Genomic DNA, 288,358 nt, shown 5'->3' with positions numbered 1-288,358 from the left:
GCCTGCCCGCCCACGGGCTTCCTCTACCGCGCGGCTCGGGGCCAGGTGCAAGCGCCTGCAAGTTAAAGGAAGCCGAGTTGCTGGGAAGTTGCTCGGGTGCTGGGAGCAGGCTTTTAAAGTGCCGCCCGAGCAAAGTTTAAGCAGCCCGCCCACCCGCTGGGCAGAACCCTTCCTGCTCCTCGGCGGGAAGGCGCTCCAGCCTGCAAACTTTGCCTTTGCAAAGTTTAAGCCTGAAGCCCGAAGCCCAAGCAACTTCCCAGCAACTTTCGGCTTCCTTTTAACTCGCAGGCGCTCGTGCCTGGCAGAGGAAGCCCAGAGCCTCCTCAAGCAGCCTGCCTGCCCGCCCGCCGGGCTTCCCTTCCGCCGTGCGGCTCGGGGCCAGGCGCGGCGCCCGCAGAGTTAAAAGGAAGCCGAAAGTTGCTGGGAAGTTGCTCGATTTTCCAGAGCTTTGCAAAGGCAAAGTTTGCAGGCTGGAGCGTCTTCCGCCGAGGAGCAGGAAGGTTCTGCCCGGCGGGCGGGTGGGCTGCTTAAACTTTGCTCGGCGGCACTAAAAGCCTGCTCCCAGCACCCGAGCAACTTCCCAGCAACCTTCGGCTTCGTTTTAACTTCGCGGTGCTCGCGCCTCGCCCGAGCCGCATGGCAGCCCGCTCCAGCAGCCCGCCCCGCCCGCTGGGCGAGACCAGCCCGCTCCTCAGCGGGAAGGCGCTCCAGCCTGCAAACTTTGCCTTTGCAAAGCCCTGGAAACGGACAACTTCCCAGCAACTTTCGGCTTCGTTTTAACTTGCGGGTGCTCGCGTCTGGCGGAGGGAAGCCGGAGCCTCCTCAAGCAGCCTGCCCGCCCGCCCGCCGGGCTTCCCTTCCACTGCGGGGCTCGGGGCCAGGCGCGAGCGCCCGCGAGTTAAACGAAGCCGAAAGTTGCTGCGAAGTTGCTCGGGTGCTGGGAGCAGGCTTTTAAAGTGCCGCCCGAGCAGGACCGCCGAGCCGGGAAACGGGGCACCAAGGCAGGGCAAAGCTCCACCAGCAGCGGCCTAGCTTTAGGTGACTCCAAGCAGCCCGCCCCACCCGCCGGGTGGAACCCTTCCCGCTCCTCGGCGGGAAGACGCTCCAGCCTGCAAGCTTTGCCTTTGCAAAGTTTAAGCCTGGAAGCCCCGGAAAAAAAGGGGGGATCGGCGGGGACTCACCTTCAGAGAGGTCGTACTCGAAGGTGATTTCGAACTTCCAGCCGAGGCCTTTGCAAATTTCTTTTCTTTCCTACCCCTAGATCGCTCCGCATTGTTTTGCAGCTTTGGGGGCCACACGGCACAGGGCAATTACGCCACGCCCAGCAATTTTTTTTCAGGGGCGGGCCGCATTGGACAGACCAACGGGCCGGATGTGGCCCGCGGGCCGTAGTTTGCCCACCCCTGACATAGACACATGTGCTCCTTGATGATCTATTCATAACCTATTATTTCAGGTCTCCCAGTGATGCATTCATTGCCACTGTAACTGAATCCATCCACCTCACTTCTGGTCTTCCTGTTCTTCAATTTCCTTCTATCTTTCTCAGTATTAGAACCTTCTCCAAAGCTGCCTTCTTCACATAATGTGTCCAAAGTAGGATAATTTGACCCTGGTCATTTGTGCCTTAAGCAAGAACAACTCTGAGCTGATCAACACAGTGTAAACATAAAATTTTGTGAGAGCTACTCAGAAATAAATATGATAGTTTGAGATGGATGCTTTCTTTTGCAGCATTCTAATTTTTCCAGTATTTCAAAAAATTAAAAGAATAAAACTGTAAATCTGAGGCATGGAGCTTGGTATTAGATTGATACATTGGAAAATCTGGGTGCTGAATTAAACCCAGGTTGCAGATAATTAAAGCAATCATTTCAGTATACTGTGTTTCCACTACTTTCATTCCTAACAAAATAAAAATACTCCCTTTAAATCACTCATAAACATCCACAACATGTTGTGGGGGTGCCAAAATAACATCTGCTATAGTATGACCAAGCCAATGATTTATTACCTACTTGTGATGTACAATCGGATGGAAATATATGACATGACAGTGATTCATATCATTATACATGTACTATTGTTCTTCCCCATCCCCAAACTCAGCAAAGTATACAATTGAGGCAGATACGGTATTAAGTGGCAGGTGACGGCAGTTGGCAACTCAGCAATCACAAAGTATAAGAGTTGAAATCTGCCCCACATATAGCCTAAGGCCATGATGGCGAACCTATGGCATGTGTGCTGGAAGTGGCATGCAGAGCCACTTTTGCTGGCATGATAGATGTCGCCCAGAAGAGCCCCACTGTGCATGTGCATGTGCCCCCCACCAGCCAGCTGATTGTTGGGTATTTGCCATGCATGTGCGTGGGAGACACACACACATTCGCAGAGGGATGTGTCATGCGGGGGTTGCGTTTGCATGTGCAGAGGCGTGCAGTGCAGGGGGTCACACATGCATGCGCAGAGGTGCAGTGTGTACACTGGGTTGCACGCACATGCACAGGGGGCAGGGGGAGTCATGCGCGCATTGCATCGGGTGCAGGCACACGAACGCGCACACATTTTTGGCATGCAATGTGGAAAAAGTTCGCCATCACTGGCGTAAGGAGGGGTAAATTGGAATCTTGACAGCAAGCATGAATAAGCATTGAGATTCTACAGTACAGTAAAAATCCAGCAGTCATCTTCAAAAACTTAGATTACCCTTCTTTCCTGTTACTAAACTATTACTTTGATTCTGTCCATGAAAAACAGAAATAAAAGCAAGGATTTTTTTTTCCTGTTATCACCATGCTTTCATCTATCCTAAATGCATATTAGTATTGTAAATACGAATGCTGAATTTGGTACAGGTATGATTAAAGCTGGTGATTTTATCAACACCTCTATCTTACTAAAAATATATGAAAGCCTGTATTGACCAAGCCCACGGGTACCAGAGTTTCTGTGTTAAAGACCATGGCATATACACGATATTGAAATATAAGAGTAAATAAATAATATAAGCTAATGATTAAAATGAATCTTAAATATGCTGTATTAAAGTGGGAAATATGTAATAAACCTAAATTAAGAACATATAATTTTTGAAATATATGCAGGGAAGTGAAAGTAAAAATCTAATTATTAATGAATTAAAATGTATACCACAAAATAGAAATAGGTATCATCTAGGTCAAAATCGAGTTTGACACCCCTACATTAGGGTTATTCTTAAATTCCTGGGCTAGCAGATGCAATCTATTTTTCGCAATATTTAATTCCCCCCTCACCTTTAATGGCAATTTTTGTGTATAACCAAGCTATTTGCAGAAACATTTTCAAAGATTATAAATTACAGTTTATAGTTTATAGCTACAGTTAGTCTGCAACGAACAACCATTCATTTAGTGACTGTTCAAAGTTTTAACAACCTTGAAAGTAGCAATAGCACTTAGACTTATATACCACTTCACAGTGCTTTATAAGCAGTTTACAGAGTCAGCATTTTGCCCCCAATAATCTGGGTCCTCACTTTACCAATCTCAGAAGGATGGAAGGCTGAGCCAACCTTCTGGTGGAACCCAAACTGCCAAACTGCTCGCAGCCAGTGATCAGCAGAAGTAGCCTGCACTACTAACCACTGTGCCTACTTTTTTTTTTAATAAAGTTTTATTTGGGTTTTCACACATACAAAATAGACATCTTTTTTGAAAATAGCATGGTCCCGGGTTGAACTTCTTTATACAGACACAAAACTCAATTTCATGCTCCTTTTTGTATTCTATTCCATATCTTATACTATTTTACATTTTCTATATAGTTTTTCCCCTCTTTTAATTTTCTCAATTTTATTTTGATTATCTCATCTCAATTCAAATCATTATATTTATACTTTTGTCTGTTCTGTTTCAATTTCATATTATCTTTTCTCATTAAACAAATTTTCTCCTGTAGTTACTAATTGGAGTATGACACCTTTATATCTTTTAATTACATCCATTCAACTCTTATTTAAACTTCAATATATACCTTAAGTTTATGACCTTCAATATAATACATAATACATAACTTCCAATCAAATTCTGCTTGGCACATTCTTATAATACACACTATATTCTTTAAAAAAAAAAGAAAGAAAGAAAGATTGTAAATATATGTAATTATAAACCCTCATTCCATTCCAGTTCAGTTCTATCATTAATAATCATTAACACCATAACATCTTTAACACTTCTTTTCAATTAAATATCATACTTCCTTAAAAACACATATAATCTCCATAATTAATTTTTCCCTTATTTCTCTTCACATATGTTTTATAAATCATTAAATATACCTTTTGTTACATTTATTTATTGACAAGCATTCCACTGAATTACGATAGCTATTTTATCAGACATTTTAATCATACATTGTTTCATATTTTCTAAAATTATTTGTGCTTCTAATATAACCATACTATCGTATGTACCTTTGCAGAATCCCTTTTTCCATTACGTTTTCACCCATTATCTCTAAATAGGCCATGTTTCTCTATATTTTGCTTCTGTCCTTTATAACTTCTTTTCCTTTCTTCCCTCTCTTCTACTCCCTCCCCTTTTTACCCCCTTGTCTCTCTACTTCTAATTCTCTCTTCTGCATTTCCCTCTTCTGTTGCTTTCTGATTTTATACTTATTTTTCACTCTATTTTTTTTGGAGTTGTTTTTCCCAATCTAAAACTTTCCATTCTCTTTCCCCCCCTTTCCTTTTTTTCCCCCATCTAAGATTACTTGTTCATTAAAGATGGCTTCTTCTTTGTCGCAATCTTCTTGTTCTGCAGGCATTTCTTGTTGTTTCTCATAATTCCAAATCTCCATTTCTAAAAACTGAAATACGAAGCCAAAAGAACCTCTCCCTTCTTGTGCATCTTCTTTGTACTTTTTAAGTTCCATTTTCAGTTCTTCTAAAAGTGGAGCCATTTTAAAAAGTTTTAAACAACCACCCGATTGATTTTAGTCATTCAAAACAATAACCAAGAATCCAGAAATCATCAAGTAATCCTGATAGTCCCGAGTTATATCTTCTTATTTCTTTTTTGACTTTCTCTTCCTGGGGTTTTTGTTGCGATATTTCAGTTAGAATGTCTCTTTTGGAAGTCTTGTTGAGATTTTGCTGTAAGTTCTTTTTTAATTCCAGGCAGTCTCCTCCCTTCCAGATCCTACCCTTTTATTCTTTTTCTCTCCTTTCCTGTTTTCAAAAGCTTTTAATTATCCAGAAATCTTTATTATCCCTTTGACTTTTTATTTTCAGCATTAAATGCCTATTGATGTCAAAGTGGATTTTTTTCCAATTTCTTGCTTAAGTCTCTTAGCTGTCAGTATAGGAAAAGGAGAAAACCAAATCTTTCCCCTTTCTCTCTCCTTCGCAGCTTAAAAATCTTCTTAGGGAACGATGTTATTTTTTTTAAAGTTTCAATTCCAGGGTACCTTATTTGTTGCTTTTGCTGTTTGACCCGGTCAACCAAAACTTTCTCTTCTTATCTTCCTCCTGCACATTCTTTTCCGGTCAAGTTTTTCTTTGTGGTGGCCATTTCTGATCACCGCTGCAACCGCCTTCGGGAAAGGGAGTAATGGCCAGCTGGGGAGGAGAGATGCGCCACTCCTCAACCCTGCTGGCAGTCTCCCCCCTCTTCATCACCTCTACGGGGTGGCTTAGCCCTGAAACCAGCTGGCTCGGGGCACTCCAGCGGTGAGCACGGATCGAAGCCTCGCAGAGACGAGGTTTCGGTCTGTCGCTGAAGAAGCTCAAACCGGAAGTCCCCCACTGTGCCTACTTTTATAAATAGTAACATGACCATGTTTCACATCATTGCAGCATCCTCAGTGGTGGGATTCAAATAATTTAACAACCAGTTCTCTGCCCTAATGACAGGGTGGGCGTGATAGCACTCAGCATCCTGCAGCACTCTGCCAGCCAAAACGGAGCGTGGGAGTTAATTACAAAATGTGGGGTTTGTTTTATGACATCCAGATCCAGCGAGCAAGGGGTGTGAACTGCACAGAACATACACTTTTCTCTGGTTATGAACCAAAGTCAGATGTAGACTAAATGTAGACTCACTTTTAGCTACACACCTCCCCAGCAAACAGCAAATTTTGAAGCTCCAGGTAAAAAGGATTCATTTTAGAATGAGTAACCACAGTTTGCATGTTGGAGGTTCTTAAAGGAATGCTGGGAAACACTATTTTAAAGAACATTTGAGTGGGGGTGCAGAATAGCCCTTCTCTGCCTGAGCAGGAGGCTGTAGAGACCCGGCACCAATAAAACTTTTGTGAAGCAACTACCACTGACAGGGTAAGCCACTAGTACCGTATTTGCCGGCGTATAAGACGACTGGGCGTATAAGACGACCCCTCAACATTTCCACTCAAAATATAGAGTTTGTTATAAGACTACCCCCTCTTCCTCACACCTTCCACTTTTGCACTTTTTTTTTTTGAGGCACTTTTGTGCACCGTGGAAACGAATCCCGTGAAGCCGAAAGGAGCAGCCAGCCTTCAGGCCAATGTAGGCGGGCCTCCTTCTCCCAGCTCCCAAGGAAACGAGGCGCTCAGCGGCCTCCGCTCGCACCGTCCGGCCTCCGCTCGTACCGCCCGGCCTCTGCTCGCCCTCCGCTCGCACCGCCCGGCCTCCGCTCGCACCGCCCGGCCTCCGCTCGCACCGCCCGGCCTCCGCTCGCACCGCCCGGCCTCCGCTCGCACCGCCCGGCCTCCGCCCGGCCTCCGCTCGCACCGGCCAGAGGCCAGGCGGTGCGAGCGGAGGCCGCTGAGCACCTCGTTTCCTTGGGAGCTGGGAGAAGGAGGCCCGCCTACATCGGCCTGAAGGCTGGCTGCTCCTTTCGGCTTCACGGGATTCGTTTCCACGGTGCGCAAAAGTGCCTCGGCTGCGGGCAGCCGCAGTGCTTCCCAATTACTATTTGCCGGCGTATAAGACGACCCGGCGTATAAGACGACCCCCCCACTTGGAGGCATGTTTTTCAGGCCAAAAAAGTCATCTTATACGCCGGCAAATGCGGTATATGAAAATAAGAGCAAACTCCCTTCTAGTACTGATGATATTACCTAGTTTGGTGTTATATATGGAAATTATACATATTGTGAGTTACACTTGAGAAAATGAAGAACAGAAGGGAATCCATATTTATCCAATATTTGAACTATGCAATGATTACTGGATAGTTATATAACTGTATCTAATAAACATGTTTTGTAACTTGTTATGTTCTAAAGTAAATGTCAGTTTTTTGTGAGAACAGGGGTCTGTACTTTCCTTGGCTTACAAATACATATGAGAGATAGAGGGTTATCCTGATCCAGCGGAACCTGTTAATGATCCATTGTTTTAAAATGGACATAACAGGAAGACAAGGCCGTAAGAACTAGGTAGTTTCCAAAAGATGATGTGTTGGGCAGAGCTAGAGTGGAAATCTACTGTGGAAAGCCCCTAAAAACACTGAAAGAGCATAACAGGAAGAATTATGTAATCCTCTGAATGTGATATTCTATAAAAGCAATAACCATTTTGGGTGTGGTATCTTCATCTCCTAATGTTAAGGAGATGGGGTCCTATTATGATAATTGCAAATTTTCTGAATAAAGCTTTTTACAGTTCTTTGGTTTTCAAGTCTGTTTTTTGGCATTTATCGCAATTGGCAAGCCAGGCAGGAGCAAGACTTTTTTTCCTCTGATGGACGACAGATTTTGAAGGCTGCAAGGCACCCCTGCTGTTTTCAGTGGATTGTCAGTTTGATGGATCTCTCACCCGGGAGGGAAATCGCTCTTAGCAACCTGTTGACTGATGACCTGGAGCCGTAAAGGCTGACAAACAACAACCAGGCACTGGTGCACCAGGAGGATACAGGTGAACTAGCTCTTATAGTTTGTATTGTGTTGCAACACTGTTAAATTTGTTTAAGGGTTGTTTAAATGCTGGGTGGAAAGGATTTTTCTAAGCTTGTTAGTGTGTGTCTTTGTATGTTGTGTGCTGAATAGGTTTGTGTGCCTATTGTACTGCATTATCATTTCCTCTGCTCCATTTTCTGTGCTGGGAGAGACAGTTTTACTGTTTTTAAATGGGGTCGTATTTTTCTAAGGCAGCTGCTGCTGTAGAGATACCATCTATTTCCCCTTCCTCTCCCTTGGGTGAACTGCTCAAACAGTGGGGACAGCCATGGCTTACTGAATATACTAAACACTTAAAGTGACTGTGATAGAACTTCGTATAGGGACATGGCCCAGTTTTGTGCTGATACCCCTGAATTATAGGTGGAGTAAATTTGGTGAGTCAGATCCTTATTGGGTTAAAGCTTTGAGAAAGATTCTTGTTAAAAAGAAGTTACAAACGCAATTGATGTATTTGGAGCCCTGGTTTTATATCCAATGGATGGATGGATCCTTTCCCTCCTATAAGCAAGACACTTTTATATGCTGAGGAGGAGGGAAAGTGGGATCCACTTGAATATTCCAGCTGTCTGAGTCCTCCCTCGTATAATGTACAAAATATGGCAGTTGCTGCTACAGCAGTGGCAGACAAAGCTGAAGGAAGTGATTTTTCGGCAGACACAATATAAAGAGTTGAAGCTGTTACTAGATCTAGAGCTAGAAGGGAAAATAAATTACATCCACTAAGGGAAATGCCCAGTGGTCTTACAGATGCTGGCGTTCCTGTGACAGCCTTTGTGAATGTGCCTCTTACTTCTTCTGAGTTAAGGAATTATAAAATGAATATGCCGTCTTTGCAATCTGATCCAATAAGATTATCAGAATCTAGAAGAAGAAAAGAGTGAAAACCTTGCTGAAATGATGACAGAAATCCTGGCAGAAGCATTAGAAGTAACTAAAGAGAAGATGATGGATGGAATGGGTGAGTTTTTTCGTGTTTATACAAGATATGCAATGAGAAATAAACTGCCAAGAGAAGTTCATATCAGATTTACTAAGAAAATAATAAAATCACAAATACCGCAGGCGGCAAGAGAAAAAATACTAAAGTACAAAGATAAAGAAATAGTGGTACTGAAACAGGTACCGAGAAGAGTGAGAGAGGTAAGAAGAGAATATTTATTTTTGACCAAAGAGTTACTTAAAAGAGGAATAAATTACAGATGGCTGATACCCGAAGGTCTCATGTTTACCTGGCAGGAACAAAGACACAGAATTGATACAGTTGAAAAAGTGGAGTTATTCTATCTGGAATATTTTAGAGGAAGGGAGGAAGATACAAGAAAAGAAGAGTCGTTAATTGAATTTCAAGAGGAATGTACAGCAGCAATTGAAAAAGAGGAAGGAGCCGTAGGTGGTGTACCCAGAGAACAATGAGAACCAAGATCTACTAGAGCAACAAATCCTTCTTACAAAGTCTAAAATGGATGAGAAAAAATTGATTACAATTAATATAAATGGGCTTAATTCAGCTATTAAAAGAAGAAAAGTATTTCATAAGTTAGAGAAATTAAAATTTGATATAATCTGCCTACAAGAAGTACATATTAAAAAACAACATGACTATATATTGAAACAACAAAAATTAGGGAAATTACTTACAGCGTTAACACATTGTAAAAAGAGAGGAGTGGTGTTATACATTAGAGATACAATCCCTGCGGAACAAATATATACAGATGATGATGGAAGGATTTTGATGGTGGAGATAACGGACAATAATCTAAAGATACTTTTAATAGCAATTTATGCTCCAAATGATAATCAAGAAGATTTTTACAGGAAATTACATAAGGAAATAATTGAACTGGACTATGCTAATATCTGTCTGATGGGAGATCTTAATGGAATAATAAATAACAAATTGGATTATAAAACACAAAAAACAGCAAAGAAAACTAGAAAGACATTGCCAAAATCCTTCTTTCGAATGGTAGATGAGATAAACTTAAAAGATGCATGGAGAGAGAGAAATGCAGAAAATAAACAATATACCTTTTATTCAAATAGACATGCATCATGGTCTAGAATAGATATGGATGTCAACAGAATTGCTTTCTAACATACAAGACATTGAAATAAAAGCAAGTACTTGGGCAGATCACAATTCAATAACACTTGTATGGAAAGGACAAAAAAGGAGATCTAGATGGACTTTAAATAATACAATATTAAAGGAAAAAGACTTTAAACAGAAAATTGAGAGAGAATTGACTTTCTTCTTTAAAGAAAACACAAAAGAGGACACATCATTACAGAACCTCTGGGACATGATGAAGGCTTATACAAGAGGCTTGATAATGGACTACACAAGGAAAAGAAACATAAAATAAAGAAAAACTTTTAAAACATTGGAAATGACTACAAGAGGCTGGAAAAAGAGCTACAGAAATTTCCAAAAAGAAAGACATTAAAATTAAAATGGACATAACTAAACATAAAATGGGGCTAATGGGAAAAGAAGAAATAGCACAAAAAATTAGAAATGCTAAGCAGAACTATTTTGAAGATGCAAATAAACCAGGCAGATGGCTAGCATATAAATTGAGAAAGGAAAGAGACTCAAGAAGAATAAATTAATTGATAAATGAACAAGGACATGTATGCTATGGAAATGCAGAGAAGAAAAAATTATTCAAGATTACTATGGAAAACTGTACCATCAAGAGAATGTTCAGGAAGAAAGAATTCAACAATACTTACAGGAAGCAAATTTGCCCCAGATACCCAAAGATATTGAAATAATGTTAGAAAGTAATATAACAATGATGGAATTAACAGAAGCTTTAAAAAAGCAAAACATTGGGGAAGCACCAGATCCAGACGGTTTGCCAGTGGAATTTTATAAGACATTCCAGGAAACATTGAATCTTCACTTATTAGAAATTATGAATGAAGTTATGACAAAGAAGAGAATACCCGAAACATGGTCAGAAGCATATATAACACTTGTACCGAAGGAGGACACAGACCCACAGCAAGTTAAAAATTACAGACCTATATCACTATTAAATTCAGATTATAAAATTTTTGCTTCAATTCTGGCAGAAAGACTGAAAAGATATTTAAACAATTTTATTCATCCTGATCAAAATGGATTTCTGCCGAAGAGACAGATTAAAGATAATATGAGAATAATTTTAGATACACTGGAATACTATGAGGCACATCCTGAAAAACAAATGGCTCTGATGTTTATAGATGCACAAAAAGCCTTTGATAATGTGAATTGGCGTTTTATGCTGTTACAATTGGACCAAATGGGCTTTGGTAAAAATTTTACTCAAGCCATCGAAACGATATATCATAAACAAACTGCAAAGGTTATGATAAATGGAGAGTTAACAGACTTTATAGATATAAGAAAAGGGACTAGACAAGGCTGTCCACTGTCGCCTCTGTTGTTTGTGTTAACACTGGAAGTGCTGAATAGGAACATCAGAGAAGAAAAAGAAATAAAAGGAATGAAAATTAAAAAAGAAGAGTATAAATTACAAGCTTTTGCAGATGACCTTGTATTTATATTAGAGGATCCATTGGTCTGCACGTAAACTGATAGAAAAGATAGAAGAATATGGGAAAGTAGCAGGTTTGAAAATAAATAAAGATAAAACAAAGATTTTAGCAAAGAGCATGTTAGTAAGACGAAAGAAAGAATTGGAGGAAGTTTTGGGGTTCCAGGTCACAAATAAGGTTAAATATTTAAATATTAACACCAAGATGTAGCACACTTAAGGAGGACAATTATCTCAAACTTAAACAACATATTGCGATAGACTTGATAAAATGGGAAATTTTACAATTATCACTGATTGGGAGAATTTCTACAATTAAGATGAATGTATTGCCCAGAATCTTATACTTATTCCAGACAATTCCAATCAGATTAGGGAAAGAATTTTTTGAAGATTTAAACAAAATAGTGCTAAAATACATTTGGCAGGGGAAGAAAGCGAGAATAAAACTTAAATTGTTACAAGATGCAAGAATAAGAGGAGGATTTGCTTTGCCAATTGGGAATTATACTACCAAGCGACAAGTCTGATGTGGGTAAAGGAGTGGATAACACTAAGGAATACTAGACTTTTGAATTTAGAAGGACATGACTTGCTGTTAGGGTGGCATGCCTTCCTCTGGTATAAGGGAACTAAAACGCAGGGGTATTTTAGAAGACACTATATTCGAGAAGCATTGTTTCTAAACTGGGAGAAGATAAAAAGCAATATTATTTAAAAATTCCACTATGGTTATCTAATATTGAAGCTTTTTCCTATACAATAATATATAAAAAGGAACAAACAGTTAGATATGGTGAGATATTGAATGAAAAGGGTGAACTTAAATCTATGCAAGCATTGGAAGAACAAGGTGTAAAAATGAATAGGTTTTCATATTTGCAAATACAATCTAGATTTGATAAAGATGTTAAAACAGAAGGTATCTATGACAAGTTGACTGATTTAGATAAAATTTTGGCAGGTACTGATGAAATCAGTAATCAAAAAACTTTATGGACATTTGCTACAGGAAGAACAAGTAAAAGAAACAATGATTGCATGGGGGGGGGGGGAATTTTGGATATGGGATTGACTTATATAAATGGCAAAAATTGTGGTCTCAAAATTATAAAATGACAATGTCAACTGGGTATAAAGAAAATTTGTATAAGATGTTTTACAGGTGCCACTTACCCCCAACGAGAATTGCCAGGATGTTCAAGGATAAATCAGATAAATGTTGGAAATGTCATCAGATACTTGGTTCATATACCACATTTGGTGGACATGCTCAGATGCAAAAAGATATTGGACTATAATCCACACATGGTTGGAAAAAATAACAAAACAACACATAGACTTTAAACCTGAGATATTTTTATTGGTAATTATACCGGAAATATATTGTAAAGAATTGAAATATTTGATTGTAAATGTTTTAACAGCGGCTAGAATTGTATTTGCTAAGAACTGGAAAAATGAAAAAATACCTATGCAGGAAAAAATTATTAAGAAAATCATGGACTGTGCCGAAATGAGTAAATTGACATTTGAAATTAGAGAACAAGAAGATAAACAATTTTTTATGATATGGGATTTATTTTATCATTGGTTAGGTAAAAAGACATGGTAAAGAAATAGACTACTAAGCCTTACAATAAAAGTTAATAGATTGATATAGAATACAATATAAAATATATAACCATTGGATGAATGTATAAGATTAAATCATAATGAAAATTAGAATATCTCATATAAAATGATGAAAAAATAGTCAAATGAACATTTAATAATTGATATTATATAAGCACAAGCTAGACTGATAAGGTGAGAATTTATATAACTTGTGAGTAATGGTAAAAAAAGGATAGCACAAAAGATTGTAACCAACTGACACACTGTATGTATATAATTGAAAGATGGTTTTATGTTTTTATGTTTTGTTCGTATATTTGTTATAAAAAATAAAAACTTTGTTTTAAAAAAAAAGATTATCAGAATCTTTGGATTTATTTCTTGGCCCTAATATCTATACTTTTGTGGAGTTGGAAAATATTTTGGGTTATTTGTTTACTCCAGAGGAAAGAGTTCAGATAAGGAAGGCTGCAATGGCATATTGGGATAAAACCCAGATAGGGATGCAGAACCCCCCTGCAACTGAAACCAAGTTTTCTTTGCTTGATCCTGGTTGGGATAATAATAATCCTGAACATAGAGTACAGATGGAAGATCTTAAGAGAATTATTGTTCAAGGTGTACGAACAGCAGTTCCACAAGGACACAATCTGGTTAAGGCTTTTGAAGTACGCCAGTTGAAGGATGAGCTGCCGGCTGAGTTTTTGAATAGAATCAAGGAGAGTTTGAATAAGTATTCTGGTCTTGCTCCAGAGACACCATATGATTCTTTGATGAAAGTACAGTTTGTGATAAAGGCATGGCCGGATGTTAAACGTAAACTACATAAGCTAGATAGCTGGGCTGATGTTGACATCTCCATTTTATTGCATGAGTCCTAGAAAGTTTTTGTAAATAGGGACCAGTGCCAAAAATAGACAGAAAAGCCAGATGATGGTTTCTGCTTTTAAGACAGTTACAGAGCCTGAAACTGTGATGACCCAGAGTATCTCAGAAATATAACAAAACCCAAAATGTAACTAAAAGTCCTTTAATGCCTTCAACTTGCCTTCACTGTTTAATTGTTCACAGTGGAGGAGTAAACTATCTTCAAAATAACATTTCGAAGGCAAGAAACACAGTTCACATTCAAAGAGCTGATAACGAAGCAAAAACCAAAAACAAACCACATTGAATAAAGTTCCTCGACAGACCAGGATAGATAATTGCCAACTTCAGGAAGATAACCAAAGACTTCCTCCATTGGAAGAACGCCAACCAAGATAAACCTTCTTTAGAAATAAAACACTAATTTGTCTCCAGCGTCTGTTAGTACACAGGTCCAAACTCTTATGCAAATCTCACACCATGAAGAGGATCACAGCCTTCTCCTCCCGAGTAGACCACATTTTACCCTGATCCTCTCCTCCCAAGTAGACCACATTTTACCCTGATCCTCTCCTCCCGAGTAGACCATGTTTTACCCTGATCCTCTCCTTCCTGCGTGCCCTAGGATGGATAAGGGATGGGCCTGGGTCCTCCTCTGACTGCTCAGAGTCAGTCTCCACCAGGGGCATCACAGAAACTAAAATGGAAGGAGCTGGTAGAGGGAGAGGTAGAAGGGTTGGAGCACCATCTACTGGAGATAGATGGAAGCGTCCTGGACATGGTAGAGAGTTTCTTCCTTGGAACAAAAATAGGGTGATTGGAGGAAGCAAAAAGTGTTTTGCTTGTGGCAAGGATGGGGATTTTATTAGAAATTGCCCGTACAAGCTGAGAACCCAGAGCAGAGATTGTATGCCCTTAATGGAAGATTAGGAGGATCGAGGGCTCTTGATTCTCAGATCCCACCAAGAGCCCTTGGTAAACCTGAAAGTGGGACCAGAAGAATTGTGTTTTCTTAATAGATACTGGTGCAGCTAGAATTTCATTGTGTAGATTACTTAAAGGTGTTATACAGATAGGGAAAACTTTAATGATATCTGGTGTAAAGGGAGAACCATTTAATGTTTCTGTTGTAGAGAATATGTATTTAAAAGGACAATGTGAAATAAAACTGGATGTTTTATTGATACCAGAAGCAGGTATACATTTGTTGGGTAGAGATGCTTTATCCTTATTGGGATGTGAGCTTACTTTCACAGGAGACAGGTGTACTGTTAATTTGTTAACTGAGGAACAGGAAAGATTTATAAATCCTATAGTTTGGGAAGCTAAAGGTAATAGAGATGTTTTGAATATTGCACCTTTGGAGGTGATTTTGAAAGAGGGAGTTGAGCCAGTAAAACAGAAGCAGTATAATATCTCCTTGGTAGGAAGATGTGGTTTGAAGCAGATTATAGAGTCCTTATTACCGGATGAGCTAATTGAATCTGCAATGTCACAATATAATACACCTATTTTACCTGTAAAGAAACCTGATAGTTCCTTTCATCTGGTGACAAATCTGAGACAGATCAATAAGTTGGTTGTGGAAAGGCATATTATAGTACCAGACCCTTACACATTGTTAGGGAGAAATCCTCATGATCACAAGTATTTTAGTATGATAGATTTGAAGGATGCTTTCTGGACTTGCCCATTAGCAGAGGGATCAAGGTATATCTTTGCTTTTGATTGGACAGATCCAGATATACATCATACTCAACTGTACAGATGGTGTGTTTTACCACATGGTTTTTCGGAAAACCCGAATTTATTTGGACAAGCATTAGAACAGGTCCTGGAAAGTTTTGAACCACCTGTGGGTATAACGGTGTTACAATATGTGGATGATTTGTTGGTTTCAGGTGAAAAGAAAAAAGATGTTGAAAAAGGCACAAATAAGTTGTTGAATTTCTTAAGGCAACAGGGCCTGAGAGTTTCAAGAAAGAAATTGCAATATGTGGAACCAGAGATTAAATACTTAGGACATTTGATTAGTCATGGAAGTAAGATCAATCCAGAAAGGATTGAGGGGATAGTTAAACAACCCCTACTGAAGAATAAGAAGGAGGTTCCGAAATTGTTAGGATTGTTAGGATATTGTCGTTTATGGATAGATTGTTATACGGAAAAGGTTAAGTTTCTATATGAGAAGTTATTGGATGATGAACCTTGGGAGGTTGTCTGGAGTGATGATGATGCCAAAGGAATAGAGATGCTTAAGAAAGCATTGATACAGGGTGACGTAAGGATGAAGAGAGGTGTTGGAGTCCATTCTCAGTTCTTCATCCCCTCTATTTATTGCTGGTGCAATCCTTTGGGGTGCACAAATCCCATAGAGAAGTGTGTCGGAGTGGGGATACTCGAGGTGCGGCGCAGGGGTAGGTGACCCTCTCTGCACTAAAGAGAAACCCTTTAGAGCCCAGCAATCAAGAGGCTGTCATTCATTAATGGCGGCCCCGAAGTCAGACAGCCAACTGTAGGAGGAAGTGAGTGAGTGACAGATTGTGGCAGATACCAGAGAAGAGATTGTGCAAGTGAGATTGCGACTGTTATAGAGCGCGAAAGAAGACTCATAGATAATAGCTGAGAGGTCGATCGGAGCCCCGAGAAAGCGGCGAGGAAGCGGAGGCGAGATCGAATGGAAAGTGACAGGGGCACAAGAGACTTCCAGGAGAGGACGGGGATTGCAACGAGTGAACTAAGAAGATCTAGAAGGCTAGAGATGATTAATTACATGCTAATTTCAAAAAGTTTTAATACTCAGAGGTGAGACGGCAGAATAGACTGCTTTCATCTTGTAAAAACTGACTCAAAAAATGTCTGAGATGAGAGGAGTAGCGGAAGTAGTGGATTTATTTGAGACAATGAAAAGCCATAGACATTACTCAGCAACTTTTTGGAGGTTAAGTGTAAGAACCCTCTCTGAGAGAATGAATTAAGGACGGACTACTGAACAATCTCTTTAATACTTTTCCCCCTTTTTCTTTTCCTTTTTCTTGCTTTTTTCCCTTTTGCCATTCTCTTTTTCTAGCTTTCCACTTTATAGGCTGATTAGAAATTAAGGCAGTTTGGAGATGAGTATGTAATATTGTATTAACTGAAGTATAAAATGTGTATTTTTGGATAAGAGAAGTGAATAAGCTTAGTAAGTCTATTTAATTATAAATTTGGAACAAGAAATTTGATTATAAGGGCTGATAATTGTTAATTGCAATTGTGATTTAATCTAGTTTATTTAGTTGCTACATCTATCTATCTATCTATCTATCTATCTATCTATCTATCTATCTATCTATTCTTAAGTTTTCACGGGTATTTATATGTATGGTATTCAGCTTTGTTCGGGTATTTTCCCAGCTCAAACACACCCCAACCAGGCACCCAGATGAAACCAATAAACATAGACCAAGACTCCGAACCAATCAGGATGAAGAAAAAACCATTCTGGCACAGCGTAGGCTAGCACCAAATTTAAAACAGGCCTCGGAGTAGGTTGGTTAACTTGGTTTGGTAGTCAGATGTGTTCATAACCACTGTCGCGTTGCCCTTGTCTGCTGGTAGGATTATTATGCTGGTGTCTTCTTTCAGGTTAAGTAGTACAGTTTGTTTTTCTTTGGGTAAGTTGCTTTTGGGTGGTTTGCTGGTGCAGAGGATGTTCGTGATTTCGAGTCTGATTCTGTTAGCATCATCAGGGTTGGTTTTGGTCAGCCTGGTTTCAACTCCGCATATAATGGTTTCTGTGGGGATGTGTGATTCAACTTTGCTGTCGCTCCCAAACACATCCCCACAGAAACCATTATATGCTGACTACCAAACCAAGTTAACCAACCTACTCCGAGACCCCACATACAAACCCCTAAACACAGACCCCACCACCTACCTAGAAAAAAACCACCAGATCCAAAATAAAAGCCTCCCCCATCAGCGAAGAAATCCAGCAAAGAATCATACCCAGAGAGAAATCATCCAGATGCCCTAAGCTCTATGGCCTCCCCAAGATACACAAAGAAGGAATACCACTCAGACCCATAGTCAGCTCCATAGGCTCACCTCTACAAAACCTAGCCAAATTTCTCGCCAAACAACTACAGCCCTATGCAGAATCCATCAACTCACACATACGAAACTCATTACAGTTCATCGAGATCATAAAGAAACAAAACTTACAACCCAGCGACCTACTAGTGAGCTTCGATGTCATATCCCTCTTCACCCAAGTGCCTATAAAAGAAGCCTTGACAGCCATCCAAAACAAATACAACCCCGCCAAGCATATCCTAGATCTGACCAACCACTGCCCATCCAATACATACTTCATCTACAACGGACAAAAATACAAACAAATAGAAGGAGCACCCATGGGATCACCCCTCTCACCTGTCATCGCAAACCTCTACATGGAACACTTTGAAACACAAGCTCTAGAAAAATATGATCACAAACCCAAACTCTGGCTCAGATACGTAGAAAAACTGAAGAAAAACTGAACAACTTCCTCACACACCTCAACAGCCTACACCCCAAAATACAATTCACCATGGAAACAGAAGCTAACAATCAACTTCCCTTCCTAGATGTCTTAGTATACAAAAAATCCAATGGCTCCCTAGGACACACCATCTACCAGAAGAAAACGCATACAAACCGCTATCTACATGCACTCTCACACCACCACCCAGCAAAGATCAATTCCGTAGCTGAGACACTCATCTCCAGAACAAAATGCTTAGCCGACGAACAACACCTAAAAACCGAACTACACACTCTCACTAACGTACTAACAGCCAATGGATTCCAAAGAAAGAAGATTACCCACCTAATCCAAAAAGAAACCCCAACCAAAATCCAAGACAGAGAACAAGAGAATGGCAAAGCCCTCCTCCCATATATAAAAGGCACTACAGACAAAATCAGCAAGATCCTCCAAAAACACAACATTAAGACAGCATTCTGAACAAACAGAAAAATATCCACCATCCTAAGAAACCCTAAAGACAGAATCAAGTTAGAAAACCAAGGAGTATACGAAATCCCATGCACCGTCTGCCCCACCACATACATCGGACAAACCAACAGAAGAATAAGTGCACGCATTGAAGAACACAAGAACTCAATCAAAAAAGAAGAACCGACCTCTTTCCTGGTCCAACATCTCAAAGCCACAGGACATGAGATTGACTTTAAAAATACCAGAACTATCGCCAAAACACGAACACTTCAACAACAGAATAATCAGAGAAGCCATAGAGATAGAAAAACGCCCACACAGCATGAATAAACGAGATGATACCTCCCACCTACCAGCCATTTGGAAACCCACCCTCACTAACAAACGAGTACCTAACATGAAGAATGACACCAGACCCACACCCAAGAGGGCCACACAAGATGCTACTACCACACCTCCACGTAGAAAGTAGACTCACACCCACACAGATAATGAGACACGACCACGGACCAAAAGCCGTACCACAGCTGCATCACTACCTGCTTCAAACCCTTCCGACCCATACATGAAGCGAACGGACGCTCACCATGAAGATGTGGCACGACCACGAACACAAAGCCAAACAACAGGATCATAGCTCACCAGCTCAAATCCCCCAGCAACTAAGACTAACCTGAGCACAACCAAGCCACCACCTGAACAGAACACACCCCCACCCAATCAGAACACAGCCAACCCCCCAACCAATGAGAACACACCCCCACCCAATCAGAACACAGCCAAGCCCCCACCCAATCAAGTCACACCCCCACTAGCAGTTAAAAGGAAGAAGCAGCTGCAAGCTCACATTACTCCGAGAAGCACAAAGCCTGAAGATGACAAATGAGATTTCGTCAAAACGTTGCCAAGATACTTCCAATTTTACGCGGGAGAAAACCCGAATAACCAAAGATCCACACACACACACACACACATGTATATATGTGTTATATATGTGGCAACGTTATATATATATATATATATATATTTATATATATATATATATATATATATATATATATATATATATATATATATATATATATATATATATATATATATATATATATATATATATATATATATATACACACACACACACACACACACACATATATGTAGGTCTAGGTGTGTTCGGTCTTTTTCTGTGCAAGATTAAGAGCATCTTGGCAACATTTCGGCGAGGTCCCACTCGCCATCTTCAGGCTGGTGCTTTCGGCTTCGTGCCAGTGCAAGCAGTATGTGATCGGAACTGCCGTCTCTCTATAAATACTGGTGGTGGGGGCTGGTGTGCTGGGCTGGTTGACTGCGCTGCTGCCTCTTGATTGGTTGATGGAGTTGATTTTGGTATAATGGGCTGTGTGATGGCCTTGTGAGTTTTGTTGTGGAGATATCCTGAATCTTGTGTTGTAATCTCCTGGGTCGTTTGTTTTGTAGTGATCTTTTTTCCATTAGCCTCTCGTGTTTTAACGGCTTGGGTAATGGGTTGTGTGATGGGCTTGCGAGTTCTTTTGTTGTGGTATCCTGGGTCCTGCATTGTAATCTCCTGGGTCGTTTGTGTTTTGATCTCTTTTCCATTAGCCTCCTGTGTTGTAACGGCTTGGGTAATGAGTTGTGTGATGACCTTGTGAGATTTATTGCTGTGGTATCCTTGGTCTTGTGCTGTGATATCCTGGGTCATATGCTGTGTTGCAAATTCTTGTGTTCTTGTGATGTAATTTCCTGAGTTTTCTGATGTGATATCCTGAGCGGGTGGCCGTGATGTAGCATTCTGGGTTTTAGTCTGGCTTCAAGTTTGGGGTCTGGGTCTGTGTTCTTGGGGTCTGGGTGTGTGACAGCTGGCGAAGCAGCCGTGGTCTGGTTTCTGGATGGTGGTTGTCCTTCGTTTATAGGATGGGCTTGGGCCTGGGTCTGATGAGGGGGATTGGCGGTGGTGTCCCGTGTTGTTTTGGGTCTGGTGTTGGTTTTCGTGGCTGGGACTCGTTTGTTGGTGAGGGCTAGCTTCCAGATGTCTGGTAGGCGGAAGGTGTCATCCCGTCTATTCATGTTATGGGGGTGTTTCTCTATCTTAATGGCTTCCCTGATTATTCTCTTGCTAGAGTATTCATTGTTGGATATTAATTTGGTTCCTTCAAAATTAATTTCATGTCCTGTGGCTTTAAGGTGCTGGAAGAGGGAGGAAGTATTTTCTTCTCTTCTGACTGCGTTTTTGTGTTCTGCGATACGTGCATTTATTCTCCTGTTGGTTTGTCCAATGTATGTGGCTGGGCAATTGTTGCATGGTATTTCATAAACTCCTTGTCTTTAGGGTTTCTTAGGATGTTGGCTAATGTTTGGTCAGTGCCGAAGGCTGTCCTGATATTGTGTTTGTGGAGAATTTTGCTGATTTTGTCTGTGGTGCCTTTGATATAGGGGAGGAGTGCAATACCGTTATCTTGTTCTGTGTCTTGGTTTTTTGGGGGTATCTCTTTTCGGATTAGGTTGGTGATTGTGTTTCTTTGGAATCCGTTGGAAATTAATACGTTAGTGAGGGTGTGTAGTTCTGTTTTCAGGTGGTCTTTGTCAGCTAGGCGTTTGGTTCTGGAGATGAGGGTCTTGCTTACGGAGTTGATCTGTGTAGGGTGGTGATGGGATTGTGCATTTAGGTAGCGGTTGGTATGTGTTTTTTTCTGGTAGATGCTGTGTCCTAGGGAGCCATTGGGTTTTTTGTAAATTAGGATGTCCAGGAAGGGAAGTTGGTTGTTGGTTTCTGTTTCCATGGTGAATGGTATTTTGGGGTGTAGGTTGTTAAGATGTGTGAGGAAGTTGTCCAGTTTTTCTTTCCCGTGTGGCCAAATTACGAAAGTGTCATCTACATATCTGAGCCAGAGTTTGGGTTTGTGTTCAGATTTGTCTAGAGCATTGGTTTCAAAGTGTTCCATGTATAGGTTAGCGATGACGGGTGAGAGGGGTGATCCCCTGGGTGCTCCTTCTATCTGTTTGTATCTTTGTCCATTGTGGATGAAGTATGTGTTGGTTAGGCAGTGGTTGGTCAGATCTAGGATGTGTTTGGAGGGGGTTGTATTTGTTTTGGATGGCTGTCAAGGCTTCTTTGATGGGTACTTGGGTGAAGAGGGATATGACATTGAAGCTCACAAGTAGGCCTCTGGGTTGTAGGTTTTGTTTATTGTTTCTATGAAGTGGAAGGAGTTTTGTATGTGTGAGGTGATGGATTCTGTGTAGGGCTGGAGTTGTTTGGTGAGAAATTTGGCAAGATTCTGTAGAGGTGAGCCTATGGAGCTGACTATGGGTCTGAGTGGTATTCCTTCTTTGTGGATCTTGGGGAGGCCATAGAGCTTAGGGCATCTGGATGATTTTTCTCTGGGGATGATTCTCTGCTGGATCTCTTCACTGATAGGAGACTATTTTATTTTGGATTTTGTGTTTTTTTCTAGTTAGGTGGTGGGGTCAGTATTCAGAGGTTTGTAAGTGGGGTCTTGGAGTAGGTTGGATAGTTTGGAGTGGTAGTCCAATGTGTTCATTACGACTGTGGTGTTGCCTTTGTCTGCTGGGAGAATGACTATGTTGCTATCTTTCCTCAGGTTGGTAAGTGCCTTTTGTTCTTCTCTGTGTAGGTTGCTTCTGGGTGGGTTGCTGGAGCAGAGGATGTTAGTGACTTCAAGTCTGATTTTGTTGGCTGCATCTGGGTTGATTTTGGTTAGGCTAGCTTCAACTCCGCATATAATGTTTTCAGTGGGGATATGTTTGGGGGCGACTGCAAAGTTGAATCCTTTGGAAAGGACATTAGTTTCTGCTATGGTGAGGGTTCTGTCTGATATGTTGTGTACTGTTTGTTTCATGTGTTGTTGTGAGGAAGGGTTGGGTTTCTGGCGTTTCTCTAGTCTGTGGAGTTTCCTGGTGTGTGTGTCTGTCTTGTGGGAGGTTTCTGTTCCGGCTCTCCAGAAGGCTAGTTGTTACTGGTGGTACTACTGGTGGCAGCAGTGCAGCCAACCAGCCCAGCACACCAGCCCCCCAGTATTTATAGAAAGACGGCAGCTCCGATCACACACTGCTTGCACTGGCATGAAGCCGAAAGCACCAGCCTGAGGATGGCGAGTGGGACCTCACTGAAATGTCACCAAGATAGTCTTAATCTTACACGGGAAAATACCCGAACACACCTAGACCTACATACCTGTACCCGTGAAAATCTATGAATATGAATATATATATATATATATATATATATATATATATATATATATATTATATATTATAATGACGTGGGAAAATACCCTAACAAAGCTGAATACCATACATGTAAGTACCCACAAAAACTTAAGGAAATATATATATATCCTTAAGTTTTCAATACATATATATATATATATATATATATATATATATATATATATATATATATATATATATATATATATATATATATATGTGTGTGTGTGTGTGTGTGTGTGTGTGTGTGTGTTTTCTTAAGTTTTCGCGGGTACTTACATGTATGGCCTTCAGCTTTGTTCGGGTATTTTCCCACATCATAGTAGTGGTGCTTTTAAAGTTGTAGCAACGTTTCAGCAGAATCTCATCTGCCATCATCAGGCTTCTGTATTGTGTCCGTCTGTGAGTCAGACTTTTACAGTGGTTTCAGATTTAAATTTGGGGCAGCCTATTGCTGTGCCAGAATGGTTTTTTCTTCATCCTGATTGGTTGGGAGTCTTGGTCTGTGTTTATTGGTCTCGGAGTTTGCTGTGTTCTGCTTGATTGGTGTCTCTAATATCTTCTGTCTGTTTTTTGGCTCTTTTTGTATCTTGATTGGCTGGCAGCATTGTGTTACTTTATTGGAGGCCTTTAGTGCAGCTTGGCTTCGGGTAAATGGACGGCTATCATTAGTTAGGAAGCTGGGTTTCATCTGGGTGCCTGGTTGGGATGTGTTTGAGCTGGAGGTATCAGGGGGGATCTGTTTGTGCCCAGGTGTTTGCCTGGCTTGTGGTGTGGAGATTTTTTTGTTTGTGAGTGCAGGCTTCCAAATGATTGACAGCCTGGTGGAATCATCTCTTCTATTCACGCTTTCTGGTCTTTTTTCAATCTTTCCCTTTATCTGCTGGGAGGATGATTATGCTGCTGTCTCTTTTCAGGGTTTGTAGCGCTTTAATTTCATTTTGCTGCAAGTTGCTTTTGGGTGGTTTGCTTGTGCATAGGATGTTGGTAACTTGGTGTCTTATTTTATCAGCTTCATCTGTATTTAATTTAGTTAGGCTGGATTCTACTGCACATATGATGGATTCTGTGGGGATTTTTTGGGGTGCTATAGCATAGTTGAATCCTTTGGTTAGGACTTCTGTTTCTGTTTTGGTGAGTTCCCTGTTGGAAATATATATGAATATTATATATATATAATATTAATTAACACACATTAATACCTGAACATATTCTTCTTACTGGACTACCTAAATTAAATAATTGCTTTACATTGATGTCAATTTATTTCTATTTATACTTATAAATATTTATAATATTGTTTTATTGATATTAAGATTTATGTATAGTAATTTGTATATATGACTAGTGACAGGATTAACATACGTATTGATATACAATTATTAGACACTAACACCTATATATTTGAATTTGCATATGGATAATACTTACAATATTGCTTAGTTTATTAATGTCCAAAGAATTTTAGACCCTTACTGCTTAATTGGCCAATCTTTTTATTTAGCACCCATTACTGAATGCTGATTTGGGACAGTGTCTATTACTATTTTGTCTAGTACAAAACCAGAAAGATATACCAAAAGAAATGACTAGCATAACCACTACAACACTCAAGGCCAGAAAGAAGACTATCTCGATGCTAACAACCTTGTCGGCAACAGCCTCACCTATGTCCCAAAAAACAATTGAAGAAATGCTACCATCTGAGAAGCAAACTTCCACCACAAGTACTAATAATCAGACGACTGCTTACCTTACAAGAATCAATGTTGAAATTACAAGAAATAATGGTCAAAAACTATACCTAGATGAGAGCAGATATAAATGAGTTAAAAGAACAGATGGGGAAACTAAAACCAGAAATGAAATTAGATATCTCTAAGCTAGATGAGAAAGTGGGATCAATACAACAAGCCTTGGAGAAAAATGAATTTACAATCAAAGAGGTGGAAAAAAGAACAGAAGAAACAGAAAGGAAGTTGAAGATGGTAGACCAACAGTAAAGTTAGCAAAGAAATGGGAGACTCACTGGTCTATTTAGAGATTGATAAGGCTGCATCATACTTGAGATTCCAGAACATAGTGGAATCTAAAGAGGAAGATTTGGAACAGATGATGGCTGAAATACTAGCTGAAACACTAGAGAAGGACAAGGATAATGTTTTGAAAGAGTTGGGTGATGTTTATAGAGTCAGCATGAGTTATGCGAGACGTCATAAGCACCCAAAAGAAGTTCATGTAAGGTTCGCGAGAAGGAAGGTCCGTGATATTATCTATAAAATAACTAGACAAGAAGCAATTATATATAAAGGTAAAGAGGTCCAAGTTCTCAAGCAAATTCCAAGAAGGGTGAGAGAATAAAGACGCGATTATAAATTCTTGGCTGCGCAACTGAACCAAAAAGATATTTTATTTAAATGGTTAGTCCCGGAAGGGATGTTAATTATGTGGGAGAAGAGGAAAATTAAAATAGATAACCTGGAAAAAGCTCAAGAATTCTAGGAACAACTAGTGGAACCAGAAGAGCATAGTAGTAAAGACGAACTAGAATCTAACTCCCAAGAGGACCAAGGTCAACAAAGAAATAGAGACACAGAAAAACAAACCAACAACAACAAGAACAACAAGAAGGAGAAGACTGTAGGATAGGCTTTCAGACACAAAGAGAAACTAGAGCAACTACAAGACAGAGACAATAAGAAAATGGAAGAGAAGGTGAAAATTATCTATTAATATAAATGGCCTAAATTCAGCAACTAAAAGGAAAAGAATATTATCGAAATTAATTAAACAGAATGTGGATATAGTATGCTTACAGGAGACCCACATTAGAAAATTAGATGAAAAATACATAGAATGTCCTAAGCTAGGGAAATTATTTACTGCACCTGCAGATTCAGGGTATCCCATGGTATCCCAGGAGGAAGTCTACAAAATAATAGAAGAACAAATAGGACCCTTAATGGTGGAATTATACAATGAGGTACTGGTTGCAACCAAAATGCCAGACTCATGAAGGGAGGCACTGATTTCATTGATCCCGAAGGAGGATATGGATGCCCGATTGTTACAAAATTATAGGTCAATTTCCTTGTTAAATGGCGATTATAAAATATTTGCCATCATTATAGCAAATAGACTAAAAAGAATTCTGAGTGAATATATCCATAAGGATCAAAACAGATTTCTCCCTAACAGGCAAATTAGGAATAATTTAAGAATTGTGCTAGATGTTCTGGAATATTATGAAGCCCACCTGGAGAAACAAATAGCTCTTGTATTCCTGGATGCCCAGAAGGCATTTGATAATTTAAATTGGCAATTTCTGATCCAACAAATTTATAATATGAATTTAGACACCAAATTTGAAAATATTATAACTGCAATTTATTTCACACAAAAGGTGAATATTATGGTAAATGGGAAATACACTCAGACACTAAAAAAGGAGAAAGGAGTCAGACAGGGGTGCCCCCTATCACCTCTATTCTTCATATTATCTCTGGAAATATTACTAAGATGAATTAGACAAAACCCAGAAATAAAAGGATTGAAAATCAAGAAAGAACAATATAAACTACGATCATTTGCGGATGACATGGTTTTATTCACCAAAAATCCAACAGAGAGAGGACAAGAACTAATTAATGAATTAGAACGATTTGGAACAGTGGCAGGACTTAAAATTAATAGAAAGAAAACAAAATTAATAATTAAAAATGTAATATAAATGCAGTCATTAGAGTTAGAAAAGGTGATGGGACTACAAGTGACAAAGAAACCTTCATTTAAATCCCACACACAGCTAATCGGAGAATCTTCCACGCCAGACGTGTCTCATTTCAAATCCCCCAGACAAGTTTCCCCGGAGCCAGTGGATAGCTGGCAGGGACAAACAACGAGGGAGGAGAGAGAGACCAAGACTTGAGGAGAAGCGGAGAGAGATAAGAGCCTGGACGAGCTGCAATTTATGAGTGTGTGATTCGGACACTTACAGAGAGACTGATTCTGAGCCATTCAATGAGCTGTGACTGGTGGACAGTGTGATTTTAAGCTGCAGAGAAAGAGACGGAACTGACAGAGGGTGTGATTCTGAACGGCTGTGAATTATGGAGAACTGAGGTCCATTTAACGATCTGGAGTTACTACCAGATTTAGTTGGAAGTAAATGACAAATCGGATAAGTTAACCCAAGCCACGTGACTGTATTTTCTTCTACTACTCAACTTGAACAGCTTACGAAAGTTTTACACTATTTCAAAAACCCTTTGAGCATCAGATTACAGTCTTTTGTTTACAGAGTAATAGCAATCTACTATTACAAAGAGCAATAATTTCCTCTCAGTCAACAACAGCATTAACCCTTTCCTTGCAGACTCTTAATACTACCTCATTACTTTAATCAAACACTGATTAACTCATTACCTCAAAACTTACAACTTTTCTACCTCATCACCTATATCAACGGTTAGATAATCAATTTCTATAAAATATTTTATTAATGGTTCAATTGATTTATCATCCTAATTGATTAGTATGACTAGAGTGTTTAGTGCAAATAGTGTGATTACTGACTAGTTGAAAAGATCAAGATTCATGTAATTTAATTGAATAGTAAAATCAATGATTTAGTGAATTTAAATGAACAGTGTGATTAATGATTAGTGTAATTAATTGATTAGTGTTTAGAATATTTAATTGATTAGGCTGATTGTTGCCCAGAAATATTATCTGACTAGAGAGATTACTGCAATTGAGTGGTTGGTGTGATATTAGCTATATAGATTACCTAAAACTGTTTCTTTAATTAATTCAATCAACATACTATCTTACCATGCCAAAAAAAAAAATCCAATGCCAAACCACAACCTAAAGAGAACATAATCCCCACCAATGATCCACAAGACTCCTGCACATGCCTTAAATGCTACAAAAATCTAAAGGATAATGAAAACTCCATCAAATGTTCTCTGTGTAAGAAATACACTCATCATGACTGCTTGGGATTAACCAAGCAATTTATTCAATACCTGGAATCATCCAATGAGTTTCCATATTACTGCAAATCATGCAAACCCAAACTGGATCTGTTGGAAAGAATTGATACCATTGAAACCATAGTAGCATCCCTGGACGCCGTAAAAGAAAGAATATCCAACCTTGAAAAAAAGAAACAACGCAAAAACCTGAACTTCCAATAGCTACAAACCACATCTCTACCCAACAACCACAACCCAATCCAAAACCCAATCCACAAATAAACACAACCCAGATAAATATTGATATCCCTATCCTCATCAGAGAAGCTGTTGAGCGTGAACGGAAACGTCCAAACGCCATCTTATTTGGTCTAGAGGTCACCAATAACAATGATGACATCACAACTGTCTGAAACATCATCAGGGATTATCAAGCATCAACCATCTCCGCTGATGAAATACTTGACATTTCACGCATTGGCCGAGAGCTCAATAACAGTGACGGCTCTGTGGCCCCACGCCTGTGCAGAGTCATTTGCAAAAATGAATCAAGCAAACGTAAATTCATTTATACTATAAACTCACTCGCCAAAACCAACACCAACCATAAGAACCTCCGTTGTCGCCCTGACCTAACCATACAGCAACGTGCCCGCTCCCGTGTACTCCGCATTGAACTCAAAAACCGTCTAGACAATGGAGAGAAGGACCTGTACATTGACTACCATGCTGACTGTATCAAAAGTAAGCCACGCAACCCAATACTCAGCTTTTACCCTCAACCACAACCCTACCTCAACCGATCCACCATCACCCAAGACTAGGCACGCACGCCCCCAACTACCTCAATTCCAACTACTGCCGGCCTTAAATGCAAACTACTCAATGCAAGAAGCCTCGTGAATAAAATACCTGAATTTCTCATCCTACTAAATATGGCTAACTTCGACATTATATTTGTCTGTGAAACATGGCTCAATGCATCTCTCCCCGACTCCATTACCACAGTAAGAGACTATCATGTTTACAAGTAAAGGAAAAGAAATAAAACAGGTAGATTTTATAAAAGCAGTGCTGAAAGCGGCTGAAGGCCCAGAACGTTTGACTATAATACATGTGGAAGCCCATAAAAAAGGGCATTCAAAAGAGATTTTAGGAAATAAATTAACAGATGAGATTGTAAAAGAAGCTGCACAAATGAGAGAAGAAATACAGATGGTTTTGGTTCCTGTTTTGGAATGGGATGTAAAACCTGATTTCACTGAAGAGGAAGAAAAGCAAATGAAATTAGAAGGTGCAGAAAATATAGATGGCAAATGGATAACCAAACAAGGATTGCAAATAGTAAGTAAATCTATTATGAAAAACATAATAGAAAAAGTGCATGTTCCCATTGGGGAAAACAAGCAATCGTGGATTTTGTTAAAAGAAAATATATTTGTAGAGGTATGTATACAATAGCTATGCAAGTAGGAAGGAAATGTATACATTGTGTAAGAATAAATAAGAAATAATGTGTAAGCAACTGGAAGGAGAAAGAGATTTGGCCATTTGGCCATTCCAGAGAATACAAGTTGATTATACTGAAATGCCAGCAGTGGGGGTGCTCTGGGGGTGAGATTTCTCTGCGGCCCACAAAAATGTTCTCACGGCCCACCAGTTGGCAACCGCTGATCTATAGTACATAGATAATAAAGTCAAAAAAAGGTGAAAAACATTTTTACAGAACTATAGATATGTTGAGGCTGGGTGTGACAAGAAATGGCTGGAAGGAGAGGGGCCAGGTGAGGCACCCCTTGATGTGAGTGACATTGAGTTGGCCACGACCACCCAATCACATGGCCACCAAGCACGCCCAGTCACATGGCCACCAAGCACACCCACCCAGTCACATGACCACCAAGCCATGCCCACCCAGTCACATGACCACCAAGCCACGCCCACCCAGTCACATGACCACCAAGCCATACCCACCAAATAAGCCACACCCACAGAACTGGTAGTAAACATTTTTGAATCCCACCACTGAAGAGTTGCTTACTTGGTTGAGTGTAATAAACTTCTTGTGTTGTTAATTATATTGAGATATAGACTGGTCTGGGCAAGTGCTGTGTCCCCTGAATGCAGAAGAAGACAAAGAAGTGGATGTAACCTCACGGTTGTAAGTTTGAAGTATAAACTACAGACATTAAGGTGAGTGGGGCCTAGTCCATTTAACAATATGGAGATGATATTCATAGTGATTATTGCCTTGTGTAGGGTAGGAATGGAGGCTTTTGATGTATTGCCTAGTTATCCAATGACATGGCAACAGCTGTGTTTCCAAACCGAACCCAACAGTGCAAACATCACTGACACTGTTTGAACCTACAACTGAGGCTGGAATCTGTATAAGATCTGCCTTAGGCGATGGTTTGTTTTTGGGAAAATATCCAACATGTAACCGCACATTGTTACCAGTCATAAGGAATTGTCTAAGAAAATGGAACAACTATACAATCGTTGTGTTGAGCTATATGGTAATTATTCACCTTCCTACATGAGATTTAGAGCTTTGACGGAAGGATTGTTTATGCCATATATTGAATTTAGAAATACTCCTATGAAGCTTTTATTTTTGTGTGGAAACATAGCTCTTACAAAGGTTCCATTTACTTGTAAAGGTATGTAGTGTTGGCTATGTTAAAGCTCCTAGAACTTTAAGTAGAAGTGCAAGGCATGTTAAAGAAGAACTGATAGAGAGGAATGAGAATGTTTTTCTGGAACTAATGAGAGTAGCTTTGAATAGCTCTTCCTTTTGTGTGAGAGGGGAAACTACAGTTTCAGATATTTGGCTACTTGTTTTATAGGAGTTCCAGTGCCAGGAAAGTTTTTGTTAGTGGAGTCCAGGATTATTATACACCCTAATGCTTATACTTTACATACTTTGTCAAAGGTGATTACTTTATTTGGATCTCCTGTAAAGCCAATTAAATGGACAAATCAGAAAAAGTTGGTTATAGAAGTTAAAACAATATTTCCAGCTTATGACTGTGTGAAATATAAAAATCCAGAGAAGAAGCAAGAAAAAAAAAACAATTTATAATTACTTGCCTACTGAGGATGTTTTTCATTGTACAAAAGTTGAAGAAATAGATGGTGTTGTTTTTACCTAGAGGATGGGTTATGTTTTGTGGAGCTTATGCTTATGCATTTATACCAGCTAATGTGATTGGAGGTCCTTGTGCAATTGGACGTCTTACTTCTGTTATGGTGATACCACATGCTAAGAATATTAATAAGAAAACAAAACTATATTAGGAAGTGATGAATCTTTATCATGATCCTAGATTTTAAAGAAACTATATCAGATGATACAATAGAAAGAGATAGATCTCTATCTCTATCTCTGGACATGAGCATGAGGATACCTCTAAACATAAGGAACCTCACATTATTATCTATACTTTTCCTAATGTACACTGGCCTGTGGTTCAGTGGGGTGCTTCTGAACATGTTGATAAACATGAAAAGGTTTATAGAAGAAAAAGATCTACACTTTTACGCTTATTCTGAAGATTGTAATGATGAGGTGGTAGTGTTTTCTAAGGTAGAAGCAGGATTCTTAGAAATATTTTCTTGGGAAGCTACATATTATAATAATTTGCAATTGGAACATTTAGCTTGTGCCCTGGCAAGAAGTTGTTCTGTCTCACCTGTGACCACGAGGTGAGAGTCCAAGTTTTCAAAGGAATATAAATAAACAGACAGGACCAGGAATGACAGAGTTAAATTCCTTTGACTGGAGAAATCCTTGGCAGTCTTCCAAAAGCTGCCTGCCAAGTCCGATAACAAACAAGACCATAAATCAAAAGGCAAACGCCGCACAGAGAATTTGTCAAAGCTGCTATCCCGAATAAACAAATTGTCCCAAACGAGGATTCAGAGCTAACACGCCCTCTTTTATTTCCTGAGGGGCGTGTCAGTCTCTCAAGTCAGTCCCTGATTTGACATTTCCTTTTACGTTGCATTTCATGCTTCTGCCTGCGTCTTTGCCTTGCATCAAACCAGCATTCCTCGGCTTGATCCACAGCCAAGGACTCCGGCACTCTCTCCTGATTATCTGCCGACACCTGAGGCACAACCAGGGAGGAAGGTCCTGGGGAGGAAGATGATTCTGAATCTTCCAGCAAAGCAGGCTCAAACCTCAGAGCCAAATACTCCTCTTCCTCCTGGCTCACGTCTGTGTCTCCCAGCAAAGCAGGCTCAAACCTCAGGGCCACATCCTCCTCTTCCTCATTACTCGAGCCTGTGTCTTCTAACAGAGCAGGCTCAAACCTCCGAGTCACAACAAGAAGTATTAATGAAACTTCAACCACTTAAGCCAGCAAGAGCTTAGGCTTAGGTTAAGAGAAATAAATGATCATTCCCAGGTGTAAGATGGTATCAAATGAAAGGGTGAATTGTTATATGTGGAAATTGTACATATTGTGAGTTACACTTGAGAAAATGAAGAACAGAAGGGAATCCATGTTTATCCAATATTTGAACTATGCAATGATTACTGGATAGTTATATAACTATATCTAATAAACATATTGTCAGATCCGTGTATCTATCATTTCTTCAACGGAAGAAAAGGGGGGGGGACTGATAAAGATATCCTTGATGTAACCTGAATATATTTAATCTTATATTGCATGATACAATGGGGAGATGAAACCCAGATGGCCGGAACCTATCACCTCCGAGACAACCAGGAGATGAAGACACCATAACAATTCCACAGTGAGATGTGTCCTGGGAAACTCTGAAAAATATGTTCTAAAAAGGGGGTGGGGGGAATTAGGTATGCCCTGGGAAATGCTGTAAAAGATTGTTCTAAAAAGGGGGTGGGGGGGAATTAACATGTTGGCTCTTTGTTTTACTAAATACACATCAGGAGAAGGGGAGGGGTTTTAAACTCCCTTATCTATCTCTGCATGCCTGAGAGACCTTAGACCAGGGGTCTCAAACTCGTGGCCCGCGGGCCAATTGCGGCCCGCAGGACGATATCCTGTGGCCCCCACCGTGATATGAAAGTATAATATTAGTGCGGCCCGCAGGGGGAATGGACCTCTGAAGGAAGTCCTGCCTGCTGTTCCTCATCGTGGCTTCTTCTCCACCCTGAACTTTAACAAGTCCAAGTACAGGTCCAGACTTACTGATGATCATCTTCAAGCCATACTGAGGGTCTCAAGTGCCTCCTCTCTCAAGCCAAATGTGGCTCAGATATGTGAGAGGAAGCGTTGTGAAGTCTCTGGCAGCAAGGAGTAAGCTGGAGAAGCCATGTTCTGAGGAAATGTTCATGATCTTCATTCAATGTTCCATTCATGTGTTCAGGACAGTTCATGTATTGGAGAAATCATTAACTGTTGATGACATTTGAGGATATTTTTTTAACAACGTTTTTTGTGGAATCCCTTATGCGGCCCAGCCTCACCCAGACTCTGCCTCCAGCGGCCCCTAGGTAAATTGAGTTTGAGACCCCTGCCTTAGACACTGCTTTTGACCCCTACATGAATTGTCTCATCTCAATAAAAGATTCCTTTTGATACGTTTTCAGAAGTTCATTCTTGTTGATTGAATGGGAAAAGTTCTGTAGCCTGACACATATTATGTTTATTAGATGCTTGGCAATTGGTATGTTAGATGCTTGGCAATTGGTATGCATTTATGACAATTGCAGTGTTCCAAGGTCATGTGATCACCTTTTGCAACCTGACAAGCCAAGTCAATAGGGAAGCCAGATTCACAACTACTCACTTAATGACTGCAAAGGTTCACTTAACAACTGTGCCAAGATAGGTTGTAAAATGAGGCAAAATTCACTTAACAAATGTCCTGCTTAGCCACAGAAATTTTGGGCTCAATTGTGGTCATAAGTCGAGGGCTACCTGTATTTGCAAGATTTTTCTTCACCTTTTGTTTTGATAACAGACAGGACAGAAGGGATTTAAATACAGGCCATGTGGGAATTTTGTTTTCTGATTTGATATTATTCTTTATTGCACATATTTATGAATAATTCAACTTTTGTTTATCAGCCTATTTTGCCTAATATTGTTTTGCAAAGAACAATATTGGTATATTCCTCTTCCAGCTACAAAAGTCTAATAGTTATGTGCTTTATTTTAAATGTAGAAACATTTGGCCTAATTTACTTTCAAAACTTGATAGTATTGCTTCTCATCTTTCATGTATCTGAAACAGCCTCAAGACAGTGCTTCTTTGCCAAAACTATTTCTTAACCAGCCATCAGTTTTATAGTGGTAAAAAAAGATAGCTATTACTTTGAAGTTTAATATAATTAGTGTTCTCTTTTTCACTTTTCTTTCTTGTTACCTTCATCTATCCTCTTAATATTTTACTGTCTTAGTAAGAAACATTTTTAAATGTAGAAACATTTAGGTAGGTAGACAGGCAGGATAGGTAGACAGGCAGTTACCAAACTATAACAAAATTCTCATCTTCATAAGTATTTTCATTTTTCCTTTTGCCTGATAAATGGCAATTGAGACTTCCACCTGCACATCTCTTTTCTATGAACAGTTCTTAGACCTAGAGTTCTGTCTTATCAGAAAAAAACTCATTAATGACAACTCTATACTTCTAAACTGGTTTTCGTGCATATTTCCTGCGGTTTTTTTCATCTACTTCCTCCAAGTACCAGGTTCCTGGGAACAGGTCATCCTTGGATCCATGGGGAATGTGATCAACTATGGGAAGATAGAGCAACATGAGCCAATACAAATCAGTAAGAATCAATATGAAGAGTTAATGTTGATACCTACACTTTTTCTCAAAGCAATGCTAACTTGTCTTCCTATGTGCATTTACAATGCATTGAAGAAGCAAGAGAACATTATCAAAATTATGATTCCCCTTCTTGTAGAGCAGAGATGTCCTCGAAAAAGAATTTCTGTAACTATTATGTCAGCATCAACTTGAATAGATATGAGGATGTAAGAAAAAAAAATCCCCCCCCCTGATTATCTTTTAGTACATGAAGGGCAGAAAGAATCTCCCTCAGGCTTTTAAGATTCTGCTGAATTCCAGTTTCTTTCAGGACTGATCTACTGTACCTCAAAGGGTCAATAGTTTTATTTAATATTTCAGCCTGTCAAATACCTATCGTGATACTGCAATTTTGGGAGGGGGTGTGCTGAATCATTTATTCGCTTACTGCCCTCTTCCTTTTTCCTACATATCCTGTAATCCTTAGCTCTGACACCTATCTGCCCTGTGTTTTGATTTACCTTTGGGGAATCTGTAAAGGGGGAGGGCCATCTGTTTTGTCTCAGCTCTGAAGCCTCTGGAGAGAAGCGCCTGGGAACAGTTCCTTATCTCCTTTCCAGGACCACCATTTTCACAATATCTTCACACCTGTGGATTGGCCCATTCAACATCGGACTGAGGGGATGAGTTTCTAACTCCCTTATCCTAATGGAATTACCTAAGGGGAATTTAGATCCTGCTTTGCTTTTGTCTTTCAATGACTTCCTTTCAATCAAAGTTTCCTTTTGAAATGCTGCTGTTTCAAGATTTCGTGCTTCCTTGAATGGGGTGGAAAGGTAGGACCTTATACAGCCACACCTTTTGAAAGTAGGGAGGTCAAGAACCATTTCTGTGATGCTATTACAAGAATTTTAATGAATGAATAAATTCCTTAAGCATCTTCAAGTATTACGGTACCATTTTGCCCCTTCACTCTCCTCAATTCCAAAAATGGCCCCAAATTTTGAAAACCAACCATTGAAGGAGGGGGGCAGTTTCCACAGATTGCCACTTTTTCATGAATATTTTGAGAGTGGATAGATGACATTGGTATACACAAAGCAAAACTAAGATGATATTTTCTTGAGCTCACCTGAATTATGAGTATTTTCCCTGACTTTCAGGATCTCATTGAACTTTTCAGGAGAAACACATGTCCGGGAGCCTAAGCGAGCCTCTAAATCTGAAAGACTGGATACCAGTTTCTCCAGAGGAGAGCCTGAAATAAAAAGTCAGATACCTTTCAGTGAGAAAGTTGGTGCTATCTTGAGACATAACAGCTTCATTCTCTGGTACGACAGTGTTCCATCCTCTTACTCCGTGTTTTTTAATTTCTTCAACTTTAAGATGGTTGAATTTCAGCTCTCAGAATTCCTCAGCTGGAGTTGAAGTTCATTCATCTTAAAATTGCTAAGGTTGAGAAATGCTGATGTAATCCTTTTGCACACAATATGAATTGACAAGCTTGGATTAATGTGAGGTAATATGTTTAAGAACTGTAAAATTACCTAAAAAGTCACTCTTGGGACTGAAAAATAGATACAAATACAGTGAAATTGGTGGCTGCCTTAATGCTTGCAAATAGAATAGATTGCTGGATCCATTACTTAGAGGAAGGCAGAACCCTCTTGCTTGCATGAAGTCCCCAGATTTTTGTTTTCATCTAATTTTAGGCTAGCTCTAAGATTCTTCCTTGAGGCCAAACATGGAAGAGAAGTGTTTAAGCTGCGGCAGGCAAATCTTCCTTACTTTTACTAAATTGTGAATGGGTGGGCTATAGGAATTGCTGATGCATGCTCATCATTTCCATCTTAATGAAATCATTTGCATGCTCCTACTGATGAATTCAGTTTCTACTTCAGGGATGCATATGGGGATTGTTGGGAATTGTAACTGTAGGAGTAAGAAAGATGATCTTGATGGAGATATGAAAGATGCATTTTAGTATTAAGGTGCAGGAAGGTGAAAAATATTTTAAGTCTACAACAAATTGGTAGTATTTGTAAGCAGCTCAGATAGACAATTCCCTAATTCACTGAAGTATAAGAAAGGGGAGGAGGTACAATTATATCAGACTTACATGATTACATTAGTGTAGCCAATCAGAATAAAAGTAGTTTTAGTTATCCCGGGGATGTCAAACTCGCGTCATCATGGCAACGCCACATGATGTATTGAGACTTTTCCCCCTTCACTATACTGGGCGTGGGCATGGCCAGTGCATGACGCATCTGGCCCTTGGGCCGCAAGTTTGACAATCCTAAGTTATCCTATGGAGTTGATTTTTTTGGCTTGATCTGGTAGGGCTGATTCCAGCTCAATAACACTTGGGAAATCATTGTTCTCTCCTGTTCTCCCCTCTCACTTATCATTGCTTGAAGCAAGTTTCAATTCTTATTCTGCTAAGTACAATATGTATGACCACCTGTTTTACATCCATATGCCTAACTGTTTCTCCTCTGTGCCATTAACCTGCTTCCAAACTCTTATCCAATACTGGTACAAACATTCAGTTCAGGTCTAGATTGCCCTACAAATAAAGAAAGCATGCAAAATACCACTATGTTGGATTTCCTAGGTTTATCCTGTTTGCCTTAGACAAATGCAAATTTTCCTCTATATTCAGTCCTGCTGATATGTGTGCTCCCACCCATTTTGTGCCTTCAGCCCCTTTTCAGTAAAGTACAGTCCTTGGTCATGCTAATTCACTTCTGCCATACCATATTTCATTATTGAGAAACTATAGGGCAGATCAAAGTTTGAGGACCTCTAAAGTATTATGGTGATTCAGGTTTATCTATTTACATGACAGACAAACTGCATCGATGCAACATATGTTCTGTTTAGAATATGAACATGAGGCACGTTCCCATGACCAAGGGAGAAAAGGAGCTAAAAAGTCTATGTATTTGGATACCTATTGCATTGCAACTGTAGATTCCCGATTGCTCTGGGTTAGTTTAGTTTCATTTTCTGTCTGTATTATAAATTCAAACCATTGTTTTTCTTTTCCTGCTCATTTGATGCAGACTTTTTAAAAAGAAAACGAGTCTTTTTGGAGAAACAGAAATTTTCCCTTCTACCATGCATTTTTTGCACATAATCAATTTCACAATCACATTTTATTAAAGAACCAGTCTACTCAATTTTATAACCTTTTAGCTCCTTTACAAAGCATTAAAAAGTGCAGCTTTTCACCTGCTTATTTAAATAACATGTATTGTCTTCAGTGATTAGATGAATTCTATGATCCCTTTGAAAGTGTGTCAGCATATGAGAGTTCATGAATTGGAATAGACATGGCAATAGGTCAGCAAATGGGGACTGTTTGACAGCTTGGAGTCTGGGCATGGCTTAGCTTGACTGATTTGTATAGAAGAGTTGCTTTGTCCTTGCAATAGTGCCTCTGTAATATTTTGCTTCTGTGATTATGACTTCTGGATTCTGAGTTTTGGTTCTGGTTGCTTCTGCTTCTTGTCCTTGTACTTACTACCACGTTCCAAGAACTGCATGGGTATTGTATACATGCACCATGTTTTATATTATTGTATATAAAGAAGTTTCTTCTATAAATGAATCCTGCTGAATTATTTACTTGCGTGCTGCTTGAATTGCTGCAAACTCTGACAAAGTGGCCCGCAATTTGGTAATAAATTGTACTGCCAGAACTTATCAGGAAAACTGAGATTTTGAAAAGAAAAGCATCAGGAAAAGAGGTCAGTCATGATGAATCTTGTAATTTACCAATGCAATTTTGCTGTTGGGAAACAACACCTATGCATGTCCCTCCTTGGGTTAATTCTCTCACTTTAGTCAATAACCCTAAATCCAAAGATGAATCCTATATAATTTTTATTACTTTGTCATGAGAACAAAGAAAATAAGACAATATGTACCTAAAATATTAACTTGAAACACAATCTTTAAATGGCTTAGTTCAGAAGCCCATTCCAGTAGGCCAAATGTGTGGGAAGAAATGAAAAAGATTTCCTAATCCGCCCTAAAAGACTTACCTGGATCAGAGTTCTGGGATACTTTTAGGGAAAACATGCTGGCAGCCAATCCTGAGCCATAGGAGAAAACCCCAATTCTGGATCCAGCCAGCTGCTTGGCAGAATACCTGCAAAAATGTACAGTAAATAAAATCCCAGGAGAAAGACTTTTTTCCCCCTCCGGTAGCTTGTTTAATCTGCATATTGTATTCCTATAAAACTATTCCTTTCTGAAGATGAAAATTATAAATTGTACTAATTCACGCTGACATGGATAGGATGCAAAAATGTCTGGGAATCTTGAGGCCATGGTGGGGTTATTGACCTTCCAATTACATTTAAATGTATTTGTTTCTCTAGAAAAAACAAAATAATGTATAAAATGCACATAGAATATCAATATCGAAAGGATAAATGACTACTATAACTCCATTTCAAGTTACCCAGTTCTAAACAGAGAGCAATAAACTGCTAAATCTAAATATCTGACATTGCTGTGATTTTTATTAAAAAGGAAAAAATAAATTTGGGATATAAATATATAAAAAGTATTGTTTGGATAAAATTACTTTCTATTGTAACAATATTAGGGACCACCATTATATCTGGATGCCCTTATACTTATTTAGAATAATTCATTTCTGCAGATTTTAATAAGCAAGAAAGCCATTGAATTGTTACATAATGTTTATAAAACTTTAATATACTACTCTTAATGCAGCATATTGAAGAATGGAAGGGAATCATATGTTCTCACTGACTCCTGGAATGTGAGATCAAGCCTAATACTTACTGTGCCAAGAGAGATGCCAGGCAGCCATAGACTGATGGAGTATACATGTTGCCATTGCGGGCAGAAAGGAAAAGTGAGGGCTGTGTTTTCTGCTTGAACAGCTCATGGCTCGCCTTCTGAAAAGCTTTGTCCACCTCCCTACTGAAATAGGTTTCTTCCAATTTCACATTGCTGAAAGAGAGAAAAGACATCTAATTCCTTATGGGTAAGTTGGACTATATAGATAGATGTATGGTGTTTTCAAAAATTATTTTATAACATAAGTTACAACAATGAACAAAACTTCCCATTATATCAGACACTGATATTTTTTATTAAAAATATTTTATCCCAGTAAAGAATTATGTGCCATGATTCTTTTTTTTTACAATTTTTACAATTTGTTTTATTATATAAAATAAAAAATAAAAATAAAAAAAGGAAATTAAGGGAAGGAAAAGGAGTGGGGAAAAGGGGGTGTGATATACAAGGGGAAAAAAGAAAAAGAAAGGCATTGACTTCCAACTCTTCTTAGCACAGTACAAGATAAAAACACTCCAACCTCACGTTAATATGTAACTAGCCATTTCTGTAATGACAACTATTTCTGATCAACAAACCAAAGTCAAAGTTTCAATTTTTTTTTCATCACAAGCACAAAATCCAGAAGTTATATCCAAATGAGAATATATTTTCTCTTTGAATAAAATAATCAGTTGAACCATTCCTGCTTTATCTTCCTTGCTATGGAAATATGTATTTCTATTTGCACCTAAAAATCTTTGTGAACTGTCACCATTTTTATTAACAAGATTCATTGTATTCTTTCAAATTCTTTGACCTTAACTGAAGAAAGAAAAGCCCTCTTTTTTCACCCTTTTATAAAGTGCTAAACTTTTCTTAAACACTTTTTAAGTCAAAACTTTCTAATGCATCAAAGAAAAAGATGCATTAGAAAGTTTTGACTTAAAAAGTGTTTAAGAAAAGTTTAGCACTTCTTACCATACAAGCTTTAAACTTCAGTATTATATTTAGATACCTCCTTCCAAACTATCCTTATAGAATAATATTTTTCCTTTTATAAATAGCCTTTTTAACACGCTGAGTTTTTCTTTAAATTGGTACATCATTTTTTAAAACTTTCTCTTAATACAGATACTCTTAAATACACTTTCAATACCATTTGCCTACTTTAAGAATTAATTAAGCAATATGCATACACCCACACCCACCCACTCACCCACTAAGCAATATGCATACACCTACCCACACCCACCCACTCATCCATCCACCATGTTTTCCAAAAAATAAGACCCGGTCTTATTTTCTTTTGGGCTTGAAAATAAGCACTCAGGCTTATTTTTGGGGAGGTCTTGTTTTTTTAAGTGCAGGAGGCAGTGAGCGCAGGGTCTTTATGGGAGCAGGAGCACAGCTACCGCTAGCCCAACTCTCTCCATCCCACTGTCTGCTTGCCCGCAACTGCAATGGGCCAAGGTGTCGGCATGCCCCGGCCTCCACATACTTTGCCTGCTGGCCCAGCTGCTGCCAGGACACTTCTTGATGGCCTCGTGGGGGCTCTTTGCCCTCCTGGCAGGGCAAGTGGAGTCCAGGGGGTGCTGAGAGCTTGGCCTCGATTGAGCCCGCAGGCAGATAGTGGTATGGAGAGGGTGGGGCCGGTGGTAGCTGCCCAAACACTTTTCGCCCGGAGGGAGATAAAAGTTTGTCTGCTTGCAAAGAGCATGCTTTGAAACTAATCACCCCATTTCAAACTGTCCCCTTTTCAAGCAAATGAAGCTTTGAATCTCTGTCATTTCTCCATCTGGGCAAAAAGTGTTTGGTCGCCTATGGAGCACTTGGGAATGGAGCAATCTTGTTTTCAGGGTGGGTCTTATTTTCAGGGAAACACTACTCCCCCCCCCCCGTATGTATGTATGTATACACACACACATTTTCAAATTTTGGATTAAACCTTTCTTTCAGTTACACATATTAAACAAAAATAAATAAATCCATCCTAATTCCAGTTCACTCATTAAGTTTAAGTGACTCCTTCCAGCTTATCTTCATGGAATAAATTCTTTTTCTTCTCTGTAAGTTTTATCAAGGAGTTATAGGCCATTCTTTTTATCATGAAATCCTCAACCTTGTTAATATCCTTAAAGAAAAAGTCCCAATTTTGTTTTTTGTTTTGATACTTTTTTTTTCAGTTGTGTTGAGAGGTTTTATTTAAACCATATGGTAATAGTGAAAGTTAATATCAGGTTCTTCCAAAACTGCAGTGAACTCCTCTGCATTTTCAGCTACTTGTGAAATTGCCTCGGTAGTGTGATAACATTCTCCACTAAATGGCTCTGCTACAGAAGGCTTAAATGGGGAACTGTGTGAATTAATGAAGAATTACAAAGGAATAAATGTAGTTGGGTTTTTTTAAGATTCCACAAATTTATGCTTATCTAATAATCTATTTCTCTGTATAGAATCACCCAGGTAGTGATCCTTTCTCATAAATCTGCTGTCTGAATCCTAAAGTAGCTATTAAATTCTCAGTTGTAGTTCACTGTCTCTCCCCCCTCCCAAAACAAAAAGACCTCCCATTAAAAGGTACCTCTCATTAAAAGGCTTGTGAATTTTTTTTTTTTGTATATAGAATTGGCGAAGGAATTCTGATAGCTTTCACTGACCTGAAATCCTTGAGCCCATTGTAGATTCCACTGTCTGTGTCTGATTTGTGAGATGCAAGGAAGTCATTCAACAAGATCCGTGCAAAAGACTTCTGCACCAGCTTACAGAATGGTGTGTGGAAGATCATGAACTGGAAATCTTCCAGAGTACAGAGTTTGCTTATCCCAGCTGCTCAAGTAAAATAATTTCAATAATAATAATAATAGAAATAACTTGGCAAATGCACCCAAAGAGAAGGGTGTTTTATAAAACAGATACAGAAAATCTCCGTTTTCTGGATCTTCCCCATCAGGCCTTCAAACTTCTATAAATCATGCTCCACTCTGTAAGAAGCCCTTACTTCTGTAGTTCATCCCCTGCTGCATAACCACCATTTCCTGCAATTATGCATAATATAAAAATAGATTCATTTAGTATAAATAAATCCTTTCCCCTTCCTCTGGAGCCACTAATTGAGGAGGGGTGATAGGTCCTGCAGCTTTGAGACAATTCTCCAAATTGTCTCCTTCTCACTTCTAGAATATTTAAGTTTTCTAGACATAAGACAGTAGCAAATTCATTATTATATAAATACAGATAACTTCACTAGCATTTTGAGTTTTATTTCTGAGAGCTGAAACTTATGTACAAAGTATTGAGAGTTTGGGGAAGAGAAAAGAAAATGAGAGTCATAAGAGAAGATAAAAGAAATGAAGAGAAAGAATTGTTTTTGAAAGAAAACATAAGTAAAGTATAAGTAACACATATTGAATATGTCATATTGGAATTCTTAAAGATCCATCTCATCCTGTGCATCCTTTTTTTGAACTATTACCCTCTGGCAGATGGTACAGAATAATAAAAACAACGACAAATAGGCTAAAAACTAGCTTCTATCCCAGGGCAGCAACTATATTTGGGTTTTCAATTCAATTGTATAGAATGTGAAGGATGTGTGTTTGTGTTTTATTTTTATAGTTTTAACATACATTGAAAATGGCATTTAATTTCATTGTGTGAGATGCAATAACAATAAACTAAACTAAACTAAACTAAACTAATTCAACATAATGTAAACACAAGCAATAGAACATAATCATACCAGAACATAATACAATATATATAATAGAACATAATCATACTTAGATTTTAAAAGAGCTGATTTTAATAAACTCAGAGCTTGGGGAAAGGTTCCTTGGATGAAAATCCTAAATGGGAAAACAACTCAAGAAAACTTGGGAAATTCTGCAAAATATGCTCATAAAAGTCCAGTCCAGCACAATACCACTGAAAAAGAAAAACAAGAAATCCAAGAAAATGGTAAGATAACACCTGTCTGACCTTGATGAATATAAATCACTGGACCTGATATATTACACCCCAGAGTTTTGAAGGAGCTGGCATATGTTATCTCAGAACAATTGTACCATATCTTTCAAAAATCCTGGAACACCGGGGAATTACCTGAGGATTAGAAAAGATGTGATGTGATTCCCATCTTGAAAAAAAAAGGGATCAGACCCAGGAAACTACAGACCAATCAGCCTAACATGCATATTTGGGAAGATACTGGAGAAGATAATAAAAACCAGATCTGCAAACATCCAGAAACAAATAAACTTATAACTAGAAACCAGGATGCATTGGTTAAAAACTGGTCATGTCAAACTAATCTTATTTAATTCTTTTACAAAGTGACTAAATTAGTAGACTAGTGAAATGTTGTAGACATAGTATACTTAGACTTCTGTAAGACATTCAACAAAGTAGACCATAACCTACTCCTTGGTAAGGTAGAAAAAAGTGGGATTGATAGCACCACCATCAGATAGATTTGTAACTGGCTGACAAACTGTACTCAATGAATCGTCCTTACTGATACTACTACATCTACATGGAGGGAAGTAAGCAGTGGGATACCACAAGGTTCTGTCTTAGGTCCAGGACTGTTCAATATCTTTATATATGACTTAGATGAGGAAATAGAAGGGGAACTCATCAAATTTTCAGATGACACTAAGCTGGCAGGAATAGCCAACACCCTAGATCAGGGGTCCTCAACCACCGGGCCGCGGACCGGTACCGGGCCGTGGAGCACTCTCTACCGGGCCACAAAGAATTTTTTTTTTAAAAAATGGCGGCTTTCTTCACCTTCGGTGAATGCTGCTGGGATCGGGATCAAGGACACAAATGAAAGAAGGGGAGGGAGGAAGCAACCGAAGCCTGTCCTTCTCTCTGGGTCAGCTCTCTCAGTCGCTCTCTCGCTCCTCCACCAGCACAGGAAGAAACTGCTTCAAAGAAGCGGGGCTTTTCCTGTCGCCGCAGCTTCCCGAGCGCCCGTTTCTCCCCACCCCCACCCCCCGCCCGCCCGCCCGCTCTGCCTGCCTGCCTGCCTTCGTTAATGGTTGAATCGGAACAGCTTCGGCTGAGTAAAAGAGGCGAATAGTTATTATTCTCAGCCGAAGCTGCTCCCAAACAACCAGAAACTAAGGCAGGCAGGCAGGCAGAACGGGACACTGTGGATTGAAGCGCGCGCGTGCGCGCGTGCGGGGTGGGAGTGGGGGTGAAACGGGCGCTTCGGAATAGCTGCGGCGACAGGAAAAGCCCCCCGCTTCTTTGAAGCAGTTTCTTCCTTGGATGGTGGAGCAGCGAGAGAGCGAAGCCTCCTTCCCTTCCCCCCCCCGGTCCTTGCAAAAATTTTCTGCTTGAAACCGGTCCCTGGTACAAAAAAGGTTGGGGACCACTGCCCTAGATGATAGGCACCAAGATACAGTTGGATCTCAACAGACTTAAACATTGGGCCCTATCTAACAAAATTCAGTATAGAGTCATACACTTAGGCAAGAAAAACCAAAAGTACACATATAGACTGGGTGAAACCAGGCTTAATAGCAGTAACTGTGAGAGGGAACTTGGAGTCTTAGTGGACAACCAATTAAATACAGTAGAACCTCTGGTCATGAACACTTCTGGCCAAAACCAAATCGGGTTACGACCAAAAAATTCACATTTTTTTTTCACAGCCGATTTCCCCTTCCACACCATTTTTTTTGGTAAGCATCAAATTTCCAAAATTAGTTTGACTCACAACCAAATTGGGTTGCAACCAAAGTTATGGAATGAATTATGGTCATGACCAGAGGTTCTACTGTATGAGCCAGCAGTGTGCAGCAGCAGCCAAAAAAGCCAATGCAATCCGAAATTGTATTAGGAATTCAATCAAGAGGGATTGAATCAAGATCACGTGAGGTACTAGTAAGTAGTAAAGCCTTAGTAAGGCCACATCTGGAATACTGCATCCAGTTTTGGTCACCATGCTATAAAAAAGATGTTGAGACTCTAGAAAGAATGCAGAGAAGAGCAACAAAGATGATTAGGGGCCTGGAAGCTAAAACATCTGAAGAACAGTTACAAGAACTGGGCATAGCTAGTTTAGTAAAGAGAAGGACCTGGGGTGACATGATAGCAGTGTTCCAATATTTGAGGGGCTGTCACAGAGAAGAGGGGTACAACCTATTTTCCAAAGCACCCAAAGGCCAGACAAGGAACAATGGATAGAAACTGATCAAGGAGTTATTTAACTAGAAATAAGGAAAAATTTTCTGACAGTGAGAACAATGAACCAATGGAACAGCTTGCCTTCAAAAGTTGTGGGTGCTTCATCACTGGAGGCTTTCAAGAAGAGACTGGACAGCCACTTGTCAGAAATGGCATAGGGTATCCTGCTTGAGCAAGAGGTTGGACTAGATGACCTACAATAGGGGTGTCAAACTCAAGGTCTGCAAGCCAGATTCAGCCCACAATGTGGTCTGATCCGGCCCCCAGGGCCATCCTGGTCTACCCAATGTGAAGAGGAAAGATAGGGCCAGCCTGGCTTTGGCCCGGTCTACCCAGTGAGAAAAGGAAACATGCCAGCAGTTTGGGGAGTAGTGTCAAACTAGCCACGCCCATCCAGTTGGCCACACATATCCATTTGGCCACACCCACACAGTTGACCACACCCACCCAGCTCCCCGAGATCAACCATAGTCCTGATGCAGCCCTCAATGAAATTGAGTTTGACACCGCTGACCTACAAAGTTATTTCCAACTCTGTTATTCTAAATCTACACCCTTATTAAAGTAAGTAAATCTGTTAGGCTGTATCACTTTTATTATCTTATATGGAAACCAGCTTGGAAAAGAGACAACTGAGGTCAGAAAAGAATTGACAATGGGGACAGTGAATGTTCGTGTAAATATTCCTTTCTACCAAGTTAAGGTAGATACTCAGTAATTCAGTCATGAGGAAAGGTCCTGAAATAAAGAGAAGGAGTATATTTCTTACTTCAGAATCCTTACATCAGATTGTTAAACAGAGCTATGTGTTCAAGATTCTTCCTTCTCCTTTTCCACTGCCTAAAACATTAATCTAAAACACAAATTAATTTTAAGATCATGGTCCCTTTCAATATAATTGCACAAGATGAGGACTATTTCTCTTTTATTTTCTAATACTGTGTTTACTATTTCCTTTTCACATCTTAAGTACAACTTTCCATGGGTGGAACTCTATTCCAAGCCATACTTGCATAATATAAGAGGATGAGAAAAAAAAACAACAGGGGAAAGCTTAGCTTTCCAGACATACAGACCTTTCTGCCACTGGCTTTCAATTTTCTTTCGATATGTGGCATAGCACTGATCAAGAGCCTGGAAATAGCACTGAATGGAAAGCTGTCCATCTACCATAGGATACTCTGAAGCCAGGTCTGGCTTATAGAAGTCATAGACATGCTCCATGTGGGTTCCTCGGAGACCTGAATAGGAAGATGATGCCATAACTTGATAATCTGTCATAGAAACATGATCTTCTTTACACTATGACAGTTGAAGTTGTGACAGACATTTAGTAATTTATTGAGTGATTTATATGGCCAGTCATCTCACCAAACAATTTCCACCAAGCATATGATTCTTCCAAGAAGATTCTAATTTCTCCTGCTTATAAAATTGGAGAGCCCCTCCAATGTGAATGATGTATTTAGTGTGAATGATATTTATAACAATTAATGCAATAATTAGTCCACACTGAGAGTTTTATATCTCAATCTCACTTAATTTCAGATGCCTCTTTCCCTAAGGTCCTGGTGAGGGGTATGCTGTATCATTTCCCAGATGCTTCCCTTTCCAATCACCAGGTTCCCAGGAAGCCTTACCCATTCCCACAAATGGACACATACAGAATATCTGCTGCTATCTCCTTGTCAGATCCGTGTATCTGCCATTCTTCAATGGAAGAAGAAGGGTGTGGAGGGGGGGAAGTTGGTACAAGTAATCCTTTTGATGTAACCTGAAAATATTAAATCTTATATTGAATCTGTATAACCTACACATGATATACAACTGGAGGATTGAAGCCAGATGTCCAGAAACTTGTCACCTCTTGAAGAGACAGCAAGCAGAGAAGGGACCATAAAAATTCCAGCTCCAGAAGATACTCCCTGGGAACTCTTCAAAAGATACGTTCTCAGAGAAGGGGAGGGGGAATTAACATGTTGGTTCTTTGTTTGACTAAATATACATCTAGATAAGGGGAGGGGTCCTAACTCCCCTTATCTATTACTGCATGCCTGGAAGCATTTAGACTCTGTTTTGAATGGTGCTGGAATCACCCCATTTCAATAAAGGATTCCCTTTGAAACATTTAGTTTTCAGAAGTTCATTCTGAAGGGGAAAAGTCCAGTTGCTGACACTCCTCCATATAAACCTGCCTTCTATTGAATCAGATCATTCCATCATCTAGAACAAATAATGGGCTCAGTGAGAGTGTGATAGAATGTACTAAGGAAGTGGATTCCCAGAGGAAGAGGGTGCATTACATAGAAGTCAGAAACAGCTCACTCCAGATATTTTGTGTGAGAGAAAGAGGGTGAAGACAGCCACTCCCTAATTGTTGTCAGAATGTACTGTAGATGCAGATAGAATGCTTAGTCTGGCAAGATTTTGTCCATAGATATGAAACAATAAAAATATAGTTGGAAAGAATCACCACATGTCTTTCTTGGTTTGGGGCCTGACTTATGGTGAATTAAAACAACAGCATTATCCTTACAAAAGAGAAGGTCAGCAGTCAGGTGGGTTACCTATTTGGAGAAATATTTGATATCTTCTGAAAGGTTGCTGCAAATTCTAACAGGTTATGGGCCCAGCCAAAACCAGACCACATGTAAAGACTGCATTGTAATTAAGCTGAGAGAGACTGTCTGTGTTTAAAAGGAGAAACAAGACAGAGAAAAGCTTGCAGGATGACTGAGAAAATTAAGGAGACCTCTTTGCCACGTTTGGGTCAGAAGAATTATATTATTTGGGCTCCAAAGATGGAATATTTCCTGAAAGCTAAAGAGCTGTGGGATATTGTGGAAAATCCACCCCAAATGCGGTTAATTGCTGCAGATTAGAGGCAGCATGATAAAACAATGGCTTATATCATCTTAAGTTTACAAGATGATCAGTTTATCAATGTAGCTAATTTAAAGACTGCAAAGAAAGTCTGGAAGACATTAAGGACTATACATGTAAGTGTGTCAGCATGCAATATTGTGCAATTATCAAGAAAGTTATACAGAGCCAGTCTGCAACCTGGAGAATCTGTTGAGCAGCATTTGGTGAATATGCAAATATTGTTTGTGGAGTTAGAACAGTGTGGGATGCAGATTCCTGAATCTCAGAAAGTACTACTAGTTTTAAATAGTCTAGATCAGGGGTGTCCAACTTTGGCAACTTTAAGACTTGTGGACTGGCTGAGGAATTCTGGGAGTTGAAGTCCACAAGTCTTAAAGTTGCCAAGGTTGGACACCCCTGGTCTAGATGATTCGTGGGATATTGTTTCTGCAGCGTTTGAGTGCAAACCAGAGCAGGAACTGCATTTGGAAGCTCTTAAAGCATGTTTACCAGCTGAAAAGCAGAAACGCCATTTTAGAAGAAGCCATAAGGAGAAATCCCTGAGGAGGTGGCCCAAGGAGCAGAATGGAAAATTCCACAAACTGGCTGTCTCCAGAGAAGAGAAGAGCAGCAGGGGATATCAGATTACAACCCAGCAACAGAAGAGGTGCTTCACTTGTGGAGAAACAACTCATTTAAAGAGAGACAGTTTGCAAAGAAGCAAGTTGCAAAGAAAGAATTGTTTGCAAAACAGAAGTAATTTGCAAGGAAGAGAATTAACTGATGGACAGGCTGCTATTGCAAAAGTCAGCTATTGCAGGAGAAAATCAATGGCTAATTGACAGTGGGGCTAGTCAAACAATTGTTAATAATTCTAAATTGTTTTACAGGATGGGTGCAGCTGCTGGAGATGCAGTAGCCTTGGCAAATGGCAAAAAGCCTTAAGTCATTGGAAGAGGCAGTGTGCAAATTCCATATCTGCAAACAAGGTTCAATGATGTTTTGTGTGTGCCTAAAATGGAGCATAATTTTCTGAGTGTCTCTAGTTTAGACAAGCAAGTCTTTGAGACTACATTTGTAAATGGGAAGTGTCTCATAAAGCACAATGGCATAATATGTGCAAAAGGCATAAAGCAAGATAACCTTTATGTGTTGCAGGGACAAAATGTTCGGTGTGCATACACATGTGGCATTGTGGCAAAACCTGATTCATCTTTTGCACAGAAGGCTTGGTCATGCCAGCTTTAAAGTTGTTCAAAAGATGGAACAATATACAGAAGGATTGCATGTAAAGGGATGTAAGGCGTATTTGGATTGTGCAGTATACAAATAATCAAAGTCCAAGGCATTCCCAGTGAGCAAGAGGCAGACAACAAGAGCTCTAGATTTGGTTGGGCCAATGCAATATATGTCCATCATTGAGCCTTGAATCTCTGTTGCTAAGCAAGACAGCTGTTCAATGACCTTTCACCCATTTTACAATCTTTCTTGCCACCGTTGCGAAGCAAATAGTTGCAGCTCTTAAGTAAGTCACATGGCTTTTAAGTGAATCTGGCTTCCCCTTGGATTTCATTGGTTAGGTTGCAAAAGGGGATCGTGTGACCCCAGGATGCCACTGAGGCCATCATAAGTATGAATCAGTTACCAAGTGTCCAAATTTGAATCACCTGACCGCTGCAGCGGTCATTAAGTGTGAAAAACAATCATACGTGTCTTTTCTCAGTGCCGTTGTAACTTGAATAGTCACTAAATAAGTCACACGATCATTAAGTGAATCTGGCTTCTCTTAATCGCGGTTGCTAAGCAAGACAGCTGTTCAGTGAGCTTGGACCCATTTTACGAGCTTTCTTGCCACCACTGTTAAATGGATTGTTGTTTAAGTCAGACGATGGTTAAACAAAGCTGGCTCCCCCAGTGACTTTGCTTGTCAGACGGTCGCAAAAGGGAGATCATGTGACCCCAGGATGCTGCAACCATCATAAATGCGGGCCAGTTGCTACGCCGGCAATTGTAAATCATGTGACCATTGGGATATTGAAATGGTCATAAGTGTGAAAAATAGTAATCAGTAGCATCCTGGGGTCACACAATCCCCTTTTGCGACCTGACCAATAAGCAAACAACAAAGAAACAAACAAGCTGCCATGATGAATTTAACAAGAACATGGACTAGTGTTTTGTAAAGAAGTATGTTCAGTTATATGTTCTTGGTCATGAACACAATGTAAATGAGCGGCACTTGTTCAGTAACTCCACAAAAGTTAGTTCATGAAAAACTGGCTTCATAATTTTTATTTTAATATCAAATTTAGAGATTGCCCACCTCATAGCGGCGACTGGTGGTGGTGTACAATTAAATGGTAATAATGGAAATAAATTACTTACAGGTAATATTGTATGACAGGTAAATGACAGGTAAAGGCAGTACCAAAGCTAAGGTGAAAGAATTGTATCAGAATATGAAACTACTTTTGGGAAAGATCCAGTATGAAAAATATAAACTGAACATTGGTGAAGATCTGAAGGTCATTACAAATCTGCAGCTTGAATATACAAAATACTTTTGCATTTTATGAGATAGGAAAGTAGAAACAATAAAATACATTATGGTCAGAATGACCATCCAAAAATGATCAGGAAAGAAAAATTGTTTGCTGACTATGAATTTCTTCCACATTAGAATATGGCCTTTCATACATCATTTTAAAACTAACCCAGACTACCAAAATTTTGAAATGAACTGGAAGTTCCTTGAGTAGAAAAAACACTCCATCTTCTAAATTTACCTCCCCAACCTATCCCCACAGCAGGTAATATAATGGGAAAATTCCTTAAAAGGACTCTTGATATGACATGTGGTTAAAAGTAGACTGTTCCCCTAATTTTCCCTGTATGAGCTCTGATTAGTTTTTTTCAGAAGTTCCTCATTTTCCAGATAATGCAAACACAATTCCTCATTATTGGTGTGGAGGGAGAGGTAAGGTAAGTGTGGTTTGCTCATAAAATACAAGCAGCTACTCTATGAATACCCTCTGAAGCATACTAATGTCTCAGACACAAAGGGCTCTTTTTTGCAGATGAAAAGCTTATTATAAAGAGCAGCTTTCTCCCTACACCTATCTGCTTTTTCACCTGCAAGTTCTTTTGAATTTCTAGTTCAGCATACATCAGCGTATCTGACTGCTGAGTAATTAGCAAGCACCCATCTTTATCCTATTCATCTTTTTCACTTGCAGCGGAATAAATTCATAGTTCTGGACTTGTTCTACCCGACAAGTGTCTGTGTTGCAGTGCCCCTGTCAGGGCAGTGAAACTATGAATGTGGATGTTGTAATGCTAACAAGGTTGCAATAAGACTCAGGTTGTTGGAGGATCATCTTCATTATCAGCTTCCCTTTGAGGAATTGTTTTCATTATACACCCATATTGTTCTTCTGCAGTGAATACTCCCACCCCTCAAAATGGTTTTAGCTGAAATTTAAGTACTGTAAATGTTTTTACTGACCTCTCTCTAAAGTCAGAGGAGCATTTGGTCCAACCAGCATAGCTACAGCTCCAGCTCCACCTGTTGGTCTTGCATTTCCAGTAGCGTACACAGCGATATCACCACAAACCACCAAGGCATAGCGACCTAGCATGACAAGAGCATCACCAAAGTGTCAACATTGATGAAGAGAAGTAGTCTCTTTCTGATTTTCTTCATAAAATGGTTCAAAGTTCTTTTGTAGCTTCAACTCCTGATCCAGTAGCTATTATCTATTCAAGAACATAACACTTTACCTAAGCCAATGTTTTTGAATTGTACTGACTTTAAGATGTGTTCAGCTCTGGGATTCTGGGAATTGAAGTCTACCCATCTTAAATTTGCTGAAACACTGGCCTAAGCCAAAAGAGATAATAATAATAATAATACTTTATTTGCTGTCACAGACCAAAACACAAGTACAACAAAAGAAGAACATGGGAAAATTAATCATGAACAATTGGTCACCAAAAACTTGACTAAGGGGAATTACACTGTTCTCCTCTGATGGTTACAGCTCTTTAAAAAAAATTGGAAACCTGAGAAGTGATATATGAGGAGCCATCCCCTAGACAATATAAGAACAAATTACTAACATTGGGTCTAGAAGGGTCTGTTTCAAGGAGAGACAGTAACTTAGATCTGCCTGCGTTATACATAGGGCAATATAAAAGGACATGCTCCACAGTTTCAACCTCAGCTCTGTAAAAGGGTATAGCCGCTCGTTAATCAGGAGCCTCTTAAATCACCCATCCAGTAGTGCTGAGGGCAAGACATTAAAGCGAGCTAGGGAGAAAGTTCTTCTATACTTGGGAATGGTTAGAGTGTAAAAATAGGAAGCCATCCTCAGTCCATAATTATTAAATTGGCTGAAGATCAGAGGGGAGCAAGTTTTGTTAGCTCTGGCTCATAGATATTGCAAGCCGTTGGACTACCCTAAATTGGGCGTCCTTAAGACCATAATCTCCCAGGGCACCCCCCCTCCCCCCGTAAAACCTAGCAGGTGTAATTTCTTCAACAGCTCCCTCTCCCAACGAGAAATATGAGAGTCAGCAAATGCCAGGGAGAGGTAGCTACCAGGAACTGCCAGAAAGAGCACCTGAAACCACCATTTAAAGGTGTTAATCCACGCCATACATTCGACTGATCGAGTGCCCAGTTCCAGGTACATCGGAGCAAAACCAACACAAGGAGGAAGACCCAGAAGTTTTCTAAGAAAGACAGCCTGGGTTCTTTCAATACAATCCTTGAAGCCCCGTATCCATATGGGAATTCCATAAAGAGTTTGAGCCAAAGTTTTGGCTTTGTAAATACGCAGAGCAGAAGGAATAAACTGGCCTCCTTGGGTATAAAAAAATCTTAAAATCTGCTGGTGACTACAAGAAGCCGAATTCAGCATCTGGGTTCGATGTCTAGTCCAAGCACCGGTGTTCTGAAATTGAATACCTAAATACTTAAAATGGAAAACCTGCTTAACAGCATTACCATTGATAGCCCAGTTATACAATTTCTGGGCTCTAGAGAACACCAATACTTTGGATTTGTCACAATTAATGGACAAGTGGTTCTCAGCACAATAAGACCCAAATGCAGAAAGTAATCTTTTCAGACCTGGCCTTGACAATGAAAGGAGGGCCGCATCGTCAGCATAAAGAAGAAGCGGGATCTTCGTAGTTGACAGCTTTGGGGCATGGGACTCAATACATCCAATGTGAAAGGCCAAATCAGATAAGAATAAATTAAACAAAAGAGGAGCCAGAACACAACCCTACCTTACTCCGTTCTTAATCGGATAGGATTTGAAAGTTATTCCTGCAAACCACACCTGACCTGACCTGTACAAGGGTCTAATTAGGAACAGAAGACGTCTATCGATAGAACTTTTGAGCAGTTTTGACCACAACAGTCCCCTAGGGACTGAGTCAAACGCTGACTTTAGGTCAATAAAAGCAGTAAAAAGTTTGCCGCCTGGTATGGTAGTATATTTATCGACCAGGTGCGCTAAGACAAAGCAGTGGTCCAGTGTGGCACAGACCGCTTTAAACCCAATCTGTTCAGCACCAATAATATTGGACTCCTCAACCCAAGTGAGGAGTCTATGTTGGAGATATTTAGCATACAGTTTTCCAATGATGGAGAGCAGGCTTATGGGGCGATAGTCGGCTGGGTTGTTCCTATTTCCTCATTTAAAAACTGGAACAATAATTGCTAAGCTCGAGGAGGTAGGGATCCTGCCAGAGGTATTGATATGCGTGAAGAGTCTTGCTAAGAGAGGAATCTACCACTCAGGATTGGATTTTAGCAGATCAAGGGGGTATAGCATCAGGGCCAGGGGCTTTGCCTGACTTGAGTTTGGAGATAAGTTCGGTAATCTCAGCATGAATCATGGGTTGCCAGTCAGGAACTGCAGGAGGCAGCTATGGCCCAAGCATGGTCGAACTTGTTGATGCCTGGAAAATTGCCAAGAAATGGTTTTCCCAATCTCTGTTGGAAATACAGCAGAGAGGGAGTTCTTGATGACCCGGCAAGGAGCTGGCAACAATTTGCCAAAATAATCTAGTGTTCTTCTGCTGGATGGAGAGGAGAAGTAGATCCCACTTCTCTCTCTCTTTAGCTTTCTTTTTCTTAGCAATTAATCCTTTATACTCCCGCTTCAAGCGATAGTAGTCCCCTGGTGGGCATTTATCCCCTCGATTACGATAGAGCAGGTAAACCTGATTAATCTGGTTCTTGAGCATCAAACATTCTTTGTCAAACCAAGAATTACTTCTTGAATGATATGGACCACTTGGCCTACGGACGGCTCCAACTCCCTTTGAACACTATTAATTAGTGATTCAAAGGCCGAGATTGTCCCTGAGCCACACTTGTTAGGGCCTGATTGTATAGGCTGAGATACTCCCAAGATGATAAAAAGGAGTGGAACTTTCTTTCAGTATTAGAAGACCATTTGATCCTCCTTGTATACGAGGCCACATAGGGATCTAATATCTGGGGACCCTTAGGGAGATGTATATTTGAGGAAAGCCCAATGATTGTAACCAGGGGGTAGTGGTCGCTCCCCGTAAGGCAGTCCACATAAAAAGCATGGACTGCCTTTCTAAGAAGCTGGGATACCAGCACAAAATCAATAACACTACTCCCACGTGAGGAACTAAAAGTAAACCCACCAGCTAGATCATCTAGGGTACTCCCATTAAGAATTATCTTATTGTGTTGGGCTGCTAAAAGGGCTAACTGAATGCCAGCAAAATTTGTTAATTCATCCTTAGAATGTCTGGCTGAAATCAGGTGTCCTATGGCCTTGAGGGTTTCTTGGGAGTAGAGTGCCTCAATCGATGGAACTTGGACTCCCAATTGGGCATTAAAATCGCCCCCTATAAGGATGTACAGCGCTGGGAATTTAGTTTCCATACACGCCCCATTGAGCCTTAGTATCAGCTTGCCTCATCGTTGGAAGATAAACGTTGAACACTAACAGTTTGCTGCGTCCTGTCTTAATTAGGAGCGCTATAGCTAAAGACCCACAGGGGGGCAGCTTCACTGTCTCCACTTTCAAAGAAGTAGAGACCAAGCAAGCTAGACCACCCTTAGGCCTTCCTGTCATAGATTGTCTGGTGGTGGCCAAGGAAATGACCATAAACCCTGTAAGGGATATCTTATCGCATGCCCAGGTCTCCTGAAGCAGGACCACATCAAATGAGTGAATATAGTTGGTGAATTCTGTGGTACCACACCTTCTCCCCCAGCCTGCACCCTTTGGATCTGAAAAGATACACCCACTGTTAAGTGGCAGGGTCATCCTCTTAGGAGGCAAAGGCAGGGAAGGAGGGATAATATGTTAGGGTTTCCCCCCCTCAAAATTGTCTGATTTGGGAAACCTTGGTGGGGAAGGAAGACTTTTCAACCATTCCCTGTTGGTGAAAAGCGCTATGGGGGAAATCACAGCAGCAACATCAGTAATAAAACTCATAACAAGGGTGGAAAGAAGAAAAATCACAGTTCTTTCAAGGTAGATATAGCTTCATTTTGTGCTTTTTGTGCCTCCTCCCCAACTCAATATTATGGTGGCACACAATGACAATTTCTGAAATTGTGGCTCCTTTAACAAAATTAGCCATTTCCTAGTAATATTCCTAACAACCCTGTGGAAGGAGGCAGCCATATCCTTTACTTCCCTATTTCTCCATCTACTGTCCAATCACAGAACTCTGGGTGGAGGCCAAGTGTCTTTAAAGTCACTGGGGAGTCCCAAGCCTCCCCAGCTTACTCTCTGAACTCTATCACAGCAGTGTTAGAACTATTTTCCCAAGTTGGTTGAAATGGATTTGAAATGGAGAGATCCTGTTTTTCCGAAGGCCACAAAATTAGTGTCTTACAGAGACTAAAGTCCAGGCTTTTATTTAATGTTCTACATTGCAATCAGGCATATTCTAAACATGCTGAGCTCTAGAACCAAAGGGCAGATCTTATTATATCATGATTCAAAGGTTAATGGAAAACTACTAATGTGCACTTTTGAAATCTGGAAATTGCACTGCAATCAGTATGGGTTTTGAAAGGAGCTTCCATATGGAAACTTCTTGACAAATATAATTGTATTGCAACTGAGAAAAGCAGAGTTTAATTACCTACACATTTCTTTTTCTTTTTTTTTAAAGGGGGTGGTCATCTGTCTTAAAAATCTAGTCCATAATATGTTTATTCAAAGGTCAGTCTCAAATAACTCTATGGGATTTCTTTTGGGAGGCTGTAGACTATTGGCTAAATTATAGGAAACTTGGGATATACTGAAGCCTCTATAATTTCTCCCATTGGGGAAATAGCAATATTGGGGTCATCCCACATTCGTGGTTCAGTTAATAGGCAGCATTAGTTAATTAATTAGTAGATATTAGGGCTGCTTTCTTGTTTACTGACCTAATAGCATAGGGCAGTGACACAAGAACTGTAATCTCTATTTACTCTATTTCATTTCCTCCAGAGTGAGCTCTGCTTCTTTACAGAAGTAACTGAGAGGGGGTCTTCATGTACTTTCTGCTTTGTTACATTATTTTTGCTCTTGACACAAGGTTGATGATCACCAAATGCTCATCACCATGCTCTTTTGCATTTTCTTTGCTATTTTTGTTTGATATCCTAGAATTGGTGCATGGGCTTTGAATTGACTGTTTTTCATATGCAGAAGTGGGGGGGGGGGTTAATGGAAAGTATATAGCAATAACACTTAGACTTATATACTGCTTCATAAAACTTTACAGTCCTCTCTAAGCGGTTTACATAGTCAGCATATTGCCCCCAACAATCTGGCTATACCATTGTTTTTCAACCTTAGTGTCTTTAAGACATGTGGACTCCAATTCCCAGAGTTCTGGGAGTTGGTCTCCACCCATCTTAAAGTTGCAGAAAATGAGAAACCTTGGGCTCTACCACTAAAAGAACTGAACTAAAGTCTGCCAACACTTACCATCCCAGGAGCTGGATTCCACCCAATCAGCAGAGTTGAATAGAGAAGCTGTACCTCCATAGCAGGCATTGGTTGTGTCAATGCCCTCAATGTCTGTGTTCCCTGAATTCTGAAAGAGCTGCATCAGAACAGTCTTAACAGCTTTGGATTTGTCAATAATAGTTTCTGTTCCAACTTCCAGGCGGCCAATAGAATCCCAGCTGAGATTGTTTCGCTCTACCAGATGTTGTACCACAGTCAGGCACAAGGAATTGATGTCTTCATGTGCAGCACAGAAACCCATCTGCTTCTGGCCTAGGCCTATGGTGTATTTCCCTGATTCCACCCCATCATATTTCTCTAACTCACTTTGTTCTACATATTGCAATGGGAAATATACCTCCAGAGCAAGGATACCCACATCCTTAGGCCATGGAGAGATTGTCTGGAGTGATTGTATAGAATCTGTGGAGAAACTGCAAGACAAGTAAAAAGGAAAGGTTTTTCATAATACACATTTAGATATAATTCTGGCTTCTACATTATTAGGAGGAATATCTTACAAAACAAACATGTTTTGGACTGATGCAGCGAAGGACCTTGCTTGCCTCATGAATATCCCCCAAGCAAATAATAAGAGCAGGTGTATTTATATTCAGGGATTAAAGAAAAGGAATATTCACAATCCTGTTTGCTAGGTAAATGTACTATAATGAAACCCCACCATGCAAATAACTGTTGCTCCACATTTAGGCATTACCATACAATCTGAGGTGAAACAGTGCAGTGCTCATTTTTCTCACTGCATCTCTAATATCACCATGAAGCTTATGGAAAAGTGAAGTACATTACAATCAACAATGACACAAATGTGCTTGGAGCTGCAGTGGCAGCCTTCAGATAAGACTACTGCTGCATTCAAGGCAGCTTTTTAAATGAATGTGGAAATTCTTAGTGCTGGAGAGGGCTAATTCAATGATAGATGTATTGCAGGCATCCCCAGTTCTTTGAGATCCGTATAAACAAATTTGATTTGTATAAACAAATAAATAAAAAGGGCTTATTTATGGTAATAAAGATTTGCTTCTATACTTGAGTTCCAAGGAATCTTGTTTTAATTTTTTTGTCAGTGAAACAAATTAGGTAAATCTCTGCAAAAAAACCAAAAACATTTTGTATTCACTGTGGTACTGATATTCAGGTGCTGCCTTTTGAGACAGGTTCTTGAAATAGCCTTTTTATTTTCTACAGTTATATTTTCATCCTTTTAAAAAAGGCTTTGATAACTGGTGAGAACAATTTCTATAATTTCTGTTTTGTTATATTGTCACTGATAGGTTTGACTTTATAGATTTTAGTTTTTTGCAAACTTGTATGAAGAGCAAACTAGAAACATTTATTTTAAATATGGATAAACACTTGAGATATATGATTTGAGTAGTATCTTAAGTTTTCTTTGTACTTTAGTATTTGGGTGAACCGCAGAATTAACACGTTTACTGTGTTTAGATCTACAGCATCTTATAAATAGATGCATTCCAATAGCCTAAAAGATGTTTGCTCATCCTAACCCTAACATATTGTTATCCAAGAGGTTAATGTTTAATACAAAGACCTTTGATTACATCTGCACAAGATCAACATTTCTGGACAGCACTATGGGTCAGGTCCAAAGGATGTGAGCATGTATTATTTAAGTTATTGCCCCTTAAAGACCCCACAAAAACAATATTCTAAAAATTCAATCTCCTTGCTTTTATTCTGATTTTTCCTTCCTATTATAATAGAGATACAGGTAGTCCTCAACTTACAACCACAATTGAAACCAAAATTTATCTTGCTAAGTGAGATATTTGTTAAGTGAGTTTTGCCCCATTTTATGACCTTTCTTGCCACAGTTAAGAGAATCACTGCAGTTGATAAGTTAGTAACCTAGTTATTAAATGATTCTGACTTTCCCATTGACTTTGCTTGTCAGAAGGTTGCAAAAGGTGATCACATAACCCTGGGACACAGCACAGTCATAAGTATGAACCAGTTGCCAAGTATCTGAATTTTGATCACATGATCATGGAGATGTTTCAAAAGTTGTAATTGTGAAAAACGGTCATAAGTCACTTTTTAGTGCTGTTGTAATTTTGGTCACTAAATGAACTGTTGTAGATCAAGGACTACTTGAAATGCTAATTTTAATTTGGATTGCTTTATTATAAATATAAAATTAGTTCTTTTTTTTAAAGGAGGGATATCAAAGTAAATAAGAGTATTTTCTTATTTAAAGGAATAGTTTATCAGGGCTACGAGCAACAAAGTCTGCATCAGTATACTATTAAGTGTGAGTGGGATTTTGAATCCCAATTTTAAATTTTGCATTGATTGTTGACTTTTGGGTTTAATATTTCATTGTGCACTGATTAAAATATTATGTGAGACCACTGGAACTATCTTCTTGAGATCTGAAAAATGGAAAGTGCAACACAGTGAAAATATTTATGTTAAGTAGGAAAAAAGTAAAATTATACATTTAATGAACTGGAATAGAAACTATCCTTTCTGTGAAAACTGGTAAAGACTTTCTCATATATTTTTTATAAATTGTAAGACACCTGAGCTAATTGTAGCCCTTTATGCCATCAGTGTTAACATTGGATCAAACTGCTTCTGCATTACCAATTAATTAAACGGCTTGCTATTCAAAATCTACATAATTTGGTAAAAAAAAATTCTCACATGCATTCTCATGGATCAGATACTCTGAGTTTCTTTATATGATTTAACTCATTGTTCTTATATGATTCAGATGTACACATTCAAAAATGATCTTTCACAAAGAGAAGAAATTGTAACAAATAGCCAGTTATATTGAAATTAAAGGCAAGATAGAAGATGGAAGTTGAAAACACTTGTGCATGCTTTTTTTCATAGAGAAAAGAGTTTTAAGAGGCATTTTTTCACTTGCAGATTTGTAGCTGGTGATCCTATTTTAAAACACCCTGACTTTTATTAATCTATTTTTCTAGTACTCATTATGATTAAAGCAGAATTTTCTTATCAAAATTTCTAGTAGATTACCATTGGAAAAGTTTGTGTAAAATTAAAACTTTGATTACAAAGCCTGAAGATGTCAACATTTTTAGTGCTATTTTTTCTTCACTTACCTATTCTGCTTCACCAGTGCTGAAAAAGTGAGAGGCCAAAGTGGTTTCTGCAATGTTTGTTTCATCTGAAAGCAGCACAGCTGCTTAGTGTGTCTGAAAAGCCGGAACATTTTCCAGTTTGGTTAAACAGTCCAATTAAGCTTTGAACTAACTACCTCCTCAGCTTTTTAAAAGACACCCCAAGGGTACTACAGAGCTCTGGTAAATCCCTCCCTGCTCTTATCATGACAGCCAATAGTATACTCAGTACAGGTAACAGTACACAAGCTGATCCAACTAGACTTTTGTAATTTTTTGTAGCATCAACTTTCATTCCCGGGGGTTGCTAAGTTCTTGGCCACCTTTAATCAAGGTGTCTTCCTATTTTGTCCTCACTAGAATCACTCTAAAATTTTCTATCAATGAATAGTAGGGTATTTTTGGGACCGTCTCCTGTTCCACACCCGAGTTCTAACTAGCTGTAAGGTATTAAGTCTGTATTTTCCTGTATTGGATTTAGTCTGGGGAAAAACTTCTTCATTCACAAAAGTGGCTTGAACTGAAAAACAAACAATTTTTTTTCCACATTTAGTATTTAGGAGTTAGTATAGTTTTGGCTTTCATATAGGCATACTTATACAAAATTATAATGTTTTTCCTTTTATTTATTCCTTAATATTTTATTTTTGAAAGAAACGCCATCCTTCAAAGTCAAATCATCCTAAAACAGTTTATAATACATCCAAATTAAATTAAACCCTAGCATTTTCTCTTCTAATGCTGATCAACTTAATATTGTATTTTCTGTATGTTCCACCACAAGATTTGCGGATAACCACATACTGCAGTAATAATAAATTATTATTTATGCCTACTTTGAAGGAGGCAAAAATAACCATAACTGTAATAGTGCTATCAGCCTCTCAACTATGTATTTAGCAAATACAAATTATCCTCAATTTATGACAATTGAGCCCAAAATTTGTTGCTAAATAAGACAGTTGTTAAGTGAGTTATGCCCCATTTTATTACTTTTTTGCCACAGTTGTTAAGCAAATCACTGCAGTTGTTAAGTGAATCTGGCTTCCCACATTGACTTTGTTTGTGGAAAGCCAGTTGGAAACATTACAAATGGTGATCACATGATCTCAGGACACTGCAACTATCATGAATATATGACAGTTGTTGCCAAGTGCCTAAATTTTTGATCATGTGACCATGGGGATGCTCCAACGGACATATCTGTGAAAACTGGTCATAAGTCATCTTTTTCAGTGCTGTTGTAACATTGAACAGCCACTAAACAAATGGTTGTAAGTTGAGGACTATCTATACTGTCATAATTAAATAAGCAAGTTGCACATTTCTCAATCCCTTGCCTTCAACTTTAGTTGATAATCATTTATGTTGATCAAATGACAAACAAAATTCTGGGCACCAAAATAATATCTAAGGCTGCCACAAAGTGAACTGAAATACTGCCCTGTATGTATGCAAAATTCTAACATTAAATTATTTATGTTATTTCTATGAACAGTCATTGTTATTTAAATAGTTATTTAAATATCTCCAGGCAAAGAAAACAAATTTAGTACATCTGTCAGCTAGTGTAGAGAGGCATCCAAAGTCAAAAAATAGTTCATTTTATTACTTTAAATGTATAATATAAACTTACAAAATAGCAGTATAAGAGGAGACAATTGCAGTAAGGAACTGCCTCCCAGAATTTAATGTGCCAACAGATACTACTTTAAATTTAGGTGAAAGGCTACAGAGAAAATGCAGGGGAAAGGTCAGAGCAGCAGATAAAATAGAGATGAAGCTGCTGGGGAAACAAGATGGCTCAAGATATATGTAATCCTTGAGGTATGACAGGCCATTCAACAAATGTTTGAAGTGACAATGCATAACTCAAAAGCTAAATACAAATCTGTTTCAAAGTTATAAATTCTACAGTGCTCTTGTGGTCATTCGCCCTCATGACTGACTGCAGAGACATTGCAGCACACTCACCCACCTATTTCCCTCTCATTCTTGTCTGGCCAGGTCCTCAGAGGCCCCTAGAACCTAGTACGTTGGTCTGCTTTGCCAAGATATTGGGTTCTATGCATTCCTCCCCAACCCAATTCCCCTGTTACTAGGAAGTCAGCATAGAGAAGGCTGCTCCCATGCTGGGCCACGTGGCATAATCAAGAAGAAATCTGATCTCTTTTGTTTCCATGGCAATCCTTTCCCCCCAGCCAGCATAAATCGGAAGTGATTTACCCTGGTTGAGGAGAAAAGGATTGCCATGGAAGCAAAAGATTTGATTTTTTTCTTTGCTCTACCACTGTAAGACCAGTGTAAAGCTAGTGCTGGTGATGCTAAGAAATCATGCCTATTTTGGTTCCTCTCCAGTCAGCATAAATCACTATGATTTCTTCTTAGCACCAACAGTGTAAGACTAGTATAAAACTAGAGCTGGCGGCACTAAGAAGAAATTATGCCTATTTGGATACCTTGCAAGCAATTGTTTCTTAGCACCACCAACTTTAGCTTAATGTTAATCATATGCTGGCAGCACTAAGAAGAAATTATGCCTATTTTGATTCTTTGCACGCAATTGCTTCTTAGCACACCAACGTTAGCTTTACAGTATATTAGTCATACGCTGGTGGCACTAAGAAGATATTGTAGAGGTTTAGCCTGGCTGGGGAGGAAAGGATTGTCATGGAAACAAAAGAGATTGTATTTCTTCTTTGCTCTACCATTGCTAGCTTTACACTAGTCTTACGCTGGTAGAGCAAAGAAGATATCAGGAGGCAGAGCACCTTAAAGCAGGGATGTCAATCTGGCCCATGGAGCCAGCCTGGAAATATCAAAGGACTGGCCCATTTTCGGCCTCCCCAGCTTCCTGCAGCACACTGCTGGCCAAAAAGGGCCATGTGGGTGCCATGTGGGACCTCCGTGCACCCGTTTTGGCTGTCAGGGTGTTGCAGGAAGCGTCCGTCTTGTCTCCCTCCGCCACTGGCCCACAGAGAACTACAATGTTGATCCAGCCCTCGAAGAAATCTAGTTTGAAACCACTGCTTTAGAGGGTGGGCGAGACCTCCTGCCTGTACCCGCACTAGGCCTCCCTCGGTTTCTTCCATCCCTGAGTCACCCCATACTCTATGTAATGACTTGCAAATTTGTTTAACAAATGCATTGGGGAAAGCAGGGACAAGGATATTGTTAGTTGCTTTATTTAACGTAGTCCTCAACTTCTGACATGAGTAGACAGGCTCCATTAATATTAAATATTCAATAAGGAGTGGAATCTGACATAAGACTCCACTCATTGGTGCAATTTATCAGGCGGGAAATTGAAGAACTGTCAGTGGCTGAAACGCCGGACAGCTCCCGGCTTAAAAGCCTGGAACCGGCAACTGCTCAGCCTCTTTTGTTTCTGGATTGTCAATAAACGCTTTAAGCTTTACAATCATTCTGCCTCTTCACTTGACCCACAACCTAACAATTAACGTCATAAGTCAAAGACTACCTGTATTAGAACTAGGGTTGCACATTACTGAAAAATGCAGGGAAGCAGTTCTTCCCACAGATGATAGGTAGGTAATAATTCAAAATATGCCACAAATTGATTCGTTTTGTTACACTATCTCTTACATGTTTTTCTGCAATCCTTTGTGGTTTTTCAAAAACTCCTTGCTCTGTTTTATGTAACCTTCATAATCATCTTAGTTTTTCAAATGCCTATCGTAATGTAGCCAAATTGAAACCTTCCCTTCACATCAAACATCAGAAGAAAGGATTGAAGAAAAGCTTTTTCATGGAATACAAATATTATTTAACAACTGCACACTTAGATCAAAAATGGAAAACTAATTGTTGGTGAGCTATGTGAGGCACAGACATAATACTAGAGAAATCACACCAGCTATACAACTATAATAAGCATGTACAGGCTCTCCTGCTGTTGTTCCTCAGCAAATGCAGTTCAAATTCATGCAGGTCGATATTAAGGATAGCATAAAGTCATTGCCAGTCTTATTTTGTTCTGAACCAGCAGTCACTACATTTTTTGAAGAATACTTTAACTACAAAGTTATTTTCTCTCTAATTAGTGCTTCAAAAATGGTCCTTTAGCATGTTTAACAGGCTAAATGAGCTTAGAATTGCATTTGCATCTTTGTTCTGTATTCGTTAATAAATATGTTTCAGGAATGCAGCAGCAGACTGAAATAACCCTAATTCTTACTGAATTTATTCCCAAAATCATTTGCATAGAATTCAGGATTTAGGGTTGGCTGCCTATTGGGTGAAAGATGGCATCCATCCAATAATTCTGTATCCAACCAGCTTTGGCTAATCTTGGAAAAATTATGCAAGGTCAGATCTGATTAGCATTTGCATAAAAGTCCATCAGAAAATCCCAGAGCCATAGGCTTGACTGAAGAGGGAGATAGATTTTCATTCGTTCATTTATGGAAGAAGACAATGGCAAATCACTTCTGTACTACAGGTAGTCCTTGACTTACAACAGTTCATTTAGTGACCACTGAAAGTTACAACAGCACTGGAAAAAGGGACTTGTGACTCTTTTTCACGCTCATGACTGTTGCAGCATCCCAATGGTCACATGACCAAAATTCAGATGCTTGGCAACTGGTTCATGTTTATGATGGTTGCAGTTTCCTGGGGTCACCTTTTGCAACCTTCTCACAAGCAAAGCCAGATTCACTTAACCATGTTACTAACTTGCAGAATCTGCAGAGATTCACTTAACAACTGTGGCAAGAAAGGTCATAAAATGGGGCAAAATTCACTTAACAAATGTTTTGCTTAGCAACAGAAATTTTTGACTTAATTGTGGTTGTAAGTCAAGGCCTACTTGTACTGCCAAAAATGTTCTGTGAATAAGCTCATGGATTCCATAGGAGACAAGATATTTATTTATCTTAATTTCAAAAAAGAAATTTTCTCCAACAGAAATTAACAAGTAGCAAAGCTACATATAATCATAAACAGTAATACAAGAAATACAGAAACAGTATATTCTGTACTGCCTGATATTTAAACTGAACAAGAAATTAAATCGGACAGGCTCATTATATTTTTTAATTGTTAGAACTTTTCATAGTATTCTAGTCATTGGCTTTCCTGGAATGAACAGTGTTTGACATTTTGGAAAATCAGAATAATTTATTAGCCATTTTCTAGGTATCTATGTATTTTTCACAGGACATCCAGTCTTCGGCAGCCTGCTGGCACTTGACTGCCGTGGTACTCGTTGACTAGATCCTTCTCGGTTGCTATGATCTGACCCAGGTTGATTCCCAGTTGCTGTAGAAATGGTTTTGGCTCTCCCTGGAGGAAAAGAAAGGTTAAGTTCAGATTTTTTTTTTATGTCCAACCTATCAACTTTTAGGATTGCTGGAATATGTTAAACTATTTTGAAATGTATCTAGGGATACACATCTAATAAGCTATAAGATCACAATATATAACACTAAAAACATGCTAAACCAGACTCTTAACAGTAACTGATTTATCCAAATCACTGATTATCAGATCTGTCTTCCCGAGACTCACTGCTGAAAATAAGAAATAGCTAATAGCATAATCAAATTTATTCTTCTGTACCCTTACATCATCAATATTCTCTGCGACTGTTGAGAACATGAAAATGAACAGAACTTCTTTCAGCCTTTTCAAAATTTTATTTTTCTCTTATAAATCTGCAGAATCACAGAGTTGGAAGAGACCACAGATATCATTATTGTAGTCCAATCACCTGCTCAGTGCAGGCTCCACTAAAGCATTTCTGACAGATGATAATTCACTCTCTCTTTGAAGACCTCAAATGATTTTTCCCCACTCGCAAAATTTGCTTTTCATTCTTGAAATAAAAATGAATTACGTATTTCAGCATCACACAACTGCTCCACAACCAAACTATTTTGCTAAGAGCAGCATGTAGTACCATTATACAACAGAGGTTGTTTTTTTACTATGTAAATAATTCTGCCACCCAAATTCCAAAATCCTCTACTTGATGTAAAGAAGACTCTAACTTTAATCCATTTAAATAAGTTTATAATCAGAACATCTTTAGTCAAAGACTTTAAAGTACATCTTAATTATTAATAAGTGCAATTTTAGTTCCCTTTTGATAAATGTGCCAATTTCTTCTTGTAGGTTCATCTTTAATAAAAGTTTTTCTATACAACTCACAAAACTAATATTTTGTTACGCTCAAATGTTACTCTAGTAATGGTTTGGATTGTTCACACTGTTGTAATAGTTCGTGTTTAAGATTCCTGATTTCCAAAGTAAGAATTAACAGTAAAAGAAAAAAAGATAGTGTTTCTTTCTGTTAGTGACATAAAGATGTTCAAAGCCCTTGGCTTTTATAATATTTAATTAATATGTACTCAAAGCACTCTAACAAAAATGATATTTTTAAATAGTGTCAGAGCTTGTTGGCATCCAAATATACACTGCTCAAAAAAATAAAGAGAACACTTAAACAACACAATGTAACTCCAAGTCAATCACACTTCTGTGAAATCAAACTGTCCACTTAGGTAGCAACACTGATTGACAATCAATTTCACATGCTGTTGTGCAAATGGAATAGACAACAGGTGGAAAGCAGAGGCAGTTAGAAAGACATCCCCAATAAAGGAGTGGTTCAGCAGGCGGTGACCACAGACCACTTCTCAGTTCCTATGCTTTCTGGCTGATGGTTTGGTCACTTTTGAATGCTGGCGGTGCTTTCACTCTAGTGGGAGCATGAGACAGAGTCTACAACCCACACAAGTGGCTCAGGTAGTCCAGGATGGCACATCAATGCGAGCTGTGACAAGAAGGTTTGCTGTGTCTGTCAGCGTAGTGTCCAGAGCATGGAGGCACTACCAGGGGACAGGCCAGTACATCAGGAGACGTGGAGGAGGCCGTAGGAGGGCAACAACCCAGCATCAGGACCGCTACCTCTGCCTTTGTGCAAGGAGGGACAGGAGGAGCACTGCCAGAGCCCTGCAAAATGACCTCCAGTGGGCCACAAATGTGCATGTGGCTGCTCAAACGGTCAGAAACAGACTCCATGAGGGTGGTATGAGGGCCCGACGTCCACAGGTAGGGGTTGTGCTTATAGCCCAACACCGTGCAGGATGTTTGACATTTGCCAGAGAACACCAAGATTGACAAATTCGCCACTGGTGCCCTGTGCTCTTCACAGATGAAAGCAGGTCCACACTGAGCACATGTGACAGGTTTGACAGGGTCTGGAGACGCCGTGGAAAATGTTCTGCTGCCTGCAACATCCTCCAGCATGACCGGTTTGGCAGTGGGTCAGTAATGGTGTGGGATGGCATTTCTTTAGGGGGCCGCACAGCCCTCCATGTGCTCGCCAGAGGTAGCCCGACTGCCATTAGGTACCGAGATGAGATCCTCAGACCCCTTGTGAGACCATATGCTGGTGCGGTTGGCCCTGGGTTCCTCCTAATGCACGACAATGCTAGACCTCATGTGGCTGGAGTGTGTCAGCAGTTCCTGCAAGACGAAGGCATTGATGCTATGGACTGGCCTGCCCGTTCTCCAGACCTGAATCCAATTGAGCACATCTGGGACATCATGTCTTGCTCCATCCACCAATGCCATGTTGCACCACAGACTGTTCAGGAGTTGGGGATGCTTTAGTCCAGGTGTGGGAGGAGATCCCTCAGGAGACCATCCGCCACCTCATCAGGAGCATGCCCAGGTGTTGTAGGGAGGTCATACAGACACACACACTACTGAGCCTCATTTTGACTTGTTTTTAGGACATTACATCAAAGTTGGGTCAGCCTGTAGTGTTTTTTTCCACTTTAATTTTGAGTGTAACTCCAAATTCAGACCTCCATGGGTTGCTAAATTTGATTTCCATTGATAATTTTTGTGTGATTTTGTTGTCAGCACATTCAACTATGTAATGAACAAAGTATTTAATAAGAATATTTCATTCATTCAGATCTAGGATGTCTTATTTTTGTGTTCCCTTTATTTTTTTGAGCAGTGTATTTGAATTATTCCATTAATTAATTTTAAGCAAGATTAATATCATTCAATACATTGTTGTAAGTATCTGTCCTTGAGGTACGCCTTATGTAACTAAGACCATAGATGGTTACCAGTACTAACACCAGGAAATGGATGAATCTAACAGAAAATAGCACAGTTTTACAAGCCAAGTTTTACAGCTTTGAAAGTCAGGATATGGACAGAAATAATACCTTTTCACACATTCTCTAATGGAGCTTTCGAGGTCAATTATGTCATGTATGACAGGAAAATGTTCAATTTCACCAAGAATTTTAATAATCTTGGGCATGCTATTTGAACCTCTTCTATTACATTTGCAAAAATCCAGTCCCACAAATCACAACAAGGACTGATCCTTTTCAAGCAAGAATCACAATTTTGAAGAAATATTTCTTTTCAGACTTCTTCTAGATATCTCACACTTTTTATATGATCCACTAAATCAGAGAAATGACAGTAATCATTCATTGGATTCAGGTCTCTTACCATCATTCTCTTCTGTACACATACAAAATTGCCAGATACCTTACCAAAAATGAATGAAATAAAAACTGAAGGAAACTTTTCACTGTTCTCCAATGTAAACAAAACTTTCCTCAAATACAATAATTATAGCGCAAGTATTTAAATCAATATTCTCCATGGAGTTTTGGAAAGGATAGTGAATACTGGTCTGATTCTTCAAAAAACTTTTTCTGTCCCAGATATTTGTCACTTGTAGACGCTGCTGCATTGTCTTCTGCATGCAGAAGAAACTTAGAAGCTCCCACAATGTGCTAACTGTAGTAGTTAATTGAACAATGACAGAATGAGATAGGGTAGAGAATGTTTCTCAGAAAAGTATAAACTAATATTTTGGGAATAAAAAGTCAACACCATATACAGTATTTATACTTAAAATATGGTATTCCTCAAAATGTGTGCTGTAAAATGTGCCCCAATTGATCAAGAATATCCCATTCAGGTGTCACAAAGCCTACAAGTCAGAATTCTGAATGCCAAGGATCAACATATCTTTATGAAAGTTCAACAAGTTGATAGAAGAGACATAGTACAAATATCTCAGAAAAATAAGTTAGCCACAAAAACATAATATCTTGCAACCTAACATACTAGGTCAGGGGTGTCAAACTCAAGACCGCAGGTTGGATCTGGCCCGTGGGGTGTTTAGATCTGGCCCATGGAGCTGGTCTGGAAATAGCAAGGACCAGCCTGCGGTGCCTCTGCTAGCAAAAATGGGAGTCCTCTGGGAGGCCTTCCAGGTCCAAAACTGAGCCTCTGGAATCCTCCAAAACACCTTCCAGGCCCTTGGACTCAGAAGGTTATAAAAGGGAAGAAAAGTAAAATATTTTTTACCTTTCAGGCTTGCAGGCTTCTACTACTATAGCCTATGTCCATGATGGCGAACCTATGGCATGCGTATCAGAAATGGCACGCAGAGCCATCTCTCCAGGCACGTGGAGCCATCTCTGTTGCTTTTCCGGGTTCCAGCACATGCATGCGTGGCAGCCACCTGGTTTTCAGGTTTCTGAAGACCAATGTTGAGGTAATTCCTCGTTAGGAGAATGAGCGCATACAGGGAGACGTAGTGAAGAGTAGTGTTGAATAATACACACACAGCACAAAGATACATTGTACAGTAAATGTAGGTTTTTACTTCCAATAAACGTTTAAGCACAGTCCAAGAAAAGCAGTCCAAGTCATTCACAGGTAAAGCAGTCAGTGTTCAGTTCAGGGATAATCCAATTATCAAAGTCCAGAATCAAAAATGGGCGTTGGTCCTTACCTGACATGCCACTTCTCTGGGAGCTGGGAGGATCGTCCAGTGATGGGTGGAACTTCAGTCTCTGCTGTTGTAGGCTGAGCTTAATTTCCATGGGACGCCTCCTTCTTCCATCACGTGTCCAGTCCTGGCGTCCCAGTTTATGCGAAGACAAGGAGTCCCGGCAGTCGTGCCCTCCTCTTACTAAACTTAAAGTGCACTGGCCAAAAAGCAAGACCCCCCTCCAGACAGTGAAATAGACAAGAAAGAAAAGGGAGGGGCTGGACGATCCTCCCAGCTCCCAGAGAAGTGGCGTGTCAGGTAAGGACCAACGCCCATTCTCCTTGGAGCTGGTCGGATCGTCCAGTGATGGGACATACCAAAGCTGGGGCCTGTCCTATGGGGGGGGACACCGTCTGGTCTGTTGACTCATCAGTATCCCTAAGCACCTTCTGGAGGACCCTTCTTCTGAAGGAGGCCTCCGCCGCTGCGTACCTGTCAATCTTATAGTGCCTGATGAAGGGCGACGGGGATGCCCACGTTGCTGCCCGACAGATGTCTAGTATTGGGGCCTGGGTAGCCCAGGCAGCTGAGGTAGCCGCACTCCTAGTTGAGTGAGCCGTAATTCCCTTGGGCACTTGTAGGGCCTGGACCTGGTACGCCTTGGAAATGGCCGCCCTGATCCAACGGCCTATGGTGGTGGAAGGTACCTTGAGTCCCTGTGACTTTGGTTGGAAGGATATAAACATGGCCTCGGATTTACGAAAGGACTGTGTGCGTTTAATATAGATTCGCAGGGCCCGTCTAACGTCTAAGGTGTGCCATAGGGTCTCCCTTTCATGGGTTGGCCTGGGGCAAAAGTTAGGGAGAATAAGTTCCTGAGCCCTGTGGAAGACTGAGTTAATTTTTGGTAAGAAGGAAGGGTCGAGTCGGAGGACTACCCGGTCTGTGTGGAAGACGCAAAGATCCTTTCTAATTGATAGAGCAGCGATCTCTGAAATCCTACGAGCTGATGTGATAGCGACCAGGAATACTACTTTATAAGACAGGAACTGGAGAGGCACCTCTCTCAGAGGTTCAAAGGGTGGCCTAGTGAGAGAAATCAGGACCTTATTGAGGTCCTAAGTGGGATAACGGTGAATGGATGGTGGACGTAAGTTCGTGGCCCCTTTCAGAAAGGCTTGGATGCGGGGATGGTGAGAGAGGGAGGAGACCTTTTCGCAGGAAATGACGGTGGATAGGGCTGCCACCTGACGCCTTAGTGTATTGGGGGATAGACCCTTACTGAGCCCCTCTTGGAGGAAGTCAAGGATTTGGGCGACTGACGGTACCTTTGGGTCGATGTGGAGACTAGAACACCACTTGCGGAAGGAGTCCCAAGTGGCGTCATAAATCCTTGTAGTGGAGGGACGCCGGGCTGCTAAGATGGTATTAATAACCTCAGTGGAAAGGTTCTCTCTCCTCAGAGGTTCCCGCTCAACCTCCAAACGGCTAGTTGGAGCCATTGGGGGTCCGGGTGGAGAAGGGGGCCTTGGGACAGGGAGATCCTGTCTGCTGGTATCCTCCAAGGGGGGGCTTTGGAAAGACTGCGGAGGTCCGCGAACCAGGAGCGACGGGGCCAATAAGGAGCTACCAGGATCAGTTCCGCCCTCTCGTGGAGTATCTTCTGGATGACTCTGGGGACCAGAGCCAGAGGAGGAAAGGCATAAAGGAGGCCAGAGGGCCACGGGCATCGTAAGGCATTGTAGTTCTCTGCCCCTGGTGTCGGGAATCTGGAGATGAACCGAGGGAGTTGGGCATTGGATGGAGAGGCGAACAGGTGTATTACTGGCAGGCCAAAAATCACGGCTGCTTCCCTGAACAGGGCTGGGTGAAGGCGCCACTCCGCCTGGTCTATGGTGGCCCTGCTCAACCAATCTGCTCGGGTGTTGTCGATGCCCGAGATGTGATCTGCTGTGAGAGAAAGAAGGTGTGACTCCGCCCATCAGCAGAGGCGCTCGGTCTCCCTCATTAGACTCTTTGACTGGGTGCCCCCTTGCCTGTTGATATGAGCCTTTGCTGTTATGTTGTCTGTAAGGATGAGAACGTGACAACCCTTTAACTGAGGGAGGAAGCAGCGGAGAGCCAGGTGGATGGCCTGAAGCTCTAGCCAATTTATATTGCACCTGCTCTCTGTGGCTGACCATTTTCCCTGAGCTGTGCTGGACCGCAGATGGGCGCCCCATCCAGACAGACTGGCGTCTGTGGTGACGGTTGTTAGGGATAACATTGTTTTACCCTAACTGTTTTGGGTAAAGATGAATGATGAATCATGGTTTGTCAGATAAAGTGTATGTGACTTTAAGCTAAAGGAATGTAATTAAGGGTGCAGCTGTAAAAGTACTATATAAGCAGCAAGGCACTCTCTGGCTCTTACTGGCTGGCTTATTGAAGACTGCATTCTTGCTGGATCGGGGAGGAGAAGAAGTGTTGGATTACTTTGAAGATATTTCTCAACGGAGAGAAGATAAGTTTTAGACAGATTTATTATATGTGTACTGACACTGGCTATTCGACACGGACTTTGTAATTAGAGTATCCTCGACAAGACTTGACTGAAATTGATATATGACTAATGGACCGTTTATTTGACTATGCTATACTTCTTAAATGGAATAAACTATACTTTTGATAGCACAAGCGTATCTGTATTTTTACTGCGTGTTAACTGGAAAACTTATCTCACACATTTACCTGTCTTCCTATCTGACTTCGCTGCACATTCTGTTTAGTTTGTTTTCCTTAACACCCGTTGGGGAATCCAGGCTTAACACTGGTTATGGGCCCAGAGAGACTGCAAAGTCAGTTTAACTTGGATAAAAACAGGTTTATGTAAAAAGTGAGATTTTGTGTTGTTACACGTTACAGTAAACAGACAGCTGTGTTTTATCAATTATAGTTTTATATCCATATAGTGAAACATGGCACAAGTCAGTCTACAGAGTTTGTCCCTTATATCCAAGCTGGATGGAACAAACTATGTTTCATGGTCTATGAAATGTAGTCTACTTCTACGAAGAGAAGGTCTGTGGAACATAATTGAAAATCCACCAAACGTAGAAGAATGGGATCCTGAAGATGAGGAAGATAGTCAAAAGATAGAAGAATTTAAACAGAAAAATGAACAAGCACTTTGCATCATAGGATTAACATTAACTGATCAACAGCTTGTTCATATACGCGGAGAGCAAACTGCTGTTGGGTGTTGGCAAAAACTGAGGAGGATTTATGTCCGAGATAACGTTGGTGCTCACATAAATCTAACACGGAAGCTTTTCCGCACGTATCTCCAAAAGAATGGTGATATGCTGAGTCATTTGAATACTATGAAAAGCATTTTTCAAGAACTTCATGAGAAGGAGTTAAATTTCTCTGAGCTACACCAGGTCTACATAATTCTATCTTCATTAGACGAAAGTTTTGATGACTACGTAACTTCCCTTGAAATATTGCCTAAAGAAAGCCTAACTTTAACTGATATCACTGGCAGATTGATTGAAGAGGCCAGAAGAAGACTTGAAAGAGATCAGTTAAGGAGGGAGCAACCTCAAAAGGAAAATAATGAATCTCCTACTGCATTCGCAATTAAAAAGTGTTTTAATTGTGGAGGGAGAGGACATTTTGCAAGATTTTGTAAGAAACCAAAGCGCCAGAATGCAAGCCAGAATGCTGTAAGCCAACAAAGAAGAAATAAGAATTATGAGTTAGCAATGTATAGTAACGGAGTTGTAAAAAATAATTTATGGGTGGTTGACAGTGGTGCGTCCCACTGTATTACAAATGATAACAAAAAATTTGTAAAAATGTCCATGAGTTCACAACATATCTCATTGGCAAACGGATGGAAAATGAAGGCAAAAGGTCAAGGTATTGCTCATTGTTCTAGTATAAATGAGAACATAAAAATGTTATATGTACCTCAACTTAAATTTAATTTGCTTTCTGTTAGAATGTTGGTTAGATTAGGATACATAGTTACCTTTAAGGGAGATACTTGTTTAATTGAAAAAGAAGGTAAGAAAATTACTGCAACGTTAAGAGGTGACTTATATGTGTTAAATGATAATGGTTTAGAGGTGGCTAAAATAAGAAACCACATGATGAATGTATTCACTTGTTACACCGACGGCTAGGTCATTTAAATTTTAAAATGATTAAGAGAACTGTTCAACTATCTAAAGGAATAAGTTTGAAACCTTGTAATAAGTATTTGCAATGTTCTGCTTGTAATCAAAACAAAAGCAAAGTTATACCGGCAAATAGAGTTGATGGATTTACTGCCATAGAGCCTTTAGAGGTAGTATTTGCCGATATAATAGGTCCTAAAAAGCCAAGTGTAGGTGGTGCTAGATACATATTAAGCATAATGGACCACTATTCTAGGTATGGTTTCTGTTTTTTAATGAAGAGAAAAACTGAAACGTATACAAATTTCTTTAATTGGTTAAAATTTGCAGAGAGAAAAACTAAAAAGAAATTAGTAACTCTTATAACAGATAATGGTGCGGAATTTACAAATAATAAATTCCAGAATAGACTTAGAATGGCAAGTATTCAACATAAAAAGTCTGCACCATATAGGCCTCAACATAATGCGTTTATAGAGAGACGAGGTCAAACACTGCAATCAATGGGAAGGACAATGTTATCTGATTCTGGATTACCTGACAATTTGTGGGGAGAAGCTATAATGTGTGGGAATCACATATTAAACAATGTTGTTAATTCAACAACAGGTGAATTACCATTCACTCTGTGGCATGGTAGGAAACCTGATTTGAGTTATATTCACACATTTGGTGCACCAGCATGGGTGCATATTCCTACACAACTCAGGCACAAAGGACAACGTAGAGCTAAACGATTAATTTTTGTTGGATATCAAGCAAACCATAGATCTTATAGATTCTGGGAACCAGGTACATCTAGAGTATACTGCAGTGCTAGTGCACAATTCCTAGAACATATAGGATGGAATAGATTAGAGCAGGATTCAGATAATGATGTTATTATAGAACACTACAAGAGGCAGAAAGAAAAGACTAGTTATAAGAAAAGTCCAATTAAAGAAGAAGTCCATGAAGAGCAAATAGAATCAGATCAAGAGGAAATAATTGATCAAGAAGAGATAGATAGTCAAGAACAGGAAATAAAAGAAAGTCCACCTGTAAGTCCTGTTATACCTAGACGCACAACGCGTATAACCAGACTACCTGATAGATATCAGGCAAGTATTATTTGCCAAGTAAATAAGGTTCCTACTAGCATAGATGAACTTAAGATGTATCCTGCTAAGGATCAGGAAAATTGGCAAAAGGCAATGGAAAAAGAGTTAAATTCATTAAAGGAAATGAAGGTTTATGAAGAAACCAAATTACCTCCAGGAGAAAAATCCATAGGGTGCAAATGGATATTTAAAGTAAAGACTGGAAATAATGGGAAAGTAACTTATAAGGCTAGGTTAGTAGCACAAGGATTTAACCAAAATACATATGATTATGATGAGGTATTTGCACCAAATCTTAAGGCTACAACTTTAAGAGCCGCTTTAGTATGGGCAGCTAAGAAGAATTATATAGTTAACCATTTAGACGTAGAAACTGCATATCTGCATGCACCATTGCAGCATACAATATATTTGAAAAAACCAGTTGGTATAAAAGATAATAAAGTAAATAGCAATGATTGTTGGAAACTCAAGAAGAGTTTATATGGATTGAAACAATCTGGCTATGAATGGAACCAATATATTGTGAAAGAATTAAACAATATAGGGTTTAAATCTGGTTTAGCAGATCCATGTATGTTTAAAAGAGAAAATAATGGAACGGTGTCATTATTGTTATTATTTACAGATGATATTGCTTTGATTACTAAGACCAATAATGAAGCTACTGAGATTATTTCATTATTAGCCAAAAGGATAAAATTAAAGCATTTAGGTGAAATTAAAAAGTATCTAGGATTGACAATTACCAAAACCACAAAAGGATTTAAGATATCTCAAGAGGATAAAATTTGCCAATTAATTAAATTGTATAAAATGGAACTTTGTAAGCCTGCAAAGACTCCAATGAGTCAGGAAATTTGCAAAATGGATGCTCAAAGTCCCAAATTTGATAAGACCATATATCAATCTTTGATTGGTAGCTTATCATATATAAGCAATTGGTCAAGGCCAGATATAGCTTATAGTGTTAATCAGCTGGCACGATATAATAATGATCCACATCAATGTCATTGGCAAGCATTAAAGAGAATTTTAAGATAACTTAAAGGAACAATGCACCATGCATTGTATCTAGAGCCAAAAGGTGATTTGAATCTTAGTGCCTATGCAGATGCAAGTTTTGCAACTGACATAAACACTAGAAAATCAACATCTGGGATGGCTATATTATTTGGTAAGACTTTAATAGGGTGGAGGTCAATCAGACAACAGCATATTAGCTTGTCAACGATGGAAGCAGAATTTTCATGTCTGTCATTACTATGCACTGACTTAATTCTGTACAAACAGTTATTATTAGACATGGGTATAACTGTTAAAGATTCTATTATTGTATACGAGGACAACCAGGCAGCTATACAATTAGCTACTAATATTGCTGTAAAGACTAGATCAAAGCATACTGATTTAAGATACTTAAATGTTAGAGAATCTGTAAAAATGGTCTAATTAAACTTGAGTACTGCATGACGGAAGAAAATATTGCAGACCAGTTTACAAAAGCTCAAGGTGTTGTAAAATTTAAAGAGAGTTGTGACAATTATGATTTGAAAGTGTAAATGGATATATTATTGTAATATTTATTATTATTACCCAAAAGGGGAGAATGTTAGGGATAACATTGTTTTACCCTAACTGTTTTGGGTAAAGATAATAAAATGATGAATCATGGTTTGTCAGATAAAGTGTATGTGACTTTAAGCTAAAGGAATGTAATTAAGGGTGCAGCTGTAAAAGTACTATATAAGCAGCAAGGCACTCTCTGGCTCTTACTGGCTGGCTTATTGAAGACTGCATTCTTGCTGGATCGGGGAGGAGAAGAAGTGTTGGATTACTTTGAAGATATTTCTCAACGGAGAGAAGATAAGTTTTGGACAGATTTATTATATGTGTACTGACACTGGCTATTCGACACGGACTTTGCAATTAGAGTATCCTCGACAAGACTTGACTGAAATTGATATATGACTAATGGACCGTTTATTTGACTATGCTATACTTCTTAAATGGAATAAACTATACTTTTGATAGCACAAGCGTATCTGTATTTTTACTGCGTGTTAACTGGAAAACTTATCTCACACATTTACCTGTCTTCCTATCTGACTTCGCTGCACGTTCTGTTTAGTTTGTTTTCCTTAACACCCGTTGGGGAATCCAGGCTTAACAACGGTGATTCTTGGGGGCTTCTTGAGGGGGCAGCCCTTGTTGATCGACACCTTGTTCCACCAAAGGAGGGAGGTGAGAACCCTTGGCGAGACCTTGACCTTGCATCAGGAGTTGCTGGAGCCGGCTCTTTGGTACGGGAGCAGGAACCACTGGAGGGACCTGGAGTGGAATCGAGCCCAGGGGATACCGGAAATACAAGAAATCATTTTCCCTAGTAATTTTGATAGTTCCAGGAGAGGGACCTTCTTTAGCCGTCTGATAAGTTTTACTGATTGCTGGATGCTGAGTATCCTCTCTGGAGAGATGAACACCCTTGCCCTAACTGTGTCTATGATGGTTCCCAGATGGGGTAACCTGGTGGAAGGGGTGAGCTGGCTTTTCTTCCAATTTATTTGGAAGCCGTGTTCCTGGAGGGCGGAGAGGGTAATGAAGGTGTCCCTGGTAGCCTGATCCCTGGAGGAGGATAGGATGAGAATATCATCCAGGTAGCAGTGGAGCCGTACCGGGATGGTTCTGAGGTGTGCAGCCAGAGCGGCCAGGATCTTGGTGAAAGTCCTGGGGGCAGAGGCCAGTCCAAATGGGAGGGCCGTGTACTGGAAGTGGCGATTGTTGTAGCTAAAACGCAGGAATTTGTAGTGGGAGGGTCGGATTGGGATGTGTAAATATGCCTCAGAGAGGTCAATGGAGGACAACCAATCCCCCTGTCTAACCCCCGAGAGGATGGATTGTAGGGTGTTCATTTTGAATCTACGATAAACCAGGTAGCGGTTTAGCCGTTTTAGATCCAAGATGGCTCTCCATCCCCCTGAATGTTTGGGCACCACAAATAAGTGAGAGTAAAACCCTTGTCCCCTTTGGGATGGAGGGACTGGCTGGATGGCCTGTATCTCCAGTAGATGCCGAATTGCTGCCTCCATGAGGCTGCGTTTGGTGTGGTTTTTAGAAAGGGGGCATGCCATGTAGAAATCAGGGGGGATGGAGAGGAATTCGAGGGCAAGGCCAAATCTGACGGTATCCCTGACCCAGGCATCTGAGGTGGATGAGTCCCACTGGTTGGCGAAGGATTTGAGTCGTCCGCCAATTGGGATTAAATCAGGAGGTTTATCTGGAGCGCCTGAAGGGCCTGGTGCTGGAGCCGCGAAAGGGCCTCTTAAAGTTTCCCCCTCTCCTGTGTCTGACAAAGGAGTCAGACCTATCCTGGGGCTGTCCCGAACCAAAGGAGGGGGGCCTTTGGTATCTGGGAGGGAAGGGGGGTTGGGGATAGGGACGAAAGGAAGACCTCCGAAAGGGCTGCAGGGGTCTGTGATCTGACTTACGGGCGAGGGATGGGAGGTACTTCTTCGTGTTCCTTCCTTCAACTAGGAGAGGATCCAGGGAAGGGCCGAATAGTTTATTTCCCGTGAGGGGAGCGGAGGCTAATTTCATCTTATTTTTGAGATCCGCCTGCCAGTGCCTTAGCCAGAGCAGGCGGCAGGCAGAGACATGTGAGGAAATGGCGCGGGAGGAGAATTTCACGGAGTGAAAAGTAGCATCAGCTGAGAACTCTGCCGCAGCAGTGATCTTAGCTATGTCTTGATGGGCACGTGTATTAGAAGTCGGGACATGTTGTTTAAGCTGGCAGAGCCAGCGGATAGAAGATCTGATGAAAAATGAGGCGGCCGTGGCTGCCCTGATCGCCCACGCGTCTGATTGGTGAGCTCGACGCAGGGCCAGTTCCGACCTCTTTTCTTCCGGCCTGAGGGCCTCCAGGGGGTCACTGAGGGCGGAAGAAGAGGCTAGGCTTGCGACAGGCTCATCAACCTCCGGAGTATTTAACAAGTTGGACAGCTCAGGGTCAAGATTAAAAAACCGCTTATCATGGGCTGAAGGTGCTGGGGGGGCGGTAGAGGAAGCCAGTTGCTTGGAGATAAGGTCCAAGAATATGGGGGGGGGGGCTGGGATGACCTCAGCCTCCACCACCGGCTGCTTGAACATGGAGTCCTCTAGTGCTGCCGAGTCTGAGGGAGAAGGAGTAGGAAGGCCTTGGGTGGTTAGACCCGAGATATTCCTGGCCTTGTAGAGGAGTGATTTGAAAAGCTGAGGCTTAAAGAGCCCTACGAAGGCGGGAAGGTCAGGGGTGAGCCCCTCGTCCTCGGACATTTCCGGCTCTGACGGGTCAGAGTCCGGGAGGGGTTCGTCGAATGGGAGCGACCCCAACTCAAATTGTTCCTCCCCCTCTAATGCGTACGGATCTAGATCCCCTGCCCCCTCCTCATCGTCCTCCCTAACTGAGGGAGAACCTGTCTCCTGAAGGGGTATCTGTTCATGGGAGTGGAGAGGGGATGGTCTTACGGTTTCGGTGGTTTGTGTAGGCCACTCTGATCTGGCTATCCTCTGCATTACCTCCGCAATCCCCTGGCGGATGGCCAACTCCATCCAGGCTCTGAGTTATTCCGGGACCGCCTGAGGTAGAGTGTCTTCCTGTCGCAGGCCCGCGGCCGTTGGCGTGAAAGTAGCCTCTGGAGTTCTCCTGGGTGTCGTTGTGGAGTCCTGTTGTGCCTGGAGGGAGGGAGAGACTGCGGGAGGGGGAGGGAGAGCAGAGGTAGAAGGGGTGGCTGGTGCTGGGAGCACTGCACCGGACTGTTTGGCGCGCTTTTCCATCTCTTTTTCTAGCGCCCTGTGTTGCCTTAGGGCCTCCTGTTGGGAGGCTTTAGTGGGCTCTTTAGCCTGACTGCGCAGGTGTCTGGTCTTTTGTTTGGCCTTTAAGGAAGGGCCTTTTGAAGGATTGCCTTCTGACATTCTGGATGCTTGAAAACGGTGTGGATCAAGAGTAAGGTAGTTGGCACCTTAGGGGTCGACCTGCAATTAAGGCCGGGAGCCCTGGGGAGCTATGCGTCCCCCCCCCGATCAATCAGTTAAGATCAATGAATTGGCCTGGTAAAAGGCGTTACTCTTTTTTCTGCTTCTTTTCTCTCTCTCTCTTTTTTTTTTGGATTATATGATCAGAAAAAAACCTTTATTCTGTTTGAGATTTGAAAGAAGCTGCTGCCTCTTCCTTTCCTCTTGCTTCTTCTTCTTTTTTTTTTTTTTTTTTGAAATTCGGCTGTTTGGAAACTGCAAGTGCCCTGAAGGGCAATACACAAGGCCTGCACCAGACTGCCTTCCCAGACAATAGGAAACTGGGTGGGAGTGGTGGATAGGTTACCGCGGCCGCTACGGCTGGCCGCGGATGCTAAAACACTGTAGAAAATTCAATCAAGCAATCCAAGCCTCCAATGATTCTTAGAAGAAATAAAGACCACCAGAAAACACTGTAGAGCAGGCCTACGGGTCCTGCTGTCCTTGAAATTAGGCCGCAGTAAAGATTGGGTTGCTAAAGGCCTCACAAAATGGCGGCCGGCCACGAGGCGGAGCCAAAATGGCGGCCGCAACTTCGAGGGCCTGCAGGGGCCTAGCAGCAGCAATGGAGGCCTCCCTAGGGGCGATCTGACTCCCCAGGGGAAGGAGTTCCAAAGAAACGAGGCTCAAACGAAAATTAGTTGTATAAGTAAATCGGAGGCGGGGGGGAGGGAACGGAACTAAAGGAGCCTTTTAAAACGAACGGAGACAAAACAAGCGGCAGCAAGGCAAAGGGAGAGGGTGGGGGGGGCAGCCTGAAAAGGGTGCTAGCCCTCCCCTGGCTCCCCTGGGGCCGGGAGGCCTCCCAGGGAGAAGGAGGAAAAAATGGAAAAATTAAAAGGTAACCAACCGGCGCAGGGCTAAACTGAGAGTAAAAAGAATAAAGAAATGATACAACCTGAGGAAAAACAGCTGAAATCTCAATCGAGAGGGTTTTGCTGAAAGCAATGGCCAGGAGCACAATCGCAATCTGCCTACTCTGCACAAGGCTGAGCATAAACTGGGATGCCAGGACTGAACACGTGATGGAAGAAGGAGGCGTCCCATGAAAATTAAGCTCAGCCTACAACAGCAGAGACTGAAGCTCCACCCATCACTGGACGATCCGACCAGCTCCAAGGAGAACAGTTCAGTAACAGACTTACATCAACGATCAGTAACAGTCATTTAGGAGGAACGGCAACACTCTCCAACAGAAGAAAAGGAGACTCACTGAGGCTCTCTTCTGTGACTAAACAACCCAGGTTTGGCTCCATCTTATGGCCATTTGTGGAACCACACCCAATTACAGTTTAGCATTCTCTTAAAGATATAGTATTAAAATGTCTATCCTAGTTTATATATTTCCAACCCAAATAACTGTTAGGTGACTTACATTCCTAACAACTAGCTGGCTGGTGCGCATGCGCACGCTGGAACCCAGAAGAGCAACAGGTGACGGCTCCGCGTGCCCAAAGACATGGAGAGGGGATCCCAGCAATCACTTCCTAGGGGAGCAAAGCTGTTGGCCAGGAATGGGTGGGCTGGGGCTTCCCTCCCTCCCTCCCAAGTGGGCTTCTTGTGTGGCCCCAGCCTTCCAGCCTACAAGACTGACGCACATCCATGGTCCAGAGCGCCTGGCCTGCTTGGGTGCCACAAAAGAGCAGTGGTAGCAGCATCAGCAAGGGGCAGGAGTGACCAGCCAGCCCCCGCAGCCACTCCCTCGCGCCTGACTCTCGGCAGCATCTCCATGTGTGAGAATGTGTGCTCTCATCTGGCCCTCCTGGGGCAGCTCGCCTCCCCGATGGCAGCTCATCTACTTCCTCATCCATCATCCCAGCTGGAAGCAGCAGTGTGAGGGGCTGGAAGCAGTTCTCGCAGTGCCGCTTCTGGCCGGGATGCTGGAGGAGCTGCTGTCAGGGAGGTGAGTTGCCCCAGGAGGGCAGGAAGAGAGCACAGCTTCTCACACATGGATACATCACTGAGGGCCCAGCTTGCTGCCATGGGAGAGGCTGTGGGGGCCAGCCAGTTGCTCCCACCCATCACCCTGTGGCTGCTGCTCTTCTGGGGCTGCGGGGCTGTGCAGGAACTGAGTCTGTGTGGGAGGAATGGCTATCCAGCACCGGGGTAAGAGGGGATGGGGTGGTGGGGCTTCCAAGACTGGCCGTGGGATTGGAATCTGCTGAGTGCAAAAACCAACACCGTCCGTGGCCCTGGTGCGCTGCTTGCTTACGTGAGCCAGCCTTACTGTTTGGAGGCTGAATGGAGTGGGGATGCACTGCGGAGCCAGGCCATTCACAAATGTGTCCAGCCAGCCAGAGTTCGCTGCACCGGTCCCATGGAGCCTGCTCCAGCTTGGGTGGGGAGGACGACGAGGAAAAGAATAGCGAGGGTTTGCGTCGGCTGACCAGGCAGTGTGCAGGTCAGGCAGTGCTGGCTGGCTGGTTGGAGAGGGGGCAATCATTAGGTGGTTGCCGCTGCTTCAGTGGGGAAGATAAGGAGAAAAACGGCTCCTGCCCCCTTCCCCCGCCACCATCGCCAGTAGCTTAAATGTTCCAGCTAAAGCAGAGATTGCACACTCTCTCATACAAACACACACACAGAGTTTGGAAAGTCCCCCTTCTCCCTCCCTCTCTCTCTCCCTCCCTCCCTCTCTCTCTCTCTCTGCAGCAGCAGTTGCACACTTCAATGCCTGGCTGGAAAGGGGCTCAGATAAGCCAGTGGGGTGAGGGGGGCGACTCCACACCTCCCTGCCTTGCTTCATACTCCACCCACCACCACCTCACTGCTCAGGCAGCTCCTGCTGCCCACATCGCTGCCAGAAGCTTGGCTGAAGATTGCTCTCTCTCCCATACATACACACAGAGTTTGGAGAGCCCCCCTCCTCTCTCTGTCTCATCCCATTTGCATGCAAGCTCCATGGGAGAACAAGGTCTCATTAAGTAGTTAAGTAGAAACTAGGTTTTTTTTGGGGGGGGGGGAGCAGGAGACCGTCAAACACTTTTCACAACGAGAATGAAAGTTTCTGGTGGTTTTTTGATGGCCATCAAGATAGTACCACTATCTATTGAGAGGAGTTGTGGGATAACAATGGGAGGGCAGAGGTGATGCTGCTGAAATGAAAGGCAGAAGCTGGCAGGTCACATTCTTCCAAGCATGGGGAGTACGGCCGATTCCTGTGCTGGCAGTGGAAAAGGACAAAGAAGAAGTGGCGCTGTGGGCTGCAGTCATAGAAGCCAAGGTGGCAGATTCGTCATGCTGTCCCTTTCTATCAGGCACTTCTGCTGCCCGGGGGTTCATTGGCAGAAGTGCCTTATCCTTATGTGCCTGTTTTGGAAGTAACATCTGTCCAGCACCGTGGTAATAGGCGTGCCAGCTGGGAAGCGGCTGTGCTCCCTTGGCAGAGATGACAGGATAGGGGGGGTGCTTCATTAACACTTTTGTGGTTTCCGGCGCGTGCATGCGCACTGTCCAGCTGGTCTGTGCATGCATATCAGAACCTGGAAGACCAGGTGGCCAGTGCACATTGGGCACTGGAAACCAGCTACTCTTCTGATTTCTGGCACATGGGCTTGTGCACATGTGCGCACGCTCCCATTTTGGCACTCGGTGCCAAAAAGGTTTGCCAACACTGGCCTATGTCAATAATTTTGTAGTTCTAGTCTTCCTATGGAGTCAGTTGTCGCGTTGAGTGACCGGTCTGTTGTTTAGATCTTCAGGTTGATTGCTGAATTCCTCTCAGAACGGAACCCTCGCAAGGGTGAGATACAGAGAAGCCCTCGCAAGGGCGAAGTTTGGCAAAAGCAGGACCCTATCCAGGGTGAGTTTGAGCAGCGTAACCCTAGCCAGGGTGATTGAGGAACTCTCGCAAGAGTGATTGCAAAGCTAAAAGAAAAAAGAACACAAGACGAAGATTTCTTTAGGTGAGACAGCGCATTGCTTGAGGCAGATGGAATTACCTCATTTGAGCCTAAGACAGATGGAATGTTCAGGCTCTCGGCTTGCTCTACGCTGTGCTCTTTTATTATGCTGAATCAAAGAAAGGGGGGTGAGGGATTACAGAAAGACAAAGAAGTTACAAACTTTATCTTTTAAAACAGGCTTACTTGATACAAGTAACGAACTTCTGACCGTTATTGATAAGCATGTTTTTTCCTGTATTTTATCTGACACAAGCTTCTGTGATGATACATCGTGACTGCTATCGAATACACATCCTTTCACAGGCTTTTGTGAAGTTATTCTTATCAGCTCCTTTTTCCTGTCAGTTTAGTGAACTTTGCTCTGAGAGGTATACGTGCTGAGCAGGATTTCTCTTATGGAAAAATACTGAGACAGAATAGCCACAGTCAGTTTCTTGATCTGGTCTCTCTCTCATAAGGTGGTTGAGTAGATTACGTAAGTATTAAAAAAAAACAAAATCACAAAAATATACACCTCCCTATTTTTATAAGTTTATAAAACTATGTCTGCGGAGATGCGATACCATGTCACGCCCAACATGGCCATGTCCCCACCCAGCCCTCCAAGGTCAAACCCAATTCTGATGTGGCCCTCAATGAAATTGAGTTTGACACCCTTGTACTAGGTGAAATAGGTTCTTCAACAAAAAAATTAATTCAGTATGTATTTAAACATTTTCAAATGACTGGAGGGATTTACAGTGTCAGACAGTTTTATCTATAATTGACCTAAATTATACAATAGCAGCAGCATGATCAAAATTATCAATACTCAGTCTGCATGCTATTTCCTCCTTGGTGCTACAGATATGGGTGATTATAAAACTCCTTTCAGAAAACACAAGGAAATTCAATCATTTCTCAAGATTGCAGTGCTACAAATGTGTTATATTTGAGGCATGTGCTAATGATGTACAAAATTTTAAATTTAAAATGTTTTGAGCTAAAAGAACCCCCATCTTGGAGCTAAAATTCTCAACAGCTATACCCGCCTTACCAAAAGCATTCCAAGTATTTTAATTCGACCATAATATTCAGCACTGAAAAATCACTAGAATGAAATGAGTATTATTTGTAATGTTCAGAATGTGTAACTTAAAATAAGTTCTATTACTTGGAAGCAAATTCTGCTGAAATCAAAATTTCTTAGTCCAAGTAAGAACTCTTCACATCTGAAGGCAAGAGAATCACTTTCCTTTCTCAAGACTGCCCTAAAACCCAGTAGATAACAACCTGCAAAAGGAGAGAACAGGCAGCAAGAAAACTGGAAAGAGCCAGGGGGACCTTGAGAGAGAGGCGAGCAAGCTGCAGCAGGACTGTAGACCACAGCCTTTGGGACTCTTATTCGTGAAGGTCGAAGGACAGAGGAAAATGAGAGTGGTTCAGGGATTTTACTGGCCTTGGCAGACACAATTGGGGGCTCTAATTCAAAGAGAGACACAGAAACAAATTAGAAACACCACATAGCTATAGACACAAAAACAAACTAATGAATATATTTACATATTTTAAATGCTATTACATCAGGTAGTACTACTGTTTTTTGGGGGGTTGTTGTTTTACATACATGCAGTTCCTACAGTGAAAAACTGTAGATCCATATACTAGAATATGATGTTCTAAACAACTTGAAGTATTTAGGAAAAAATAGGAGCTAGCTAACTAGCTGCTTTATCAAGTTTATTTGTTTAATTTTTGAAATAATTTTGGAATGCTACAAATAAGACACTGCATGATATTAATTTTTGTAAAATATATTTGCAATGTATGTATTTCAAAGTCATCTTTAATGGTATATTATACAATAAGAGCATTATTAGTAAAGTTCTACTCTACAGTATATGCAATGAGGCTAGAATTTAGCCTACAGCTCAGGGAAAGGAAAGGCCGTGACGCCATTGTTGCAATCTTAGCACAGTCTAATCCATTCCAAATCTAACAGAGCCCCAAATGATTGTTACAATCATTTCAGTTGTTGCCCTGAGTCATACTCACAAAGAACATTCTATAATGCAACAAAAGTCTATGGCTGCATATTTAACGAAATAACTATTATTTAAATTAGAAAGGCTTACTGCAGAAAGCCTGATCAATTTTTAGAGTGAAAGCAACATAAAATTGTAACATTGCACTATTTCTGTTGTTATATTTAACTGAAAACATGCCAGATCAATGGTAGCTTAGTAATATATACTTTGTACATACTGTTAGAAGGAACAACCCCAGGCTTGGCTCAGAAAATATTAGGTCCAAACTTTGGCACAGTTGAAGCAATCGGTAAAGATAATACTCAGGTGGATAGTTTAATGATCTATAACATATGGATGTTATACATGCTTCTAGTGATAAGCTATCTGGAAAAAGAACACTTTCCGGAACTTAGAACTGCAGTAAACTGAGACTGGGATTTAACCTGTTTAAAAAAGCATAATTTTGCACACTTCCGGTGACGAGGTATGGACGAGTAGAGGTGCTGAAGCTCGCTCAGGGCTTTTTGCTATCTTTTCTTGCTGTTGGAGTGACCCTCAGGAGTGCACGTATCCTGTAGAGAAATGTGCTGGTGTGGGGAGACTCGAGCTGCGGTGTGGAGAGGGCGACTCTCATTGTGATGCAGAGAGACCCTGTAGAGACCAACAAACAAGAGACCGCCATCCAGTAATGGCGGTCCTGAAGTCTGGATCGTTACCTACCACTCCATTGTGGTGAATGGAGAAGAGTGTGAGTGAAGGAATCTGTAATTTTGATAGAGTGTAGAGCATTGGAGAAGTCTCATAGATGACAACAACATCAGTTGGAGCGAAAACTGAAAGTAGCGGCTAAAAAGCGGAAGTGAGAGGTGGTGAAAGCGAAAGGGCTCATGAGACGGAAGAGGGTAAGGACGCGAGTGATCGGACAGAGAGGATAAGAACGTTGGAGAGGCTTGTGTAATTGACACCAACAGAAAAAAAAAGAGAGAGGAAAGGGTTAATTTTTGGAAAGTGCGAGCGATCTGGATTGCTGCCATTCAGGAAGACTGGATTAACAAGTGTGAGATGGGGGAATGGAGATCGGAAGTGGGGAAGCAAGCAAAGTTACTGTATTTCTATAGACGATACTTAAAAATTCACTGCAGTTCTTTTCTTTTTTTGGACTATTGACTTGGAGGTCTAATAAGTTGAAACCTGTTAATTGAAGAGACCATATGAAATTTGGAAGATTGGACTGCAAGAGATTTGAACGAAAAGAGGAACAGCTATAGTGAAGGGTGTGGTGAGACTGTGAAACCAGAGACATTACTCAGCAACTCTGCACTTCCGGTGTGTTTGGAGATGGAACTTTTTAATTTTAGAGACGGAGAGTTGAACAGTTACATTAGGATACTCCAAGCCCTGTAGCCTCTACTGTTTGGACTAATTATCTCTCTGATATCAATTTTCCTTTTCTTTCCTCAGGTATTTGATTGTGGTAAATGTGATGTATATCTGATTTAGCTGATGTATTAGCAATACTGAGGTCTATATTTCGCTTTAATATATAGGGGAAAGGAGGGGAATGACAATAATTAACCAATTAATTTAGTATTGATATTTGATTATATTTGTTGATTATATTAGATTAAATAATTAAGTGTGATATCCATATTTCAAATAATTAACTGTTGTATAGTAAGGTCAACTTATTTCCACTTAGACTTATAAACATTTAAAACACTATTTTATAATATTGATATTTAGATTAAGTGTTCCATAGCTTTTATAGATATACGGATTATTAGTACTTAGAATTTAAGTATAGGAACTTTGATATAAATACCAAATTTTATAAATTTAGATACTTGATTTAGAATTTAATTTTGAAATTGTATTGGATAATATTTATACTTATAAGAATGTCTAGTCCACTAATTTACTAAGGAAATTAAGAATCAATCAATTAGAGTAGTGGTTACTCCTATCTGATATTTTTGATTAGCAAATGCTAATTTGGGATACCGTATTTAGTATAATACAAAACAGAAACAAATTCTCAAAGAAATGACCTCTACAACTACTACAATGCTTAAAACTGGGAGGAAGACTATTCCAACATTAACAACCGTGGCGGCATCCCCCTCAATGATGGCACAAAAGACAATTGAGGAAACATTGCCTGGGGAGAAACAACTCTCTATCATGAATACCAATATCCAGTCGACACTCCTCACTTTACAAGAATCTATGCTGAAGCTCCAAGAAATGATGACAAAAAATCATACGAAGACAAGAGCTGATACAAATGAACTAAAAGAAGAGATGGGAAAATTAAAGGTGGAAATGAAAGTAGATATTTCAAAATTGGATGAAAAAATTGGAACAATCCAGCAAGCATTAGAGAGAAATGAATCGACAATAAAGGAGGTAGAGAAAAGGACTGAACAAACTGAAAAGAAACTGGAAATGGGTGATGAACATCTAAGGAACGTGAGCACAGAAATGGAAGACTCCCTTGTCTATTTGGAGATGGATAAGGCCGCAGCATATTTGAGATTCCAGAACATAGTGGAATCAAAAGAAGAGGATCTGGAACAAGTGATAGCAGAAATACTAGCAGAAGTTTTGGAAAAAGACAAAGATGATATTCTGAAAGAGTTGGACGAAATTTATAGAGTGAGTACAAATTATGCAAGATGTCACAAATGTCCAAAAGAAGTTGTCTTGTAAGATTTGCTAGAATAAAGGTCTAGGATATTATATACAAAATATCCAGAGAAGAAACAATCGCATACAAAGATAAAGAAGTCTTGGTGCTTAAACAAATCCCAAGAAGAGTAAGAGAGCAAAGGTGAGACTATAAATTCTTGGAGGCCCAATTAAATCAAAAAGGCATTGTATTTAGATGGCTAATCCCAGAAGGGATGTTAATCTCATGGGAAGAAAAGAAAATTAGAGTAGATTCTGTGGAAAAAGCCCAAGAATTTTATGAATGACTGGTAGGCCCAGAAGAACTGAGTAGTAAAGATGAACTAGAATCAAATTCGCAAGACAACCAAGATTACCAAAAGAATAGAGACAGGAGTCCCAGGAATCTGAAAAATACACAACAACTATAAGAGAGAGAAGAACCGAGGACACGTTACCAGCCACAAAGAGAAAGAGGAGTAACTACAAGACAAAGAGCAAGAATCAACTAAACAATGGATGAGGAAAAGAAAATATTATCAATTAACATAAATGGCCTGAATTCCAGGATAAAAAGGAAAATAATATTAACTAAACTAATCAAACAAAATGCAGATATAGTATGCTTACAAGATACCCATATAAGGAAGTCAGGTGAAAAATATTTAGAATGCCCAAAGCTAGGGAAACTATATACGACACCAGCAGACTCTGGGAAAAAGAAAGGGGTAGCAGTATATGTGAAGGAGGATATGAAAGCAGACCTAATTTGGACAGATTCCAACGGAAGAATTCTGGTTTTACAAATCTGGATTAACTCAACCCCAATTCTATTAGTAGTGATTTACGCCCCTAATGAAAACCAAAAAGATTTTTTTAAACATTTGCATGAAAAAATAGTAGGATTAGAAAAAAGGAATATTTGTATCTTAGGGGACTTCAATGCCATTGTGGACCATCAAAAAGATCACAGTAGTGGGGGGAAGAAGAGGAAAAAGAGAGTTACCGAAAACATGTGAGGAAATGATGACTGAATTGAATTTGATAGATGTGTGGAGAAAATTAAACCCGGAGAAAAAACAATTTACATTTTACTCAAATCCACACCAATCATGGACACGAACTGATATGGTGTGGATGAACGGTGAAATAGCAAATGAGTTAAAAGAGACTGAAATTTTACCTAACGAATGGGCAGATCATAATCCGATTCAGATATTGTGGAAAGGTAGGAAAAAGCCAAGGAAGAGGTGGACACTAAATACACAGCTAATTAAAGAAAAAGAATTTATGAATAGACTCAAGGAGGAATTAGATTAATTTTCAAAAGAAAACAATAATGAGGCAACTATGAAGCAGAATATTTCGGATACAATGAAGGCTGTAATAAGGGGCACAACGATATCATATACTGCCAGGAGGAATAAAGAAAATTATGCCCAACAAAATAAATTAAAAAAAAGAATTAAAGAACTAGAAAGCCAGTTAGAAAGTACTCCAAAGGATTGTAGATTGCAAAATCAGATGATAGTAACTAAACACAAATTGAACTTAATTGAACAGGAAGGAATGATTACAAAGTTGAATATAGCTAGACAGATATTCTTTGAACAGGCTAACAAACCAGGGAGATGGCTGTCCTACAAACTCAAAAAAGAAAAAGAAAAAAGATTAATTTATCAATTAATAGATGGAAATGGGGATGCCCAACAGGGAATAGAACACAAAAAAGAAATTGCATATAAATATTTTGAAGACCTCTATAAAAAGGAGGAGGTAAAGGAGGATATGATAATTACTTGGGTATAACAAAAGACAAAGCAATTGGGGATGAGATGAAAGAAATGCTAATTAAAGATATTACATGGTCTGAACTGAAAACAGGAATAGAAAAAAAAACAAACTCCGGGACCTGATGGGATCCCAGGGGAACTCTACAAGGCAATAGGAGAATAAATAGGATCCCTTATGGTGGAAGTATATAATGAGGTTTTACTTGCAGTTAAAATGCTGGATTCATGGAGGAAGGCATTGATATCGCTGATTCCGAAGGAAGATTCAGATCCCCGACTCATATAAAACTATAGATCAATCTCTTTGTTAAATACGGACTATAAAATATTTGCTACTATTACAGCAAATAGACTAAAAAGAAACTTGAATGAATATATACATAAAGACCAAAATGGATTTCTCCCCAACAGACAAATTAGGAACAATTTAAGAATAGTGGTTAATGTTTTGGAATACTACGAAGCCCACCCGGAAAAACAAATAGCCCTTGTATTCTTGGATGCGCAGAAGGCATTCGACAATTTAAATTGGCAATTTTTAATTCAACAAATTTACAATATGAATTTAAGCATTAAATTTGAAAACATCGTAAACACAATTTACGCCTCACAAAAAGCGAATATTATAATTAATGGAGAATATACGCACTCAATAAAAATAGAGAAAGGAGTTAGGCAGGGATGTCCACTATCTCCCCTGCTCTTCATACTATCTTTGGAAACACTACTTATGCGAATTAGGCAGAACCCAGGAATAAAGGGGTTAAAGATTAAGAAAGAAGAATATAAATTGCAGTCATTCACGGATGATATGGTCTTTTTCATAGAAGATTCAATTGAACTAGGTCAGGAACTGTTGAGAGAGTTAGATCAATTTGGGAAAGTCGCAGGACTCAAAATTAACAGGAAAAAAATGAAATTAATAACCAGAAACTTAACAGAAAAACAGAAATCAGAACTGGAAAAGGCAGGTGGTAAAGAAAATTAAATACTTAGGAATATGGTTGACGGCTCATTGTAAGACACTAATGGAAAATAACTATAACAAGCTACTGCAACAGGTTAAAAAAGACCTAGAGCTATGGGTTAAATTGCAACTCTCCCTATTAGGGAGGATTGCAACTATTAAAATGACTATTCTTCCTAAATTTATTTATTTGTTCCAGATAATACCAATAAAAATACATAAAAATTTCTTTGTGGAACTCAATAGGATAATAGCAAAATTTATTTGGCAAGGAAAAAAAGAGAATAAACTTTAAAAGCAATGCAAGATATGAAGAGCGGGTGGGGGGGGGGGGTATGGCACTCCCAAATTGGGAACTATATCACAGCACAGCTTCCTTACTATGGCTGAAAGAATGGGTAAATTTATCGAATAAAAAAATGTTATTTCTAGAAGGCCATGATTTACAGAGGGGCTGGCATGTGTTCTTATGGGACACGGGGAAAACCAAACAGAATTACTTCCACAGACATGTAATTAGAGACTCTTAATTCGCTAATTGGAATAAAACAAAGAAAAAACACTATCTAAAGATTCTGATTTGGATCTCAACAATTGAGGCGATGATACATCCGAACAATCTGGATATTAACAAGATGATAAAATATAAAGACCTACTGGATGCACAAGGAACTTTAAAATCATGGCAAGATCTCCAAGAACAAGGGTTATGAATTGACCGGTGGGCTTACCTCCAAATACAAAATAGATATAGACAGGATAAGAAAGTTTTTGGAATCTACAGTAAGCCACAACAATTAGATAAAAAAGGTTCAGACAAAAAAAATATAACCAAATTTTACAACTACCTATTAGAGATAGAATTAGAGGAGGAAGTAGTCAAAGGCAATATGATAGCTTGGAGTAGAAATATAGGACGTAGCATCACTTTAATAGAATGAGAAAAGGTCTGGACCAGGAATAATAAAATCACAAAATCAGCAACATATAAAGAAAATGCCTATAAAATGTTTTACAGACGGCATCTTTCTCCTTCAAGATTATCGAAGATGTCTCCTAACATGAATCCGAATTGTTGGAAATGTAAAAAGAAACACGGAACATTCTATCATATGTGGTGGTACAGAAGCCCAAAGAATCAAAAAATGGTTGGTGGAAATTACGGCTGAGCAGACTGAATTAAAACCAGAATTCTTACTATTAGGGATATTCAATAGACAACTCCCCCAAAAAGCCAAATATATAATATTACACATACTTACTGCAGCTAGATTAGCTTTTGCACAATGTTGGAAACAAGCCTATATTCCAACAGAGGAAATGACTATTCAGAAAATGGATAAATTGAAATGGATAAATTGCAGAAATGGATAAATTGACCCTAGCACTTAAAGATAAAGAATCATCAGAATATTACAAGAGTTGGGAATGTTGGTACAATTGGATAGAACAAAGATAGATAATATAATAGTAAACATTATTAAACTGTAAAGGAGATTAAGCTACATCGGTAGTAACTATATACTCGCATTAAGATTTAATTGTAAATATGACACCAATAATGATAACAAATAAGGAACCACAAATTGTCGATAATGGAATTGCCCTTTATTCGTTTTTTTCTTTGTTTTTCTATGTTGTGTATGTGTTTGTTCATTTATTTTAATTGTATATTCAATAAAGTTTGCTTTTTAAAATAAAAAGCATAATTTTTGATATATGATTTTTCAAGAAATGAATGCAACTTATATTGTTGGTAGATACTAGAAGAGATTGAAAAATCAATTTTTTTAAAAAAAAAATGGAAATTTTAAACACAAGCAAAGTGGATTGTTTGAAAAACAGATATTAACAGTCCAACACTAATGATAGAATGTTGTCTCAGGCCACAAATATGAGGACATTAAAAAAACATACCATAACTCTATTGTGTCAAATAGAAAATTATCTATTATATAGGTAATCTTCCAAAGATCCAAAGTATTAATGTCACTGCTGCTGTTCCTTGCTTTAAACCAAACCCTGGCTGAGGCATCTTAATACATGCCTCTCAACAAATGGGGGCATCACTAACCTCGTGCTATATCAGGGGGAGCCTCAGTACTAATTAATCTCTGCCCAGCACACATGGAACGCAACATCTGAAAGACAGCCAAAGGTGCCACATTCATGCGTAGAAGGTCCATCAGAATCCTAAGGAGAGAAAATAAATGTTAAAAATGTAATACTTTCATTCATTATTTCAAAACAGTATTTCTTGATAACAGTACCTGAAATCAATTGTTTCTGGCTTGTTAAATAAAATTAACAAGTATCTAAAAGAACTGATATAACTCAAATATATACATGTTTGATAACCCCACCCTAAGAATAGAGAAACAAGAGTATTCTAACCCACTAAATAAGAAATTAAAGAAATTTATCAGTTGTTAGTGTGATGAATGAAAAAAGAAGAAAAAATGCAACATATAAGGTAACAAGAGCATTGTGGATGCCAATTGGAGGAAGCTCTTCATGCAAGACATGGTGTTGGACAAGATTGGTATTTCATACGAGGAGCCCTTAAAATATTGTATGTAAAAGCTGTAAAGCAGTGCAGTACAGCAAGCTCTCATAATACGCAACAATGATATCCAAAAGGGGCAGAAAGATTTAGGGCAATATTATTTCTTGTTGACTCTGAAATCAGGCTCCTTAATAGCTATATTAAGGCTTAATTGTTATATTTTTTCAGAGAATCTCCCTAGCTTGAGATGTGAGTATAATGTGACAAGTGTCAGCCCCGAATCCATCATGATTCAGAATCTGGGTTGCCACAGCGGGGGATGGGCAGGCTGTGGGAATGGGAGAGTAGCAAAGGGAGTATAGCCACAACAATGTTCTTTCACTAGAGATCAAGGACAAGCTTCTGGCATCTGGAGAAGAGTGACTGGAATTTGGTGGCAGCTGAGACAGGAGTTTGATTGGCTAAGGTCACCTGGGAGTCACTAAATGGGGCAGAGTGTGAGTTTTAGTGTGGTGGGGGGAAAACGCAGGAATTCAGATTCGGGTTTTCCCCAGATGTGCCAACATGACTTCTCTAATAAATTCTTACTTTGATGGACTTTGTCTCTGAGTTTTGAATTATCTGAAGCGTTCTACTTGGAAAGCTGACATTAACCCAAATCTCCTTCTAAAGAAAATCCCAGTGGCTTCTCGCAAAAGGGGTCCTGAGCCCCAAATGCACCCCGACCTAATGGGGGGGCATAAAGACTCGAGGAAGATGGAGCAGGGAACGGGAAGCCCTGAAGGGACTACTGGATCGACTTCAAAGAATGTTTGCGGAATTCTCTGTTCCCCATCAGCTGCTGTAGTACCCGAAGCAGAGGCAGTGGAGGCCGAATTCTGGAGGGGCACCTGACCCAAGGAACAGGCCCTATGGCAGTCCCCGCCAGCTGGACCAGCTGCGTAACTACAGTTGGAATCCGTGATGATAGTCCCAGGACCTAAGGGGTGTCAGGACAACCTGAGCAAGTGGCAGTCTTCAAATGGAGGCCATTGAAACCCCTGGAGCTCAGCAAGTTCAGGGAATGGAGACTCCAACTGTCGTCGCAGAGTCAGTTGCTTGATGGACTACCCAAGAAGCTTGATCAGTTGAGTGTGGGACCCACAGTTCAAACATCCCCACACCCGATCCAGCCTGGTTGGATTCTAGTCCAGCCTACATTCAACTTTCTAGGGTCAGGGAGCACAGCAGTCCAAAGTGGGGCTTCAGCTTCATTCCACTCGGCACTGGCAGGACCAAAGCTCAGCCTCCTTCTTTGGATGCCATCCGTCGGGGCAGTAGCCCAACAGGGTGCTGCTGCAGGGTGACACCCTGGGCCCTTGGATCACTCGAGCCCAGGCACCAGGGGAGGAACAAGAGGTTTACCCAGGCCTGCCAATCATCTCCCACCAGCACCTCCCAGTCTACCACCCATCAACCAAATTCCACCCAGATAGGCTTTTTACCAGGCCAGGGGTGGATCCAGTACCAGTAGATGCTGGATCCTATCCCTCCGCCAACCCCACCAGCTGCAGCTGCCCCCCCATCGCAGTTCTTGGCTACCTTTGATGGCACCCCAGGAAAACTGGCCTATTTCCTAAACCAAATTTGTGCTCACATTGATCAATAAGGGCCTCAATACCAGTCAGACCAGGACATGATTCGGTCATTGCAGATAATATGAGAGAAGGGGAAGCAGCAGAATGGATTGCTCAACTCCACCATGAAGGAGCCCCCGAGTTGGAAGATGTGGACAAATTTGTGCAGTCCCTAAAGGCCTGATTTGAGGACACGGCAAACTGAGAGGAAGCTGAGGCAGAAATCAAGGGACTGAAGCAATGCGGTTAGCTCTCCAAGAAGTTTGTGTGGGAGTTTGGAAGAATGGCCGGAAAATTACAAGGCTGGCCTGAGTGATAACTTCATCCACTACCTTAAAGAAGCCCTGGATCAGGATCTTCACAAGTGTGTGCCTACAGGGGGGGTGCCTGACCAGATCCAAGATTGGTACCAGATGGCGGTGACCATGGACTTAGAAATTCACCCCTACTGGAGATCGGCGCCAGAGAAACCCCTTAAGCAGCTGTTGGATGCAGGCCAGCCGGCAAGCTGTCAATAGAGGTGAGACCAGCAGCAAGCCCTGGGGCCAAGTGCTTCAGATGGGGCCAGCAAGGCCATCGAGCTTGGAATGCCTCACGCAATCCCTATTCCCCAGGCACTAACGTCAACAGCAGCCAAGTCAAAGAAAACTCCCTAAAAGCTGCCAGACAAGGGGAGGTTCATTCAGCAATCCATGGAGGTTCCCCCCCCCCCCCACTTGCAATCTGATGCAGGGAGAACTCCGGCTCCAGAGATGATCGATGCCAGTGGGAGTGGCGAGGAGGACCCGATGGTAAGTGAAGCCATCTGCCCTTTTGCCATAAAGTCTCATATAATGGTGCTCCAGAGAGGAACCATGGAGAGCTAGAAGCTACAATAAACACCAGCTGCACCCAATGCTTAATTAGCTTCCAGACTGTGAGAAATTTAGAAATTAAAATGATAACTCTAAAACACCCTATCCACTTTGAACAAGTAGATGGTTCGCTTATTGGGAGCCAGCGACTTTGGTTACCGAACCTGTAAGGTTAGAAATGGGGTGGCACTGGGAAATGATACGATTAGTGGTTGCCCCCAAAATGATCGAAGTACTCATCCTCAGTTTGGCTTGACTAGACCAGGAGTCTGCAATCTTAAACACTCAAAAAGCCATTTGGACCCGTTTCCCACAGAAAATAAAACAGTGGGAGCCACAAAAGCTGAGTGAATGTGTCCTATGACACCCCCCCCCCCAGCCAGGTGTACCCAGGTTTTGTAGCTCCCAATATTTTCTTTTCCCTGGGAAACTGGTATCTCAGTGTTTGTGTGTGTGTGTGTGTGTGTGTGTGTGTGTGATTTCTCTCCTCTCTCATCTCTCTCTCTCTCTCTCTCTCATCTTTCTCTCTCTCATCTCTCTCTCTTTCATCTTTCTCTCTCCTTCTCTCTCTCTCATCTTCCTCTCTCTCTCATCACTCTTTATCCCTCTTTTTCTCTCATCTCCCTATGTCTCTTTCTCTCTTTCTCCTTCTCTCTCTCATCTCCCTCTTTCTCTCATCTCTCTTCCTTCCTCTTTCTCTCTCATCTTTCTCCTCCCCTCCAAGAGAAACCCTTTTTCTCTTTCTCGCTCTAATCTCTCTGTCTCTTTTTCTCTTATTTCTTTCTCCCTCTCTCATTTCTCCCTCTCTCTCCATCTCTCATCTCTTTCTCCCTTTCTCTCTCATCTCTGTCTCTGTCTCTGATTTCTCTCTCTCTCTCTCTCTCATTTCTTTTCTCTTTCTCTCGCGTGTGTGTGTTTCCCCTTGAACCATTTCCAAAAACAGGCAAGCGTTGGGGTATTTTTTTTGCATGTTCTTCTTCTTTGGGTGTTTTTTACCATATGATTTCAATCAAGAGTCATTTCAGGTTCCCAGATGAATCTTTCATCCCCCTGATGACCCTCCCCTCCCCTCCCACTCACTCTTCATCTGCCCTGAGAAGACGGCGGTGGTTGAAGACTCTTTCCGTATTCCAGAGTGGGAGTAAAGCACCCTTTACTTGCCTCTTCTTCCAGCCCTTGTTGGTGCTATGTGCACCTTATGCTAAATTTAAGTGTGCTGTGCAAGGCGTTGCAAGAGCAGCAAGCAGCTGTGGAGGTGGTGAGAGAAATATGGGGAGACGCGCAACTTTCTCTCTGCCCTGAGACACTGCTGCTTTCGCCGCTGCTTTCACCACCTCCATGGCTGCTCGCTGTTCTTGCAGCACCTCGCACAGCACACTTAAACTTAGTGTGCTTCATAATGGGGGAGACTGCATCCCCTCCTCCTCCTGGAGCCCATTACGATGCATAACATTGGCTATAGCTGGCTCGGCCAGTGTCTCAGGGCAGAAAGTCTCTCCTTTAGCAGCCGAGATGTGCACAAGGACCAGAAAAAAGAGGCAAGTAGAGGGGTTCTTTGCTCCCTGTCTGGAATACGGAGCAAATCTCCATCCGCCGCCGTTGCCCTTCTCTTCTCAGGGCAGGCGAGGAATGAGCGGGGAGGATGAGGAGTGGGGCCAGCCAGTGGTGGGATCATCTGACAGGGAGCCAAAGGAAAGAGCCCAAAGAGCCACATGTGGCTCTAGAGCTGCACATTGCTGACCCTCAGGCTAGACAAATGGGCCCCACCAATATATGGGAAGACAGCTATTGTAAAATAAGGATAGGCATCGGCACCTTGCCGCCCCTCCCACAATCTGAGAACCGGCCATCTTTGGGACCCAGCAATCACAGCCAGAAGGGAGGGAGTGGCGTCCACAATGGAGGTGCCGCCCAGTTGCCTGCATGTACCCAAAGAGTATCAGGACTAGCAAAAGATGGGGTGGAGCCAGCTGTCTAGGAGAGAAGATATGTGAGCAGATCTCTCTGAGAAGCACGCTTTTTTAAACTTCATTTTGTGGGACCTTTCAGAGGTCAAAGGAGGCTTGTAGGGTTTCCAAAGGTGTAGGGGTGCTGAAGAACCTACATGGGTGGCGGTTCGTGCGGGGGAGCGGAGAGAACCTGGATCAAGCAGACGAAGGAAGGACGATTGGTAGACCGTGCAGCTGGTCATACTATCAGTGAAATAGCAGAACGAAGGTGCATACTAAACAGACAGCCTTAACAACTTTAAAATGAGTAAAACAAAAAGGGGTGCCAAAAGCGATCGATATCGAGAAAACCCAGCATTAAGAGTCAGCCCTAGTTAAGAACAGAAGGAGCGGCAAATTTAATGGTGGGCAAAGAGATTGGAAGAAGATAGGGAAGGCATTAAAAAAAAATCTGGCGAATAGAAGGGAGAAGATTGGTGCATGCTGCTGTAAAAGAAAAAACGATTAGATCGGTGCCTGAAATTAATGCAAGAAGAGAATTTTGGATTATACTTGGAGAAGGGTGATTTTTGATTCGAGAGATTACAAAACAAAAAAACGGAGGGGATTTGGACGATTTGAACTAAATGGATTTGATTTAAAAACCTGAGAATTGATAATTCTGATTGAATATCGTGGGGAAATTGGATTTTTTTGATTTTTTGGATCTTTTTGAACTGTTCTGAACTTTTTCGGAAAAGAAACTTGGAAGTAACTAAAATGGACATTACGAAGAAAATGAGTCGGCAATTTTGAAGTTGACAAAGAGACATTGTAGTGCTTCGTGAGAGACACCTGCTGGCCACTGAACTGAAGAGAAACTGTACTAAGAAAAAAAAGGGATGCTTGGTTTCTTTTCCCTTTATGTTAAAGCTTCTGTCTTTTGGCTTGTTTTGTTGATTCTCAAATTACTGCACATATAGGTAAATATAAGATTTTGCTGATTTCTGCATATACTGGATAATACAGATTGATATAATTATACAAATATAAATTATATATCATATACTTAGCAGTTAGGTTGTTTAATTAAAATTATGTTATGGATTAATTAGATATATATTTACTATCTTTAAGGTTTGATTAAGTGGGATTACTTTAAGCAATATATCTGTTAAAATTAATTATTATATACTGATTGTTGATATTATGGATACAATTTAGCATATTATTGAATACTGGATATTAGATTGGATTTATTTCTAGATTGGTTTTATTATTAATATAAGCATTCAGATAGTTGATTTATTTGACAGTGGATATAGAACTGATATAGGGGGGGAAGTCAAATATCGTAGTGTTAAAATTAGAACTTACAGAACTGGAGGGATTTGAAAGAGAAGAGAAAAATTGGAAGAGGTGGTGGAAAAATAATATTATAGTAAAGATATTTCGTATGACAAGTAACACAAATATACCTAAACCGGGCGCTGGAAAAAAAAATACCCACCCAAACATTGACAACAACTTTAATGGCAAGTCCCTCCACACAGAGAGCTATAGACAAAATGTTACCAAGGGAGAGATCGAACTCGATAAAAGATCTACAAGGATTAATGTTGACAATGCAGGAAATGTTATCTAAAAATCATGAAGACTTGAAGACAGAGATAGGATCAATAAGATCTGAGTTAAAAGAAAAAATCCAAATTATAGATGAAAAAATCAAATGCTACCAATAAGAGATGCTGAAAAACCAAGAAAAAATAGCGGAAATAGAATCTAGAATGGACAAAGAGGAGAAAAAAGTGGAGGTCCTGACTGATAAGCTGATACAAGTAAATAAAGATCTGAAATCTACAGTAATTCTTCTGGAAGCAGAAAAAGCAGTCCACTACCTGAGATTCCAAAATATTAAGGAGGAAAAAGAGGAACATTTGCCGGATGTAATTGGTGAGATAATCACGAAAATATTAAGAACTGAAAAAGAAGAAGTTGTGATGGAAATAGATGAGACATACAGAGTGCAGACGAATTATGCAAGAAGGCATAATCTTCCTAGAGAAGTTCATGTCTGATTGATTAAGAAGTCAACTCGTGATGAAATATTGCACAGAATGAGCCAGTAGAACATAGCAGAAAGCAGATAACTGTCTTTAAACAGGTGCCAAGAAGAGTAAGGGACTTGAGGAGACCTTACCACTTTCTGACAATGAAACTTATAAAATATAATATTAGTTTTAGATGGTTGATGCCGGAGGTAATTATGGTCAATTGGCAGGAGAAGAGATATCGACTAGACACAATTGACAAAGTGGAAGATTTCTATGACCAACAATTTGCTAATGAAGAAGAGACAGCAGTGGAAGAAGTGGAAGGAAAGAAAGACTCGGCAGAGGAAATAGGAGCAGAGGCAGCAAATAAGGAAGAAAATTCACCGGATAATAAGGAGAAAAGATATGGAAGAAGAAAGGCAGAAATATATGAAAGAAAAATATGCAGAACCTAGGGAAACAAGAGCTACAAGGAGTACGAGACAAAGAAATTGATAAAAAGAGAGAGAAATGTGAAGTAAGTAAAAACGAGCATATTACCAAAATTATTGTTTTTATTCCAAAATGCTCCGGTAAAATTAGAAAAAAAATTCTTTGATTAGAAAAAAATTCTTTGGATAAGCTAGTATCAAAATTTATATGGCAGAACAAAAAGCCCAGAATTAAACTGAAATTGTTGCAGGATGCTACAGAAAGGAGGAGGATTTGGCCTACCGGATTGGGAAATATATTATAGAGCAGCTATTCTGACCTGGGTTAAAGATTGGATAAGTGTTAAAAACAAAAGAATGTTAACCTTAGAAGGATATAATCTACAAGTAGGGTGGCATGCCTTCTTGTGGCAAGACAAAGAACAAATTCATGGCTATTTTCAAAGGCATAAAATTAGGCAGACCCTACTAAATGTGTGAAATAAAACTAAATGACAAATTTACGTTGAAATACCAACTTGGCTATCTACATTAGAAGCGTTAATGTACCCACATTTATTGCGTCGAGGGCAGGTTATTACATATGAGGACATATTAGATGAGAAGGGTGATTTAAAAACAAGACAGGAGTTGGAAGACCTGGGATTTGAGATAGAATGGTGGGCCTATTTACAATTACAGTCAAGGTACAGTAAAGATATGAAAGAATGGGGTATTAGCAGATGGAAAACAGAATTAGACAAAATATTATTAGGTACGGATGAGAATCTGATTAAAAAAACTTACAAGTATTATTAGAATGCAAACTAGAAAAAGAAAAGGCGAAAGAAACAATGTTGGCCTGGATGAAAGACTTTGGATATGGTATAAATTTGGACGATTGGCAAATTTTATGGGATAGGAATAGAAAAATAACTTTGATGGCATCATATAAAGAAAACTTACACAAAATGTTTTATCAATGGCATATTCCACCATCAAAATTGGCAAAAATGTACCCGAAACTATCCCCTAAATGTTGAAAATGCAATAAAGAAATTGGAACATAGTACCATGTATGGTGGAAATTTGAAAAAGCTCAAAATACTGGCTGAAAATTAGAAATTATTTAGAAGAGATATGTACAATTAAAATAGAATTCAGACCTGAAATTTTTCTATTGGGTATCAATGTGGGAAAATATAATAAAGAGATAATATATTTAATAGTCCATGTCACCACCACAGTGAGACTAGTCCTTGCCCAAAGATGGAAATGTAATGATATGCCAGATGAGATGGAAATAATTAGAAAAATTTGGACGTGCACCAAAATGGATAGAGTAACTCAAGGGTTAAAAGATAGGATTGAATCTGATTATTACAAAATCTGGGAGAAGTTTTACCACTGGTTTAAAAAAAGAAAGAAGTAAATGTATTAATGACAATTAACATTTATGTATATATGTAAATTTGTATTCTTTGTTATATGTATTATTTGAGAATGTAAGACAAGTAGGTTTGTCGGGATGTATGCACCACGTTCATTGTTTTTAAATGTTTTTTCTTTTTGCTGTTTCATTAATATTTTTTTTTTAAAAGGACGAGCAGAAGATGAGTGCATGATGAGTGGGATGAATTCTATTGCACAATCTGGGTTGGTGGTGGGGGAACACCACCAACCCAGATTGTGCAATAGAATTCATCCCAGGGGCAAAACCATCAAAGCCAAAAATGTACTCAATGTACTCAACCCTAAAGAAATGGATGAATTGAGGAAGTATATTGATGGCAATTTAGCAAGAGGATTCATCTAGCCTGCCAAATCTAGGGTTGCAACCCCCATATTGTTTAAAGAGAAGAAAGATGGGGGGGTGAGGCTCTGCACTGATTTTCACAGGATAAACGCTGTTTGTGTACCGAACACCTATCCCCTCCCCATCATGAAGGACATGCTCAACCATCTGGCAAGGGGGAAAGTGTTTACAAGAGCCTCAGTGGTGCATTTGTTAGAGTGCAATACTGCAAGCTTCTTCTGCTGCAGCCAGCTGCCTGCAATTTGGCAGATCAAATCTCACCAGGCTCAAGGTTGACTCAGCCTTCCATCCTTCCAAGGTGGGTAAAATGAGGACCCGAATTGTTGGGGGCAATATGTTGACTCTGTAAACCACTTAGAGATGGTTTTAAAGCACTATAAAGCAGTATATAAGTCTAAGTATTATTGCTATTGCTATTACAAAGCTAGACCTTTGATATACAAGTTTCAATCCATCCACAAATGATGCCATTGTATAGAGAAAAAGTTTTTCCAAACAACCACCCAAGTGCTTTTAATCAAAGATAATTCTCAGAAGTTCCAAAATCACCAAACAATCCAAACAAGCTGTTTCTTTTAAATACTTTCTCCTTCTTCACTTTCTCTTTCTGGGGTTAAAGTTTAGTCACAAAGTTCCCTTTAAAATATATCTTTTAGAAGTCTTATTGATGTTTAGTAACTCTTTAGAATTCTAGGCAATCTTCTCCTTATTTTCAAATTTTGCTCCAATTTTTTTTCCCTCTCCCTTCCCACTCACAGCCAAAAAGATTCTTTTTTTTTTTTTTTAAGTGTTCAGAAATCCTTATCCCTTCAGCATTCAATTACCTCCAATGCAGGTTTTCCAATTTCTCTTATGATTCCATCCGCTGTCACGTTAGGAAGGAGAGTGGAAAAAAAAAAAAGAACTTTCCCTTTTAGGATTCCATTCGTTGCTTGTAACTCTCTCTGGAAACAATGTACTTTTAGCAACTTTCAAAGTTCCAGGGCACTTTCTCTTACTTTGTCCCGGTCAAAAACCACTTTCATAACTCTTCCAACTTTCTCCCTCCTGCACAATCTTGTCCGGCTGCAGGTTTCTTCGTGGCGGCCATTGCTGACCGCCGCTCCTCCGCCTTGGGAAAAGGGGGTTCTGCCGGCTGGGGAGGGGGTCTGCGACACCCCCAAGCCCCTGTCCGGATCCCCCCTGTCTTCAGCTGCCTTTACAGGGCAGCTATATCCCCCAGATCCAAACGGATCGGGGGAACCTTGGCGGCGAACGCAGCAGGGATCGCGCAGTATCGCGAATCCCTGCCGCTGCCGAAGCCTTGCAAACCGGAAGTCCCAAAAATATGAAAAAGAAAAGCAAGAAGGGAAAGATGTTCTTGGCACTCTTTTTCAATTTTTAGAAATGGCGGTTTATACTTATGTAAAGCTGAATGAGCAACAGGATGACTGGGACAAAGAAGAAGCCATTTTTGATGAACAAGTGACTTTGGTCGGGGAAGGAAAGAAGAAAGAGAAAAGGGAAAAGAAGACTTTAAGACTTGGAAAAACAATCAAAAAAGAGAAGAATAAGGTGAAAAGGGGATATTATGTTAGAAAACAACAGAAAGGAGGAAAGCAGAATAAAAGGGAGGTGGAGAGACAAGGGGGTAAAGAGGACAAGGAGAAGAAGCAAGGGAGAAAGGAAGGGATGAGAAGCCTTAATGTTGGGGAGCAAGATGCAAAGAAGCAAAAGTTTTTTAGAGATAATATTGATAAAATATTTAGTATAATTTAGTGAAATTTTTGTTAAGAAAAGGGGAGTACTTCAATGAAACAATGATTTAAGATATGTGATGTGGGGGGGGGGAATAATTTTGGAAAGCATAAGTGTTCCCATAAAGGCATGATATTTAACTGAAATGGGTAAAATGTTTTAAGATATAAATGATTGTTAATATTAATGATTAGACTATGTTATCATAGTGAATTTTTTTGTGAAATGAGAGATTTGAAGTAGGAGAAGGGGGAACATCTTAATGAAATAATGATCTATAATATGTGATGTGGGGGGGGGGGGAATAACTATGAAAAATAGGTGCTCCCATAAAAGTATGTGATTTAATTGAAAAGTAATGTGCTAAATGTTTAAGATATAAATGAATATTAATATTAATGAATAGATTTGTATTGGTATTGATAATATTGTATAATTTTAGAATGTACCACACAGAATCCCAATGTAAGCTATGTATTCTATATTAAGTATTATAAATATAGGGGAAAGAGATAAAGGCATCATACTCCAATTAGTGTACAGGAGAAGTTTTATTCAAAGAAGAAAGATAAATGGATAGCTGGAAATAGAACAGACAAAGAATAATAAATATTATGATTCGAATTGAGAGGAGATAAATAAAATAAAATTAAGGAAATTTAAAAGAGAGAAGTTATATAGAAAATTGAAAATGCTAATAAGATATGGAATGGTATGTAAAATGAATATGAATTTGAATTTGTCTGTACCAAGAGTTTTAACCCGGGACTAAGCAACTTTCAGAAAAGAGGTTTTGTATGCTTCTATGTTTTGTGTTTCTGTGTGTTTATGTTTTGTATGTCTTTAAAAATTAATAAAATTTGTTCAAAAAAAAAAAAGCTAGACCTTTGAGAAGCCTACTACTGCATATGGATAAAAGAGGGCGATGAATGGAAAACAGCAGCTTCCAATTTAAAGGCATGCCTTTGGGACTACAGGGAGCCCACATGATGTTTATGCAAGTCATTAACAAGGTGCTGCATGAGCATCTATACAAGGGAGTTCCACTTTAATTGGATGAGATTCTCATCTTCAGTGAGACAATATAGGAGCATGTCAAACTAGTGTGACAAGTATTGAAAAAACTCCTAGATGCTAAGCTTTATGCCAAGCTGTCAAAGTGAGAGTTCCACAAGACCTCCCTAGACTACCTGGCTACCGAGTGTCGAATGAGGGGATTGAAATGGACCCAGCCAAAGTTAAAGGAGGATTGGCAACCTCCTGGCACCCAGAAACAACTTCAAAGCTTCTGGGGTTTGCAAACTTTTACCAGCAGTTCATTCCACATTTGCTGAGATAGCTCTGCCACTTACAGAACTACTAAAAACAAGGGGGACCAACCCCAAACTGAAACACAACCAACCTCTGAACTGGACACTTTAACATCAATGAGCTTTTGAAGAGTTAAAGGGACTGTTTTCCAAAGAACTAATCCTGTGACACCCTGATCCCAAACAGCCATTTGTAGTGCAAGCTGTTGCCAGTGATGTCGCTGTTGCCACAGTTCTTCTACAAAAAAACTCCCTGGACCAACTGCAACCCTGAGCTTATCTGTCTAAAAAGCTCACCAACACCAAGAGACAATGGGCCATATGGGAGATAGGCCTTCCTGTCTTGGAGGCATTTCTTAGAGGGCAGCAAAGTGCCTTTCGAAATCTGGACTGACCACAAAAATCTAGAAGCACTAAAGACCCCAAGAAAGCTGTCCCCTAGGCTGGGTGCAATACTTTAATGCTTCAATTTTGAGCTGAAGCACATCCCAGGAGAGAAGAATAAATTGGCTGATGCTCTGTCAAGAAAACCTCAGTTTAAGAGTTGATGGGAGGAAGTAGAACATGCAGTCATACCCCAATTTCAGCAAGCTGCTCAAGTCATCACCTGAAGCCTAACTAGGAGTCAGGATGACCGCATGGGAGACCCGATCACTGCAGGAATGACTGCACTTCCCACTGACCTATGGTTAAAAGACAACCCCAACATACTAACACTACATGTTGGGTTAGCTTGGAAAGGAACTAAGCTGTATACCCCTGCCAGCCTGAGATTGAAAGTATTGCAGTGCAGATCGAATTCAAACCAGAGTCCTTTCTATTAGGGATCTTTGATAAACAAATACCAAAAAAAGTGAAATATATAATAATACATATTTCGACAGCGGCCAGATTGGCTTTTGCACAATGTTGGAAACAGCCTCATGTTCCATCAGAGGAGATGATTATTCAAAAAATTTCAAGTTGTGCAGAAATGGACAAATTAACCTTGGCATTAAAAAATAAAGACACTTCAATATACTACAACAGCTGGAACTGCTGGTACAAATGGATAGACCAAAGATAGATTTCACACTAAAAGGCAAAAGAGGATAGGATAGAATCGTAGTAGTGATATACAGATATATGTAAGGATTAAGTGTGTATATGGCATAAAATAAGGATAAAAAGGAGGTCTCACAAACTGTTGAAGATGAAAATGTTTTTAATTGTTTTCTATCTTTTTCTTTCTCTTTTCTTCTTCTTTTCTTCTTTTCTTTTTCTCTCTTACATTTATGTATGTGTTGTTGGTCTGTTTTAATTGTAAAATCAATAAAAAAAATTTTTTTAAAAAAAGAAAGTATTGCAGTGCAGTCACAACTCCCAGTTGGCTGGTCACTTTGGATTTCTAAAGACCCTCCACTTGGCAAGGAGGCAGTTTTGGTGGACAAAAATGAAGGCACACATGGAGGACTATGTAAAAAGCTGTTCCATATGCACTGCCATGAAAACCGTCATTTGGACAGTGATTGATTTGTTCTCTAAGCAAGCACATTTCACCACTTGCTCTGGATTACCATCAGCTAAAAAACTAGCAAAAATGTTCATCAAGCAGATTTACAGGCTGCATACAATGCCCCGCCAGATCATTTCCAATCGAGGAGTCCAGTTTACCATGAAGTTCTGGAAGGAGTTCCTATGGTCCATTGGGTCCTCACAGGGATTGAGCTCTGCTTTTCACCCAAGCATGAATGGAGTCACAGAATGACATAATGCCATGGTGAAACAGCACCTGAGATGTTACGTAGACTACCAGGATAATTGGGGCGATCTGCTACCTTTTGTGGAAGTAGCCTCCAACAACGCAGTCCACAGTAGCACTGGGCTAACTCCTTTCCAAGTCACAGTGGGATGGACTTTGTGCCTATGCCTGAGTTACCTCGAGAGCCTCCAACTTCAATGTCCCTAAGTGGATGGACTCATTAAAACAGGGGTGGAAAAATACCAAGCATGTCCTTGCCCAAGCCGCTAAGAAATACAAACACCAGGCAGACCAGCACAAATCACCCCAAGCCCCCTTTAAAGTGGGAAATCGGGTCTACTTGTTCACTAAATACCTTAAAGTTGCCTACAAACAAATCATGGTCTAGAATTTATATGATATGAATGTCATGGGAATTGAGAAAATACATGCAAGAAATAGAGATTGAAATTAATGTTTGGGCCGAGGAGGCGGGGCTAGCTATCAGTGCAAATGGCTGTATGAGTGGAGAGCTCTGCGGAGCACAGCTGAGTTCTGACATCCGGAGGGCTTCCTGAAAGCCGAAGGTGTCTTGGAGGGCCTACCAAAGTGGAAGGGCTGCTCAGCAATACCAGTTGGACAGCAGTTCATGGTGTGAGCTGAAGAAACTCCTTCCTAACCCTGGACGTGGAAGAGGACGACCTTTCATAGCCAAACTGGAGTGCTGACAGCTGGCCGGGATAAGCAGTAAACTAGCGGTGGAAACGGTTGTGTCAGATTTGGTAAAATTGGATTCCGATCTTGCGGAAGAGCGTGCTATACCCCAATTCAGCTTTGGAGATTGAGGGGCTCGAGCAAGGAAAGGGGGTGGATATATGACCCCTTTAGTAGAGAGGGGAAAGAAATGAGCAACGCAAGTGGCCAGCCATAAAGAAGATCTAACGAGAGCGGCTGTTGCAAGCAAAATATATTCGAACTATATGGTGAGCACTGATTGAGCCTTATTCTGCTAAAGTCACAAGGAATTGGACTTTGGTGTTACCAGGTAAAAAGAAACTTTAATTTTTTTAAAAAAAGGACTAAAAAGAAAAAGAGAAACGAGACAGTTAAAATAGCTCCTGTCAGTGCATTTTGACAGGGGGCAAAAGGGAGACACCTGCTGTCTCAAGTGGGTACACACTGTGTAATTTGAATTAGTGGAAAAGTACTTTTGGTGACTTTATTTCTGATTCTAGGTGTGCAGATCTTATCTTCTCCATCTAAATATAGGGCTGAGTGAATATAAAGAAAATAATTATTGAAAGACAGTAAACAAAGACCAAATAAAGACTGCTGTGGCTAAATGGACTTTGGGATACTTATCTAAGGACTATGGGATATATAGACAGTTAACAAATCAACAAAGAAATTGAATTTCAACAGTGAGAAAGGAGAATAAGATGAAATTGTATTTTATTTTTCTTTCCCTTTTTTTGGACTAAATTATAAAGGACATTTACAAGACTGATTCTACCTACTATCAATAAAGCAAGTGACACTGGTATTGAGTATTATTGATATTACTGTTATTATAAGAATCATTATTGTTCTTATATTGGTTATTACTAAGATACTAAGACATTATTATTATTATTGTAGAACACTACTAGGTACTGAAACTATAATTATATTCAAATTTAGAGCTATTTCTACTTACTAAAATTGTACCATAAAGTTATATAGATATCACTCCTATACATATACATATTTATATTACTAATTACTATTATTACTATATAGTTCTTTTTATATTAACTTTATATTAACTTTCAATAATTGTGAACAAGGGCTGGAGGGATCTACAGAAGGGGGAGTGTTGGAAAGCAAACAAGTTAGTAGTTAAAATATTAAATATGACAAGTATCACAAATCTAATGAGAATAGGGACAGGGAAGAAGCCACCAACCCAGACTTGTTCCACGACCTCTAGCCCCTCAAATCAAAGATCAATTGATGATACGTTACAGAGAGAGAGGTCCAACTCATTTAAAGACTTTCAGGCCATGCTGCAATCAATGCAGGAAACAATGGTTAGAAATCATGATGAGTTGAAAAAGGAAATAGGAGAAGTGAGGAATGACACCAGGGTACTATAAGAAAAAATACAGAAGATGGATGAGAAATTCAAAAATTTTCAAGAATAGATCTTCAAAAATGAACACAAGTTACAAGAGATGAAAGGTAGAATGGAGAAGGAAGAGAAAAGAGTAGATGAGTTGAGTGCGAAACTGATTCAGGCAAATAAGGAACTGGAATCGACGGTACTCATGTTGGAATCAGAGAAAGTAGCACATTTCTTGCGATTTCAAAATGTGAAAGAAGACAGGGAGAGGACCTCCCAGATATGATGGCAGATCTGATGGCAAAGGCATTGGGTATAGAAAAAGACAAGATGCCCAATGAGATAGATGAAACATATAGAATCCAAATGAACTAAGCAAGAAGGAATGACCTCCCAAAGGAAGTGCAGGTGAGGCTTGTCAAAAAATCGATTAGGGATGAAATATTAAACAGAACAAGAGATGAGCCAATAGTATATAAAGGAAAGCAACTGACAGTTTGGGCATATCATAATCCCATGAGAATCACTTGGAGAGGACAAAGGAAAAGCCAACGATGGATGCTTTACCGAGCAATTTTAAAGGATGAAGTTTTCATCCAGAGGATAAACAAGGAATTGGGATTTTTCTTCAAAGAAAATATGACAGGAGACACATCCATACAAAACTTATGGGACACGACGAAGGCATTCATAAGAGCTATCTCAACTATGGCTAGGAAAAGAAAAACCAAGGGACAAAAAACAAATGAGCTGGAAGAGAAATATAGGAATCTAGAGGCAGAGCTACAAAAGAAGCCACAAAACAGAATTCTAAAAGAAAAAATGGAACTAATCAAACATAAGTTGGCCATTTTAGAAAAAGAAGAATTGGCAGTGTATAAAGAAAACAAACCAAAATTTCTTTGAAAATGCGAACAAACGGGAAGGTGGCTTGCATATAAATTAAAGAAACAAAAAGAAAAGAAATGGATCAATAAATTACAAGATGAAAAGGGAAACTTCTGCTACCAAAATGAAGACAAAAAATATACAATCCAGGCTTTTTATAAGCAGTTATATAAAGAAAACCCGAGGCCACTCAGAGGAAAAAATCTGACAATATTTGGACAAGGCCAAACTGCCAAAGGTACCAGAAGAAATAAAGGATATGCTTAATGAAGAAATAAGAATGCCGGAATTAATAGAAGCCATCCAAAAACAAAAGCTCCAGGGCCTGATGGACTGCCATCGGAATTGTATAAAGAACTTCAGGCTCAATGATACTAGAGCAGGGGTGGGCAAACTACGGCCCGCGGGCCACATCCGGCCCGTTGGTCTTTTTAATCCGGCCCGCCGAAGATTGGTACAGAATTAAGGTTTGATGTGAATGATTGAATGATTGCATTCATTTGATTTTGACTTGTAATGACAGGCATTTCGACACCAGGTGGCACATTAGGCGCAGTGACTTGATTTTGCGGAGATTTTGCAGTTTTTTATATGTATCGTATCTTGTGCTGACCCGGCCTGTCTGTCAAATTTTAAAAGTCAATGAGGCCCCCGAGCCAAAAAGTTTGCCCACCCCTGTACTAGAGGTACATAATGCCATTCTGACAGAAGTGAAGATACTACCATCATGGAGGGAAGCCAATATAGTGCTGATTCCAAAGGAGGAGACAGATCAGACATTAATTCAAACTATAGACCAATTTCATTATTGAACACAGATTATAAAATATTCATTGCTGTAATAGCTAAACATTGAAATGGAGCATTGGTTCTCACCTGATACGACATTTCTCTTTGGGTGGAGATAGCATTCAGGATTGGGTAATCAGTCACCTCTTGCTGTCAAAACTTTGAGGACACTCCCCCTGTTGCTGGGGGCGTCCCAGAAATTGGCGAAGGAATATTAACAGACTGACGTGTTCTCCTGTAACAATAACATACTCCATTAGATTCAGAACAGACAAAAACAGGGTGGGACTGAATGCTATCTCCACCCAAAAAGAAAGGTCATATCAGGTGAGAACCAACAACCCTTCTCCATTGTGGTGGAGATAGCAATCAGGATTGGGACATACCAAAGCAGGTTGTCCTATGGGTGGGCCAAGTGTGGTCTGAATCCCCTAGACAGGGTGGACTTTTGCAGAACTCTCTGTCCAAAAGCTGCCTTAGCAGAAGCAAAAGAGTCCAGCTTATAGTGTCTGATGAACGGAGGTGAGGCCGGAGTGGCCCACGCCGCCAATGTGACCGCACTTCTCGTTGAGTGTGCTGTTATTCTTGGAGGAAACACAAGTCCTTGGGTTTGGTAGGCTTTGGATATGCACAGTCTTATCCATCTCCCAAAGTCGTTGGAGTAACCTTGCAGCCCATAGTAGAAGGTTGAAAGAAAATAAAGAGGGATTCAGACCTCCTGAAGGGAGATGTCTGCTTAACATAAATCCACAAGGCCCTCTGAACGTCCAGAGTGTGCCATCTTCTTTCTAATGCATGCACAGGATGCAGACAAAAATCAGGTAAGATTCCTGGGCTCTGTGGCATGAATGAAGGGTCTAGTCTTAACACAACACGGTTGGTGTGAAACATACAAGGGACCTTCCTGACAGATAACGCTGCCAAGTCTGAAATCCTTCTGGCAGAAGTAATTGCTACTAGGAAGGGCACCTTGCAAGACAAAAACTGCAGGGAAGTGGATCTCAGTGGTTCAAATGGGGCCTCAGTCAGCAACTGCAGTACTTTAGAGAGGTCTGTCAGATATCGATGAACCACTGGAGGCCTCAGGTTTGTAGCACCCTTCAGAAACATGTGGACTGTGGGATTTCTAGATAAAGATTCCACTCCCTCCAAGGATAGAACAGAGGACAAGGCTGCAACCTGCCTCCGCAACGTGTTAGGTGAAAGTCCCTTGTCTGTGTCCTCTTGGAGGAAGTCCAGCACCTGGGCAATCGAGGCCCCAGTAGGGTCAATGTCAGACTTAGAACACCATTCGCTGAAGGCCTTCCAGGTTGCATCATAGATATGATTGGTGGAAGGTCTCTTGGAGGCTTGGATAGTTCTGATCACCTTGGAGGAATAATTGTCCCGGATCAGAGATCCCCGCTCAATCTCCAAGGAGTCAGTTGAAGCCACTGGGGCTCTGGATGCAATACTGGCCCCTGGCTAAGCAACACTCTGTCCTCCAATATCCTCCAAGACCTGGACATGGAAAGGTTTACTAAGTCCACAAACCATGGCCTCCTGGGCCAGTGAGGGACTACAAGAATAAGTTCTGCTCTTTCCCCCAACAGTTTCCGGATCACCCTCGGGTTCAGGGGCAGAGGAGGAAAGGCATAAAGTAACTCCTGTGGCCAAGGGCTGCGTAAAGCATCTGTTCCCTCCACCCCGGAACCGCAAACCTGGAGTAGAATCTCAGGAGTTGCGTGTTGTCCTGAGAAGCGAAGAGATCCACAGCTGGCACTCCAAAGTGCTCCGACAGCTCCTGAAACAAAGCGGGGTACAAATGCCACTCTGCGTGGTCAATGGTGGCTCTGCTAAGCCAGTCAGCCATGCCTGCAATGTGCTCAGCTCTGAGCGATATCTGGTGTCTCTCTGCCCATAAGCAGAGTTGTTCTGCCTCTAGCATCAGTGGTCATGAATGTGTCCCACCTTGATGGTTAATATGCATCTTGGTTGACACATTGTCAGTCAAAACTAGGATGTCCCTGTCTGAGACAACTTCCTCCAAGTGTTTCAGGGCCAGATAAACTGCCCTAAGCTCTAGCCAATAAATATTATGGCCCTGGACCATTGTCCCTGGACCACCCTGGATTGAATATGGCTCCCCAGCCATAAAGACTGGCATCCGTGGTCAGTACTAACCTGTCAGGATCCCTGAATAAAAGTCCCAGGGAAAGGGCCTCAGATGACCACCATCATAAGGATATAAAGACCTGCAGAGTTAATCTGACCTGTAGAAGGAAACAACTCCTACCTGTCTTCTGATAAGGAAGAAAGAACCATTGGAGCGCCCTGGCATGCAATCTGGCCCAGGGCACAATATTAATGCATATCATTTTCCCCAGGAGCTTGGAAAGCGTAGCCAGGGATACTCTATGTTTAGATTTTACTTGCCCAATTAACTCCCTGATACTCTCCTGACATTCCTGGGATAAGGACACCTTGCAGGAAATGGTATCTATTACAGCTCCCAGATGGAGTAGAATATTGGTGGGGGTGAAGTGGCTTTTGGCCTTGTTGACAGAGAAGCTATGCTCCTGGAGCACCTGAATGGTGATTTCCAAATCTTCTGTTGCTCGAGATGGGGAGGATGACTGGACCAGTATATCATCTGGGTAACACTGGGCTCTTAATGGGATTGCCTTAAGATGGGCTGCCAGGGCTACCAACAGTTTTGTAAATGTTCTGGAGACTGATGAAAGCCCAAACGACAAGGCCCTGTATTGATAACGCCTCCTATTACAACAGAACCTGAGGAATTGTCTATGGGCTGGAAGAATAGGGACATGAAGGTAGGCCTCGGTTAAATCTATGGAGGTCAGGAAATCCCCCTCCCTAATTCCCTCCAGAATTGACTGGAGAGAATGCATCTTAAACCGCCTGTATTTCACCCAGCGGTTAAGACACTTCAAGTCCAGAATTGCCCTCCATCCCACCGAGGGTTTGGGAATTACAAACAAGGTGGAATAAAATCACATGCCCTGTTGGCCCTCAGGCACCGGTTGAATAGCCTGGATGCAGGTGCTGAATAGCTGTTTCCATAAGGACCTTTCTCTCTCTATTTCAAGAGACAGGACAACGAATAAAAAACCTTGGGAGTATAGAAAGGAATTCTATAGAAAGACCCGAGTGGACCGTTTCCAGGACCCAGGTGTCTGTGGTTATTTCCTCCCGACGCCTGGCAAACAAGGCCAGATGTCCCCCAATGGGAGGGTTGACATCATATTTATCTGGGGCGTCGGAAGGGATGACTCCCAGCCCCTCGAAAGGGCCGTTTATTGTTGAATGGGCAAATTCTACCTGTCCTGTCCTGGGGTTGATCCTGCCTGGGGATGAAAAGCCTCTGGGGCCTAGAAAACCCCCCTCCTGCTTCAGGGGTCCTATAATAGGTGCGTCTGAGATAGGGTGTTGATCTGAATCCACCCATTCTGGATCTGAACGGCAAGACCTTCCCCTTGTCCTTGGAGTCCACCAGCACCTTGTCCAGAGCCTCTCCGAATAATTTATCCCCCTTAAAGGGGGCAGTGGCCAATCTCCACTATCAGCCTGCCATTGGCTGAGCCAGAGCAGGCAGCGAGAGGCTACAGTCCCATCTATTGCCTTAGAGGCAAATCTGGCTGCACTGAGTGTGGCATCAACAGAGAATTCTACCGCTGCTAGGAGTTTGTTGATATGCTGGTGGGACCTGACATCATCCAGTGGAATTCTCTCTTACAGCTCTTGAAGTCAGATGAGAGAGGCCCTCTTGAAAGATGCGGCCGTGGAGGCCTTCACTGCCCATGCTCTGACAGGTGTGTTCTCTGCAACGTTTGTTCAGCCCTCTTGTCCTCAGCTTTCAGCGAGTCCTCAGGCTCCCCAGGAATATCAGTGTTGGCTTGTAGGGCCACAACTGGGGCGTCGACAGCGGGTACTTCCAGGGCCTTGGAGGGATAATCTCCCACGTTGAACATCTTCTTGTCCAGGGGGGAAGGGCTTGGACTCGACCCAAGGGATGACCACTGCCTTTGGATGACCATGATGAACATCCTTGGCACAGGGATGACATCTGCTGTTACTGTTTTTTTGGAAAATAGTGGGTCATTGGGGTCTTCAGAAGGGTCTGTAGGCTCCTGTGGTTCAGGAATCAAGCCCCGCCCTGTGGCTTTTTTAGCCTTGAAGAGGAACAACCTGAATATGGCTGGTTGGAACAGGCCTGGCATAGAGATTTGGTCAGCATTGTTTAGGCCTTCATCATCTGAGTAATTTCTGTCCATCAGTTGACCACTGTCAGATGGGATGGAGTGGGAGCTTTCAGCAGGAGCATAGAACCCTGATCCTGAATGCAGAGAAAGATAATCCTCATGATGACACCTGTCTCCTACTACGTCTTGATGATGAAATTGAAGCCTCCGAAGGTGAACACCTGGTCTGCTTCAAGACAGCTGACACACTTTGCTTTACTGCCTCAGTTAAAAGAGCCCGCATATTAATTTGGAATTCAGGTTCCTGCCCCCTGACTGGTCTAAGTCCAGCTGACATGGAGTAAACCTGGCCTTAGGGGCCAGTCTGGGTCTCTGGGCTGGAACTGGCAGTTGCCCTGTTGCTGGGCAGACTGAAAAGAAATTTCTAATCTCAGAGGCTTCAAGAGGCTCTTGCAGCAAATCCTGCTCTTCAGCTCCCCCTGTGGCCATTTCTGTTACTACACTCCTGTCAGTTTGCAGCTGCCTATCTCCTCTTAATAACAGTCACTCCTCATTTAGGCAAGAAGCTGTGTTAGGTGCCATTTCTGAAGAAGTTTGGGCCGCTTCTTTTCCTCTAGCCCACAACTTGTCAAGAGCCTTGTCCTTACAGTACTCGTCCTGCTCAGCTGCCTTGGAACTCTTTCGAGCCCCTGCAGCCTTGTCCTTTGGCTTGAGGCTATTATATAAAGACATCTGGTCCCGGGCTGCTGGGCTTAAAGAGCATGACAGCCTGTGAGCCTTCTCCTCCACTCTCCTGACCATGCGGCTAGCATTCTGTGGTAATTCCACCCTTTTTTACCCCGATGCTGTTAATCTGGAGTTTCCACAAACTAATTCTGCAGCTTTCCTAGTGCTATTCTATCGAAGGGCTACTTTCCCTACCTGATCTGTTAGGCTGTAAGGTGATTTCTGCCTTCACTGTAGTCTTCTGCCCCTTTAATGTTGTCACGGTACAAACCGGCATCTGCATCGGCCATTTCAAGCTGCTGAGAGCCTTCCCAAGCCAAAGCTTGGGGATACGGTATGGATGGTGTTTCTACACACCTCCCGCAAAAATACCTCTGCATGATGTAGATCGGCCTTCAGCTGATCCGTTATCTGATGGCCTGGGCCGAAGCCCCGACTGCGCTGCCTTTGACAGCTGTCAAATGAGTACACCGGTTCCCAGTTGAAATAGTATTCAGAATTGGTGATTTTTTCCTCTATTTTTTCAATTAAATTGATTTAAAATTTGGTTCTTTTAGGAGAAGAAATTAACATGTCATCCAGCTAGCTGACTGAGTCAATTTCTGGGACGTCCCTAGCAACAGGGGAAGTGTCCTCAAAATTTTGACAGACTCAGTCCAATCAGCAAACGGTGACTGATTACCCAATCCTGAATGCTATCTCCACCACAATGGAGAAAATTCCTTAATACGTTTATACATATCGACCAAAGCGGCTACCTACCTAAAAGGCAGATGAAGAACAATATGAGAAAGATGTTTGACATATTAGAATTTTACGAAGCACATAATGAAAAACAAGTGGCACTGCTTTTCATAGATGCCCAAAAGGTATTTCATAACATAAAGTGGGAATTTATAATACAGCCATTAAGACACATTGGGAACAGATTGGAGCAATATATACAAAACAAAAGGTCAAAGTAGTAATCAATGAAGAGGTGACACGAAGCTTTACAATAGAAAAAGGTACAAGACAAGGTTGCCCACTATCCCCATTACTGTTCATTCTAACATTAGAAGTAACATGATGAGAAATATTTGGAAAGAAGAACAAATTAAAGGATTGGAAATCAGACAAGAACAATATAAACTACAAGCCTTCGCGGATGATCTAATCTTTATTCTGGAGGAGTCTTTAAAGTCTAGTGTGAAACTCATGGAGGAACTGACAGAATATGGAAAAGTAGGAGGGCAAAAACTAAATGTTGGTCAAGAATATGACAAATAAACAAAAAGAAGAATTAAGGAGAGAAATGGATATTCAAGTACCGTGTTTCTCACAAAATAAGGCCGGGCCTAATTTTTTTTGACCCCTGAAAAAACCGCTAGCCCGTCTTTTCGGGGGTGACTTAATTTCCTCCCCCACCTACAGCGGCCCATACGCACTCCCCTCACCACAAGGTTGCTTCTATCGGCCGACGAAAGCTCCCCGAAGGCAGAGTCCCCAGCTGCTTCGGGGCGAGGCATGGCTGCCCGTGTCCCCTCGCCTTTAGGCAGTCTTTTTTGGGCGATGGAAGCTCCCCAAATGCAGTCACCAACCACTTCGATCGGCAATTCTTTAAATTACCTCTTTCCCCAAAACTCTGACCCTTTACTTCCATAGTATAAATGTGACTGCAGGAAAAACAAAGATTGATTTGAGTTGCAAACAGATGCCATGGGTGTGCCCCAAACTGCCTTTTTCTTTTTGAAGCTGAAATGCTGCATTAATACCATGTTTTCCCCAAAATAAGACCTGGTCTTATTTACTTTTTGGCCTCAAAATAAGCAGTAGGGCTTATTTTGGGGGAAACAGGATTTCAGGGTTATCAGTGTCAGATCCCTAAAGTGATACTGCCATTCAATTAGGAGAAGGGGGGGAAACCTTGAATATGATCCTTTATTATTTCCTCTGACAACTGCTATTTTATAACCTTTATCCTGGTGCCTGAGCGCCCTGAGATTTTTTCACCTTTTGGGGAATGTATTAAGGGGAAGGGCCATGTGCTACAACATCTTGCCTGTCAGATAGATTAACAGAGTTGGCAGAGACCTTGTAGGTCATCTAGTCCCTGCCCAAGCAGGAGACCCTACACCATTTCTGACAAATGGCAATCCAGTCTCTTCTGGAAAGTCTCAAATGATGAAGCTCTCACGACTTCCGAAGGCAAGCTGTTCCATTGGTTGATTGTTCTCACTGTCAGAAAAATTCTCCTTATTTCCAGGTTAAATCTCTTCTTGTTCAGTTTCCATTCATTATTCCTTGTCTGGCCTACTAGTGCTTTAGAAAATAGCTTGACCGTTTCACTCTGAAATTTGGCAGAAGATGACCCTGCTTATCTGGTTCTCAGCACGGCTATTGCAATAACATCTTCACACCTGTGGATTGGCTGAATCCACACTGAACTGGAGGGAGGGGTTTCTAATGCCTTATTTCTAACTGTATTGCCTGGGGAAATTTAGTGTCTGCTTTGCCTTTGTCCTGCTTTCACTTCTGCTCAATAAAAGGTTTCTTTTGAAATACCCAGTTTCAAGAGTTAGGAGAGGCAGGTCCTTACAATCAGCCCGGCTGGGAAACACCCCTCCCCCGCACACTCATGAGCCAACAAGCAAACCTAACCCTTAGTTAGTGCACTCTGGTGCTGTGCACTGCAGAAGGCACAGACCGGAAGGCAGGTGATCCCGACACGTAGAGTGGAAGGCAGGCAATCCCGACACACTGCATGGGTTTCAGGCAATCTGAGATGCAAAGATGAGCCTCCTGTGGCTGCCGCTGCTCGGCTTTCCCACGGCCCTTGCAACATGTCCGGATCACCTGCCTGACTCCTCTGTGCCTCTGCTTGTCTGCTGCCGGTGTTGCAAATATGATCCTCCCACAGCTCCCTGTTGCTCCAGCCCACCGCCGTTTGGCTTTCCCATGGCCTGCACGGCACATCCAGATTGCCTGCCTCCCTGCCTTTGCTTCTGTTTGCTGCTTGTACAGATACTCAACTCACCTGTGCTGCATGGGCTGCGGGCTGCTGCCATACATTGTCGGCCCACATGTGTTCACTGCCTATGCTGGCCACACCCACCCTTCACTGAGACTTATTTTTGGGGTAGGGTTTATCAGGCATATGCATAAAAAACAGGCTGGTGTTTATTTTTGGGATAGGTTGTATTTTCGGGGAAATACGGTATTTGTGTCAAGGTGATATATTGTATCCATCTTTTTCATTCTATAATTTATATATACATTTTTAGGCAGATTCTTTATACAAAGGATGGAAAATCAAGAGAATAGACTACAACCTACTACTTCATAAGATAGAAAAATATGGGTCAGGCAACATCACCACCAGATAGATTTGCAATTAGTTGGCTGCACTCAACATGTAGTCCTCAATGGAACTACATCTACATGGAGGGAATTATGCAGTGGCGTACCTCAAGATATCTTCATAAACAATTTAGATGAGGAGATAGAAGAACTCATCAAATTTGCAGAGATTACCAAGCTGGCGGGAATAGCCAACATGCAGAAGATAGGTTGAATAAGGATTTTGACAGACTAGAACACTGGGCCCTGTCTAACAAAATGAAATTCAGTGATGAAAAAAATAAGATTTTACACTTGGGTGAGATAAACCAAACCACAATATAAAAAGATGTTGAGACTCTGGAAAGAGTGCAGAAAGGAGCAACAAAGATAACTAGGGGACTGGAGGCTAAAATATATGAAGAACAGTTGCAGGAATTTGGTATGTCTAGTCCATTGAAAAGAAAGATTATGAGGTGACATGATAGCAATGTTTGAGAGGCTGCCACAAAGAAGAGAAACTCAACCTATTTTCCAAAGCATCTGAAAGCAGGACAAGAAGCACTGGATAGAAGCTGTTATGTACTCCTGGCTACTTTCTTTGTAATCAGAGGCAAGCTCACCTGACCAATAATAACCAGAACCAAGACACAGTGAAGGCCTTTTGATTCAATTATTGCAACAGGGAGAAAAGCTTATCAAAGCTTTGTTCTCTCAAAGTTCCAGCACAACCTTATCCCAACTGCCATGTCCCTCCTCGCTCCCTATTGGCTAAGGTACTATGAGGTTACATGCTTACCAATTGCCTCCTATATATTTCCTACAACATACCAAATCATACATATGTCCATTAAAATTGGGAGATAATTTATGCAAGGTGTGTTAAATACTATTCATCAGCTAATTAGACATGCTCAGTTGCCTGTTTTGAGTTCTAGGTCTTTTTATAGATTCTTAGAACAATAGATTTTGCCTATTTTTCAGTTTTAGCTTTGCCTTTCCTGTTTTCCAATTCAGTTAGTATCTTTCCTGTTATCCCATTCAGTTAATTTTCCCTGGCTAGCCATTTCCTATCAGAACTGTTTTTACAGCTTGTATTCTTCCTTTTTCCACTCTGAAGACCCAGCTAATTTTTGCCTGTGTGTAAGGACCAGCCTTTCCCCCCACCTTTCAAAATATAAGTATGAACTCTTGAAAACTTTATATTTCAAAAGGAATCTTTTATTGAAGAGGGGTAAAGCAGGTCAAAATTCAAAGCAGGGTCTGGGGTCCCTCAGGACATACAACTAAAGGGAATTAGAACCCCTCCCCACAGTACGGATTCCCCCAATCTGCAGGTGTGAACATGTTATTATCCCACTGTCTCTGAGAAATCAGATAAGGAAAGGTTCCCAAGAGTTATCTTCCGGTGCTGCAATCCACATGGCCCCTTCTCCCCTTTCATCCCTCAAAGAGGTGAGATTTTTCCAGACATCTGGGATGCCAGGCAACGGTTATAAATCATGTAAAAGGTTATACAAAGCCAATGTGAGAAATAGGATATTGAGGATACATGAAGAGGAAAAGAATTAAATGTATCAAATCAAATCCACCACCCCCTTTTCTTCCATCAAAGAATGGCAGATACACAGATCTGACGCTGTGTTTACCTTATATCCTGCCTTTATATTACTATTTCTTGCTCATATCCATTGTAGATTCTTTGGCAAGCTTGATTTTCTACTCAGTAAGTTTCTACTGCACAGAAAACTTGATTGTCTCTGAAGATTCATCATATTGGTGCACACTTATCAGAAACTAACCAAGAAAAGAAGCAACCTAGAACTAAGGAGAAATTTCCTCACTGTGAGAGCAATGAACAAATGGAATGGCTTGCCTTCAGAAGTTGTAGGTGCTTCATCATAAAGAGACTGGACAACCATTTGTCTGCAATGGTACAGACTCTATATTATAGGGTCTCCTACTTGACAGGTTGGACTAGAAGACCTCCAACGTCCCTTCCAACTTCGTTATTCTGTTAATCTAACTGACCCTCGCCTTCAGTTCACCGATAACACCATCATATTACTAGATATCAGTTTTTATTATCCCCAAGCTATATATTAAATTGCAGTCTAAGAAATAGGAACTCCAGTGCATTTTATTATGCAGGCTAGAGTTATAATTTGCAGGGAAAACTTAAATGGTCAGAGTGAACGGTAGACACACCTCTTCAGGAAGATTCAATGTTATCTATCGAGAAGAAAACAAATTAAATGCTTTAGTAACTGCAATCTAATTGGACGAAAAAGTCTGCTGTACTATCTTCCATCTTTCTCCTTCTGGAGGGAAAGAAAAGCGGGTGAGACAATACCCCGAAAAAGCAATGGCCACAAGCTTCCAAGACCTCAGCCTCTGACCACTCACTTAAACACTTCAGGGTCAATGCCGCTCCCCGCAGCCTGCGCAAGTTCAAATAGTTCCGCTTCTTCCGCAGTAAGAAGTTTCCGCCGAGCTCGCGATCCCATGGCTGTGCCCCCCTTCAGTAATCCTGCCGTGTCCATCACCGATCCGATATTCCAGAGGCACAATCTGACCTCACATTCACTTCCGTGCGCAAGGTATCTCGGGATGGTTTTTATTTAATGAGGAACAGAGGGACGCGTAATTTCTCTGAAAGCCGGTAGATCTAAACTGTAGAGTTCTCATTTGATACTCTGAAGTTGCACTTTTCTCCTTCGGCGTATGTTTTTCACTCGTAAGCAGGATATGATCGATGGTAGCAGATGAAAAAAAATAGTAACATGGAGTGCTCCATTTTCAGATCATGCCTCTCCTCTCGTTTTATATTCTCTCCACTACCACGATGTCCGAACAACTTCGTTTACATAAGCTCTTAATGAAACCCTTGAAATTATTTTACAGTTTGCAGTTGATTTTCCTAGGAAGTCAAAAAAACACTTCTATATTTTGATAAAGCACGGTGTGGTTGCACCCAATAGTGAGAAAAGTCAAGGTTGATGCCAGGGCATACGTATTAAAATAAATAAGTTAAAATAAAGAACAAAGTTAAAGGTAATGAGATTTCTGATTCAATTACTAATTTAGTTTTTAAGTTGACAAGTTCCTATGCTAAAATTTACAGTAGTTTCCATTGAAAACCAAATTCTGTGGTTTTAATATAGTTGTGAAGTGGGAGACATACTGCTGCTGAATCAAAAGCATGTTTGATTAGACAGAAACTCAGAGTTCAGTAGTATTTGCTCCTAATTACAACAATTTATTATTTGTTCACCTTGTTTGCTTGGTTGGTCTTGTATCCAATGTATCATGCTGATCCAAAAACAGTAAGTCAAAGCAGTAAACATTGCTTTTCTTACTGTAACATATTTAAGCATATGGAATTGGCAGTGGAATCTCATTTAAGTATTGCAAGTTGGATAAGAAGAAAGCCTGAGAGAAGCAGATTCTATTCTGCCATTTTGGAGGCATATGCGTATTTCACAGCTAGAAATATAGAAGTGCCTTTTCATCTGTCAATTTATCTGTCAGTCCAAAATGTAGCATCTGCTCTTGAGCTAGTCCTGACAAAAGCTGTGCCAAATACAAAGGGATTGTATCAGGAACTGTGGCAGAGAGACAAGATTGAGATTCATGATGAAATTTTAATAATATGCAAAAAGATCTATTAAAATTTCTTTCTGAAAGTTATTGTCAATCTGCAGGCAAAGTGGAAATGGAATTGTTTGAAAGTGCAAATCAGTCTTGACAAAAGTCAGGAAAGCTAAATCTCAGAATGAAGTAAGATGTCAATACAAATAATAAAAATAATATTTTAACAAGTAAAAGACCCCCAAAACTCAAGAAAACAATTGGGCCACTAATGTGAGAAGATGGCAAGGAAGTGACGGGCAGCAGGGAGAAAGTAGAGCTGTTTAATTCATTCTTTTTCTTTTTAAAGTTTTATTGTTTTTTAAGACAAACATAGACAAACAAACCATAAAAACAGGCCATCTTCCATATATATACATACAGTGTGTCGGTTGGTTTACAAATTGTTTTGTGCTTCCACTTCGTAGTCTTCAATTACAATTACATTGTATATATTCTCATATTGTCAATCAAATTTTCCTAAATACATTAATATCATTATTAATCATTTGACTATACTATTATTCGTTTTACAAGATAATCCATATTTAATTTAATTTGTTTTGTGACAGTTCATATTATCCTCTCAGATCTATCCTACAATCATTTTGTAGATATAATAAAAAATACATTTTTATATATTCATTATGTTCTAAAAATCTACATATTTCATTACCATGTTTTATTGTCTAACCATTGATAGAATAGATCCCAAATTTTATAAAATTGTTTATCATCTTGTTCTCTGATTTCAAATGTCAATCTACTCATTTCAGCACATTCCAATATTTTCTTAATAATTTCCTCCTGTGATGGTATTTTCTCATTTTTCCAGTTTTTGGCAAATACAATCCTAGCCACTGTTAATACATTTACAATCAGGTATTTCAATTCTTTACTATATATTTCAGGTAAAATTCCCAATAAAAATATCTCTGGTTTCATGTCTATATGCTTTTTTGTCATTTTTATCAACCATGTGTGGATTTTAGACCAATATTTTTTAGCATCTGCACAAGTCCACCACATATGGTAATATGAGCCAGGTACTTGATGACATTTCCAACATTTTTCAGATTTGTTCTTGAACCTTCTTGCTATTCTTGTTGGGGGGAAATGCCACCTGTAAAACATCTTATACAAATTTTCTTTATATGCTGTTGACAATGTCATTTTATAATTTTGAGACCACAATTTTTGCCATTTCTCTAGATCAATCCCATATCCAAAATTCTTCCCCCAAGCAATCATTGTTTCTTTAACTTGTTCTTCTTCTAGTTTAATTTCTAATAGATATCCATACAATTTTTTAATCACCTTTTCATCAGTACCTGTCAAAATCTTATCTAAGCCAGTCAATTTATCATAGAAACCTTCTGTTTTAGAATCTTTATCATACCTTGAATGTATTTGCACATATGAAAACCAATTCATCTTTATACCTTGTTCTTCTAATTTTTGCATAGATTTAAGTTCACCCTTTTCATTCAATATTTCACCATATCTGTTTGTTCCTTTTTGTATATTATAGGATAGGAAAAAGCTTCAATAGTTGATAGCCAGACTGGAATTTTCAAATAACATTTCCTTTTAGTCTTCTCCCAGTTTAACCACAGAGACTATATACCCCTGTGTTTTAGTTCAAATTTGTAGCTTGGTAGTACAGCTGCCAATTAGGCAAACCAAATCCTCCTCTTATTCTAGTATCTTGCAAAAGTTTTAATTTTATTCTCGCTTTCTTACCTTGCCATATATATTTCAACACAATTTTATTTAAATCTTCAAAATAATCTTTTCCAAGCCTAATTGGAATTGTTTGAAACAAATATAAAATTCTGGGTAATATATTCATCTTGATTGTTGATATTCTCCCTATTAATGACAGTTGTAAATTTTCCCATTTCGCTAAATCTAGCGCTATCCGCTGCTTAAGTTTAATATAGTTATTCTCTTTTAGAGTACTACATCTTGCTGTCAAATGTATCCCCAAGTACTTGATATTATTCATGATCTGGATTTTTAATACATCCACCAGTTCTTCCTTTTGTCTTGATAACATATTCTTTGTCAAAATCTTTGTTTTGTCTTTATTTATTTTCAAACCAGCCACCTTCCCATATGTCTCTATCTTTTCTATCAATTTTGGTGCTGTTTCTAGAGGGTCTTCTAAGATGAAAACCAGATCATCTGCAAATGCTTGCAATTTAAATTCTTTTTTAATTTTCATCCCTTTTATGTCCTTTTCTTCTCTAATATTTCTGTTTAGCACTTCCAAGGTTAACACAAACAACAAGGGTGACAGTGGGCACCCTTGTCTTGTTCCTTTTCTTATATCAATAGAGTCTGTTAATTCTCCCTCTATCATTACCTTTGCTGTTTGCTTATGATATATAGCTTGTATTGCTTGGATGAATTTTTTACCAAAACCCATCTGTTCCAGCTGTAATAACATGAATCGCCAATTCACATTGTCAAATGCCTTCTGTGCATCTAAGAATACCAAAGCCATTTGTTTTTCAGGGTGTGCCTTGTAGTATTCTAAGGTGTCCAAGATTACTCTCATATTGCCTTTAATTTGTCTCTTTGGCAGAAATCCATTTTGGTCAGAGTGAATAAAATTATTTAGGTATTTTTTAAGTCTTTCTGCCAATATTGAAGCAAAGATTTAAAAATCTGCGTTTAGTAGGGAAATAGGTCTGTAATTCGTAATTTGTAATGGGTCGGCCTCTTCTTTTGGGATAAGTGTAATATAAGCTTCTGACCATGATTTAGGTATCTTCTTCTTTGACATAACTTCATTCATAACTTCTAGCAATGGAAGATTCAACGATTCTTGCAGTGTTTTATAAAATTCCACTGGAAGTCCATCTGGGCCTGGTGCCTTTCCATTGTTTTGCTTCTTAAGTACTTCAGTTAACTCCATCATCGTTATATTGCTTTCTAACATTATTTCAATCTCTTTAGGTATCTGGGGTAGGTTAGCATTCTGTAAGTACTGTTTAACTCTTTCATCATCAATATTCTTTTGTGCATATAGTTTCCCGTAATAGTCTTGTATAATTTCCTTCTTCTCTTTACTTCCATAGCAAACTTGGCCTTGATCATCTATTAATTGCAATATTTTCCTTGATTCTTTCTCCTTTCTCAGTTTATATGCTAACCATCTACCTGGTTTATTTGCATCTTCAAAATAGTTCTGTTTCGTGCCTCTGATTTTCTGTGCTAATTCTTCTTTTTCCATTAATCCCATTTTATGTTTAATTATATCCATTTTTAACTTAATGTCCTTTTTCTGTGGCATTCTCTGTAACTCTTTTTCAAGTTCTTTATACTCATCCTCTAATGTCTTAGAGGCTAGTCTTTTCGTGATATTTCTTTTCCTTGTATAGTCTATTATCAAGCCTCTGGCATATGCCTTCATTGTATCCCATACATTCTGCGTTGATGTATCTTCTTTTTTATTTTCTTTAAAGAAAAAAGCCAGTTCTTTCTCCATCCTCTGTATGAAGTCTTTTTCTTTTAATATAGTATTATTTAACGTCCATCTAGATCTTCCTCTTTGTCCTTTCCATTTAATTGTCATTGGATTATGATCTGCCCAAATACTTGTTTCAATATTTATTTCTTGCATATTGGCTAACAATTCTGTTGACATCCATACCGTATCTATTCTGGACCATGATAAATGTCTGTTTGAATAGAAAGTGTATTGTTTAGTCTTAGCTTTTCTTTCTCTCCATGCATCTTTTAGGTTTATTTCATCTGTCATTTTAAAAAAGAATTTAGGGAGAGGCTTTCTGTTTTGCTTTGTTGTTTTCTGTGTTGTATAGTCCAATTTATTGTCTACAATTCCATTGAAGTCTCCCATCATAACGATATTAGAATAGTCCAGTTCAATTATTTTTATACGTAGTTTTCTATAAAATTCTTCTTGATTGTCATTCGGGGCATAGATTGCGATCAGGAGTGTTTTCATATTATTGTCCATTATTTCCACCATTAATACTCTTCCATCATCATCTGTATCAATCAATTTCACTGGGATAATATCTTTAATGTATAAAACCACTCCTCTTTTCTTGCATTGTGTCAAAGAAGTAAATATTTCCCCTAACTTTGGCTGTATCAACAGTTGTTCATGTTGCTTTTTAATATGTACTTCTTGTAGGCAGATTATATCACATTTTAATTTCTCTAATTTATGGAAAGTTTTCCTTATTTTAGCAGCTGAATTAAGTCTGTTTATGTTAATTGTAATCAGTTTTTTCTCTTCCATGTTTATACTTTATAAGTAGGTTTAGCAGCTCTTGTAGATCTTGGTTCACGTTGTTCCTTAACTTCCACCTTTCCACCTACTGCACCTTCTTCTTTTTCAGTCGCTATTTGGCAATCCTCTTGGAATTCAACTAGTGACATTTCTTTTTCTGTCTCCTCCTCAGTATAAAATGATTCAGCTCTCTCAATTGAATCAATTCTGTGTTTCTGTTCTTGCCATGTGAACATTAAACCTTCTGAAATCAGCCATCTATAATTCACCTCTTTTTTAAGTAGAATTTTAGTCAGGAATCGGTATTCTCTTCTCATTTCTCTCACTCTTCTGGGCACTTGTTTCAGGACCACAATCTCCTTATCTTTATGTTTCAATGTTTTCTCTCTTGCTACCTGTAATATTTGTCTTTCGATGGCTTTCTTTGTAAATCTGATGTGAACTTCTCTTGGTAAGCTATTTCTCATTGCATATCTTGTGAAGACTCGAAAAACCTCGTCTATTCCATCCATCATCTTCTCTTTAGTTATTTCCAGAGCTTCAGCCAAGATTTCTATCATTATCTCACCTAAGTTTTAGCTCTTTTCTTCCTCTATGTTTTGAAATCTGAGATAAAATTCTGATCTATCCATCTCCCATCTCATCTCACTTTTATCTTGTTCAACCACTGTTAATCTGTCATCAATATCTCCAATCTTCTTATCTCTTTGTCTTCTTCAATTTTTTTTGAATTTCTCATCATACTTCATCATCATTTGTTGAATATTCTCCACCTTTTCATCAGTTTTTTCTATTCTCCTTTCAATATTCTCTGTTCTTGCTTGTATGCTTTGAATTCCTTGCATTATCATCTGCAATGTCACCTTTTCCTGTTCTTTTTCTTGTAACATCGTCTGTATTGAGCGTTGTCCTCCAGATGGTGAAGAGGAAGAAGTAGGAATTGAAGAACCAGCTGCTGTTAGTTTCCTGCTCATTTTGGACAATTCAAAATCTTCAGGTTCTTCTAGACTTTAATCCACTCGTGAAATAGCCAATTGTAAATCCACGTAAAAATAGTGGGGAAAAAGAAGCAAGATAGAAAAAAAAGATTTCTTCAGGTTCTTGTATACCTTAATCCAATCGATTAGTTAAATAGCAGTAAAAGCTCAAAAAAGGAAGAAAAAAAAACATAAATAGAGAAAGGAAAAAATTATTAAATCTTGTAGAAGGTAAAAAAAATAAAAAGTAAAAAAGTAAAAAGAAAAAGGAATTTCTTCAGGTTCTTCAACACCTTAATCCAATTAAAAAGTCTCAGGTATGAAAAAGTATACAAAAAGGAAGCCACAAAAAAAAAACACCAATATGGAAGGTAGATAAAAAAATGCAGAAGAGGGAGAGAGGAAAAAAAAGAAAAAGCCTTCTCCCTTAAAAAAAAAAGAAGGAAAACATTAATACTATGACTTTTCCTTTAAAATAAAATGCAAAAGTAAAAATTAGGCTCCAAAAACAAAAAGAAAGACAAAAGCAGGTTCCAAAAGTCCAGAGATCCAAATAACTATTACAAATAATAAGCTGGCAAGGAGGGAGTGTGAGGAATAGCCCAACTTAAAAAAGAGAAAGAGAACACACTGTACTTATTTAGTTATCCAAGGCTTTTGTTAATTTTTATAGCTCGCTTCTCTAGAATCTTATCATCTTTTTTCTGTATACTTCAACACCAGACTCCAGATACTGATAGAAACTCAGAAGAGCACCTGCAATAACACTCTCCCATGCTCTTCCCTCTATCTTATCAGACAGGCTCAGTCCTTGAAAAGAAGTCTCCACTTTCTCCGCTTTGGTCGAAAGAGAAAAAAAGAGAAACAATATTTCTAAGCCTCTAGTTGGCAGTGTTACAAAGTTTCCTCTGTTTTCACTTTCCCCCTCCTTTTCCAAACAGATTATTATAAAAAAATTAATTAAAAAGGAAAAAGGGTTTAGAGAGAAAAAAAGGCTAAAAGAGGATCTCTAGCCTAAAATATTGTAAAGACAAAAAGGAGAAGAAACAAAAATGAAAAATAAGATAAAAAAAAGACCAGTCCAGTTCAAAGTAAAAAATTGTATACAAAGAGTCCCCCCCCCAAAAAAAAATTAATTTGACTTCCCGTTTAAAATCGCTGCTTAATTACTGTCTGAGATTTTACAGATTCTTTCTTTTCCTTAGGGTGTCCTTTTAAATCTTAAAGTAAAGAAAAACTTCTCACCAAACCGGCACACTTTCTCTTTCTATCCTCTTCCGTTTCGGAGCTGTCCCAACTTCAGCAGCTTTAATGGCTGTCTCTTTGCTGCTGGCAAAAAGAGCTTCTCCTGGATCTACCAGGGACTTTGCAGTGTCCCTGGGATCGACAGGATGTGCTCTTTACATTCACCATCTCTTCAGGACAGTTTAGGTCCGTTTGGACCATCCAGTAGCAAAGATATCGGCAGCAATCTCAGACCTCCAAGATTGCATGCCATATCGTTGCGACGCCAGCTCCGCCCCAGTTTAATTCATTCTTTACATTTGTCTTTACACAAAAGAAAAAAATAGTCCAAAGTATCAAAAGCAGAACTGTAAAAGACAGATTAAGAATAGGCAAGGAAATGGTAAGACAACACTTATCCACCCTAGACAAATTCAAATCACCAGGACCAGATGGATTTCATCCCAGGGTTCTGCAGAAGCTGGCAGATGGAAACTCTAAAACATATCTTTCAAAGATCCTGGAACACTGGGAAACTGATATGATTTCCATCTTCAAAAAAGGGGAAAAATTGGATCTAGGAAACTACAGGCCAATCAGTACATGGGAAGATCCTGAAAATGATATCAAACAATGAATGCTTAGAGGCAATCAAAGTTGTAACCAGAAATAATCATGGGCTTGTCAGAAACAAATCATGCCAGGCAAATCTTATTACATTTTTTGACAGTCAAGTGCTGTGGGTTAACAAAATGCTGTAAACATAATTTACCTTCACCAGTAAGGCATTTGATAAAATAGACCATAACCTACTACTTCATAAGACAGAAAAATGTGGGTTTGACAGTAACACCACCAAATGGATTTGCAACTAGTTGACCAACTACACTCAACATATATTCCTCAATGGAACTACATCTACATGAAAATTATGCAATGGGGTACCCCCAAGGTTCTGTCTTAGGCCTATAGTAGTAGCATAGCATAGCATAGCATAGCATAGCATAGCATAGCATAGCATAGCATAGCATAGCATAGCATAGCATAATAGAGTTGGAAGAGACCTTGGAAGTCTTCTAATCCAACCCCCTGCTTAGGCAGGAAACCATTTCAGACAAATGGTTGTCCAAACTCTTTAAAACTTCCAGTGTTGGAGCATTCACAACTTCTAGAGATAAATTGTTCCATTGATTAATTGTTATAGCTGTCAGAAAATTTCTTCTTAGTTCTAGGTGTCAGCATCCCAGCAACCCTCCTTTCCAACCAATAACTCTGAGACAGACATCACTCAAAGATTGCTTTATTCGGATAGTAACTGGCACATTTGTGGAACCCCAAATCTAAAAGTTTTGGGCTTCCTTGCAATATTCAAAACTACAAATCCACCCCCCCTTGGCCATCATCACATCACATGGCCCAATCATGATCCGTCCTAAAGTAAGATTCTTATTCTGAGTCATCCTCAATGATCTTGAACTAGCAAAAGAATTTTATTTTGTTTACTTAGAGATACTCAATTGAATCCCCCCTCCCACTTTCTCAGGCTTGTGGCAGCATGGGAGCATCGAATCTCAATATGGCTTCCAAAGCTGACAAGCGTTCTCCCTTGAAAAAAATCACATCCTGGGAAAGATAATAAAACATAACCAGGGGTTAATGCGATTGGTTTGTCAGGGAATTTGTCATGGAATTGGTTAACCAAACTATCTGCATGTATATCCCAACTTTTTACCCAAGTAGCGTCTGACAAGGGGTAGCCTTTCCATAGCACCAAATATTGTAATCGTCCTCAATGTAATCTAGAATCAAGGATTTTCTTTATTTCATAATGTGTCTCACCCTGTACAATCAGAGGTTTGGGGGAAGCTGCTGATATCAGCCTTAGATTTGACCCTACAGCAGGCTTCAACAAACTACAATGGAACACTGGGTGTATTTTCCCCAACAGCTGAGGGAGACTTAATTGGACTGTCACTGGATTGATTATCTTAGATATAGGGAATGGACCCAAGAATTTAGGGCTCAACTTCCTACTGGGAAGTTTCAACTTGAGATATTTAGTTGACAAAAACACTCTGTCCCCTACTTTAAATGGTGGTTGGAGGGATCTATGTTTGTCTGCTTGTTTTTTATATTTATCAGCAGCTTCAGTTAAAGCTTTTTTCATATCCTCCCAACCTTTCTTTAATGAGTCCATCCACTCTGTTAAAGACATGGATGTTGGGGATTCCCTAGGTAACTCCAGCATAGGGACAAAATCTATGCCGGTGTTTTTTGGAACGGAGTCAAGCCTGTGCTGCTGTGTATTGCATTATTGTAAACAACTTCTGCAAATGGAAACAGTTCTGCCCAGTTCTCCTGTTAATAATTTACATAGCATCTAATGCATTGTTCCACCATGGCGTTCACTCTCTCCGCTGCACCATTGCACACAGGATGGAATGCTGAGGAAAGCCCTTCGGACAACCCAATGGACTTGAAAAACTCCCTCCAGAACTTAGTAGTAAACTGTACACCTCAGTCTGAGATTATTCTATGAGGTACTCCGTGGAGCCTATAGATATGCTTCACAGTTTCAGAAGTTTCTTAGCCGAAGGTAGTCCATTACATGCTGTAAAGTGGGCTTGCTTAGAAAATAAGTCAATAACAGTCCAAATCATGGTACTTCCTCCACTCTCTGGTAACTCTACGATAAAGTCTATTGCGATTTCTTCCCATGGCTTTGTTGGTTCAGCTACTTGTTGAAGGAGGCCAGGGGTTTTTCCAGTTCTGTGTTTCATCATGGCATGAATTGAGCAGCTTTTCACATAATCCTCGACATCAGTTTTCATTTTTGGCCACCAGAACTATCCCGATTAAATGTAGGGTTTTTAAGAACCCAAAGTATCCCCCCAATTGTGAGTCATGGTTATGTTTCAGTGCCATCACTCTTAGAGTATTGGGTACATAAATATTGGTTCTTTTCCAAGCCAATCCTTTGTTCATTGTCAAATCAGTTTGATGTTCAACAAACCATGGATCGGTTAAAAGTGCTGCTTTCAACTCAGTTGTCAATTTGTCTTCTAGGTGTCTGGGACTGTGGTTGACTTGGCCTCAGGTGGTTACTTGGCCTGCAGGTTGCGGTTCTGATATCATAGTTTGCATTACCTCTTCCCAGAGACTGTCAAATTGGGGGTTTCTCAACAAGGCATCTGCCAATATGTCCCCCCCCCGGGAGATATTTCATGTTAAAGTTGAATCTTTTGAAGTATTGAGCCCAGCAGACTTGATAGCTTCCGAGGTGTCTTTAGAGCCTCGAGGTGTCTTTAGAGCCTCGAGGTTCTCATGGTCAATCCACACCTCAAAAGGCTCCTTCACTCCTTCCAGGAAATGCCTCCAAGCCCATCACATGGCAAACACCTCTTTTTCCCAAACTACCCACCTATGCTCTGTGTCTGTCAAATAAGCACAAGGCATTAGCTGGTCTCAAGAATTCTTCTGGAGAAGAATCACTGTGACAGCCACATCACTAGCATCAGCTTGGATCATAAAAGGTTTGGTTTGGTCCGATGCTGGAGGATAGGCTCAGCGGCAAATAGGCATTTTAATGTCTCAAAAGACTTCTGACAGTCCATTTTCCAATCAAAGTGTTGATTGGGTTTTGGTTTGGTCGGGGAAGGCCCACTTTTCAGTAACTCTGTTAAAGGGAGGTCCATCTTGGCAAATGAAGAAATAAATTATCTATATAAATTTGCAAAACCCAAAAAGCTTTGAAGTGGTTTACGTGTTTTGGGGGGTTGCCAGTCCAGCATCGCTTTCACTTTTCCAGGGTCCATCTCAATCCCCTGGTTAGACACTCAGCAGCCCAGGTAATCCAATGACTCTTTATGGAATTTGCATTTTGACAGCTTTACATATAACTTGATTTTTTCAGGATTTGCCTGACTAATTTGACATGTTCTTCGATGGTTTTGCTGAATATAAGAATGTCATCCAAGTAGACGAGGAATCCTTTGTACAGGTGTGGATGTAACACTTCATTGATGAGTTGCATAAATACTGCAGGGGGGCCCTGGAGTCCAAAAGGCATGACTCGTAATTGGAAACGATCCAGAGGGCAGGTGAAGGCAGTTTTCCATTCATCTCCCTCCTTCATGTGAACTCGGTAGTAGGCTTCTCTCAGATCTAGCTTGGTAAAGATCTTGCCTTTAGACAGGTGATTTAATAAGTCCTTCATGACGGGGGAGGGGTAGTTTTTTATGCACATCACATTCATGCCTCTAAAATCCATACATAAACTCAAGCCGCCATCTTTTTTTTTCTTTAAACAGGAATGGGGCTGCCAACCTAGATTTGGCAGGTTCAATGAAACCTGTCCAAATTGTTATTGATGTATTTTCTCAACTCAGTCATTTCAACTTGTGTCATGGAATACATCTTTGGTTTTGGCAGTTTTGCCTCTGGTTCTAACTCTATGGCACAATCACTGGCTTGATGTGGGGGGGGGGAGTAAAATGTTGCACTTCTCTTCACTGAAAAGCTCTGCCAAGTCCCTGTATTCTTTAGGGCCTCGCCTGGAGGACAATCTGAAATGGCTGCTGCTTCTGGTTGTGGATTCCTGTTAGATGGCAGTTGCTTCATGGGAGGAAGGGGGGCAGCGGGCTAATCCCAATTATGATTTTTCAGTATCCATCTTCCCACTTAATGGTAGGGGCCCATTTATCCAGTCAAGCAAGTCCCAATATGACAGATTCTGACATTGTTGGAGCCACTACAAAACGTATGAATTCATGGTGTCTGCCCATCTCTAGTTTGATTAATTCTGTCATTTGGGTGGCCAGGACTCCTCCAATTAAAGTTCCATCTACCTATTCAAACTTGATTGGGCGTTTCATGGTTTTAGTCTTTATTTCTAATTGTTCAATGATGGGGAAGCCAATAAGATACACACTGTATCTATTACTGCTTCTATCTCCCCTGTCTCCCCCATGTCAATGATGGGGAGGCAGTAATAGATACACCTGATATCTATTACTGCTTCTATCTCCCCTGCCTCCCCCATGTCAGGCACCACCAACTTCACTTTAACTGTAAAAGGGGGGATGGCAGCACTCACCATGGGGTCATCTTCATCAGCTTCTCTGGGAATAATTTCTTGGGCTGGAAGTTCCTTGCTCCCTTCTGTGTGGAGGGGGCCCTCTACAGTGTGTCTAGCAAACCAGCTAGTGCCTGGAGGCTTCCATGGATTTCTTCGACCCCTGGTAGCTATACTAGGCCTTGGTTGTGGAGCCAGGTACAGGAGCCAGACAGTCAGCTGTTCTATGACCAGCCTGGCCACATCAATAGCACTTTAAAATTCTTGTGGGTTGGGTAGGAGCAGCTTCAGCAGGTATGGTCAGAGGCCACCTGGCCACAGTTCTCTTAGGAGGGCCTTCAGAAGGGGTTTTTCCATGTGGGTTGATTTCCCTGTCCAGCCTGAAGGACATGGCATACCAATCCTTTAGCGTCTTTGGTATTCCTCTGATGTTGCACGCTTTTTAAACTTCTGGGTCAATAGCATTCTTGAAATAGTGCAGAAGTATTCTTTCAGGCCAGTTCATGAGGTTGCTTGCGATCCTTCTAAAGTCCCATACAAAGTCTTTTAAGGGTCACTTGCCTAGTTTCATTTCCATTATTTTGTCTTCATTTTCCCCAATTCTATCAGAATTCTCAAACCTAAACCTAAGGAGTTCAATAAAGGCATTGATATCCTGTAGCTCTGATGCTTCCTCATAGTGCAATTGAGCTACCCAATCGGAAGCATTTCCTTCATTCATCCCATCTTTGATTGCAGAAACCAGGTTGCAATCTGTTGCATATTGGTTTCCAAGCCGATCTATGTGGGATCAGATCCAAGTAAGGAAGTAAGCAAAATGTTCGCATCGTCCATCAAACATTGCTTTAAAAGCCATTTGGTCTGGTCTGGGGGGGGGGACCACCATAGCAACTGTGGCCTGAGCTGAAATGTTTTGAGTGAGTGGGGCATCTAGGGACCCTGTAGGGGTACTCAAAAGGTTGGGGCACTCTAGAAGAAGGGCCCCTACAGGGTTGCTCCAAGGGTCAGCTGAATTGCTGAGCAGGTGCTGTTTGTTGCATTCTTTTCCATGATAGGAAGAGGGAGGTAACTGTAATCTGCTGCCTGTGCAGATCCCTTTGCTGAGAATGGATCGCTGCTTCACTTTGGACCCAGGGTGCTCCCAAACCAGGTGGTGCAACGGGTGCTGGCATCCACTGGCATTGGACCCACCCCTGACCAGGATAAAATCTCCACCCTGAAGGAATACTCTCTGCAGGGGGTAATCTCCTTTCTGGTTGTGGAGGGGGAGGACTTGGGGTTTGTAACATACCCAAGGTCGTCTGTACCTGCTGTCTCTCCCTTCTAGGGCCTGCCAGGCTGGGCTGATCCATAGGCCAACCCTGACCAAAGCCACACTGATTCCACTGTCAATTCTTGGACTAGGGAAAGTAAAGGTAGGCTGCATTAGGACCCAGCTCGTCTGGAGAGGTTGTGTCTGTGAGACATAACTTTCCACCTTAAGTTGCTGGAATTGTTCTGGGATCCCTGCCAATGACTGGCTTCGGGATGGAGGCAACAGGTTGCAGTCTTGGGAGTTGTCTGTTTCCAATGTCCCCCCACTTCTCCACTCTGTCTCATGGGCCATCCTCAGAGGGCTGGAGAAAGAAAGGTGTTTAGGCAGCTTCTCCTCTGATCTCATCCCTGGATTCAGCTCCATCTGTCAGCTTCTCCATGAATCTGTCTGCTTGGGCCAGACACCTAATCTCCATCTCTCTTCTGCAGCTTCTATCACCTGCAACATCTCTTCAGAAGGGGGACAGGGGGCCTCAATTAGTTCTCTGGTGTCCAGCCCCATAGCCCCTTCTATAGCTTCTTCCATTTCTTTCATCTTCACTGAGTCTTCGCACTGCTCCATTTTTGGAATCAGTGCTGGGGCTCAGCACCCCTGACAGCCCTCTTTTTGTGGTGCTGGAGTTCATTTAGAGATTCAGGATAATGTCAGCATTCCAGCAACCCTCCTTTCCAACCAATAACTCCAAGACAGACATCTCTCAAAGATTGCTTTATTCGGATAGTAACTGGCACATTTGTGGAACCCCAAATCTGAAAGTTTTGGGCTTCCTTTGAAATATTCAAAACTACAAATCCATCCCCCCTTGGCTGTCATCACATCACATGGCCCAATCGCGATCCATCCTAAAGTAAGATTCTTATTTCATTCTGCGCCATCCTCAATGACCTTGAACTAGCAAAAGAATTTTATTTTGTCTACTTAGAGATACTTAATTGAATCCCCCCTCCCACTTTCTCAGGCTTGTGGCAGCGTGGGAGTATCGAATCTCAATATGGCTTCCAAAGCTGACACTAGGTTGCTTCTCTCCTTGATTAGTTTCCATCCATTGCTTCTTGTCCTGCCGTCTGGTGCTTTGGAGAATAGCTTGACTCGCTCTTCTTTGTGGCAACCCCTGAGATATCGAAACACCATTATCATGTCACCCCTAGTCCTTCGTTTCATTAAGCTAGACATACCCTATTCCAGCAACCATTCTTTATATGTTTTAGCCTCCTGTCCCCTAATCATTTTTGTTGCTCTACTACATTGCAATATCTTCATAAACAATTTAGACGAGGGGATAAAAGAACTCATCAAATTTGCAGGCAACAGCAAGCTGGCAGGAATAGCCAACATCCCAGAAAAAAGGGTGAAGATCCAGAAGGATCTTGACAGATTTGAACACTGGGCCCTGTCAGAGTATATTCATGAATTGGAATAGAGCATGATAACAAGATCAGCCAATGAATAGGCATAGCAACTAAGTCAGCCAATGAGGACTGTTTTGGAAACTGAAACTAAAATTACCCTAGGCTGGAAACAGAAACTAAAAGTAGCTTAGGCATGGCTCTATGTTAAGCTCTGCAGCTCTGCAGCTATGTTGAGCTCTGAGTCTGTCTATAGAAAATGAAACTGCTTCTCTCTTCTGCTGTATATAATGCTTGCCTGCTGAACTAAAGTGAAACCGATGTCTGTTTCTGAGCTACTGAGTTGCTGCTGAAGCTCTGAACTTGTAACATGTCTACTTCTGTCTGAGTTTGCTCCGTGATGGAGAAATCTACAACTGGTTTGTAAAATCTACTTATTATGTTTATAAAGACATTAAATGAAGCATCAGTCATCTGTGTTTATTTTCTGGTGCTGAATTATCGCTGCAAAACTCTCCATAGGATATGGGCCCAGAGAAAAGACTGAATTGTAATTAAAGCTGAGAGACTGCCTATTTTAAAAGTAAGAAACAAGGCTTTGCAGGATGGCTGGAAAATTAAAGAAAGCTCTCTACCCTGTTTGGGTAAAAGAACTATATTATTTGGGCTGCAAAGATGGAATGTTTCCTGAAGGCTAAAGAGCTTTGGAATATTGTTGAAAATCCACCCCAGGCACCACTTAATGCTGCAGATCAGAAGCTGCATGATAGAGCATTTGCTTATATCATCTTAAGTTTAGAAGATGATCAGTTTATCAGTGTAGCTGATTTAAAGACTGCAAAGAAAGTCTGAGATAAATTGAGGACTGTTCATGTGAGTGTATCTGCATGCAACATCGTACAATTATCAAGAAAGTTATATAGAGCTAGTTTGTAGCCAGGAGATTCAGTGGAACAGCATTTTGTTCATATGCAAACTTTGTTTTGTGGAATTAGAACAAAGTGGGATGAGGATTCCAGAATCTCAGAAAGTGCTACTGGTTTTGAACAGCCTAGATGAAACTTGGGGCATTGTGTCTGCAGTGTTTGAATACAAACCAGAGCAGGAATTGAGTCTGGAAGCTCTGAAAGTGTCTGATAACTGAAGAGCAGAAACACCATTATAGAAAAAGCCACAAGGAAGAAAAAATCCTGAGGAGGAGCAATGGAAATTTCCACAGCCAGACTGTCTGCAGAGAATAGCACAGAAATAAGTGCCTTGCAGTTACCAGAGACCAGCAGAAGAGCAGTAGAAGATATCAGACTACAGCTAAGCAGAAAGCCCAACAACATAAACAATGTTTCATCTGTGATGACACTACTCATTTAAAGAGGGACTGCTTGCAAGACAGAAGAAGTTTGCAAGGACAGGTTGATGGACAGATTGCTGTTGCAAAAGCCAGCAATAGTAATGGAAGAAATCAGTGGCTTATAGACAGTGGCGCTAGCCAAATGATTATTAATTTTTTAAAGATGGCTGTGCATATGGATGCTGCGGCTGGCTGCTGCTTCTTTCAGTGTATGGTGTGTATGATTCTGTGTGTGTTTTGGATTCTTTCCTTGATTGAATCCTATAGTCGGCAAGCCTTGCTCCAAATTGGACTGAAATGTGAAAAGGCTATTACAGAAAATTTTATACATGAAGGAGGCAGCTAGGACCCTGGGGGAGCCATGGATCTCTATCCCTGTAGGAAGGAAGAGGCAGAGAAAGGGGAACAGGAAGAGGAAGAGAGGATGCCATGCTGGGGTTTTCTTTAGGCTGAGTAAGTTTCCACACAGGCCTTTAATTCCAAGTATATTTCTTACCAATGCAAGATCTCTGACTAACAAAATGGATGAATTAAGGCTACAGATTGCAAAGACTAAATTAATCAAGAACTGCTGTGTTTTGCTAATCACAGAAACTTGGCTTCATTCACTCATTCCAGATGCAGCTGTTGAGCTGGAAGGCTACATAGCTCACTGGCAGGACAGGAGTAGAGATTCTGGCAAGAGCAAAGGGGGAGGTTTAAGCCTTTATGTGAACAAAAGCTGGTGTATCAATACAAAGACTGTAGACAGCCATTGCTCCATGGATCTGGAGTATATGACTCTTAAATGTAGACCCATATATCTTCCATGGGAATTCAGCGTGGTTTAGATTACTGCAGTCTATATCCCACCTGGTGACAATACTACCATAGCTTTGGGATTCTTGTATAACATTGTTAGTAATCAGCAGAATAAGTACCTGATGCTGTGCATATCATACCAGGGGACTTTAATCAAGCTGATTTAAAAGCAGTGCTCCCTAAATTCTATCAGCATGTTAAGTGTGCTACTAGAGGAGCAAACATATTGGACAAAGTATATACCAACATCAAACATGGCTATAAGGTTATACAATTACCACATTTGGGACAATCAGACCATATGTCACTGCTTTTAGCATCAGCATACATCCCCCTGAGGAGATGGGCTCTGCCTATAATAAAGACAATGAAATCTTGGCCAGAAGATGCATCCCAACAACTTCAGGATTGTTTTGAGAACACAAATTGGGACATTTTTTACCACCCTGACCTAGAGGAGCACACTGCAACTGTTCTGTGCTATATCAAACACTGCACAGATACTATCACTGTGGATAAATGTATTAGGATCTATCCCAATCAGAAACCCTGGATGACCAAGGAAGTCCAGCACCTCTTGCATGACAGGACCAAGGCCTTTAGGTCTGGTGATGGGGCAAGATACAGTGTTGCCAGAGCTAATCTGAAGAAAGGTATTCAGAAGGCCAAGACTGATTATAAGATTGAGGATAATTTTTATAGCAATAACATGAAGCAGGTGTGGCAAGGGATTCAACAAATTACCAACCATCAACCGACCAATATCATCCCTGCTGAAGGGGATGCTTCATTGGCAGAGGAACTGAATCATTTCTTTGCTCGCTTTGAAGTAGAGACATATACCAGCCAATTGATAAAGCCAAATAGATAAAATACCAGCCAATTGTAGCCCCCTCCTCATTATGGAGGAACAGGAGGTGAGGAGCATTCTGAGGGCTGTGGACCCTAGAAAGGCTGCCAGTTCTGATGGTATCTCTGGCTGAGTGCTTAAAGACTGTGCTGATCAGTTGGTTGGAGTCTTTACCAGGATATTCAATGGGTTTTTATCCCAGTCCACTATTCTATCTTGTTTGAAGGCTTCCACCATTGTTCCGCTGCCAAAGAAGTTCCCTATCAATAACCTCAATGATTACAAACCAGTGGCACTCACTCCTATCTTCATGAAGTGCTTTGAAAAATTGGTCTGCCGGCACATCATTTCTGGTCTTCCGCAGACATTTGATAAACACCAGTTTGCATATTGAAGAAATAGATCTACAGAGGATGCTATAGCCATCACACTTCACACTGCTCTGACTCATCTAGAACAGCGGGGGGCTATGTGAGGATGCTTTTTGTGGATTTTAGTTCTGCGTTTAACACAATTTTTCCACATAGACTAGTGTCTAAACTTCTAGACCTTGTGCTTTCTAATTCAATCTGCCTTTGGATTATGGATTTCCTGTCTGGCCATTCACAGAGGGTCAGATTAGGTAATCATACCTCTTCAGCCCTTCTTTTTAACACTGGTACACCACAGGGTTGCATGTTGAATCCCTTACCCTATACTCTTTATGTGCATGACTACATTCCCACTCATGCTAGTAATACTATTGCTAAATTTGCAGATGATACAACAGTGGTGGCACTTATCCCTGGGGGGGATGAGTCTGCCTACTGAGATGAGGTAGACTGGTTGCTTTCGTGTTGTGGAGACCATAACTTGGTCCTCAACACCAATAGGACCAAGGAGCTTATAGTGGATTTTAGAAGGAACAGATCAGACATCCAGCCCTTGCTAATCAATGGAGACCGAGTGGAGCAAGTGGCCAGTTTTAAGTTTCTGGGTGTTACCATAAAAGAGGACCTAACCTAGGGTGCCCACATTGCAGCCCTGGTCAAAAGGGCCCAGCAGAGATTATACTACCTGAGACTTCTCAGAAAACAACAACTGAGTGAAAAACTGCTGGTGACCTTCTCACCACTGCACCATAGAGAGCATTTTAACATACTGCACCTCTGTATGGTTTGCCAATTGCATAGTGGCAGATAGGAAAGCACTCCAGAAGGTTAACGGCATTGCCCAGAAGATCATTGGTTGCTTTCTCCCCTCTTTGGAAGAGTTTTATAGCTCCCGCTGCCTTAAGAAAGTTCAAAACATTGTCAAAGATCCATCTCATCCTGGACACCCTTTTTTAACTTTTACCATCTGGCAGATGGTACAGAATAATAAAAACAAGGACCAACAGGCTGAAAAACAGCTTCTATCCCAGGGCAGTAGCTCTGTTGAATTCTACTGTATGACTACATACAGTGTTGGTGTGGTGTTGGGGGTTTCCGATTCAATGTGTGGAGTGTGAAGGATGTGTATTTGTGTTTATTTTCATGGTTATGGTCATGATGTTCACTGAAGATGGTGTTTGATTTCATTGTATGAGGTGCAATGACAATAAAGTAAACGAATAATGCTAAATTATTTTACAGGATGGATGCAGCTGCAGGAGACACAGTAACCTTGGCAAATGGCAAGAAGGCTAAAGTCATTGGAAGAGGCAATGTGCAAATTCCATATTTGGAAACAATGTTTAATAATGTTTTATGTGTGCCAGAAAAGGTACATAACTTGCTGAACATTTCTGGTTTAGACAAGCAAGGATTTGAGACCACATTTGTAAATGGGCAATGTCTTATTTAAAAAAATGGAATTGTATGTGCAAATGGCATAAAGCATGATAATCTTTATATGTTACAGGGACAAAAAGTTCAATGTGCACAAACATTTGGCAATGTTGCAAAACATGATTCATGTGTTCAATTTTTGTACAGAAAGCTTGGTCACACCAGCTTCCAAGTTGTTCAAAAGATGGACCAGTATATAGATGGATTGCATGTAAAGGGATCTAAGGCATATTTGGATTGTGCCGTATGCAAAACATCAAAGTCCAAGGCATTCCCAGTGAGCAAGAGTAGCACAAGGCAGACAACAAGAGTTCTAGAGCTGGTATATGCAGATTTGGTGGGCCCAATGCAAGCCAGTTTGGGAGGAGCTAAGTATGTGCTGGTCATTGTAGATGACTATAGCAGGTTTGGGTTCTGCTATTTACTAAAGAGTAAAACAAAGGTGCTACAGAAATTTAAACAAAGGGTAAGCTTTGTAGAAAGAAGGTATAAACAACAGGTATGTCAGCTGCAATAGGACAGGGACAGTAGGCACATTGGTGCGCTTATGCACGCTGCTGAAGCTCTGAAATTGTAATATGTTTACTTCTGTCTGAGTTTGTTCCATGTTGGAGAAATCTACAACTGGTTTGTAAAATCTACTTATTATGTTTATAAAGACGTTAAATGAAGCATCAACCATCTTTGTTTATTTTTCTGGCGCTGAATTAATGCTGAAAAACTCTGAATAGGCCCTATCTAACAAAATGAAATTCAGTGATGAAAACAATAAGATTTTACACTTAAACAAGAGAAACCAAATGCACAGGTACACAATAAGTGGTACCTGGCTCAACAGCAGTAACTGCAAGAGGGATCTAGGATTACTAGTGGATAACCATTTAAATATGAGGAGCAGTGTGCTGTAGCCACCAAAAAAGCCAACATAGTCCTTGGTTGCATTAACACATGGATAGAATCAAGATCACATGAAGTGTTAGTACCACTTTATAATGCCTTGGTAAGACCATACTTGGAATATTGAGTCCAGTTTTCATCACTACAATATAAAAAGATATGAAAAACAGTTGCAGGAATTTGGTATGTCTAGTGCAGTGAAAAGAAGGACTGGGGGATGACATGATAGCATGTTCCAACATTTGAGTGACTGCTATAAATAAGAGGAGGTCAAACTAAGGAGAAAGTTCCTGACAGTGAAAACAATTAGCCAGTGGAACAGCTTGTCTCCAGAAGTTATGAGTACTCCATCATTGGAGATTTTTAATAAAAGACTGGACAGCCATTTGTCTGCAAAGGTCTCCTGCTTGAGCATATTATGGTTGGACTAGAACAGGGTTCGCCAACCTTTTGGACCTAAGGGACCACCAAACATAATTTTAAATCCGAGGGACCATTAATATGAATTCAAATTTCTTAACAACCGGTTCTGTGGGCATGGCCTAATTTGTAGGTCTGGCTTGGTGGTCATCTGACTGGCTGGGCATAGCTTGTATATAAATATTATAAATATTTATGTAAATATTGATATTTTTTTTAAAAAAAGAACAACTTTTTTTTCAAAATCAGGCAAAGCAGGCAGGCAGATTGAGTTGCTCACAGAATCACAGATTCACTCAGAGATCTGTGTTTCTGCCTTTGGCTACCTGGGTCTGTCACATAAAATTTTCTAGCAAGCAAACTCACAAAATTAACTCACAATACACCATGTATGTAAATATTGAATTTTTTATTAAAAAGAGCAATTTTTACCCAAAATCAGGCAAAGCAGGCAGGCAGATTGAGTTGCTCACAGAATCAAAGATTCATTCAGAGATCTATCTGCCATCAACTACCTGCACTGAATAATAGAAGCTTCAGTCCTAAGAAAGTGGTTTCCATCTTCAAAAAGGGGGGAAAAACAGACCCAGGAAACTACAGACCAATCAGCCTAATATCAATAGACTGGAATTCAATGAAATTCAATGTAGAGAAATGTAAAGTCTTATAATTAGGCAAGAAAAACCAAAGTACACTTATAGACTGGGTGAAACCAGGCTTAATAGCAGTAACTGTGAGAGTAACTTGGAGTGTTAGTGGACAACCAATTAAATATGAGCTAACAGTGTGCAGCAGCAGCCAAAAAAGCCAATGCAATCCTAAATTCCATTAACAGAGCAATACAATCAAGATCGAATGAGGTACTAATACAGCATTAGTAAGCCTTAGTAAGACCACATCTAGAATGCTGCATCCAGTTTTGGTCACCACGCTATAAAAAATATGTTGAGACTAGAAAAAGTGCAGAGAAGAGCAACCAGGATGATTAGGGGACTGGAGATTAAAACATGAAAAACACTTGCAGGAACTGGGCATGGCCAGTCTAGTGAATAGAAGAATCAGTGGAGACATGATAGCAGTGTTCCAATATTTGAGGGGCTGCCACAGAGAGGAAGGGGTCAAGCTATTTTCCAAAGCACCTGAAGGCTAGACAAGGAATAATGGATGGAAACTGATCAAGGAGAGATTCAACCTAGAAATAAGAAGAAATTTTCTGACACTGAGAATAATCAACCAGTGGAACAGCTTGCTATCAGAAGTTGTGGGAACTTCATCATTTGAGACTTTCAAGAAGAGATTGGACTCCCATTTGTCAGAAATGGTGTAGGGTCTCCCAACTCTGTTAATCTATCTGACAGATAAGACATTGAAGCTCATGGCCCTCTCCCTTAATACATTTCCCAAAAGGTGAGAAAATCTCAGGGCGCTCAGGCACCAGGATAAAGGTTATAAAATAGCAGTTGTCAGAGGAAATAATAAAGGATCACATTCAAGGTTCCCCCCTTCTCCTAATTGAATGGCAATATCATTTTAGGAGTCTGACACTGATAACCCTGAAATCGTGTTTCCCCAAAAATAAGCCCTACTGCTTATTTTGGGGCCAAAAAGTAAATGAAGAAGATTGAAATATTACCAAGCACCTGGGCAGACCATAATCCACGTAGAATAATTTGGAGATGCCAACAGAAAACAAAAAGAAGATGGACTTTAAATTCGCAAATAATAAAACACAAGGAATTTACCCAAAAATTCATGAAGGAGTTAGAACTATTTTTTAAAGAGAATACCAGACAACATACATCAATACAAAATCTTTGGGACACCATGAAGGCTTATTCACATGGAATTATAATATCATATACAGCAAAAAGAAATAAAGAGAGGTGGAAACAACAAAATATATTACATGAAGAAATTAAGAAGTTAGAAACCCAATTACAGAAAACACCTCAGAGCACTAAAATTAAAGGGGAACTGACTTTAACTAAACACAAACCTAATATATTAGAACAAGAAGAAATGGTAAAGAATTTAAACAAAATTTCTTTGAGTAATAAATAAACCGGGAGGATGGTTGTTTTATAGATTAAAAAAGAGAGAGAGAAAAGAATAATACACCAACTCCAGAATGAGAATGGAGAATTTCAACACAAGGGAAGAAAAACAAAGAACTGCATATCGATACTTTGAGAGCCTGTATAACAATGAAGAAATAGAGGAAGAGAATATAATAGACTATTTGAACGGGGAAGAGAGTCCACCAATAACAGAAGAAATGAGGGAAGCCTATCTAAACAAATAACAATGATAGAACTGAAACAAGCAGTCAAAAAGCAGAAAAATAATAAAACTCCAGGCCCAGATGGACTTCCAGGGGAAATGTATAAGATGATGGGTGAACAGATAGAACCACTAATGTTAGAATTGTACAATGAGGTACTAACAGAAGTCAAAATGCTGGATTCATGGAGGGAAGCATACATTTCACTAATACCAAAGGAGAGTACTGACAGTAGACAAATTCAAAATTATAGACTGATATCATTGATAAACGCCAATTATAAAACATTTACAACTATAATAGCAGACAGATTGAAAAGATTTATTAAATGAATTTATTTACCCGGACCAAAATGGATTTCTTCCATCAAGGCAAATTAGGAACAATACAAGGATAGTATTGAATATTTTGGAATACTATGAGGCACATCCAAAGAAACAAGTGGCACTTGTTTTTCTGGATGTGCAGAAGGTGTTTGACAATCTAAATTGGCAATTTGTGATGTAACAAATGAAAAATATGAATTTAGGAGATAAAAAATATGAATTTAGGAGATAAATTGGAGAATATAATAAAGACTATATACATATATATATATTTGTTTTCTGAGGTTCTCGCGGGTATTTGTATGTGGATCTTTGGTTATTCGGGTTTTCTCCCGCGTAAGATTCAAAGTATCTAGGCAACGTTTCGGCGAGGTCCCACTCGCCATCTTCAGGCTGGTGCTTTCGGCTTAGTGCCAGTGCAAGCAGTGTGTGACCGGAGCTGCCATCTCTCTATATACAAGTGGTGGGGGATGGTGTGCTGGGCTGGTTGGCTGTGCTGCAGCCTCTTGATTGGTTGATGGAGTTGATGTTGGTATAATGGGCTGTGTAATGGCCTTTTGTTGTAGAGATATCCTGGATCTTGTGCTGTCATCTCCTGGGTCGTTAGCCTCTTGTGTTTTAACGGCTTGGGTAATGGGTTGTGTGATGGGCTTGTGAGTTCTTTTGTTGTGGTATCCTGGGTCTTGCGTTGTAATCTCCTGGGTCGTTTGTGTTTTGATCTCTTTTCGATTAGCCTCCTGTGTAGTAACAGCTTGGGTAATGGGTTGTGTGATGACCTTGTGAGATTTATTGCTGTGGTATCCTTGGTCTTGTGCTGTGATATCCTGGGTCATTTGCTGTGTTGTGACTTCTTGAGTTCTTGAGGTGTAATTTCTTGAGTTTTCTGATGTGATGTCCTGAGCGGGTGGCTGTGATGTAGCATTTTGGGTTTTTAATATGGCTTTGAGTTTGGGGTCTGGGTCTGTGTTCGTTTGGCTTCGAGTTCGTGGTCGTGCCACATCTTCATGGTGGGGGTCAGTTCGCTTCATGTATGGTTCAGAGGAGTTTGAAGTGGGTAGTGATGCAGCTGCAGTGCGGCTTCTGGTCTGTGGTCGTGTCTCATCTTCTGTGTGGGTGTGAGTCTGATTTTTACGTGGAAGTGTGGTGGTGGCATCTTGTGTGGCCCTCATGGGTGTGGGTCTGGTGTCATTTATCATGTTGGGTACTCGTCTGTTCATGAGGGCGGGTTTCCAAATGGCTGGTAAGCGGGAGGTGTCATCTCTTTTATTCATGCTGTGTGGGCGTTTTTCTATCTCTATGGCTTCTCTGATTATTCTGCTGCTGTGGTGTTCAGTTTTGGCGATAGTTCTGGTATTTTTAAAGTCAATCTCATGTCCTGTGGCTTTGAGGTGTTGGACCAGGGAAGAGGTTGGTTCTTCTTTTTTGATTGAGTTCTTATGTTCTTCAACGCGTGCACTTATTCTTCTGTTAGTTTGTCCAATGTATGTGGTGAGGCAGGCAGTGCAGGGGATTTCATATACTCCTTGGTTTTCTAACTCGATTTTGTCTTTAGGGTTTCTTAGGATGGTGGATATTTTTCTGTTTGTGCAGAATGCTGTTTTAATGTTGTGTTTTTGGAGGATCTTGCTGATTTTGTCTGTAGTACCTTTTATATATGGGAGGAGGGCTTTGCCGTTCTCTTGTTCTCTGTCTTGGATTTTGGTTGGGGTTTCTTTTTGGATTAGGTGGGTGATCTTCTTTCTTTGAAATCCATTGGCTGTTAGTACGTTGGTGAGAGTGTTTAGTTCGGTTTTTAGGTGTTGTTCATCAGCTAAGCATTTTGTTCTGGAGATGAGTGTCTCAGCTACGGAATTGATCTGTGCTGGGTGGTGGTGTGAGAGTGCGTGTAGATAGCGGTTTGTATGTGTTTTCTTTTGGTAGATGGTGTGTCCTAGGGAGCCATTGGGTTTTTTGTATACCAAGACATCTTGATTGTTAGCTTCTGTTTCCATGGTGAATTGTATTTTGGGGTGTAGGCTGTTGAGGTGTGTGAGGAAGTTGTTCAGTTTTTCTTTCCCGTGTGGCCAGATTATGAAGGTGTCATCTACGTATCTGAGCCAGAGTTTGGGTTTGTGATCATATTTTTCTAGAGCTTGTGTTTCAAAGTGTTCCATGTAGAGGTTTGCGATGACAGGTGAGAGGGGTGATCCCATGGGTGCTCCTTCTATTTGTTTGTATTTTTGTCCATTGTAGGTGAAGTATGTATTGGATAGACAGTGGTTGGTCAGATCTAGGATGTGCTTGGGGGGGTTGTATTTGTTTTGGATGGCTGTCAAGGCTTCTTTTATTGGCACTTGGGTGAAGAGGGATATGACATCGAAGCTAACTAGTAGGTCGCTGGGTTGTAAGTTTTGTTTCTTTATGATCTCGATGAACTGGAATGAGTTTCTTACATGTGAGTTGATGGATTCTGCATAGGGCTGTAGTTGTTTGGCGAGAAATTTGGCAGGTTTTGTAGAGGTGAGCCTATGGAGCTGACTATTGGTCTAAGTGGAGTTCCTTCTTTGTGTATCTTGGGGAGACCATAAAGCTTAGGGCATCTGGATGATTTCTCTATGGGTATGATTCTTTGCTGGATTTCTTCACTGATGGGGGAGGCTTTTATTTTGGATCTGGTGGTTTTTTCTAGGTAGGTGGTGGGGTCTGTCTTTAGGGGTTTGTATGTGGGGTCTAGGAGTAGGTTGGTTAACTTGGTTTGGTAGTCAGATGTGTTCATAACCACTGTCGCGTTGCCCTTGTCTGCTGGTAGGATTATTATGCTGGTGTCTTCTTTCAGGTTACGTAGTGCAGTTTGTTCTTCTTTGGATAAGTTGCTTTTGGGTGGTTTGCTAGTGCAGAGGATGTTGGTGATTTCGAGTCTGAACCTCAAAGCCACAGGACATGAGATTGACTTTAAAAATACCAGAACTATCGCCAAAACTGAACACCACAGCAGCAGAATAATCAGAGAAGCCATAGAGATAGAAAAACGCCCACACAGCATGAATAAAAGAGATGACACCTCCCGCTTACCAGCCATTTGGAAACCCGCCCTCATGAACAGACGAGTACCCAACATGATAAATGACACCAGACCCACACCCATGAGGGCCACACAAGATGCCACCACCACACTTCCACGTAAAAATCAGACTCACACCCACACAGAAGATGAGACACGACCACAGACCAGAAGCCGCACTGCAGCTGCATCACTACCCACTTCAAACTCCTCTGAACCATACATGAAGCGAACTGACCCCCACCATGAAGATGTGGCACGACCACGAACTCGAAGCCAAACGAACACAGACCCAGACCCCAAACTCAAAGCCATATTAAAAACCCAAAATGCTACATCACAGCCACCCGCTCAGGACATCACATCAGAAAACTCAAGAAATTACACCTCAAGAACTCAAGAAGTCACAACACAGCAAATGACCCAGGATATCACAGCACAAGACCAAGGATACCACAGCAATAAATCTCACAAGGTCATCACACAACCCATTACCCAAGCTGTTACTACACAGGAGGCTAATCGAAAAGAGATCAAAACACAAACGACCCAGGAGATTACAACGCAAGACCCAGGATACCACAACAAAAGAACTCACAAGCCCATCACACAACCCATTACCCAAGCCGTTAAAACACAAGAGGCTAACGACCCAGGAGATGACAGCACAAGATCCAGGATATCTCTACAACAAAAGGCCATTACACAGCCCATTATACCAACATCAACTCCATCAACCAATCAAGAGGCTGCAGCACAGCCAACCAGCCCAGCACACCATCCCCCACCACTTGTATATATAGAGAGATGGCAGCTCCGGTCACACACTGCTTGCACTGGCACTAAGCCGAAAGCACCAGCCTGAAGATGGCGAGTGGGACCTCGCCGAAACGTTGCCTAGATACTTTGAATCTTACGCGGGAGAAAACCCGAATAACCAAAGATCCACATATATACATATATATATATATATATATATACATATATACATATATACATACATACATATATATATATACACACACACACACACACACACACACACACACACACACACACACCTATACCTATACCTATACCTATGCATGTATGCATACATACATACATATATATATATATATATATATGTGTGTGTGTGTGTGGATCTTTGGTTATTTGGGTTTTCTCCCGTGTAAAATTGGAAGTATCTGGGTGACGTTTCGATGAAGTCTCATTCATCATCTTCAGGCTTGTGTCTTCGGCTTTGTGCTTCTCGGAGTAATGTGAGCTTGCAGCTGCTTCTTCCTTTTAACTGCTAGTGGGGGTGTGACTTGATTGGGTGGGGGCTTGGCTGTGTTCTGATTGGGTGGGGGGTGTTCTCATTGGTTGGGGTTTTGGCTGTGTTCTGATTGGCTGGGGGTGTTTCTGTTCAGGTGGGGGCTTGGTTGTGCTCAGGTTAGTCTTAGTTGCTGGGGGATTTGAGCTGGTGAGCTGTGATCCTGTTGTTTGGTTTCACGTTCGTGGTCGTGCCACATGAAGATCTTCATAGACATTTTATTAGAGATTCCTTGATACAAAACTGGAATAAAATTAGGAAGAGACATTACATGAAAATACTGATATGGTGATCCACATGGAAGCCATGATGCATCCTAATAATTTGGATTTATGTAAAATGGCAAAATATAAGGATGTTTTAGACAAACGGGAAATTAAAACCAAACCAGGATCTTAAGGAACAAGGAATATCCATAGACTGGTGGCCATATCTCCAACTGCAAAATAGACATAAAAAAGACATAGAAGAATATGGAATCTATACAGAACTACAACATTTAAATAAAATTCTAACAGGCCCTGATGAGAAAAATATTGCAAAAATTTATAAATACTTATTAGAAGTCAATTTAAAAGAAGAAATTGTGAAAGGCTGTATGATAGCATGGGCCAAAAATATAGGACACAATATAAATCTAGCAGAATGGGGGGGAAATTGGAATTGGAATTATAAATTAACAAGATAATCGGCATACAAAGAAAATATATACAAGATGTTCTATCGATGGCACCTACCTCCAATGAGATTAGCCAAAATGTATCCCAACATGATTCCAGCATGCTGGAAGTGTAAAAAGATACAAGGTACTTTCTACCACATGTGATGGTCCTGCCCAGAAGCTCAAAGATATTGGACCAAAATAAGGCAATGGTTACAAGAAATTGTTAAAGAACAAATAGAATTTGAACTAGAGTTATGTATGCTAGGAATATTAGAAATATGAGAAAAATATTAAATACATTGTATTACACATATTAACGGTGGCTAGAATATCGTACACACAATGTTGGAAGCATAATAACATCCCCCCCGATGAATTGGTAATTCAAAAAATCTTGGACTGTACCGAAATGGACAAATTGACCCTAAAACTAAAAGATAAAGAAGAGTCTGAATATTATAAAATTTGGGATATATGATATAATTGGCTGGAAACTAGGTAAATAGAAAATAAAGAAACTTAAGATAAACAAACTATAGACAAATGTATAGAATTGTATAACAATGTATATAAATGTAAATATGCATAAGAGATAAATATGTATAATACTGACACTACAGTACTGTTAATGTTATGATTAATTTCTCTTTTTTAAAATGTAAAAGAACAATAAAGTTTATTAAAAAAAGAAGAAGTGGGAACTTCATCACTGGAAGCTTTCAAGAAGAGACTGGATTACAATCTGTCAAAAATGGTAGGGTCTGCATGGGGGTGGGGGGGTTGGACTAGATGACTTACAAGGTCTCTTCTATAGATTAACTCTGTTAATCTATATATATCAGATACACCAAAAAAACATTTAAGTGGTACCCATTGATGCAGCCAATGATTAAAGAGCCAAGATGTTTAAGAAAATATTTTAGCGATAGCACCAGGTTTCCTTCTGCTGTGTCAAGACAGATTATTATCCTAGAGGCTAGAACTTTCAAAGCCACATTATTTGGTGAGAATATACAATTGCCTCCTATTAGTCATAAATCCCCTTCAACAGTTTTGCAGTTAAAATCTTCTCTTGGTGCATAGCTGATTGGAAGGCTTTATTATTCTTGATAGAGGCACTGAAAAAAAAGAATCTGTTTTTGTATAGACTTAATTGAATATTTCCCCAAATTTGATATGACTGATCTTTAAGAAACTTGCAGGATCCAATCTGGATCAGTCACTGGGACCAAAGGTTTTGTCTTCTGAACTTTCGGACTTGTGCTGGAGCCCATCTTCAGGAAACTTCTCTTTAGCAGAGAATATGTGCTGTCCTGTGTGTAGTATTTATATGGTGACTATTGTATGTTGATTGGGGTGTGTTGATGGCTGGCTTTTAAGTTGTTCACTTTCATTTGCTTGTGTTGCCCAGCCCTCGCCTTCTAAGCATCTGATAAGCTGGTGGTAAATCAGCACTCCTGTTGAGTGATAAGGGATCTGTTTCCCAGGTTTCAATCACTTCCCTGGCTGTTTTTGTGCCTGCTCATCCCACAATTTTAGTAGTTGCAAAATTGAATGTGTAATCTTGTTCATTGTAGTGTGAGACTACCAATAAATTTAGGTCTCCTCATCTGACTACTTGCCTGTGTTCTTGCAATTTGGTGGTTGGCTTCCTCCCTGTCTGTCCTACATAGTCACAGAGGCAATCCATGCAGGGGATTCAGTGCAACCTTCAAGCAATCTTTATAATGCATAATTTGTCCATGTATGGTAGCCTCTGGGCAGTGTGTGATGCCCACTTGCAGATCTCAGAAGCTGCATTCTACAGGTTCTGAAATGTTTTTGATATATGACAGAGTGTGCCATATGGTTGGTCTTGTACCTTGTTATTTCTTTCTCTTTAAGAAACTTGGTTTATAATTGGCCTTTAAATAATTAAAAATAAGGTAATATATTACAAGGATATAATATAGGGCTTGAAAATCAAAGATAAGGGATCACCAATGAGTGGTCTAACAATATGTATGTCCCTGTTGAAATTAATCTTTATGGTTTATCCCATTATCCCAGCTTGTCAAGATCTTGAACCTTGATAAAGTGTCCTATCTTTGTGTTATCCGCAACATTGATAATCATATGTACTGATAGATGATGTGGAAAAGAAAGAGTGAGCTTAATGCTGTGAATGTATTATATTGATTTATATCTGATTAAATCTGTATCATATGAAAAAACAGACATTATCTCAATCTCTGAGAACAAAAAGGTGAGCCAGTGAGAGAGAGAAGCAAGGAGGAGGAGGAGAACCGGCTGTAGAAAGGAGACACGAGGCGAGCTTACTCTAGGCCATCCAGGTGGTCCTGTTTGCTGGGAGAAGCAGCACCGGTGTGATGGACAAGCAAATGGGAGCCATATGGCTGAGGAGCCAAGAACAGCAGCAGCGCAACAGAAATGAGAGCCAGCAGCAAACAGCAGAACAAAGCAGAGAGCAGCATGGAAAGTAACAGTAGAGCAATGGTGGAACCAGAGGTTGTCGGTGGTGGTGAAGCATTGCAGCACAATGGATGAGCAAACCAGTGATTGAGAACAGCAACAGAACAGCGTGACAGACCAACAGATTTTTTTTGGGGGGCGGGAAATGCCATGAACTGAAAAAAGCAGGGAGAATTGAATACCCAGTAGTGGCAGGAGAAAAGCAAGTAGGAGGAGAGGATAAAAAGACAACACAGTGTCAATCTTGAAGTTAGCCAAACTGTGTCAGAATATTCATGAACTGGCAGAAACATGTTTAACAAGGCCAGCCAATGGGAGCTGAATTGGAGGTGAAACCTAAAGAGGACTCTGGGTGTGGCTTAGCTCTGTGCTCAGCTCTGAAGAAACTAAACTTATCTGACCTTTTTAAAGTGAAACAAAACCTCTCTGCTCTGAGCTCTGAAGCTGCTGCTTGTGTTTTGCTTGTGTTACATTGGAAGAACCTACTATCGGTATTGTAAACCTCACTTCAAATGTTATTATGTATATAAAGAAATTAATGAATCCTGCTGAATCCATCATCTGTGTGTGCTTTCTGGATTTGAATTTATGCTGCAAAATCTAACAAACTGTGGCCATTTTCTTTTTGTAGCTTTTCTCTAGGGAGTTTTCTCTTCTCACTGCTTCAGGGCTGACACAGCCTGGAGCGAAGGGGCCAGGGAGGTGGGTGTAGAGATAGCTGTGGTGCTGTAGCCAAAATAAAATTCTTTCCCCTGGGAATTAAATACATTGGTGCAGGTGTTCAAGAGGTGGAGACTGAGTCACCTAGCAACTGGACTATATGCTAATTGGACCATGTGATTGGTGACTGGGGGGAAGTGACAGTTTTACTTTTAATTGAGTGGAAAACTGGTGGGAACTTAGAGCCGATTTTCCACCAAGAATATACCAATTTGATATGTCCCAATAAAATGTTCTTTGAGGAATATGCCTGCCTCAGAGTTCTTATTGAATGGGATGTATTGTTTGGAACCTTGACATTAAATCTAAGGCTCCAAACCAGAATTGCTGTCCAGGGTCCTGAGCTCCAACCACTTACCTGATCTACTGGGGCAGTGGGAAAAACTCAGGGAAGATGGAGGAAGAAACCGGAGAAGCGATGGGCACTGGTGGGGCCTGTGGGGGAATTGAAGAGAGCCTGACATTCCCCACGATGCCCGAGCAAGATGCAGCAACTGCAGCTAAAGTCAAATGCCAGCTATGGACCTAGGCGAAAAAACAATTCCAATTGCTAGCTTCCAAAGAGCTTTACTGAGCAGAGGAGGACCTGGAATCTAAGCTAAACCAATCACATTCACGAGGGAAGGGAGTACAATGATCCTGGAGTGGAGGTCAATGGGACCCCTGGATTCAAATGAGTTGGGGGAATGGAAGTACCAGGCTCACAGACAAACCCTGGAGGGATTGCCTGAATAATTTGAGCAGATGCATCTCAGCAGTGTCAGCCAGCAGCAGCATACCAGTCATATGATAGTGGTCTTTGGTCAACTGACTTTTACATTTCCTATGCAAGGGGACTGATCTACTGAGGGTGCAGTGCTTCAACCCCTGCACACAGTGCAGCTAAGTTTGCCCAGGAGGGACCAGTCAACTCCACCAGTGACCCAAGCTACCAGCCTTCCGCAGCCACTATTGGCTTGGTCAAGCCTCAGTTCTTATTGGAGCCTGCCTGAGCGCAGACTAGCTAGCCTGCTAAGCCAGCCATGGCTGCCACCAGCAGGAGAAGTGCTCCCCAATTGGGCATATTACCCTGGATAGGGCTGGGTCCAGGTCCAGTGGATCACAGCCCCACCAGTTGCACCACAACTGTTGGCTGTGCTGCTGCCCTCAACTGCACCACCACTGCTGCTGCAATCCAGAGGAGAAGCCCCACCACACTTTTGAGTGATGTTCGATGGAAGCCTGGACAGGTTAGCCTTCTTCCTAAACTGAGCGTGGGTTCACATTGACCACTATGAGGACAGCTACCAAGATGACTGGGAAATCATTTCGACCCTCACTGACAACCTTGAGGGGGAAGTGTTGGAATGGGTCACTCAGCTTCATGATGAGGGGGCTCCTGAGCTAGAAAATGTTGATGACTTCCTACAGGAACTAAGGAGCTGATTTGAGGATGTTTTCCATGAGCAAGAGACAGAGAAACAAATCAAGAGAATCAGGCAGACAGTCTGCCCAGGTAAGGAATACATCCAGGAATTCCAAAGAATTGATGGGAAGCCAAGATGGTGGCTAGAGCTGATGCTAGTCCATTACTTTAAAGAACGTCTGGACAAGGAACTGCTCCAAATCTGCCTTTGCCGGGGAATCCCAGATCACATCCATGATTGGTATCAGATGGCTGTGGCTATGGACTTAGAACTACAGCAGCACCAGAAGGAGACCCCAGAAAGGAAACCTAAGAGACAACTGGGTTGGTGAGCCAGCCCACACCCAGTGGAGGAACCACTTAGAAAGGCCTCCATGATGCCCATAAAATGCTTCCGGCATGGACAACAAGGCCACCAGTGCCACAAGTGACAGGCCGTACCTCTTCCGCAAAGCCAAAAAGATTGCAGCAGAAACCTGTGGAAAAGGGGAAATTCACCCAGAAAGCCATTGAGGTCTCTCCCCACACAAGAAGGGGAAGAGAGAACTCCAGTCTCTGAAGAACCACCACTGATGAGGAGCGACGGCAGCAACGATAGTGAGGATGACCCGATGGTAAGTGAAGCCATCCATCCTTTCACAATTAAGTCAAAATTAGTGGTGCCAGAGACAGAATGTTAAGGGGAAGTAGAGGCTATCATACACAAAGGCTGTACACACTGCCTCATTAACCTTTCCATAGTCTCTAAGCTGGCTATAAAGACTAAACCCCTAGCAAATCCCATATGATTTGAGAAGGTTGATGTGTTGCTAATAGGGAGGTGCCTATTCATGGCATACACTATTTCATCTCAGCGATTGTCAAATTGGGGTTTTCTAGACAAGGCATCGGCCAATAGATTTTTTCCCCCCTGGAATATATTTCAGTTTAAAATTGAATCTCTTAAAGTATTGAGCCCAGCAAACTTGCTTGGGGGAAAATTTAGAGGAGTTTTTAGAGCCTCAAGGTTTTTGTGATCAGTCCACACCTTGAATAGCTCCTTAACTCCTTCCAAAAAATGCCTCCAGGACAAGAGGGCCCATTGCACAGCAAAAGCCTCTTTCTCCCAAACCACCCACCTATTATTAAGGAAATGTATACCATTATTCCCCCCTCTCCAATTCCATCCCAGGTCTAACTTTCAATTACGCCACTACAGTTCCCAAGAATATCTCCTAGTATTATTATTATTTTTTGTTTTAAGCAATAAATTCAACAAAGTAGTCCACAACCTACTTCTTGGTTAGCTAGAAAAAAGCGGGCTAGATAGCATCACCACGAGATGGATTTGTGGCTGGCTGACAAACCATACTTAATGAGTAGTCCTTAAAGGGTCTATGTCTACATGGAGGGAAGTAAGCAGTGGGATACCACAAGGTTCCATCTTAGCCCAGTACAATATCTTCATAAACGACTTAGATGAGGGAATAGAAGGGGAACTTACCAAATTTGCAGATGATACTAAGCTGGCAGGAATAGCTAACACCCTAGATGATAGGCTCAAGATCCAGATGGATCTTGACAGACTTGAACTCTGGGCCCTATCTAACAAAATGAAATTCAATGTAGAGAAAATAAAGTCTTACACTTAGGCAAGAAAAACCAAAAGTACACATATAGACTGCGTGAAACCAGGCTCAATAGCAGTAACTGTGAGAGAGATCTTGGAGTCCTTGTGGACAAGCAGCTAAATATGAGCCAGCAGTGTGCAGCAGCTGCCAAAAAAATTAATGCAATCCTAAGTTGTATTAACAGAGGGATACAATCAAGATCAAGGGAAGTACTAATACCACTCTATAAAACCTTAGTAAGACCACATCTAGAGTACTACATCCAGTTTTGTTCACCACATTATAAAAAAGTTGTTGAGACTCTAGAAAAAGTACAGAGAAGAGCAATCAGGATGATTAGGGGACTGGAGATTAAAACATATGAAGAACAGTTGCAGGAACTGGGCATGGCCAGTCTAGTGAATAGAAGAATCAGTGGAGACATGATAAGTGGAAACATGTGGAACATAGCAATGTTCCAATATTTGAGGGGCTGCCACAGAGAGGAGGGAATCAAGCTATTTTCCAAAGCACCTGAGGGTCAGACAAGGAATAATGGATGAAAACTGATCAAGGAGAGATTCAACCTAGAAATGAGAAATTTTCTGACAGAATAATCAATCAATGAAACAGCTTGCCTTCGGAAGTTGTGGGAGCTTCTGTCAGATCTGTGTATCTGCCATTCTTTGATGGAAGAAAGGGAGGAGGTTGGATTTGATATATTTAATTCTTTTCCTCTCTATGTGTCCTAAATATTTCTTACATTGTGTGTTGTATAACCTTTTGCACGAGTTATAACCATTGCCTGGCACCCCAGATGCCTGGAAAATTCTCACCTCTTGGGGAGATGCAAGGGGAGAAGGGGCAAAGTGGATTGCAGTGCCAGAAGATAGCCCTGGTAAACTTTCCTTATCTGCTTTCTCAGAGACGCTGGTATAATAACATCTTCACACCTGTGTTTTGATGGAATCCACATCAGATTGTTGGAAGGGGTCTCTAATTCCCTTTATCCTAGTAGCATGCCCTGAGGGACCTCAGATCCTTCTTTGAATTTTGACTTGCTTTTATCTCCCTTCAATAAAAAGATTCAAAGTTTTCAAGAGTCTATACTTATTTTTTTTTCATAAAATGTTTATTGATTTTTAAAAACAAACATAAACAAACAAAACATAAAAACGTAAAACATCTTTTTTGAAAGCAGCTTGATCCCGGGTTACATCTCTTCATACAGACACAAATTCAAATTCATGTTCATTTTATATACCATTCCATATCTTATTACCATTCTGCATTTTCTATATAGCTTCTCCCCTCTTTTAACTTTCTTAATTTTATTTTATTTATTTCATCTTAATTCAGATCATTATACTTATATTCTTTGTCTGTCCTGTTTCCAGCTGTCTATTATCTTTTCTCGTTAAACAAAATTTCTCCTGTAATCACTGATTGGAGTATGACGCCTTTATATCTTTCCCCTAAATTTATAACACTTAGTATAATACATAACTTCCATTCGGATTCTGCTTAGTACGTTCTAAAGTTACACACTATATTTTAAAAAGAGAAAAAATTATAAATATATAATATAATTAAAACAACAATCCATACCAATTCAAATCTATTGTTAATATTAGTATTCATTTAAATCTTAAACATTTTACACATTACTTTTCAAATAAGTATCATACTTCTATGGGAACACTTATAAACTTTCCATAGTTACTTCCCACCAACTTCAGTCATATTTTAAAACATTATATCATTAAAATGTTCCCATTCCTTCCTAGTTCAATTCTCTCATTTATTTCATTTCATTTATTTTGTTCACAAAAGTTTCACTAAATTACACTGAGTATTTTATCCCACTTTTTAATCATATGTTGTTTCCAATTTTCTAACATTATTTCTAATACAAATATAACAATACAATCTTATGTACCTTTGCAGAATCACTTTTTCAGTTAAATTTGTACCCATTATCTCTAAATAAGTCCTGTTTCTTTACATCTTGCTCCACACCTTTGTAGCTTCTCTTCCCTTCCTTCCTCCCTTGCTTCTTCTCTCTGCCCTTTTTACCCCCTTGTCTCTCCACCTCCATTTCCCTCTTCTGTGTTCCCATTTTCTGTTGCTTTCTAACATTATATCCACTTTTCACCTTATTTTTCCCTTTTTGGGTTGTTTTTTTGGGTCTTAAAGTCTCCATTCTCTTTCCCCCCCTTTCCCCCTTCTTCCCTAAGTAAAGTTACTTGTTCATCAACGATGGCTTCTTCATTGTCCCAATCCTCTTGTTGCACAGTCTTTTCTTGTAGTTTCTCATAGGTACAAATCACCATTTCTAAGAATTGAAAAACGGAGCCAAGAGAGCCCTTCCCTTCTTGTTCTTCTTCTTTATATTTTTAAAATTCCATTTTCAGTTCATCCACAAGTGAGGCCATTGTAAAAAAAAATTCAAACAACCACCCAAGTGTTTTTAGTCATTCAAATATAATTTCCAAAAGTCCCAAAGTCACCAAAGCAATCCAAATACACACAAAGTGTTTCTTTTAACACTTTCTTCTTTTTTCAGGTTTGAGGACCCTCTGGCGGAGAGAAGGGCCAGGATCAGAATGAAGACCCTAATCCAAGGGGGGAGATCGGTTGCTGACTATACCCAAGAATTCAGGCAGCTGGCATACCACATCCGAGGCTGGTCCCAGGTGGTCCCGAGGCTGGTCCTGGTGGAAGCCTACAAAGAAGGCTTAAATGAAGATACATACCACATGTGCATCTCCAGAAGGGATCCACATGATTTGCAGTCGTGGTACTTGCTGGCGGAAAAAGTGGACATAGATCTGACCCGAAGCAGATGCAGAGGGGCCCCCGTTTGGAGCAAACCGCTCCCCCCACGTCTCCGAGAGACCTCCCACCCCCGAAAGGGAGGGGCGATGGCAAGAGCCAAATCCACGACCTGTTTTCGTTGTGGGAAGGAGGGCCACCGAATGGCAGATTGCCGGGCCAAGCCGGATCCCAAGGGAGTGCGGGGCCCAGGGAGGAAGCCCGAAAAACCCCCAACCAAGCCTCGCGAAACCGGGTTGAAGATAAGGGAGGTTGTAGAAGTCACCCCTCTGGCGGGAGAGGAGCTGGGACCTCCGACCCCCCTCAACATGAGCGAGACCGACTCGGAAGATGACGTCCCGGTAAGTCCTAATCAAGGGCCCATGACCATCCCAATAAAGTTAAGGGTGCCCACCTCAGGGGCCGAGGGAGAGATGTTGGCCTTATTGGACTCGGGGTGCACGAGGTGCGTAATTAACATGAAGGTAGTCAAGGGTATGGGCATCGGACTGAGAACTTTAAGAACGCCAATATCCTTCTGCCAACTGGATGGATCCAAGGCGGGAGGTTGCCCTGCACATTTTATAACGGAGCCCCTAGAGATGACCATGGGATCCCACCGCGAGACCCTGTGTTTTATTGTGGCCCCTGGGATGGAACAGCCTCTAATATTGGGATTGCCCTGGCTTTGGAAGTGGAATCCCCATGTGAACTGGAGAGAGGGGTGGATACGTATCCGCACCGATCGGCCACCAGAAGGGGAGGAGCAACCCTACCCAGAAGGGGAGGAGAAATCCCATCCAAAGCTCCAGGGTCCGGCCGAGACAGCTTCCACAGGTGCCGAACGCGTGGAGGGGGAGGAGAAAATCCCGAAGGAGTACTGAGACCTAAGAGAGGTGTTTAGCGAAGAGGCCTCCGACGAGCTCCCCCCTCATCGGTCAACCGATTGTAGTATTGAATTTCTACCGGGGGTGACGCTCCCGAAACCGAAGCTGTATTCGATGACACCACGGGAGCTGGAGGAACTGAGAGTGTTTATTGACAAGAACTTAAAGCGTGGTTTCATCCAACCCGCCAGACCTCAAGTGGTGGCCCCTGTGATGTTCCGTGAGAAGAAAGATGGCTCCAAACTCTTGGTGGTGGACTATAGAAACCTAAACGCAGTGTCCGTGGAGAATGTGTACCCCCTCCTAACATGAAGGACATGTTAGCCCACCTGGCCAAAGGGAAGATTTTCACAAAGTTGGACTTGAGGGAGGCGTACTACCGAATCCGAATTAAAGAGGGAGACGAGTGGAAGACTGCGTTCAACTGCCCAATGGGTTGTTTCCAGTTCAATGTTCTCCCTTTCGGCCTACAGGGGGCACCTGCCGTTTTCATGCAAATGATCAATCAAGTGCTCCACGAACATTTATACAAGGGGGTCCTGGTCTACCTTGATGATATCCTTATCTACACGGAGATTAGAGATGAACATGTGAAACTGGTACGCTCCGTGCTGCACAAACTGAGGGCCGCCAAATTGTACGCCAAACTATCCAAATGTGAGTTCCATCAAGAAAAAATCGACTACCTAGGATATCGTATCTCACCCGAGGGCATTGAGATGGACCCAGAGAAAGTGCAAGCCATATTGGACTGGGCCCCACCGAGAACCTGAAAACAGCTTCAAAGTTTCCTTGGATTTGCTAACTTTTACCGGCAATTCATCCCGTCTTTTGCTAAAATAGCCATGCCCATCACCAACCTCCTGAAGACAAAGGGGGAAATGAAACCAAAGCCCAGCCAACCGTTGAATTGGACCATGGAGTGCCAAGCCGCATTCGAAAAGCTTAAAAGACTATTTGCTGCAGAACCAGTACTGAAACACCCAGACATGGATGCCCCTTTCGTGATCCAAGCTGATGCGAGCGATGTGGCGGTGGGGGTGGTCTTACTTCAATTAAATGAGAAGGGGACACTACAACCGTGCGCCTACACCTCCCGTAAATTGACTGACACTGAAAGGAGATGGGCTGTTTGGGAGAAGGAAGCTTTTGCAGTCTGTTGGGCCCTACTAACTTGGAGGCATTTTCTGGAAGGAGCGAAGCACCCATTTGAGGTATGGACTGACCATAAGAATCTGGAGGCCTTAAAAACACCTCGGAAGTTATCCCCTAAGCAAGTTAGGTGGGCTCAGTATTTCAAGCGATTCAATTTCTCTCTGAAGTATATCCCAGGGGGGGGAAATTTTTATGGCAGATGCTTTGTCTAGAATGCCTCAATACAACAGTGTTCATAAAGAAGTGATAAGGCCGATCGTGTCAACTACACAGCTGGCTGCCCCAGTGGTTACCAGAGCGCAAAAGAGGAAACAGGAGAGGGATCTGTCCACTGACCTGATGGAATGATTTAGGGAGGCCTTGAAAACGGATGAGTGGTTCCTGGTAAATGCGAATAACTGCACCGTTCGAGATGGTTTAGCCTGGATAGGCGCGAAATTGTATGTACCCCAAACCCTGAGAAGCCAAGTGTTACAGCAAACTCATGACTCCAAGGTGGCTGGTCATTTTGGGTTTGTGAAGACCCTACATCTGGTGAAACGGCAGTTCTGGTGGCCTTCATTGAAAAAGGACATTGAGACTTATGTAGCGAGCTGTCCAGTTTGCGCTTCAGCAAAAAGGCCTCCTGGTAAACCACCAGGTCTCTTGCAAGATGTGGCTAGGCCAATTGCTCCTTGGAGGGAAATTTCCATGGACTTTATAGTAGACCTACCCGAGAGCGCTGGGTACACAGTCATCTGGGTGGTGACCGATTTGTTCTCCAAACAAGCACACTTCAAACCCTGCTCCAAGATTCCCTCGGCGAAGTCGTTGGCCAGGATGTTCATTATACATGTCTACAAGTTGCACGGTGTTCCTGAGCATGTAGTTTCTGACCGGGGGGTCCAATTTACCTCAAACTTCTGGAGGGAATTTTTGAAGTTAATAGGCTCTACCCAGAGCTTAAGCTCTGTCCACCATCCCCAAACTAATGGGGCTTGCGAGAGGACTAATGGGGTGCTGGAGCAATATCTCAGGTGTTACATAAACTATCAGCAGGACAACTGGGTGGATCTACTGCCTTTTGCAGAGGTGGCATATAACAACTCTGTCCACAGCAGTACGGGGTTTACCCCCTTCAAAGTGGCAACGGGACAAGATTTTGTGCCCATACCTGAACTTCCTCGTGAAAGACCCAATGTCCAGTCGTTGGACGATTGGATATCTCAACTTCAACTCAATTGGCCGGTCACTCGTAAAGCTTTGGACGAGGCGCACCAGTCTCATAAGAAGTTTGCTGACAGAAAGAGAGCCCCGCAGAAGTCTTATCAAGTGGGCGACAAAGTGTTCCTCTCGACTAAATATTTGCAGACTACCCAGAAGTCGAAGAAGTTGGGTCCTAAGTATGTGGGCCCTTTCCCTATTGAGTGGATTGTAAATCCTGTGACTGTTCAGTTGACTTTACCAAAGACTCTTCGTCGTATTCATCCGGTTTTCCATGTCAGCTTGCTAAAACCCGAACATACCTGTACGTTGAGACCGACCCAGACTGATCCATTGTACCATTGTTGATTGAGGGTGAACAACATTTTGAGATTAAAGAGATTTTAGACTCTAGGAAATGGAGGGGGCGTATCCAATATCTTGTAGCTTGGAAACATTTTCCTCCATCCTATGCTGAGTGGGTAAATGAGAAAGACATTAGGGCTCCTGAACTGCTCAAGAACTTTTATGCCAAATACCCTGATAAACCATAGAAGTGTATGCAAATGTCAACATATGTTTATGCTATTTTTTCTTACAGGGACTAATGTCCTTCTTCTAGGGGGTCCGAATGTCAGCCTCAAGATATCTTCCATAATATATATATTCTGCCTCTTAACTATTGCATCTTCTTTGCTGCTATGCCAATCTATTTCTTTCGGCTGGGAGGGGGGAACTCGGAGGGGAAGAAAGCTGGAGGTGTTTTGCATTCCTTTTGCTGTGGGTAGCAAGGGGAGGGGGATTCCTGTCTTTAACTTTCCATTTCTTGGCTAGCTTCTATCCCCTTTTGCGCAACTGCAAACTTTTATCAAAATATGTCAAGGTCAACGGACAGAAGCCTCATCACCACCTGGAGATGTCCACATGATCGTATTCAGAACTTTTAATTGGAAGAGTCATTTGGACTTTGGAGGGTGGGAGCATTTCCATTCCTTTGTATATGTGATCTGCGCGCCAATTTCTCAGATTCGGAATTAAATCTGTAGCTTTCACTTTATTCTCCAGTAAAAGAATAACTTTGCTCTAACCCATGGAGTCTGAGTATTTCTTTCTTGGATTTTGAAGGGAGCACAGACTGACACCTGGGGTTACTATTTAGTTACAAAGTTCCAGTTAAGATGTATCTTTTAGAAGTCTTGTTAGAATTTAATCAGATTCTTTTAAATTCCAGGCAATCTCCTCCTTCCAAATCCTACTCTTATTCTTTTCCTCTCCCTTCCCACTTACAGCAAAAAAAAATTTTTTTTATATATTCAGAAATCCTTATTGTCCCCTTAACATTTAATTATCCAGTTTAATTACCTCTTGATGCCAAAGCGGGTTTTTCCGATTTCTCATTCATCTCTGTTCGTTGTCAACGTAAGGAAGGAAAGTGAAGAAAAAAAAACTTTCCCTTTTCACTTTCATTCGCTGCTTCCTAATCTTCTTTGGGAGCGATGTATCTTTTTTAAAATTTAAATTCCAGGATACCTTGGTTGTTGCTTCTTATCCTGGTCAGCCAAAACTTTCACTTCTTAACTTCCTCCTGCACTTTCTTTTCCGGATGAGTGCTTCTTTGAGGCGGCCATTTCTGACCACCGTTTGTTCGCCTTCGGGTAAGGGAGTTTAGCCAGCTGAGGAGGAAAGATGCGGCTTTCCTCAACCCTGCTGGGATCTCCCCCCTCTTTGCCATCTCTACGGGGTGGCTTACCCCGAAGCCAGACTGGCTCGGGATGCTCCAGCGGCGAGCCCAGGCAGAAACCGCGCACGATCACGGATTCCTGCCTGCTGCCGAAGCCCTGCAAACTGGCTGAGAGTCTATACTTATTTTTTGAAGAGCGGAGAGGCTGGGTCCTTACAGCTTCATCACTGGAGGCTTTCAATAAAAGATTGGACTGTCATTTGTCAGAAATGGTATAGGGTCTCCTGTTTGAGTGGGGGGTTGGACTAGATGACCTACAAGGTGTCTTCCAACTCTGTTAATCTGTTAATCTCTGTAATTTATGTATAGATTAACTTCAGTCTCTCCAAATTTTGCTTCCTTAGTCCTTAGTGTACCACCAATATAGAGTTTTGAAGTGACAGGGGGGGCAGAAGGCCTCTGTTGGGACCCTTCTTCATGTTTTCTGCTGCTCACTAATTCATAGTAGCATATTATATTGATAATTTGTTGAACTACCTGGGCTTATTCATTGCTCATAATTGTTTCTAATGAAACTGGGCTCAGATTTGGTTAAATCTATTCAATGAAAAGAAGGACTAGGGGGTGACATGATAGTAGGGTTCCAATATTTGAGGGGCTGACACAAAGAAGAGGGTGACAACCTATTTTCCAAAGCACCAGAAGTTAAGACAAGAAACAATGGATGGAAACTAATCAAGGAGAGAAGCAGTCTAGGACTAAGAAGAAATTTCCTATCTATGAAGATAATAAACTAGTGGAACGGCTTGCCTTCAGAAGTTGTGGGTGCTCCATCATTGGAGGTTTTTAAGAAGAGAATAGACAGCCACTTATCTGGAATGGTATAGGGCAGGGATGTCAAACTGGATTTCTTCAAGGATTAGCATTGTAGTTTTCCAAAGGCCGGTGGGGGGCAGGGAATGGGGGGGGGGGGAAGACAGGATGGATGCCTCCTGCAGCATCCTGCTGGCCCAAATGGGCTGTGTGGCCTGTTTTGGGGGGGGGCTGGCCTCCAACAGCACTCCGCTGGCCAAAAATGTTTGATACACAAGCTCTGCATACCTGGATTGGGGATTTTCTGTCACTCTTCTTTGCAAATCCTCTCAAGCTCAGTCAGGTTGGATGGTGACAATAGTTGGACAGCCATTTTCAGGTCTCTCCAGAGATGTTCAATAGGGTTGATATCAGGGCTTTCTCTGGGCCACTTTAGACATTCACAGAGTTGTCCCTAAGCCACTCCTGTGTAGTCTTGACAGTATGCTTAGGATTGTTGTCATGTTGGAAAGTGCATCTTTGGCCCAGTCTGAGGTCCTAAGTGCTATGGAACATATTTTCATTGAGGATATCCCTGTACTTTGGTCCATTCATCTTTCCCTCAAGCCTGACCAGTCTCCCTGTCCCTGCTGCTGAAAAGCATCTCTACAACATGATGCCATCACCATGCTTCACTGTTGGGATGATATTGGACAGGCAATGAGCAGTGTCTGGTTTCCTCCAGACATAACATTTAGAATTGAGGCCAAACAGTTCAATTTTGGTTTCATCAGACTAGAGGATCTTGTTCCTGAGAGTCTGAGAGTCTGAGAGTCCTCTAGGTGCTTTTTTGCAAACTCCAAGTGGGCTTTCATGTGTTTTGCACTGAGGAGAGGCTTTTCGTCTAGCCACTCTACCATAAAGCCCAGATCAGTGGAGGGCTGCAGTGATGGTTATCCTTTTGGAATTCTGTCCTATCTCCACCCAGGATCTCTGGAGCACAGTCAGAGTGACCCTCTGGTTCTTGATTACCTGTCTTACTGAGGCCTTTCTCCCCCAATTGCTTAGGAATCTTCAGTGCCGCAGAAATTTTATTGTAGCCTTCCCTAAATCTGTGCCTTGCAATAATCCTGTGTATGAGCTCTGGAGGCAGTTTCTTTGACCTAATGACTTTTGCTCTGCTACAGTAATCATTGTCAGCTGTGAGGCCTTCTATTGAGAGGTGTGTGCCTTTCCAAATCATGTCCAATCAATTTAATATACCTCAGGTAGAGTCCAATCAAGGTGTAAAAACATGTCAGCAATGATAAAGAGAAATGGGAGGCACCTGAGCTAAATTTCATGTGTTGTTGCAAAGGATCTGAATACTAATTTATACTAAATACTAAAATAATAGTTGTTTAACTATTGGGTGAATTTATGTATGTGCTAAGTATATAAACAAACCATAGATATGCATAAATCTAAGCATTCACTCAGAACTAAAATGTGTTCTTAAGTACTTACAATTAAGTTGTTAGACTCATATATATCAACACATATAATGGTTTGTCTGGTTTGGAGCACATTTAATATATTTTGTGAACCCAGCCCAACCAATTAATCAGCATGTCTAGAGTGGCATAGTGGTTAGAGTGCAGTACTGCAAGCTACTTCTGCTGCAGCCAGCTGCCAGCAATTTGGCAGATCGAATCTCATCAAGCTCAAAGTTGACTCAGCCTTCCATCCTTCTGAGGTGAGTAAAATGAGGACCCAAACTGTTGGGGGCAATATGCTGATTATATAAACTGCTTTGTCATGCCCCTGTCAGAATCTGACTCAGAGGGGGAAGCCAAATAGCTGATAGGGAGTGGGAGTGTGGCTCCATTGGCTGTGGAAGAAACTGGGGAAGGGCAAAGTCCATCTGGGCAGAGCAGGAGAGAGGTAGAGCAAGAGAGAGGGAATTCAGAGGAAGACCCACCCCCTCTTCATCCTAGGGCACACAGGGAAGAATGGAGAACGGAGCAACGTGAGTTGCATGGCTTACGGGGGAGGAAAGGGCCTTGATTCCCTTCATTAGCTGCAGCTGGGAACACAGTGTATAAAAGAGGAAGCTGCACACAGCAAGTTGTTGGGAGCAAATATGAATTTATCTTGTATCATCGTGGCTTATCTGTGTTCCTGGCATCTTCCCAACTGTATGAGTTTTGCCATGCTTTCAAGCTTGAAATTCCTTCTCCTGCCCTGTCAAGTTAATTACTTCAGCTTGATTTGTTTGGATTTTTAGTTACAGTTTATATGTACCTTGTTTTGGACTGAATTTTCTAAGTTAAAGACTGTTCCTGGGAGAGTTTTTCTCCAGCCAAAGGTAACCTGGACATTGGGGGCAAAGTTAGAGATACTAAAGGGAGTCTTATTGCTTATTTGACTGTTGCCTTTGTGCTATGCCCTGGGTCATTACAGCTTAGAGATCACAGCTGTAAAGAATTATAAAGCGGCATATAAGTCTAAGTGCTATTGCTATTGCTATGTCATGGTTAAGAGAATTGGAAATTAGGACAGGGAAGTATAGCCCCTGGCCTGTATTCCACCTTTAATTTATTTTAAGCCCCCATGGTCATCTAAGAGGATTACTAAAATTTAGTAGCAACATCATAGTTTTTGGAGGCACGGTTTTATTTATTTTTTTAAAACAACCAAAAAACAGGTTTGTTCTTTGATAGATTTAGAGTACCTGTGTTGTATTAAATATTTTTAAAGGTAAAAACTGATACAAATACAAAATAATACAAATTAAAAAAAAGAAAAAGATATTGAGGAGATACTAAGAGTGCAAGAAAGGGGGGGGTGTAAAATTGAAAAGAAAGAAAAAAAATAGAGAAATACCTCTTTTGAATAGAAAAACAACTAAATGCTATAGCTTAACCCTGTCCCTTCTGAGTGCATTTTTGCATCCTTGCAGCCACCCAAGCTCCTCTGCTCCTAAAAAAAAAACCAATAAAAATTAAGTGACCAGGAAAGCAATCTTGCGTGTTCCTGGCTTGGTACAATATGTGAACCCAGGTTTTAATTGTAGTAGTAGTATTAATGAATACATATTTTAAGCCACAAGGGGGCATAGCTGGGCTTTCTTTTGAAGTAAGGGAAGAAATTTGGACTAATAATAATTTCCTGTTAGAAGCTCCCTCGTATATTTATAGATTTGCTATTTAAAAGAGGCTATCTGCTTTTAGATTTTAAACATAGTTTTGTTTTTGTTTTTTTTAAAAAATGTGTATTCAAAAGGGAACAACATAGTTAATAATATCTTATTTATTTATTTATTGAATTTATATTGCCGCTTATTTGCCCATGGCGACTCAAGGCGGTTTACAGAATATAAAACCACATTTAAAACAACAAAACTAATAAAAATAATCAAATAAATTAATGTAGTATAATATAATAAAATCACCCCCATCCCCCGCCTGGTGACAGCAGATCACACAGGCCATTTAATAGGCTCCATCCCTCTGGGTTCCCCAGTTCCACTAGCAGAACCAGGTCTTCAGTGCCTTCCAAAGGTCTTAGAGTAGGGGTCATTCTAATCTCTGGGGAAATGATGTTACAGAGAGAGGGGGCCACCATGAAGAAGGCCCTTCTTCTGGGTCCCACCAGGTGTATCTACCTCGGGGATGGGACCTGCAGCATTCCCTGCCTCCTTGCTCTGATGGCACAGGTAGATTTGACTGGCAAGAGAAGATCCCTCAGATAACCTGGTCCCAACCATGAAGGGCTTTAAAGGTGACAACCAGAACCTTGAATTGCACTTGGAGGCAAATCAGCAGCCCATGCAGCTCCCGCAGGAGATGTGATACATGTGCACACTGGGCTCTGCACAAAATCATGCAGGCTGCTGCATTTTGCATCAACTGGAGCTTCCAGATATTCTTCAAGGGCAGTCCCATGTAGAGCATGTTTCAATAGTCAAGACGGGAAGTGAGTAGGGCATGAGTGACTGTGAGTAGGAATTGTTAGTCAAGGAAAAGGCGTAACTAGCACACAAGCCACAGTTGCACAAAGGCCCTCATGGCCACAACCACCACCTGCTCTTCTTCATAATGGAGAAGGGGAGGGGGAGAGATCATGTTTTGGCTGCAACATGCACTACATGGCAGTGTGGGAAGAAATATCCATCGGATTCAGTTCCAAGCTGGGAGAAAGACACTGGAAACATGGAGGCTGATTGAAAAGATAATTTATTGATGAAGCAGAATCATATGGGTTTGGATGGTATGTTAGGATGGTATGATGTGCTTTATGACAGGCTTGCTGTGTTTAGGGGTGAGATATCCTAATGTTTTGGTTTTATTGTGCATGGTTATAAAAATGCTTGAGTATACATTGGTATAGCTGTATGTTATAGGAAATGGTTTATAGTTATGTAGACAAATCCCATAAATTATGGATTAGATGGAACCAGTTGAATGATGTTGCTTAAGGAATCCGTGACTTGTATGAATCAGGTCTTAATTTAGAAAGGATTGTTTTAAAATCCACCATATGTACAGTATTCATCAAATAAATGTTTGTACTGCCTGAAACTTACAATATTTTTGTTTCCAGCCTATTGAAAAAAAAGTGAAACCTCTAAATCCTAATTTTACTTTATGAGGGATTTTCCCAGAGGTAGTCCAAGTGAAGGAAATTCCTAGATAATTCTGATAGTTTTGTTTTTGACAGTTTAATAAGGATCAGTTGAAATATCTTCATTCAATGAGTTGGGATAAATTGAATATCAACTATCATAATCACCCACAGAAAGAAAGAAAAGACAAAGGGAAATTTCAGATTAGTCACAAGAAGTCCCCTATCTCTTGTCTACATATTGTGTTTAAACACTCCTAATAGTATTTAATAGCTGTCTTTACAGTTTTTTGGCTTCAGTAGTGATTATTTTTCTTGGGCAGAGGTTAATTTCCTATTGGAAGTCAGAAATTTAAAAGCAGTTATATGGAGGAACAACTGGAGATGGAGGACATAAAAATGAAAACATTACCTGCAGAGAGTGAGAATGGAAAGCAAAAGAAACGAATCTCACTGTATGTTGGAACCATGATTGTACATTGGATACTCTTACTTGTCTGCTTGATCCTTTTTGGTTTGTCCCATTTTCGGGTAAGTATACACAAAAGCCTTCCAGTGCTATAACTCAGGATGCATTCATGTAGGCTTTTCCTGGCAGAAATCAAGTTGGTTTTACTATGTTGGTCTTTTTAAGGAATGATGCTCTGCAGATAAATTAGCATATTTTTCAAATTATAGAACTATTCTTCAGTCACACTGTGTTTCTTGCTGGTAACTAAACTTGTTCTTAAAATGGCTAGAAATTGCATTTTTATCCATGTATCTCATATACAATATGAGATAAAAGGACATTGTCATGAAACAACAGGTATACAAAAAATGGGTTATTATGTGGTTTAGCTATATGAAACATCTTTAAACAGCTATTAAAATTTTGCTTGCAGCATAAGCTCTTGAGACAAAACAAATATGTGATATTCCTTCAGTTATTATGAGACTATTCAGCAATGAATAATACTTTGATGTGTTTCTTGACATGCTTTTAAGAAATATTACAACCTTTTCACAACTTGGCTTTTTTCATTTGTTTTACACACACACGCATGCGCACACACACACACACACACACACACACTTAGTTTTACTTATATATCTCAAGAACCACCTATTGCCAGTTAATTCAATTTTAGTTTTTTCCTATTTACTGACAAGTATATCTTTCCAAAGAATAGAATAGAATAGAATTCTTTATTGGCCAAGTGTGATTGGACACACAAGGAATTTGTCTTTGGTGCATAAAGTCTCAGTATACATAAAAGATATAAGTAATGAATCATGATCATAGTCATCAAAAATACATTCATCATGAACCATAAGATACAACACTTAGTGATAGTCATAGGATACTAAAGAAGCAATCAAAATCATACTAGGAAACTAAATAAAACAATATAAATCATAAGATACAAGCAACAAGGTTATAGTCATAAGTAGAAAAGGAGATAGGTAATAAGAATGATGAGAAGAATAATAGTAATACAGTCTTAGTAAATAGTTTGACAGTGTTGTGGGAATTAGTTGTTTAGCAGAGTGATGACATGTGGGGAAAAACTGTCCTTTTTTTCTAATTGTTCTGGTGTGCAATGCTCTATAATGTTGTTCTGAAGGTAGAAGTTGAAAGAATTTATGTCCAGGATGTGAGGGGTTTGTAGGTATTTTCACAGTCCTCTTTTTGGCTTGTGTAGTATATAGGTCCTCAATGGAAGGCAGGTTGGTAGCAATTGTTTTTTCTGCAGTTTTAATTAACCATTGAAGTCTGTATCTGTCTTTTTTTTTTTTAGAAAAACTTTATTAGCGATTAAAAATAAAAACACTATGTACAGTAGATCTTAATGTTGTAGACAAAATCTATATATACAAATACAAAATAAATAAACATATAAAACATATGTTTCTAATCAACTAAGAAGGTGTGCTTTTTTCTTGGTAATGATTTTATTACTATTCATTTCTTATTTGGTAAACATTCTTAATTTAACTACTCCATTAGTCAAATACATATCTTTTAAATTCCTGTGATTATATGGAGAATTAAATATTTTATTTCATTTGCATAGTCCCCTTTTAACATTCCCAACAAAGAAAGTTCAGGTTTAAATTCTAATTGAACACTTGTAATTTCTTTATCCACAGTCTAATTTTTTTTCCAATATTTTTTACTTTTTGGGCAGAGCCACCAAGTGTGGAAGAAGGTGCCCCTCGTTTGCTTACATTTCCAACACATCGGACTCATGTTTGGATAAATGTTAGTTAACCTTGAGGGTGACAGATACCACCGGTAACACATTTTATATTGATTTTCTTTATAGATTTTGTTATTTTGTAATTTTGATTCCAGATTTTTTCCCAATCTTCCAAATTAATATTGTGCCCTACATTCCTTGCCCATGTGATCATTGGGCCTTTAACTATTTCTTCCGCCATTTCATATTCTAACAGGTCGTTATACATTTTTGAGATTAATTTTTCATCTGTTCCCTCCAATATTTTATCTAATTGATTTGGTTTTATCTCAATTCCAAACTCTTCCATGTCTTTTTTATATCTTGCCTTGAGTTGTAAATATGGCCACCACTCTATTTTCATCACTTGCTCTCTAATTTCTTGATTCATCATTAATCTTTCTTGGGAATTTAGGACATCATAATATGTAATTTTTCTTCCAGTTTCTACTGCGTTGGGGTGGATCAATGCCTCCATGATGGAAACCCACCCTGGGATCTTCATAAAATGTTTGTGTTTAATTTCTTTCCACACCTTTAATAGTGAACATCTAATTATATGCCTATTAAAGTGTGTGCAGCTTTTATTTCCTGGGTTCCACATGAAGGCATGCCACCCTGCTTCCAAATCATGCCCTTCTAGAATTAAGACTCGTTTATTTCTCAAATTGGCCCAATCCTTAATCTATGTTAAAGTTGCCGCTTTATAGTATAGTTCCCAGGCAGGGAGCCCAAATCCACCTCTGCATCTATTATCTTGTACGTAGCTGTTAGGAATGTAAGTCACCTAAAAGTTGGGTTGGAAAATATATAAACCAGGATAGACATTTTAATACTGTCTCTTTAAGGGAATGCTAAAATGGTAATTGGGTGTGGTTCTTCAAACGGCCATAAGATGGATCCAGAAACCTGGGCTGTTCTCTTGTTGCTGAAAGTGTTGCCATTCCTGCATTTTTCCTTATTGACTGTTACTGATTGTCTTTATTCTTGGATTTGATGTGAGTCTATTTACTGAACTGTTTTTGATACTGGACTTCATTATTGGATTATCCCTGGACTGAAAACTGACTGCTTTAACCGTGAATGACTTGGACTGTTTGTTGAACTTTGCTTAACCATTTACTGGAAGTAAAGACCTACATTTTACTATACAGTGTATCTGTATGCTGGTTGTGTGTTATTCTTCACCACTCTCACTATGTCTCCCTGTGTGCGCTCATTCTCCTAACGGGGAATTACCTCAACAGTAGCTTAATTTTATTCTGGGCTTTTTCTCTGACCAAATAAATTTTGTAGTAATTTTATTTAATTCATTAAAAAAAAAATTATCTAATTTAATTGGAATATTTTGAAAGAGAAATAATATTCTTGGCAAGATGTTCATCTTAATAGTTGCTATTCTTTCTAGCATTGATAATTGTAATTTCCCCCATTTTTCTAAGTCTTTTTTTATTTCTCATACCAATTTTACATAATTATCTTCTTTTATTGTTGAGCATCTTGCCGTGAGCCAAATTCCTAAATATTTAATTCTTTTTACAATTTGTAAGCCCATTACCTCTTCTAATTTCTTTTTATGTTTCTCTGTTAGATTTTTTGTTTATCATTTTAGTTTTATCCTTGTTGATTGTTAACCCTGCCACCTCTCCATATCTCTCTATCTCTTTAATTAATTTTGCTCCTGGTTTTATTGGTTCTTCTATGAAGAACACAAGGTCGTCTGCAAATGCTTGGGCCTTGTATTCTTCATTTTTAATTCTTAATCCTTTTATCTCCATATTCTGTCTAATTTTTCTCAACAAAGTTTCCAAAGTCGTGATAAAGAGCAGAGGTGAAAGTGGACATCCCTGCCTGACTCCTTTTTCTATTTCAAATGAATTAGCCATTTCTCCATTAATTATAACCCGGGCTTCTTGGCTTGAATATATTGATTCTAACATTTTTTTCAAATTTATCCCCAAATTTCATTTCCTTTACTTGTTGTCTCATAAATTCCCAATTTACTTTGTCAAAGGCTTTTTGAGCATCCAGAAAAACAAGAGTAGCCTGTTTTTCTGGATGAGCCTCGTAGTATTCCAGGATATCTAGTACTGTTCTTGTATTGTTTTTAAGTTGTCTTGTTGAAAGAAAACAATTTTGATCAGTATGTATATATCTACTTACTATTTTTTTAGTCTCTCAGCCATTAAATTCATAAATATTTTGTAGTCGGCGTTCATCAAAGAAATTGGTCTATAGTTGTTTATGTGGGTGATATCTGCACCCTCCTTCGGAATTAATATGATGTATGCTTCTCCCCATGAACTTGGTAGCTCTGCCCCTTTAAGTATTTCATTATAGATTTCTAAAAGAATTGGGTCAAGAATTTCATCTAAGTTTTTATATAACTCTGCAGGTAAACCATCTGTTCCGGGAGTTTTGTTGTTGTTTTTGTTTACTAATTGCTTTTTTTTATTTCCTCTATAGTAATCTCTTTATTTAATCTTTCCCTTTCTTCTTCTGATAGTATGGGAATATTTTCTTCCTCTAAATACTGTTTAATTCTCTCTTTACTCATATTTTCTTGTTTACAGAGTTCACAAAAATATTCCAATACTATTTCTTTTTTCTTTTCCATATTGTTTTGTATCTTTCCCTCCTTATCTTGCAATTGCTGTATCCATTTCTTCTCCTTTTCCTTTCTTAACCTATATGTAAGCCATCTTCCCGGCTTATTTGCATTTTTGAAATAATTTTGCTTTACTGCTTTCAATGCTCTTAAATTTCTTTCCTGTTCAAATATATTCAATTTATGTTTAGATAATTTCCATTTTTTTATAATTTGCTCATTTTCTGGTGCTAATTGTGCTTGTCATTCCAATTTTCTAATGTCATTCTGTAGCTCATTGCTTTCGTTTTCTCTTTCTTTTTTCTTTCTAGCATTATAAGCAATTGTTATTCCTCTTAGAAAGGCTTTCGTTGTATCCCACAGATTCTGTAAAGAGGTGTGTTCTTTTTTATTTACATAAAAAACATTTCTAATTCTTTTTTAAATTTTACTATATATTCTTTATCTCTCAGAGTCTGTGGGTTCAACGTCCACCTTCCTCTTTGTTTTGATTGACCTTTCCATATTACTATAATGGGGTTGTGATCTGCCCATATATTTGGTGCTATTTCTATTCGTACTATGTCCTTCATCAGGGTTTTGCATATCCATGTCATGTCAATTCTTGACCATGATTTGTGGGAAATTGAGTAAAAGGTGAATTGCTTTTCTTTTGAATTCTGTATCTGTCTTGTTTCATTGCAGAGCCAAACCAGACAGTTATACAGGTGCAGATGACAGATTCAATAATTCCTTTGTAGAACTGTATCAGCAACTCCTTGGGCAGTCTGAGCTTTCTGAGTTGGTGTAGAAAGAACATTCTTTGTTGTGTTTTTTTGATGACATTTTGATGTTAGGTGTCCATTTTAAGTCTTGAGATATGATAGAACCTAGAAACTTGAAGATCTCTACCAGGGATGAAATTCAATTTTTTCCTACCGGCTCTGTGGGCATGGCTTGGTGATTATGTGACTGGGTGGGTGAGCATGGCCAAGTTGACGTCACTTGTCCTCTCATCTCTCATCTCATCTCTCTCTTTCTCATCTCCCTCCTCTCTCTCTCCCTCCTCTCTCTCTGTCTCCCTCCCTCTCTCATCTCTCTCTCTTTCTCCCTTTCTCTGACACTTTGTTTTTGGGGAGGAAGCAAAGGTTTTGCACTAAGTGGGAACTGCTGCTCGACTGGAGAGAGGAGAGAACGAGAAGGCAGGAGGCTCTCTGGCAGCAGGAGGAGAAGCGGTGCCTCCCCCATCTCTCCCCCTGTCCCCTCCTCACCTGTACAGCACCAGCACTTGGTGGTCACAGGGCTGGAAGAAAGTAATGATGGGCAGGGGTCCCTCTGGTGCCTTCTCCATCGCCCGAGCTCCTGGCAGTTGAGTCAGCCAGGCCAAACGGGAGCAAATGATCCCAATGGGCTGGCTCTCCCTGGTTGCCATGGAAACTGCTAGCCAGGCTCCCCATGTAGGCTGCAAAGTGCTTGCCGCCCCTCTGGCACCCGCCAAGCCTTCCTCCTGAGTGTGTGAGCGCTTCTGGCAAGGAGGAAGAGAAGCGTGGTGGGGAGGAGGCTTGGCAGGTGCCAGAGGGGTGGCGAGCATTTTACGGCTCCTGAGAGGGGGCATGGGAGATCATGCCCTCCCCTCGAAGGCCAGGGAACACCTGGGAAGAGCTCCGATGCCGCGATCTCCTGTGTGCTACTCTCCCTCCCCACACGCATCAGTCCACCCACCACCGGTATCACCTCTGTTGCCGACATGGATGTGACCAGGCATGTGTGGGCGGGGCCAACCAGGGGTGATTGTTCAATTTGGTGAACTGAACCCAATCGTCCCTACCACCTCGTGCAAGGTGGTGCGAGGTGGTTGAATTCCACTCCTGGTCTCTACTGTTGATACTGTGTTGTCTAGTATTGTAAGATGTGGTAGTATAGGAGGGTTTCTCCTAAAATCTACCATCATTTCTACAGTTTTGAGTGTTTAGTTCAAGATTGATCTGATTGCACCACAAGGCTAGTTGTTCAACCTCCCTTCTCTATGCAGATTTGTCGTTGTTGCAAATGAGACCAATCACTATTGTATCATCTACAAACTTCAGTACTTTAACAGAGGGATCTTTTGAGATGCAGTCATTGGTATGTAGAGAGAAGAGAAGTAGAGAGAACACACAGCCCTGGGGAGGGCATACTAATTGTACAGGTATCTGATGTGATTTTGCCTAGCTTCACTTGCTGCTTCCTGTCTGTTAAGAAGCTTATGATTCATTTACAAGTGTGGTCAGGCACAGCTAGCTGATTTAGTTTAGTTATAAGAATATCTGGAATGATGGTATTGAATGCTGAGCTGAAGTCTACAAAGAGAACCCTTGGATAGATCTTTGGAGATTCAAGATGTTGTAGGATGTAGTGCAGAGCCATATTAACAGAATCATCTGCCAATCTATTTGAGCAGTAGGCAAATTGCAAGGGGTTTAACAGCAGATCTGTTATGGTTTTCAGGTGAGCCAGCATTAGCCTTTCAAAGGTTTTCATAACTACAGATGTTAGAACAACTGGTCTGAAGTCATTCAGTTCCTTGTTGGAGGGCTTCTTTTGCACTGGGATGGTAGTAGAGCATTTGAAGCAAGAAGGAACATAGCACATCTCTAGTGATTTATTAAAAAATGTGGGTGAAGATGGGGGCCAGTTGGTCAGCACAAGCAAGAAGAAGTTATCTTGTCTAGGCCCATTGCTTTTCCTGGCTTTTGTCTGTGAAATAGACCATGCACACCATTTTCTGTAATCACTAGAGGTGGTGGGCCCAAAGTGATGGGGTTAGATCAGTGATGGGATTCAAATTTTTTACTACTGGTTCTGTGGGCATGGCTTGGTGGGTGTGGCAGTGGAAGGATACTGTAAAATCTCCAGTCAGAGGTGGTATTTGCCGGTTCTCAGCACTACTCAAAATTTCCGCTACCGGTTCTCCAGAATTGGTCAGAACCTGCTGAATACCACCTCTGGCTTAGATATAGGAGGCTTGGTTGTTGTTGGTGTGCCTCAGATGGGGATTGTGCAGATAGGTGGCAGTAGTTTCCTCTCAAACCTAAAGTAAAACACATTCAGATCATCTGCCAGTTGTCGATTTCCCTCAGCATGAAAAGGAGGTTTGCTGTAACCGGTGATATTTTTAAGTGTTTTCCACATGTTAGCTGGTTCATTTGTTGAGAACTGATTCTTTAGCTTTTCAGAGTAGCTTCTTTTTCTGCTCTGATCTCCCTTGTTAATACATTTTTGGACTGATTGTACAGCAGTCTATCGCCTTTTCTGTAGGCTTCCTCTTTGGCATGCTGTAGCTGCTTAATTTTAGTCATGAACCAAAATTTGTTGTTACTGATAAATGTCATTGGTAAATGTCAGACCACTGGTAAATGTCAAAAACAACTTTTGTATACTGGAGAAGAGCCAATGTATGCAGCACATCCCATAACTGGAAGTCTACTAATGAGAAAAGAAAAGAAAGAAAAAGGAATAGGGAAGAAGGAAGGATATAAAGATCTTATCATGCTGATCATAGAAAACTTTAAAATCAAAGCAGAATCACAAGAGATATATTGGCTTTATACGACAACATTTACCACAAAGTACCATTAAACTGTTGCAATAGCATCAACATGAGACATATGATTTTGAAACACTTGACATAAATTGAAATACACTAGATATAATGTACAGTCAAATCACCACAGTTCTTTCTCATATCCTATGTACTTTTCTAATGTTTATCCATCCTATTATAGATACAATAGCACACTGTGTAATATAAATGGTTTCAAAATGACACCTATGGTCCAGAGAATGCACAGAAAAATATTCTGAGACAACCAAAGATAAACTACATTTGCTCACTTCAGTTTCTTTGTGGTAAAACCCACCCACCTTTAACTGATGTCAGGTGAGATATGAGAAAGAAATAAAACAGCATGTTCTAAAACTATTTCTATATCTAACAGGCCCAGGCATGTATTGTTTTTCACTTTTCAAGAGGAACTTAGCTGCTATTATATAAGGCTGTTAGATAATAATGCTTAGTTGTGGGATGGCTCAATAAATTAAACAAGTTGGTTTAATTAATTAGACATCTCAGATGGTGGGTTTCACCATTAAATGTGAACCAAAATATGCACTACACTCCTAAGAGCAATACAGTTACCTTTTTAAAAACTTAAAACATTCTGTTGGCTCTGGCCAAATTAAAAGTGATTAAAGATGCTGACCTTGTCAGTTGGAAAGCTGATAGACTTGGGTTTGAGACCCAAGGTCTTGTAACAGAGTGAACTCCTGTTACTTGGCCCAGTTCAAAATCATGCAAATGCAAGTAGATAAATAGGTAGCACCTTGGTATATAGTCATGCTGGCCATATGATCACACAAGTGTCTTTGGACAATGCTGACAATCTGAAATGTGGTGGTATTATTTTTGCTTTTTTAAAAACATTTTTAAAAATTTTAATTCAATGTTGCATGGCTTTAAGCCCTATTCGAGGATACAATTTTTGCCCTGGCATTTCATGGCTGCCCCCTGTTTCTTTGTTTTGGATTCAAATAATTTCTAACAATTTCTAACAATCATAATGTTTCTCTTTGACAGAACTTAGAGTTGATTATCATTGTTTACTGAAGGTTCAACAATGCAAGAACATTTACTTAAATGACTTAAAGGAGATGGGGTCTGTGGTGATAGCATGTGCAACATTAATTATATTTGGGGTTCCAGTTTGAAGGGATTCGGCAACAGGCAGGAATCCACGATCGTGTGTGGTTTCTGCCTGGGCTCACTGCTGGAGCGCCCCGAGCCGGCTGGCTTCGGGGCTAAGCCACCCCGTAGAGGTGGTGAAGAAGGGGGAGACTGCCAGCAGGGTCGAGGAGAGCCGCATCTCTCCTCCTCAGCTGGCCATTACTCCCTTTCCTGAAGGCGGTAGGAGCGGTGGTCAGAAATGGCCACCTCAAAGAAGATCTCAACCGGAAAAGAAAGTGCAGGAGGAAGTTAAGAAGTGAAAGTTTTGGCTGACCAGGCTAAGTTGAAAAAGCAATAACTAAGGTACCCTGGAATTTAAATTTTACAAGAAATAACATCGCTCCCAAAGAAGAGTTGGAAGCAGCGAAAGAAAGTGAAAAGGGAAAGGTTTGACTTTTTTCTTCTTCTCTCTCCTTCCTTATATTGACAATTAAGAATAAGAAATTGGAAAAATCCATTTTGGCATCAATAGGCAATTAAGCTGAAAATATAACTAAATGCCAAAGGGACAATAAAGATTTCTGGACATTAAAAACTTTTTCTTCTATAAGCAGGAAGGGAGAGAAAAAGAATAAGGGCAGCATCTGGAAGAGGGAGGAGACTGCCTGGACTTTAAAAGAATTTAAAGTAAAATTTCAATAAGACTTCTAAAAGATACATTTTAACTGAAACTTTGCAACTAAATAGTAACCCCAGGAAGAGAAAGTGGGAAAAAAAGAAAGAGTAAAAAGAAACAGCTTGTGTATATTTGGATTACTTGGTGACTTTTGGATTTTTGGCTATTATATTTGAATGACTAAAATCAATCGGGTGGTTGTTTAAATTTTTTTACAATGGCATTACTTTTGGATGAATTGAAAATGGAACTTAAAAAGTACAAAGAAGATGCACAAGAAGGGAAGGGTTCCTTTGGCTTCGTTTTTCAATTTCTAGAAATGGAGATTTGGAACTATGAGAAACAACAAGAAAAGACTGCAAAACAAGAAGACTGGGACAAAGAAGAAGCCATCTTTAATGAACAAGTAACTCTATGTGGGGGGAAAAAAGGAAAGGGAGGGAAAGAGGATGGAGAATTTAAGACTTAAAAAAACAACCAAAGAAAAGAAAAATAATTTGAAAAATAAGTATAATACTGGAAAGCAACAGAAAAGGGGAATACAGAAGAGGGAAAAAGAGGTAGAGAGACAAAGGGGTAAAAAGGGAAGAGAGAAGAAGACAGAGAAGAAGGAAAGGAAAAGAAGTTACAAAGGTCCGGAGCAAGATATAAAGAAACAGGACCTATTTAGAGATAATGGGTGAAAATCTAATTGAAAGGGGGATTCTGTAAAGGTACATGAGATTGTGTTGTTATATTTGAAATAGAAATAACTTTAGAAAATTGGAAACAACATATGATTAGAATGAGGGATAGGATGGTTAGGTAATTTAGTGAAATGTTTGTGAATAAAGTAAATGAAATAAAATAAATGAGAAAATTGAATTAGGAAGGAATGGGAACACTTTAATTAGTCAATGTTTTATAAAATATAAATGAAGAGGGGGGGGAATTGATTATGGAAAGTTTATAATTGCTCCCATAGAAGTATGATATTTAATTGAAAAGTAACATGAAAAATGTTAAGACTGTAATGAATATTAATATTAATGATAGAATTGAATTGGAATGGAATGTTGTTTTAATTATATACATTTATAATTTTTTCTTTTTTTAAGAATACTGTGTGTAGTTTAAGAATGTACCAAGCAGAATCCGAATGGAAGTTATGTATTATATTGAGTGTTATAACTTTAGGGGAAAGATATAAAGGCGTCATACTCCAATCAGTAACTACAGGACAAATTTTGTTTAATGAGAAAAGATAATAGACAATTGAAACAGGACAGACAAAAAATATAAATATAATGATTTGAATTGAGATAAAATAAATACAATAAAATTGAGGAAATTAAAAGAGGGGAGAAGCCATGTAGAAAATGTAAAATTGTAATAAGATATGGAATAGAATATAAAAATGAGCATGAACCTGAATTTGTGTCTGTACGAAGAAATGTAACCCGGGATTATGCTGCTTTCAAAAAAGATGTTTTAATTGTATTTTCTTTTTGTGAAAACTCAAATAAAATTTACAAAAAAAAGAGAAAAGAAATATTAATTATATTTTAAAATTATCATATATTGCTACAGAGTTGGAAGGAGTCATTTAGGGCTTCAAGTCTAAAATACTATTGCCCAGAGTTGTTCTATAAGGGAGATGGGTGGTCCTGAAATATGATAGATAAATAAATAAAATAAATTGCAGAATCAAAATTGAAGCTGTTTATTGATCTCAAAAGGTGATCACATAATCCCAAGACACTATAACCCAGGAGTAGTCAACCTTTTTATACCTACCGCCCACTTTTGTATCTCTGTTAGTAGTAAAATTTTCTAACCGCCCACCGGTTCCACAGTAATGGTGATTTATAAAGTAGGGGACAAAAGCCCCACCACCCACCATGAAAGCTGGAACACCCACTAATGGACCAGGTTGACTACAACTGCTATAACCCATCACAAATACATGCAAGTTGCCAAGGAGCCAAATTTTGATCACATGGTCATGGAGATTGTATGGTTGTAAGGCAGTGGTGGGATTCAAAAAAAATTACCACCATTTCCGTGGGCATGGCTTGGTGGACATGGCATGGCTAGGTGGGCGTGGCAGGAGAAGGATACTGCAAAATCCCATTCCCTCCCCATCCCACTAACCTGCTTTCCAGCTCCGTTCTTCTGTGCAGGGAACAAAAGAAGACCCAGCTAGGGTCAGGGAGGACTCAGCTGGGACTTGGGAGGCAAAGAATAGATGGGGGCAGGGTGGGGCCAGTCAGAGGTGGTATTTGCTGGTTCTCCAAACTCAAAATTTCTGCTACTGGTTCTCCAGAACTGCTCAGAACCTGCTGAATACCACCTCTGTTGTAAGTGTGAAAAAAGGTCATATCACTTTTTTCAGTGCTGTTGTAACTTTGAATGGTCGTTAAATGTAAGTCAAGAATTACTACACTTAATTTGCAATCAACAAATTTTCCAATGTCAGTTTTAGAATGCACTTCACTTTATTGTGCTTTAAAGATTTTGTTTTTTCTTACAAGATGAGCAAAAAGATTAAAACTCATTGAAAGCTCAGATGATTACCATTTTTATTAAGAAACCATTTTAATTAAATAAGGTATGTACAATTTTAGACCTAGTTTTATTGAATACTTAGCAGACTACAGTGTAGTGCAAACATAACTTTGACTCAGGGGTGGGATTCAAATTTCTTAACAACCGTTTCTGTGGGCGTGGCTTGATTTGTAGGTGTGGCTTGGTGGTCATGTGACCGGGTGGGCATGGCCAACTCAACATCATTTCTTTGCCCTAATGACTGTTTTAAATATAAAAAAGATATACCAAAACAAAAGGTAGTTTATTATTTCATGCCTTTAATGCTTAAATAATAAAAAAAGTACACAAGACGGAGCTGAAAGTGGATTTGAGAATGACAGTCTGTAAAAAAGATGTTACACTGTGTATATAAAAGAATGGCTGATATTTGCATAATTACAATTAATTAATTGAAGAATAAACACTTAAAATGGAACAACAATTACCAAACCGAGGGAGTTTGTTACTTTGTGCTAGTTTTGCCACAAAAATCCTTCGCAGCTAATACTACTTTACATTAGCCCAGGGCTTACCTAGATCAATAGTCCCTAATGGAATGAGAGCTATAGCAGAGAAGCCAGGAGATAGAGGGGAAGTCATGTTTAGTCACCTAAGCTTTTTAGACTTTTCATCTAAAAAATGTACTGAAGCTTTTTTCAGAATTCCAGCCAGGCAGCACTGTTCTATGAGAACTTGGAAGGACAGTGCCAGAAACCTCACAGCACCAAAAACCTCAGAAAACAGTGCCAAGAAATTGAAGCCAGCCCTTCCCCCTTGAGGAAAACCAAGAATCACCAGCTGAAAGAGAAAACTCAGAGCAGACAGACCTGACAATAGAAACACTTAAGTGGAGCCATTAAGATAAGAAGATTCAGGCTAAAAATAGCTCCATTAACCCATTAAGGCAGGAAGACAGGATCCAGGGCAATCACTTTAACTAAAGGCACACAAATAAACCCATCAAGCTGCAGGAGCTTCAAAGGGGAATTAACAATTAAGCCTAAAAGGCTCAGATTCGCAATTTCAATCTGCTTGCAACCCAAGACCCAGCTGTGTCACCAGCTTTTTGCCTTCCTTCATTAAAGAATCTCACAGGTGTGGTAAATTTTTAAGAGAATGGGTGCATTGTCCAACAAAATGGGGATTGGGGACAAAACATACACAAAATCTCACTTATTCCAAAATATAAATGCAACATTATAAAATTTGCTTGCAAGCAAAGCAAACTCACAAAATTACACAACACCATTAAGGTACAAAAACAATCACAGAATGTACATCTGCCACAAATTTCAAAATATAAAAGCATAATGTCACATAAAATTTGCTTGCAATTAAACTCATAAAATTTGCTAGCAAGCAAACTCACAAAATTAACTCACAACACACCATGTACATAAATATTATTATTTTTTTATAAAAAAAGAGCCACTTTTACCCAAAATCAGGCAAAGCAGGCAGGCAGATTGAGTTGCTCACAGAATCACAGAGTCAATCTGCTATCTGAGTCTGTCACATAAAATTTGCTTGCAAGCAAACTCATAAAATTTGCTTGCAAGCAAACTCACAAAATTAACTGTTTAACACACCATGTATGTAAATATTGAATTTTTTATTTAAAAAAGAGCAACTTTTACTCAAAATCAGACAAAGCAGGCAGGCAGATTGAGTTGCTCACAGAATCAGAGTCTCTCACATATCTATCTTTCTGCAATCTGCTACCTGAGTCTGCACTGAAAAATAGACGCTTCAGTCCTATGGAAAGTTCAGCTCTGCTCTCAGGTCACTTGTTCCCCCCACCAACCCCCTGAATACTACTCCTGACTTGGCCTCAGGGAAGCTCCTGGCTGAAGGTGAAGCAGTACAACAGCGATTTAGATTAGGTAGAAAGCAAGAAATCTGACAATTTCCTGCTTTCTAGCTAATGTAAATTGCGCAGCACAGCTGATAGTCAGAATAGCTGATCATTGGGGGGGAGAAAAAATAACAACTTACCAAAAACTAGGCGAAGGCACAACTGCAGGCAAGTTGGATGGTGCCCATGCGAGTTAAGGAATGACTGGGAGGGGCTGGGAGGGCTGGGAGGGGAAGGGAGGGGGCAGCCAGTGGTGCGATTTGCCCATTCTCCAAACTGTGCAGAATTGTAACAACCGGTTATACCAAAACAGTCTGAACCGGTAGAATCACACCCCTGCTTTGATTCACTTTATCATGATACTTGTGGTGGTCTGCAACCGAACCTGCAACATCTCCAAGATAAGCCTGTATCATTACCAAGTTAGTACCCCCATTGTCAGGCTACAAAATTTTTTCTCATTCAATTAACAAGAATGAACTTCTGAACACCAAACGTATCAAAAGGAATCCTTTATTAAGATGAGACAATTCATGTAGGAGTTCAAAGCAGTGTCTGAGGTCCCTCAGGCATACAGGGATAGATAAGGGAGTTTAGAACCCCTCCCCTTATCTCGATGTGTATTTAGTGATACAAAAGCCAGTATGTTAATTCCCCCCTTCTGTAGAAACGATCTTTTTCACAGTTTCCCAGGGCATACCTAATTTTCCCCCACCCCCTTTTTAGAACGAACTTTTCCAGAGATTCCCAAGACACATCTCACTGTGGAATTTTTATGATCTTCTCGTCTCCTGGCTGTACCACTCAGAGGTGATAGGTTCCAGCCATCTGGCTTTTCTCCCTCCATTGTATCATGTGTGGGTTATACAAATTTGATATAAGATTAAATATATTCAGGTTACATCAAGAAAGGATTTCTTTATCATTCTCCACCCCACCCCCCTTTTTTCTTCTTCCACTGAAGAAATGACAGATACACGGATCTGACATCCTGCCCTCCTTAAAAAACAGACAGGTCTACATGGAAAAAACAAAAATCATGCATTACATTTGCAATTCAGGATGGTTTATCAGGGTATTTTAGGTGGAACTTTCATAGTAATGTGGGTACTTTTATGTGTCATTTGGCTACTCACTCATTTTCTGAGGAAGGAAGGTGTTTCCAAGCTACTAAATATTGTGTGGATCCACAGTGAGTGCGTGAATCAAGGATATCTTTAATTTCAAAATGTTGTTCCCCATGTACCATGATGGAGGTTGGAGGTGTGGGAAGGCGGGGTGTCTGAGGTTTGAAGTGATCTCCAGTTTGAGCAAGCTACAGTGAAATACTGGATGAATCTGCCTAAGTGTTTTTGGAAGTCAAAGCTCTGCCATCACAGGGTTAATAATTCTGGAGATGGGGAATGGACCAATGAATTTTGATGCTAATTTCTTAGAGAGTTTGAATGATTTTAAGAATTTTGTGGACAAATATACATGGTCCCCAATCTTGAAAGGTTTAGGTTCTCAACGTTTTTGTCTGCTTGAGTTTTGAAAACTGCTCTAGCTTCCTGTAAAGATAATCTTACCACTGGCCACATGGCTTGTAAGTTATCCATCCACTCCTTAAGGGAGGGGATTTCAGGATCTTTGGTGGGTAGTTCTGGCATGGGGTTGAATTCTTGGCCCGTGGCTACCTGGAATGGGGTGAACCCTGTGCTACTATGGACTGAGTTATTGTATGCTACCTCTGCCAAAGGAAGAAGGTCAGTCCAATTGTCCTGTTGGTAATTAATAAAGCATCTTAAACATTGTTCTAATACGCTGTTAACTCTCTCTATAGATCCATCCGTCTGGGGTAACTTGATGACGACAACCCCTGGGTGGGGCCTAACAGGTTTAAAAATGCCCACCAAAATTTGGATGTGAACTGAACACCCCTATCTGAGATACTGTATATACTCGAGTATAAGCCGAGTTTTTCAGCCCATTTTTTGTGCTGAAAAAATCCCCCTCGGCTTATACTCGAGTCAGATTCCCCTCTGAAAAAAAAATGGTGTGGAGTCGCTGCCGCCGGAGCGGCCCCAGTCCCGCCACCTCGGGAAGGGAAAGGCAAAGCGCTTTTTGCCTTTCCCTTCCCGGCTGGGGCTGTTGGGAGTCGCTGCCGCTGGTGCAGCCCCAGTCCCGCTGCCTCGGGAAGGGAAAGGCAAAGCGCTTTTTGCCTTTCCCTTCCCGGCTGGGGCTGTTGGGAGTCGCTGCCGCCGGCACGGCCCAGTCCCGCCGCCTCCCAACAGCCCCAGCCGGGAAGGGAAAGGCAAAAGCGCTTTGCCTTTCCCTTCCCGAGGCGGCAGGACTGGGGCGCTCCGGCGGCAGCGACTCCACACCATATTTTTTTCAGAGGGAATCTGACTCGAGTATAAGCCGAGGGGATTTTTCAGCACAAAAATGGGCTGAAAAACTCGCTTATACTCGAGTATATACGGTATCTCAGATAGGGGTGTTCAGTTCACATCCAAATTTTGGTGGGCATTTTTAAACCAACAGCCCCAGCCGGGAAGGGAAAGGCAAAAAGCGCTTTGCCTTTCCCTTCCCGAGGCGGCGGGACTGGGGCCGCGCCGGTGGCAGCGACTCCCAACAGCCCCAGCCGGGAAGGGAAAAGCAAAAAGCGCTTTGCCTTTCCCTTCCCGAGGCGGCGGGACTGGGGCCGCGCCGGCGGTAGCGACTCCTGACTCAGGGGGCCTCCGAGGGAGGGGAAGAGAGTGACTCCTGCCTCCCGCTGTCATCATCATCTTCTTTTGGGTAAGTGAATCAATTAAACCTTTCATGATAGTGAGATCGTTTCCCAAATTAATTATTTTCATTTTTGAAATTTACCAGTAGCTGCTGCATTTCCCACCCTCGGCTTATACTCGAGTCAATAAGTTTTCCCAGTTTTTTTGTGTAAAATTAGGTGCCTCGGCTTATATTCGGGTCGACTTATACTCGAGTATATACGGTAATCCATTGGGGAGCTCCATGAAGGCGATAAATGTGTATTAGGAACATCTTTGCCAATGCCTTGGCAGTTGGGATCTTTTGGCATGGAATAAAGTGAACCGGTTTGGAAAAAAAATCAGTTACAACCCAAATGACAGTATTTCCAGCACTTTCGGGAAGCTCCACTATAAAGTCCATAGAGATCTCATTCCAGGGAGCAGAAGGGTCTGCTACTGTTTGTAAAAGTCCAGGATATTTTCCTTGTCTTCTCTTTGCAGCAGCACAGGTGGGGCAACTCGCAACATAGTTTTCAATGTCCTTTTTGAGGGACAGCCACCAAAATTGTCTCTTGATGAGGTACAGGGTTTTTACAAACCCAAAGTGTCCTGCTATTTTGGAGTTGTGGCAGCGTTTCATGAGGTCCATTCTCTGGCTTGCAGGGACATAAAGTTTGTTTTCTACCCAAGCCAGTCCATCTTTGAGTAAACAAGTGTTTTTGTTAGCCTGGAGCCAATCGTCCTTAAGTAGTGCCTCCTTAAATATTGATGTCATTGTGTCTTCAGTCAGGGATGATTTTTTTTTTTTGCTCTTGTGCCTGGCTGATTACTTTGGCTGCTAGTTGGGTCGGTTGGATCATTGGTTTTATAAACTCAATCTTTTTTGCTGTTGTATTGGGGTTTTCTGGATAGTGCATCTGGACAGTGCATGCTAAGAAGTTCTTTCCCCCAGGAAAATATTTGAGAGTGAAATTAAATTGTTTAAAGTATAGAGTCCACCTTGCTTGTTTTTTGGAGAGTTTCCATGGATTTCTCAGAGCTTCCAGATTTTTGTGATCAGTCCATACTTCAAAGGGGATTTGGTTTCCTTCCAGGAAATGTCTCCATGTGAGCATTGCCCACCGCACAGCATATGCCTCTTTCTCCCATATGGCCCATCTTTGCTTGGTTTCTGTCAATTTCTTGGATGTATAAGCGCATGGTTGTAATTATCCACTTCCATTCTTTTGGAGGAGGACTTCTCCAACTGCAACTTCACTAATATCTGCTTGGTTGACAAAAGGTTGTTTGGGATTTGGGTGCTTAAGGACCGGTTCTGCTGAGAATAGACGTTTGAGTTTCTCGAATGCCGCTTGGCATTCCATTGTCCAGATAAGGGGTTGCCTTGGTTTGGGTTTCTCCCCCCCCCCTTCATTTTTAGCAAGTTCGTGATAGGGAGGGCGATGTTTGCAAAAGCTGGAATCAACTGGCGATAAAAGTTCGCAAACCCCAGAAAGCTTTGCAGTTGTTTGCGGATGTGCGGTGGGTCCCAGTCCATCACAGCTTTTACTTTCTGTGGGTCCATCTCTATTCCCTCGTGGGATATTCCATACCCCAAGTAGTCAATTTTTTCTTGGTGGAATTCACATTTAGAGAGTTTTGCATATAGTTTAGCATCTAAGAGTTTTGTGAGGACTGTACAAAGTAGCTTGATGTGTTCTTCCATCTTTTCCGTGTAGATTAAAATATCATCAAGATACACTAGAACCCTTTTATATAAAAATTCATGAAGGGTTTCATTGATCAATTGCATAAACATGGCAGGCACTCCTTGCAGTCCAAAGGGGAGGACTTTAAATTGGTAGCATCCCAATGGTGTGTTAAAAGCTGTCTTCCACTCATCCCCTTCCTTTATTCTGATGCGGTAATATGCCTCTCGTAGGTCTAACTTTGAAAAAAAAATTCCTTTCGAGAGGTGGGCTAACATGTCCTTCATGAGGGGGAGTGGATACATATTCTCTATGCAAATCATGTTTAATTGTTGGTAATTCACACACAGACACATGGAGCCATCTTTCTTTTCGCAGAATAACACTGGGGTAGCTATTTTTGGTCGGGCGGGTTCAATGAAACCCCCTTTTAAATTTTTGTCAATAAATGCTCTGAGTTCTTTTAGTTCTCTGGGAGACATGCAGTACACTTGTGGTTTTGGGAGTTTAGCCCCTGGTAGGATTTTGATAGCGCAGTCTGTGACTTGATGGGGTGAGAGTTCATCACAAGCTTCCTCGCTAAATACTTGGGCCAGATCCTGGTACTCATTGGGGATGTTAATGGGTTCAGCCGACTGTCTGGTCATGGTTGATTCTCTGTTCTCTGTTCCTTTCCTTATCCTTTCCTCTGAGCTATTTGCAAATACTACATCTCTCTGGAATTGTACAGTTCCACTCCTCCAATTTATTTTTAGATTCCATTTCCTCAGCCATGTGAGACCTAGGACTAGCAGTTCTTCCATTCCTGGGGCTACAATGAATGTGAGCATGTCACTATGGTTCCCTAATCTTATTTTCAATGGTTCTGTGGTAAACCTAGCTGGCTCCCCCCCCCCCACTATAGTTCCATCTAATTGGCAGAAAGCGATGGGATTTTCCATTTCTTTCAGTTGGATCCCCAATTCCTCTGCAAGGGAGGGATTTATTAGGCATCGGGTGCATCCCGAATCCAACAATGCTGCAACTTCCTCCCCCTTCCCTTGGCTGGGGATAAACAGTCTTAGGGGTAGAGTGATTGGTTCAATTGGGTTGCTTACCAGTGGGTCGTCTTCCAGATCGCTTTTGGATTGGCTCAGGTCCCCTTGGAGCATTGGGGGTTCTTCCTCTGGGTTGGGGAGGATCAGAATCCCACAGCTACTTGGCCTCTCAGGCCAGTCTCCTTTCCTCAAGGGCTGGATGTTCCGTGTTTCCCCCCGATGGGTGGTCTGGCATTCTGGCAGGGGTCTTCGAACGGCATTCTGCTGTGCGGTGTCCCTTCTTTCCACACTTAAAGCAACCAGATGTTCTTGGAGTCATGGTGGCTTGGGGTTTGAAAATTTCCCATTTCCCCAGGGGTGGGGATCTTTTCCAAAACTTGCCACTGCAGTACTGGTTACGAGTCATGTCTATCTCCGCCTCCTCTGCCATCATGTACTGTTCATGCAGGAGGTTTGGGGGGGGCAGGCAGGCAGCATATAGGTTGTCATTTAGTCCATCTTTGAACCACCAGACTAGGATATCCTATGGCCAGTTGACTCGGCCAGCCAGGTCACGAAATTCCTCGGTGTATTCAGACGATGGCCTTGCTTTACGACTCTGATGCAGTCAGAGGGTCTTCGAAGCGGTGGCGTAGGGCCGTCATGAAGAGGTCAAGGTTCCTTAATTCTGGGGCGTTGACATTGTGGAGCTTCACCATCCATCTTGCTGCTGCCCCTTCAAGGGCCAGGGTGACGACTCATACTCGGGATCCCTGGGTTTGGAAATTCTGCCCATATTCTTGCATGTAGGTGAGGACTTGCGCCAGGAAAAATCCCAATTTCTTGGGGTCCCCATCAAATTTTACTCCCGGGGTGGGACCTTCCTCTGCAGTTGTATATCTCTGGGTTGGCCAGGGTTAATCCCCTGTTCTGGGGCATTTAGGGGTCGGGTACCTGATATGGCTGCTGGTTCTTCAGCTTGTCCTGCTGCCTGATCATTCTCTGCTGAATCCGGGGTGGCAGCTCGGGTTCTCTCATTTTCTGGTTCCCTTGCTCTCCTGCGTTGGTGTCCTGGTGCATCCCTCACCTCGAGGTTCTCCAGGGCTTCCTTCATGAGGCGATTTATGTACTGTCTCAGTCGGTCATTGGCCAGTGGCTCCTCGACCCATTCTTCCTGATCCAATAGAGCTTCCAGCTCCAATTTCCATCTGGGTTTACGATTGCCCTGGGTGAGGGTTACTCCCTTGGTTCTTCCGTCCCAGCTGTCTCTCTTTCCGACGCCTATAGACCACTGGGGCTTTGTGGAGGTTTCGTAGGCAGCTTCGCTATCTTCGATGGGGTGCACCGAGTCAGTATCTGGCTGGGTAACTGTCGACGTTTCTCCCCAGCATTCAGCTTCCCCTTGGTTCTTGCTGTACTCAGACTTTTTTTTTCTTGCAGGGTCCCCTCAGTAGAGTGAAGGTTGTTGTTGTTGTTTTTTTTTAAAAAAAATCCTCTCTGGGCTGACCTCTATTGCAGATGCTGCTTTATGTCAGGCTACAGAACTTTTTCCCATTCAATTAACAAAAATGAACTTCTGAACACCAAACGTATCAAAAGGAATCCTTTACTGAGATGAGACAATTCATGTAGGAGTTCAAAGCAGTGTCTGAGGTCCCTCAGGCTACAGGGATAGATAAGGGAGTTTAGAAACCCCTCCCCTTATCTCGATGTATTTAGTGAAACAAAAGCCAGTATGTTAATTCCCCACCCCCCCTTCTGGAGAAACAATCTTTTTCACAGTTTTCCAGGGCATACCTAATTTTCCCCCACCCTCTTTTTAGAACGAACTTTTCCAGAGATTCCCAGGACACATCTCACTGTGGAATTTTTATGATCTTCTCATCTCCTGGCTGTGCCACTCAGCAGTGATAGGTTCCGGCCATCTGGCTTTTCTCCCTCCATTGTATCATGTGTGGGTTGTACAAATTTGATATAAGATTAAATATATTCAGGTTACATCAAGAAAGGATTTCTTTATCAGCCTTCCCCCCCCTTTCTTATTCCACTGAAGAAATGACAGATACATGGATCTGACACCCATCCAATACTTGTGCATTTTGTATTTCTTTTATAAATTAGTAAATTTGCATTTGTCAATTGGCCAAATTTTGTTATATTGTATACAAAATTAGTATGCAGACTCTAATTGCACCCTAATTGTAATGTGTTATTTTGTCTGTTTTTATTAGTATAATAAATGTAAAGCTATTCAACACCACAGATAATTCTGCTACCCTTCAAAAAGACCTTGACTATGTATCAGAATGGTCAAACAAATGGCAACTTCAAATCTCAACAAATAAATGCTCTGTCTTACATATTGGCAAAAAAAATATATCAGAAAATAAAATACAAGCTGAATAGTCAAGACCTTGTTGATGATCCAAACTCTGTCAAGGACCTTGGAGTACTCATCTCAAATGATCTAAGCGCTAGAGCCCACTGTAACTACATAGCCAAAAAGGCATTAAGAGTTGTTAATCTAATCCTATGTAGCTTTTTCTCTGGTAATATCACACTACTAACTAGAGCATACAAAACATTTGCTAGACCAATACTTGAATACAGCTCATCAGTCTGGAATCCACATTACGTATCTGATATTAACATAGTAGAGAAAGTCCAGAAATATTTCACAAGAAAAGTTCTCCACTCCTCTACTCATTGCAGAATACCTTATGCCACCAGGCTTGAAATTCTAGACCTAGAAAAACTAGAACTACGCTGCCTTTGGTCCAATCTAAGTTTAGTATATAAAATCATACATTGCAATGTCCTACCTGTCAATGAATACTTCAGCTTCAACCATAACAATACAAGAGCACACAATAGATACAAACTCAAGGTTAACTGCACCAAACTTGACTGCAGGAAATACGACTTCAGCAACAGAGTGGTCATAGTCTGGAATACTCTACCTCACTCTGTGGTTTCTTCCCCAAACCCCAAAAACTTTAACCTTAGACTATCTACTATTGACCTCACCCCTTTCCTAAGAGTTCTGTAGGGGGCGTGCATAAGCGCACCAACGTGCCTATCATCCCTGTCCTATTATTTCTTTTATTTTTCTTATATGTATCCATGTATTCATAACTATGTTTTTATTTATACCTATTATCTTGTAAGCAATTGACAAATAAAATAAAATAAATAAATAAAGTAAATACCTTCTTTCCAAAATAGGGATCTGCTCAGTGATGCTTAGTCAGTTGCTGAGGAGTGAACCTCTCAGTTTCCTTCAGTCACTTCCCACACACAATCTCTCTTCTCTTAACAGAAGGTCCTGCACTCTGGCCTACCCTCTTACTTTCCAGGCTCTGTTGGTAAAACAGATCTTTATGTTGCTAGGAAAGACACAGAGGGTGCAGGATCCAGCTGTTGCAGAGGGAGAATTCCTACACACACACACACAGAGAGAGAGAGAGAGAGAGAGAGAGAGAGAGACAGACAGACAGACAGACAGAGAGACAGACAGACAGACAGACAGTCTCTTTCACCTCCTGGGCTTTTAAAGTTAAAATTTAGAGGTCTTCTTTCCAAGCCTTTGATCTCAACACTCAAAACTCCCTTTACGACCCTTGCTCCAAACAGCCCAGGTCCAGGGCTCACCCACAGACATAAGGGGTCTGCTTCGGGGGATGGCAAGGTGGAGGCTTTCCCGAGCCAGATCCATTGGTCAGGTTAGCTTGGACCACCAAATTGTTGGAAGGAAAATTCATCTGGTTCAGTTCCAAGCTGGAAGAAAGACATTGGAAACAACATGGAGGCTGATTGGAAAGAAAGTGTATTGATAAACAGAACCACACAAAGACATTGTGCAGCTGTGGGTCAGCTGAACAATTAGCTAGATGAGTGTCAGGATTTTTATACAGGTCCTGAAATGCTGCTGGGAGGGGGGATTGTGCAATGAAGGGGCTTGTGTTCTGAAAGAATATTGGGCAATTCCTATTGTGACTAATGGCTTTTGTCCTGTATTAGACCTTGGATAAGGGGCTGCTGTACTAATCCTACCATTCTACTTTTTTTAAAAACAAATTTTATTAATTTTAAAGACAAACAAACCATCATTAACCATTGAGTACATAAAACCTCTTCCATTATAAATTTTTACAAGTCGAATAAAACATTATTTTATACAACATAATTCTATTTTACCCCATTTCCATATGGACATATAAATATCTTTTAACAAATTTCTCATTATTTCTCTTTACTCTTATTCAATTTCATTATTATTATTATTTTTTCTATATTTATCCATTTTATAGTCATCATCTTCATTTCTCTCTGACTTGTTTACCGTTATTCTCATCCAACATTCCTCCAAGGTTTTATTAATTCTCAAACAAACATAAACACACAAAACACAAAAACGTAAAACTTCTTTTTAGAAAGTAGCTTGGCCCCAGATTACCTCTCTTTATATGGACTTCAATTAAATTCATGCTCATCTTATATACCATTACCTATCTTATTTACCATTCTATATCTTCTATATAGCTTCTCCCCGCTTTTCACTCTTCTTAATTCTATTTTATTTATTTCATTTTAATTTAAATCATTATACTTGTATCTTTTGTCCATTCTTTCCAAATTATCCATTTATCTCATTCCCTATAGTAAAAAAAAAAAAAGAGTTTCTCCTGGAATCACTAATCAAAGTATGATGCCTTTCTATCGTCCCCCTAAATTAACATTTAAAATAACGCCTAATACCCAATCTGATTCTGCTTAGTACATTCTACCTACTAACTTTTTAAAAAGAAGAAAAAATAATAAATCCAAAATGATTAGATACATAATTAGATAATAAATCTAAATATTAAATCTTATAACATTCCAATTATCTATTTCAAAAACAAATGCTACAATAATAAATTTATAATAACATCAACCCAATAGTCAATTAAACTCTTTAATTAAACTCAATATTTTAGACATTCCCTTTAATATTTTGTTAAATTTTAAAGTCTATCATTACTAAACATTTCAATATTTTAATCTTTTATTAATTCTTATAACTTTCTAATTTTCTATTTCTAATACAAATACTACAATACCATCTTATGTACCTTGCAGAATCTTCTTTTTTAAAAAAATTATACATTACCCTTTATCCCTAAAAAACATTCCTTTTTTCCCATCTTGTTTCATACCTTTGTGGCTTTTTCCCCCCTTTTCTCTTCCTTTCTTATCCCACCTGGCCTTTTTACCCCCCCCCCTCTCCTAACCTCCACCTTTTTAGCTTCCCCTCTCTGTTGTATTCCTTTTTTCTTTGCTTTCTAACATTGTATTGATTTTGCATCTTATTTTTCTCTTTCTTGGGTGTTTTTTTAAGTCTTAAGTCCTTCATTTTCCTTCCTCTCTTTCTCCTTTCTTTCTTAATTAAACTTTTGGATTCATTAAAGATGGCTTCTTCTTCTTCTTCTTCTTCTTCTTCTTCTTCTTCTTCTTCTTCTTCTTCTTCTTCTTCTTCTTCTTCTTCTTCTTCCTCCTCCTCCTCCTCCTCCTCCTCCTCCTCCTCCTCCTCCTCCTCCTCCTCCATCTGTTGTTGTGTTTGCTGACAAATAGCAAGCGCCATTTCTAAAAAATGAAAAGCTTCTTTCACAGCATCCTTGCCTTCTTTCTTTATTTTTCCGTATTCCTTTCTAAGTTCATCAACAGGTAAAGCCATTATAAACCTTTTCTTTACCCCCCCTTCTTCTTCTTAAAACAACCAAGATGTTTCAAAAGTTAAAACAGTTCCCCAAAGTCCCAGAGTCATCAATCAGTCCAAACAAAACACAAAGTTCTCACTTTCTCTTCCTGGGGTAATATCAATAAAAAGAAAAAAAAAAGCCCAATCTGTATTTTAAAGCCTTGTTGCAATTAATTTCTAGTCTCAAAATCTTCAAGGCATCTCCTCCAACAAAATCTTGCTATTCTTTTTTTTTGTCCTCTCCCTTCCCACTTATAACAAGGAGCCAAATTTTTACCTTCTATAAAAAGACAGGTTTCTCAATGTCCATTTGTTGATTCCGTAGGGAAGGAGAGTAAACTTTCCCTTTCAGCACCTCAAATTCGCCGCTTGAAAATCTCCTCTGGAAACAAAGTATCGTTCAAAAAGTCATGGTTTTCAGGATGATAGGTGTATCTTAAAGTCCTGGGTCAGCCAAAAAAACTTTCTCTTCAAAACTTTCTCTCTCTTCCTCCTGCGCAGTCTTACCCAGCTGCCGGCTTCTTTGTGGCGGCCATTACAGACCGCCGCTCCACCGCCTGAGAGAAGGGGGTTTTCCCAGCTGGGGAGGGGGTCTGCGACACCCCCAAACCCCTCTCCGGATCCCCCTATCTTCGGCTGCCTCTACGGGGCAGCCTTAGCCTCCAGACCCGTCGGGATCGGAGGCACCAAGACGGCTAGCGCAACAGGGATCGCGCAGGATCACGAATCCCTGCCGCTGCCGAAGCCTGGCAAACCGGAAGTCCCATTCTACTTTTGTTAGTTGTCAAACTTTGCTGCAAGGAGTTTTGAAATATCCTGTTTTGAATGGATTTCTGCCTGCAGTATTTGCTTTGCTTATGAATGGAACCATTTAGATTTCTTACTCTTTCAATAAGCTCTTTATCTCCTTAAGTACTGGCATCTGCTGTAGCTATTAAGAAAGACTGGGGATTGCTTTCTGCCTCTAAAAATATGTCTCTATTTCTCCTTTAGGGAAATGTAATATTCCGCTTTTTTTATATTTCCCCAAATATTTCGTTCTTCTGGACAGGGGCTTCCCACATCAGCAAAGACCAAAAGTAAAGTTTGTTCATGGATGACAGGAATCTTCCCCTCCAAATCTAGGAACTCACAAGCTCCTTTTTATGGCTTCACTGAGGTCTTTTAAAATAAACAAAAATATGAGAACAATAAACTTGTTTTTCTTTCCCCTTACTGGGTTCAGAGGTAAAAGAATAAAGGAGATTCTTTAATCCATTTCATCATTAAGATAAACAAAACACTCAGTGAATCATGGAATTACAGATTATTACAATGAGTCAGTATTTAGTCTATCTTTTTTCATATTTAACTTTAGTGGGAAAAGGATGAAGTGAATATAGAATGAAGAATATAGAATGAAACAAACTCATAAGATATATGCTAATTTGGGTATAAACAGGAAGATTAACATCAGCATGGCTATTACTTGGCTGTCATAACTGGCTTGTATCTCCAATAGTGAAACTGTTATGAAAGAATCACTTTTTTGTGAGATGGTTGATATACAAACATGATAAATGAACAAACAAATAAATAAATCTTAGTAAGATAGTATTTAAGGAATAGAGTTTATAGAGGTTCTTATGAAACACATCTTGCCTATGCTATTCAGGATCCTGCTGGGTTTCCCTACTGAATCTAAGTAAATAATAATAAATAACTTCAAGTAAGGGAGAAGCTTCTTTTTGTTTGCTTTTGCCAAGCTAGAATAGAGCTTCTCTTTTTACAAGAAAGCTAAGTTTAATGAAGTATATGATGGATTCCTATCACATTTATTCTAAATTGAATTCAGATAAACAGATAATCAGAGTTGGAAGGGTCATCTAGTCCAACCCCCTGCCCAAGCAGGAGGCCCTACACCATTTTTGACAGATGGGAGTCCAATCTCTTCTTGAAAGTCTCACTTTCTTACTCTCTCCGAGGGTAAGCTGTTCCATTGGTTGATTGTTCTCACTGTCAGAAAGTTTCTCCTTATTTCCAGGTTAAATCTCTCCTTGTTCAGTTTCCATCCATTATTCCTTGTCTATTCTTTTACATCTTTATTACTATGAGATAGATTGATATCTATAGAAAATAGAAATTTATGACAAGATTAGCTGACTAACCTTATTTGCTTCATGAAATGTTCACTATATTTTTATATCTGAAATCAGGGAAGACTCCTGCCCCTGACAGATTTCTGGTGGTTCACTACAAATAAGGACACTGGTAATTTATCTCTTATTTTATAGAAGTATATGGTGAAACTTTTTAAAATAAATCTCTGCCATATTGCTTTAACAACCAAACATCATAGTTAATTCTAAATGGAAGTATCCTACTCAACATTCTAGTCAATCTACAGTATTTCATTAATACATGAGGAGTCTGTAACAGCCACTTCGGTTCATACAGGATTGCAGCTTGTTCTTCTGAGTATTATGCCCCATGATCAAACTGGATTTCTACAGGGCCACTGAATTTCTGACCATATTAGATTTTAATCAGTGTTCTTGCTCTGCCTTAGCCAGTTATCTGAAATAAGTCTGCCCAGTCCTCTAGGTATTTATGTGCACACAAATGATGTAATCTAGAGCACTAACGGGAAGAGCTGGTCATCTGACCAGTGACTTCAACTCTTTAATAATAACAGGAATCAGAATGGAACAGAGCAATGCTATGGGCAGCAGCAACCCTTTTATAGGGTTAGCTGCTGCCTTACTAACCAATGAAATTGTGCAACAGGTTCCAACTACTGACCAATAAGGACAGTCCCAGAAGTGGCCAATCAGGGACTGGTTCTGGCCCAATCCCAAGTTGTTGTACAAGGACCAATCAAGTGTGCAGGTTTTCAACCCCTAATTTGCATTTAGGTTATTCACTTTTATTGATTCACAACACCCCTCCCCCTTGGGTTCCGTTTGAGGGGAGCTGTGATAAAATCCTCAAGATAGGCAGGCCGTTTGGTCTGCCTGGATGATTTCCGAGGCTCCATCGGGTTTTGTCCAACGTCCGGTTCCGGTGGAGCGTTTGGATGACCATTGTTAAGTTCTATTTCGCTGCACGGCGATTCCATGCTGCATTCACTGTGGATGTCTCTGCTGCTGCGTGTTTCTTCGGGGTTTTGCAGTTCGTTTTCCCCTGTATTAAAGTTCCCTGAAGACATCAACTCCCTCCCCGCTTCACGTTCCGGTGCTTCGCTGGGCTGTAGGGCTCCCGTTGACCCGCTATTAGTTGTATCAAAGTCAATTCCCTCGATACTCCCTCCCCCTTGAGTTGTTGAACCGGGGAAGTCATGGCCGCTGGGTGATAATCTCGATCGGAGTTGGTCTATGTGGCGTTTCCACACCCTCCCATCGTCTGTTAGCAGGCGGTAAGATCTAGGCCCGGTGAGGTGGGTAACGGTTGCGAGTATCCATAACGGGTCGCCGGAAAAGTTTTTGGCAAAGACCAAATCGCCTACCTTAAATTCCCGGCATTTGCTGCTGGAGCCGACAGGTTTTTCTGGTGCGAAAGCGGGGTGGAGCCGGTCAAGGTGCGATCGTATTTTCCGCCCCATAAGAAGTTCAGCGGGTGTTTTGTTGGTTACGCTGTGGGGCGTGATGTGCTGCAATAAGAGGATTCGATTGATTTTCTCGTCGATGTTGCCAAATTCCATTTTATGCAGGGTCTTTTTCACAAATTGTACCATGTGTTCTGCACGTCCATTCGCCGCAGGGTGCGCGGGCGAGGTCAGCGCATGGCGGATGCCCCGATCAGCCAGATATTGTTCAAAAGGCAAGGCCGTGAACTGCGGGCCATTGTCCGAGACCATCACGTCCGGAAATCCGTGCGTGGCAAATAGTCTATTTAATTTATTAATAACTGAGTCGGTTGTAGTTGTGTGCATTCGATGAATTTCGAGCCAGTTGGAATAGGCGTCGACAGTAATCAGGAAAGTGTGACCTTTGGTAGGCCCCACAAAGTCAATATGAATACGGGACCATGGTCCCCTCGGTGTTTCCCATTCAGTTGGGCTTGCTTTCGGTGGGGCGTTGCTGACGTCCTGGCAATGTTGGCACGTAGCGACCCAGGCCTCGATTCTTTTGTCAATTCCCGGCCACCAAGCGTAGCTGCGTGCGAGTGATTTCATCCGCACAATGCCCGGATGTCCCTCATGCAATACCGCCAGCACAGTCTGTTGCAATTTGGCAGGGATTACGACTCGATCGCCCCACAAGATACAGCCTTTTTGGGAAAACAGCTCGGTTTGGCGGGCTTTGAAGGGCGCCCATTCAGGTGCAATTTGGTCCGTCGGCCACCCCCGTTCAACCCAGCGTAGTATGTGTTGCAGAACTGGGTCACATTTCGTTTCAAAAGCAATGTCTCTAGCCGTCAAGGGTGGTGCCTGTAGAGTTTCAATCTGTAGTGTTGAGAGGGTTGGGGCTGGATCCACAACAGCGTCTGGGAGCGGTGTTCTACTCAATGCATCGGCGTGGAGAATCAATTTCCCCGGGCGGTGCTGCAAAGTGTAGTTGTAGGCCGCCAGGAATTCAGACCAACGGGTCATTCTGGGGGACAATATATACGGGGTTGGTTTATTACCCGCAATGATCCCCAGTAACGGTTTATGATCAGTGATTATTGTAAAGGCACGGCCATAAACATATTCGTGAAATCTTTTAACTGCAGCAACAATAGCTAAAGCTTCTTTGTCCAGCTGACTATAATTGCGTTCAGCTTTAGCTAAGGTTCGCGAAAAAAATGCGATGGGGGCCTCCGCTCCGTTTGGTAACACGTGGGCCAGAATTGCCCCAACCCCAAAAGGTGATGCATCACCTCTGCTGGCTTGGCAAGTGATTTTGCCATTCTTAAACACGGTTGGCCCGCAGTGAGTTAGAAAGATAGCTCTTTTTTTTCCGGTTGTTGCATCTTTCAAATTGTTGGTCTCCAGAAACATCTGGAACCGATCCATGTAGGCCTCCCAGTCTTCGGTTTCTGGGTTGAATGGAGCGGGTGGTACGGCACCGCTGGCCATGTTGCCATTGATGGTGCGTGATCAACCACGTGCTCTGTAGGTTGCTCTGTAGGTTTAGTCAGCTCTTCGGTCTCCGTATCCCATCCTCGTCGCCAGTGTTAAGTTTGGAGAATAAGGAGACCAGACATCTGACCAGTGACTTCAACTCTTTAATAATAACAGGAATCAGAATGGAACAGAGCAATGCTATGGGCAGCAGCAACCCTTTTATAGGGTTAGCTGCTGCCTTACTAACCAATGAAATTATGCAACAGGTTCCAACTACTGACCAATAAGGACAGTCCCAGAAGTGGCCAATCAGGGACTGGTTCTGGCCCAATCCCAAGTTGTTGTACAAGGACCAATCAAGTGTGCAGGTTTTCAACCCCTAATTTGCATTTAGGTTATTCACTTTTATTGATTCACAACAACAATGACACAAATATCTATTATTCTTGATAAATTAAAAAAGCTGCCAATATTTTAAAATTTTGTCTGAGTTATATAACGTGCTGGATAAGAATTAGCAAACTGAACCGTTACTGCCAGTTACTAAAAAAAATCTTATTAGGATTCAGTCTGATGGGTTTGAAAGGGATTATGTTCCTCAATTGCTTAACAAAGCCGTCTTTGCTGTCTGTGGATTTTCAGGGGGCAGCAATAGTCACTTGAAGAATGGCTGCTGCTATGATTGTTGAATGATAGTTTCATCTTGTGATCCTATACTTAACTGATTTTATCAACATAAAATTTTTATCTAAGGGAAGGCTTTCAGTCTTCTATAACTTCTATAACGGCCCGCAGGCAGGATTCGACCCACAAGGTGCTTGGATATGGTCCGCAGAGCTGCCCTGGAAAAAACGAAGGACCAGCCTGCAGTGACTCTGCCAGTGAAATGTAGCTTGGGCAGCTTCGTTTTAAGGCACAATGGCCACCTGCAACCCTCTGCCAGCAAAAATGGAGCTCCCCCCCGGCTCTGTTTTCACTGGCAGAGGGCTACAGGAGGCTGTTGGAGCCCAGGGGAGCCACAGTGGCCATACGCACTCCTCCCAAGCTCCATTTTCGCTGGCAGAGGGCTAGCTAAACAAACTACTAGCAAAACTACTGACATTTGATCACAAGGCAAGGAGGTGTCGATAAATGTTTCCCCTTTTGCATTTGAGCATCCAAGAAGGGACAGGAAAGGAGAAAGGGGAAGAGGAAAGGCAAAGAAAAAGATGGGAAGATGGGAAGAGAGCAAGGAAGAAAAAAGAGGGGAAGAGGGGAAGGAAGAAGAAAGGAGAATGAAGAGGGAAGGAAAAAGAAGAAAAGGGAAAAAGGAAAGAAAAGGAAGGAAGGAAGGAAGGAAGGAAGGAAGGAAGGAAGGAAGGAAGGAAGGAAGGAAGGAAGGATGGAAGGAAGGGAGGGAGGGAGGGAGGGAGGGAGGGAGGAATAAAGTAGCCTCTTATTCTGGAGGTTCACCCTATCTTTTAGCCAGACCAAACAACAAGCATCGAAATACAGTTTCAAATCTGGTAAACCCAAACCCCTCTTTCTTTGCAGTAGTTTATATCTAATTCTTGGGTTTTTTCCCTTGCCATATAAACTTCGAAATATCCTTCTAGCATTGTTTAACGGGAGTATAACTTACAAGTATTGGTAATGTCTGAAAACAAAAAAAAAATACATCTTTGGTAAGACCTTAATTACAAAAATGCTACCCAATAGTGATAAATGCAGTTTATTCCATCTTAATAAATCCTTTTTAATATCATTCCAGAGAGGCACATAATTATTCTGAAAAAGTTTTGTGTTTGTGTTTGTCAATATAACCCCCAAATATTTCACCTTTTTCTCAACCTGAAACCAGACTTTTTACTCAATTATGTCACAATCCTGCGAGGTCATATTCTTAATTATCATTGTTGTTTTCTGATTGTTTATTTTAAAAACCTCTAAAACCCCAAACTCATTTAATTTCTTCATCAAATATTCTATATTATTTTGGGTTCTTGCAAGAATATAACCAAATTATCAGCAAATGCCCTCAATTTATAAACTTCCTTCTTGATGTTTATACCTGTTTTCTTGTCTTGCCTGATATCTCTGTTCAAAACATCAAACATCAAAATTCCAACATCAAAATAAACAACAAAGGAGACAAGAGGCATCCTTGTCTCGTACCCTTTTGAATTTCATATGAATTAGTTAAATCAGCATTAATAACAATTTTTGCTTGCTGTGACATATAAACAGCTTTGACCCCTTGAATAAAATTCTCTCCAAAGTCAATTTCTTCCAGCACATTAAGCATAAAAGCCCAATTTAGATTGTCAAAGGCCTTCTCTGCATCTAAGAATATTAGAGCTGCCTGTTTCTCATTATATTGTAAATATTCAATTATATGCAAAACAGTCCTCAAATTACCCCTTAACTGTCTTTTTGGCAGTTAAGTAGATTGGTCTTCATGAATATCTGCTGTAAAATCTTCTTTACTCTTTCTGCCAAAACTTTTTTAATGAGATTGGTCTGTAATTCTTTATCTTCATAGCATCTTGACCTTCCTTTGGTAGCAACACAATATTGGCTTCTTTCCACATTTGAGGTATCTTTTCCCCCTGCAATATATCATTCATTATATCCTTTAGTGCCTGAAGAAGTTCATCTTCAAAACATTTATAATAAGTCTTAATAAATATTAATAAGTATAATAAGGCTAGTAAGACCACCTGGATTGTGGCTTAGTTTGGATAGCTTTAAAACCCAACTGAGTAAATCATGAAGGATAGGTCCATTGAATGCTACTGTATTTCTTTTGAAGAGTTATATTATCCCTGAATTGGAGAAAACATGCCTCCAATATTTCAAACCCTTATTGTCAGAGTATAACATGTGTACAATGAGATTGGTTGAGCCTCCCTTAGTGCACCCCCCATCACAATACAACTCACAGTGAAGACAGAAAATCCCTAACCCAGTGAACCCTACTAACAACACACAATCCTATTGCACCATGTGAACTTATTACACATCACGCCGGTCCCGCAAGTCCATCATATTCTGATTGACCCACCGCTCCACGAGCAGGCAAAAGGGGGGATGGAGGCCAGCCCAGAAGGGAATCTAGGGGAGGACCTGGAGGGGACCACCTTCCCACAGGTTTACAAAGACCTGGTGAAAGCGTACAGCCAATACTGTATCAGCTTCAATAAATAATGGTGAGAAAGGGGAATGTCTCCACTTCTGCTTGTGAGTATCCCAAAGGCATATGTTGGCTACTGAGATAAAATGTTGTATTAAGATGAGTTGTGGCCTAATCCAGCAGAGCTATTCTTATGTTCGTATATAATTTGAAAAAAGTAGCTGCATCCAGTGATTGTAATTAAGATTTCGTATGATTCTTACAATATTGTTTTAATTTATATGGAGTATGTGACCTATATTTTCATCTTGAGTTTGTACATATTTTTTTAATATTATACTGTCTTGTTTTGTTCCTTTATGTTTTTAGAACCCAGGTTCCCAGGCCCAGTGGATCTACGTGAAGCCTAGCAGTAAGTTAGCAGTATTTCTTTCTTATTTCTCTTTTCAAATTCATGACAGAGCTTCAGATAGGCTGCCTTTCAACTCCTCCAAGTGACTTTTTGATACCACAGGCCATAATGTCTCTCTAATCCAATTTGGTCAGAAATAGCTTAAAGAATCCCAAAGCCACTTTTTTCAAAAAGCAATTGGACTTTGTTTTTCTTTGAAGACATTTCACTTCTTATCCAAGAAACTTCTTCAGTTCTGACTGAATGGTGGAAGATGGAAGGATTTATATTTCTTGCAGTCATCTGGTTGTTAGCACTCTTTCTGAGAGTTGTTGAGGCCACTTGGAGATTGTTGTTTCCTCAGGATCACCTGAATAGTGCAGATGGGTGTGGAACCTCCTTGGAACTGCTGAAAGGTCTGTGTTGTAAATAGGAGATAGGTGTTGTTGCAGGGTTGGGATTCTACCAGTTCGCACCTATTCTCTAGAACCAGTTGTTAACATTCTAAGCAGTTTGGAGAACCAGTTGTTAGAAGAACTTACTGGCCTAATCCTGTAAGGAAGGCAGGAAGGATACATTCTGGTGCTGCTTACAGAAACTGCCTCTCTGTTAACCCTTATTACATTCTTGGCAGAACTAGACTTCCTGTCTCAGGAACTTCTCTGGAGTTTTTTTTTTCCTTCCTGTGCTGGTACTTTGCTCGTGTGGAGTGACTTATGACCATTTTTCACACTTACAACTGTTGCAGCAGCCCCACAGTCAGTCATGAGAGGCCAGGCAAGGAGATGCGTGCCTCGATGTGAATGATATTGAGTTGGCCACACCCAGCCAATAACATGACCACTAAGCCACACCCACCACCTAAGCCACACCTACAGAACCGGTTGTTAAAATTTTTGAATCCCACCCCTGTGTTGTTGTATCTCTCCTCCTCTGTTGAGAGAGTGTTGTTAAATGTAGATGGCCCTCTTTGACCCCTCTTTCAAACCAGCAGTCTTCTCTGTCCAGAATGTGGACTTTACTATCTTCAAAAGAATTGTCTTTCAAATGCAGATGGACTGCTAAATCTTGTCATGATGGATTTGTTTTGTGTTTTGCCATGCATTTATGAAGTGGTTGTTTTGTTTCTCCAACTGAGAAGTGACAATCTCCACAGACAGTTTAAACTTTAAAGAGTCAGCCTTTATTGTGTAAACAAAGAAAAATTCCCTTCTTCCTCCCTAATGCAGATTTAACAGCTCATTTGTCTTCCTTACCTGTTCTTATAAATTCACACAAGAGAGGTGGTTTGCCAGTAAGAACAAAAAGCTGTTCTATCTAATACATTAAAGCTTCTTCATTCTATTCTAGCTTATCCTGGAAAAGATGGTAGAAATTGGACCATAGTAGCCAGTTTAGCCTGATATAAGATCTTCTTCTTAGTTTAAAACAAAAATTCTTAGGCTTCATGGAACCAGGAACTAGGACTGGCACCCTGGCCCTTTGCTTATATTTCAGACAGACTGAAGATAGGTCATTCTTCTTGCAGTGTTTTATGCATTAAAGTGCATTAATGCATATGCACATTAAAAAGTGCATTGAAACATTTCTAACAGTATTCCAATATTTGAGGGGCTGCCACAAAAATGAGGAAGTGAACCTGTTTTCCAAAGCACCAAAAGGCAAGACAAGAAACAATGGAAACTAATCAAGGAGAGAGGCAACCTAAAACTAAGGAAAAACTTTTTATAGTGAGAACAATTGACCAATGGAATGGCTTGCCCTCAGAAGTTGTGGGTGCTCCATCATTGGAGGCTTTTAAGAAGAGACTGGACAGCCATTTGTATGGAATAGTACAGGGTCTCTTACTTGAACAGGAGGTTGGACTAGAAGATCTCTAAAGGTCCTCTCCAACTCTGTTATTTTGTTCTGCTCTGTTCTTATTTCACTGTGAAGGTAACTCACCACAGTAAGTTTTTGTGGAGAAAAACATAAATATCACTTACTACAAAGGAAGCTGAACTCTGCCCATAACTCCTTGCAGCGACAGTGCTTTGATCCTCTTAGCTATCTTTTATGGAAGTTTTGAATGCCAGTTTTTCTGCCATTGAAAGAACTTTTTTCTTGCCAGAGAAAAGAGAAAAAGGAATCAAATATTCTGCTGGCATCAGAGAGTACATTCACCTCTGCTTCTTCCTTCCTTAATTCCTGCTCTGCATGTAGGGCAGGAGCAGAGGACCCTCTTCAAGGGGTGGGTTTCTACCTGGTCGGACTGGTTCTATAGAACCGGTTGTTACGATTCTGCGCAGTTCGCAGAATCAGCAAATCATGCCACTGGCTGGCTCCACCCCTCCCCACCCCGCCCACTCACTCCTTACCTGGCATGCCTGCTAAGTTGCTATTTTTCCTTTTTTTTCCCCCTGACCATCAGCTGTTCCAACTATCAGCTCTGCCGGGAGATTTAGGTTAGTCTAATCTAAAAGCAGAGCTGAACCTTCCTTAGGACTGAAACTTCTATTTTTTCAGTGCAGACTTAGGTAGCAGGTGGCAGAAAGTTAGATCTCTGAGTGAATCTGTGATTCTGTGAGCAACTCAATCTGCCTGCCTGTTTTGCCTGATTTTGAGCAAAAGTTGCTCTCTTTTTTTATATAAAAAAATCAATATTTAGGTAAATATTTATATTTACATACAAGCCACGCCCAGCCAGTCATGTGAGCACCAAGACATACCCACAAATTAGGCCATGCCCACAGAACCAGTTGTTAAGAAATTTGAATCCCATCCCTGTCCTCTTCCTCCCATGGAAGATCCACTCCATCACAGCCTAGAGATTTGAAGGTGTGCCCTCTGTGGTACAGCTGAGCCTCCTTTCAAACTTTAATTGCTGCTTACATGCAATTCAGCAAGTATACTGCTGGTGTGGTATGTTCCTGACACTTCTTAAAACTTGGACACAATCCAAGTTGTGTCCACAACTTGGACACTACCATTGGACACAATCAAAACACCCCAAGGGGTTTAGCACACCTGTGCCAATGGGTAGGTTGGTGGATATAATGTATGTATGAAATGTCTTTGAATATTAGTAGCTCAGATTGGTAATTATGTTGGTTTGAGCTCTGAGCTTGATGATTTGGTTGCAAACATTTCATTCCCATTCAAGGAGACATCTTTAGTACACTTTGGATTGTGCTTGTTTTGGGGAGCACTGGCCTTTACTGAGTCCTGGTCTGATTTTGGGTTGTATGACTGGCTGGCTATAGTTGCTGAGTCATAGTCCTTGGTTTTAAGTACCATCTGTAGGTTGTGCTCCCCCAGACAAGCACAATCCAAAGCACACTGAAGATGTCTTTTCAAATGGGGACAAAATGTTTGCAACCAAATCACCAAGCTTGGAGTTCAAACCAACAACATAATGTATGTATTAAAGTGAGTGACAAAGCTGTGGAGGAGCAGGGGATGTTTTAATTATATGTTCAGAAGTACTGTTACACCATTGATCATATGTGTGGGCATATTCCCCCATCCCACACATTTTCACCTTCAGTGCCAAAGCCATGGTAGAGGGTCAGTTTAAGAGGGGGAAAGAATTTCTGTTGCTGAACTCCTGGCCTGGGTGAGGATTAGGGTTGCAGGTAGCAGAGGCATTTCTCTGGCACAGAGTATCCTGGTGAAAGTTGTTTGCCCACCTACTTTTCTACAAACCCTCATTTTGTCTGCCACTCCTGGCAACAGCAGTAGGGGAAAGAAGGGAATCTGTCTTCTGCCACCAGTTCTATCCCCAGCACTGGGTAGTAGGAGAAGCTGAGGGGAGAAAAACAGCAAAAAATGACAATTTGGGCCCAGTCTTCCTTTAGTAACATTTTTATTTTATTTCCAAAGTTAAAAATAAAAATAAAAAAGGAAAAGAAAGAAAAACTAATCAAGGAGAGAACCAACCTAGAACTAAGGAGAATTTTCTTGACAGTAAGAACAATTAACCAGTGGAACGGCTTGCCTCCAAAAGCTGTGGGTGCTCCAACACTGGAGGCTTTTAAGAAGAGATTGAACAGCCTCCTCTGAAATGGTATAAGGTCTCTTCATTGAGCAAGGAGTTGGACTAGGAAGACCTTCAAGGCCCCTTTCAATTATTCTTATTCAGTTAAAAAAAGAAAGAAAAGAACAAAACAAAACAATATAAAACCAGAAAAATGTACATAAAAACAAAATAACAAAGAGGCACATAGGTTGTCCCAACCAGCTGAATACTGATAAATGTATTTCAACAGTAATAGCTCACCCCTTGCAAAACAGACACACAATTTATATCTCTATTTGTTAAATTACTATATGGCATTAAAAATATTACAAACATGAAATATTATCAATCAACGAATTTGACCTACCATCTATCTACTGTTAAAGAAAACAGTTAACAGGTAATCCCAGCAACAAGCTAAACTTCAAAGTCCTCGTGACCTTGATACTATCCCTCTGTTGATACAACCTAGGACTGTATTGACTTTTTTTTTGGTATGCAGCACACTGCTGGCTGATACCAAATTAATTGTCCATTAGGACATCTAGATTCTTCTCATAAGTACTATTGTTGAGCCAGGTACCACCTAGTCTATACCTATGCATTTGATTTTTACTGCCTAAATGCAGGACCTTACTTTTCTCACCATTGAACTGCATCTTGTTGGATAGGGTCCAATGTCTAGGATCATCTGTCAAGATCCTTGAGTATATTCTGTCTGAATCTATCAACCAAAATATGGAAGATAGATTCAGATAGACCAACTTAGATTTGATCCTGCTATCATCCAAATTGTTAGCATTTCCTCTCAGCTTGGTATTGTCTGCAAATTTTATAAATTCCCCTTTAATCCCTTCACCTAGATCATTTATGAAAATGTTGAAGAGTACTGGGCCCAAGATAGAATCTTGTGGTACCCCATTGCTTTATTCCCTCTATTTATATGTAGCTCTTTTGAGTGCTACATGCTCAGTGCAATTGGTCAGCCAACTGCGGATCCATCTGGTGGTATGGTCTGTCCCACATTGTTCTATCTTATCAATAAGTAGGCTGTAGTCTAGTTTGTCAAATGTCTTACTGAAGACCACAGCATTTCCCTAATCCACTAATTTAATCACTTTATCAAGGTTTATCAAATAAGGTTTCTTTGGCATTATCTGTTTTTCACAAACCCATGCTGGCTTCTAATAATCATTTTATTCATTTCTACACACTCACAAATCCATGGCTTGATTAACTTTTCCAGGATTTTTCCAAGCCTTGGTGGCAAGCTGATTGAACTTGATAGTTTCCTGGATCTATTTTGTATCATTTTTGTAAATTGGAACCACATCAACTCTTTTCCAATCTTCTTATAGTTCTCCTGTGCTACATTGCTTTTTCTGAAATTTCTTGCAGATCACATCACATACCGGAAACCAATTAGCATTAAGAAGAAAGATGGTACAATGGAAGTCAATCTTGTGAACCACTCAATTCCAATCCATTGTGATGGTCTTTATCTGTTCTTCTTGAAAGGGACAATCACCTTGCAAAATAACAAGGTTCCATTAAGTCTCCTAATTTATCATCAGCCTAGCTTGCACTTTCTGAAGATAAACTGCAGCGACCAGAAGACTGAAGTACAAGAAATCTTTGTGGGTGAATTTCGTTCTAAAGATGAAGTGTATTTGATGTACAATGGATCCAATGAAGACAATGGAACCTCTAAACATGACTTAATATTAAATCTTATAATGTTAACTCCTCGTTCATATTGTTATCCTGAAAAGTAGAAAGTAATAAAAAGCTCATTCGGATCTTGGCCATTTTTGTATTACTTGTATTCAAAATTGGTTTTCATTTGGTGCATTTCAGAAGCATGGTTCCCAGGCCTAATAAATGTGATGTTAGCTATTAATAAACAGAAGCATGTGCAATGGTCTTTTCTTCTGCTTGTTGCTTGTTGCTTGGTACTCTACAAATGATGGTGACAATGGTGGAGGCAGAGTTGCATCATAGGGAAAAAAGGATATCCAACTAAGTAAAGAAGAAGGGGAAGGAGATGAAGAGAGGATGAGGGAGTAGAAGGAGAAGGAGACAGAAGGCAGGAGAAGAGAAAAAAAGTAAAGGAGATGAAGAAAGGGATGAGCAGTGGAAAATCAAGAGACTGAATGTTCGATGAGCAAGGACAAAAGATAAGGGCAAGTGGTGGGAATTTGTGATCTAAGGTCCAGAGCAGTCACCAGAGTAATCATCAAATGAGAAGCCAGGTGACCTGGTAAACAGAGAGTAAGCAAGAACCCAGGTGACTGGAAAGCAAGCAGAGCAACAAGATAGCAGAGCAAGGGCAGAAGCATTCAGCAGCAGATCCAGTGCAACCTAGCAGACTTAGGCACAGCAGCAGACCCAGGTGACCATGCACTGGTGAAGGGCAAGCAGGCTGAGTGCAACCTGGCAGACACAGGCGATGAAGCAGCAGTAGCCCCAGGCAGCAATTGACCCAGAGATGGGGGCAAGCATAGCAACAGCAACAACTGAGTATAGCAGCAGTGTAAAAGAAGTTAAGAAATATCAACAGCAGCTATGTGATAAGCTAAAACAAGTATTACTACATAATTAACCCCAAAAAGCTAAAAGCTGCCATAAATGAACTAATTTTAATCAACTTAAGAAAAAGAAAAATAGTTTTTTGGATTTTATAAAAAAAAAAGGGTTAGGTTTCTGAATTTTGTAATTTTAAAAATTTTGTTAGTTTTTCAAATTATAAACTTTTATATACAGTAAATATCATATTTCTAAAATGTTTAAACATTATTTTTATTATGTTTTCCATAATTTTTAATTTTTAAAATTTATATTAACTTTAGGTTTTAAAATTTATAAACTTTTACAATGATTTTATAATTTTTCAATTCTTAAATTTGTGTAAATTTCAAATTTTTAAAGTTTTAAATTTTCATAACATCTTATATATTTTAATTTTAAACAAGAAAAATTATTTCAAAATGCACCCAACTGGAAAAAAAAGTCTAACACTGTTCTGATTTGCAAACTATGTACTATATATGTACCCACACCCATAGAAGACTCAAATTATATCTGTACCAAACATAAATTAATTGAAACACTTGAAGAAAAAATTCAAAGGGTCAAGAAACAAAGAGAGCCACCCTGAGATTTAAATAGCAAAAGGAGAAACTCCAATTAAAGGAAGAAACCAAAGTGAACATAGTAAAGAGCTTTTAACTAAGAAAGAAAGAGACCCAATGCAGCAGGATGGGGGAGGGGATGAAGCAATTGTGAGGAGCATGAGGTATATCAGTGGGTCAGGGGAGGCCTTAGGTAGTCTTAAGTAAGTTGACAGTTCCATCGCTAGCCCCCCCCCGGCCTTCCCCACACTGAGATACCTCATATTCACTTAGCAACCCACACATTCGATTAGCAAATGTGTGGGCAAAAACAGGGAGTGATCACATTTAAGTTACGTGGTTCACTCCTACAAATCTTCTGGTTATGAATGTAATTGGCAGGCTTAATTATCAGGACTACCTGTATTAGACTTTTAGAGTAAATGCACTGATTGTAGAGATTATATTCAACACTGCAAACTCTGAAAAAAATCTGATTTATGATTTATCAATCTAAAAATTCAGAACAAAAGGAGATGTAATAGCTTGACCACTATGTATGAAAACATCTATCCCTTTCTCCATAGCTTTTCAGCAGAGAAAATCATAATGCTAATTTCGAGTGAGACATGTGCCATCTAGAAAGTTTTTAAATGTATCATTAATTTTAGATTTCATTTCCATTATTTATCCAAGTCTTCCTTTTGGAAATAATTTGTCCTAAACTTTAAGATTAATTAAAGATGTTTGTTCCATAATGATATGTAATTAGATTAATCTGCAATATTCAATATTAATCTTACCAAGCAGAAAAAATAAATGAACTCTGCTAATCATTTAACAAATGTATGTAGGAAACATACCATGGTAGTAATGGGAGACTTTAACTACTCTGATAGCAACTGGAAGACAAACTCTGCAACAAGTGGGAAATTGAAGAGATTCCTAATCAACTTAGCTGATACGTTTGTCATCCAAAAGGTAGAGGAGGGAACTAGAAATAAAGCTATACTGGACCTAATTCTTACTAATAGAGAAGAAGGTGCCAGAACTTTGGGTGAGAGTGACCACATCATATTGGAATTCAGTATAATGCAAACACAAGCAATAGAATATAACCCAACCAGTGTCTTAAACTTTAAAAGAACTGATTTTTAGTAAACTCAGAGAGAGCCCAAGAAAAATACCATGGATGAAAATCCTAAAGGGGAACACAACTCAAGAAGCATGGAAACTCTGAAAAATGTGATCATAAAAGCCCAGTCCAACACAATACCGTTGAAAAAGAAAAACAAGAAATCCAAGAAGAAACCAGCATGGTTGCACAAAGACCTCTCTAATAAACCAAAAGACAAAAAGGACAAGTATAAAAGATGTAAAGAGAGACACATAACTAAGAATATCAGCACATAACTGATTATACAGTGTGTCAGTTGGGTACATATATCTTGTGCACATAATAATATTGGTATACATTTCTTATTGAGTTTACATTCATATTATATTATAGCAGCGGTGGGATCCGACCGGTGTAACTACCAGTTTGGTGATTTATGATTTGTCAGGGTGCCTCAGTACTGGTTCTTTTGGAAACAGTTCTTTCAGTGTTTCAAATGCTTTTTGGCAGGTTAGGTCCCACTGTAGGGGGTTGTCCTGGGTGGGGTCTTGCTCCTGGACTCCCTGTCTTTAGGAGGTCCATCATGGGTTTGGCAATCCTCGTGAAGGAGGGGATGAATTGTCAGTAGAAGTTTGCGAAGCCCAACAAGCTGTGTAGCTGTCTGTGGGTATGAGGGGGGTGCCAGCCGAGAACAGCTTTTATTTTGGCTGGGTCCATCTCTATGCCCTCATTGGAAACTCGGTAGCCCATGTAGTCCAACTGTGCATGGTGAAATTTGCATTTCGACAGCTTGACATACAGGTTTGCTGCTAGAAGTTCTTCTAGTACCTGGTGGACTAAGGGTATGTGGTCATCCATCGTCTCAGTGTAGATGAGAATGTCGTCCAAGTAGACAAGAACCCCCTTATAAAGATGTTCATGTAACACCTCATTTATTAACTGCATGAACACTGCCAGGGCCCCCTGTAGTCCGAAAGGCATGACTTTGAAGTAGAAACTCCCTAGGGGGCAGTTGAATGCTGTTTTCCGTTTATCTCCCTCCCTGATGCAGACTCGATAGTATGCTTCTCTGAGATCTAATTTGGTAAAGACCTTCCCTTTGGCCATGTGGGATAACATGTCCTTTATGAGTGGGAGGGGGTATAGATTGTGTACGCACAGTCTATTGATCACTCTAAAGTCCACGCATAATCTCATAGTTCCATCTTTTTTTTCTTTAAACAGGACTGGGGCTGCAACTCGTGGTTTGGCTGGCTCGATGAACCCGCTTGCTAAGTTTTTGTCTATATATTTGCGCATTTCTTGCATTTCCTGGGGTGTCATGGCGTACATTTTGAGTTTTGGTAGTTTTGCCCCAGGAATGATTTCTATGGAGCAATCCGTCTCACAGTGGCGAGGTAGGATGTCACACTCAGTCTCACTGAATACTTCTGTGAGGTCTTGATATTCTCTTGGGATCTGTCCAACCTCCGGGGTTTTGTCAGAGGTGGCTGCCAGTTGTTCTGGTGAACCCTCTGGATGGGTTCTCTGTGTGGGCAGTGCTTCTATTTGATGGTGAGGAAGGGGTTGGGGTCCCTTCGCTATCCTCAGTCCGTGGTTACCCCCTTGCCACCAGATGGTCAGGCCCCACTTGTCTAGCCAGGAAAGCCCCAGTAGGACTGCATCTGTCATTTTGGGAGCAACTACGAATCCCAGTGATCCGCTAGCTCTAATCTCACTGGTTTGGTTAAGTGAGTGGCATAGGCTCCTCCCAACAGGGAGCCATCTACTTGTTCAAACCAGATCGGGTGGGTCAGCTTTTTCACTCTGATCCCCAGTTTCAGGACCGTGGTTAGGTTGATCAGGCACCTAGTGCAGCCTGAATCTATTAGGGCTTGGAAAGACCCCTGAATTCCTGTTTTTGTGGCTGTGAGCCATATTGGGAAGATGAAAGGGGGAACCAGTCCGCTCACCATCGGGTCGTTTTCATCCTCATCGTCACTGTCATAAGAATCTGGCAACTGATCACTGTTGCCTGGGGTCCCCCCCCCTTCGGCTGGGTGGGGAGGGACCTCTGCCACCTGAAGTAGATGCCTGAAGTAGATGCCATCTGGAATACCTTGGTAGAACATCTGGGGCCCCATTCTGCTCATGCTCTGGGGTTGGTTCCAGACGTGGTTCAGGTCTGGGCTTGTGCACACCCTTGCCATATGCCGTACTCCTCCACATCAGTAACATTTAAATGGACTTCGTGAGAGGGCTAGTTTTGGGGCTGGTCGTGGTGCTGTGGTATCCCATTGGCTGGGTGGTCTCTGATCTGGCTGCCCTCTCTCTTTGGCTCCCAATGGTTTTTTCATATCGTTAGCACATCAACTTTTATGGCCACTCGGAATCACTCAGACAGTCCATTTGGGATGTCCTGATAGGCAGTTACTTTGCTAATTTGCTTGTCCAGGCTGGTTCTGAAAAAATGAACCAGCATCCACTCAGGCAAAAGGGGTATCTTCCCACTGATTTTCCTGAATTCACAGATGTGTTCCTTGATGGGCTGCCCTCCCTGCTTTAGGTTGCTGAGCTCATCTTCCACATACTGGTCCTCCTCTGCCTCCAGAAATCTGACCTCTAGCAGTTGTAGGAACTCATCTACATCATGTAGTTGGGAGGCCCTTCTCTTGTGGAGAGTTGCTAGCCATTCTCTTGCTTCTCCCTCTAGCCCCTCAGAAATGGCATTCACCATGGCTCTAGGGGAGGGGTAGAGGTGTCCATAGCATTCCAGGTAGATCTTAGCTAAGTCAAGGAATAAAGCTAGCTGGTCTGGGTCTCCATCAAATTTCTCCCTGAACCGGGCCGGTTCATTGGGCTCTGCTCCTTCCGCTCCCTGTTGCCCTCTGTAAGCCTGCACTTGAGGTGGCTGACCTTCCTCCCCAGCTCTAGTTCACACAGGAGGAAGGGACTGCCTGCTGCGTGAGGGAGGCATTGGCTGCCACTGTGGGCTCTTTTTTCTTCTGGTTTGTAGAGAGGGAGGGCTGTGGTCTAGCCTGCTTCTCCCCACATCAAAAGGCCCTGTAAAACTTCCCCTCTGTTTTGGGTGGCAGGACAGGCTGTCATCTTGAATGGTGGCCTGTTCAGATCCCTCCCTCAGCTGCTCTATGGATCTCCCCAGGGATTCCATCAGGTACTTATCTGGTTTTCTCCCTTCCAACAGAGCAGGTTTCTTCTCTTTGGAGTTGAAGAGGAGCTGTCCTCCTTCTGTAATTATGCTATCAGTTTCTGTTTGCTTCTGGCTGGAAGCCAAGCTTTCTCCTGATAGTCTCTGCCATGGCTGCCCATATTTCTCTCCACACACCCCAGATGTCAGGGAGCGATAGAAGAGGCCAGGACGCAGGCACCCCAGTGATTAATTAAGAGAGTTGGCTATCTGTCAAGATTCTAGCAGTTACTCCAATTAAATCATGAGCCTTGACCCACACTCTCAAAACTAAAGAGGATTTATTTGAAGGTAACATTCTACGTCTGACACTAATCTGGGCGTAGCCAACTCTGAGATACATAATTCACTGTCACACTTCCCCCCCCCCACTCCTCTGGTTGTATCATCCAACGAAAAAACATCCATAGCCAAGAATCATCAATCATACTCTCCAATTAAATTTTTTCACGGCAGAAGCCTCAGCCATCTAATCAGTCTTAGAAGAAAATATGAATGGAATGTACTTTCGATTTACCCTGTTGCCTGCTCTTTGAAACTCTCCCCCTTCTTTCTGTTATCAACTATAAAATGTGTATACAAAATGTTTTATGAGTTGACAGTAATATAATCCATGTATCTGATGACACTTCCAACATTTCACCGATTTGTCTTTGAACATCTTTGCTAATCTTGCCAGAGGTAGATGCCACCTGTAAAACATCTTATACAAATTCTCTTTATAGGCTTTTGACATTGTTAATTTATAGTTTCTAGTCCATAATTTCTGACACTTATCCAAGTCTATCCCATATCCAAAATTTTCCTCCAAGCAATCATCATTTCTTTAACTTGTTCTTCTAGTTCACTCCTAATAAATAGTTATACAGTTTTTTAATCATCTTCTCTTCAGTACCTGTTAAAATTTTATCTAGTTCAGTTAATTCTTTATAAAACCCATCTGTCTTATTGTCTTTTTCATATCTAGAATTATTTTCATATATGAATACCAATTCATGTTCATCCCTTGCTCATCTAATTCTCATTTTGTTTTGGGTTCCCCTTTTCATTTAAAACATCATTATATCTAACAATATGTTCCATTTTAAAAACATTTGGATACACAAATGCCTTCATCGTTGATAACCAGACTGGTATTTTCAAATAATGTTGTTCCCTTATTTTTTCCCATGTTAACAATAAGGCATCTCAAATATAATGTCTCCGGAAATAACCATGTGCCTTGCTTTTCTTATACTATAAAAATGCATGCCACCCCAATTGTAAATTGTGCCCTTCCAATGTTAGCAGCCTAGTATTTCTTAGAGTAATCCATTCTTTCATCCACATCAATGTTACAGCCTGGTAGTATAGTTCCCAATTGGGTAATCCAAAACTTCGTCTCATTCTAGTATCTTGTAAAAGTTTTAATTTAATCCTTGACTTTTTTCCCTACCATATATATTTTAACATCATTTTATTTAAATTTTCAAAATATTCTTTCCCTAACTTTATTGGAATTGTCTGGAATAAGTATTATATTCTTGGTAATATATTCATTTTAATTGTCGATATTCTCCCTATCAAGATGGTTGTAAATTTTTCCATTTTTCTAAATCTGTTGCAATCTGTTGTTTAAGTCTGTAATAATTATCCTCCTTAAGTGTTTCACATCACTTGTATCCCCAGATATTTCACTTTTTTTGTGATCTGGATATTTAATCTGTCCATCAATTCTTTTCTTTGTCTTTCCATTATGTTCTTCACTAAAATCTTAGTTTTTTCTTTATTTATTTTATGTCCTGCAACCTCTCCATATTCTTCTATCTTTTCTATCAATTTAGGACCTGACTCTTATGGTTCTTCAAGTATAAAGACCAGATCATCTGCAAATGCTTGTAGTTTATACTCCTCATTTTTTATCTTCATTCCTTTTATTTTCTTATTTTTTCTAATATTTCTATTCAATACCCTGTTTCTCCAACAATATGGCCTCCCCCAATAGGAAGTCCCAGCATGTTTTATAGGCATGAAATGAAATTAAGCCCCTCCCCCCTAATTATGGCCTATATTAAAACATGCAAAATGGTGGGGAATGGTGGGGGGGCTTGCCGTTAGGAAGTACTTTTGTTGCACACCCGGATATGGTGCTGCCTGCGTTGACCCCAATATGAAGTGCCCCACCAACGCCGAGGTCAACATCCAAGCCATCGCTGCCCGCCCGCCCAAAGATGCAAGGGGGGCGAATTAAGTCACCCCCAAAAAGACGGCCTAGCCATTTTTGGGGGGCTCAAAAAAAAGACCCGGCCTTATTATATGAGAAACACGGTACTTCCAAAGTCAGTACAAATAACAATGGCGAAAGAGGGTGTCCTTGTCTAGTTCCTTTCTTAATATTAATATTGTCGGTTAAGTTTCCAGTTATCATTACTTTTGCTGATTGTTTGTAATATGTTCAGGGGTGGGATTCAAATTTGTTAACAACCGGTTCTGTGAGCATGGCCTAATTTGTGGGTGTGACTTGGTGGTCATGTGACTGGGTGGGCGTGGCTTGGTGGTCACATGACTGGCTGGGCATGGCTTGGTGGTCACATAACCAGCTGGGTGTGACTTGGTGGTCACGTGACTGGCTGGGCATGACCAACTCTACATCACTTCTTTGCCCTAATGACTTTTTTAAGTATAAAAAAAGATATACCAAAACAAAAGGTAGTTTATTATTTCATGTCTTTAATGCTTAAATAATAAAAAGGTACACAAAACTAGATTGTTACAACATTTTAAAATATTAATCAAAAACTATTACATAACAAAATTTTACAAAAAACAATAAAACTTATTTAAAATACTGCCAAATTGTTTTTTTATTGGCGTCCTCAGTTACAGTTTTCTTTTGTTTAACATGAGCATCATCAGCTTTGTGATGTGCCCATAACCATTTCTTTACTATAGGAACAGGGTCCCATTCTTGCAGAGGCAAGCCAATTAGATTGATCGTCAGCAGGTTTGTTATATTGGAAACTATTAGGCGACTTCTGCCCTCTGAACAGTGAGAAACCCCTTTCCGCCTCTGCTGAGCTGACTGCAGTAGTCCTAACAATATCTCTAACCTTTTTAATGCTGCAAGGAATTGTATATTTTTCTGAATCTTTTAATACATTTTCTATGAAATCACAATAATCATTAATATTGATTTCATAATTGAAAATTTCATCAAATGCAACCAATTGTTTTCGGCTGCTCTCCACTGAACCACCACTTCTTCAATGTTCCAGTAATCTGGCTCCGAATAATTTAAAAATTTTAATTTATCAATGTCTTTAAATTGGCAGCCTATTTTTAAATGTTTGCAATCCCTCAATCTTTTCTTCAAATTAGTTACAATGCTTTCTACAAGTCTTTCATTAGGAAGTCCTATAAATCAATGATTTTGTACAAAATTTATATTTTTAAAGGTTTCTGAAGGTTTCCATCAACCTTTTTTTCACATGTACCCTTTTCCTTTATAAGCATTAAAATGATTTAATTGATCTTACCACAAGTTTTTCAGCCTTTATAAGATCTATGTTTCTCGCTTACAATGCATTAGAAAGAAGAGATATTTCAGTTAGGACATCAATCATCAAGGCCAAATCAGTGAGAAAATATGTGTTTTCAAGACAGGCAGCCATAGCGTTTTTTATTTGAACAGAAAAACTGATGTAGTACTGGATACACAGCTAGGATTAATTTTAAACTACAGGCAGCCCATCTTGGTCCAAAAACTCTACCAATCTTTATTATTTCAATTTCAAGTTGTTTGGAAATTTTACTAAGTTCAATTAGGTTCTTATTCGATTGATGGAAAATAGAATATATTTTATCAATAAAGGTTGACACAGATGATATTGAAATGAGACACAGATGATATTGAAAATAGATAGTGCTGAAAATGGTCATTTTCCAGATCATCCCACTGCGTAATATAGTTTAGGGTTGTATTTGGAAATAAAAGGGATAAAAAGAATGAACCGTGTATCAGAAACAAAAGAGAGCCAATTTGGTGCAGTGGTGAAGGTGCAGCCCAGAAACCAGGAAGCTGTGAGATATAGGCCTTTAGGCAGAAAAACCACTGGGTATCTTGGGCCAATCCTTCCCTCAGTCCAACCCACATCACAGGTTTGTAGTGAGGAAAAAATAGGTAAGTTTATTACTGTATACTATGCTATAAAAAGGCAAGATAAAATAGTAGTAACAGCAATGAATATTATCTCTCTGACAATTTAACTCTTAGAAGCCAATACACCAACATGAAGATATTTTCAAAAATATAATAAGCTGCTCAATGTCACCATGCACCATAAGACGAGCAGTACATAAATTCGATAAATAAAATAAATAATGACATCTGCAGTGCATATTTCATAAGTAAAATGTTTTAAAGTCTCAAGCAGAAAAATATTCAGGAAACTATACTATTTTTAAGGATTTAATAATCGTGTTGGAAGTCTCAAAGTCGTCATGATTTAATAATCATGTTGTTGAAATGTCCATCTGGGTTCAGTTCCAAGTGGGAAGAAAGACACTGGAAATATGGAGACTGCTTGGAAGGATGGTTTTAATGATGAACAGTGTTATGTGGGCCCACAGAGTGAAGAGGCAGGATGCGGTAGGAGCAGATAAAACTTTTATTTAGATCATTTAAGCAAAAGCTGCTCAGCCGCGGCTGGCGCTGACTTTTGTAGCCAGCATTGCCCAAAGCTTCAGCCACTGACAGGACTTCATTTCTCCCGCCAGTGACTGGTCCAATGAGCAGAGTCTGGCAGCAGACTCCACTCGTGACTATATATGGTAATATGTAACACCCCTCCCCTCTTAGTTATTGTCCATCCAATCCGCATTCACGTACCTTATGTAGTTGCTTGGGTAGGTGGGTCTTCATGGGGTGCGACTGGACCTGCGTACCTCACTTGTTCCTGAGGCGGTGGCCCATGTGACAGGTCTGCCATTGCTCTGGCCCCTGCCTGTGGAACAGTCTCAAAGTCGTCTTGTGACACGGCAGGGCCCATTGAGCCAGAGGCCTCAGAAGTACACCATGGGACTTCCTCATCTAAAGCTAAGTGTTCCCATGTTCTGTTTGGGTTGGAGACTAGGCGGTTGTTTCCTTCAGTGTGTTCCATGGGTAGGGCCTCTGCCAGGGACCCTTCTGTTTGTGCGTGTCGGGCTTCTGGCTGGTTGTCTGTGACCAGCACCCGGCCTCTGATTTGGTCAATGTGTCTTTCCCACAGTCTTCCCTCTTCTGTCCCCACCCTGTATGATCTGTGCCCGGTGACTCTTATGACTTTGGCCAGCACCCAGGTTGGCCCCCCTGTATAGTTGTGTGTGTAGACCAGGTCCACTATGGTAAAGTGCCTGCACTTCCCTATTGAGTCTAAAGGGGTCTCGTTGCTGTAGTTAGGATGGATTCTGTCTAGGGTTGACCTAAGCCTTCAGCCCATTAATAATTCAGTGGGGCTGTGGTGTGTTGTCGCATGAGGTGTGATGTGTTGGACCAATGGTATTCTGTCAATCCTTTCTTGCCAGTCCCCCTGGCCAATCCTTTTGAGGGTTTCTTTGGTTGTTCTGACCATTCTCTCCACTTGCCCATTGGTGGCCAGGTGTGCTGGTGCAGATAGTGCGTGTCTTATTCCCAATCCTGCTAGGAAACCCTCAAATGGCTGTGATGTGAACTGTGGCCCATTGTCGGACACTAGGATGTTCAGTAACCCATGGGTGGAGAACAGTTTCCGGAGGGCTCTTATGGTGGCCTCGGTAGTGGTAGACTTCAAAAGGATTACTCCCAACCACTTAGAATATGCGTCCACCACTATTAGGAAGGTTTGTCCTTGGTAGGGCCTTGTGAAGTCAATGTGTATCCAGGCCCACAGGGCTATGGGTGTCTTCCACTTCCTAGGGCTTGCCGCTGGGGGTGCTGTTTGGGTTTCTTGACATGGGGTGCAGGTAGCGACCCATGCCTCAACCTCTTTGTCTAGCCCTGGCCACCACACATAACTTCTGGCAATGGCTTTCATGTGGACTATCCCCAGGAGACTCTCATGCAGCAGTGTCAGTACTCGAGTTCTTAGCGGTGGGGGAATGATCACTCTCTCCCCCCACAATAGGCAGCCCTTGATTACTGACAGTTCAGCCTGTCTGTTTTTAAATGGTTTAAATTCGTCCCCTTCTATAGTTTCCGGCATCGCCTCCACATCCAGATTGAAATCCACACCATGGTTTTGTCATGAGCTGTGAGCCTCACGATTTCCGCCGACGTCATCAGTCCACTAGCAGTACTGTGGTGGACGGCATTGGGTCTTCAGTGAGGTTTGGGAGGGGACAGCGGCTCAGGGCGTCAGCATTGGAAATGTCTTTTCCTGGTCGGTGGATTAGACAGTAGCTGTATGCGGCCAGGAATACGGTCCATCTTAATATCCTGGGTGACAGGATGTTCAGTGTGGGTTTATCCCCAGCAAGGATACCCAGCAAGGGTTTGTGATCAGTAATTAAGTCAAATTGCCTTCTGTAGAAGTACTCATGGAAACGCTTGACTCCTGCGACTGTGGCGAGCGCTTCCTTGTCAATTTGACTATAGTTTCATTGTGGTTTGGACAGTGTTTTGGAATAATATGAGATGGGGGCTTCTGTCCCATTGAGTAGTTTATAGCTGAGGACTGCTCCAATTCCATAGGGAGGAGGCGTCGCATGTGAGTGTTTATGGTAGTGTCTTGCTGTATTGAATGAGGACACTGCTGGATGTTAGGATGTTTTTTATTTTCTTAAATGTGTCGGCCTCACTTTGTCCCCAGGTCCAGTCAGTTGTCTTATCTAGCAGTCTATGGAATGGTTCTGTGATGGTTGCCTTTTGTGGTAGAAAGATATTGTAGAAGTTGAGCAACCCCAGAAAGGCTTGCAGTTCCGCTTTATTTTGGGGTGTGTGGGCCTCCCTTATTGCCTTTAACTTTCCGCTTGTGGGTTGGATGCCTGATGCATCAACTAGGAAACCCAGAAACTCTACTTGTGGAACAGCCAGGTGACATTTATTCCTTTTTAATTTTAGTCCGGCTTCCTGGAATCTCCCCAGCACTGCCTTCGGTCTCTCTACTAGCTGTTCCCTCCTTTTGGCCAGGATGATTACATCATTGAAGTATGTATTAGCCCTGGAATGTTGTGTAACAGTCTCTCCATTATGCTCTGGAAGGGGCTGGTCCAGTGAGCAAAGACTGGCAGCAGACTCCACTCTTGTGACTATATATGGTAATACATAACCGACAGGACCACATGGTTTGAGGCAGGACTTAAAATAAATAAGAACAAGATACGTTGTAATTTCTTTGCTGTGTATTACAATGTACCTGGCTGCTTTTGCAACATGAGATTTCTGAGGAAGAAATGACCAACTGAGATTGGAATAGTGACAGAATGACAGTTGGCAAGTAGACTGGATCTTTGATAGGGTAATCTGGACAATTTAAAGTCCTTTCCAGACAGAGAAAGTATTTGAGATTGCCCAAAAGTGCTCCAGGCAGTTGATCAGAAAAAGCAGACTGCAGGACAATGGTCTCCAGTGAGTTTAGAATGCTGGGAGATGTGGAAATAATCATCTCCCCAAAGCATGGTCAGTGCCTTTGAAAGGACTTGGCATACTTTTTTTTCCTAATCACCTTTTTCTAATCACTATTTAGTTTATTAACTGCTTTATTAAGAATCTTTAGATTGGCAAGTTTTACAGCCAGTTATTATTACAGGAAAAAAAGAGGGAGGGAAAAATCCAGAAAAATGGGAAAATTTGCAATTATTGTTAATAGGGAGAATAGCAACAATGAAAATGAATATATTGCCAAGATTATTGTATCTATTTGAAACAATTCCAATAAAACTGGAGAAAAAAATATTTTGAAGATCTTAATAAAATAATACTAAAATATATCTAGAAAGGAAACAAAGCAAGAATAAACTTTAAAATGTTACAGGATACAAGAACTAGAGGAGGGTTTGGATTACCTAACTGATAATTATACTACCAGGCTGCAGTGTTAACATGGATGAAAGAATGGATTGTATTGAGGAATACAAGATTATTGACTCTGGAGGGGCATGATTTCCAATTGGGTTGGCATGCTTTTCTATGGTATGGGAAAAGTAAGATACATGGTTACTTTCAAAGACATTATATAAGAAATGCTTTATTGTTAATATGGGAGAAAATAAAAGAACAGCACTCCTTAAAGATTCCAGTTTGGCTTTTGACAATGGAAGCACTTATTTATCCAAATATTATTAATATGGGAAATATTGTTAGATACAAAGATATTTTAAATGAAAAAAACTAAGCAACTAAGCATATTTTAAATGAAAAAAACTAAACAAGAACTAAATGAGCAAGGGATAGACATGGATGAAGATGGCGGCAGCAGTAGAGGCAATGTAAGGAGCTCCAGTGGGCACAGGCACGGGCAGCGCCAGGCAACAAGCTCTCTAATCCCTGTGGGTCCAGCCAGTGAGGTGGAAAGCCTAATGCCCAAGACTTGCCAGCAAGCCAGAAAAGAGCTCCATTCCTCAGCAAACACTAAATTCAAAAGTACTCAGAGATCTCTGATTCCTCCCATCCTTGACCAGCACGCCAGAAAAGAACTCATTCCTCGGTGGGCACTAAGTTCAGGAGCGCTCTATTCAAAAGCGCTCAACGATCTGTGACTCGACCCATCCTTACTAGAAGTTAAGGTGGTGGGGCTCACCAGTACCGGGGGGCTCAACGATCATCCTTGCAGGGCGGTGAGACAGTGAGATTCATCCCATCCTTGCAGGGCAGTGAGCACTGGGAGCTGTGAGTCGGTCTTCAGATGTTTGCAGCCAGGGTGTGAAACAGACTGCTTGCCCCCTGCCACCCCTCCTTCCCTCCTCCCTCTTCACCAAAATGCAAATCCGGACTTCCTCTTTAAAAGGACAGTAACTTTGGACTTTCAATAAGTAGGGAAGTATTGTTATAACTGAACTCCTGTGAAGATTGGAAACAATTTTATTTCCTGTGATATAAGCAGAAGTATATTGAAGCCAGGAGCAAATGCTCAATACAAATCTGAGCCTACATAGTAAAAATATAAACTCTTCAAATTGCCAGTGCAAGACTATCTTTCTTTCTCTTTCTCTTAAAAGCAACAAACTTTGAAAGTGTATTTAAATTAACTAGGAGGGGGCCAGAAATCCCATTCATCAAGGGAAAACAAAACAAAAAGTTTCCTGTTGCCTCCTAGTGAATTGTTCTGTTTATCTCTGCTGAAGAAGGGGCCAGAGATCCCCCCTTCAACATCTTTGCATTTTTACTATCTCAAAAACTCAATCTACAAAACAAGAAACAGAGTGTAAACCCTTGCTCATTGATTGTTTTCAAACAGCCCAGGAAAAGAGACCTCCTGCCAGTTTATAAAGGGTTATATACCTATTCTCAGATATCAGCAACAGCTAAGCAAAACAAAGCAAAGCAATAACCCTTTACTTACCAACTCTCAATACTATTTCATTACTTTCATTATCTCAAAAAAAATCAATTTCTTTAAAATAATCATTTTTTATCAAATGATCAATTGATTTATTGTTTTTATTGCTTAGTATGATTGTGTGTTTAGTGCATATAGTGTAATTACTGAATATCTGATTAGTAAAATCAGTGATTTAGTGAATTTAATTGACCAGTGTGTTTAGTAATTACTGTAATAAATTAGGCTGTTTGTTGCTTAGCAAAATTATTTGATTAGAGTGATTTGAATAACCAATTGATTGATTGATGGATTTTTAATAATAAGCAACCTTACTTTTGATTTGTTCTCTAACATATCAATTAACATTTATTAATTACCAACATTCATTAAGTAACTGTCTACCTATCACATTAACTAGCTATTGTAATTTATTACTGTACTATTGCCATTGACCATGCCAGTCAAAAACTCCAAACCAAAACAAAAGAAAAATTTCTCTACCAATGACCTCCCAGACTCCTGCACATGTTTCAAATGTCTTGAAACCATCAATGAAAGTGAAATTTACATCAAATGCCACCTATGTAATAATCTAGCCCACCCTGCCTGCTTAAATGCAAACAAAAGCCTAGCTGATATGGTTAAAAATTCAGATACATTCTTTTATCTATGTCCATCATGTTCTCCTAAGCTAAACAAACTGAGTACCCTACCTGACAGAGTTGAAAGCATATAATCACTCATTCACTCAATAGAAGAATGCTTAGCAACACATTCTGAAACAACTATACAAGTAAGCCTAATTTCTTTTGGGAAAAAAATACAGCACAGATAAGTGAGTACCTATCAGCTTAAAATCAAATCCCACAACAACCACAACCACCTCAACAACAATCACAACTACAACCAAAAATAACCACCAAACCACAGCCACAAACAATTACTATCCCTTCAAATAATTCCACAAATAATATCTCCTTACTCATCAGAGACACCATGGAACGTGAACAGAAACATCCAAATGCCATCTTATTTAGTCTCAAAAACGCCAACGAATCAGATGACATCACCAAAGTTCATGATAACATAAGCAACTCAAATACAACAAACATCTCTCCTGAAGATATCATTGAAATAATCAGAGATGGCCATGGGTACAAATACAATGATGGCTCTGTGGCCCCAAGATTTTGTAGAGTTGTATGCAAAAATGAGTCCAGCAAACGCATATTCATTCATACAATCAATGCCATTGAAAAAACCAATCCCACCCATAAAAAAAATTGCTCAAGACCAGACTTATCCATACAGCAAAGAATCCGCTCCCGTGAACTCCGCACAGAACTCAAAAACTGTCTAGACAATGGAGAAAAGGGCTACACATTGACTACAGAGCTGATTGCATTAAAAGAAAGTCACACAACCCACAACTCCGCATCTAACCCAACCCCATCCAATCCAATCACTCAAAATTAGGCATGCATACCCCTAACTACCTCTATTCCAAACACAACTGGCTTTAAATGCAAGCTACTCAATGCAAGAAGCTTGTAAATAAAATACCTGAATTACTCCTCTTACTAAATACAGCTAAATTTGACATTATATTTGTCTGTGAAACATGGCTCAACGCATCTCTCCCTGACTCCATTACCACAGTAAGAGACTATTATGTTTACCGATCAGATTGTGAAACCCGTAGAGGAGGTGGTGTTGCTATCTTCTATAAAAAGTCCCTACATCTAAAAAACATCCAAGTTACCCAGGAGCTTGAGACCATAGTCTGTGAACTTTCCTTAAATATCACATTTCAGTTATTACTATGTTACAGAGCCCCTGATTATGACATCGAACATGCAAACAAGCTAAATTCACTACTAACATGGGCAGCATGCTGCCCACAGCATTTATCTTTCTTGGTGACTTCAATCTACCTCATATTAACTGGACCCTTAATGAATGTACAACTGCACCCACACATGCAACCTTCTACAATGCAGAAACAAATCTGGGACTAGAACAACTAGTAACTAACAAGAGTAGACTTAACAACTGCCTCGATCTCATCTTCTGCAATAGTTTGAATTCAATTTATGGAATACAAATTAAAGAACCCTTTTCCAACAGTGACCACAACATGATTGACTTTTGTCTCAACATACGTCCACACAAAAATCATCACAATGACAGAATCTCCAATTATAACTTCAAAAAAGACAACTATGATCTTATAAACAATGATCTCTCATCCCTTGATTGGCAATTTCTATTCTCTGGATGCAATACTGTAGAAGACCATTACAACATATTTTTACTTGAAGTCAAAAGAGTCATCAAACTATATGTACCATTAACAACTCCCAAAACCAGAAAAATCAAATTACCCAAAACAATAAGGAAGCTTCAATCCAAAAAGAAATCACTTTGATGGAAAAACAAATCTGGTCATGTTGCCAACTTCAAAAGCCGATACAAAAATTTATGCCACCAGATAAAAACTGAATGCACCAATTATCACATTAAACAAGAAGAAAACCTTCTATGTACCAATTCCACCCGCACTTTCTACAATTTTGTAAACAACAAACTAAAAGACTCAAGATCCATTCCACCCCTGAAAGGACCTCATGGTAAAGACTGCAACGATGACACTATTAAAGCCAACCTCTTTAACACATTCTTTGGCTCAGTATTTGTAAATAGCAATGGATCATGCCCGGTATTTCCAAGTTGAACCACAGACAACTACAATGATCTAATACATATTGATTTTACAGAAGACATTGTTGAAAAAGCACTGCGCAATCTAAAACCATCTCTATCCATTGGACCAAATGGAATATGTGCCTACTTCTTTAAAAAAAAAAACTACCCACTGCCATAGCCGAACCTCTAAGAATAATCTTTGAAAAATCTTTCAGGACCAGCTCCTTGCCAAAACTATGGTCACAAGCCACGGTCATCCCCATCTTCAAAAAGGAGACCCCAGCCTAGTTGAAAATTACAGACCAATCTCTTTATGCTATGTCACCTGTAAAGTCATGGAATCAATTATTAACCAATCCATCATCCTCCACTTAGAAACAAACAACCTACTCTCTAATAAACAATTTGGTTTTAGGAAAAAAACTATCCTGTAATCTGCAAAAACATATGGACTATACAACTTGATCAGGACAAAACAATAGATGCAATCTACATAGACTTCTGTAAAGCCTTTGATTCAGTGGTACACGACAAGCTACTATTAAAACTAAAATCTTATGGTATCTCTGGACATCTGCATAACTGGATAGAAGCATTCCTTTCAAACAGACAGCAAATGGTCAAAATTGGGAGCGTCCTATCAAATTTTGTACCTGTCAACAGTGGTGTCCCCCAAGGTAGTGTTCTAGGACCAACTCTTTTTATACTCTACATAAATGACCTCTGTGATCATATCAAGAGCAACTACGTTCTCTTCGCTGATGATGTAAAGCTATTCAACACCACAGACAACACTGCTACCCTTCAAAAAGACCTTGACTATGTATCAGAATGGTCAAACAAATGGCAACTTCAAATCTCAACAAATAAATGCTCTGTCCTACATAATGGCAAAAAAAAATCAGAAAATAAAATACAAGCTGAATAGTCAAGACCTTGTTGATGATCCAAACTCTGTCAAGGATCTTGGAGTACTCATCTGAAATGACTTAAGTGCTAGAGCCCACTGTAACTACATAGTCAAAAAGGCGTTAAGAGTTGTTAACCTAATCTTACGTAGCTTTTTCTCTGGTAATATTACACTAATAACTAGAGCATACAAAACATTTGCTAGACTAATACTCGAATACAGCTCATCAGTCTGGAATCCACATTACGTATCTGATATTAACACAGTTGAGAAAGTCCAGAAATATTTCACAAGAAGAGTTCTCCACTCCTCTACTCATTGCAGAATACCTTATGCCACCAGACTCGAAATTCTAGAACTAGAAAACCTAGAACTACACCAACTTCAGTCCAATCTAAGTATAGTATATAAAATCATACATTGCAATGTCCTACCTGTCAATGAATACTTCAGCTTCAACCATAACAACACAAGAACAAACAATAGATACAAACTCAAGGTTAATCGCACCAAGCTTGATTGCAGGAAATACAACTTCAGCAACAGAGTGGTCAATGTCTGGAATACTCTACCTCACTCTGTGGTTTTTTCCCCCAAACCTCAAAAACTTTAACCTTAGGCTGTCTACTATTGACCTCACCCCTTTCCTAAGAGGTCTGTAGGGGGCGTGCATAAGTGCACCAACGTGCCTACCATCCCTGTCCTATTGTTTCTTTTATTTTTTTTATTTTTCTTATTTGTATCCATGTATTCATAACTATGTTTTTACCTATACCTTGTAAGCAATTGACAAATAAAAATAAAATAAAATAAATAAATGAATAAGCAAATAAATAAATATTCTTACATCCTACTAATCTACATCATATATCTAACTCTTCTAACAATCCCCATCTTAACATTTTTAATTCTTACCATGTGTTTACCATTATATGCTAATCTTCTTTAATTTCTAACTTCCATATTTATTTTCCAACCATTGGTAAAATGTATCTCATATCATATATCAGTTTGTTCCTTTTCCTTAGTTGCAAATGTTAGCCTGTTCATTTCTGCACATTTTAATATTTTCCTGATCACATTCTCATCTGTTGGAATCTTTTCACTTTTCCAATTTTGTGCAAATAAAATTCTAGCTGCAGTTAGTACATGAATAATTAAATATACATTCTCTTTACTATAATTTTCAGGTGTAATCCCCAACAAAAATATTTCAGGTTTTAAATCAATATGTTGCTGTATCATTTTTTCCAACCATATATGTATTTTTGTCCAATATCTTCTAGCTTCTACACATGTCCACCACATATGATAATATGTTGCGACGATACGGCTTGCAATCTCGGGGCTCTGAGACTGCAGCCAATATCTTCACCCCTGGTCGGTCCAAAAGGACCTAAACCATCCCGTAGAGACAGTGATAGTGAAGGGCACATCCTGTGGATCCCAGGGACACCGCAAAGTCCCTGGTTGATTCAGGAGAAGCCCCTTTGCCAGCGGCAGAGAGGCAGCCATCAAAGCTGCTGAAGTTGGGACAGCTCCGGAATGGAAGAGGCTGAAAGAGAATGTGTGTCGGCTCGGTGAGAACTTTTTTTTACCAATATTCTGAGATTTGAAAGGACACCCTAAGAATAAGAAGAAATCTGTAAAAGTTTTGACAGAACTGAATAAGCAGCGGTTTTTAAAGGGAAACGTCAAAGTGAGGCTTGGCTTTTTACTTTTTTACTTTCTTTATTACTGGATTTCTATTGCGATTAGCATTTGTTAACTGGACTGGTTTTTCTTTTATATATATCTATTTTTTCTCCCCTTTTTGATTTTTTAAGTTTTTAGATTAGAGGCTCCCTTTAGTTATTTTTCATATATATATGAAATATATATATATATATATATATATATATATATATATATATATATATATATATATATATATATATATATATATATATATATATATATATATATATATATATATATATATATATATATGGTGTTCGGCTTGGTTCGGGTATTTTCCCACGTCATTGTAGTTCTTTTAAAGTTGTAGCAACGTTTCAGCAGAATCTCATCTGCCATCATCAGGCTTCTGTATTGTGTCCGTCTGTGAGTCAGACTTTTACAGTGGTTTTTTGAATTTGGGGCAGCCTATTGCTGTGCCAGAATGGTTTTTCTTCATCCTGATTGGTTGGGAGTCTTGGTCTGTGTTTATTGGTCTCGGAGTTTGCTGTGTTCTGCTTGATTGGTGTCTCTAATATCTTCTGTCTGTTTTTTGGCTCTTTTTGTATCTTGATTGGCTGGCAGCATTGTGTTGCTTTAATGGAGGTCTTTAGTGCAGCTTGGCTTCGGGTAAATGGACGGCTATCATTAGTTAGGAAGCTGGGTTTCATCTGGGTGCCTGGTTGGGATGTGTTTGAGCTGGAGGTATCAGGGGGATCTGTTTGTGCCCAGGTGTTTGCCTGGCTTGTGGTGTGGAGATTTTTTTGTTTGTGAGTGCAGGCTTCCAAATGATTGACAGCCTGGTGGAATCATCTCTTCTATTCATGCTTTCTGGTCTTTTTCAATCTCTATGGCTTCTCTGATGATTCTGTGATTAGGGTTTTCTATAGTGGCCAGGGTTTTGGTGCCATTGAAGTTGATGCTATGACCTGTGGCTTCCATGTGTTGGACTAGTGAGGAAGTGTGTTCCAGCTTTTTGACTGCATTTTTGTGTTCATCCAGGCGGGTGCTTATTCTTCTATTGGTCTGTCCAATGTATGTGGCCGGGCATGATGCACAGGGGACTTCGTATATGCCTTGGTTTTCCAGGTCAATTTTATCTTTGGGGTTGCTAAGGATGGCTGCTATTTTTCTGTCTGTTTTGAAGGCAGTCCTGATGTGATGTCTGTGTAGTACCTTACTAATTTTGTCTGTAGTACCTCTTATGTAGGGCAGGACAGCTGTTCCATAGGTCTGTTCATCTTCTGGGTCTCTATTATGTTTCAGTGTGTTTTTGTGGATCAAGCTGGTGATTTTGCTTTTGTGGAAGCCGTTGGCTGTCAGTACTTTAGTCAGGGTGCATAGTTCAGTCTTAATGTGTGTCTTGTCTGCCAGGCGTTTGGTTCTGGTAATTAGTGTTTTAGCCACGGAGTTTATCTGTGCTGGGTGGTGGTGGGATTGGGCGTTGAGGTAGCGGTTGGTGTGGGTTTTCTTCTGGTATATGGTGTGTCCTAGTGTGCCATCTGTTTTTTTGTAGATTAGTACATCTAGGAATGGTAGTTGTTTGTTTGTTTCTGTTTCCATGGTGAACTTGATTTTGGGGTGTGCGCTGTTTAGGTGTGTTAGGAAATTGTTTAGTATATATATATATATATATGTATATATATATATATATATATAACATATATATATATGTTTTCTTAAGTTTTCGCGGGTACTTACATGTATGGTGTTCGGCTTGGTTCGGGTATTTTCCCACGTCATTGTAGTTCTTTTAAAGTTGTAGCAACGTTTCAGCAGAATCTCATCTGCCATCATCAGGCTTCTGTATTGTGTCCGTCTGTGGGTCAGACTTTTACAGTGGTTTCAGATTTAAATTTGGGGCAGCCTATTGCTGTGCCAGAATGGTTTTTTCTTCATCCTGATTGGTTGGGAGTCTTGGTCTGTGTTTATTGGTCTCGGAGTTTGCTGTGTTCTGCTTGATGGGTGTCTCTGATATCTTCTGTCTGTTTTTTGGCTCTTTTTGTATCTTGATTGGCTGGCAGCATTGTGTTACTTTAATGGAGGCCTTTAGTGCAGCTTGGCTTCGGGTAAATGGACGGCTATCATTAGTTAGGAAGCTGGGTTTCATCTGGGTGCCTGGTTGGGGTGTGTTTGAGCTGGAGGTATCAGGGGGGATCTGTTTGTGCCCAGGTGTTTGCCTGGCTTGTGGTGTGGAGATTTTTTTGTTTGTGAGTGCAGGCTTCCAAATGATTGACAGCCTGGTGGAATCATCTCTTCTGTTCATGCTTTCTGGTCTTTTTTCAATCTCTATGGCTTCTCTGATGATTCTGTGGTTAGGATTTTCTGATACTTCCAGCTCAAACACATCCCAACCAGTAACCTGGAATGAAAAAAGACATAGAATAAATACATTGGATAAAGCATATTAATTTTATGAATATTTATTTGGCATCACTGAAGAACAGGAAGGGGGAGAGGGAACAGAATGTAAAGGTTTAAAAAAACAGTACATGAGGAAAAGACTATATGGCAAGCAGAAAGTGAGGCTGAGAAAACAGAGCGAGCAGAACAAGAAGGAGATAAAGCAAAGGAACAGAGAAAATTAAGACCAACTAGGACAACACAATCTATATATAAGTGAGAAGATGGAAGAAGAATTAAAGATGTTATCAATTAATATAAATGAACTGAATTCACCAAAGAAAAGAAAAAAAAACCTTCACAAAACTACAAAAAGTAAAGCTTGATTTAATTTGTTTACAAGAACTTCATATTAAAAAACAACATGGAGAGCTTTTAAAATACCCCAAAATCGGAAAAGCATATTTTTCATTAGCACAACAAAAGAAAAGTGGGGAAACAATAAATGCTAAGCAAATTTATACAGATGAAGAAGAAAGAATATTGATGGTGGGGGTAAAAATAAATCAAAAACAAATATAATTGATAGCAATATATGCGCCAAATAACAAACAAGAATTTTACAAAAAACTTCATATGAAAATAACTGAAATGGACTATGAAAACATTTTATATTATAAGAGTTTAATGCAATAGTGGATGTAAAATTGGACTGTAAAAGGAGGAAAATAGGTAAAAACACAAAAAAAACACTACCAAGGACTTTTTTTTAAAATGACAGAACTTTTACTGCAAGATACATTGGAGAGAAATGAATTTAGAGAAAAGTCAATATACAGTTTATTCAGATAGACATCAATCATGGTCAAGAATTGATATGATATGCAAGGGTGGGATTCAAATTTTTTAACAACCAGCTCTGTGGGTGTGGCTTAGTTGGTGGGTGTGGCTTGGTGGTTATGTGACTGGGTGGACATGGCTTGGTGGTCATGTTATTGGTTGGGTGTGGCCAACTCAATATCACTCACATCGAGGCACGCATCTCCTCTCCTGGCTTCTCATGACTGTGGGGATGCTGCAACAGTCATAAATGTGAAAAATGGTCATCAGTCACTTTTTTCAGTGCCATTGTAACTTTGAATGGTCACTCCACACAAGAAAAGTACCAGCAAAGGTGGAGGGAAAAACTCCAGAGAAGTTCCTGAGACAGGAAGTTTAGTCCTGCCAAGAATGTAATAAGGGTTAACGGAGAGGCAGTTTCTGTAAGCAACATCAGAATGTTTCCTTCCTGCCTTCCTTACAGGATTAGCCCAGTAATTTCTCCGAACTGCTTAGAATGTTAACAACCGGTTCTACTGAATAGGTGCGAACTGGTAGAATCCCACCCCTGATGATATGGCTGACACCAGAATTAAGAGCATATATACAAGAGATAGAAATTGAAACAAACATATGGGCAGACCATAACCCAATAAAAATAAAACAGAAAGGCCAAAGGGAAAAAAAGAGATGGATGTTGAATCAAATAATACTAAAAGATAAAGAATTTATTCAAATAATGGAAAAAGAAATGGATTTATTTTTTAAGAAGAACAGGAAAGAAGAGACCTCATTACAAATCATATGGTATTCAGTGAAAGCATACATTCAGGGTTAGTTATAACCTATACAACAAAAAAGAACAAAGAAACACAAGAGATTGGCAGAAAAACATAAAAAATTAGAAAGATTTACAGAAAGAACCACAAAGAAGAAATTTAAAACAGCAAATAGAATTAATAAACACAAACTTAATGGAAACAGAAGAATTAGCACAAATGATTAAAGGAGCAAAATAAAATTACTTTGAAAACACCAATAAACCAGGAAGATAGTTAACATAAATTGAAAAAGAAAGAAAAAGTTAATACAGAGTTTGTTAGATGAAAAGGGAAACATACACTACCAAAATGAAAGCAAAAAGAAAATAATGCAGAACTACTATGAAAATTATATAATTAAGAGAAAGTGTCAGAAGAAAAAATAAAACAATATTTGGAGAAAGCTGAACTACCCAAGGTACCTGAAATAGTGAAGGGTATTTTAAATGAAAAGATAGCAATGATGGCATTAACAGAGGCAATCAAGAGATAAAAATAATAATAAAACACCAGGACCAGATGGATTGCCGGCAGAACTTTATAATGCCTACAAGACACTTTAGGTATTTCAATGTTGAAAGTTTACAATGAAGTATTGTTAGAGGCTAAAGTACCAAATACATGGAGGGAAGCAAATATAATTTTAATACCAAAAGAAGAATCAGATAGTACACAGATTAAAAACTACAGACCAATATCGTTACTAAATGCAGGCTATAAGATACATGCTTCAATAATGGCAGAAAGATTAAAAAGATTCCTGAATGATTTTATACACCCAGACCAGAATGCATTTTTACCAAAAAGGCAAATTAAAAATAATATGAGAATTATCTTGAACACGTTGGAGTATTATAAAGTACGTTCTGAAAAACAAATGGCATTGATATTTTTAGATACACAGAAAGCATTTGGTAATGTACATTGGCAATTCATGTTAATACAATTAAAGTATATGGATTTTGGGAAGAAATTTATTAACACGATAAAGGCTCTAAACAAACTGCAAAAGTGATGGTTAATGGGGACATGACAGAGAACTTTAACATAAGGAAAGGCATGAGGCAAGGATGCCCGCTGTCCCCTTTACTATTTATATTAACATTGGAAGTATTAAATAGAAGTATTAGAAAAGAAAGAAAAGGAATGGAAATAAAAACAGAGAAATACAAATTACAGGCATTTGCTGATGACCTGGTATTTATTTTAGAATAACTACAGGAAATTGGATCCAAGCAGAGGTGGTATTCAGCAGGTTCTGACCAGTTCTGGAGAACCGGTAGCGGAAATTTGGAGTTGTTCAGAGAACCGGCAAATACCACCTCTGACTGGAGATTTTACAGTATCCTTCTCTTGCCACGCCCACCAAGCCATGCCCACAGAACCGGTAGTAAAAAAAATTGAATCCCACCACTGGACCCAAGCTAATAAAAATGATAGCAGAATATGGTGAAGTGGCAGGATTGAAAATGAATAAAGAGAAAACTAAAATACTAGTTAAAATGTTACAGAGTAACAAAAAAAAAAAAGAGCTGGTGGAGAAGATAGGTATTCGGGTAGTGAAATGTTTAGGAATCCAGTGAACAGCAAGATGTGCAACTATCAAAGAAGATAATTATATAAATTTGTTAAAATAAATTGAATTAGACTTGAAAAAATGGAAAAAATCTGCAGCTATTGATGATAGGGAGAATAGCCACAATAAAACTGAATATCTTGCTGAAATTATTATTTTTATTTCAAAAAATTCCGATAAAACTAGAAAAAAATATTTGAAGAACTAAACAAAATGATATTAAAATATATTTGGCAAGGGAAAAAGCGAGAATAGAATTGAAACTGCTACAAGATACTAAACATAAAGGGGCCTTTGGGTTGGCAGATTGGGAGCTATACTGCCAGGCCTCTGTACTTGTCTGGTGAAAGAAAGGGTAAATTTGAGATATAAAAGATTATTAAATTTGGAGGGGTATGATCTCCAGTTGGGATGGCATGCTTTTTTATGGTATGGCAAAAGTAAAATGCATGGATATTTTCAAATACATTTTGTTAGAAATGGATTATGGGCAAAAGTTAAAGAAAGACATATATGCAAATATCAGTCTGGCCCTTCACAATAGAGGCACTGATACATCCTAATGTGATTGATGTGGAAAAAAATGTAAGATATAAGGATATTTTAAATGACAAATAGGAACTCAAATCCAAGCAAGAACTATCAATCAAGGGGTCGATTTAGCATGGAGTCCATATTTGCAAATACAATCAAGATATGAGAAAGACGCAAGAATGCAAGGCTTTTATAAAAAATTAACAGAACTAGATCAAATATTACTAGGACAGATGAAAACCTAATTAAAAATGTACAATTATTTATTGAGTATTAAATTGGAAGAAGAACAAGTGAAAGAAACAACGATGGGTTAAAAATTTTGATTATCCAATAGAATTAGAGAAATGGCAGAAACTGTGGATAGAAATTGTAAATTAACAAGTTTTTCTATAAAGAGAACTTATATAAAATGTTTTATAGTGGCATCTACTACCAGCGAAATTAGCAAAAATGTATGAAATGTTGGAAGTGTAATCAGGTTCATATTACCATATGGGGTGGACATGCTCAAAGGCAAAAAAATATTGGACTTGGTTAGAAAAAGTGATAAAACAATATATAGATTTGAAACCAGAGATATTTTTGTTGGGTATATTACCAGAACAGTATAACAAAGGGAAAACATTCGATTTTACATGTATTAACGACAGCAAAAATTGTGTTTGCACAGCGATGGAAAAATGAAGAAATTCCCTACAGATGAAAATGTAATTTTAAAAAAAAAATTAGAATGTGCTGAGAAGGATAGATTAACACTTAAAAGAAAAGAAAAGGAAGAAACAATATTTCTTGACATGGGACTTGTTTTATCAATATAATAGAATCAGAGATTAGAATTTAATAAGATATAAAGATAAAAACATTTGTTTTGAAATTTTTGTAAGAAGGATAAACTAATTGTATTACTGTTTTGCAATTATTACTGATATGTTTATTATGCTTACTATTATGATTTATGTTGATTAATATTGTATTTCTACTTAAAACTAATAGTGTCCGGACAACACACTGTTCAGATTAATATGGATTTTTATGTGATATAAACGGAAAATGTATTAATAACACATATATTTTTAAAAATTGGTCAATTTTTTGTATCCTTAATGGAACTGTTGAAATACTGCTCTCAGTTCCTTTCATGTATTCAAATATTTATTTATTTTTATTTATTTGATTTGCCAATTGTTTACAAGATAATAAGTATAAGTGTATACATAGTTGTGAATACATGAAATGGGTACATATAAGAAAAATAAAAGAAGAATAAGAGAAACAATAGGACAGGGACGGTAGGCACGTTGGTGCGCTTATGCACGCCCCCTACAGACCTCTTAGGAAAGGGGTGAGGTCAATAGTAGACAATCTAAGGTTAAAGTTTTTGGGGTTTGGGGAAGAAACTACAGAGTCAGGTAGAGTATTCCAGACATTGACCACTCTATTGCTGAAGTCATATTTCCTGCAATCAAGTTTGGTGCGGTTAACATTGAGTTTGTATCTATTGTGTGCTCTTGTGTTGTTATGGTTGAAGCTGAAGTATTCATTGACAGGTAGGACATTGCAATGTATGATTTTATATACCATGCTTAAATCAGACCGAAGACGGCGTAATTCAAGGTTTTCTAGTTCTAGAATTTCAAGTCTGGTGGCATAAGGTATTCTACAACAAGTAGAGGAGTGGAGAACTCTTCTTGTGAAATATTTCTGGACTTTCTCAATTGTGCTAATATCAGATATGTAATGTGGGTTCCAGACTGATGAACTGTATTTGAGTATTGGTCTAGCAAATGTTTTGTATGCTCTGGTTAGTAGTGTGATATTACCAGAGAAAAAGCTACGTAGGATTAGGTTAACAACTCTTAATGCCTTTTTGGCTATGTAGTTGCAGTGGGCTCTAGCACTTAGATCATTAGAGGTGAGTATTCCAAGGTCCTTTACAGAGCTTGGGTCATCAACAAGATCTTGACTATTCAGCTTGTATTTTATTTTCTGATTTTTTTTGCCAATATGTAAGACAGAGCATTTATTTGTTGAGATTTGAAGTTGCCATTTGTTTGACCATTCTGATACATAGTCGAGATCTTTTTGTAGGGTAGCAGTATTGTCTGTGGTATTGAACAGCTTTACATCATCAGCGAAAAGAACGCAATTGCTCTTAATATGATCACAGAGGTCATTTATGTAGAGTATGAAGAGAGTTGGTCCTAGAACACTGCCTTGGGGGACACCACTATTGACAGGTACAGAATTTGATAGGACGCTCCCAATTTTGACCATTTGTTGTCTGTTTGCCAGGAATGCTTCTATCCAGTTATTCAGTTGTCCAGAGATACCATAGGATTTTATTTTTAGGAGTAGTTTGTCGTGTACCACTGAATCAAAGGCTTTACAGAAGTCTATGTAGATTGCATCTATTGCTTTGCCCTGATCGAGTTGTGTAGTCCATATGTTTTTGCAGTGTAAGAGTTGCAGATTACAGGATAGTTTTTTTCTGAAACCAAATTGTTTATTGGAGAGTAGGTTGTTTGTCTCTAAGTGGAGGATGATGGATTGGTTAATAATTGATTCCATGACTTTACAGGTGACGCAGCATAAGGAGATTGGTCTGTAATTTTCAACTAGGCTTGGCTCTCCCTTTTTGAAGATGGGGATGACTGTGGCTTGTGACCATAGGTTAGGCAAGGAGCTGGTCCTGAAGGATTTTTCAAAGATTATGCTTAGAGGTTTGGCTATGGCAGTGGATAGCTTTTTTAAGAAGTAGGCACATATTCCATCCGGTCCAATAGATAGAGATGGTTTTAGATTGCGTAGTGCTTTTTCAACATTGTCTTCTGTAAAAACGATATGTATTAGATCATTGTTGTTATCTGTGGTACGGCTAGGAAATACTGGGCATGATCCATTGCTGTTTACAAATACTGAGCCGAAGAATGTGTTAAAGAGGTTGGCTTTAATAGTGTCATCGTTGCAGTCTTTACCATCAGGTCCTATCAAGGGTGGGATGGACCTTGAGTCTTTTAGTTTGTTGTTTACAAAATTGTAAAAAGCACTGGTGGAATTGGTGCTTAGAAGGTTTTCCTCTTGTTTAATGTGATAATTGGTGCATTCGGTCTTTATCTGGTGGCATAAATTTTTGTATCGGCTTTTGAAATTGGCAACGTGACCAGATTTGTTTTTCCGCCAGAGTGATCTCTTTTTGGATTGAAGTTTCCTTATTGTTATGGGTAATCTGCTTTTTGTTTTGTTTTGGGAGTTGTTGTTGGTACATATAGTTTGATGACTCTTTTGACTTCAAGTAAAAATATGTTGTAATGGTCTTCAACAGTATTGCATCCAGTGAATAGAGATTGCCAATCAAGGGATGAGAGATCGTTGTCTATAAGATCATAGTTGCCTTTTTGAAGTTACAATTGGGGATTACATCATTGTGGTGATTTTTGTGTGGGCGTATGTTGAGACAAAAGTCAATCATATTGTGGTCACTGCTGGAAAAGGGTTCTTTAGTTTGTATTCCGTAAATTAAATTCAAACTATTGCAGAAGATGAGATCGAGGCAGTTGTTTAGTCTAGTGTTGTTGGTTACTAGTTGTTCCAGTCCCAGATTTGTAATAGCATTGTAGAAGGTTGTGTGTATGATTTCAGTTGTACATTCATTTAGGGTCCAGTCAATATGAGGTAGATTGAAATCACCAAGAAAGATAAAGGGTATGGGCAGGATGCAGCCCATGTTAGTAATGTATTTAGCTTGTTTACATGTTCAATGTCATAATCAGGTGCTCTGTAACATAGTAAGAATCGAATTGTGATATTTAAGGATAGTTCACAGATGATGGTCTCAGGAAGAGCAAGCTCCTGGGTAACTTGGATATTTTTTAGATGTAAGGACTTTTTATAGAAGATAGCAACACCACCTCCTCTACGAATGTCACGATCTGATCGGTAAACATGATAGTCCCTTACTGTGGTAATGGAGTCAGGGAGAGATGCATTGAGCCATGTTTCACAGACAAATATAATGTCGAATTTAGCCATATTTAGTAGGAGGAAAAATTCAGGTATTTTATTCACGAGGCTTCTTGCATTGAGTAGTTTGCATTTAAGGCCAGTAGTAGTTGGAATTGAGGTAGGTAGTTATGACCTGGTTCATAAAGATATTTAGGAAACAGAAAGCAATTTCTACCTATTAGGTAGAAATGAAGAAGTCCCCTGTAGTTCTTTTTCATTTCATTGTGGAGTATGCTAATCACAGGTTGACTGGTTGATATTCTGCAGTACAATTTTGTGAAGTTTCATAAATATGAACAGCTGATGTATAAAATTCTCCCGGCATATAGTTTTATTACATAGCAGAAGCTGGGCTGCAAACCAAATGAAAGTGCTATTTTCTTACATCCGTTTTATTGGCTTGATGCCCTCTTTTACTATTCAGTTGTGATGAAATGCAAACCCCACCCATTTGTAAACAGCAAGCATATAAATACCTTTTCTACAGTCAGGTTCCTATCTTCTGAAGAAGTTCTGAAGAATTTTTTTAGCATTTTCCTGGTTTGAGCTCCTGGAATATGGAAGCATTGGCTTTCACAGAATCAACCAACTTTTCCAAGGATTCAAAGAAAGGAAGACGTAATTGCATCATCCTATTCCTTGTAACACATTTGGTCACTTCTGTACTGCTTCTGTTTTTAATAGGCTGCATTCTTCATCAAAAGCAGGTAAAATGTCTATTTATTGTACTTTTTTTTTTATTTCAGCTCTTCAGTTAAATTCTACAATGAAGTTATAAGACATTAGTTAGAAAGCAAAGCCCCTGGCTTTAGATTTATGAATTTAATAGATGGGATACAAATCTCAAGGCAAAGATTTAGGGTTAGAGTTTGTTTCCCCTAAGCTCTAACCTCAAAGAGAGAAAAGTCAGAAAGATCAAGGACTGTTGCAACAAATGAAATTTCTCATATTAAGTTGGGTTAGTATTTTGAATTATTTATAGAAGTTACTGGTTTGATGCTTCAGTAGTGTTCAGGAAAAATACAGTTACTGTACAGATAATCCTCAAATTTCAGCTGGTTGCTTAGCAACAGTTCAAAATTGTAGCTACCTGCAAAAAATTAGTTATAACTTGGTTCTGAAATTCTGACTCTCGCCTGCAGTTATGTAACCACTCTTTGGGAACTTGGCAGCATGGCTGCATTTATGACCATTTGTAATGTCCTGCAGTCACATGATTGCATTTTATGACAGTTTTGTCAAAAACCAACAATTACTTCTGGTTTTTGGCCAAAGTGTGCCATAGCAAACTATTGGTCCTTTTAATGACCGTGGCATGCAGTTTTACAACCACTGCATTTGCTTAATGTTAAAAAAAAGCTCATAAAATCAGGTGGGTCTTGTGGCAGACCCAATTTGCAATCATCACAACATACAACTATGATGAGCAGTCTCCATTATAGTCGTATGTTGAGGGCTACCTGTAATATTGTTCATTGCTTCTGATTTGATGGATGTCAGTGTTGTCAATAACTTCTTTGAGTACTTGTGAGCTCCAGGCTGTGTGACAGCACCTAGACATCTTTCTGTTCTGTCAGCCTCTTTTTCTATTGCCTTTGATTTCTCCAAATTTGAAAATCTTTTCCAATTACTATTTCCTTAATGTTATGTGCCAAAATATTTGAACTTTAACTTCATTATTAGCACTTATAGTGAGCAATCAGATTGTACATAATCCAGCATCTACATGCAGCCCAAGATATTCTCAACAATTTTCTCTAGCAACATCGTTTAAAGATCCTTGTTTTTCTTTTTTCAGCCTTTCTGATGGTCCAGCTTTCACATTAATATGTTACAATTTGTATAGATTTGTCCCAAAAAAACAATTGTTTCCCAATTTGATAGGTACCATGAGTTTCTAATTTTAAGAAAATGAAGTTTGTTGCTGATTTAACTTCTTTTCCTATTTGCCATTCCCTGGCAGCATGGCCATTCCTAAGATGTTTCTCTAGTATGAATGAGTAGACTGTCTTTTGCATTTTCTTCAACATGAAATTCTTTAAATCTTCCTTTCTATTGATTATCAAAATAGTATCTTCAACAAACCTAAACAAACCTTTGCAGCAACTTTAATTCTAATTTCTATTTCCAGCATTTCGACTAAATATTATATATTCTACTGTGCTGTTATGTTGCGTGCCAAATTATTTCCAGTTCCAACCAATTGATGACTAACAAGTAATACACTTCATATTTATGAGCCAGGAAAAGGAGAATGGAGTCAATCACTTCTGTCTCCATCTCTCATTCTACCAAGAAGTACCTCAAACTTGCAGAAAGAGAGACTACTTCCCACACCATACCACACACTCTTTTTGTCAAGTACTTAAGTTAGAGCTACTATATTTTGATTCCAAAAATCTGGTCAAGTCCTAGGTGGTCACAAAAAAAATATCTTTGAGAGATTTTGCAAGGTACATAAGATGATATTGTAGTATTGTATTAGAAATAGAAAACTTCAATGGTTTAAGAGTTGATAAGAGATTAAAATGTTGAAATGTTTAATAATGATTGGTTTTAAAATTAAATAATATGAGGGGAGGCTTAGAATATAGAGTTTTAATTAAAGAGTTTAATAAGATTATGGTATTGATGTTATTATAAAATTTTTATTATAGTATTTGTTTTTTGGAAAAGGCAATGGGAATGTGATAAGATGTAATATTTAGATTTATTGTTTAATTATGTATTTAATTATTTTGGATGTACTATTTAGATAGAATGTACCAAGCAGAATCTGATTGGGTATTGGGTGTTGTTCTAAATGTTAATTTGATTAATTTAGGGGGGAGATAGAAAGGCGTCATACTCTGATTAGTGATTTCAGGAGAAACTTCTTTTTATATATATATATATATTTTATATATATATATATATCCCTATTCACTCAAGTCCCGATAAAAGAGACCCTTGAAATCATCAAAAATAAATACCAACCAGCCAAACACCTCATGGAACTAACAGAACACTGCTTAACCAACACATATTTCATATACAAAGGACAAAGATACAAACAAATAGAAGGAGCCCCCATGGGATCACCACTGTCACCTGTCATTGCTAACCTGTTCATGGAAGAATTCGAATCCAGAGCCCTGGCCAATGCCATCCTCAAACCCAAACTATGGTTAAGATACATCGATGACACATTCGTGATTTGGCCCCATGGACAAGAAAACCTAAACAATTTCCTAACACACCTAAACAGCGCACACCCCAAAATCAAGTTCACCATGGAAACAGAAACAAACAAACAACTACCATTCCTAGATGTACTAATCTACAAAAAAACAGATGGCACACTAGGACACACCATATACCAGAAGAAAACACACACCAACCGCTACCTCAACGCCCAATCCCACCACCACCCAGCACAGATAAACTCCGTGGCTAAAACACTAATTACCAGAACCAAACGCCTGGCAGACAAGACACACATTAAGGCTGAACTATGCACCCTGACTAAAGTACTGACAGCCAACGGCTTCCACAAAAGCAAAATCACCAGCTTGATCCACAAAAACACACTGAAACATAATAGAGACCCAGAAGATGAACAGACCTATGGAACAGCTGTCCTGCCCTACATAAGAGGTACTACAGACAAAATTAGTAAGGTACTACACAGACATCACATCAGGACTGCCTTCAAAACAGACAGAAAAATAGCAGCCATCCTTAGCAACCCCAAAGATAAAATTGACCTGGAAAACCAAGGCGTATACGAAGTCCCCTGTGCATCATGCCCGGCCACATACATTGGACAGACCAATAGAAGAATAAGTACCCGCCTGGATGAACACAAAAATGCAGTCAAAAAGCTGGAACACACTTCCTCACTAGTCCAACACATGGAAGCTACAGGTCATAGCATCAACTTCAATGGCACCAAAACCCTGGCCACTATGGAAAACCCTAGCCACAGAGTCATCAGAGAAGCCATAGAGATTGAAAAAAGACCAGAAAGCATGAACAGAAGAGATGATTCCACCAGGCTGTCAATCATTTGGAAACCTGCACTCACAAACAAAAAAATCTCCACACCACAAGCCAGGCAAACACCTGGGCACAAACAGATCCCCCTGATACCTCCAGCTCAAACACACCCCAACCAGGCACCCAGATGAAACCCAGCTTCCTAACTAATGATAGCCGTCCATTTACCCGAAGCCAAGCTGCACTAAAGACCTCCATTAAAGTAACACAATGCTGCCAGCCAATCAAGATACAAAAAGAGCCAAAAACAGACAGAAGATATCAGAAACACCCATCAAGCAGAACACAGCAAACTCCGAGACCAATAAACACAGACCAAGACTCCCAACCAATCAGGATGAAGAAAAAACCATTCTGGCACAGCAATAGGCTGCCCCAAATTTAAATCTGAAACCACTGTAAAGTCTGACCCAGACGGACACAATACAGAAGCCTGATGATGGCAGATGAGATTCTGCTGACGTGCTACAACTTTAAAGAACTACAATGACGGGGAAAATACAACAAGCCGAACACCATATATATATATATATATATATATATATATATATATATATATATATATATATATATATATATATATATATATATATATATATATATATATATATATATAAGGAATGAGACAAAGGGACAATAAGAATGGACAAAAGATACAAATATAATGATTTAAATTGAGATGATTAATTAAGATGGAATTGAGAAGAGTGAAATGTGTGGAGAAGTTAATATAGAAGACTTAGAATGGTAAATAAAATGAGTAATGACATGTAAGATGAGCATGAATATAATTGAAGTCCATGAAAAGAGAGATACCTGGGGCCAGGTTACTTTCCAAAAAGATTTTTATTTATGTTTTGTGTGTTGTGTGTATATGTTTTTTTTTGGGAGAATTAATAAAACCTTGCAGAAATATAGAATGAGAATAATGGTAACTAAGTCAGAAAGAAATAGATGAAATAATAATAATGAAATTGAATAAGAGTAAAGAGAAGTAAAGAGAAATTGGATAAGAGGTTTTTGTATGTTTATATGGAAATGGTTTAAAACAGAATTATAGTCTATAAAACAAGGTTTTATCTGACTTGTTAAATTTATAATGGAAAAAGGTTTAAGCATGTAATGGATAATGATGATTTGTGTGTTTTTGAAAATTAATAAAACTTGTGTTTGTTTTTTTTAAAAAAAATCTCTTTGTGGCCATTTAGTGCTTGTTCAGCATTTTGCAGCACAGATCTATCAGCCTAAGGAATAGAAAAGGCTCCATTTATTTATTTACTTACTTACCTACTTATTTTCTTATTTATATTTCATGTTTCTAGATGGCCCTTGAGGATAATTTATAGCAACCAAAGGCTATAACCATTAGATGGCAGCAAAGATCTATAAAACATCAAACTCTTTGCTTTCATCTAATGGTCCTCCAGAGTTTTGCAGCTTAAATATGTGCCAATATTAGTAACAAGACAACAAATAGTAAATAAGTTGTTTCCCACACTGCAGTATGTGCAGGGGTGGGCTGCTACTGGTTTGCCCTGGTTCAGGTGAACCGGTAGCTAATTTTATGGCTGGTTCAGCAAACTGGTAAATCCCATCCCTGGCTGGCCCCGCCCACCCCACTCCTCCCAGGAGTCCCCACATGGCCCATTTTGGATGCCAGGTAAGTACAGGGCCATGCAGATCCTGGGGAGGATGAATAACAGGCCTCAGGGAGGCTTCTGAAGGCCCAAAATGGGCCTGTTTCTGGCCTCCAGAGGGCCTCTGGAACCCAGGGAGGCCATTTTCACCCTCCTGGAAGCTCGAGGATAGTCTCCGGTGCCCAGGAAGGGCAAAAATGTGCCCCCTGCTGTGGTGCAGGAGGCCAACTAGGCCATGCCCACCATGGCCATACCCACCCAGCAACCAGGCAGAGAACCGGTTGCTAAAAATTTTGAAGCCCACCCCTGAGTATGTGACAGATTTCTGCTGCTTGCACTGTGACTGCTAATCACAGAGTCAAGATATGCTCCTGGAAACTGGGATATTTTTCTGATTTTTGGAATGGTTGCCTGGCATCTGGGATATGTCCCAAAAATGGGATACTTTGGTCCCTGTGTATGTGTTTCAAAATGAAATTATTCTGTTATACATATTACAGAAGCCTCTTTTTTGCAATGAAAACTGTTTTACTCAGCAGGGAATTAAAACAGTTAATAACATTAATATATGAACATGTAAAAGAAAGCATTGGTTGCCGATTTGCTTCTGGGTACAATTCAAGGTGCTGGTTGTCACTTTTAAAGCTCTTTATGGCTTGGGAACAGATTATCTGAGGGACCATCTTTTGCCAGTCACATCTACCTGACTCATCAGAGTGGGGAGGCAGGGAATGTTGTGGGTCCCATCCCTGAGGGAGATATACCTGGTGGGACCCAGAAGAAGGGTGTTCTCTGTGGTGGCTCCCTCTCTCTGGAACATCATTTCCCCAGAGATTAGAATGGCCCCCTCTCTAATACTCTTCTGGAAGGCACTAAAGACCTGGTTCTGCCAGCAGCCCTGGGGAACCCAGAGCGGGATGGAGCCCATCAAATGGCTCGTGTGATCTGCTGTCATTGGGGTGGGGTGGGTGGGAATTGGGGGATGATTTTTTTTCAGATTTTGTTCTGTGGAACTTATTAATTTATTTGATTCTTTTCATTAGTTTTTATTTTTCAATTTGTTTTAAATATGGTCTTACATTCTGTAAGTCAGCTCGGATCGCCATGGGTGAATAGGCGGCAATATAAATTCAATAAATAAATAAATAAATGAAATTATGTACATATATAAAATTCATACATAAAAGTAAATTAAAATAATTATTAAATTATTTCCAGTCCAAAGATACAACTATAAATTATCTTTTTTTCCTTGTTAACTCTTTATTATGTATGCAAGTAGTCTTTAGTTAACAGTTGTAACTAGGATGGAATTTCTATCACTAAGCAATGTGTTCATATAGTGAGATGACATATAACTATGCCACTTAGCAACAAGAGTTTACAGCATCCTGTGGTCACATGACTCCGATTTAAAACATTTTTGCTGGAAACTGGCATTTACCTCTGGTTTCTGGTAAATGGTCATTCATGCTTTAGTTTAGTCACTTCCCATCTTGACTATTGCAATTGTCTCCATGCCACCCCCCACCCCCATCCCCCAAAGAGCATCTGGGAGCTTCAGTTCGTGCAAAATATGGCGCCACATGGATTTGTGCAGACCTCGATGTGCACGTTTCACCTCTCCTGTGGGAACTGCATTGGTTGCCAATTTGCTTCTGGGTGCAATTCAAGGTGCTGGTTGTCACCTTTAAAGCCCTTCATGGCTTGGGACCAGATTACCTGAGGGACCGTCTCTTGCTGGTCACACCTTTTCAAGGAGCTATAAAGCTTTTCCAAAGGGCAACCAATGATCATTGGGCAACCAATGATCTTCTGGGCAATAATGTTAACCCTCTGGACTGCCACTGTGCAATTGGCAAACCATACACAGGTGCAATAATAATCTATGGTGCAGCGGTAGAAGGTCATGAGCAATTTTTCATTTAGTTTTTGTTTTCTGAGAACTCTCATATAGTATAATCTCTGCTGGGCCCTTTGGACCAGTGCTGCAATGTGAGCACCCAGGTCAGGTCCTCTTTTATGGTAACACCCAGAAACTTAAAACTGGCCACTTGCTCCACTTGGTCTCCATGGATAAGCAAGGGCTGGATGTCTGATCTGTTCCTTCTATAGTCCACTGTAAGCTCCTTGGTCTTATTGTGTTGAGGACCAAGTTATTGTCTTCACACCACAAAAGCAACCAGTCCACCTCATCTCAGTAGGTAGACTCATCCCTCCTGTAGATGAGTTCCACCACTGTTGTATCATCTGCAAATTTAGTAATAGTATTACTAGTGTGAGTGGGAATGCAGTCATGCACATAAAAAGTATATAGTAAAGGACTCAACATGCAACCCTGTGGTGTACCAATGTTAAGAATAAGGGCTGAAGAGGTATGATTACCTAATCTGACACTCTGTGAGTGGCCAGACAGGAAATCCATAATCCAAAGGCAGATTGAATAAGAAGGTCCAAGGTCCAGAAATTTAGACACTAGTTCATGTGGAAGAATTGTGTTAAATGCAGAACTAAAATCTACAAAAAACATCTTCACCAGTGGTGGTATTCAGCCAGTTCACACCTAATCAGGCGAACCGGTAGGAAGAATTTGGTGTGGGTTGCCGAACTGGTAGTAACTTCTGTCTGGCCACGCCCCCGACCCGGTCGCACGATCAACGCTCACTCACTTGCCCCACCTGCCCAATGCTCTCTCACTTGGCTCACTCAACACTCGCTTGCGCCTCTCGCCCTGCCCAGTCACTCCTCCCCTCCTATGAGGCACGCTGGGTCCTCGTGGCTTGCCATTCTAACCTTCTCACATGGTGCCTAAGCCTCAACTGAGCAACCCTGATCTGCCTGCTGCTCACAGGTAAGCCTGCGATTTGCGCTAGCCCCCCCATTCCTGGATCTTGGCGGGAGGCCCCACTGTTCCCAGGCTCATCTGGCAACCAGAGAGCATGATGCTATGCTGCCCGCATCACCCCTTCCTCTCCTGCCCACCGACCTGTGCGCTTTGGGTGAGTGCAGACAGCCGCTGTGGAGAATGCTGTGAGTGAGCCCTAATGCTGATGGCAGGGAAGGAAGATCCACACCGGGTTTACTGCAATCAGCCAAGGACTGCCTGGGGGGGGGGCATGATGATGCGAGGCTGCCTTTCAGCCCAGCTTCAGCTTCCTTGGGGCCTTCCATGTGGGAGGCCTGAGAGAAAATGCCTCCCCCGAGGGTCATCTGCTTGTCCATCTGCCGGCCTGGAAGCGGCCTGGCCCCTTGTCGTGGACTGATTCGGGACCCGAGGTGGGGCAGTGGTCGAGCAGGCGGCAACCCAGAGCAGGGCCTGAAAGGCAGTCAAGCCTCACCAGTGCAGATCTTCCTTCCCCGCCATCAGCAGTACCTTTCAGCCCATGGACCTCTTATAGCAGCAGCCCACACTCTGCCAAAACACTCGACCCAGCAAGGGAGGGGTGGCTGGCTGAGGGGCAATGCAGGCAGAATAGCCTCGTGCTTCCTGGTTGCCCCCCACCCCAGCAGGTGAGATCCAGCAGCTGCTGGAGAATCCAGGCAGGGAATGAGATGCGGCCTGGCGGGAATGGGTGTGCATGTTTCACGGAAAGTAGGATTGCTTGGCTTTAAGAAGAACTGCGGGTTAATGGGACTAGGCACTAGGGTGCTCGCAGGCTTGAGTGAGCGCTAGGAGAAAGGGTGAGTGTGGCAACTTTTTTCCACCTTTCCAGGTATCCTCGATACTCCTCATTGCCCAAAGAGCTCGCTGCTAACTAAACAGCTCGCTGGTGGGGGTCAGGTGGGGGAAGTTTGTGTGGAAAAAAGGTTGGGAAACCAAGGAAATGGTTAGCAGGAGTGGAGCAGCAGGGCAGGGGTTGGGGCCGAGCGGACGCGGCAGGTGAGGGGCTTTGTGTGGGAATGGGGACTTGGCTTCACTTCCTGGCTTCGCTTCTCGCATCTTCCCCGCTGCTCTTGTTTCTTGTCAAGCCGTATTAACTTTCTTCTTTTTTTGTGGTGCCTAATGGTGGGATAAGTAGAAGTTGAACAAATGAAGCTCACCCAACCCTCAACAACTGCCAAAACGCTTGTTCGGTGAGGGAGGGGCAGCTGCCCTGGGTGATGCAGGCATAGCCTTGTGCTTCCTGGTCAGTCCCTCCCTGTGCCTTCCAACAGGCAAGCCCCAGAAGCTGCTGGATAATCCAGGCAGGGGATGAGATGTGGGCTGACAGGGAGCCAAGTGGCGACAGCTCTGACCTGGCTGGCTTGCCTTTCCCTCTCCCACCAGCTGCAGGAGCAAGGTAACGTTTCAGGCAGTCAGGAAAGCCAAACCGCTCCCTAGGCCAGAGCTGCCAGTGGGGGAAGGGGCATGACGCTGCAGCACTCGCCTCGCTTGAAGTTCTCAGACCTCTCCTTTCCCCGGAAGACTTGCCTGTCGGCTTTTCCAGGCAACGTGGGACAGGAGACTGGTCAGGAAGAACCCTTGTAAGGAGCGACGCTGCCAGGTGCTTGAAAGTTTGTGTGTGTGTGTGTGTGTTTGTTTCAGGTGGTCTTCTCTCCTAGCTTTAGAAGGAGAGAGGGGAAGGGAAGGATAGAAAGAGAAAAAGAGGGAAAGAGAGATAAAGAGATGGGAACAGAGAGAGGGGAAGAGAGGGGGAAAGAGAAAGCTAGAGAAAGAGAGAGGAAAAGAGAAAGAGAGAGAGGAAGAGAGGGAAAAAGAGAAAGAGAAAGAGAAGGAAGAGACAAGAAAGAAAAAGAAAAGGGAAAGAAAGAAAAGGGAAAAAGAAAGAGAAAGGAATAAAATAGAAAGATGGGATGGAAGGAAGAGAGAGAAAGAAAGAGAGAGCAGGAAAGAGGGAGGGAGGAGAAAGTAAATGAGATATATGGATGAATGGATGGATAGATACATGGAAGGAGGGAGGGAGGGAGGGAGAGGGGGGGAAAGGAGAGGAAGGAAGGACATAAACCCTGGCTTCAGAAGACTCTTTGAAATAGGACAGGAATCTAGGGCTGGAAGGGATCTTCTAGTACCAAGGGTTTTCAAAGTTTGCAAGTTTAAGACTTGTGGACTTCAACTCCTGGAATTCCTGAGCTAATATGACTGGAGGAGGAATTCCAGGAGTTGAAGTTCACAAGTCTTAAAGCTGTCGAGTTTGAAGACCCCTGTTCTAGTCCAACCCTCTGCTCCAGCAGGAGACCTTATATCATCTGGAATCTGGATTATTTTGGTGCTGAAGGGGGCATTAACAAATAAAGAAATATAGTAAAATATATTATAGCATTAAGTAGAGAGCTACTCTATAGGCATTTGTTATCTCGCTGTTGTAAAAAAGATTTCCTTAACCTTTCACTTGTTGTAAAACAATTATAAACACATGCCTGCAATCAGTTACACCCCTCTCCTATTAAGACACATTATTGTCCCATCTAAATCAATCTGAATCCATCTGTTTTCCTGGATTGATACATTTCACCCCAACATCAGCCCATGGGATTGAAACGTACCTCTCTGGGAATGTAAAAACATCCATTCCACACCTTTAAAGTATGCTGAAGTATGTGGTCAATTGTGATCAATTAGATGGATGATAGGAGAAGAGATAGGGAGAGATTTGTCTTTTGCAGGAAAGATGTAAATCTAAGAGAGTTTTACAATGCAGTTACTCCACTTCTAAGAATCTTAAAGTACAGGGCAGTTTTCTGTATTTCGTAGAATTTTCCTCCCATGTCTCTTGTGATGTGCTAGGAACTTCTTCCCAGATCTTTAATTTTGATCAAAGAATAAAAGTCTGCTTTCTTTGATTTGCAAGCCTTTGTTTAAGTCTTTGTTTTGGTTCATTTTTGGCTTAAGCATACTGCCAGACCTTACAGTGCCTCTAACAGAGAGGAAAATTGGCAGAGGAGTTTATTAGGACAAGGCTGCCATGCAGAGGAAGGCAGAGGTAGTCCTTCACTTATTATCACAATTGAGCCCAAATTTTGGTTGCTAAGCAAGAGCGTTGTTAAGTGAGTTTCACCATATTTTACTCAATCCATGACATCTCCTGGGTCTAACGGTCATATGCAGGCTAGGGAAGTAAATCTGAAGGCATGTGCAATGTTCTAATGTACAAAAGTTACAGTTAAATGTGTGGCAGAAAGTGGACTCAGGGTGTGTTTTTCCAAACGCAGTGAGGTTGAATGTATATAGTTTTAGAAGAGCTCTGTGTATGGTTGTGTGTGTGTGTGCATGTGTACATACACATAGTATATATAGCAGATAGTGTATCTTTTTGTGTGCCAATACACACACTATACCATGTGTCAGCCTTCAAGATTTTCTCCCTTTGCTTTGCATCTTTCGGCTATCATAAGTAATGGGGGGAGGAGGGGGGATAAGTATGGGAAGTGAGCTGGAGGTGTTACAAACAATTACTGTATAAACTGAGGGGGGGCGAGAGCACATTCTTGCTTAGGTTTCTATTTCTTGCTTAGCTTTCTCTTCTATGCGCAGCTGCAAACCTTTATCAAACTATGCCAAGGTCAATGGACAGAAGCCTCATCATCACCTGAAGATGTCCACATGATGATATTCACAACTTTTAATTGGAAGAACCATTTGAACTATTGGGGGGTGGGAACATTGCCATCTCTTTGTATATGTGATTTACGCGCCTATTTCCTCAGATTCAGAATTCTTTTGTTGCTACCACTTGACTTCCAGTAAAAGATATCTTTTCTCTAATTAAAAGAGTCTAAGTATTTCTTTCTTGGATTTTGAATGGAGCACCAGCTGACATTCTGAATTTCATACTACCAGCCCACCCGGAGAGATAATTCATTTTCTTCCGAGGGGGTCTGAACATCATGTCAAGTCCAGCCAGTGACCAAGAAGACCTGGGAGCAACTGGAGGACAAGATTCTCTGCTGCTAGAGGAAGCAAGGGAAGCTGACTTGTTAGCAGAACTCAATCTTGGGGAGAAACCAGCTGTAAAACCCAAATGGTCCTTGGGAGTCAGCTGGAAGGATCCTGAGAAGAAGCCTCCCCCAGGAGTCACCACCACCCAGTGGCGTGGAAGAGAGGAGCCGTGGCAAGAGAAAGGAAGAAAGAACGTTTTACTAAATCAAGCCAGGCATCTCATAAATGAAGCTATCGGAGAGCCTCCCACTGAACAAAGGTATGAGGGAGAGGAGGGGGAGGCAGCCCCAGCCAGAAGAATCAGAGCAGCCACCCCCATAAATCAACCTGGGCTAGCACAACAGGCAGCAGCAGCCCAGGGGCCCCCAGCGGGAGGAGTAATTGCCAGAAGACGTAGAACTCCAAAGGTGCCTCCATTGGAAGTAAAATATGGGGGGGATCCCAAGGAGTTAGGATTTTTCCTAGCACAAGTCTGGAGCTATATGGAGGAGTACGGAGGGGATTTTCCCTCAGAAGCAGCCAAAGTTAGATGTGTTACCAGGGCTCTGGAGGGAACAGCTGCAAAGTGGATGATGACTTTGCATAATGATAATGCCCCCCAGCTGCTGAATTATGACCTATTCATGACTGCGCTGCAGGCCAGGTTTGAAGACCCACTGGCGGAACGTAAGGCCAGAATTAGGATGAAGACCATAAATCAGGGGCGGAGATCAGTGGCCAACTACACCCAGGAATTTAGAGAGCTGGTGTGTCATATTCGATGCTGGTCCCAGGTAGCCCTGATAGAAGCGTTCAAAGATGGGTTAAATGAAGATGTATACCAAAGCTGCATTGCCAGAAGAGACCCCAATGAGCTGCAGATGTGGTACATGCTGGCCGCAGAGGTGGAAATTGATCTAACCTGAAACAGACACCGAGGGGGTTCTGGTTGGAGCAAGTCCTCCCCCACCCATCCTCGGGAATCCTTAAGACCCCAAAGGGGAGGGATGGTGGTGAGACCCAAGACCACTGCTTGCTTCCGATGTGGGAAGGAAGGTCACCGGGCTGCAGACTGCCAGGCCAAGTTGGAACCAAAGGGGGCACCAGGAGGAGGAAAAAGACCTGAAAACCCCCCAGCAAAGCCTCGTGAAATGGTGCTTAAAGTGGAGGAGGTTGTAGAGATTGCCCCTCCGAAAGGAGAGGAGCTGGGAACTCCAACCTCCTCTGAAGAGAGTGAATTCGAATCGGAAGACGACTCAAGTCCAAACAAGGGCCCTATGACCATTCTAGTGAAGTTAAGGGTACCCACATCGGGGGCCAAAGGGAAAATGCTGGCCTTGTTAGACTCTGGGTGCACAAGGTGCCTAGTCAGCTCGGAAGTAGTGGAGAAAATGGGCTTAAGACTAAAGACCTTAAAAACGCCCATAGCCTTTTGCCAATTGGATGGATTGGTAGCTGGGGACAGCCCTGCACATTTCATAACAGAACCCATAGAAATGACAATGGGGAAGCATAGAGAGACTTTGTGTTTTATTGTGGCCCCTGGGATGAAACGGCCACTAATACTAGAATTGCCCTGGCTCCAGAAATGGAACCCCCACATCAATTGGAGGAGGGGGTCATTGCGCATACGTACTGACCAGCGCCTGGAAGGGGAGGGGCGATCTCCACTAAAACTCAAGAATCCCACTGAACTGGCCTCCACGGGTACTGAGAAACTGAAGGGGGAGGAGAAAATTCCGGAGGAATATTGGGACTTAAAGGAAGTATTCAGTGAGAAGGCCTCAGATGAGCTTCCGCCTCATTGTTCCACAGATTGTAGTATTGAAATTTTACCCGGGGTGAAACTCCCGAAACCGAAGCTGTACTCGATGACACCGCAGGAACTAGAAGAGCTGCGGTCATTTATCGATAAGAATTTGGAACGTGGTTTCATCCAGCCCGCTAGACCCCAGGTAGCGGCCCCAGTGTTGTTCCGTGAAAAGAAAGATGGCTCACTTCGCTTATGTGTTGATTATAGAAACCTGAATGCAATTTCTGTGAAAAACGTGTACCCCCTCCCCTTGATGAAGGACATGTTGGCCCACCTGGCCAAGGGGGAAATTTTTACGAAGCTCGACTTGAGAGAAGCATACTACCGGGTTCGAATTAAGGAAAGGGATGAATGGAAAACCGCTTTCAACTGCCCGATGGGTTGTTTTCAATTCAATGTTCTTCCATTTGGCCTACAGAGGGCCCCAGCAGTATTCATGCAAATGATCAATCAAGTGCTACATGAACATTTATATAAAGGGGTTTTGGTTTACCTTGATGATATCCTTATCTACACGGAAACTCGGGATGAACATGTGAAACTAGTATGGTCAGTTTTGGAAAAACTCTGAGCCGCTAAGCTGTATGCAAAATTGTCCAAATGTGAATTCCATCAGGAGAAAATTGACTATTTGGGTTATCGCATCTCACATGAGGGCATAGAAATGGATCCGGGGAAGGTTCGTGCCGTGTTGGAATGGGCCCCTCCACGCACCAGGAAACAACTTCAGAGTTTCTTGGGATTCGCCAATTTTTACCGACAATTTATCCTGGCTTTTGCGAAGATAGCACTGCCTATCACAAACCTCCTAAAAACCAAAGGGGAGGTGAAACCAAAGCCTAGTAAGCCACTGGAGTGGTCCATGGAATGTCAAGCTGCCTTTGAAAAGCTGAAACGACTGTTTGCTGCTGAACCAGTGCTCAAGCACCTAGACATGGATGCTCCTTTTGTGATCCAAGCCGATGTGAGTGACATAGCAGTTGGAGCGGTGTTACTGCAAGCAAATGAGACGGGAACTTTACAACCATGTGCATATACTTCCCGTAAATTATCTGAAACCGAAAGGAGGTGGGCCGTCTGGGAAAAAGAAGCTTTTGCAGTTCGCTGGGCCCTGTTAACTTGGAGACATTTCTTGGAAGGAGCAAAACATCCATTTGAGGTGTGGACTGATCATAAAAATTTGGAGGCCTTGAAAACACCCCGGAAGCTGTCCCCCAAACAAATTCGCTGGGCACAGTACTTTAAGCGTTTTAATTTTTCATTGAAGTACATTCCAGGGGGGAGGAACTTCATGGCGGATGCTCTATCTAGACTACCTCAATATAATAGTGCTCACCAGGAAGTAGTACGGCCGATTGTCCCAACCAAACAGTTGGCAGCTCCAGTAGTTACCAGAGCCCAAAAGAAGAAGAAGGAAGTGGATTTATCGAATGATTTGACTGCACAATTAAGAGATGCTCTAAAACTTGATGACTGGTTCCTTGCTCACTCAAACAATTGTACGGTTAGAGATGGATTGGCATGGGTGGGAGCCAAGTTATATGTGCCAGAGAAACTGAGGAGCCAAATATTACAGCAAGCTCATTATTCTAAAGCGGCTGGTCATTTTGGATTTGTGAAAACCTTACACTTGGTTAAACGGCAATTTTGGTGGCCTACTTTGAAAAAGGACATTGAAACTTATGTAGCTAGTTGTTCTATTTGTGCCTCAGCCAAGCGGCCTCCTGGTAAGCCAGCAGGATTGTTACAAAATGTGGCTAGACCAATGGCTCCATGGAAGGAAATCTCTATGGAGTTTATAGTGGAATTACCTGAAAGTGGCGGCAACACAGTTATTTGGGTGGTAACTGATTTTTTTTCCAAACAAGTACATTTCATACCTTGTTCGAAGATCCCATCTGCAAAAACGTTGGCTAAACTGTTTATTTTACATATCTACAGGTTACATGGGGTTCCTGAACGCATAATCTCAGACAGGGGTGTTCAATTCACCTCAAACTTTTGGAAGGAGTTCCTGAAGTTATTGGGCGCTGCCCAGGGCTTAAGCTCCACCCATCATCCCCAAACTAATGGGGCTTGTGAAAGAACTAACGCGGTATTGGAACAATATCTTAGATGTTACATAAATTATCAGCAAGATAATTGGGCTGACCTATTGCCATTTGCTGAAGTAGCATATAACAATTCCGTACATAGTAGTACTGGGTTTACCCCATTCAAAGTGGCATCGGGGCAAGACTTTGTACCCATAACTGAACTTCCACATGAGAAGCCTAACATTCAGTCTTTAGATGAATGGATAAAACAACTCCAGCTTACCTGGCTGGTTACTCGTAAAGCATTAGATGATGCACATCAAGCTCATAAGAAATTTGCAGACAAAAAGAGAACTCCACAAAAACCATATCAGGTGGGTGACAAAGTCTTTTTGTCCACCAGATATTTGCAAACTACTCAAAAGTTGAAAAAGCTTGGTCCTAAGTATGTTGGCCCTTTCTCAATTGAACGAATTGTAAACCCTGTGGCAGTCCAACTGAAATTACCAAAAACTCTTCAACGAATCCACCCTGTTTTCCACGTTAGTCTGTTAAAACCTGAACATACTTCTGATTTGAGACCGACCCAGATTGATCCTCCTGTACCATTGCTGATTGAAGGCGAACAACATTTTGAAGTTAAAGAAATTTTGGATTCTCGGAAATGGAGGGGTCGACTCCAATATTTGGTTGCTTGGAAACATTTTCCATCTTCCCAAGCTGAGTGGGTCAATGAAAAGGATGTTAGGGCTCCTACGCTTGTCAAAGCATTTCATACTAAATATCCTGATAAACCCTAAAAATATGACTATTTTATGTTACCTGTTTATTAACTATTACCTTTTATGTTTTCCTCTTTTATAGGACTAACGTCTTTTTTCTAGGAGGGCTGAATGTCAGCCTTCAAGATTTTCTCCCTTTGCTTTGCATCTTTCGGCTGTCATAAATAATGGGGGGAGGAGGGGGGATAAGTATGGGAAGTGAGCTGGAGGTGTTACAAACTAATACTGTATAAACTGAGGGGGGGGAGAGCACATTCTTGCTTAGGTTTCTATTTCTTGCTTAGCTTTCTCTTCTATGCATAGCTGCAAACCTTTATCAAACTATGCCAAGGTCAATGGACAGAAGCCTCATCATCACCTGAAGATGTCCACATGATGATATTCACAACTTTTAATTGGAAGAACCATTTGAACTATTGGGGGGTGGGAACATTGCCATCTCTTTGTATATGTGATTTATGCGCCTATTTCCTCAGATTCAGAATTCTTTTGTTGCTACCACTTGACTTCCAGTAAAAGATATCTTTTCTCTAATTAAAAGAGTCTAAGTATTTCTTTCTTGGATTTTGAATGGAGCACCAGCTGACACCATGTATGTAAACATATGGCATATATACATAGGATTAAATAGTGTATTTTTGATGTTCAGTAGTAGTAAATAAATAGAGGGAAATTGTATCTCTGAGGTGAGGAGAGGCCAGGCAAGGTAGCCCTTGACGTGAGTGATGTCAAGTTGGCCACTCCCACCCAATCACATGACCACCCAGCATGCCCACCTAGTCACATGACCACCAAGCCACACCCACACAGTCACATGATCACACCATGCCTACCAAATAAGCCATGCCCACAGAACCAGTAGTTAAAAAATTTGAATCCCACCACTGATCTTCACATAGCCCCCCACTGTTCTAGATGAGTCAGAGCAGTGTGAAGAGTGATGGCTATAGCGTCGTCTGTAGATCTATTTCTTCTGTATGCAAACTGGTGTTTATCAAATGTATGCGGAAGACCAGAAATGATGTGCCGGCAGAACAATTTCTCAAAGCACTTCATGATGATAGGAGTGAGTGCCACTGGTCTGTAATTGTTGAAGTTATTGATAAGGAACTTCTTTGGCAGCAGAACAATGATGGAAGCCTTCAAACAAAATGGAATAGTGGACTGGGATAAACACCAATTGAAAATTCTGGTAAAGACTCCAACCAACTGATCAGCATAGTCTTTAAGCACTCGACCAGAGATACCGTCAGGACCGGCAGCCTTTCTAGGGTCCACAGCCCTCAGAATGCTCCTCACCTCCTGTACCTCCACAATGAGGTAGGGGCTACAATTGGCTGGTGGCTGTATTTTAGCTGTCTCTGATGTCTCCACTTCAAAGCAAGCAAAGAAATGATTCAGTTCCTCTGCCAATGAAGCATCCCCCTCAGCAAGGATGACATTGGTCAGTTGATGATTGCTAATTTGTTGAATCCCTCGCCACAACTGCCTCATGTTATTGCTATAAAATTATCCTCAATCTTCCTCTTATAATCAGTCTTGGCCTTCCGAATACCTTTCTTCAGACTAGTTCTGGCAACATTGTATCTTGCCCCATCACCAGACCTAAAGGCCTTTGTCCTGTCACGCAATAGGTGCTGGACTTCCTTGGTCATCCAGGGCTTCTCATTAGGATAGATCCTAATATGTTTATCCACAGAGATAGTATCTGTGCAGTGTTTGATATAGCACAAAACAGTTGTAGTGTGCTCATCTAGGTCAGGGTGATAAAAGTTGTCCCAATATGTGTTCTCAAAGCAATGCTGAAGTTGTTGGGAAGCATCTTCTGGCCAAGATTTCACTGTCTTTATTATAGGCAGAGCCCATCTACTAAGTGGGATGTATGCTGGTGCTAAAAGCAGTGATATATGGTCTGATTGTCCCAAATGTGGTAATTGTATGTTTGATGTTGGTGTATAGTTTGTCCAATATGTTTGCTCCTCTAGTAGCACACTTAACATGCTGATAGAATTTAGGGAGCACTGCTTTTAAATCAGCTTGATTAAAGTCCCCGCTATGATATGCACAGCATCAGGATACTTATTCTGCTGATTATTCAATGTTATACAGGAATCCCAAAGCTATGGTAGTATTGGCATCAGGTGGTTGCAGTAATCAAAGCCACACTGAATTCCTGTGGAAGCCTTCTCCCCTCTTTGGAAGAGCTTTATAGCTCCTGCTGCCTTAAGAAAGGTCAAAACATTCTCAAAGATCCATCTCATCCTGGGCACCGTTTTTTTTTTTGTTTGGAACTATTACCATCTGGCAGATGGTACAAGATAATAAAAACAAGGACAAATAGGCTGAAAAACAGCTTCTATCCCAGGGCAGTAACTCTATTGAATTCTACTGTATAGTGCAATATTAATGCAATATCAGGGTGGTTTCAATTCAATATATAGAATGTGAAGGATGCATGTTTGTGTTTATTTTCATAGTCTGAAGATGATTTTCATGTGCACTGAAGATGGTATTTAATTTTGTTGTACGAGGTGCAGTGACAATAAACTAAACTAAACTAAACTAAACCCACTAAAGTGGGAAGGCAAGGGATGTTGTGGGTCCCATCACCTAGGGAGATACATCTAGCGGGACCCAGAAAAAGGGCTTTCTCCATGGTGGCTCCCTCTCTCTGGAACATCATTTCCCAGAGATTAGATTGGCCCCCACTCTAGCACTTTTCCAGAAGGCTCTGAAGACACGGTTCTGCCATTGGGCCTGGGGAACCCAGAGTTGGATGGATCCCATTAAATGGCTTGTATAGAATATGTGTGGTCACCAGGATGAGGTGTGGGTGGCTATTATTTTATTATTTTATTATTTTTATATGATGTTATTATATTCATGTAAGCTGCCTTGAGTCACCATGGGTGAGTAGGCAGCAATATAACTGTTCATAAATAAATAAATAAATCCGCATAATAAACAATGAATTTGCTTAACAACCATGACATTTGTTTAATGAGTGCAGTGCTCACTTTATGACCACCACATTCACTTAATGACTGCTGCAAAAGTCTTAAAACCTGGGCATGGGCACCCATGATGTGATCATCCATTTAATGACCATCACAACCTATGACTGAAATTGCGGGCTCAATTGTAGTCATAAGTCAAGGACTACTTGTAATCCCACAAAAGATTCTTACCACTAAAATCTGTATTATTATTAATTTTCCCCCTTCTTCCCTCCCAAATTTCTGCCTGAATTGTCAGTAAATTGATGAAGGAGTTTGTTAGGAATGATAGTCACCTAACAGTTGGGTTGGCAATATATAAACCAAGATAGTCATTTAATACTGTTGTATCTTTAAGAGAATGCTGTAATTGTGACTGTCTGAGGTTCCTCCAATGGCCATAAGATGGAGCCAGAAACCTGGTTTGTTCTTTTTTGCATTCCCTTTTGCCTTTTGCCTGAACATCATTCTGCTTAAATTGCTGTGAGTCTTGCAACTGTTCGCAAACTCCATTTACTGAACTTTGTTTATGATACTGAAAAGGACGTCATTTTTGGATTATCCCTGGACTGATTGTTTTGAATACTAACCGCTTTAACCGTGTATGATTTGGACTGTTTGTTGGACTTTGTTTACCCATTTACTGGAAGTAAAAACTTACATTTTACTATTCAATGTATCTGTGTGCTGGTTGTGTGTTATTCATCACCAGTTTCACTATGTTTCCCTGAGTGCACTCATTCTCCTAATGGGGAATACCTCAACAGAGTTAGTTGAACAAAACAGTTCTATTTATTTGTGTCTATATGCACACAGTGAAGCTTCTGATGGTGTGCAGAAATACAAAACCTATGAATTTCCCCAAAAGTAAATTGGGAAAGATGAACCTGCTTGAGTCCCAGTTGACTAGAAAAATAAAAGGCAGGTGAGATTAAGAGTATTCTGATGGCAGCCATGGTTGAACAAGACCCTGAAATAGAGCACCCCTGTCAGGAATTGATGGTATGCTGGAATATTTTGTTGCATATAAATAAATATTTTTGTATTTTCATTTGGATTCCCCCAACCCCAATCTTACTTATCCATGAAAGCACCAGTCCCTTCTTCATCAACTCAGACATCTATCATCTGGAAATGGGAACACAACTGTGATGATTCAACAGTGCAAGTGGATGCTGGTAACTATGGACTGGAAATCCTGGAAACTGGCATGTATTTTGTCTACATTTATGTTGCCTGTATAGCAGTGGTGGGATTCAAATTTTTTTACTACCACTTTACTCACAAGGGGAAACCGATACGTCTAGTGTCCATGAGGAATCCAGCCTTGGAGCAGTTTTGGAACTTAATGGACCACTCCTGCACCCACAGTCATGTTTTCAAGTGGCTACTTGAAAATGCATGGCTAAAGTGGAGGAGCAGTCCTTTTTTAAACTGCTCCAAGCCTCGGTTCCTTGTCGATGCTGGCTAGTTGCAAATGCATGTCTGTTAACCTGCAAAACTGCTTGAAGGCTGGATTCCTCCCAACGCACCTCCGCGGATGGCGGCAGCGGCAGCAGCATCCACCCTCCCTCCTAAAGTCCTTAGGCAGATGCAGCAGGACCATGGAGCATCCCCCCACTCCAGACCTCCCAAAACACCTCCATAGATGGCGGCAGCAGCAGCATCTGCCCTCCCTCATAAAGACCTCTGGCACTCCAGCCATCCCAAAGCAACTCTGCGGATGGCTACAGTGGCAGCAGCATCCTCCCTCCCAAAGACCTCCGGCAGCCGCTTGTTTTCTTGTGGGTGGTGGCAGTGGGAGGGCAGGGCAGGGCAGCTGGATGTCCCAGCCAGGGCTGCATATGCGGTGCGCAATTTTCAGCAACCCTGGCTGGGACATCCATCTGCCCTCCCTGTGCCACAGCCACCATGTGGTAGGGAAAGCTGGGAAAGCGCCATGTGGGATGGAGCCAGCTGAGCCTGGGGACTGGAAGGCCCAAAAAAGTGCAGGGACGGTAGGGAAGGCCTGGAAAAGTGAGGGGACAGAAGGGAAGGCCAAGAACAGTCTGGGGATGGTGAGGGAGGGGCTAGCATGACTCATAGACTTATCTGTGAGTAGGAAGATCAGGGCTGCTCAGCTGGGGTGCAGGCACCATGTGGAAAGGCTAGAATGGCAAGCCATGAGGACCCAGGAGGGGAGGAGTGACTGGGCGGGGTGAGTGGCATGTGGGTGGGCGGGGGTGGTGGAGCAAGCGAGCATTGGGTGGGTGGGGCAAGTGAGCAAGCAGAGACCAGCCAACTGAGTCGGGGGATGTGGCCAGCCAGATGTTGCTACCAGTTCAGTGACCCACACCAAATTCTTGCTACTGGTTCACCCGATCTGGTGCGAACCAGCTGAATACTACGATTGCTGTATAAAGGATGCCTCTTTTGAGGATTCATTCAGTGTTCAACTGAAGGCAAATTCCAGCCAAGTCTCTCTCAACCTTCTCAAAGCTTCCTGTGCTTCTGTACTTATGGGGAGGCCTTATTTCCTGAAAAATGCGGGAAACTTGCACTTGGACATTAATGCAGGACTGACACATATTGTATTGTATTGTATTCTTACCTACTGGAGACTCTTTAAAATCTGAAGAGAATACGAGTTCCTACCAGCGTCAACTTAACCCAGTGGGTCTGTATTGGAAATTGCTGCTGATAGAAATGCTAGATTTCTCAACAGCCCATGCTAGTACTTCCTGTGTTATACAAGCTTCCTGCTACCCTTTGCATCTGGTTCTGCATAATACCTGTACCGTAGATTGATTAATCTGATTTTTTGCAAAAGGGGAGCACACTGCAGAACTGTGACTTTATGTAATACCACCCAAAGAGAAAGTAAACTTTAACATATCATTAAAGTGCATTGTTGTTAGAAACTTGAACACTAAATGTATATAACTGTTAAAGTAAGAATGCAATTTTAGGTCTATTTTTAGTACTTAAACATTGCTTCAAGATGTTCTCATACATAACTATTGTAATTTATAAAGTTATGATTGCAAGATAAATATTGTAATTCCTTTGTATTAGTAAATTTTTGTAGTAATTTGTCAAAATTCTTTTTTTAATTATTTCATTTTCTAAAACTAAATATTTTGAGTTTAAAAATCCAAATAACAAGAAAAATATATAAGAAAAAGAAATACTGAACAAATGTTTAATTGTATTTGACAAATGTAACTAAAAGTAATAAAAGATTTACAACTTCTTAGACATTTATTATATTTTTATTTTCCTTCCTTGAGAGGACATTTCTTAACTTCACCAGCCTAACATATTTATTCAGTTAATTTTTGTAGATGATTAATAGGATGGTTTTTAAAAACTATTTAGAACCTAATCTAAATATTAAAAAAATAGGAATAAAGTGGGATAAAATAAAACTATTTTCTTTTTCAGTGTTTTTGGTTAGTTTAAGTTCTCCAGGTACAACATTGAAAAAGGCTTAGGGACTGCTTGTACAAAATCCCTTGCCTTCTTGCTATATGCTCTATTTCGTCCAACTCTCTGTTCAAGCAGGCAACTTTATACAGGTTGTCCTTGACTTACAATGGTTCATTTAGTGACCACTCAAAGTTACAACAGCACTGAAAAAAGTGACTTAGAACCATTTTTCAAACTTACAACTTTTGCAGCATCATATGATCAGGTGATCAAAATTCAGGTGCTTGGCAACTGGTTCATACTTATGACCATTACTGTGGCCCAAGGTCATGTGATCCCCTTTTGCAACCTTTTTGTTAAGTTTGGAGAGTAATGGAGACCAGACATCTGACCAGTGACTTCAACTCTTTATTAACAGTAAATAGAACAGAACAGAGCAAGGCTATGGGCAGCAGTAACCCTTTTATAGGGTTGGCTGCTACCCTATTAACCAATAATAAGTGCATAAGATCCAAACCAATAACCAATAGGAAGTGTCCTAAGTTTGGCCAATCAGGGGCTTTTATGAACCAATCCTTGTTCGCTGTTCAAGGACCAATCAAATGTGCAGGCTTCCAAAACCTACTTTGCATTTATTTACTTTATTCATTCACAACACTTTTGACAAGTAAAATCAATGGGGAAGCCAGATTCACTTAACAACTATGTCAACAACAACTTATCAACTGCAATGATTCACTTAACAACCATGGCTAGAAAGGTCATAAAATGAAGCAAAACTCACTTAACAAATGTTTCACTTAGCAACATAAATTATGGGCTCAATTATGGTCATAAGTCAACCTGTACTGCTCCTGTACTGCTCCAGACAAGTGGCTGTCCAGTCTCTTCTTGAAAAACCTCCAGTGATTCACTGGACTGGATTCGCATACACTAGTTTTCTAAACAACAGCGCGGTTGATACAGTCTATCTAAGTGAATGTGTGGCCCAAACTTAACCCAAGGGCCATTTTCTCCACTGTCCCATTTGTCGGCCTACCTCTCGATTAATATCATCTGCCAGCAAGGTGGGATCTGAAAAAGCAGTCAGTTCAGCAATTTGGGGGAATCGAGAAGACGTTCCAGCATGTGAGGTAATGGTCCATGGTGTCACTCTGGAGGATGTCAACTCCAGAGTGCTCCAGAATGCCAGAACGCAGCCAAAGAGAGATGACATCATCCACTGGGGAAAGCCAAGAGGAAAAGGTTTGTCTCAAGAAATGAATTTCACATTGGGGAAGATTCGTGGACTGCAAACATTTGTGCCTGGCTTTAAGGTAAATGTAACCAATCATGTCAAGGTAGCTCAATGGTGAAGATGCTGAGCTTGTTGATCAGAAAGGTCAGCAGTTTGAATCCCTAGCGCTGTGTAATGGAGTGAACTCCTGTTACTTGTCCCAGCTTCTGCCAACCTAGCAGTTCGAAAGCATGTAAAATTGCAAGTAGAAAAATAGGGACCACTTTGGTGGGAAGGTAACAGCATTCCACATGACCATGGAGATGTCTTCTGACAGCGCTGGCTCTTCGGTTTTGTAATGGAGATGAGCACCGCCCTCTAGAGCTGGAAACAACGTATGTGTGAGGGGAACCTTTACCTAACCAACCACAGCCAAGAAAAAGCATGCACAGAACCACAATGAAATACATGCAAGAATCCAGTTTATGTTCTAGCCAGGTGTCAGCAACTGGACCATATGTGGCTCTTTCAGCCCTCTGCTGCCGCCTCCATGGCCTGCCCACTGCTTTCGCAGCACCTTGCACAGCACAGTGAAATTTAGTGTACTTCACAATGGAGGAGATGGAGTCCCCTCTTCCTGGAGCCCATTACGATGTGGAGCCACAATGCAACTCTGCCCCACTCACCCCTGGCAACAGCAGCAGTGGCATTGGTTCACTCTCCCCTCCCAGATGTCAGTAGCTTTTCCTGCCGATCTGGTGTTCTGATACCCCGCCTCCATACCAGCCAGCTGGTCTTCAGCTGTCTGCTGAATTTCAGATTCAAATTAATTCAAAATCTATTCAAAATAATTAAACTGAAATTTAAGTTTATTTTTCCTTGATGTGGCTATATTTTTATGCACTGTTTTTATTACATTATTAACAATGGTTTTTCAATTTTCTACAAGTTTTTTTTTTATTTTTTTATTTTATTTGGTTTGTCAATTGCTTACAAGATAATAGGTATAAGTAAAAACATAGTTATGAATACATGGATACATATAAGAAAAATAAAAGAAACAATAGGACAGGGACAGGTTGGTGTGCTTATGCATGCCCCCTAGTTGCTTTTAATTTTAATTTTTCTAGTTGCTAGAAAAAATGGTGGGCGGGTAACCTTAAAAGAGAAATGAACAAATTTTGTGTGGTAAGGTAAAAAACAAGAGTTAAATATAAAGTGTTATAACATTTAATAGTATACTTCAGAGTTTGTTATTTAATTTGGCTGAAAGAAGGGTGATGCTCAGAAATAGAATGCTACTTGATTTAGAATGGTATGAGATTTGGGTGGTATGCCTATTTATGGTATGATAAAATTAAGGTAGATTTTGGAAATCATTTTATTAAACATGTGATACTGAGAATTGGAAATAAATACAAACCTAGATTCTATTTGAAAATACCTTTATGTCCACCATCACAGGAAGCATATTATAGAAAAAAGATAACTAAGCAGAAATTGTTAAGATGTGATTTGTTAGACTACTGTGAGGGTGTCAGTGGTTTCCATATGCAACTATCAGATTTAAAGTTGGTAAAATAATGTATGCTTTTAATGTGATAAAACTGCGTTTGAAATTGATGTATGTACTAATGATGAATATCTTATTCTTAAAATATGTAAATAATTGTTGAGATTTGAAACATATGCAAACACAAGCAATAGAAAATAATCCAACAAGTGGTATGGGGAAAGTAAGATACATGGTTACTTTTAAAGACATTATATTAGAAAGGCTTTATTATTAATCTTGGAGAAAATGAGGGAACAACATTATTTGAAGATTCCAGTTTGGCTTTCAACAATGGAAGCACTGATACATCCAAATGTTATTAATAGGGGAAATATTGTTAGATACAAGGATATTTTGAATGAAAAAGGTGAGTTCAAAACAAAACAAGAATTAAATGAACAAGGGTTTGATATGGTTTGGTATTCATATATGGAAATACATTCTAGATGTGAAAAAGATGTGAAAACAGGGTTTTTAAAAAAAGAACTGACAGAACTGGATGAAATATTAACAGGAACAGAAGAACTGATTTAAAAAACCTTTATAATTACCTATTGGGTGTTAAATTGGAAGTAGAACAAGTGAAGGAGACGATGATAGTGTGGGCAAAATAATTTGGCTATGCGAAAGAATTAGATAAATGGCAGAAACTTTGGGATAGAAATTATAAATTAACAATGTCAACAGCATATAAAGAACATTTATATAAGATGTTTTACAGATGGCATTTTCGCTGGCAAGACTGTCAAAGATGTTTAAAGATAAATCAGCTAAATGTTGGAAATGCCACCAGACACCCAGAATATACTACCACATGTGGTGGACATGTACTGAGGCTAAGAGATATTGGACAAAAATATACATGTGGTTAGAAAAGATGATAAAACAACAAATAAACCTAAAACCTGAAATATTTTTGTTAGGGATGATACCTGAAAGTTATAGTAAAGAAGACATATTTAATTATTCATGTATTAACTGCAGCTAGAATAGTATTTGCTCAAAACTGGAAAAGTGAAAAAATTCCAATGGAAGAGAATGTGGTTAGGAAAATATTAGAATGTACATAAATGAATAGGTTAACACTGGCAATTAAAGGAAGAGAACAAACTGAATATATATTTTTTTTTTTTGGAAAAATACTTTATTAGTTTTACCTTTAAAAGAACAACACAACTACAAATTATGTACAACAAAAAGAAAAATAGGCCTTGGCATAGACCAAGAGGGAGAGAGAGGAAAGCCTAAGAGAGGGGAAAGGGAAGAGTAAGGGAGGGGAAGAATAGAGTAGGGAAAACAGTTAAAATAAAACCATATTTTGTGACTGTCTGTAAGATCCTTTCTTCTTCAAAAGTATCATCGGCGGTGCTTTTCTTTATCTCTGCTTCGGAGGCCCTCGGCCATAATTTTCCTAGAGATGATCTATCTTTGGTTTAGCCAATTATACAAAGGATTCCAATTGTTGTAATATGATGAGGATTCTTTATTTTTAGTGCTTGGGTTAGTTTGTCCATTTCGGCGCATTGTAAAATTTTCTGAATAACCATATGTTCAGAGGGAATGGAAGATAATTTCCAGCACTGGGCAAATGCCAGTCTGGCTGCGGTTAAGATATGAATTACAATATACTTCGATTTTTTGGGTATTTGTTTATCGAAAATTCCTAGAAGGAAGGACTCTGGTTTGTACTCTATTTGTTCCTTGGTTATTTCCTCTAGCCAGCGCCTAATTTTTTGCCAGTACTTCTGGGTTTCCTTGCACGACCACCACAAATGGAAGAAGGTACCTTCTATGCTTTGACATTTCCAACAATTGGGGCTCGTGTTGGGGTGCATCTTCGCCAATCTCGAAGGGGGCAGGTGCCATCTATAAAACATTTTATATGCGTTTTCTTTATAAGCTGCTGATTTCGTGATCTTAATGTTCCTGTTCCAGATCCTTTCCCATTCTGCTAGCGTAATGCTCCATCCCACGTTTCTGCTCCACGCAATCATATTTCCTTTGACAATTTCTTGTTCTAATTCAGTTTCTAATAAATGTTTGTAAAATTTAGATATATTTTTTTTTGCTCGGTCCTAATAGAATTTTGTCTAAAGTCTGTAATTTATTGTAGATTCCAAATTCCTTAATATCTTGTTTATATCTACTATGAATTTGAAGGTACACCCACTGATCAATTTTAAATCCTCGCTCTTGTAATTCTTGTCGGGTTTTCAATTTTCCTTGTGGGTCTAATAAATTTTCGTACTTAATCATTTTAGTTATATCCAAATTATTAGGGTGTACTATCGCTTCCATTGGAGATAGCCAAATCGGTATTTTTAGATAAAGTTTTTTACGTACTTTTTTCCAATTGGTTAATAGAGAGTCCCTGATAAGATGCCTATGGAAATATGATTGCCTGGGTTTCCCAGTTTCCCACAGAAAGGCATGCCATCCTTTCTGCATATCGTGGCCTTCTAATATTAGTGTTCTTTTGTTAGTTAAATTCACCCATTCCTTTATCCATAGTAGGGTGGCTGCCTTGTAATATACTTCCCAGTTTGGCAGGCCTAACCCTCCTCTGCTTTTCAAATCTTGTAGGGCTTTTACATTAATCCTAGCTTTTTTTCCCCTGCCAAATAAATTTCAGTGTTATCTTGTTTAATTCCGTAAAAAAAAATTTATTTAATTTGATTGGAATTGTCTGGAATAGATATAGAAATTTTGGCAGAATATTCATCTTAATCAGAGCAATCCTGCCCAATAAGGAAAGTTGTAATGTACTCCAGGAATCTAAATCTTTCTTGGATTGTTGGAGAAGTTTGTCATAGTTGTTTTCTTTTAATGATTTGCTTTGTGGAGTAAGCCAAATTCCTAAGTATTTAATTTTTTTTGTCACCTGTATTCCCATTATTGTCTCTAGTTCTTTATTCTGGTCTCCTGTTAAATTTTTAGACATTAATTTCGTTTTACCCTATTAATTTTAAATCCTGCGACTTCTCCAAATCGTTCTAGTTCTTCTAATAAGTTATGTCCTTTTTCTATAGGCTCCTCCAGAAAAAAAAACAAATCATCAGCGAAGGCTTGTACTTTGTACTCTTCTGATTTAATCCTCAGTCCTCTAATTCTCGAATTTTGCCTAATATACGTCAAAAGAGATTCTAGGGCGAATATGAAAAGCAGAGGAGAGAGAGGGCAACCCTGTCTGACCCCTTTTTCTATTTTTATCGGGTCAGTTTGTTCCCCATTTATTAGAATATTTGCCTGTTGGGTATGGTAAATTGTAGTGACGACGTTTCGAATCTAGTGCCAAGGTTCATATTGTATATTTTTTGAATTAAAAATGCCAATTTAAATTGTCGAATGCTTTTTCAGCGTCCAAAAACATAAAAGCAAATTGTTTTTCCGGATGGGCTTCGTAGTATTCTGAAATGTCTATCACTGTTCTTAGATTATTCTTAATTTGTCGAAATGGGAGAAATCCATTTTGATCTTCATGGATATGTGTGTTTAGAACCTGTTTTAGTCTATTAGCTATTATAGAAGAGAATAGTTTGTAATCTGCATTCAGGAGCGAGATTGGTCTATAATTATTAATAAGTCTATGGTCTAGGGATCAGCGAAATTAAGGCTCCCCTCCACGAGTCCGGCATCTTGGCTACTAGGAGTACCTCATTGAATACTTCCAGCATCAGTGGTCCAATTTGTTCTATGATTGTTTTGTAAAGTTCTACAGGTATCCCATCCGGTCCTGGCGCTTTATTGTTACTTTGCTTCTCTATTGCTGACTTCAGTTCGGACCATGTTATATTTTTGTTTAATAATTCTATCTCTTCCTCTCCAATTGCTTTTTCATTTGCTTCCTCTAGATATTTCATTATTTTGTCCTCACAAACGTCTTCCTTTTTGTATAATTTCCTGAAGTATTTAAAAGTGATCTCTTTTTTCTTCTCTATCTCCTCTTGCAAATTGCCCCTCTCGTCCATTAATTGGTGTATCAATCTTTTTTCTTTCATTTTCTTAAGTTTGTGGGCTAACCATCTCCCTGGCTTGTTTGCGTGCTCAAAATAAATTTGTTTAGTCATTTTCAGACTACTCTCTAATTTTTCTTGTTCCAATAAATTTAGATTGTGTTTAGTTGTTATTAACTGATTCTGTATTCTTTGATTTTTGGGGTTCTTTTGTAGTTGGGTTTCTAAATCCTTAATTTCTTGTTGTAAGTTACTTTGTTGGGCATACTTTCTTTTAATCTTACCAAACGACTGGGCTGATCACAACCCAATTCAAATAACCTGGAGAGGTAGAAGAAAACCAAAAAGAAGATGGACTCTTAACACTCACTTAATAAAAGAAGAAGAATACACTAATAAATTGAAAGAAGAACTGAACTTCTTCTTAAAAGAAAATAATAATGATCTAACTTCGAAACAAAATATATGGGACACAATGAAGGCATTTATAAGAGGAACAACTATCTCTTACAATGCTATGAGAAATAAAAGAGAACAAACTGAATATTATATGATATGGGAATTGTTTTACCAATGGTTGGAAAAGAAAAATGGAAATTAGAAATTAAATATATGAACATAGAAGATATATACATATAGAACATATATGAATATATGAATATAGACAATAAGATATATTATGTATATTAGTTCAAAATAAGAATGTAATGTAATTGTTGTTATGGTAAGGAATTGTATTACCACAAATATTATGCATAAGATACCCAGCCGACACACTGTATGTTGATGGAATGTTTTGAAAATAAAATTAAAAATTAAAAAAGAAAAGAAAAGAAAGTAATTCAACCAGTCTCTTAAAATTTAAAAGAACTGATTTTAACAAACTCAGGGAGACCCCAGGAAAGATTCCATGGATGAAAATCCTAAAAGGGAAAACAACTCAAGAAGCATTGGAAACTCTGAAAAATGTGATCATAAAAGCCCAGTTCAGCACAATACCAGTGAAAAAAGAAAAAAAAATCAAGAAAAAAACCTGCATGGCTGCACAAAAATCTCTCTGACAAACTGAAAGACAAAAAGGACAAGTACAAAAAATGAAAAGAGGGACACATAACTAAGGCTGATTATCAGCAAATATCCCGAATCTGCACAGATGAAGTCAGGAAAGTAAAGGCTCAGAAAGAACAAAGACTTGCAACAAAAGTCAAAGATAATTTTAAAAAGTTTCTTTCAACATATTAATAACAAAAAAAGTCAAGGAAATAGCAGGTCCACTAAAGAGGCAAGGAAGTAATAGGCAGTAGGGAGAAAGCAGAGCTGCTTAACTCATTCTTTGCATCAGTCTTCACACAAAAAGAAAATATAGCCCAATGTATCCAAAAAACTATTGTAAAAAACAAACTAGAAATAAAAATGTAAATAATCAAGAAAATGGTAAGAGAACACCTATTTGACTTTGACTAATATAAATCACTGGGACCTGAAAGATTACATCCCAGAGTTCTGAACAAGTTGGCAGATATTATCTCAGAACCATTGTACCATATCTTTCAAAAATCCCGGAGTACTGAGGAAGTATCTGAAGATTGGAAAAGGACTGATGTGGTCATCTTCAAGAAAGGAAAAAAACAAACAAACCCATGGAACTATAGACCAGTCAGTCTAACATCAATACTACATCCACATGGAGAGAAGTAAGCAGTGGGATACCACAAGGCTCTGTCTTAAGCCCAGTACTGTTCAATATCTTCATAAATGACTTAGATGAGGGAATAGAAGGGGAACTCACCAAATTTGCAGATGACACTAAGCTGGCAGGAATAGCCAACACTATTCCTATAAGTACAGATTAGGCGAGACCTGGCTCAAAAACAGTAACTATGAGAGGGACTTTGGAGTCCTAGTGGATGATCACTTGAACATGAGCCAACAGTGTGCAGCAGCAGCCAAAAAAGCTAATACAACCCTGGGTTATATAAACAGAGGCATAGAATCAAGATCATGTAATGTATTAGAATAGAATATAACTTTATTATAGTCATAGACCAGCAATAGACATCACTATTATATATAAAATAGATATCACATTATATATAAAAAATAGTACTGACATTATAGTACATTAATAGTGGATAATAACATCCCTGTTAAGAAAATATGTGTTCTTGAACAGTTAGGGTCACTCCCTGGTTTATGTGAGTGGAGAGCCAATAAGTATGTGAGTAAATATCATTTCCCCAAAATTGTTAGATATATATATAAAAAAAATTAGCACAAATTGACAGCTATAATTCTGTAATCATTTTTTTTCTTGTAGACATTACAGCAGCACATAATTTTGCCACTGCACACATAATAACCGGGTTTGAGTCCTGGAGGAGAAAGCCTACATAAAAATTGTCTGCCCTCCTTGACAAACTCTCTAATAAGGGGAGAATATACACTGACCTATAAACTCACAGTACAATAAAACATGTGAGATATTTTCGACTTCTCCTTTAACATATATACATACCCATTCTGCTATTGGTGTTTTCTTATACCTGCCCTGAAGGAGTGCTGAGGGGAGAATGTTAAATATGGCTCTGAAGAAAGCTATTCTTTGTTTTGGGAAGATCAGATCTTTTAGAAATCTTGCCAATTCCCACACTCTCTATTTGATTTTGTTCCTACTGTGGAGAGGCAACCTATTTAGTTCTTCCTGGAACTCCATGTCCTTCATTCTGTTGATTATTACTTGCTTTGCTTGGTCAAAGCCTACGGACATTAAGAATATTGGTGAGCCCAGCTTGTGGTCTATTGCCTGTTTCCAGGGGGAGGGGTAGTTATCAGTCAGCACTAGCAGGGTCAGTCCCTCTGGAAAGAAATGCATTTTTAGCTAATGAGTGATCATCATCTTCCAGGGGTGGGATTCAAATTTCTTAACAACTGGTTCTGTGGGCATGGCCTAATTTGTGGGTGTGGCTTGGTGGTCATGTGACTGGCTGGGCATGGCTTGTATGTAAATATTCTAATATTTATATAAATATTGAATTTTTTATTTAAAAAAAAGAGCAACTTTTACCCAAAATCAGGCAAAGCAGGCAGGCAGATTGAGTTGCTCACAGAATCACAGATTCACTTAGAGACCTGTGTTTCTGCCATTGCCTACCTGAGTCTGCACTGCTTCAGTCCAAAGGAAGGTTGGGCTCTGCTTAAAAACAGAGCCGAATGTTCTGTCTCACCTGTATCCACAGGTGAGAATCCAAAGTTCCAAAGTTCAAATGCTCAAACAGACAAACACAGACAAGGCAGAGTTAACAGTTTCTGTTTACACAGTCCTTGGCAGTCTTCCTGGAATCTGTCTGGCAAGTCCGAGCTGACCATAAATCACGATGCTGCAGCCGAGAGATTCAAACGTATTCTCCGAATCCCAAAATACACTTTGCTTCAGACAAGGATTAAGGGCCAGCACGCCTCCCCTAGAGGGGCGTGTCAGTCTCTCTAATTAATCTCTGGCTTGACGTCTCCTTTCAGATTGTGATTGTTGTTTCAATCTTCTTCTAGTCCTAGCATCAAGCCAACATCCGTCAGTCTCATCATCACTCAAAGCCTCTGGCTCATTCTGTGGATCAGCTGCTGACACCTGAGGTATGAATGAAGTGGAAGATTCTGGAGACGACCGTGTCTCCGACACTCTCTCATCCTCCTGGCTCACATCTGTGTCCTCTGATACATCAGACTCCACACTCACAGCAGGCTCAAACCTTCCGTCTTCAGATGCATCAGATTCAAAACTCACAGCAGGCTCAACCCTTCCAGGCTGAGTGAGGCCCGGGGAGCCCCAGAAATGGCTGGGGGAGGCCTGGGGAGCCCCGAAGATGGCTGGGGGAGGCTTGGGGAGGCCCGGCGAGTATGGGAAGGGCTAGCACAACTCGCAGGCTTACCTGTGAGCAGGCAGATCAGTGGAGAGGTTCATGTTGGCTTCAGGCTGCTTCTCTCACCTCTCCTGGCAGAGCAAAAAGCTTGCAAGTTCCCCTCCCTTTGGGAAACAGCTCCTGAGCATCAGAGAGAAACAGGATTCAACCAGGCTGCTTCTCTGCCGCAGATGAGTTACATTTTAACAATAAAGCCTGTTAGCTTTAGTTTCACCTCCACCTCATTTCTCCAGCCTGCCAAACTCAAGGATGGAAGGAAGGGACAGAAAGAAAAAGAAATAAAGAAGGAGGGAGGGAGGGAGGAGAAAGATAATGAGATATCTATTCTAGTCCAATCACCTGCTCCAGTAGGGTTAGAAGGGAGTGTGTGTGTTCTCCTTGTAATTTACCAGTATATTTTGGTTTTGCCTTCTTCAGAATTGGCACTGTAATACATTGGGGAAAAGTAATTTTTTAGGATGGAGGTCTGGTCCAATGGATCCAGTTTAAAGCCTCAACAAAATGTGAGAGCTTCCTCATAGTCTTGACCATGTTTCATCCACAAAACCTTTAATAGAAGCCAAAGATGTTTCAATGTACTGGCAAAGATGCTGGCAAAGATGTTTCGATGTGGAAAAGAGCCTCAGGTCTAAACTAGGCCTCATTTCAATCTGATGCATCAGGTCTCTCTCTCTCTCTCTCTCTCTCTCTCTCCCTCCCTCCCTCCCTCCCTCCCTCCCTCCCCCCCCTCTTTCTTTCTCTGTTCCTTTTTCTTTCTTTCCCTTTTCTCTTTCTTTTCTTCCTTCTCTCTTTCTCTCTCTCTTTCTTTTCTTTCTCCCTCTTTCCCTCTCTCAGGCTCACCCTATTGAGTTGGTGCACTGCTCTGTTCAGACTTGCTTGGGCAGGTCCCTCCGCTGCAGCGGGCTCAATGGGGTGGACCTGTGGGAACGGCACCAAGAACGCAGCAGTGGTGACGCGTTTGAAAAATAGAGCAAAGCCAGACAGGCTTTGCTCTACTTTCCCGATGTGCCTGCGGGGCCGGCGCCTCCTTTCTCCCACATTTCTCCTTCTCTTTCCTTCCTTTTCTCATTTCCTCACTTGCTTTATTTTTTATTTTATTTTACACCATGATAAAATAATAATAAAGAAATAATGAAGAAAAACCATTAGAAAAAGGACCCTTGTTATAGCAGCACTTCCTATTCCACAGCTGAGATATGCAAATTTCTGAGGGAAAAAAAGTTCATCAGCACTCCACTTCTATGTCTGAATTTTTATATTGGCATTTTCTCCCCAAAATGTTACTTTGTATATTTTTTTCTGATGCAAGTATTGATTATTGCGCTTTGAAATGATAGGCAGATGTTGAAATTGTCTGAGGAAAGAAGCAGAAAATGGAGGAGAAACTGCCAAACTTTGTTCCGGGATCTTCATCTGGGGCTGTTTTGAAAGGAAAAGTGGGATTCCAAGCCACAGAAAGAAAGGGGGAGAGAGACTTCCGATTTGTCGGCTTCGCTAGCGGCAGGGATTCGCGATACTGCGCGATCCCTGCTGCGCTAGCCGTTTTGGTGCCTCCGATCCGGACGGGTTTGGAGGCTAAGGCTGCCCTGCAGGGGTGGCTGAAGACAGGGGGGATCCGGAGAGGGGTTTGGGGGTGTTGCAGACCCCCTCCCCGGCCGGCAGAACCCCCTTTTCTCAAGACGGTGCAGCGGCGGTCCGTAATGGCCGCCACAAAGAAGCCGGCAGCTGGGAAAGAATGCGCAGGAGGAAGAGGAGAACTTTTATATTGTTGTGTGTTGTGTGTTTATGTATTTGGGAGAATTAATAATACCTTGCAGGAATACAGAATGAGAATAATGGTAACCAAGTAAAAAAGAAATAGATGAAATAATAATAGTGAAATTGAATAAGAGTAAAGAGAAATAAAGAGAAACTGGATAAGAGATATTTGTATGGTCATATGGAAATGGTCTAAAATAGAACTATATTGTATAAAATGATGTTTTATTTGACTTGTAAAATTCATAATGGAAAAAGGTTCATGTATTTAATGGTTAATGATGGTTTGTTTGTCTTTAAAAATTAATAAAATTTGTTTAAAAAAAAAGAAAGAAAGAAAGAAAGAAAGGGGGAGATGCTTTCCCATTGGGGGCTGAGGAGGGGATCGGAAGGAGCTTTTTGAGAGAGACTCAGGTTTCAAGGACGGAAAACACCATTTTCTCCTGTAAAGCCGAGAGATCCCTATGGAAATCCCCCGGTCAAGGGGAGAGGGCCTGGGAGAGGATCTGGCTGGATTAGGGGGGGATCCCTGCAGATCCTCTCTGTCTCTTCCTGCATGGACTGTCAGCTGAGGGTTTTCCTGGCTTCCCTTTGGATTGGGGTGAGTGTGGGCCCCCCAATTCCTGGCTGGCTGTGGGGCTGCACCTCCCCACTTGTCCTCTGCAGCACCTGCTGGGGGCTCCCACCTTCCAGACTGGGCAGGGGGGAGCCCGAAGGACCCCTCAAGCTCTGGCTCCATTTTACCCATCTGGAGTCTCGGCAGCTCCAGCCTGGGCACCCTCTGGGCACTGTGGGAACTCAAAGGGCATCTAGTCCACCCCTCCAGGCACACAGAGAAAGGGAGATTGATGAGAATCATGGGGGGGGTGCAAAAGGAAGTCCACCCTCCCCTCAGAAGCTGGCATGAAAGAACCCCCTAGAATGCAGCCCCCCAAGACTGAAAAGATCCTCTCCCACTTTCACCACTTCTCTCTCTGCTCAGAACTCTCTCCTCCCTCGGGTGAAGTCAAGGGAGACTCTGCCCGGAGACGGATGACATTGGAGCAGGGAGAATTCCCATTGGTGCTTCAGCTCGTTCTGGCCCCTCCCAGCTCAAAACTCCGAGAAACATTTCCTCCCCCTCGACACACATTCCTTCTCTGACACACACACATGTTCATTTTATGGGTAGATTCTGCCATGGGAAGAGCTGCTGCACTGGACGACAAGAGGGGAGAGAGGTAGCCATCTGTGTGCCACCTGTTTCCCGCCCAGGGCTGCCGGACAGAGTGCCAGTGCCCCCTGCCACCTCTTAGCAGCCCCCTGCTGGCCCCCTTGCCTCTTAGCGCCCCCCTAAGGCATCCTACCACCCCCAGGGGGCGGTACCACCCACTTTGGGAACCACTGATCTAGATATGCTGCTGGACCAGCTCATCTGCAGGGTGAGAGACCTTCGGCTTCAATGACAGCTGCTGGCGAAAGCCGACCTTAACTTAAAGCAGGCAATCGAAGAAGCACAAGCAGCCCAACTGTCAAATCTATCCGCAGCCAAAATACAAAGAGCAAGCAGCCTTCCCAGCGTAAAGCCCAGCCCTACAGTCCATTATGAAGATACATACTTCAAAGATGAATACTTCGACGAAGAGGAAGAATCAGTAAATTGCTTCAAAACACCTCAGCCCATACAAAGAACAGGTTCCACTGACAAAAGACAACTAACTAACACCACAGCTGATTTGCCTCAGCTGTGGAGAAACCATTTAAGAGCCACTTGCTGCTTTAGAAGTGCAGTCTGCCTGAAGTGTCAGAAGAAAGGCCACCTAGCTAGAATTTGCTAAGCACCAAGAAGCACAAACCAGCCAGCTCAGCATCAGAACCAGCAAAGAAATTTCAAACCCAAAGAGGAATGCTATGCCATCAACAAAGCATTCCCAAGAGCTGAGTCACTGCCTTACTCTTTTAATATTAATAAAATTAATGTTGATCTCCTCCTAGAAGGCAGCCCCTGTCAGATGGAGGTGGACACCAGATCCTCACTATCCCTCCTCTCCTGGAAGACACTGAAGAATCTGGTGCCAGATATCAAAAAGAACCATCTGAACCCCTGCAGCCTGACCCTGAGGGACTACCAGGAACAATCCATTCCAGTCCTCGGAACAGGCAAGTTCCATATTCAGTACAACAATTTTAAGGGTCATTTGCCACTAGTTATTGTAAATGGGAGCTTCCCAAGTCTATTGGGTTTGGACTGGTTCCACTCACTAGGACTACAAGTGACTGGAGTAAATGCAATTACTTCCCACAACCTAGAGCAACGTCTTGCTAAATATTCAGAAGTTTTCAATGACAAACTCAAAATTGACAATTAGGGGTTTAACCTTTTCCTCACAGAAAATTCTGATGGGAAAGATTTGAAAGGAGGCTAAATGTGCCTTCATTTTAAATAGCATCAACGGTAAAATGCTGGTTAAAATAAACTTGGATTGACAAGATGAGTGGAATATATATGGCAATAAGGTTGGAATTTCAAAACACAAGGGATATGATGAAAGAAAGTTTGGAACTATGGAGTACAATGCTACAAAAATGCAAATTAAAGAAGAATAAAGAGAATCAGAGGGGGAGGAGTTGAACAAAAAAGAAATCAGCATTAAAGAATATGTGGAGCAATTAATGCTAAGACAAGATAAAAAAAGGAGTTAAAATTAAAAAATTAAGATTTGATGTGATAAACAAAGGGGGAATTGTTTGGAAGGTTAAGCAAAGGAAAAGGAAACAACAGAAGAGGAAATTGCAGAGGAAGGATCAGAAAAGGGAGGGTGACAAAGTAAATAGCCAGAGAAGCAATTTAAGGGAAATAATTGGGAAAAGAAGGGAAAGGAAGAGAAAGGAAGCCAAAAAAATGACATGAAAGAGAAAGCAAACTAAAATGAGAAGAAATTAAATAGTTCAGAGGATTAGAGATGATGGGTAGCAGGTGATTAGCAAAAAGATTCTGCATGGAAATGTATTGTGGTTATTAAGAATATAGATTAAAAAAATAGAATTGATGTTACATAAAGAATTATTGATAAACTAGATATAAGTTTAATTTGAAATAGATATGGAAATGAGAATATATTAAAAGAATATTAATATTTAATAATGTGATGAAAAAAGCAAAAGGGAGTATAAGATTTGAAATGGATAAATTATTAGTAGTTTTTAAAAAATATTGAATATACTAAAATGGGACAATAATGTTAGTAGTATATATTGTAGTTAAGGGACTATTATGGCTATATTGTTATAAATTTTTATAATGGGTTAAAGGGAGTAAATGGACAAAATGTATAAGTAAATGGGTGGTAAGCTTCAATTGATAATAAAAGGGGGAAAACCTTTGAATGGAACAATTGTATGTGGAAAAAATTGCAAATTTGATGGATGCAAGAATAAATGTATATTTGTTATAGAAACTGAATATGAATATGGATAATATTTAAAGAAAAATGAAATAAGCTATAATATAAAATGAGATTGCATAAATTAAGAGTAATGAATATAGAAATTGAATGAGAATATGGATAATACTGTTATGTATTATATATTTTTGTTCGGGTATTTTCAAAGCTGAATACTATCTATCTATCTATCTATCTTTCTATCTATCTATCTATCTATCTATCTATCTATCTATCTATCTATCTATCTATCTATCTATCTATGTTATATATACATTTTATATATACATTTCAGCAGAATCTCATCTGCCATCATCAGGCTTCTGTATAGTGTTTGTCTGTGAGTCAGACTTTCACAGCCGTTTCTAAATTTAAAACAGAAACGGCTGTGAAAGTCTGACTCACAGACGAACACTATACAGAAGACTATACAGAAGACTATACAGAATCTCATCTGATGATGGCAGATGAGATTCTGCCGAACCATCACTACAACTTTAAAAGCATATATATATATACACATACACATATATGTAAAAATATGTAATACTGTTATACTGTATGAGATTATTTAAAGAAAAAGGTAATAAGTAATAATATGATATAAATTTAGATATGAAAGCTGGTATGTAATTAAGGTCATGTTTGTATGGAAAGGTGAAAACCTGGAACCACACTGTTCACCGAATGAGATGTTTTTAAAAGATAAAAAATTAAAAAAATAAAATCATGGTAATACTACACCTGGAATACTGCAATCAATTTTGATCACCATACTACAAAATAAGATGTTGAGACCTTGGAAAAAGTTCAGAGAAGAGCAACTAAGATGATCAAAGGCCTGGAGAATAAAAGATATGAAGAATAGCTGCCACAGAGGTGGGCTGCTGCCGGTTCATACTGGTTCAGGTGAACCGGTAGTTAAGATTCTGTGCACTTCAGCAAACTGGCAAATCCAACCACTGGCTGGCTCCACCCTTGCTCATTTTGGGGCTGTTTTTGACTTGTTTTTTGGAACCAAAAACGGCCAGATAATGGCCTGAAAATGGCCTGAAAAATGTTCAAAACAGCCCAAAAACAGTCTGTTTTTTTTGTTTGTTTGTTTTTCAGGCCATTTTGGGCCAATTTTGGGACATTTTCAGCCATTTTTGGGCTCATTTTAGGGCCAATAATGCCCCAAAAATGGCCTAAAATGGCCAAAAACAGTCTGAAAATGGCCTGAAAAACAGTCTGAAAATGGCCCCCAAAACATTTTGAAAATGGCCCAAAATTGCCCCCCAAACAGCATGAAAATAGCCCAAAAATGGCCTGAAAATGGCCTGAAAACAGCCACAAAATGGCCAAAAACAACCCCAAAATGGCCAAAAAACAGGCTGAAAAATGGATGGGGCAGGGCCAGCCAGTGATGGGATTAGCCCCAACTAGCTGAATCCTACCTCTGCCTTTGAGGTGAGTGGCCAGAAGGCGGGGCTGGGTGTGATGAGTGATGTCACCTGACCAACCGGCTATGCCTACCCAGCCACAGAACTGGTTGTTAACTTATTCCAATCCCACCATTGGGCAGGATTTGGGTTTGGCTAGTCTAAAGAAAAGAAGAATTGGGGTGACATGGTAACAGTATTCCAGTATTTGAGTGGCTGCCACAAAGAAGAGGGGGTCAAATAATTCTACAAACTACCAAAGGGCAGGACAAGAAACAATGGTTGGAAGCTAATCAAAGAGAGAAGCAACCTGGAATTAGGGAGAAACTTCCTTACAGTGAGAACAATTAACCAGTGGAACAGCTTGCTTTCAGAAATTGTGGGTGCTTCATCACTGGATGTTTTTATGAAGGGACTAGAGTCTAGACCAGGGGTATAATTCTACCTGGTCAATTCTGTGCACTTTGGAGAAGAGGCTACTGGCTGGCCCCTCCCCTCCCGCCCCTCCCCTCCCTGCCCAGTCACTCCTTACCTGGCATGTATGCCATCCAACTTGCCTGTGTTGTGCCTTCGCTTAATTTTTGGTAAGTTGCTATTTTTCCTTTTCTTCCCCTGACGATCAGCTGTTCTGACTATCAGCTGTTCCAGGTGATTTAGATTAGCTAGAAAGCAAGAAATCATTGGATTTCTTGCTTTCTAGCTAATCTAAATCACTGTTGTATTGCTTTGTCTGCCCAGGAAGCTTCTCTGAGGCCCAGTCAGGGGTGGTATTCAGGGGGTTGGGGGGGAGAAGTGGCCTGAGAGCAGAGCTGAATGTTCCTTAGGACGTTTATTTTTCAGTGCAGACTCAGGTAGCAGATTGCAGAAAGGTGGATCTTTGAGTGAATTTGTGATTCTGTGAGCAACTCAATCTGTCTGCCTGCTTTGCCTGATTTTGGGTAAAAGTTGCTCTTTTTCATAAAAAAAAATCAATATTTACATACATGGTGTGTTGTGAGTTAATTTGTGAGTTTGCTTGCTAGCAATTTTTATGTGACAGACTCAGGTAGCCAATGGCAGAATCATAGATCTCTGAGTGAATCTGTAATTCTGTGAGCAACTCAATCTGCCTGCCTGCTTTGCCTGATTTTGGGTAAAAGTTGCTCTTTTTTAATAAAAAAAAAAATCAATATTTACATCAATATTTACATACAAGCCATGCCCAGCCAGTCACGTGACCACCAAGCCACACCCACAAATTAGGTCACACCCACAAACTGGTTGTTAAGAAATTTGAATCCCACCCCTAGTCTAGAGACAATCACTTATCTGAAATGGTATAGGTTGTCCTCCTTGAGCAGGGGACTGGACTAGAAGACCTGCAAGGTCCCTTCCAGCTTCTATTCTATTCTATTCTATTCTATTCTATTCTATTCTATTCTATTCTATTCTATTCTATTCTATTCTATTCTATTCTATTAAGATTGCACTGGCTTTTTGGGTAGCTGCAGCACACTGCTGGCTCATTCTTAAGTGGTGATCCATCAGGACACCTAGATTCCTCTCTAGTTCCTACTGTTGAGCCAGGTACTGCCTATTCTATACCTGTGCATTTGGTTTTTCCTGCCTAAGTGTAGGACCTTACTTTTGTCACCATTGAACTTCATCTTATTGAATAGGATCCAATGGTAAAGTCATCAAGGTCCTTCTTAATCTTGAGTCTATTTTACAGTTAGCAATTCCCACTAGCTTGGTGTTGTCTGCAGATTTGATGAACTCCAGAATGAGCACCAGAACATGAGTGCCAGAATAAGTTTAAAGCTGGCATAGTTTAAAGCTGGTACAATAAGTATATGCTACTTGAGTCTAACAATATGGTCAGATTATAGACTTAAATGCACATTATAAACCTATTTAATTGCAGACTATTAATGATAAGAACTTAATAGATAGAAATGCTTTCAAAAACCTCTCCTATAGTTTTGAACAGTTCTGCTATAATGTCTGAGAAATTTTTTCATCTATAGTATATGGGGTAATTATTGTTCTTTTTTGTCTATTTTTATACTTGTTATTTGAACTTGTGGGAGGAATGCTATCTTCCACTCTCTCAGCCATACAAAACTTATTTTTCCTATATGCTGATGACCAAAAGTTTACATTTTCAGCATTGGGGGTGTTCCCATTCTTTTAAATGTGACTGGCCAAGTGATAAAAGGGGTACAAGAGATAGGATCTCAAACTCTATTTGAGTAGGTGGAATAAATTATGTGATTCACTGGATAGAGGCTGATAGGACTATTGTTATGATCTATGATTAAGTGGTATAATGCTTTGATGATGAAAATGATAATTTAAACTGTTATCCTCCCACTCTATTTCACATATGCATGGTTACATTTTCTTTAGTTCAGAATGGGTGGGGGGAATTCCATTCTCCTACCCATGCCTCTTTCATCAGATCAAGGTTTACTATATGGTTTTATCTGGGTCCTTCATGTTCAAGTTATTACTCAATGTGAAAAAAATAAAGAGGGAAGCCCAAGAATTATTTAAATGTTTTGAACACAAATGTAACTGGGTAAACAAACAGATAAAGCTAACAGGAATTCATTACAAGAGAAAGAAAAAGAGAACTCATTATGAAGTTGTATGTCCTCATAGATTTCATGATCAATTGAAGGTCGGATTGCATCTTTTAAAAGATTGCATCTTGAACAGAGATAATTGCAAGAGGTGTGTCCTAACATTTGCTAATTTCCCACTGGGTGCCTGAAAAATGGATTCTGCTAAGGCAAGAATATGAAGATGTACTAGATCCTGGGATGACAACTATTACCAAATTAAGCATTTATAGATGCAAGTATCTATGTTAACAATGAGAGAGAGATGGAAAAAAGATGGACTATGCAGAACAAAGAAAAAATGAATTTACAAATAAACTGGGGAAATGATTGGCATATACGTTATGAAAAGAAAAAGAAAGAATATAATATTAAAGTTACAAGAAGGAAATACTGTGATAATAGACAATGCAAATATGTGAAAAGTGTTTCATTGGTATAGTCCTCAACTTAACCACAGTTAATTTAGTAATCATTCAAAATTATAACGGCACTGAAAAAGTGACATGACCATTTTTCATACCTATGACTGTTGCAGTATCCCCATAGTCATGTTATCAAAATTTGGATGCTTGGCATCTGACTCATATTTATGACAGTTGCAGTGTCCTGGAACAATATGATCATCTTTTGTATCTTTCTTACAAGCAAAGTCAATGGGGACTCCAGATTCACTTAACAACTGTAGCACAAAAGGTAATAACATTCATTTAACAATGTTTCATTTAGCAACAAAAATTGGGGGTCAGTTGAGGACTACCTATATTATATTACTTTATATAAAGGTCAAGAAATTTTCAGGAAAAACACCTGGTCGAGAGGGTTGCCAATTTCTTGCTACAAACATTTGGAGAATAAGTTTTTACAACCTTTACAACAAACAATATTATTTTGCAGAATGGAAATATTCTGATAGCTGGAAAGAGTCAAATACCTGTCCCTCCCAAAAAATTCCCATTAATATCCCAAAAGCCATAAGATTTAACAAGAAATTATTAGCCAATATCTTTATTGAATAATGACTATAAATTGTTGTTATAATGGTCATTCAGCCAAGTTTGGCTGAAAGGTGGAAGATAATTTTATATTACATTATTTGTTAAGATCAATAAAGGCTTTTACATAAAAGACAATTATGAGATATTAGAAATGTTTTGGATAGTCTAGAGTACTTCAAACAACATGATGAAAAACAGACTTTATTGATATTCTTAGACATAAAGAAAACCTTTGACAATTTGAATTGGATTTTCTTGTTTAGACTTCTGTAACTTATGAAACTTAGAACATAGAAACAAAGGGTTGAAAGGGCTTGGAGGACTTCTAGTCCAAACCCCTGCTCTTGGCAGGAAACCTTGTACCATCCTGGTCAAATGATTGTCTGGTCTAGTTTTGAAAACCTCCAGTGATAGAGCACTGACACAGGAGGCAAGCTATTCCATTGAATATAGGTACACATTGTTTAGTGACTGTTTAAAGTTACAACAGCACTGAGAAGTGACTTATGATCATTATGATCACACTTAAGACCATTGCAGCATCCCCATGATCATGTCAAATTCACTTGCTTAGCAATCAACTCACATTTATGATGGTTCAAGTGTCCCAAGATTATGTGATAATCTTTTATGACCTAACAACTACAGTTATTCCCTTAATAACTGTGGCAAGAAAGGTAATAAAATGGGGTAAAACTCATTTAACAAATGTCTTGCTTAGCAACAGAAATTTCAGGCTCAATTGTGGTCATAAATCAAGGACTACCCGTAATTGCTGTCACTGTCAGAAAATTTCTTCTTACTTCTAGATTGGGTTCTCTTTAACAAACTTCCACCCTTGTCCCGCCTTCTGTTGCCCTAAATAATAAGACAATCCTTTCTTCTCTATAGCAGCCCCTCAAGTACTGGAAGACTGCTCTCATGCCCCCGTAATCCTTCTTTTGATGGGCATAGACATATCTAGCTCCCTCATGATATGATTTAGCCTCCAGACCCTGTATCATCTAAGTTGCTCTTCTCTGGCTCTTTCTAAGACCTCAGCATCTTTTTTGTATATCAATAATAAAGAAACAAATAATGATAATAAATAATAAATAATAAATAACATTTTATTAAATGTGAATTTATACTTCACAGGAAGCAACTAATTATTAAAGAAGAACTAACAAAACTCTGGAATTCCAAAAAGGACAAAGACAAGGATGTCTGCTATCTCCACTTTTGTTCATTTTAGTCATTTTATTTTTATTTATTTTTATTTGTCAATTGCTTACAAGATAATAGGTATAAGTAAAAACATAGTTATGAATACATGTATACATATAAGAAAAATAAAAAATATATAAAAGAAACAATAGGACAGGGACGGTAGGCACATTGGTGTGCTTATGCTCTTAGGTGAGGTCAATAGTAGACAGTCTAAGGTTAAAGTTTTTGGGGTTTGGGGAAGAAACCAGAGTCAGGTAGAGTATTCCAGACATTGACCACTCTGTTGCTGAAGTTGTATTTCCTGCAATCAAGTTTGGTGCGATTAACCTTGAGTTTGTATCTATTGTTTGCTCTAGTGTTGTTATGGTTGAAGCTGAAGTATTCATTGACAGGTAGGACATTGCAATGTATGATTTTATATACTATACTTAGATCGGACCAAAGGCGGCGTAGTTCTACGTTTTCTAGGTCTAGGATTTCAAATCTGGTGGCATAAGGTATTCTGCAATGAGTAGAGGAGTGGAGAACTCTTCTTGTGAAACATTTCTGGACTTTCTCAACTGTGTTAATATCAGATACGTAATGTGGTTTCCAGACTGATGAGCTGTATTCGAGTATTGGTCTAGCAAATGTTTTGTATGCTCTAGTTATTAGTGTAATATTACCAGAGAAAAAGCTACGTAAGATTAGGTTAACAACTCTTAACGCCTTTTTGGCTATGTAGTTACAGTGGGCTCTAGCACTTAGGTCATTTGAGATGAGTACTTCAAGATCCTTGACAGAGTTTGGATCATCAACAAGGTCTTGACTATTCAGCTTGTATTTTATTTTCTGATTTTTTTTGC

The 288,358-nt window shown here is 40.3% G+C and overlaps 3 protein-coding genes across 6 annotated transcripts; 1 reads left to right on the top strand and 2 right to left on the bottom strand.

The window, feature by feature from the left end:
- Positions 1 to 34,177: 34,177 nt before the first annotated feature.
- On the bottom strand, positions 34,178 to 61,095 carry HMGCS2 (3-hydroxy-3-methylglutaryl-CoA synthase 2). Its single transcript, XM_026681828.2, has 9 exons — positions 60,952 to 61,095; positions 57,815 to 58,269; positions 52,330 to 52,455; positions 47,036 to 47,200; positions 42,422 to 42,590; positions 39,762 to 39,932; positions 38,990 to 39,096; positions 36,070 to 36,195; positions 34,178 to 34,918 (listed from the first exon to the last, which is right to left on the bottom strand). Exons 1-9 carry the CDS (start codon positions 61,059 to 61,061, stop codon positions 34,812 to 34,814), a joined length of 1,536 nt encoding a protein of 511 aa, XP_026537613.1. The 5' UTR covers positions 61,062 to 61,095; the 3' UTR covers positions 34,178 to 34,811.
- Positions 61,096 to 65,838: 4,743 nt separating this feature from the next.
- On the bottom strand, positions 65,839 to 122,960 carry LOC113421448 (mitotic-spindle organizing protein 2A-like). 3 transcript variants are annotated; one of them, XM_087962522.1, is made up of 4 exons: positions 122,788 to 122,960; positions 94,481 to 94,599; positions 86,243 to 86,431; positions 65,839 to 66,276 (listed from the first exon to the last, which is right to left on the bottom strand). In XM_087962522.1, exons 1-4 carry the CDS (start codon positions 122,922 to 122,924, stop codon positions 66,134 to 66,136), a joined length of 588 nt encoding a protein of 195 aa, XP_087818648.1. In that variant the 5' UTR covers positions 122,925 to 122,960; the 3' UTR covers positions 65,839 to 66,133. The 3 variants fall into 3 exon arrangements, with proteins under 3 accessions (XP_087818648.1, XP_026537617.2, XP_087818647.1); XM_026681832.2 differs by lacking the exon at positions 86,243 to 86,431; XM_087962521.1 differs by lacking the exon at positions 65,839 to 66,276 and having other exon boundaries at positions 85,400 to 86,431.
- LOC148131347 (tumor necrosis factor ligand superfamily member 4-like) lies at positions 122,861 to 211,382 on the top strand. 2 transcript variants are annotated; one of them, XR_015749100.1, is made up of 3 exons: positions 122,861 to 122,981; positions 205,560 to 205,602; positions 210,977 to 211,050. XR_015749100.1 is itself a non-coding variant. In XM_087962523.1 (3 exons), exons 1-3 carry the CDS (start codon positions 171,633 to 171,635, stop codon positions 211,351 to 211,353), a joined length of 585 nt encoding a protein of 194 aa, XP_087818649.1. In that variant the 5' UTR covers positions 171,624 to 171,632; the 3' UTR covers positions 211,354 to 211,382. The 2 variants fall into 2 exon arrangements, 1 of the variants encoding a protein (XP_087818649.1); XM_087962523.1 differs by lacking the exon at positions 122,861 to 122,981 and adding an exon at positions 171,624 to 171,797 and having other exon boundaries at positions 210,977 to 211,382.
- Positions 211,383 to 288,358: the final 76,976 nt, after the last annotated feature.

This window comes from Notechis scutatus, chromosome 3, assembly GCF_049901735.1.
Source record: "Notechis scutatus isolate UNSWTSFEM ecotype Mainland chromosome 3, rNotScu1.2, whole genome shotgun sequence".
Lineage (NCBI taxonomy): Eukaryota > Metazoa > Chordata > Lepidosauria > Squamata > Elapidae > Notechis > Notechis scutatus.
Note: the sequence above shows the minus strand (reverse complement) of the source record. Positions and strands in the feature narration are given on the sequence as shown.

Bases quoted from the DNA above. Each gene is read 5' to 3' on its own strand.
- LOC148131347 (XM_087962523.1), top strand. From the start codon at position 171,633: ATGGAGGAACAACTGGAGATGGAGGACATAAAAATGAAAACATTACCT. The intron at 171,798-205,559 runs GTAAGTATACAC...TTATGTTTTTAG, and splicing joins TTGGTTTGTCCCATTTTCGG to AACCCAGGTTCCCAGGCCCA. The intron at 205,603-210,976 runs GTAAGTTAGCAG...AATTTCTTGCAG, and splicing joins GATCTACGTGAAGCCTAGCA to ATCACATCACATACCGGAAA.
- HMGCS2 (XM_026681828.2), bottom strand. From the start codon at position 61,061: ATGTTCCGGCTTTTCAGACACACTAAGCAGCTGTGCTGCTTTCAGATG. The intron at 42,591-47,035 runs GTCTGTATGTCT...TTACTTGAGCAG, and splicing joins TGAAAGCCAGTGGCAGAAAG to CTGGGATAAGCAAACTCTGT. The intron at 39,097-39,761 runs GTAAGTATTAGG...ACATTTTTGCAG, and splicing joins CTGGCATCTCTCTTGGCACA to GTATTCTGCCAAGCAGCTGG.
- LOC113421448 (XM_087962521.1), bottom strand. From the start codon at position 122,924: ATGGACACGGCAGGATTACTGAAGGGGGGCACAGCCATGGGATCGCGA. The intron at 94,600-122,787 runs GTGAGTGGTCAG...TTCTCTCCTTAG, and splicing joins ATTGACCCTGAAGTGTTTAA to GATTCTGATGGACCTTCTAC. The intron at 86,432-94,480 runs GTTAGTGATGCC...TCTTTGAATTAG, and splicing joins TCCCCCTGATATAGCACGAG to AGCCCCCAATTGTGTCTGCC.